At 43.9% G+C, this 287216-nt stretch overlaps 3 protein-coding genes across 3 annotated transcripts; 1 reads left to right on the top strand and 2 right to left on the bottom strand.

Moving 5' to 3' along the window:
• Nucleotides 1–55553: 55553 nt before the first annotated feature.
• Nucleotides 55554–110756, bottom strand: LOC129336122 (1-phosphatidylinositol 4,5-bisphosphate phosphodiesterase zeta-1-like). Its single transcript, XM_054989131.1, has 13 exons — nt 110746–110756; nt 108407–108530; nt 106687–106918; nt 90633–90834; nt 88707–88851; nt 85957–86109; nt 81585–81779; nt 77361–77517; nt 73777–73893; nt 67276–67448; nt 62036–62168; nt 60712–60861; nt 55554–55642 (listed from the first exon to the last, which is right to left on the bottom strand). The coding sequence occupies exons 1-13, from the start codon at nt 110754–110756 to the stop codon at nt 55554–55556; spliced, it is 1881 nt and encodes a 626-aa protein (XP_054845106.1).
• Nucleotides 110757–114489: 3733 nt separating this feature from the next.
• CAPZA3 (capping actin protein of muscle Z-line subunit alpha 3) lies at nt 114490–115377 on the top strand. The gene has a single exon (XM_054988602.1). It carries the CDS (start codon nt 114490–114492, stop codon nt 115375–115377), a length of 888 nt encoding a protein of 295 aa, XP_054844577.1.
• Nucleotides 115378–124943: 9566 nt separating this feature from the next.
• On the bottom strand, nt 124944–187317 carry PLCZ1 (phospholipase C zeta 1). Its single transcript, XM_054988598.1, has 13 exons — nt 187313–187317; nt 185351–185507; nt 181803–182034; nt 174513–174714; nt 171716–171860; nt 166350–166502; nt 160204–160422; nt 154755–154911; nt 152979–153095; nt 136938–137110; nt 131054–131186; nt 128102–128251; nt 124944–125032 (listed from the first exon to the last, which is right to left on the bottom strand). Exons 1-13 carry the CDS (start codon nt 187315–187317, stop codon nt 124944–124946), a joined length of 1932 nt encoding a protein of 643 aa, XP_054844573.1.
• Between the last annotated feature and the right edge of the window lie 99899 nt (nt 187318–287216).

The following is a 287216-nucleotide window of genomic DNA, read 5'->3' as shown; positions in this document are numbered from 1 at the left end:
CAGACAGGAGAATTTTCAGCTGGTGCAACTCTGAAGATTGCCCCACTTTCCACATTAACCTTTGATGTGGTAGAGTCCACCACTAGGAAGCTTTCTTTTATCATTTTTTAAAAGTGTTAGGGCTTTTGCATCTGGAAGAAACGAGACCTGGTATTTACCTTCACCTTTAAGAGCTGTGCAGGTGGGAGAATTTCAGCAGAATTTCACCCCTAGTTTTCACATTACCTTTGAATTGCTAGAGTCCACCACTAAGAAACTTTTTTCATTTCTGTTTTGTTTTGCATCTGGAAGAGAAAAGAACTGGCATTTACCAAGCACCAGACAGATTAAATTTTTGTTGTGATATATTCCAGATCTCATCATGTGGAGGAATGTTCAGAAGATCATCAAAAGGTGTGCATAGCAAAAGTTAAAGATGAGACTAATATTTCGTATTTGCATGATATTTTCAGTGTTCAAAGTGCTTCACATATATTGTCACAGGAGAAGGCATCTTGGGCCAGTGGAATACACCATAGTAGATCAGATGCATGGGATCCAACACAGGACCAACTCTAGGTTTGGGGGAACTGGATAAAATGACCTCCCAGGAGTTCACTGGACTCCCATATTTGGGAATGGGCTAATGTGCATAAGAGTTGGCTTGAGCATGCTATACTGTTAACCCAGTCTGTTGGCTGCCCTACTCACACCTACACGTTTGCCCAGATGTACCAAATGGATACATACAAATTATATATGAATAGGTTCCGCACACAAACCATGCCTCTTTCACACAAGCGTAGCAGGCCTATCCCGGTGGCATGTCCTAAACAACTGTCCTTTTTGCAAGATGTTAAAGGATACCCACTGCCAGGCAGACTATACTGTTTTAGGGCAGCTGAATATCTACACTCTGTGTGTGTGTTTGCACGTGCACCAGCAAATCACAATCGACTTACAACAACCACAGCAAGGGGTGGTCAAGGCAAGTGAAAAGCAGAGGTAGTTTGCCACTGTCTTCCTCTGTAGAGTCTTCCTTGGTGGTCACCCACCCAATTACCAACTCTGCTTAGCTTCTGAAATCTGATGAGATTGGGCTACACCATGTCCCCTCCCAAATATCTATCCTACCATAAACTCCCACTGGTAAGAGACAATCTGCTGAAAATATTCTCTTTGAGTAAAGCCTGGTGCACACGGTATCCTCACGTGTTCACTGAATATGCAGGTCAGGAGAGCAGGAGCACCCACGCCCTGTCTCTGCAATATTCCCTAGACATCTGCAGGAGCATGGAGGAAGTAGCCATGCAAACTCTCCTTCTCCGTGATCAACTACACTGGTTTTGGAATGGCGCTGATCGCAGGGAGGGAGAATATGCATGGCCACTTCCTCCATGTGATTGCCCCTGCAGGCAATCAGGTGATCAAGGCAGAGTGTATGGCCAGTATTCTCAGTCCCGCTTTTCTTCCTTGTGTGTTTGGCGAATGCACGGGGCTGTCATGTGCACCAGTCTTTAGACTTACTATACACTAATCAAAAAGAGTCCAGTAGCACCTTTAAGACTAACCAATTTTATTGTAGCATAAGCTTTCGAGAATCAAGTTCTCGAAAGCTTATGCTACAATAAAGTTCTTGAAAGCTTATGCTACAATAAAATTGGTTAGTCTTAAAGGTGCTACTGGACTCTTTTTGATTTTGCTACTACAAACTAACACGGCTAACTCCTCTGGAACTATACACTAATACGCACAACTTTGTCCAGACACCATTTTTTAGAATAAGCATCTTTGAAGGGGACGGGGTGGAAATTAGAGCAAAGAAGCAGAGCTTGCCCTATTTCCACTTGTTGTTTCTCGACTCCCAAGGAGCTTCTCCTACCATGCTAGGCAGGACTCTAGAAATGTGCTTGCCCTTGTATGGGCTAAAAGTGGGTGGAGAAAGGGTTATTCGCTCTGAGTTGAATCCCTCCAGAAGGCACTGTTCCTTTTTGAAAATGGCACTTGGTCTCAGCTGCAGGTATCTGTTAATAATGTGTAGTTAACCTCCATTGAGACTATATTCCCTGTGATTCCCAGATTCGAAATAGGTGGCAGTTCCCAGATTCAATATAGGTGTAGAGAGAAACAATGCTAGCTGGGAAGCACAGTTTAAAAAGACAGAGCCAAAGGCTGTGTCAATTTCACCCCTCTACAGAGCTGGCACAGATTGCTCCTCAGAGGGTTTGTTAATTTCCTCTTTGCCTCTGAAAGGCTCTGTCAGGTGAAGAGGAAATTGACAAACCCTCTTAGGAGCAATCTTTGCCAGCTCTGTAGAGAGGTGCAATTGACAGCTTTGTCTTTTTAAACTACTCTATCTGGCTTCCATTGTGTCTCTCTACTCTCGAGTGTTCTCGTGTATGATATCTCATGTACAGAGACTCAAATATCAAATATGGGAATCACAGGGAATATTTGAATGAAAGCAACACCAAAGAAAACAGCTGTCTCACAGGATATCCCCCTCCTGTTTTAGGGGTTTGGAGAAGCAGCAAACTAGAAAGGGAAAGAAAGGAACACATCATTAGGACATGCCCATGCAAAATATTTGCAATACAATTTAGAACAATTGTGAGCACTTGATAAATAGCAAACTTCTTTTTTACTGTTAGAGATTGCTGCTCGCTGTTAGCAGAGAAACGTTGGCCCATCACTGCTATGTACTGAGTATGCACGGCACGAGCTGAAATCCCTTTGCTTAAATCAAGAACAGCATCTGATTACTCTTCATAGCTGACTTCGCTACAGCTATTATAAGGTATACAAAGCAAGCACAGAAATGCTTTGAAAACATACCTTTGGGGACAGTATAATCTTTGAGTATATTCGAGAAAAGGCTTCAGGTTTAAACCTTGCGGAGCCTTTTGCTTTGCTGGCTTTTATCTTTTTATCTCTCTCTGCACAACAAAATCTGAAATGGTCTTCTTGGATGGCTGCTGATTTACTATCCGTGCTGTTCCGTTCATAAGGTCTTCGCAGAGGTTGTGCACTCATGGATATGATTGCATGGAAAAATTCTGTTCCGTGATCCAGACCCCAAGAAATCCTGTCACCAAAATGACTGGACATGACAACCTTGGAAGTACCACATTCAACTCTTGATTTTTTTAAAAAAAAAAAATTCTGACACCAACGTTCTAAATCTTAGACAAATATAGCCAGCAAAATCTCTGCCATAAGAGGCTGCTATATTTAGGCGGCTGACAACTTAATCATAACTTTCCTGTTGACATTGAGTCTGATGATGAAGAGTGGAACCGTACAACTCATGCACGAAAAAAGCTTTTAATATTTAGCAATAGAATGAACAGCGACTCTTTAGTGTAAGGTACTTAACTGCTCTGCTGCTAACATATTCAAAATGACATCTCTGACCAGGCACAGACTTGTAGCTTCATAGGCTTTGAATCATTTCTTTATATTCTGAGAAAGTTACTCTGGTGGGAGAAGAAGTGCTTCCTGAAAAGGTGCCCTCTGGTCTGAAACATGAGGGCCTCCTTACACATTACACAACCTCGAGTTCAGTCTGGGGGGAAACCCAACCCGCCACATGTATCATGTGTGACTGGAAGTTTACCTTTAGTATAGGAGTGGGGGAGATTTGCTGATTCCAGATTTGCTGATTCCAGGGCCGTTTCCAGATGGCTGACCTGCACCCGGGACGTCGCGCCGTGTTTCGGATCATGCCGGGGAAAACGCGAAATATCGTGTTTTCTCGCACGAGTTTTGCATGACGTCGTGCAAAACTTGCACGAGAAAACACAATATTTCGCGTTTTCCCCGGCACGATCCGAAACGTGGCGCGATGTCCCGGGTGCAGGTCAGCCGTCTGGAAATGGCCCAGATTCCAGATTTGCTGAGATGCAGCAAATTTAGTAAGAAGGGCTAGTGATCAGAAACCCAGCTGACTTCCCTTCACTTCTCTCCACCTCCAGCTGTCCACTTGGGCTGCAGAGGAAAAGGTAAGGAAGCTTATACCCTGAAAACCTTGTTTTGCTTGCTTGCTTGCTTGCTTGCTTGCTTGCTTGCTTGCTTGCTTGCTTGCTTGCTTGCTTGCTTGCTTGCTTGCTTGTTTGTTTGTTTCAAATGTGTATTCCACCCTTCCCACGAGCGGGCTCAGGATGGATAACAACATATTAAAAATACAATTTAAAAAATCATGTTCATTAAAAACAACACATTTAAAACAGGATGGTGGACAGCCTTCACAGGGAGGGTTAAGATTTATACACCCTTTTTTTCCAGGCCGGCAAAGCCCCAGCCTCAGCCATATGCCTGGCGGAACAACTCTGTCTTGCAGGCCCGGCAAAAAGATAGTAGGTCCTCCCGGGCCCTGATTTCAGCAAACAGAGTTCTACCAGGTGGGAGCCAGGACCGAAAAGGCCCTGGCTCTAGTCGAGGCTAGGCAGGCCTCCATGGGGCCAGGGACCACCAACAGCTGTTTGTCCCCTGATTGGAGTGTCATTCGGGGAATATATGTGGAGAGACGGTCCCATAGATACTCTGGTCCCAGTCCGCACAGGGCCTTATAGGTCAATACCCGAACCTTGAATCTGATCCGGTACTCCACTGGTCTTTTAGGTGCTCTTGGAGTCCAGTCCTTCTGTTCTACTACAGACCAACATGGCTACCCTGCAACCTGAAACAAATAGGGTAAATTGAACCACTGAATGGGTTCGTTGTAAAACTTGCTGAATCCCTACTTATTACTAAGACCTCATTCTCACCAAGTAGCATGAGATGATAAACCGTTTTCTCAGCTGTCCCTCTTCAGACTGCAGGTAAGAGTTAACTTCCTAATGCTTCCAATATGCTAGTATAGAAAACTAGTATATTGGAAGAAAGGCTAGTCTGTAACCCTTCCAGCAGACAAATGGTTTTCTCTCTGTGGGAAATTGTTTGTTTAAAGTAACAGTTATGGGAACGGCTTTTTTTCAGCTGGAACGCGGTGGAATGGAGTTCTGGCACCTCTTGAAAATGGTCACATGGCTGGTGGCCCCGCCCCCTGATCTCCAGACAGAAGGGAGTTTAGATTGCCCTCCGCGCCGCAGCGGCGCAGAGGGCAACCTAAACTCCCCTCTGTCTGGAGATCAGGGGCCGAGGCCACCAGCCATGTGACCATTTTCACCTAGGGTGATTTAAACTTTTAAAAAACTCCCCCCTTGTTCCAGCTGACCCAAAGTGACGTCATTGTGCGGTCCTGAGTTCCACCACCTCTTTTCCCAGAAAAAAAGCCCTGTATGGGAACATATGAAGCTGCCTTATACTGAATCAGAATCTTGGTCCATCAATGTCAGTATGGTCTGTTCAGACTGGCAGTGGCTCTCCAGGGTCTCAGGTAGAGGTCTTTCACACCTTTTTAACTGGAAATGCTGGGGGTGTCCATGTCAGACCAGATGAGATGCTGGGAAATTCATGAATGAATGCCCAGTGCACATTTTTATTGCACAATAGCCTTCACGGGAGGCTTTGTCCCAACTGGGACCATGTTTGGAGAATGAACATTTCTCTCTTACAGCATCTTCTTGCAGCAAGTAGCAGCTCTAGAGGGAGGCATCTGAGAACAAGAAAATAGCATGTGGGAAAGAATGATTGGGGGGAACCTAAATCCATACCAGAGCCTGAATCCAAATTGCCCTCCTGTAGCTGCTATTTATGCAAACATGATTGAGATATCAATTATCTCTTACATAGAGAATGGAGGACTCCTCTTCCAGCAGTAGACAACGAAGAGCGTCAAGATCCAAATGGCCACTCAGGGTGCCATAACTTTAGGGATGGTACAGAGCAGAGGCTGCAGGCATTGATGAGCTTGCAATCACTCCAGACAGTGGAGCTGTTAGCTATGGGGCACTGGGAGCAGCAGCCCCGGGCCCCATGCTTGGGGGGGCACTGCCTTGCAGCTGTCCTGGCTGTTGCTGCCCTCTGCCACAGCTGCAGCAGGGATTCGATGGGGATAGCACAGGGCAGAGGCAGGGAGTTAAGGATGTGACCTGGAAAAAAATCAGTATGTTTGGGATTTCTATTTTTGGAGTGCATCTGACAAAGAGAGCTGTGGCTCTCGAAAGCTCATGCTACAATAAAGTGGGTTAGTCTTAAATGTGCTACTGGACTCTTTACTATTTTTGGAATGGGTTCCATACCAGTATCCTGGAGTATTCAGGTCACCCTATACCATTTTGGCATTCTGATTCATTTTTCTTTCAGAATTCCAAATTGTTTAGGCTCTCTTATGCCCTGTGGGGGAATTCTTTCCATGAATCTGGAGTGGTTGTTTTTCAAGCAAATGATACCAAAATTTCAGAGGTCCTAGTCATGCTTGTCCAGTGCCCCTCCCCCAGGTTTCAAGCAGTTTAGATTGTGTAATTCTATAGGACCCTGAACGAGGTGGCCCTAGCTATCCTATTTGTTGACATTGTTTTAAAGGGGGGGGGTTCCATGTTTTTTCCAGGGCAAAGAAGCCAATAGCTGCACAAACAAGAGCAACACTGACCGAAAGCCTTCATTTGCAAATAAAGCAAGCAAGCCCGAAAGAACCAACCTCAAACCAGAGAATCCAACCTGGAAAATCCCCCACAAGCATAAGCCCTTTAAAAACTTTTTAGAAATCCAGAAAATGAAAAGCAGGTTTTTTAAAAAGAAAAATCTAAAACAAGCCAAGAGAAGGAACTCAACAAAACAGGAGACGCCTTTTAAATCCTTTTTAAAACAGTGCAGAACAAAACCAAAGAAAACTATTTTTTAAAAGAACCAGAAAGGAAACAAAGATTCCCTCCCCCCAGGCAAAAAACATCAACAAAAAAACGCAGAAAAACTTGAAATAATATTTTGAAATAAAGGGCAAATCAGTCCTGGCACAGAACAAGGCCTTCCCAGACAGGCAGCAGAATTAATCCAAGGCACAGGCAGAACAGAGCAGCAGTGCCATAAGACCACTCCGTAAAATCTCATCTCGCAATGGAGTCAAGCTGTGGGCGGGCCTGTTTTGTTTCCTCTTTGCCCATGCTCAGAGCACCATGGAGGGCTATGGGAGAATTGTTACGACTGGGCAGACAGTTCAAGTGCTCTCCCAACATGTGATCCCACTGCCCGGGAGGCTGCCTCCCTTCCATTGAACAACAAACCTGTAAAATGAAAGAATAACAGGCCTAGGAGCCTTAAAATGCCAGCTCTGTATATTCCCAAATATTTCCAGAAATATTCGGGACCTGGATAAGGTATTTTTGGATAAATATTCAGACAAGGAATATCTGAATGCACATCCAGACTGGTGGTCCATGACCACTTTGTAGCTGCCCTTGCCTGCCTTGCCATGCCTCCCCAGCCAGCTGCCCTGTCTGTCTGTCTGTCGCACCAGGCTGCCTCACAGTGGAAATTGCCTGCTGTTGTAGCAAACAACTCACGGATATGTGTTGATTACAGTGGCCACCAACAGAGGGACACTGCGGCCAGCTGCTTGCCTCACTCTGCCAGCTCCACGCTGAGCTGCAGAACAAGAGCGCCGTGCTGCTCCCTTGCCCTTGTCCCCTATCACTGGATGCCAAGCAGGAGGGAGGAAGGGGGCACTGGTGCAGATCCTGCCATTGCCTCTTCCTTCACTTCTCTTCAGGTGATGGATGGGGGACCAAAGAAGCTGACAAGGAGAGCAGGTGTACTGAGCTGGCCATTCCCCACTCCCATGGGCCACCATGGCCTGGGTTAGCCATTACCTTTATTCTTGCTTAGTTGGTTTGCTGTGAATAAAGGAGGAGCCATATCACTGGCTTTTGTCCAGGGCCTCAGATTCACTGAGGCCACCTCTGACTCCACAGCTGACTAAATAAGGAAAGGAAGAGAGCGAGGGAGAGTATGTGCCCCCCAGTTCTGTATTTTTTTTTTATCTGCACCCAAATATACAGTGGACTATTCGGGAGGTTTCCCTTCTGTTGTTTCGTTCAGGTTCATGTCCTTTCCACCATGGATTACAGCTGAAGCGTGGTTTAAAAAACGGATTTGATTCTCAGCATTCCCGACATGTCCTCTCTCTGAGGACAAGTAACACAAATCACTACAGCTTACTGCAGTCATGGGCTATCATTCTGAGCATCAAAGCAAGATGCGATCTCTACTAAATGAGCAGAGTGAGCGGGGGGAAACCCATCTAGAAACACCAGCTAAGAAACTGAACTGCTATTGTGTAAGTCACTTCCACAGAATCTAAAAGTGCTTCCCATTTGCAACGAAATGTGTGCATTTTGATCTATGAGGCTGGATAACAATATGATTAGAGTCTGGAGAGAGACTTGTCTTTCTTGTGTTGTGCGTCATGCTGACAGCAAAGATCATTTGGGAGGTGCCGGTTGACAGCTTTTACTTAGGGCGGTTGCTTCGAAATTCTTGACATCTCTGTTTTGGTGGACACGGTGCCAGACGGCTTCTCGTGCCAACGAAGGTTGTGTAAAATATCCACAGAACTGAGAAGACATTGGCCATTCTCTTCATCAGGTTTCCTATGTGTTTCCAAAAGCTTCACCTGCCCATTTCCACACATTATGTCTCTGTTATGAAGGCAGTACATTTTTCTCCAGGTAGACAGGAAACCCTTCCTCAGCACAGCATTGTATGACTAAAGGAAGGTGCCTCTGAGCATATACTGAGTATATCCCCCATACCAATGAGTATTCATGACCTACCCATCTAGAATCAGCTGGTGTTCACCTCTGTTTTTTCTATCTAATTCAAAATGTGCTCACAACGTAGAGTCCTCTCTCATGACTACACCATCTGATGCCACCAGCTAGCCTCCTGAACAGCTTTGAAAGAGGACAAAAAGTTGTTAAGCAAGACATTAAAATTTAAAAGGTTCATCTGCAGGTCTAATCTTTTCATGAGGTCTGGTGCTGTGGAATATCTCAAGGGATATCTTCCCAAGAACCTTTAAATAATCTGTTATCTTCTGAGATCTTGTGGGAGTCAGTGGACCTGCAGATTCAACAGGGGCAGGGACTTCTCTGTAGTGGCACCTTGCTTCCAGAATATCCTCCCAAGAAATGTTTGCTTGGTCTTGTCTCTTTCATCTTCCAAGTACCAAGATGGTGATGGTGATGACGATGATGATGACGATGACGATGACGATGATAAAAAACACAACCTCTGGCTCATTTTTGTGATTGCGTTTGTTGCCACTATTTTTTAAAATTGTGTCTGTTGGCATTAATCAGACTGCCCCAGACCCAGGGGGTGGTGGTCAGAATAAGACCTCAAAAGCTTTCAAATGGAGCCATTAGTAACCCACCAGTGATAAGATGAATGCCTGGTATCTAAGAAGGTTGGGGCATTCAGGCACCCAGTGAGCTTAAAGCTGAGGCACTGTGTTCCGAGGTGATTAGCAGTTAGCCCCTGTCACACCTCATGGGATCGCAGGTCAGAGTATGAAATGGGGAGGGCCTGGGGACAACCCCCAGAGAAGCTACCTTTTAGCTACCAGAAGGGAAAGGCAGGACTGGGCCTCAAGGAAGCCCCGAAAGGCTTACCAGGTTGCCCGTCATAGTGGACCATCTCCTGCCTCTGCTATTTTGGCACCTGCCTTTGCTCAACAGAGCAGCTGCAACAAAACTTGAGAAGTGGGAAAGACCTTGTACACTGCCAGCACATCATTGTCGGGCGAGTACCGAAAAGTGACATCATGGCAGCAAGCAACCTCCTAGGAGTTCCCCTAGTCTCTATGGGTCTTAGTATAGAGACTGGGGGAATTCCTAGAGCATTGTGCAACACTGTGACATCACTCATCCAGAAGTGATGTCATGGTATCACACAACATTATTTTCTCCACTGTCTGCTCCCACCCCTGACCCGAGATGCTCCCAGCAGGCATCCCTACCTAAAAGGCAGCCTGGGGCAAAGACTGCCACTATTAGCTTCTTTATGAGTAATTATTTCCTCAGAAGTAGAGGCATCCTTGCGAATAAATGCCTACTCAAGTTTAGGCCAAGAGATCAGGGGAGGAGCAGTTGCTGAAGAAAGGAGGATAAAAGACCAGAGCAGGAGGAAGGAAGGAAGTACAGTCAGCTGGGTGACAAGGGCAGAAAATAAGCTTGCCAACTCTGAACATGGAAATTCCTGGATGTTTGGGGGTGATTTCTGGGGAAATTGGAGCTTGAAGAGAGAGAGCTCAGTTGGGATATGATGCCACACGCATCCACGCCCCCTGAAACTGCCAATTCCTCTAGGGGAACTGATCTCTGTGTTCTGGAAATCAGTTGCAATTCCAGAACTCCAGGCTCTGCCGGGGGTTGGTAACCCTAGCAGAAAATCAGACAGTTGGCAAAGCCTGAAGCCTTGGACGTCAGCAGGGACCAGGCCCTCCCATGGATCAGGGCGGTGGCGTTATTAGGCAGGGATAGGGTTGCCAACTCCCACTTGGGAAACACTTGGAGATTTGGAGGGTGGAACCTGGGGAAGGCAGGATTCGGAAAGAAGAGGGACTTCAGCAAGGTATAATACCATCAAGCCCACCCTCCAAAGTAGCCCTTTTCTCCAGGAGAACTGATCTCTGCCATCTGGAGATCAGTTGTAATTCCAAGAGGTCTCCACCAGCCACCACTAGGAGGTTGACAGCCCTAACCAGAGAAGCAACAAGTTACACGCTGGAGGTCTGTCTACCTTGAAGCCGAACTTTATGGTAAGAGTGCAGTGGCTAGAGAGGAATGAATCCTGGGCAGGAACTCTGGCCTGGGAGCAGGAGCAGAGCCTTGATGGAGATAGAGGTTGTAAGGGACAGGTGAATCTCCCGGCTATAATCTGGCATTTGGACCAGGGACTCTGTGGTCACAAGCAAAATGTGGAAGATACTACAACCTCAGCTGTCTCACTCAGCTGCCCCACACCCCGCTGTGTGCCTTTATTGGAGAGACTGAAGAATGATGAAATGCCTGGGTGGGAAAGTAGCTGGGTTAGGAAGGCTTCACACAGAAATGTATAAATATGCCCTTTTTTGTTTCTTCTTGATTTTGTACATTGATGCTGTGACCTGTTTAGTTTCCCCCATCTTTGTTGCTGGTGTTCCTGGCTGGTTTTGCTTCCCTTTGCACCATTTCCATTATTTTACATCTCTTTCAAGAGATTAGTGGTGGTTTAAATAAAACCAAGGCAAAAATAACATTAGAATTGTGTGTGTGTGACACGTGTTCTGAGATGGTACAACTATATGAGAGGACCACCCAGCCTGAAATCTTAAGTGTTTCAGCTTCTTCTTATTTTCATCTTGAGGCCTGTTCTTGGCCAATACATTGCCTGATGATACGCTGCGTTGGATATTAGGTTATTTTGCTAGAAACTGTCCCCCTCACCCATTTATCATATGCTGCCAATCTGTTCATGCTGTAACACTCCGAGTAAAATCCACACCATAAAGAGGCAGCCTTTGAAATAGCTGAGAATTCCAAGAGTCCAAAGTCATAGATTTCATGACGAGTAAAGCATAGGGCTCTCAGAAGGCGCAGAACCGTAGGAGTGGCCTTCCAGCATTCATAAATAATTATTTTGCTTGCAGCGGAAGTGTATTTGTAAAAAAAATAAGAACACCCACTTAACTGATATGCTAGATGCCTTGAGGAGGTTATCTTGGTGTCAGGAGCAAGCTGGAAAGATTTAGCTTCATAGCCATAAACCAGAGCTGATTTCAGGAAGAAAGCCAAAAAGCAAACACAGAAAGATAATAAGAGTTCTCAAGCAAATGGGATGGTCTTTGCACAATAACATCCAAGGAACACCAGGTGGGAAAGCTAACTTGGAAAGTCCAGTTTGTTGGATGCAGTTCTGATTGTCCAGGGAAAGCATGATATGCAAAGGAAAACATGAACGAAACAATAAACTGGGGGTTCATGTAATGGTATGAGAGGAGAGGAGAGATGCTAATTCCAGGTGGAGAAATACCTGAGGTTGAGAAATACCTGAGGGTGGAGCCTGAGGAAAGTGAGGTTTGGGGAGGAGAGGAACTTCAACAGACAGTTCCCCCTCCAAAGCATCCATTTTCTCCAGGGGAACTGATCTTTGTCATCTGGAGATAAGTTGTAATGCCAAGAGATCTCCAGGTCCCTCCTGCAGGTTGGCAACACTATAGGAAAGCCAGACAAACAAGGCCAAGTCAGAGATACATTTTTATTCTGCCCTTGCTCTAAGGTACTCAGGGTGGCATATGTGGTCCTCCCTGCCTCCATTTTATCCACACATCAACCCTAAGAGGTAGGTTAGGCAGAGAGAAAACATCCAATAAGCTTCATGGCAGAATGGGAATTCGAACTCAAGATTCTAAGAACTTAAGAAAAGCCCTGATGAATCAGTCCAGTCTCCATCTAGTCCGGTACCCTATAGCTAGGGATACTTGAACATCTACAAGTTTGTCTCCTGTCACGTTCACTGGTTCCTGACAAGAACCTGATTTTTCAACAGTTTGATAGTCCTTCAGTCCGTTCATCAGTGTTTGACAGGTTGTTTCAGTGTCTTCCTTCACTGTGTTCCTTCCTAACCATGCAGTACAAAGTGACTGCTCTTCACGCATGCAAGCTCTCGCACAGCCTGATTGTTCTACTATTCCCCCTTCTTGCTGCTTAACTGCCCTGCTCAGCAGGCAATTGTTTAAATAGCCAATTAGATCACTCCCAGATCATACAAATCAATCAGTCATAAATGTTGAGTTTCAATCAAACCCTGTCCTTCAGTGCTTGGGTGGTGATGCTCATGGCCACCGATCAGTTTGCACTGGCAGCATCTTTGCACATGTGCAGATTTGTGAAAACCCAGTGCAAGAAAGTTTGCCAATCATTTTGAACTAACGAAAAAAGACGGGGGGTATGCTCTTCCCACTAGACCAAGGTAAGAAAAGGGGGAGAGAAGGCAGCGAAAACCATACTAAACAATTATGGAAAACTTTTTATATATGCTGGTAATAGTGTAATGTAAATACAAAATAAATTGCTTGTACAAAAATCAATTCCTCCAATTATTAGTCAAATGAACATATGTTGCAAGATAAATACAAGGTCAGAGACCAAAGGAATGCAATAAATACAATGAAAAGGATGCAATAAATACAATAAATGTCAATTAATAATAAGGATACAATCAATACAATGAATGTCAATTAGTAATGTGCAAGGTACCAGGACCAATAGCCAATAAACTCAAAAGTAAGTTGGTTTAGAACACAATGTATACAGAAGAACCGTGATGATCAAAATAAATGTCCATATGTGGGTGGTACACTGGAAGGCTGAAGGTTCTGATGCAAACGCCAACGGGATTATGCCTCTATATTATTCCATTTCCCCCGTTTCACAATTCATTGCTTCCTCAGGGCGTTAAGCAGGTTCCACGCACAAAAGAAAAACTGGCAGCATCTTTGCGCATGTGCAATTTTGTGAAACCTAACCGATCAGATGATTAACTCACATCTAATCAATACCTTTAAATATAAGTTCAACTGTCAAACATGTTTGCAATGCGATTCATTGTATTCCTCCCTATTTCACACAGTGGCCAGTTTTCCTGAAGGGCAAACGAACAGGGCATAGATGCCAAAGTCTTCCTCTGATGGTGTTTCCTAGCATTGGCATTCAGAAATTTACTGCCTTTGAATGCGGAAGATCCTATTCCTCACTGTGTCGAGCAGCCATCACTTTTGACTGTCCTCTGTGACGGTGGTACACAAAGTTTCCCCCTTTTTCCATTTTATTCTTACAACAACTCTGCAATGTGAGCTAAACTGAAAGAAAGGGTATTCATGCCTGAGAGGTGATTTGAACCCAAATCTCCTGGTCTTTGATCAATACAATACGCAATCCCTGTTCACAATTTACAGTGAACAAACATTCAACCTGAGAACAGTGTACACTTGATTTTTCTTTATACGTATTTGACATGGGCATGAACCAAAAAAAATTTAATGAATACGCAGTTCATGATTCAGTGCTGATGACGGTCCCAAAGTCGCGAACCACAACGGACATTTCCCATTGCCAAACCGATTAGCGGTCCGTGGTGCTCAGAACAGCCCCCATTGCACTTAGAGAGCCCATATTCACAGGGAGTCTTTTGCAGGCTCTCCTACAGCCAGCACCCAAGTTTGGTCAAGATTGCAATAGGGATCTTGGAGTTATACCCTCTCCAATCCGAGGCCCCCAGGAAACTCCCACAAAAATCCAAGCTCAATTATACTCTCTCTGTCTCTCCCCAAAGGCTAGCAAGTAGCAAGCAACAGCTCTCACACTCCACTGCTCGTTGAAAGTGCAGGCCAGCCTAGGATCGCAGTGCTTTTTATAAGCCGAGGTCCCATAGAGCAACGCAGGAGGTCTGGGTTTGGCTGTCAGAGCTGCCTATCAGGGTTTGCAGGGATGAGATTGGAGTGCCCGTGGCCACAGAACACCCCCTCCCCCCTTCCTCCCCGGGTGTCTTCTCCCAACTTGTAACCACTTTGCAGCTCCATGGTTGGAAGGAAGACCTGCCGATCAAGGTAAGCTGGGCTTCGATTCGGGTTTCCAGGGCAACAGAAGGAGCGCAGACAGAGTTCAGGCATTCCCCTGGCTCCGTTTCCAGGGGAATTGATTGATGGCGCCTGACTGTCTGGCTTCCCAAACCACGGCCAAATGCACCGAACCAGGCTTCTTCCGAACGCTGGTTCGTTTGCTGTGGACAATCACAAACTGCCGGATCGTGATTGCGCGATCGCCAATTTCGTGGGTTTTTGAAGTTAGTAATGCGGTTCGTGCCCATGTCTATACGTATTGAATAATTCACATGTTAAATGCAATGTATGTACAACTGTGATTCAAACACCACGTTTATCCCAGTACTGGTCCCTGGTTTCATTTGTAAACTAAACATGTGTTGGCTGTTTCTTACAAACCATGTACCCATGTATAGATAGGATGTACATTTGTTAACGGTAACACATGAGTGGGGTGACAGGCTTTCTTGAACTGGCAGGAATACTGAAGACTAGACTGTAAAGTTGTAGAAAGTAGAAACCAGGGAGGTACTAGAAGCCAGGAGAGCACATGCAAAAAGTTTCTTTTATTCTGTTTATGTCTAAGCTGCAATCTCAGCCAGATGTCTCTTGTGATAGTTTACACAGATTCATTCAACACAGTAAAACTCACACCGTAATTAATATATATGATATATATAAACCAGCAAAAGTAGATTTAAGAAGCAAGGTAATAAATAACAGCAACAGGATTAAAACAGAAATCTTATCTAAAAGCCAATCAACAACCATCCAAAACATTTGGGGGGGGGGGGAACCGACCACAGAAACTGGCTTTTTATTATTTAGTATGAATGGCAACAATTGATAAATCAGATCAAGATCTCAAAAGGGTGGCCAGCAAATTCAACTGTAAATTAATAGAAAAAGTCGTAAACTGGTACAAAATTAAATAAATTCATGCTACCTGGATTATTGTGGCCCAGAGAGGTCCATATCCAAGGAGCTACCATCCAAAAGGCCGTCTCTCATGGCTGCCCACCTTATATCAGACCTTAACATCTGAACCGCAGTGGATATTGTTTATTTAAAATGTAAATTCAACAGAACCTTAGCGAATAACTTGGAATTTTTTCTAGCAGGATTTGAGTCCAGTGGCACCTTAGAGACCAACAAGATTCTTAGGCTGTAAGCTTTCGAGAGTCAAAGCTCCCTTCTTCAGTGGAATCTTTAGTCATATAGTGGCAGCTTTACTGTTGCAACTTTTCTCCCAGCACTCAACGCTCACAAAGGAGGACAATCTTGTTAGCACAGGTGTCTCTCCAATGATACCCAGAGTAACTGATCTATTCGGTGGCTATACACCAACCCAATACGGAAGCATCATCCATCCTCCTCTTCCTCGGCTCATAGATGCTAAAGTTGCCTGTGGCGAATCCAGGCAGGGTTTTTGTTTGTTAGTTTGTAATTTTGCAACAGAAAACAGGATAAATTTGTTAAGCTTCCTGAATTCTTTGTTTGGGCTTTTTTTCCCCAATGTGCAAGGATTGAAAATTATATTAAGATCATATCTTATTCATGGTATATTACAGCCATTTCAGGTGTATTCAATCACTGCCAACATATCCTAATTAGAGTATTTTTACAGTTCCATCTCAGCAGGAACCACTTCGCCATCTTCTTGTTTCATAATTCATTGTAAATTATTTCTGTACAATGGCTCTCCTAGTAATTCACTTGTTAAAACAGCTTTGCAAAACACTGAAGGCATATTTTCCTCTTCCTCTACTTGATTCCTGGAGCCACTTGGAGCCTTCATCTTACATGGAAAAGTGGAAGTGTAAATATTTTGATAAATTCCTGATACTGTTGCTAATCAGACAATTGGGAATAGTTATAACCAGGGCTTTTTTTCTGGGAAAAGAGGTTGTGGAACTCAGGGGGTTGCCCTTGGAGAAAATGGTCACATGGCTGGTGGCCCCGCCCCCTGATCTCCAGTCAGAGGGGAGGTTAGATTGCCCTCCGTGCCATGCGGAGGACATTCTAAGCTCCCCTCTGTCTGGAGATGAGGGGGCGGGGCCACCAGCCATGTGACCATTTTCAAGAGGTTCCAGAACTCCATTCCACTGCGTTCCATCTGAAAAAAAGCCCTGGTTATAACTCAATGTTTATTAATTCCCATAAGTAATCAGTTATTTTAAAACAATGTAAACTAACAAGTTAGGTTGAATTACTAAAGCTAAACATTAAAGTTAACCAGTAGGCTTGAGAAATTGCTTCAGTAATCAATTGTGACCCTATTTTGAATGTTATCTTTATTTGGAATTGAAGCGACTGACCAGTAATTTTCTGAAATCTATTAATCAAATCTGATTATTATTTTTTGAACAAGAAGAACCACATTTCATTATGCTGGATTTGGTGTCATATATAATAGGATCATCTTGGACCGGGATTAAAAGAAGACTGGTTGTTACAACAGGATTTCACCACCAGGTTTTTTTTCCTGTCAGTTATCTTAAATCAAATGTTTGTGACTTAAACTATAGGAAATTGATAAACATATTCTCTGTGTACACATACACAAATGAGCAAGAAAAAATACACAGTCTCCCATTAAAAGAAATGTTTGCCTTTAAGCATTCTCTGATGAGAGTCCCTGAATTTACTCCAGTGGAATAAAAGAGGAAAGGTTACAATAGCATATGTTTGGTTTGGTTTTACAAGTTTGTTTTCAGTATGGATCTGTGTGGACGCATGGAGATGGTGGCTGTATGCTAGAGATGAGCATGAACCAAAACACAAACCAAAGTTCATGATGAACTGGGCCAGTTTGTGGTTCACGAACCAGCGGTTCATCAGAGCCCATTTCTGATGAACCGCCACAAACTTTAGGCTGGTTTATTTGGTTTGGTTTTTGGTTTGTCACTGCAGACAGCCTGGTGCCAATCAATCAGTTTCCTAGGCAACAGGGGATGGACTTCCTGCAGACCTTCTGCTGGCCCCAAAGTGACCTTTTGCTGACCCGGAAGTGACGATTTGCTGACCTGGATATGACGTTTTCATGAACCAAACGAACCGGTTCGCGAACCGGGGCAGGTCCATGAACGTTCATGGTTTGTGAAATGCAACGAACCATAAACTGCATGGTTCCGGTTTTTTCCAGTTCATGCCCATCTCTACTGTATGCTAGAAACCCGAACAATGGCTAGGAGCATAATCTGAGGTTCCAATGAGAGACAAGACACAGATTCACAATAAGTTACAAAGGCCTGCTTTTGGATATAATCAAGATTAAATAATAGAATCATAGAGTTGGAAGGGGCCTTACAGCCATCTAGTTCAACCCACTACCCAATGCAGGAAGAGCCTAAAGCCTCCCCAGCAAGGATTCATCCAGCCACTTCTTGAAGTCTGCCAATGAGGGGGAACACACCACGTCCCAAAGCTGCTGATTCCACTGCTGGATTACTCTTAATGTAATTTTTTTCTAATATCCAGCCAGTACCTTCCCTCCTGTAGTTTAAACCCATTATTGCGAGTTCTATCCTCTGTTGCCAACAGGAACAGCTCCCTTCCATTCCCTTCCCTAAATGACAGCCTTTTAAATACTTAAAGAGAGCAATCATGTCTTCCCTCAACTTCCTCTTCTCCTAATTGAACATTCCCAAGTCTCTGAGTCTTTCCACGTAGGATAGGCAATGTATTTTGAGAATACTTGCTTTAGTTTCTTTTTTACCTCATAGGAACTAGGAAATAATCACATGTGGTCTGAAAAGGAGAACGGTGACTTGTGGATGGCCTGAGAGAAAACGAAAATGAAGAGCACATCACAGAATCTGGTTTCCACAAGATCACAAATAATGATCTTTCTTCAGAACTAAATATTGACCCCCAACTGCAGTGGTGACACTCATTTTAGGTCACTGGTACAGTAACCATTTTTTCTATCATGCTCCACTGCATGAGAGAAGAGAAACCAACGTCCTTTCAGATTATGGTACATGATTAAAGTGTCTCGACTTTACCAGAGGCTCCATCGTCTAGAAGTGGAGAGACAACCGTACTATCTTTAAGCTAAGCTAATTCAGTTCCAGCAGATAATTTGCTCACTCTCAGTGCAATCCTAAGCAGAATAACTCCTGTCTAAGCCCATTGATTTCAAGGAGCTTAGACTGGAGTAACTTTGTTTAGGATTGCAGTGTTTATGTACTGCTTAAATACCTGGATGACCCCCCTTGAGATGTAATTTGCTTCAGGCTTCTCTTACCATTCAAAATCCAGAAGCCTGATTTTATGGAAGGTCTTTGGCCTTGTTCCAAAAAAAGAATCCTTTTGGGGGTGTCCAAATTGCCTTAATAGTTTGTGAATCTGGGCCAAGAAAGATTTATTATGAAGTAGGTTATACGAGCCCGGTATCAGACCCATGAATGGCAGTTTCAGTCAGTGATGCTTTGGTTTGCTCAGAATTGGAATTGATGTTGCTCAGAGTGTCCATTTTTACTAAAGTCAAACACTCCAAGAATATTGATGGGTTGTTCACAATTCAAAATGAGCAATATGTCAGGTGAGTTTGCATCTGCATCGTTGGTAACATTTAGCATGGCGGCCGGCCAGGCAGGCACTGTGCAGATTTCTAACAAAAACTTATTTCCATGGGTCATCAGAAGTAGATCATGCACTTAAAAAAAAATCATCTATGTTTGAAGTGTGGTGGTGGAGAGTGCCCTCAGCTCATAGCTGACTTATGGCAACCCTAGTGTTCTCATAGCAAGTAGATTGTCATTGCCTGCCTCTGCAACCCTGGTCTTCATTGGAGGTCTCCCATCCAATTAATAACCAAGGCCGACCCTGCTCAGCTTCTGAGATCTGATGAGATCAGGCTCTCCTGGGCTACCCAGGACAGGGCACTTTTGGAATGCATATGCTGACTTTACCCCTGTGTCCTTCATCAGTTGGCAGCGTTCATCTTGTCAGTGCATGCTCAACGCGTGCGGGGACAAACTACGGTTCCCAGGAGGCAGTGCAATCCAATTTCAAATATTCAGTGAACATTCTCCACTGGGGGAGTCAGGCAGACAAAATGGGAAAGGCAAGATTAAAAAATGATTGCTTGAAAGTGCTGCTTGCAATTTACAGAGAAATTGCAATTCAAACAGCGGCATGATCACCCATCACTGATTTCAGCCAATAATTTAACATAATAGACCTTATTTTGGTAGGCACAGACTATGTATCAATTTCTTCTGAAAATAGAGTCATGGCCATGTTGTTGGTAAAAAAAAAGAAAAGAAAGAAAGTGGTCGAAGGAATTTATTTTGAACGCTTTGCATTCCCATCTAATTACAAGTGCCCCCAGACTGAAGAGTGTCTGAAAATTGGGTAGATCTGTGTGCTTAAAAAACTATTAAAGCTGAGTGAGTCAGATTTCCCCCTTGGTATCTAGAAAAGCAAATAACTGGCTGAGACTTGGTGACAGTTTTGAGCCTAATCCATGTTTCTGTTGGCAGAGAAATAAATGCCCAGGAGTTTCAATAAGTCACCCTGATCACTGAATGGCCATCTAATATCCAGTTAAAATGTGGAGGTTTATATCCAAAATACATAATCATTTTGTGGTATCTAATGAATAGATATTCTGCCAAATAGTAATTGGGGGGTAGGAGCCTTACAATAATAACTGCGCTTATATACTGCTTTTCTAGACAGATTAGTTCCCCACTCAAGCTGGGAACAAGGTTTATTAACCCCACGAGACAGCTGGAGAGCTGGTGTTGAGAAGAGTGGCTTATCCAAGGCCACCTACTAAGCTCATGGCGGTAGCAGGCAGGATTCAAACCAGTGGAATACTGATTGAGAGTCCAACCACTTAACCACTATGCTACAGCAGCTCTAATGCAAGTGTGAGCAGTGTTTCAACCTTCTCAGCCCATTTAACTTAATTGGTTTAGAAGAGTGTATAGACTTTGTAGCATTGTACATAACCTTAGATGGATTTGTGCTTACAGGGTCATGTTGTCTTCATAAGGCAGAACAGATAATTTATTTTCCTCAGCTTTAATCAGAAAGAAACAAGATCCCCTTCAGGAACCATTTTATTTACGTTAATATTGAACCAAAGAGAAAGCAGAAGTTACTCTTACATGACTCGTCCAAGGAGTGTATGTTGAACCCATAAATTACCAATCAGAAACAATTCATAGGAACTGGGATCCCATATTCTGTTACAATGTTCTAATTAGAAATATTAAGAGAAATTTATCTGTTAGTCATCCTAGTTTCTGCCACAAATAGTTCAAATTATATAACCGAAAACTGGAAACAAATTTCTAACAATATGTATATTAACATTCTCAAATGGAGATAAGTTCTAATTTCATCCTCACACTGTTGAATTAATCTCTCGCCTCATCCTTTTCTTTCCACTCCACCCCTTGTGAGGCTTGTCTGTAGTCTGCAAGGGTATGGCTTGTATCTCTTGACTGATGCGAACCACTTTAGGAGACAATTATCTGAAACGTACAGTACAGGGGGAAAAAATTGAGTCCTTAAAACCAGATCTGATTCTATCCAAATGACACAACGAATGTGAAAAAGAGTCAAAGAAGAAGGTTAATAATTATTCTCTGCTGCTTGGATTCAAGGCAAACCTATGAAGCCCAAGCAAGCGCACATTGACTCACTCTGAGGACTTTCCCATTCTTCTCACGATGTTAAAAAAAAAATAAGAATTGTCGCTGTGAAAAGGGTAGCAGACAGAGCTTGGCAGTGAAACTATATTTTGTATGCAGAAGGTCCCAGGTTAAATAATCTCTGGCTGAGGGGAGGTCTCTGGTAGAGATGGGCATGAACCAGAAAAAAATGAACCATGTGGTTCATGGTTCGTCACGTTTCACAAACCACAAACTTTCACAAACTTGCCCCTGGTTCACGAACCAGTTCGTTTAGTTTGTGAAAACATCACTTCCAGGCCAGCAAATCACCACTTCTGGGTCAGCAGAAGGTCTGCAGAAAGCCCATCCCTCGTTGCCTAGGAAACTGATTGATCGGTGCCAAGCTGCCTGCAGTGACGAACTGAAAAATGAACCAAATGAACCTGCCTAAAGTTCGTGGCGGTTTGTCAGAAATGGGCTCTGATGACCCGTTGGTTTGCAAACCATGAACCAGCCTGGTTCGAGATGAACTTTGGTTTGCATTTTGGTTCGTGCCCATCTCTAGTTTCTGGTAGGGGGAATGAGAACTTTACAGCACATTTGGTAGGCAAGCATACCTTTTCTACAAGCAGTGACCCTTGCTGGGCCAAACTTCCAGTCTCCACATCTCACAGCCATCTGACTCTAACAATACATTGAACCGCTTTACTGCTATGCAGGAGGTGTGGGTGCGGAGTTTCATTTATTTCTGGTTTGTTTTACTTTTGTACTTGGTCAGGAAATAGAATCCAGGGCTGGCATCAGCATACTTCAAGGTGGGAGACCACCTGAGGCCCAGAGCTTCTGGTGGGGCTGCTCCCACTGCCCTCCCAACCCATGCACCTTCCATGCTGCCTGCCCACAACCTTCCCTCTCCCACTACTTGCAACATTTCCACCACCCATACTCCCAGCTACAGATAGTTGGGGAAGGGCACATTGAGGAGCGCAAGAGAAATGCTCCCAGCTATGCACTCCCAATGCCGTCAGGATAAGGGAGTGTGGGTAGTGGGGTATATGAGTGGGAAAAGGATGGACACAGAAGCAGGTAGAGGGCCACACAGGTGTGTGGGTGAGAAGAGAGGCATGAGTTGGGGTCCTTGGTACTTAGTTCTCGTGCTCCTTCTTACACACCCAGGGTAATGCCGATTGCCACTCTTAGGTCAGGTAGCAATTTTCCCCAGGCCAGTTTGGTTAGGGATCCTGATGGTGTTTTGCCATCTTCTGGGCATGGAGCATGAGTCACCGGGAGTGTGAGGGGGGAGGTAGATGTGAATTTCCTCCATTGTTCAGGGGTTGGACTAGATGACCCTAGTGGTCCCTTCCAATCATATGATTCTATGATACTCTTTGCCCACGGACCCTAAAAACAGAGGATCAGTACTGATGAATTCAATTATCCTTGAGGGTCATGATGACTGGCTGGGTCAGGTGGTTAAACGATGCCAGGTGAGGGGAACTAGGCCTCCCTTATAGCTGTGCAAAAACATACGTGTGAATCGTTGCACTTGCTTGTTTTTTTACTATAGCTGTGGCTGAGTACCAATGCACTTAATATTTATTCTCCTTTATTTTGAGGGGAGTTGCTTTCTGTGCTTTGGGTCTCTAGAGGTGCCCACCCGGCTTTCAGACCAATCTGCTAGTGTATCGATTTCAGTTTTAGTCATCTTTTATCAAACAAAGCATTCTTGAGGTTTCAAAGTTTCCTGGTTCGTTTTTCCAGGTCCACCCGCCCACTGTCCTACAAAGCAATTATGTGTTGTTGTTGTTTTTTCTTTTTCTTTTGGCTCCTACTGATAGTACAAACGTTTGTTCCTTGCTGACTTGGCAGGAGGAAAGGAGGCCAACTGTCATCTTTCACTACCGAATGGCATGTCCTGGTGTTCCCTCAGAGAAAGTGTCAATAAATAGCTGAATCCACACGAGAGCGAGAAAACATTCAGCTGGCATTTTCAAACCTCCTAATTCCAAGTGATGCCTGTCGAGAGTGGTGGACAAACTGAGACTCCTGAAGGGACGGGGTTAGGTGCAGAAAATACAGCCTGGCCTGGTGAACCTGGAGTTTCCTGTCAATAAATGTAAAATGTGATTAAAGCTTAGGAAAATCCTGTGAGGAATTCGGAATCACTTTGCTTGAAGCAGAGGGTGAGGGGAGGGTGTCTTACTCAACCTTCAAACATGTTTCATGGAACAGAATCAGCCTTCACATTTGAAAAACTTCACTGAGCTGCAACTAGGACTGCCAGGTCCCCTTACCCTCCTGGTGGGCGTGGGAGGACCTGGCACTCACCTTTTGGGAAGTTTGTTCCTGGGCGGGCACAATGATGTCACTTCCGGAAAATGACATCATCACCGTAGGGGCCAGGAGCGCTCCTATGCTTTGAAGCAGGCAAATTTGGGGACCAGTGAAAAGTGTGAGAGCGCTTCCAGGGCTGGACGTCTCTCCTGGGAGTGACATCATCTCACTGTCCCAGAAGCACGTCCGGGAGGCGTATTCCCCTGCCAGCCAGGTAAGTGGTAACGGGGGTGGACGGTTGTAGGGGGGGATCCCTGCCCCAACCTGGAGACCTGGATCCCTAGCTGCAGCATTCTATAAAATTTGTATGTTTTCAAGAATAATGTTATGGAGGGCAAATTAGGGACAGTTGGTTTTTAAGATTGGTACTCAAGAATCCAACATCTCTAATACTAATGCTAGTATTAGCGCCAGTGTGCAAATGACAGAGAAAACATAGGAAGCCCTTTAAAAAAAAACCACAAGCCCCAACCCATGAGGGGCTTCAATTTTAGCTTCTCCCACTGATGCACACAAGCTTCATCCCAGTGCTTATCTCGTGCCTAGAATTCTGAGGTAAATGTGATTTGGTTTTATGAGGGCTATTATGGCTGGAGAAGGGAACGTTCCCTCACTCCTCCTGTTCATGGTTCCCTTGTTCTCTGCCCTCACCAAACATAGAGGTTTCAACCCTCACCAAGGCAAAACAAAGATTTATTTATGTCATTTATAGTCCGCTTTTCTCCCTGAGACTCAAGGCGGATTACACAGTATGAGATTAGTGCAGTCAATACCAAGAACATTTCCATAAACAATGCCTTAGGGTGAATAAATACAAGTTTACAGATATATAGCATTAGCAAGAATCTGATACAGAATTGAAGAAATGCTGAAACAGAATATAAGCAATTCTGGGACTGACATTATGATGAAGAGACAAATGGTACAGAAGAAGAGGAAGCTAATATTTGTACACCCTTATGTGTTTCACATGCACCTCTTAGATCCAGAGGAGTTAGCCGTGCTAGTCTGTAGTAGCAAAACAGAAAAGAGTCCAGCAGCACCTTTAAGACTAACCAACTTTACTGTAGTGTAAGCTTTCGAGAACCACAGTTCTCTTTGTCCGATGCAACACGACAAAGAGATGTGGTGCATGCACCTCTGTAAAGGGGAATCTTCCTGATTCTTTATAGTTCTGCTCAATAAGATGGCGACCCCCCCCCCCCGATGTTGACTTAAAGGCAATTGGGCCTCTTAGGATCTGCAGCATGGACAAGAGGGAGTATCTGACCAAACCAACTACATGGGGGTGGGGGGGAGGAAAGCAGGCTCGTGGACCAAGAGAGATCTATAGCAAGGGTGGCTCCAGATGGAGTAAATGGAACATAAGAACATAAGAAGAGCCCTGCTGCATCAGAACAGTGGGACATCTAGTCCAGTATACGGTTTCACACCAAGGCTAGTCTGTTGCCCTGCAGGGCCAAACAGTGTATAAAGGCCAAGGCTCTCCCCTGAAGCTGCATCTGAATATAAATGTTTCTTTTAGTCACCGTGGCTTCTAGCCACTAATTGAGCTGTCCTCCTGTGGCAGCAGCACTACCCTCTGGTGGCAGTAAATTTCACATTTTAATCACTTCTTACGTAGTATTTCCTTTTCTCCATTATGAATCTACTGCCTAAAACCTTCACTGGATGCCCTCAAGCTCTAATATTTTGAGAGATGGGTGGAAAGTTTCTTTTGTCCACTATCTTTACCCAGTGCATGATTTTATAAACCTCGACTGAGTCCCTCCATTTCTCATCTCTGTTCTAAACTGAAAAGTCCTAGACTCTTCAGCCTCTTCTTATAGGAAAGGTGCTGCAATCCCCTAATCATCTTGATCCAGAGGAGTTAGCCGTGTTAGTCTGTAGCTGCAAAATAGTAAAGACCAGGGCTTTTTTTCAGCTGGAACGCGGTGGAACGGAGTTTCGGCACTGCTTGAAAATGGTCACATGGCTGGTGGCCCCGCCCCCTGATCGCCAGACAGAGGAGAGTTTAGATTGCCCTCCGCACTACTGGCATGGAGGACAATCTAAACTCCCCTGTCTGTCGATCAGGGGCGGGGCCTCCAGCCATGTGACCATTTTTGCCGAGGGCAATTTAAACTTTTAAAAACTCCCCTCTTGTTCCAGCTGACCCAAAGGGACATCATTGGCCCTGGGAGCATACATGCACTTTGCATGCGCACATGTGGTACCAGGGGCACCACCTCCCACCAAGAGTTCCCCCCTGTGCTGGCAACTCACTGAGTTCCACCACCTCTTTTCCCAGAAAAAAGCCCCAGTAAAGACTCTAGTAGCACCTTTAAGACTAACCAACTTTATTGTAGCATAAGCTGTCGAGAACCACAGCTCTCTTCATCAGATGCATCTGACGAAGAGAGTGTGTTCTCGAAAGCTTATGCTACAATAAAGCTGGTTAGTCTTAAAGGTGCTACTGGACTCTTCACTAATCATCTTGGTTACCCTCCTTTGTACTTTTCCTATCTTGGCAATCTCTTTTTTTGACATACAGTGACTAGCACCGCACACATTATTCCAAATAAGGCCACCCCATAGATCAATACATGGGCATTATAAAATTGGGCTTATTTTATTTTCACCATGTTTCCTAATAATTTCCAGCATAGAGTTTTGTTTTTTTCACTGCTGCAGCACACTGGGTTGAGACTGTCATTGAGCTCTCCACTACAACCCCAAGATCTCCCTTTTCATCTCAGAAAGTTCAGACCCTATTCACATATACATGAACTGAGGTGTTTTTCCCCCCCAATGTGCATCACCTTACACTCACCGACACTGAACTTCATTTGCCCCATTGTTGTCCCATGCTCAATTTGTGGAGATCCTCTTGGAGTTTTTCACACGTTGGTCTTAGTTTTCACCAGGGCTTTTTTTCTGGGAACTCAGTGGGTTGCCCTCGGAGAAAATGGTCACATGGCTGGTGGCCCTGCCCCGTGATCGCCAGACAGAGGGAGTTTATATTGCCCTCCGCACTGCATGGCACAGAGGGCAATCAAAACTCCCCTCTGTCTGGCGATCAGGGGGCAGGGCCACCGGCCATGTGACCATTTTCAAGAGGTGCTGGAACTCCATTCCACCCTGTTCCCGCTGAAAAAAAGCCCTGGTTTTCACCATCCTGAATAATTTTGTGCCATCTGCAAACTTGGCCACCACACGGCTCACCCCCAGTTCCAAATCATTTATGAGCAAATTAAACAGCGGCACCCAATACTGATCCTTGTGAGGCCCTTCTGCTATATCCCTCTGTTGAGAGAACGGTCCAGCAATGCAGAGCTGAACACCGGATTGTTCTCCTCAGCCAGTCTCACAGCCACAAAGAAGCACACTACAGGAATCCAGACAGGGGACCGCAGGAGGGAGGCTTGAATAGAGCTGGAGAGGGGGAAAGTACTGTCAAGCCATAGTTGACTGATGGCAACCCCTGGTGGGGTTTTCATGGCAAGAGATTCGAAGAAGTGGTTTGTCATTGCCTGCCTCTGCAACCCTAATCTTCTTTGAAGGTCTGCCATCTAATTACCAACCAAGGCTGACCCTGCTTAGCTTCCAGGATCTGATGAGATCGGGCTTGCCTGAGCTATCCAGGTATGGGACATATAATATTCCCAGAAGCCTTCTAAAGCAGCATCTAAGGGGGCATACCACAAGAGGAAGGGGGGTAGGATCCTCTGTTCCTTGTAATTAAGGCTGCCAACTCCAGGTTGGGGAAGTCTTGGGGATCTGGGGGCAGAGCCTGGAGATGAGGATTTTGGGGAGGAAGCTCAACAGAGACATGATCGCATTGAGGCCACCCTCCAAAGGTGCCGTTTCCTTCAAGGAACTGATCACTGAAGTCTGGAGACAGCTGCAATTCTGGGAGAATCCGAGGACCCTGCCTCTATTTCAAGTCCTGAGTAGCTCTTTAGAGTGTTCAGGATTCTTCACACACATTCTTTCAGCAATCTGGAGATCAGCAATGTAAATTAAGTCAATATTATTAGCCCCCATATTGAGAGTGGGAAGTTGAGGCTGAGAGACAGTATATACAAACTGGGCAATGGGCCCAGATTTGCCTCTGCCTGATATGCAAAATGCCACTTAATCAAGCTGGTTGTCAGCAGTCTTGCATACTTTGGCCAGACTTTTATACTGAGATAACCCACATTCTTGTGTTTAGCATGTGTTAGTGCAGTAATCCATGCAACTGCCCTCTAACGCACATCAGTGCTTCTGCGATCGGTATCGATTGTACAAATTATGTACATGTCTATATATTTCCCTGATTTGCAGAATGTTTGTGCTTTTGTCAGCTCAGCAGCGGGGAAGTATGTACAACTAGGCAGGGAACAGAAGCATTTTCTTTTGACCAGTGGAAGTCTTTTTTAACTTCCTCCGTCCCAATCTTCTAAGATTTCATCACAGACCCAAATTTACAGTGCAATCCTAAAAGCAATTTCCTGGGGTTAACCCCACAAAATAGACCCGAGAAAGATTCTTAGCAGACTCCCTTACGGTGGCACTGTGAGAGGGGGATGGGCCATGACTCAACGGCTGAGCATTTGCTTTGCACATATAAGGTTTCAATTCTCTGCATTCTCCATTTGAAAGGATTGGGCAATAGTCGATGTGAAAGACCTCCTCTAGAAGCTCCAGAGAGCTGCTGCCAGTTAAGAGAAGCCTGGATTGATCTTGATAGACCTATGGGCAGAGTTGGTATAAGACAGCCTCGTATGTTAATGGGAGACACTTCTATGATTAACAAGGAATTATTGATTTTTAAAAGCGAAGAAGGTCCAGGGCAATTGGGCAATCAAGAAAGCAAACACTTCTCTTCTTACTCCAGAGAAGTTAGCCGTGTTAGTCTGTAGTAGCAAAATCAAAAAGAGTCCAGTAGCACCTTTAAGACTAACCAACTTTATTGTAGCATAAGCTTTCGAGAATCACAGTTCTCTTCATCTGACGAAGAGAACTGTGATGCTCGAAAGCTTATGCTACAATAAAGTTGGTTAGTCTTAAAGGTACTACTGGACTCTTTTTGATTTCTCTTCTTACTGTGTGTGTTTTGGAGACTGAGAGCCAAGCTACAAGTGACACCTGACACAGGTTGGATACTTGTCAGCTTCCCTCAAGTTTTTATGGGAAATATAGGCATCCTGGTCTTGCAGCTTGGCTCTCCATTTAACTGAATTTTACAGAGTGGCAGTCTATGGGAGGGAGAACATGCGGTCGGGAGGGGAGTGCAGGCATCGGGCTCTCACTGGATGCCCCCCTTCCCCTCTGCTGGGTGTGAGGGGGGGGGGGTTCTGTAAACTTCAATTAAATGGAGAGCCAAGCTGCAAGACCAGAATGCCTACATTTCCCATCAAAACTTGAGGGAAGCTGACAAGTGTCCAACCTGTGTCAGGCGTCACTTGTAGCTTGGCTCTGAGAGCCAAGCTACAAGTGACGAATTACACTTGCCTGGCAAGTGAACAGACTCACGCGTATTCCTCTGCAACTTTGCAAATCGTCTTGCTCGGGGAGGGGGGATGCTCTGGAGAAAGCTGAGAAAGTTGCAGCTGCCCGCCCCCAAAGATCATTGAGAGCAGGCTTGTGACTGGAGGAACGATTTGCAAAAGCAGGCTTTCTCTGACTTCTCAGGCAGCGATTCTAACAGAGAGGGGAAGGACTTCACCGACATGTCAGCTTTCTCCAGAGCATCCCCCACCCCCCAGCAAGACGATTTGCAAAAGCTGCTGTTGCCGTAGGCTTTCGCTGTCTCTTCAGGCAGCCATTCTAACAGTGAGGGAAAGGAACAGAAGGAAAAGGGGTGGGGGAGAGGGACTTCAGTTCCCAGAAAGACTTGCGAAAATGATCAAGTGCCGTTCGCGTGTAAAATGTCACTTGTAGCGAGGCTCACAGTGCTCCATTGCTCATCCCTCTTAGTTTTGCTCAAAAATCCCTGCTTTGATTTTGTTTCTATCTTCTGCATATCAAATCTGCAGGTCTATTTTTTTTTTGTGATTTGTTTTCATTGGGTTTTTTTGGGCACTGAATTCTTTCCTGGAAAATGTATGCATTTTTCAACCAGTTTGTGTGAATTGCATGCAAATGGCATATTAATGAAACGGTATGAAAGAAACGAGCAAATCAAGAGTACCGGCAGCAAAAACGAACAGAACAAAAATACTCATGAGTGCATTCGGAAACAAAAAGAAATCAGTTCAGGGATATTCATGCATTCCTACATTGCTGCAAAACTGCTTAAATTCTGCTATAAAGCACACTGCTGAAAAATGCATTGAGACAGCAGGTACCACCTTTGTTGTTCTTTTTTAAAATGAAAAGGGATGCAAAATGAAAAGGGATGCTAAATTCTGTGCCCCATTTGAATTCATGACACACCGCATTCACTAGGCACAATTGTGCTATACAGATGCAGCTGCCTCACCATGTGGCACCTGAGTGCACAAGCATGCCACATGCACGCATGCGCAATGAAGTACATGCATATTTGGCTGCATTTTTTGTTCTGGGTTTGCATCCCCCAATTCACCAAGGGAATAACAGGAGTAGCCTTCTGGCTGGGTGTCACCCCAAGTGAGATAAGAAATTAGATACCAATCAAGACATTTTGGGAACCTGCAGAAAAGACAGAAGCTAGTAGCTCAAGGTCCACAGGGCAAGCAGTAAGTGGGACCAGCAGCTGTTCTCTAGCAGTGCTCGTCTTGTTTCTCATTTGGTCCCTTCTATCATCCAATAACAATATATCACTGAAAGTGCCAGGAAGCTGGAACTTCTACATGTGAAATATAAATGGTTAGAGCAGTCCCGTTTTTTCCCTCATTGAAAAGACGATCTTCTCCGTATTTTTTTTTTCTTTCCTTCAAAGAAGAGCATGGGCTATTTGTGTAAATTGTGTTTAGAAATTAGGCCATTAAACCTCGACTTTCGGTTTGCACACACAAAAAAAAGACTCAGGCTTTAATCTTTTGGAGAAGCCATTAATGAATCTAATCATCTTGATGAGCCTCTGCCAAATGAGCGAGGAATGTAACTTGCATTACACGAATAAATATTTTTACAACCACATGCTTCTCGGCCAGGCCAAGCCCTAATTACCACAATGCACATTCCTATAAGAGAGAGCGTATAAAGGATGGGGCAAATTTCGGTTCCCATGAGTGTGACAACGAGCTAATGTGGCAAGACTGAGAGGGGAGGGGGCAATGTTGCAATTCGTATATACCAGATATCCAGGATGGTCAAATTAAGCACTTGTAAATCCATTGGGCTGAATCCACATTACCTCCGCGCGTCCCGGTGTTGCACTAAATGTTCGCTAAACACCCGGAAGTATAGCATCTTTCAAGCGCGATTTCTGAATCGCTCTAGAAAGACGCTATACTTCCAAGTGTTTAGCGAACATTTAGTGCAACACCGGGACGCGCGGAGGTAATGTGGATTCAGCCCATGATAACTGCAAGATGGTGGCGCCATGGTGGGAAGAGCTGAGAATCAGTTTTGCTTGGTTAGAAACAAAATCAGAAAGGAGTCTCCACCTGTCCTCCTCCCATACATATATTTTCATTTTATTTATCTATTATACTAAGACCATACTCTTTGTCCAAAGAGCTCGGAGTACTTTTTTATTGTGCCCAGGTGGTTATGTTCAAGAAGAACTACTGAAGTCCAGCTGTAACATCTTAAAGATGAACTATTTTTGATCCCTGAAAATTTATGTTGTAATCAAAATGTGTTCATCTTTCAGGTATCACAGGACTCCCATTTGAATTGTAGTTCTTTCTGCTGTGATAGTTTGCCACAACAACTGTCTCTGGAATCTACACCCTTTCAACGTCTTTGAATGAGGTGATGTGAGATAGCGGACAATGACCAAAACAGCCTTGACCAAGACCATTGATTGCCATCTGTCTGAAAAAGGTAAAAAGTACATGCATCGGTGCTGTAGCATAGTGGTTAGATGGTTGACCTGTGAGTCAGCACTCTGCTGGTTTGGAATTCCACTACTGCCATGAGCTCAGCAGGTGGCCTTGGGTAAGCCATACTTCTCAGGGCCAAGCTACAAGTGACGAATGACACAGGTTGGACACTTGTCAGCTTCCCTCAAGTTTTGGTGGGAAATGTAGGCAGCTTGGCAGAATGTTGGACAAGTGACAGTTGAAAAGTCCATTGGACAACTGTCAGAGAGCCAAGCTGCAAGACCAGGACACCAAACTTGTAGTTTGGCCCTCCGTCCCAGCTTTCCAGTTGTATTGTGGGGATAATAATAACACTGACTTTGTTCACTGTTCTGAGCAGGGTACTAATCTGTGTAGAAGAGCAATATATAAGCACGTTGTTGTTGTTGCTGTTATGAGGAGAACCCACAACTTATGTCTGACTGTTACACAGGTGAGGTTCCTTTACCCTCACCAGTGTTATTCATAATGTGTGAATCGGCATCTCTTGGGGGGGCGGGGGCGGGAATTGGTTAGAGGGATATAGAAAGACCAAGTTCTGCAAAACTTGGATCCAACCTATTATTTCCACTTACAACTTAGATTTTTTTTAAAGACAGCAAAGGGAGACATTGAGTAATAAATAGCAGCTGACGGAGTGATAAGGGAAGGCACACAGGATAAGGCAAACAGAAAGGAAGAGACATTCCCGACTGCTATAGAATTTTGTTTGGGTTTGGGGGACCTTGACCACAGTGAACTCTGCTTAAACTTCATTCCCCTCCAAAAAGAAGAGGACTTCTCATGCACTCTGAATATCTATGAGTGTGCATGCGATACTACTAGATCCCCTTAAGATGAAAGACAAATTTGCAAGCAAGTTTTTATAGCTACTTTTTGTTTTAATTAAGAAAGACGTCTCTAAAGGTCAGCCATTGTTCTCCTAATTCTGCAATAATTTTAATTGCCAAAAGGACAGAAATAAACATTTAAAACCTGACTGGTTCCATTGGCTTCTGCTGCCAAAGATAACAGGGGATAAGCTTCTGGCTATTTAAGCTACTGCAGTAAATAGCTTTTATTGAAGTTTTGCTTTTGGTTTGCCATGAAAATTCCAAGTGTAGTGTAACACAGAGCTCGACCACATACGTATCAGAGGGGATTTTGGTTTGGCATCTAGGCGACTTCTAAAATGGATTTTTAAAGAGGGTTTGGCTTGCTGTTTGCATGTTATGTGCCTCAGTCTTTTGCTACTGAGGAGAAAGGGAACTCTGCCCCCCTTCCTCAGTGTTGCATCACACAACTTGACTTGAAATCAACAAGACTTATTTCCAATGAACTTGCATCAGGGTCAGGCTGTAATTTCTTCAGACTCAAAGCCTTCAATCCAAGTATATATACACACAGCAGCAGGCCTGTGAGCGTCCACTGCACCATCATGGTCAGGCAGGGCTGATATGCCATCCACATATGGTTGCCAGCTCCAACTAGAGAAATTCCTGGAGATTTGGGGGGGGGGTGGAGCCTGAGGAGGGCAGGATTTGGAGAGAGGAGGGACCATTGCTAGATATTAGAATCCACCTTCCAAGGCAGTCGTTTTCTCCAAGGGAGCTGATCTCTGTGGCCTGGAGATCAGTTGTAATTCTAGGAGATCTCCAGCCACCACCTGGACGTTGGCAACCTTCCCTCCACAGCCTCCTCATGGGGACCTTGACAGGCCTGAGAATGGAGAGGGAAAGGAGTTAATGGCAACTTACTGCTGGCCTCCCATGTAGCTGGTTAGTTGATAGGAGGCCTAGCATGTCCTCTCAGCCTGAATCCCTGATCCTTATGAGGGAGATTTCCTGAGATATGCCCACCCCTCCCACCCCACCCCTCTGTCAGGATTGCCCCACCCTCCCAAGCTGGTGGGCAAGAGATATTGTCTGTTGGGTGTGACTAGGCCAGGCCGTCTCCACCCCATCAAATGCTTGCTCTGCTTCCCTCCAGTCAGCCTCTGCCAGTACATTACTCTAGGGTAAAATCATAGAGTTCCACAATCCCTAGAGCTACCAGTTTTATTTATTTATTTATTTTCGATTTTTTTTCCCGCCCTCCCCACATTTCCAGAAGGCTCAGGGCGGATTACAGATACATAGAGGTTAAAATATATAAAACAGTTATTATAAATTAGCAACCATAAAAACATCCAAATTTACACCGTTTAAAATACATATATCAACATCAACGTAGCAGCACAAAGTTCCACTGACCAAACTTAGACCATCTTCAGAGCATCTTCTCAGTAAAATGATTTTTAAACAGGGGTATTGGTGGTGGGGAGGGCCCAATCCATCATCAACCTGGACTTCCAGGTTGTATCCCAGAAGTGACATGCCGGTGATTAAGCCAGAGCTTTATTTTTATTTACTTTTCCCCCAGTGCCCCCACCCCCTACTGGTTGCCCGCCTTGGCCTGGCAAACCTACATATAGGGTCAAGAGCTGGTTATTCAGTTCTGTAGATGGTTCCTTCCGCTACAGAGAGATACTGGGTCAAGCACCTACGGAGCTCCTAGGATTGCTGGGCTGTGCCTGGCAATTGGCAGGAGGTTCAGGGGTAGGGACATGGTGGGGCACAATGTCCTGAGTACTACTATCTCTCTTCCATGTAAAACCTTGAAGTAATGAAGGGTAGCTCTAGGAATGATTGGAAACTCTATGGTTTATTCTTAGAGCTACCCTACGTCGCTTCCACATTCCTCATTTAAATTATGTAGCATCATATAGGAAGCCATCATTTTTACAATTTTTCTCCCACCACTGCTTGGAGCTTCCTTGGTGACACCCAGCATGTATCAAGGACAGCTGCCAGCAGGAGGCCTCCCACCATAGCAGCAAGCCTTAGCAACTCCCCATGTATAGCCAGAGTGATACTAATTGTTTTTGATAACCATAATACTTTTAAAGAAACTGCAGTGGAAACTATTATACCACAATTTAAAATGCCCATTCGTTGATACCATGCATGGCTTACTGTCAATGTAACTTTTAAGCACAGATCTCACACAGCTTTTGATGGGCCTTGAGCTTCTTTAGTTTTGGAAGACGTTGTGCCCGTAAGTAACTGCAAAAGCACGGGGCCACCCTGGATGTTCCCCAAACCTCGGGCACTGGAATATGCAGCACCTCCACTCAAACGGAAACAAGATACCAAACATGTGAGTTGAACTAGATCTATACCATGAGGCATCTCCTCACTACGTAGTATGGGTTGCTGCTAAGAAGCCATCTCTAAAGGCTAAAAACGTTTTAAGGGCTGCTCCATCCTGGCTCCCAAGCTGGCCAGCAATACTGCCAGCTTTGTTTTTCCCAGCCTGTAAAACTGTGATGAGAGGTATTAAGCTTCATCTTCCTCCCTCCACATACTGTCCAAGCCACTAAGGACTTGATACATGCTGGGCATCACCAAGGAAGCTTCTTCAGCAACCACTCCGCTGCACAAGTCAATAAGGGGCTGTCTTGAGAACAGCCTAGAATCCATAGATGTCACATGGTGCTCAACAATTATCTCTTCCCATGCAGCAAAACCTCACGTGAATCCTCCTGACTTCTTGGGTTTCCAGGCATGCTCCTGCAACCCGCAGGAGATTTTTGGAACGGGGCTGAATCCGAAACCGGAAGTGATGACAATTCCAATTGACGTTCTAGTAAACCTTTAAATCTTGATGGTAAAAACCAATAAGGGGCTGTCTTGAGAACAGCCTAGCATCCATAGACATCACATAGGGCTCAACAATTATCTCTTCCCATGAAGCAGTTTGGGGCAAATGCCTGAGATAGAGAAGTGGAGCCAGCTTTAGTAGCGTCTCCAGTGCCTCTGATTGGCTGGGCTATGTGAGGCAAGAAACAGAGTGGCCATGGACCATTTGGAGCTTTCAGATGCATTTGGACATTTGTAAAGATGGGGATAGATTTCCAGGAACTGTATGGAAGGGATTTAAGAAGACGAGAAAAGGTTAGTAGGAACTAGAGAAAGGCAAGTGTAAATACAGGCTTCTTTGGCCGTTACACTTGCTACTTTTGAGGACAGATTAGAAATGCTATAGCTCTTATTTCAAGAGTTCATATGCTTTGCATTTTTAATTTTAGGACACAAAGCTAGAGGGAAAGGATATTTTTTTTAAAAAACTGAGCAGCAGAACCTGAGAAAAACATCAGAAATATGCTTCTCCTGGGTATTTTGAGTTTTATTTTTACGCTCTTTGCTTTCTGTAACTGCCTGCAGCAAATAGGCTTTAACAAAAAAGGGAGGGGAGGGAGAAATTGCTGCATCTCTTCTTTTTTTTTCTTTGCCTTTCTTTTCACAGGCAAGATTGAAGTTTGTGGGGAGGAAAATTGCTAAGTTGGGAAAGTCCTGGCGTTCTTAGAGATGATTTTAGAGGAAACTTTTTGTTTGCTTTGAGGTTTTTTCCCCCTGCTGTTTGTCAGATTTGAAAATGAAACAGTACAAGGGCAGCTAAAGTTTCTAAAACCAATAGCTTCATGTCATAATCCAAGGTTGGCTTAACCATCCTACTTTACAAGGTATGCAGGATCCCTGTGCTGGGTAACCATATATGCACCTTAGCCCGAACATTTCTGAACCCCAAACAATCACTGACCACCAAACAACCAGGAAGAACAGCTAATGTAAGATTCTAGTCCCTATGGCTTTACAGAAAAGACATTTGATCAGAGACTTGGATGCTCCATTCTCCGTATAATTTTACTCCTTGCTGTTGCTCTTACACCCTATCCACCCAATCGTACAGCAGTTTTGGGATAAGGTGAGGCAATTGCCTGAGAACACCTGGAGACTGTTGGAATAGGCGACTCAGCATGCCTTTGGACATTGGGGGGCGCTGCATGTCTTTCTTGTATGTCTGTATAACTCTAGGAAGCTGCAACTCTCTTGTCCAAGATGGGAACGCCTCCTGACTCCTCCTCCTTGCCTCTGTGCCTTTTGGGAAATCCTCTCTTCCCTCGTGACTTTCCAAGGAGAAGGATGTAAATCCTCGACGCTCCACATGGAGCCCTTTTTTTGTCCACAGACCCACACTTCCAGCCTCGCTGCCTATTTTCAGGCCGTGGTCTTAGAATAGGGATGTAACTCTTTAGATTAGGATCTTTCCCTTTTTACTACAAGATATTGTTATGGAAGAAATCTGCTACAATAAAACTGTAAGTTGTATCTTTCTGTGATTTTGTCTGAAGATTAATTAATTAATACATGTTTTAGGGGTTTAAACGCTTCTGCCTAAATAACTCTGCTGTTACTCTGCTATGTTACTCTGCTATGTTATTAAACTAAACCAAATATATATTCCCAATAGAGACTTGTTCCAGGGGAGCAACTTTTGCTGTCCAATGCTGATTAACCTTCCTAGGTGCAGCCTTAAAGTGTTTGAATCCTTCATCTTGCAGTGATTCTTCCCCACCACTGGGGGCACTATGAGTCAAGTCATGGCTGCCTCCGACGGTACAGAGGAAGAAAGGCTCAACAGCAGCTAGGCCCGCTGAGCTGATTCAGGCTGTTTCTGACAGCAAAGGCCTATGTCTCTGCAAGACAGTCTCTCTATTGAGGTTAGTCTGGGCTGTGGGAGAAGCCCAGCTGCCTCCCAAAAGGAGCAGGTGTGTTGTCCCATTGTGTATATAATGCTACAACGTATTGTGGATGGTTTTAATTGCATTAGAATCTTAGAAAGAGGGTGTGCACTTAAATAAGAACCAAATGTATTAGAATCTTCTGTAAGAGAGAAAGCTATGTAGTGAAGTATACTAGTATATTTGTAGTATGTTTTCTTTTCTTTTAAATACATTTTAAAAAGAGGGCTTTGCAATTTATGGCTTCATAACTTTTATCTACTAATATATTTTTGTTCAGTTTTTCCTTTGAGATCAGGGAGGCATAGCTGGCTCTCACCTCCTCCACCTTATCATCACAACAACCTTCCGAAGTAGGTTAGACTGAGAATGACTGACCCAAGGTCACCCAGTAAGCATTATTGCTAGGGTTGCCAACCACTAGCTGGCAACTGGTGGGAATCTGGGGGGCAAGGACATGGGGGGAGTGCCATTGGGAAATGGTATCACATCACTTCCAGGGGAAATCTGGAAGTGAAGTCACAGCTCTCTAGGAATTGTCAGGAGCTCTATGATAATTTTCCCCTCCCACCAACCACCGGAGTGCCAGCAGGCAACGGGAGCCTGCGGGCGGGAGATCTCCCACCATGAGACTACTTGCTCAAAATGAGGGCATGCAGTTAAATATGAACAGAGTCATGACATAATGTAGCTGCTCTGTGTCCATGCAAAGGGTGAGGAGAAGCAGAGGGGTGGGGTACAGACAGCCCAGCAACCTTTGTTACCCACTGTCACTTGGTAGGGGAAATGGGGGGGGGGGATTGACATTGCCCCAACCCTGAGATGTCACTTATAATGTGAATCCAGAATAACAACAACAACAACATTCAATTTATATACTGCCCTTCAGGACAACTTAACACTCATTCAAAGTGGTTTACAAAGTATGCTGTTATTATCCCCACAACAATCACCCTGTGAAGTGGATGGGGCTGAGAGAGCTCCAAGCTATGACTGACCTAAGGTCCCCGAGTTGGCTTCAAGCGGAGGAGTGGGAATCAAACCCAGTTCTCCAGATTAGAATCCTGTCGTTCTTAACCACTACACCAAACTGGCTCTCTGACATCATCATGTCAGGATTCAACTAAACGCTATGTTTTTCCCAGAGTTCATCATTGAATTTAGGTGGATCCTGGAGCGTCACCCAACACAAAAAGCTCCCTTCAGTTGTGAGTGCTGAGAGCTTTGCCCCAGTGTCTTAAAATCCTAGCTGTGGCATTACATCTATGCTGTCTATTCATTCATTTTCCTTATTTCTTGCCAGAAAAATCTAAATTCTGTCCAGATTTGGTTGTTCTTAGAAGGTTATGTTGTACACATCCTCAGATACCTGCAATTATACTTAGTTTGCACAATCTGCTTGCAGAGTGTGAGCTGCCAATATGGAAACTTGGGTATGCAAATCGGTGTGCTGCTGTGTACATTCACAGAATACCCTAGCCATAACTTCAGGAATTCAATACAGTGTTCAAAATGCCCATTGAATCTTAATGCAAAGAAAACAACTATTCCATTTTCAAGCATTCATATGGAGGAACTGCTGAAGGGGCATTTTAGCACTGTTTCCTATTCATGTTTTATGCTTGCATTATGGTATCATGGTTGTGTTCCAAAGTAATTTTACATTATTGTATATTTCATGCCAGCACATCATGCAAGCTCAGAAAAATGTAAGAGAGTGGGATTTTCACACTTCTGATCAAAACTTGCTATGAAGGTGGGTTTTTTCATTCAGATAGGAGGGCTGTATTGTAGGGAGGGGATCTCAGATAATCCATTAATGAGTTAGGAACCATAGACCTCACCATTATGTTGTATTGGATTCCTGCTAATGCTATGTCTTTGGGAATTTTTATTTATTTACCCTATGGCATTGTTTATGGAAATGTTCTTGATATTGACTGTACTAATCTCACACTGTATAATCCGCCTTGAGTCTCAGGGCCAAGCTACACATGACGAAAGACACTTGCCTGGCAAGTGGATTGAGTGGAGGGCAAGTGAACAGGGAGAAATACACTTGCCGTTCAAGTGTCATTCGTCACTTGTAGCTTGGCCCATAGTGAGAAAGGCAGACTATAAATGACATAAATAAATAAATATTTTTTTTCTAAACTGATTAACACAACACTCTTCCTTGCTGAGCAGTTTAGTACACAGAACAGCAGCATTTATAGAATTTATTCTCTCATATTCTATCTACCCTTCAGAGCATCTACACTAAAAACTTATGTCAGGTTTATTATCCCAGTAATGCTGTCAGACTTCCTGCTATGGTGGGAAGTCTCCGGCTGATAGCGGCTTATGGGAGAAAATTTTTTAATGTGACATTGGGTAGCTCTAGGAATCACTGGAAACTCTGTTTTTACCACAGAGTTTTCAGTGATTCCTAGAGCTACCCAATGTCACTTCTGGGTTTTCATGGAAGTGACATCATGTCATAATGACACACCTCTATATCCCCACACCCAAAGCTCCTTCTGGTTGTCAGGCACAGCCTGACAACCCTAGACCAGTCTAAAATGTAATGGCTATTCTCTTATAGAGTAAACTATATATTTATTTACAAAGGCTATCTGGGAGATTCAAGATAAAGGTTAGACTAATGCAAATCAACAACAAAAACATAACTGGCTTAGTTCAGGCTCTTTGGGGCCTCACACTTCCTCTGTTCTTTGGATGAAAAAACTGCAGTTGACTGCTCCTGAAAGCAGTGTGTCTTGCTGACTCACACTACTGCAAAATTATGCCCTAAAACACACTACTCAAAGTTACAGTGTCTGGGTCCACAGCCAGCCCCTGACCCAGACTTGGCATTGGAGGACCCCCTGTGGTCCTCCCCCTCCCCAAAAAAGCATTCAGAAAGCTGAGCATCAGAACCTCACAGGGTCACACTTATCCATCCAACAGGGAAGGCAAGCAGCCCAAGACAATGAGCAGTGGCAGCAGAGGAGAGTCGCCTGTCCAGGCAAGGAAGGCTGCCACAGCTGGGTTAGAGGCACAGGGAAAGCCCAGCACTGAGAACACACTGGGTAATGGACCCCACCAAGGCAGGGTCAAGGAGGGTTGGGGTTTGGCCTGAGCAGAGATATGTGGCTGGCATTGGACCACATGCTGAGCCAGGCACTGAGGGCAGGAGCTTGGGGGTGGAGTTGGGATGGCAAGGGGGGCAAAAGGGCTCCGCAAACTCAGGCCAAAGAGAAGAACTCAGAAGTATTCCCTTCTCAGAGAACTCAGGAGAAGTAGAGCAGGTAGAGAGAGCCAGTAGCTCAACCAGGCCCCTCTCCTGCACCTGAGGTCCATGGGGGAGCCCTGGAAAGGCACATTGGCAGGACAGTGTGACACTGGGGCAGCTGATGGGTGACATACAATAAAATAGAAAAACGGATTCCCTCAGAGTATCCTGTATCTCAGCATTGGGATGCTGAGGATTCTATTAGATCACAGCATGCAGATGCACAAGAGATTTGTGAGGTTCATGAAGGATGATAGAAAGCAGTTGATTTGAATCTTCACTCTGCCGTAGAAGTTTGCTGGGTGATCTGAGTGACCCAGTCAAGCACGTTCAGCCTAATGTTCCTCACACAGTTGTGGTGAAGATAAAACGGGGAGCAAGCTGGGGTATGCCCCGACCTGGATAGCCAAGGCAAGTCTGATCTCATCAGGAGTTGAAAGCTAAGCAGGATTGGCCTTGGTTAGTAATTGGATGGGAGACCTCCAAGGCAGACCAGGGCTGCAGAGGCAGGCAATGGCAAACCACATGGTAGTCTCTTGCCATGAAAACCCTGCCAGGGGTTGCTATAAATCAGCTATGACTTGAGGGCACTCTCCACCATCAAGCTGGGGTATATAATGGCATAAAATTAAAAATGAACTTCACCCAATGAGTTTTTTAACCACCTGAGGATTCAATCTTGCTTCTGTATCATAGAGTTTTACCGTCTTCATAATGTTGCCAGAGCACTATTTTCTCAACTTGCACTTGCCACAGAGATGCCACACAGCACAGCATAATCCAGCATTAGCCATGTTTTCCCTTTCACTCCAAGTGCCCATTATGCTCACCCAAGCTTTCATTTGCTGTCTCTACTCTGTAATAACTCCCCACCCACCCTCTTTTCCCTTTTTAAAAACTTTGGTGTGCATGCAGTGCTGAAGAGGAATTGCACAGTACCATAAGCCTTTTTTAAAAACCCTCAGTGTATTTACATAGAATTGCTCAGGAAGAATGCACAACTTGAAGTCTTCCCCTCTTTGTGTTTGTCTATCTGTAAAAGCAAAACTCACCCTGACTTGAATAGCCCTGCTTGCGGGGACGGTGGGCTAAAAATCCAATCAATCAAGCTAAGCAGGGTTGGCCTTGGTTAGTTGGATGATAGACCTCCAAGACCAGGGTCACTGTGCAGAGGCAGGCATGACAAATCATCTCTGTTAGAGATGAATTACCCGAGGAGGAGCATGTGAAGGGAGTCACAATGTTAGCCGGGAAGCTCAGTTTTGAAAGAGATCGGAAGGCTCTGTCAATTCCCCCTCTCTACAGAGCCAGGGAAGATTGCTTCTTAAAGCGTTTGTTAATTTCCTCTTTGCCTCTGGAAGGCTCTGTCAGTTTCACCTCCTGTTCTAAGAGGTGAAGAGGAAATTAACAAACTCTCTGAGGAGCCATCTTTGCTGGCTCTGTAAAGTAGGGAAATTGACAAAGCCTTCCCATCTCTTTTAAAACTCAGCTTCCCGGCTAACCTTGCGACTCCTTTCATGTGCGTGTCCTCGTGTAATTTCTCTCTTGTAGCTTAGCTCTTAGTCTCTTACCTTGAAGACCCCAGCAAGTGCTGCCATGTCAGCTATGACCTGACGGCACACTGCATCACCCCCAGTAGCAAAACTCACCCCACCCTTAACAAACAAGGTCCATTTGCCTCTGTTTGCTACATTTCAGTGCTGGGTAGAAGACTGTAGGTGAATCCCTCCCCCCACACACACATACGTGCTTTCTGAGTTAATTAAAACATTGGGAAACATGCACAGAACTGATTTTGAATCGCTGTGAGTGTGTAACTGCAAAAACATTACAACATTACAGAGCTAAAACATAAAATAATCTAAAGGATAGGCAAAGGAACGGGGAGTTTCCTTTTCACGGAGACTGAAGGTATACCTCCCATTTGGGAATCTTGCCTTCTCAAACCCACCCCCTCATTATTCTTAATGCTGAGATCCACACCATGTAACAGACATAGCGCAACTGCACTGTTCCACATTACAGTTTTATTTACAACCCCCCCCCCAGCATATTTAGAAAAGCCTAAATACAGCTATCCCCCTTCCTCTACAGATGTAATTAGCCAGTGAAGTGTGGGAGATTTTTAAAAAAGCAATTAAAAAAAACCTATAGGTGGCTTCTTTTTCACTGAAACCAATGGCAACCCTTTTATTTCAGACACTGAAAAGGAGGCACCAGCAATGGCATGCGGGGGGAGCGTAAATCAGGGTTTTTTCCAGGTTTCAAAAAACGTGCTTCTTTTTGAGGAAAAAGGAACTGTCCATAGCTGGGGCATGAATGTAGGACCACATCATTTGGAAATAGGAAAAGAAACTACAAGTTGAGTGGCGGAAACAGGGAAAATCCTCCATGGGAAAGCAGCCCAGGTCTCCCCTGTTTTTTCCCAACATTCTAACCACTACTCTCACTGCCATTTTTCAGACCTGTACAAGTTCCACGGCTTTGAATGACAATTGCAGAAGGGAATCCCTGTTGAGAGGGAGAGAAATCCTTTTAGGCTTTAGCCAATAAGTTAGATCCAGATTTCTGGAACGGCATGTGTGCATGCATGTTATTTAAAACGTACCTGAATATTCCCAAAAGGGAAAGCTTTTTCCGTAACCCAATACAATCACGAAAGCCACAAGCTGGCAGTTTTTGGATTCTCCTAGGAGTAGTTTTTGATGCTTGGAAAACATAACTAGGATTAATTATAAAACGTTAGCTCTGTATTCCCAAATATAAAAATCTGTAGAGAGTTTACAAGGCTGACAGCTTGGCCAGGAATGTGATGAATTCATAATAGGCCTGTCCACTCTCACCATTACACACACACCCTGCACATTTATCAAGAAAGAATTGTGGTGGGGATAAGACATCAATATTTTAAAACATATTTTAAAACATACTTTGTCTCCAAGTTTTAGATCCTAAGTTTAGAATTCTTTTTATGTTTATTAATTATAGCGACGTTCGTAGCTTTCTTTAAAATTTAGGCTAATGCTGATCAAATTCTGGCAATCACAGGATGGCTTTTCGAATGGGCTTTGTGAGGACGTTCCTTGAGAAAATGTTGTCTACTGAGCCTGGCCGGTTAGTTTCACTCTCCAGGCTCTCTGGCCCCACAGGGGTCTCTCAGGGTGGGAAGGGGGCTTAAATTCATCCTGATAAGCAGGGCTTTTTTTCAGGGGGAACATGGGGGAATGGAGTTCCGGAACCTCTTGAAAATGGTCACATGGCTGGTGGCCCCGCCCCCTGATCTCCAGCCAGAGGGGAGTTTAGATTGCCCTCCACGCCACTGAGCAGCGCAGAGGGCAATCTAAACTCCCCTCTGTCTGGAGATCAGGGGGCGGGGCCACCAGCCATGTGACCATTTTCTCTGAGTGCAACCCACTGAGTTCCACCACCTCTTTTCCCAGAAAAAAAAAGCCCTGCTGATAAGTAACCCCCGGGCATCTGTTTATCTCACCAGCTCTTCATCCCTGGCCTGTACTCTGGCAGGGCTTAATTATGCCCTCACAGAATATGCTTACTCGTGGGGAAACTCCTGTGAGGCCTCCATTTCCCTTCCAGCCATGCTGCAGCACTTTGGTTGTCATAGTAACTCAACCAGGGCACCAGTTTTCCCACAGCTATCACTGCAATGGCAAACATTGCCCTGGCAACCACAACTGTGCTGTCTCAACTTGGTCGGGCAGCCCATCCCAACTCTCACATGCTGGGACTTCGGCTTGCACCACTTGATGCCCCATTCCTATGGTCAACGTTGCCTGGTGGCAATTTTGCTGCTTCCACATGGGGATGTTTCCCCCAGGGTAACACAGCACACCTCTGCTTTTGGGGTGGGGGAGTTTGCAGTTGCACATGAGATTATGCTCCCCCTCCTTTGCTCTATATTAAAGGAGATATGGCAGGTTTGCTCTATGTGGAAGCTCTTCCTAAAGCCACTGTGGGGAGGGGGGGGTGGAGCAAAGCTTTGCCTTCAGAATAGTAGTGCTAAATGCCGGTTTTCTCCCCCATTTAATGGGCTTTAAAAAACATTTTACAGCTGAGGTAAGGTGAGATTTTTGTTGCTTCAGTGAGTGGGGGAAGGAACAGCAGTGAGTAGTGAAGAGATTGGGTGTGTGGACTCCATCCAAGATTGCTCCTGCTTCCATGGTGGGGCCATTTTCTCACCACACCAGCCAGAGTCCCTGCCTTAGTAGCAAGTGTTGCTGAGGGAAGAGGGGAGCTGTCCAATTACGTTAGGGCAAGAAGATGGTTTCAGGTGAGGAGTAAATCAGCCAGGTCGTTGGTGCTACTAAGGGACACAGCAAGAGAGGCTGTAATAACAGGATCCCGGTAGCTCCTGGAAGGTTTTACAGCTGGCCTTGTGTTTTAGTGGAGTTCGTCCTGGCATCACACCTCTAGTGTCCTTCCTCCTGAAGGCTGGCAAAAATGACGGCTCTTGGCTTCAACTTGGGCCCTCTGCCTTCTCTGTTGTTTGGGGGTCTGGAGAGGAGTGGTGAGATATAGGAGGTGATGGTGGGGGAATGTCTGTCAGGGTTGAGCAGAGTCCATCCTTTCCCAAGTGGATTGTTCAGTATCCACTTCATAAATTGTTGACTCCTTTTGGCCTGCACTGGTACTGGAGCTCACAGGGGGGTCCCGTTGTGATAGAGGAGGATTTGGCGATTCTTTTCCCTCAAATTCAACCTCAAAGCGGTCACTGGACATTTGGTCACTGAGGCACCTCTGATACAGTCAGAAGAAGCACTTTGCTCACACTAAATCTAGATTATCCATGTAAGTTTTCCAAGGACAAAGTCCGCATCCATGTATCGTTGGATATTGCATTGAAATTGAACCCAGACAAAACTGAAATGATGCTTGTTGAGAAGGCAGAGATCTTGAAGGACATTGTACCCCCCCCCACTTTCGATGGAGTTCGCCTGACCCTTGCAGACGCGGTTAAGAGCCTAGGGGTTATACTGGATCCAGCGTTATAACTAGAAAAACAAGTTAAGGCAGCAGCAAAAAATGCTTTCTACAACCTCACTCTAGTCTGGAAGATGGCTTCTTATCTTGACACGACTGACCTGGCCACTGGGATCCATGCTACGGTAACATCAAGGCTTGACTATTGTAATGCTCTATACATAGGTCTCCCATCTAAGTTAACTAGGATGCTCCAATTGGTGCAAAATGCTGCAGCTCGACTGTTATCAGGAGCGAGCAGGAGCTTGAACATCACTCCCATCCTACAGTCACTCCACTGGATATTGCACTATTGTTGCATATAGCAATCATTCACAGGTAGGTTGTCTTCCCCATACAGAAAAATCCAGTTACAAATATTTCTTATAACACATTGAGAACACAATACCCATAAGGGCTAGAAATTTTTTAGCTGAAATAAAACCAGTGGTGGTAGGATTCTACTCAGAATCTGAGAAATGTTAACACAACCTAACTCGATACAACCCGCCATGTATTGGATATTGTAGTGCATGTAGAAACATGACACCATTCACTACTAGAAACATTAGATTTTTAGGTGATAGACGTTTTGACACAGAGTGGTGTAATGGTTACTGTGAAGGGCTAGGACCAGGAAGACTCAGGTTCGAGTTCTCACAAAGCCACAATGTTCACTGGGAAGCTAGGCATTCTCTTTCAGCATAACCTGCCCTCACAGCATTATTTGGGGGGTAAAATGGGGACCCTGAAAATTATGTAAGCCACCCTATGCTCCTGAGCTTTGCATGAAGAAAGTACTAAGTTCTTTTCCAATTAAAAGGAGATCTGGTAACAGGTGATGTGTAACACCTCTTCCTGAGACCCTGGAGAGTTGCTTTGAGTCAGAGCACACAATGTTGACCTTGATATTTTTTTTAAAAAAAAATAAAATTTATTTGCGTAAAAAAGTACACAAATATAAACACAATTAGACCCCCCAGAGAGTATAAAAGAATATACTAACTTCAGACATAAGGACAGTCAAAGAGAAAACCAAAGTCTATAATCTTTTTTTCCATGCTAGGATCCCTCTGAGTTCCAAATAATCAGATAGTATTCCAGATTTCATCATAACTGCTCCGTTGTGCACTATGATGCAAGCTACAGAAAAAGGGATTGTGCATAATTTTCTCCAAAACACAAATCTCCCATAATTTCTCATGCCATCAATCCAAGGAAGGTCCCGCTGGATCTGACCAACAGGCAGCAATTGTCAAACGACCCGTTGCTAGTAATTTGGAAATAAGGCTTCTTTTTTGGGGGGAATGTGGATATCATTCCAGATATCAAATATAAACAGCTTCGGAGAAAGGGTAGATTAGTCTTAGTAATTTGGAAAATTGCCTTAGAAACAGCCTTGATAGACCGATGGTGTGATTCGGTGTGAAGCAGCTTCCTATGTTCAAGGGTGGGATAAAAGTGTAATAAACAAGAAGAGGTTGTGCATGTTGCTGTCAGAGCTATGGAGCCTTTGATTGTAGACATCAGAAAGATTGGTTGGGTTGGAAGTTAGGGTTGCTATTACCATTGAGCTAAACAATGTCCAGTGAAATGCAGAAAAGCATAGTCCATTGGGGAATGGTGTAATAGGAACATTGTCATAGGCAATTGAATTATTTGTTCATTAGGTCGTCTCTCCCCTTTTTACTCATGAGCCCTTCTGCCCCATTAACTGAAGCATTTGCCTTGGAGAATATAAGCGTACAGGAGGTTGCTAAGTGCACAGAGCCAGCTGCTAATCACAAGGAAATTATAATGGCTTTTTCATGGTCCATTGTCATTTAGTTATCTTCATGGAATTACCACCCTCTGTTTGCAAAATCTTCCTATTAGCATGGGTGCATTCAAGGTGTGTGTGTACATAATTTGCAGTGTACAGTTGCAGTGGTGGTAAGGGTGCTAGGTACACATTGCACATTCCTGCATATAACAGTGCTCAGATACTAAGTCTTAAATTCAAAGCAGCTTCAGAAGACATGGAGAATTTAAAGAGGAGAAGCAATGGGAACATATTCAACCCTATACCCGCCTGCTGCTTCTCCATTCAAAATTGCATGCAAGCACACAGTGGCTGGTTCAAAACTTATGTTTACTTTTCCAAATACTCATTTAGAACCTCCTAGAAGGTTCTGGGAGACTGGGGGTGGTGGTGTGATGGGAGACAGCTATTGGAAGTGACATCAGAAAACCCTAGGAATTCCCTAGGAATTATTGGAAACTCTGTAGTTTTACCATAGAGTTGCCAGAAGTTCCTAGAGAGTGCCAGTGCCACTTCAAGGGAAAATCTGGAAGTGATGTCACACTCTAGGTCCAATTTTCTAATTTTATTGCTAACTGGACAAAACAACACAGAGAGAAAGCAAGGGGGAAATGGTGAAACAGTTCCTCCAGAATGCTTTAAATACCAGTTCAGTGGTAGGGATTAGAAGTGGATTGGCCACTAAAACCACCAGGAAATGTACCAGTGGGCAACCCCCCACAGAATCCATCCAAGCCTAAGGGAGGGGAGATCTCCACCCTCTGTGGGGCAGGAGGCATGCTGCATACTGGTGACCACACTGAGCCTCAAGCCAAGTGGAGAAGAAACACACAGCCCTGTCGAGCCCTGCATGGCAAGGAGATGCCCAGCCAAGCTACACATGGTGCTGGACTGGTGGGGCAAGCTTGTTCTCCCTCCCTCCTTTGGGGGGAAGCAAGCCCAGAGCCAGCAGGGTCTCCCAGCTCCCTCTTCCTGATGTTGTAACCCAAAGATTAGTCTTCTGCTGTGTATGGGAAATACCAGACTGTCGGGGGCAGGATTAAACATTATTAAACTTGGCTCCTACCAGAAGGCTGTATCTGGTCTCTGTTCCAAATACGTGTAAGCTAAATCCAGCATACAACACCTTGTCCCAGATTCAATTGCTGGCATCTTCATTTAAAGAATTTAATGTAGCAGATGCAGTGAAAAGACTTTTCCAAGATCTGGTACCTGGGGTCTCTGTTTTTAATGGAGATGCCGGGGATTTAGCCTCAGCCCTTCAGGTAACACCATCAGCAGTATTCACTGTACTGCAGACTGTTCAGAATGTACTGGATTGAACTATAGTTCCAGGAAGGCCACGTGAGAACAGGCATTGTAGTCCAGTTTAGAACACTCTATGGACTTGCTTGACTTTAGAAGTCAGGCAGGCAATATGGTAAGTATGGAATAGCAGAAAGACAAGCCCTGGCAGCTTTCCTTTCCTACTGCACCAGTATTAAGAAAGCCAAAGAAAGAATCTCTTTTGTAATGTGATGTGTTTTTTTTCCCCATTGGATAGATTGGATGAATGGGGAACAGCAATTGGAATGGAGTATCAGACAATACATGGGCAAAATATTTGTGATACAATTTAGAACACTTTCAAGTGTTCAATAAAAAGTTTTGAAAAACTTTGTTCAAGGGTGCTGCTTATACTGGCAAGCAAATTGATTAGAGCTAAGGCAAGGGTCCCCAAGCTTTTAAAGGATGTAACCCACCTTGGAATTCTAACACACTGTGGTGGGCACAGCCACAAAATGGCTTCTACAAAATGGCAGAGGCACTCCAAGATGGCTGCCGCAGCTTACCATCAGTCACACAGCGAAGATCCTTGTGCTGTGGTGGCAGCTGCTGCCAAATCAACATTTTTAAAAATTTGCATAGCCAATCAAATCTCCAGTGGTCAATCAGAAGCATTGCTGGGCAAAAACCCTACCTGGCCCTGCCCACTTGGTGTCAGCGAGTGCTCTGGCACCCATGAGCACCACATTGGGGGGCCCTGAGCTAAGAATGATAATACATCACTAATTTTTATATAACCTACACTCAAACAATAAACACATTCTGATAGTTTTTAAAAAGTGGCTGGAATTTGGGGGCTATGTACAGAATTGCCAAAAGAATTGCCCTGAGAGCCATTGGCTTATGCAGAGCAAAGCTGTTGGCATTGTAAGATAACTAAGTGTGGATTAGAAAGAGAAACAAAATTAAAACAAAGCTGAGTCCTTTTGCATTAACAAACTAACTGGCTGCGTGCAACCCCTTTGGACCACTCTTGAAACCAAGCCACTAGCCAGTATGAAGAAATTAAGCTCCCATTTAGTGATGAGGGTAAGAACCTACTTGAGCATAGAGAATCTCTCTTCGCAGTTTTGAAACACCATGTTGCATTTCTGATATTAGTTTTTTTTTTAATCTTGTGTTTGTGAACAAACACAAACAATAATGTTGTCCAGGCTGAAATTTCAATTACAGGTTTGGGAAGCAGGAAAGAATAAATTACTTCTAAAAATAAAGGGTGTTTGGCATCCAAATTCAGCTGTTTCTCAAAGTTCTTAAAGTTCAATAAATATTGATTTCAAATTCTTTTCAGTATACTGAGGTAGTGTGGTGTTTTTTTATTTCTTTTTTTGCTGTATATAAATGTAGGCATTTGTTTTCCTGTAATGCTGCGGCCCGAAAACAGTTTCATGTTGTTACCGCTGTATTGAGATGGAACGATAATTTAAAAACAAAAATAAGACTGTAATTTTAGCCAGAGGTATGTGGCAAAGTGATCATATACATTGTGCCTCTAAATATCCTACTGTGGTAAAGGTAAATCACTCCTATTACAATCCATGCTAGTAATACCTTAAAACCTACCTAAAACGCCATTCCTACCTAACGTTTTTACCATTGATTTTCCCCCCATCACAAATCATATAAAAATTACCATTTAGAAACCAGTACACAATAACACATATTCTTCATAATAAATACACACAGCTTCCCCATGATTTAAATAAACAGTTGAGTCAGCCACTGTGTGGTATAGAAAGCCTGCTATGTGTCTTTAAAAAAGAACCTTTAGCCCATGTACAAGATGTTTATTAAATGCCGAGCAAATCCCTGAACTATCATCTGACCAAAGTCTAACTGCTGTTTCTTTTATTATCCACAATTTGCAAAACCTACCCATGTATTTAGAATACATTCTGATCCATTCTTGTAGCTCCATCTTACGTGTGTCCAGGGCTTTTTTTCTGGGAAAAGAGGTGGTGGAACTCGGTGGTGGAACTCAGGACCGCACAATGACATCACTTTGGGTCAGCTGGAACAAGGGGGGAGTTTTTCAAAGTTTAAATCACCGTTGGTGAAAATGGTCACATGGGCGGTGGCCCCGCCCCCTGATCTCCAGACAGAGGGGAGTTTAGATTGCCGTCCGCGCCAAGTGGCGCAGAGGTCAATCTAAACTCCCATCTGTCTGGAGATCAGGGGGCGGGGCTACCAGCCATGTGACCATTTTCAAGAGGTGCCAGAACTCCATTCCACCGTGTTCCCCCTGAAAAACAGCCATGTGTGTGTCTAATTCTGCCATTGTATTAAGCTGTAAGAATCTATTCTGGCCAACAGCTAAATTAATTTCTGAACATGGAGCCCAGGGTGGGAATACAAGTGGGGGGGGGGTAAGCTTTACTGGGTCCCAGGTTGCAATTCCTATAACCATGGGAAAAAATGGGGATAAACTGTAGATCATGGCTGAAGATATTTAGAGAATCTTATTTCCTTGTATCTGTTGTCCAGATCGTATGAGATTTAGGGAGTCAATAAGACTGAGAACAGCAATCTCAAACACCATACTGAACTTCTGGGCATCCTGGGTCTATCATATCAAGGATTACCAATCTCAGAGTGCCTTTTGCACAGGCAGGAAGCAGAGACACCTGGTGAAAAAGGCAAAGCAAATCACCATAACACAGTGGGAGCAAGTGCTGCTGCTGCTTCTGGTAAGTTTTGTGGACCTAAAATATATGTATCTTATTCACTCCCAAACACAAGCGTTCCATGCTGCCACGTTTGGTGGCAGCTATAAATACAAACCAGGCAGCCAGAAATGTAAGGAGGTAAAAGTAAGGGAACAAAAAGAAACTAAAGGAAACTCATCTTTCCTCCAGTTTTTCAAATCAGACCAGGCCTTTTTGCAGTCCGGCAATGAAAGAATAACTAGGGAAACCAATGTACAAAGATTTAAAAAATTTCAGTAGAGACAGGGTCTGTGGCAACTAATTTTCAGTGAAGTGTAAGTAGCCCTACAGATTCTTTGCATGCTCCTAGTCACTGTGGAAGAAGTTGAAAGAAGTTTCAGCAAGATAGCACTCATCAGAAACTGCAGGTATTCTACAATGGGTCAAGAATGGTTAAGCCACCTACCCATCTTGTCTGTTGGGTGTGAAATTGCAGAAGAAATTGACTTTTGGTGTTGAATTCATGATTTAGCAATGAAAGGGGACAGAAAGATTAAGGTTTAATTGACCTAATCTCTGCAGGCACATTGGTTTACTAGATTATTTTGAAACGACATTGACAGGATAATCCCTTTTTAAGCAAAAGGTTATCAAATGGTTAGCAAACTTGTCAGACTCTCAGGCTTAGTGTTATTATTAAAATAAAAGTTGCAAAAAAGGTCATTTTTCAGAAATGTGAAATACATAACAGTAATTTCATAACTAAAGCATGGTTCATGAGATTATATGTATGGGTTTATGGGATTGTAGCAGTAAAGGGTGCATATTAGTAGCTTGTATTGGGCCTCAAAAATAATGCTTGGACCCTGTGTGCAGCACATCAGAGTTGAGACAATGCCGAAAGACAGCTCCATGTTCATGTATATCCAGAGCATCATTGGTTTTGCCACTGATTTTTCCTCTCTTAATCTTGTTAACATTTGATACATTATTATCAATATTTCAATAATCTCCTTAGCGTGAGGTCAAAGTCATCGGAACTTGGGGGGAAGCGACTCTGTGATGTTAGGATTCTTTAGTTTATTCAATTTTCAATATATAACAAAAATACAAATGCAAACTATAATACAATGCACATAACATAATATTTCATACTCCCAGCTACAGAAAGAGAGGCATTTATAACCACTTATAAATGCATACAGAAACACTTTCCACCTTATTATTCCAAAATATTATAATACCCAGTGCTCAATACATTTATCTGAACATTGAAAACTATTTCTCTGGCAGTATTCCATGCATGGTGGAACCATTCATCCTCAGAGGGAGGATCAAACTTTTTCCATTTTGCTCCTGATGCCAATTTAGAAGCAGTAAGTATGCTGAAGGCCAATTCTACATCTGAAATGGTAACGTAACTTTTGAGCTAACCCAACAGAATGACTTTTGGATCGGAGGACATATTACAACTGGACATGGGCACGAACGGAACCCCCCCCCCGAACAAGCTGTTTGTTGTTCGTTGCCATCCACAAACAACGAACAATAACGAACATGATGCTGTTCACAAACATGTTCGTTGTTTGTGGCCCTTTAAAGAACCCTTTAAACTATCAGCTGGCAGGTAGCAGGGGAGATTCCCCCCCTGCCGCCTGCCAGCTGATAGTTTAAAGGGCCCTTTCCTGCCACGTGCAAGGGGCAAGGCCCTTTAAACACCCCACAAACTGACCTTCCCAATGTCCAATACCCACCAATTTTGCGGAGTACATAGCCCTTACTGTCCTCCGAAGACCCCCCAAGTTTCAGAGAGATTGCACCGTGGGAAAGGCATGATCTATGGGTCCCCCCTTCTTATTTTCTCTTCACAGTGGCAAAAACGGGACTCTCTGCTGGAAGCTACTTTGAGGGATTACAAACTGACCTTCTCAATGTCCAATACCCATCAAATTTGCAGGGGACATAGTCCTCACTGTCCTCTGAAGACCCCCTAAGTTTCAGAGAGATTGCACCCCAGGAAAGGCATGATGCATGGGTCTCCCACTTTGTTGTCATTTTTTCTTCACAGTGGCAAAAATGGGACTTTCTGCTTGAAGTACTTTGAAGGGTTAAAGCCAGAAGGAAAGCCAGAAAGAGTTCAGACAGAGTTCAGTCCCTGCCTCCGTTGCCAGGGGAACTGATTGAAAGGCTCCAGACTCTCTGGCTTGACGAACGGAAGATGAAGGCAAGAAACGAGGCTTGCAACAACCACTTGTTCGTTTAGAATGGGGCCTCACGAATGGCTTGTTCACGAACAGACGAACAGGCTGTTCATGGGGTTTTTTCATTCGTAATGCTGTTCGTGCTCATGTCTAATTTCAACCTGACATTTTTTAACAAACTGAATTTTCAACCCAAGGGGCTGAATTTTGGACCACGACTAAAACATATGTTTAAAAATCTGCCATAAATGACCCACATCGCCAACACTGATCCCACATATTTCTTAATCTTATAGAAAGGAAAGCAAAGGATAGTGGTTAAGTGGTTGGGTTGTGTGAGTCAGCACTCTGCTAGTTCGAATCCCACTATTGCCATGAGCTCAGCAAGTGGCCTTGGGTAAGCCACTCATCTCAGCCCCAGCTCCCCAGCTGTAATGTGGGGATAATAACAACACTGACTTTGTTCACTGCTCTGAGTGGGTGTTAACTAGAAGAGTAGTATATAAGCACAGTTGTTATTATTCTTATTATTTCTCTTAAACTTTGGTAAAGCTAATTTTAGTAAGAGACTGCTGGGCAGGATTCTATAGCTAGATAACTATCACAGGATAGAGTCCACGATGAGTGAGAAAATGGAAAATGTCTTAAGAAGCCAATGTGGCTGCATGGAGCTAAGTGATAAGCTGAAAATCGAAAAGGACACATATAGGAAATTGAAAGAGGGGACAGGGGACTACCAAGGTCTACAGATGAGTAGCCCAGTCATTATAACAGTGTCATTTTAAAAACCTTCCAATTTCTAGCCTGCTGTCTTACCTTCTTGCCCCTCCTCATCCACAGCTCTAATCAGAGAGGGTGATGGAAGTAAAGGACTGTTTGTATCGTCCCCTAGTCTCTGGTTGCAGCTTTAGAGAGAGAGATGGGTCAGGATCTTCCCATCTCTTCTCTCTCTCTGATCTTGAGCTAAAACTTTGAAGCACACCTTGCTATTCTCAGGGACATCCTTCTTTCTGTCTTCACCTTCCTCTCCTTGCTCTCTTCTCCATCTTGCAGCCATGAGGACAGGATGTGCCTCCTGCATCTTTTGGTCGGCATCCTAGTCTAGATAGATAGAATAGGATGCTGTCTCTACTTCTTTCCTATCCTAAGTGAAATTCCACAAACAAAGGACTCATATTTCCTTGCTAAAGATAAGCTCTGACCCCTTGTGGATGTTTGTTCCCTGGCACGCACGCACACTTGGACTTGCTACGCTGTGACTACTAGGCTATTCCGCTACAGAGAAACTCGGCTATCTTCACAAAGCATGGCCCAACTCACAACAATCAGGGCAGGCTAAGCTTTCCATAGATAGCTGCAGGTCTTTTTTTCAGTGGGAACATGGTGGAATGGAGTTCCAGCACCTCTTAAAAATGGTCACATGGGTGGTGGCCCTGCCCCCTGATCTCCAGACAGAGGGGAGTTTAGATTGCCCTCCGTGCCACTGAGCGGCATGGAGGGCAATCTTAACTCCCCTCTATCTGGAGATGGGGGGGGGTCACCGGCCATGTGACCATTTTTGCCGAGGGCAATTTAAACTTCAAAAAGCTCCCCCCTTGTTCCAGCTGACCCAAAGTGATGTCATTGTGTGGTCTTGAGTTCCACCACTGAGTTCCACCACCTCTTTTCCCAGAAAAAAAGCCCTGGGTAGCTGTCATGGAGAGAAGGCAGAAAGGGCAAGAGCATCTCTTAGCCTGGGCTGCCCTGGCCAGCCACTATTGTCCCATCCTGTAATTATAGACTAAATTTGCTATCTTCAGAAATCTTCATCCCACCCTGATCGTTGTGATCAGGGCAAAGTTTGCTTGCCTCTGAGAATCTACAGAGTGAAAATGTCCTTTTCTTTTTCCTCTTCTCCTCAAATTTTTCTTTGATCAAAAGAGAAATTGATTAAAAATTGACTCCAGATTTTGAGACACACACACACACACACAGAGAGAGAGAGAGAGAGAGAGAGAGAGAGAGAGATGGATTGTGGGATTTCAGGGAGAAATTGGGTAAAGGGGAGTTAACAATGTTGTTCTAACATTGTTCTTAACAATGTTAGAAGATAGCCAAGTTCTTCTCTGATTATAAATGAGAAGGAAGAAGGCCACAAGTGACAGCTTGTGCCACTTGGGCAGCCACGAATTGGCCCTCTGTGTAGTTCTCCCAGGTAATTTCCGCTGTTTTGATCACGGTTGCTCTTTTGATCACGGTTGCTTTATTGAAGGACAGCTGGGGGTGGGGGAGCAGCGATGACATTATTGCTCATGGTACCAAACATATACAAAGAGAGAGGCCGGACTGAGGGGAACCCCAAGTTTGGAAACCAGTGGAATGTGGCGGTAACCTGTGAATGAAGCATGACAGCTCATCAGGAACAGTTGTAACAGGCAAATAAGATTTAAAATGAAACAGACATAACAGAAAGTGCAAGAAACTATAAGGAGTTTTTACAAGTTCACACCATCTTTTTTTTTTTTTTTAAAGAAAGGTTATAGTTGATTCCCAAGTGCATGAAAGTCAGATGGAGCTGAGCAACGTGCACATTTAAAAAGACAATCTCCTCTCTTGGGCTGTTATTTCCAATGGGAAATCAATCAGGGGGGAGGGGGGATGAGAGACTTTTTAATCTCCTTCTCAGGTGTCTGTATCTTTTTGCCCGGTAGTGTTTTTTTTAAAATTAATATTTAAATATTTGTGGAATAACTACAGTAACTCTCCAGCCACAATCCAACAAAAAATTGAATCTCTCGCTCTCTTAGAAGCATTGAAATTATTCTGGATTGTGGCCTCTCTGCAATTTTCAAAATACATAGGGCATTCCTTATAAGATAGACTTTTTTTTTTGCAAAATAATAGAAAAACTTCATTTCCCAACTAACTTATTTGTTTGCTTTTGTGTTTTGACAAATAGAGTAGGGATTAATTTGATTTAGTTTCTCTAGAAAGTTATCTTTGCATGTTATTTTGGTAATCTCTCTTTCGTTTGCCCACTTCGTAAGATTTGAATGTATTTTTATTTGTGTTTTTATTAGTGCATTGATAGTGATAAATGAATATGTTTCCCTTTAACAATAATGTTGTTAGATGCCATTTGACAGTATATACACTTTGTCATTTCATCAGAGTGTAAATATTTCATGGAAGTTCACATGGAGCTGAAATACAATTTAATAAGTCCATGGATATTTTATTGTGCATTGTGTGTTATATTACACTCAGAGTCATATTTTATTAACTGAGTTTTATGCTTATTGCAAGTTTGTGACTGCAACAAAGTAATAAAACATATGACTGATTTCCATCACACAAACTTTACGTTCTCCTAAAATGTTGCCATTACTTAAGATGCTGGTTTTATCTATGGCTGCTTTCTCTCATAACTCCTCTAAAGAAACTCAGACTATTTGTAATCAGGTCAATATTCAGCCAAATCCAGAACTCTGCAAGCCATTTAATGGATCCACAGAATTCTCAGTGCGTATTTAGTGCAATGTAGAGGCAACTTATTTAACCAATGGGGATAACATGTGCAAAATTATCTCCAACACTACAAAACTACACTAAATGACAAAAGCCTTACATGCACTATGTACACCGCAAGATATAATCACACACAGAGAATTGATTCAGACAACATGAAAAACCATGGTTTGTTTTAACTAGAGTTAGTTTGTTGAAGCCGGGATGCTGCTTACAGTCACTCAGACCCTGGCTTGCCTCAACAGACACTCATTTCTTCACCTGCAATCTGGCTAGGTAACTTTGTAGCCAAAGAGTGTATGATGGCAGCACCAAGGACAGGACAGGATTAAACAAGGTTGTCCACATCCGTGTGTCACACTAAACCATCATTTGGAGCCATGGGGAGGAAGAATTGATGGGGTTTTTGAATCATCTCAACAACATCCACCTGAACATACAATTCACAATGGAGAAAGAAATCGAGGGAAAACTCCCATTCCTGGATACCTTGGTCATTCGCAAAGCAAACTTTCAGTTAGGTCACAAGGTCTACAGGAAACCAACTCACACTGATCGGTACTTACACAAAAACTCCAATCACCACCCCCGACAGAAAAGAGGCATAATGAAAACATTAGTGGATCGTGCAAGATGGATATGTGAGCCACACTTTCTCAATGAGGAAATTAATCATCTAAACCACACACTTCAGGCAAATGGCTACTCCAGAAATGAAATCCGAAGAGCAATCAAACCCAGGATGAATCAAACAACCAAGGAAAAACAGTCTCCTACAGGAAAAGTGTTTTTGCCATATATCAAAGGAATTACTGATCAGATGGGAAAGCTTATGAAAAAGCATAACCTTCAAGCAGTATTCAGACCCACCTGAAAAATACAACAGATGCTACGATCAGCAAAAGACAGTAGAGACCCCCTCACCTCTGCAGGAGTATACCGTATACCCTGCAGCTGTGGACAAGTTTACATCGGGACCACAAAGCGTAGCATCCAGACAAGAATAAAAGAACATGAAAGACACTGCAGACTTGGACAACCTGAAAAATCAGCAGTGGCTGAACATAGCCTAACGCAAACAGGGCACAGTATCTTATTCCAGGACACCAAAATACTGGACAACACTTCCAACTACTTTGTCAGACTGCACAGGGAAGCCATTGAAATTCACAAGCATAAGCAAAACTTCAACAGGAAAGAAGAAACCTAAAGAATGAACAGAGCATGGTTTCCAGTTCTGAAAAACACCAGGCTAACAAAACATTCTATCCCCGACAATAGCCCTGCAGAGAAGATTAGCACATCAAGTACCAGTCCATATGCAAAAGAACCTCCTCAGGATACAGTGAAGCCTCCCGCCATTAGCATTCCACACCCTGGGAAACTCTTACAAGATGACTCAGCCCAACCCCAACCCTCCTGAGTAGATACAAATGACCTACATCTTTTCCACACTGTGACACTGAGAGATCTCTGTCTTTTGGTGCTACACCTCTGAAGATGCCAGCCACAGCTGCTGGCGAAACGTCAGGAACTACAATGCCAAGACCACGGCAATACAGCCCGGAAAACCCACAACAACCAAACCATAGTTAAGATTAACTGTGGTTAGTTAACCAACTTCAAGACCTGATAGCCCAAGTAAGACTGATCTCATTAGATCTTGGAAGCCAAGCAGATTTGGGCTTGGTTAGTAATTGGATGGGAGAACTCCAAAGAAGACCAGGGATGCTATGTAGAGGCAAGCAACGGCAAACCACCTCTGTTAGCCTTTTGCTCTGAAAACCCCAGCAGCGGTTGTCACAAATCAGCTATGACTTGACAGCCAGGGTTAAACAATAAAAAATAAACTTTATTTACACAACGGAACATAGGAGCGAAGGGATTTTAAACTAATAACATATTGAGGTTAAACAGGGAAGGCTTCAATATAAAAGAACAGATTAATGGCCAGCTATCTTTCTGCTGCCACATTTAGCAGCATTTCAAACCCTTCTCCCAGTGGCTCCCAAGAGCTTCTTTTTTCTCCAATGGACTCTGACTCTTATCGGTTCAGCATTCTGCCCACTCCCATTGGCTGACTCTCAGGAGAGGCAGAACTGTCACACCTGGAAATCTAGTTTGTCTTTAAAGTGCTATTGGACCTGAATCTTGCTCTTCTAAATCTGTAAGGTATTGGTTTAGAGTGCAGGTTATAGGAGTAAGTGATGGTTTCCCAATGCCAGCCAAACCAGACAAGTAATGAGCTCATACTAATCATGTGCTTGGTTTGGCAGGTCTTTAGCTGTTCCTTCCTAGTCTGATTGCTTCTCTTCTTCTGTCTTTTAGACAATGTGAATCTTTCTTTGCTAACTGCATGGCAGGACATACATAATGGACAAGGTTTTGTCTACTCTGTTAAAAATTACCCACGTTCAGCAAAGAAGCTGAATTAGGCTCCAAGAGAGGGGTGCATTCTGAGACTTGAATGTATTTTAAAGGTTAAGAATATTTGCACATTTTCATATTCGATTCTATTTCAGATGCTTCAGGAAGGACAGTGAAATCCACAACACTCTGGAGGTCCTGCATGCCCCCCCCCTTTTCTGGCTTCTAAGAAGTTGTCAAGCAATTCTGTATGCTGGAAATCCAGAGTCAAAGAAGAAGCAAGTTTTGTAAATCAACATGTGCAATTCTAGCTGCATTGTCAGCCATTGCTTCTTGGCCTTCATTGACCCTTTAGGTAGGGCTGCCAGGTTCCAATGGTGGGGGAACACCAGATATCCCTAATGGCAGAATTCTCTACTTGGGCTCTAAATTCCATATCTAGCAATCTTTGGAAGGTAGTGGAAAGTACCATCAAGTTGTAACGTTTTCAAGGCAAGAGACTTCAGAGATGGCTTGCCGTTGACTGCATCTGTGTAGTGACCCTGGAATTGTTGATTGTCTCCCATCTAGTTATTGATCATGGCTGACACTGCTTAACTTCCAAGATCTGACCAGTTCGAGTTAGCCTGGGCCATCCAAGTCAGGGCAATCCTTGGATCCTGCCTAAATAATTCCGGTTTACATTGCAGAGACTCCTCTGCCCCTAGATCTGGGGACACACAGTTCCAAGTAGCTCACTAGGTTAGGTCCTACAGACCATTAACTTCCTAATGGTTCAAGCCCTAGGGCTTTTGACAGTAGTGTAAAAAAAAAAGCATATGGGTTTGATTAAAAACCAGACTGCTGTGAATTTGGTAAGGAAAATCAGTCTCCCCAACAATATTCTCAGGTCCAGCAAGATGTTCTGTTAAGTTTATATCCACCAACTTTTATTTGCTGGTGAAATGACTATAGATCTTCACTGAATTCCCAAGAGCTTTTCATTAAGGTCCAGTTTGAAAAAGCATTAGGGAGTGATAGGCCAAGGTCTCCGTTCAAATGCCAATAAATACTTTGCTGCCAAGCTCTGTTGCTACAGATGCTACACTCCTAGGGTTGCCAACCTTCAGATGGGGACTGGAGATCTCCCAGGATGACAACTGATCTCTAAACTACAGAGATCAATTCCCCAAGAGAAAAGGACTTCTTTGGAGGGAGAACTCTATGACAGTAGATGATTCCGCACACGTTGGATAATGCACTTTCAATGCACTTTATCAATCGTTTGAGGTAGCTCTTTTGTTCCGCACATGAAAAAATCTGTTCCAAATGATCTATAAAGAGGATTGGAAGTGCATTATCCAACGTGTGCGGAATCAGCAATTAATAACAAGCTGAGAGCTTTCCCCTCTCCAAACTCTGCCCTCCCCAGGCCCCACCCCCAAATCTACAGGAATTTTTCAAACTGGAGATGGCAACCCTAGCTGGTAAACAGGTGGTTAGACAAGCCCCCTTAATGGGGCATATGGGCCCGGAAGCCCCTGGTTGCTGCCCTCTTCCATGCCAATTACAAATAGCTTCCCTTACCTTTATTCATGCCCGTGAATGGCAAAGTAAATTGGCCAAGGAAATCATTGGCAATTACAGACATCCGATCTTCTACAACAAAGCGTATTAAGGCAAGATCTGGCACTTGAATGTTGACTGTAAATGTTTCGTCCCATCTAGGATTAAAAGCTGAAACCAACAGGAACAAAAGTTATTACAGCAACAGTGTTCTCCAAGCAAAGCATCAGCTTGAACCACCAGCTGAGATTCAGTTTGCTGGTGACCAGGGCTTTTTTTCTGGGAAAAGAGGTGGTGGAACTCAGTGGGTTGCCCTCGGAGAACATGGTCACATGGCTGGTGGCCCCGCCCCCTGATCTCCAGACAGAGGAGAGTGTAGATTGCCCTCCGCACAGCCGCGCGGAGAGCAATCTAAACTGCTCTCTGTCTGGAGATCAGGGGGCGGGGCCACCAGCCATGTGCATAACCATGTAACCATTTTCAAGAGGTTCCGGAACTCCGTTCCACCACGTTCCCACTGAAAAAAAGCCCTGCCCTGCTGGTGATACAGACAGACACGTAGAAAGACCCACCCACCCCCACACAACAACTGTCCACTGCACATGGCGGAGCTTTCACTGATGTTTAGCCGGTTTTTACATCACAGTGGGAGGAAGGAAGGCTACTCGGTTTCAACTGAGGAAATTATTTGAAATGTTTTTAAACACTGAAAATATGGGTGGACTACTTTGATCAAAATTCAATATATGAAAACCATAACCCCGCTGGCTGGTATCTTACCACTCTGCTCAGCAACGTTTGAGGCCTTCCCCCAGCTTAAAGACGCTCCCCCTGAGGGAACTGGCTCTTCTGCCAGAGGAAGAGCCACTTCCACCCGAACTGGGCCATTAAGAAAAGCAGATTCCATCAGAGGAAGGCATCAAACGATGCTGAGAGGAGCTGTAAGACAAAAACCGATGAACAGGAATCTGCAGAGAGATGGTTGGTTTTGCCAGCATGCACTGGACTATGCTGTGGTGCAGAGCACATGCTTTGTACACAGAAAGCTGCATCGAAAAAAAATTCCCTCCAAAAGAAGGAAGCAAAATTACTAGCATATACCCAGCGGCTCCCATCATGTGCTTTTCCCTTTCAACCAGGAGAAGCACTTTGGAGGGTATTTGGGGTTAGGACGGAGTAGCATTTGTGGAGGTTTGGGGTTAGGAGGAGGAGGCAGGAAAATTGCACTCTATGGACAGAATTCCCTTCCTTCCAAGGAAATCTCCAGTGGATTCAAACCATAAGTATTTAAAACTATTGAAATCAGTTAGTGAACTTCTTGCCCAGCTGTAGTTCCTGCACTTACCGTTGTTCTTTATTACAGAAGTCTGATGCTTGGACATATCTTCAGGAACACCATGAATTTCTAGTTTGACTAAAGGATCGGCCTTATTACTCTTGGAAAGGTTACTAGGAGGCAGCTGATGACCACTAATAATCTGCATAAAGACAATCATCCATAACTTTTAGTCTCAGGGGTTTTTTGAAGATAAAATGGAGGAGAGGAGATCAACTAACAGTGCGAGCCTAAGAAGTGTTACTATAGACTAAGTCATTGCATTGCAAGGAGATTTTTCAGGGTGGTGCCTAGGAGGGGGTGGAGAGGATATATCACCACTGCCAGGTGACCTTTTAGGAATTTCTCCTAATCTCTATGGTGAAGACCATAGAGAAACAGGGAAATGTCTAGAGTGTCATTATGGAGGCCATTTTTTCCATGTTCTTCAGTTTCTCCAGAGTGAGGGATGGGGGCTGAGCATGGGAGTCTACCTGCTATGGGGCAGACAAATGCCAAGTATACCACCTCCAGAATTCTAATAGAGAGGAGAATTGTCTTAAGCCCAGTTTGGGTAAAGCTAAAAATGCTCCAAATAAATAATTCTGCTCCAGAGCTACTACAAAGACGGCCTGTGCCCAGGCTGCAATTGATCTTACTGCTCTAAGTGGGGGAATATTCATCAAAAGGAGTCAGACAAAACATAATTGTTGCCTGAGAGCCAGTTTGGTGTAGTGGTTAAGAGCAGCGGGACTCTAATCTGGAGAGCCAGGTTTGATTCCCCACTCCTCCACTTGAAGCCAGCTGGATGAACTTGGGCTACTCACAGTTCTCTGGAGCTCTCTCAGCCCCACCCACCTCACAGGGTGTTTTGTTGTGGGGATAATGATAACATACTTTGTAAACCGCTCTGAGTGGGCGTTAAGTTGTCCTGAAGGGCGGTATATAAATCGAAGGTGGTTGTTGTTAATAATAATAATAGTGTTGTTAACAACAACAATGACAACAACAATAATAATGTTCCCAGTGAGCCCCCCGATCAGCTTCTGAGGATTCTGAAGCTTTGACAGAATACTGACTCTACTATTCTAAAACATTCCATAAATGCTAAGTATTATGATAACTGGACACAGCACATACGGATTAGATCTTTTTTTCAGCATTACATAATACACTCAGTGGTATTTTTCAGTCCAATTTAAATTAGGGAGAAAGGTGTTTTAACACTGCATAACATGGCTCTTCATGGTGCCATAATCTAAAAAGCTCCCAACACTTCCAGCATTATAAACATTAGCTACACCACAGAGATTGCTATGAGGTTGATTCCTATAGCATTCAATCTTAGCCTGAACGCCAACAACAGGAAACCTGCATTAACCACTGTGGAAGGAAGGGGGAACCATTGGTTATGATACATGATTTAAATGCTTGAAAAGGAATTTGTATTCCCTGTGAATGGAGAAGCAAAATTATATAAAATCAACCCAATAGGAGATATCCAGGACTAAATTTTGAATGTGTATAATCAGTAGACAAAAGGCCATATAGTAATAAGGTGGCTCGCAGGACCTAATGTTTTAAAAGTTAGAAGACAGTAGCTTTCATACTATACTGCAAAGAAACTTGGAGATTTATTATTATTGTCATTAATGTCATTTATAGTCCACCTTTCTCACTGAGACTCAAGGCGGATTACACAGTGTGAGCTTAGTACAGTCATTTTCAAGGACATTTTCATAAACGATGCCATAGGGTAGATAAACACAAATTTACAAAGACATAGCATTAGTAGGAATTCAATACAGAGTTGAAGAAATGCTGAAACAGAACATAAGCAATTCTAGGGCTAACATTAAGCAATTCTAGGACTGACATTAGACAACATGAAGCACAGGTAGCTCATAGGAGCACACGTTTAAAACAACAGATAGTATGTCACTTCACTGTCAGTTCACTGACAGTTTTCAAGAAGAGGCTGGATGAATGTTTGTCAGGGATGCTTTAGGCTGATCCTGCACTGGGCAGGGGGTTGGACTAGATGGTCTGTATGGCCCCTTCCAACTCTATGATTCTATGTAAAGCAACATAGTGGTGAAGTCTATGGTCCCTAACTCTTTAGCGAAGCATTCTCAAACACTAATCAGGATCCTAAATCAGATTATCAGTAGCTTTCCTGTAAGGCAGTGCTGAAGTATTGCTCTTTCCCCCCATAATACTTTATTAAGAATCAATTATTATGTTTTGAAAAGGCAGGTTTTTGATTCAATGTTGGTGCTGAGAAAACAAAAAGAACCCCCCTGGATTAGACCAAGGGCCCATGTACTGCAGCATCCTTTGTGTCTACCAGGACACAAAGCCAACAGATGTCTTCTGGTGCCGATTCTCAGTCTGATACACAGAGCTGTACTGACAGCCTCTGAATGTGGCGGTTCGATTTAGCCATCGTGGTAGACCTGTTCTCCACAAATTCTATTTAACCACCCCATATGGGCTTGTCCTCCCTGAATTTTTTAAATCCCCTTTTAAATCCATCAAAGCTAATGACCATCACTCCATATGTCAATTATGAATGCTGTAAAATAGCCAGGACTTTTTTTCTGGGAAAAGAGGTGGTGGAACTGAGTGGGTTGCCCTCGGAGAAAATGGTCACATGGCTGGTGGCCCCGCCCCCTGATCTCCAGACAGAGGAGAGTTTAGATTGCCCTCTGCACAGCCAATCTCAACTCCCCTCTGTCTGGAGATCAGGGGGCGGGGCCACCAGCCATGTGACCATTTTCAAGAGGTTCCAGAACTCCATTTCCCCGTGTTCCTGCTGAAAAAAAGCCCTGGAAATAGCTCTTTCTTACTTTGAACATACTGCCGATCAAATGCATTTCTCGATCTCCAAATTCTAGCACCAGCAGAAGAGGAGAAAAACCTTTGGCTTTAACACCGTTTAATACATTTAACTAAATGTTGGCAAACAGAGGAAAAGGATTCTTATTCTGTATCTAGGCTAGGGGAGAAAAATCCAACCCCTACAGAAAAAGAATCCAAGCCCGACACCCTTTGTATTTAATAACCTGTCAAATGTCTATGATAACTATTTGCAGCTAGCTAGCCATGGAATTTATAGTATTCAACGCATTTTCAGCAGCAAGCATAGAAAAGTACAAGGAAATATTGCAGATAATAAATCACACCCGTTTGATTTATTTTTGTTCTAACAGGCAATTTTCCAGGACCATCTCTGTACATGAACATCACAGCTTGCCCTGAAAGGTTTAATTCAATTTGCCATTTTTTTTTACTCCCTCACAGTAATATCCTAAATTGTAGCCGAAGAATTACCTAGGTGTCCTGAGATCCACGTAAATAACAACATTTAATGGTGCTGTCTTGTAAGCAGGCCACAACACTGCCCAAAGGTTCATTTCCGCTCATGTATTCCACATATTGGCTAGCTTTGTCCCAATCCAGCCATACCTTACAAATATGAGAGGTGATCCACTGGTCATAAAAAGCTCTTCCTGCCAGCAAAATGCTTCCCAGGGCACAACTACTTTGCTGGGTTGAACTAAGGGTTCATCTGGTGACAGCCAGCATGGTGTCATGGTCTGAACATTGAACTAGGATTCAGGAGATCCAGGTTCACATTTCTTCTCAGCCATGAAGCTTCTGCTGATCAGTCTCAGCCTACTCTACATCACAGAGTTGTTGCGAGGATAAAATAGAGGGGTGAAGTCCCATGGGTGCCACCCTGAGCTCCTTAGAGGAAGGATGGGGAAAACGTGATGGCTAGGATAGCCCAATATTCTCTTTCTAACGTAACCAGTAGAAGGTCACAAGAAGGCAATGAAGGTAACTAGAGTTACCAGTGCATGGCAACCAGCAGGAGTCTGGGAGTGAGGACACGGGGGGTGCCATTAGCTGATAGTAGAGATGGTTATGAACCGGGGGGAAATGAACCGTGCAGTTCATGGTTCATTATGTTTCACAAACCATGAACTTTCATGAACCTGCCCCAGTTCGCGAACTAGTTCGTCTGGTTCGTGAAAACACCACTATCAGGTCAGCAAATTGTCACTTCCGGGTCAGCAGAAGGTCTGCAGAAAGCCCATCCCCTGTTGCCTAGGAAACTGATTGTGTACCCTGTGGCTGCTGCTGTTCCTTCTATGTTGCACTTTGAAATTATTGTAGCAAAATTGCACTCTTATGCACTTTATTGCTTGAGTATTCTACATTGAAATACTATTCTATTTTTTCATTGGTTTAGCCCTCTTATTTCCTTGTTGGTTCACTTTCTTGAGGGTTGCTCCTTGTTTGTTGCCCCATCTCTAGATGATAGCATTACTTCTTCTCTGAGCAATATCAGGAAGTGATATTAGTCTGCTCTAGGATTTGCCAGAAACTCTATGGTTTCCTAGAGCAATCCCTAGATCAAATATGCTACCACTTCCTGTTTTATCTACAAGTGACCTAATAACATTGGCTGATAGCAATTCTTTTAACTCCCCCCCCCCCCGCCACCCTCCAGAGTGGCAGCGGGAAATGAGATACAAGGGCAAAGCTTCCTCTTCCCTCAGCAGTAACCTGGCAACCCTAAAAGAAACAGAGGAGAAAGGCAGCAGCCAGATACCCTTCCATGGATGCAATCCTTTCTTTTTTAAAAAAAATTATTTGCACTGTATTTTAATTACTATAAACTGTTCTAGGAGCCAGTCATCTGAAAAGTCCATCTCAAAACGTAGCTCTAGTGGATTCATTTAGAAAAGTTAACACCACTTTTAAAGCAACTGCAGAACTAAGCAGTGTGTAGCTCCTCCCTTAAGACTATGTAGCCAATCTTCTTTAGCTTTTTAATTTGCCAGTAGGGGTTACGGATCTCCAACAAGTGCAGCAGGACTGCCAATGAGTGCAAGCCGCCAACGGAGCGACACAGTATCAGGAAGGAAGGGTGCTCTGGTGAACTAAAACTGCTTCAGAATATATAGCTATTAATGTATCCCCAACATCCATTCAGAAATTCCATCTGCTGTAAAGCACATATTTGTATGATACCTGAACTATTTCACTTATATCAAAGTTGGGAGATTTATTTATTTAAAACATTTATTAGCTGGCTTTCCTCCAAAGGTGCTCAAGGCAGCTTACAAAATAAAATATAAACAACATGAGTATATCAAAAATATATCTAAAGAACAGAGCTTTGACTCTTGTGAGTGGTGAGCAGATCTATCCATTAACTGCATAAATTATTGATAAAAATTTTTACAAAACCACCTTACCTTTATTGTAAGTGTAACTGGGTGGTATTTCCCAATGACATCGAACGGGTTATACTCTGTGTGTTTTTTCCTCAAGTATTCTGGTTTTAAAATGTAGCCGGAACCACCATTGTCCATAAATTTCCCATTTAGCAGGTCCATCTGTGTTCCTGGTGTCTGGAAATTTAAGGCCACTGTTGAGGAGAAAAAATGTACCTATAACTGTATATAGTAAAAATATTGTTCTGGTCTGCACTTTGAAAACATATATTCCAGCAACTTTTAAGGGCTTTTCCACACAGGCATGGCTTTTACGTGGCACTTTGGTATTTGTTATTTGTCCAGCATTATCCACGCACCTTCCTCTAACATTGCACTCATTTTGTGACTGTTACATATTTCAAGCAGCGTTCCTCACTACACTGCAAACTTACATCCATTATTTAACAAAAAATGTCCACTTATACAAAGATATTATCCAGTCTGTATCTAGCAAACTTAAATTACTTTTGTTATGCTCTAATTATCATGGCTTCCTTTCTCCTGCAGAGAGGACTAGGAGTTGTAGTTTTGTAAAGGTACTGAGGATCAAGCGGTGTGTTGCTATTTTTAATGTATAGTCTGACCTGCGTTTGGCTCACAGTCACAGATTGTTTTCCAAGTGCATAGAGGTGAAAATTCATATTAGGACTGCAGTGAGAGGGCAGAAGGGGCTTCAATACCCCCCACCCGCCTTTTTTCCAATCCAAAACAAAGGGAGCTATTTCCTCTACTGGGGAGCTATGCATAGGGCCAAGCTAGAAGTGACGAATTACACTTGAATGGCAAGTGAACAGACTCACATGTATTGCTCCCTGTTCTCTTGTGCTCCACTTGCACTCCACTTGATCACATAGTAATGAACAGGGCTCATTTCGAGGGAAAACGTGCAGGAACACAGTTCCAGCAGTTCCCCAAAGAGGTCACATGTCATGTGGCCCCGTCCACCTGACTCTCAGCCATTTGGGGCCTGTTTTGTCCTGGATTGGGGCCAAAAAGACCCGGATCGGGCCTCTGACGTGTGGTGGATCACTCTCCCGCTCATCAGCGGCCCAATCCTGACCATTTTGGGCCCTTTTCGGCCATTTTCAGCTCCTTTTGCCATTTTGGGCCCAATTTTGGCCCTGAATGGCCAGGATTGGGTCCAAAGCAGCCAGGATAGGTGATGTCAGGGGGTGTGGCATATGCAAATCAGTTATGCTAATGACACATTTCCGGTGATGGCAAGGGGCGTGGCATATGCTAATGAGTCATGCTAATGAGTTCCTCCAGCTCTTTTTCTACAAAATGACCCCTGGTAATGAGCCCATCGCTATCTCTTTATTTGCTGTGTTCCTACCTGGATATATCAAAGAAGTTTGCTCTCCGCTGTTTTTCTCTATGAATTCTGATGCTTAATATGATGGTTTTCTCTGTACTTAGTCAAATAGTTGCCAAATCATATCTATTTTTTGTCATCAATGACATTTGCTTTCAATGTTTAGTATATGACCATTCATATTTATTAGTATTTGATATTTGCAATCTTTACAGTTTGACAACTTAACAAGATTTCATATCAGATACCTGTCATAAATCAAAACAATCAGAAAATGCCAACAATATTTTGAACATTCAGAATGCAAACTGAGGAGCAAAATCTCATATGTGAATTTAAGAGATAAAGTTGGAAATCTTTCAGTCAGAAAAGGAATAATGTACTTCGGTAAATTCAGAGAGCCAACTAATAATGTGAGTAGGCTATGAGCATCTTAATGCAAATGGGACAGAGGCTGATTCATTTTTTTAAAAAAAGCATAGATCTCTTATGTAAAATCTTTCCTGTTTTAATATCTTGACAATTCCACTGCAGTTCATCAATTCCCTGAAGCACTAACATTATAGGCAGTATATCCAACAAGATTAAAACAAAATATAATTGGAAAGTGAAAAGGTAAATAGATTTTAAGTCTGTAATCTTATATACTCTTGCTTGGGAGTATCCCATTGAATTCATTGGGACTTCCTTCCAAAAAAACCTACTATAATATTAATAATAACATTCAATTTAAATATCGCCCTTCAGGACAACTTAATGCCTACTCAGAGCGGTTTACTAAGTATGCTACTATTATCCTCACAACAATCACCCTGTGAACTGGGCAGGGCTGAGAGAGCTGTGAGATAGCTGTGACTGACCCAAGGTCACCCCGCTGGCTTCAAGCAGAGGAGTGAGGAATCAAACCCGGTTCTCCAGATTACAGTCCAGCCACCAAACATATATGGGATCATGAGATAAAAACATTCTTAATAACATTTATTCTGTGTTTTCATATCAGATAATCAAATAGAAGAAAACAGACCAGTGGTCCATCCTGTCCAACATCATGTATAGCGCAGCAGCCAATCAGTTTTTATTTATTTACTTCATTTATACCTCACCTTTCTCCTCAGTCGGACCCAACACATTTTATTCTCACAACAACCCTGTGAGGTAGGTTAGTCTGAAAACTCTGAGGCCTTCCCTCAATGGTGCCTCCTAGCACTGGTATTCAGAGATTTACTGCTTCTCAATGTAAGAGGTTTCCTTTAGTCAGTATGGCTAGTAGCCATACATGGACCTTTCCTCCATGAATTTGTCTAATCCTTGTTTAAAGCTATCTGTCTTGTGGCCATCACTATGTACACTAGCAGTGAACAGTAACTACCTGTTGAATAAAGAAGTATCACCTTTTGTTCATCTTGAATATATTGCCCATTAACTGCACTAGCGGCCCCCAAGTTCTAGTCTTAAAGGAGAGGAAGAAAAAAATCTCTCCATTTTCTTTCTCCACCCCATGCATAATTTTATAATTTTCTTACAGCATTTTTGAAGGCCTTAATTTTTTCCTCAGAAACAAGCTGATTTTTCTTACCAACCCTTCGTCTCATAGAGAATGCCATTGTTTGCCTGGGCAGCCAAGAAAATGCTGGCCAAAGTTGTGTCTGCAGGCTGAGGTTTTTTTTAAAAAAAATCATAAATACTTTTAGCTTTGGTTGTTTTAACAACGCTGTTGATTATTCATGTTTTATGTTCTGTACGAGTGATTGTAACAGCCTTTGACCTTATACAATAAATGAGACGACATTGAATTTAACATTCTTAATAACAATTATTCTGTGTTTTCATATGAGATAACCAAAGAGGGGGGAAATGCTATAGGAAAGTACTCCAGTTTCTTCCCAGCTCTGAAACACACATTCAGTGATTGACTAAACATGCAGACAAGTTAAAATGTTTATATCTCGAGGAAAAGCCTCTTTGGTTCAGAACCTTTTCGTTTTACAGAACTAACAAAATTCTTTGCGGCTTCACCCATTCTGTTCTAGTTATTGTAGTGACATTTATAAAGCATCCAATTTTCTGTAATGCAAGCCGCGAGAGCCTTGAATGGCACTCAATTAATAATCCTTTCATGCCAGGAAGCTGTCCGCTGCCAACAATGGATGCAGTCACAGCATTTGGTGCCAAGGAGTTAATATCATAAAATGGATCAATTTGTCTTTTGTTACGCATTACGCAGATGCCATTAAGGATGACCAAGAATGAATGCGAACAACTGTTGCATATTGGAGGGAAAGGGATGATTTGTCCCACCCAACAGCTGCTGGATGTAAAAATCGATGTGATCGTGTGTCATAATTTTGCCAATGATGAGGGACTGTGATGTGGGAGACCCAGGTTCGAACCTCTGATGGGCTGTGGAAGCTTGCTGGGTGCCCTTCGGCCAGTCACTTTTTCTCAGCCTAACCTTCCTCAGAGGGTTGTTTGTGAGGATAAAATGGAAGAGGGAACAATGTTGCAGGTGGCTTTGGGTTCCCGTTAGGGAGAAAAGTGGGGTATAAATTACTATCGATAATAAATAACTACGTTTCCCAGCTTTCCACCTGACGATCCAGTGAAGGATCATCGAGTGGAACAGGTTAGGAAAGAAATAGTCGGTAACCCTCAGATCTGTTTGAAAGGTCAGCATTGCAGAATTACGAGAATGGCTTTTGCTGTCCCCCTCCCACCCCCAGCAGTACATTCAATATCATCACCACAATCTTTAGACTGTGTCTCATGGGTGTCACACAAACAGATGTGTTTTTTTTTTAATGTCAAAACAACATACAACCTTTCTGAACAACTCTTTGTACTGGAAAGCCATTCCAAAGAAAGGATGTCAAAGGAAAATCATGTTACCCCTCCTTGCCGTGGGTTGCTGGCATGTCTCTAGCTTCAGCATTGCTTTCTCCACTCATGTTTCCTACTTGTGAGTTGGCTATTGGCATGCTACACGGGATTGGGATTTCAACAAACATTTCCACTTGCTGATCAATAACATGAGTAAACACAACATCTTGATACTTATTCACTGGCCTGTAAAGCTTTAGCCAGTTTGGTGTAGTGGGTAAGAGTGTGGAACTCTAATATGGAGATATGGGTTTGATTCCCCACTCCTCTGCTTGAATCCAGCTGGGTGACTTTGGGTCAGTCACAGCTTCTAGGAGCTCTCTCAGCCCCACCCGCCTCACAGGGTGTTTTGTTGTGGGGATGATAGTAACATACTTTGTAAACCGCTCTGAGTGGGCATTAATTTGTCCTGAAGGGCGGTATATAAATCGAATGTTGTTGTTGTTGTTAAGCTTTTACACTATTTTTATTGTATGGTTTTATTTGTAAACTGCCTCAGCCATGCTTTGGAGAGGGAACTATACAAATATATTAAATAAATACATGGTCAAGAAATAAGTTCCAAGAGATAGGAGGAGTCCTCTGAAGACCAAGGGATGTGTATTCAACTTTTGTGTTCATTGACATTTAGAATACAGCGGCAACTGAGAGTCTCTCTAAATGAGACATTTCACGAGGTGCTCAAGTGAAGGGAGGCGCAACGTTAGCCGGGAAACAGAGTTCTAAAAAACAGAATAGAAGGCTTCATCAATTTCTCCTCTCTACAGAGCCTGCAAATATAGCTCCTCGGGGAGGGGGTTGTTTATTTCCTCCCCAGAAGGGGACGTGAAATGGACACTGAAGCGGCCTCGTAAAATTCGTCTCGTTTAGAGAGGCTCTGATAGAGAAGTCATTCCAAGGACTAGTGTGCACTTGATGCAGCCAAATATGAATGCAAAATATGCCTGTGCACACTTTTGGAAACATCCATGGGATCAGTCCACCGACACGTGATCACAGGCAGGGCTTTTTTTCAGCTGGAATGCGGTGGAACGGAGTTCCAGCACCTCTTGAAAATGGTCACATGGCCGGTGGCCCTGCCCCCTGATCTCCAGACAGAGGGGAGTTTAGATAGCCCTCCGCACTGCAACTCCCCTCTGTCTGGAGATCCGGGGGTGGGGCCAGCGGCCATGTGACCATTTTCGCCGAGGGCGATTTAAGCTTTAAAAAACTCCCCCCTTGTTCCAGCTGACCCAAAGTGATGTCATTGTGCGGTCCTGAGTTCCACTACTGAGTTCTACCACCTCTTTTCCCAGAAAAAAAGCCCTGATCACAGGTATGTTGGTCCTTCAGAGAGCAAATTGCAGTTTGGAGATCATTTATATTAGGAAAATAGCACTAAAAGTTAAATTTCCTGTCCTCTAATGTTATGGCCCTGATCTGATGTAGCGGATAGTGGCTGTTCTTTACCTTAAAACAAAACTAGGATTCCTGAGGAAAAATCTCCCATGCACTGTCTAGTTTGCCTCTAAGATTTATCCCGCTTTTCCTTGTCACGATGCCTTCTTGCCTTCAGTATAGTTAACACAAGGACCATCATGTTTTCCTTGGGCATTCAGCATTTTAACGGACCTGACATACATGTTCTGATTGTGCGTGTGTGTAAGAGAGGGAGGGAAAGAAATCTGGCCTTTATATTGGGAAGCGGAAGCTGCTATCATCTCACTTCCTTTATTTAAAGGCATCTATTGAACGTGTTTTAAGCCAACCTTTCTCCTCAAGGAACTTTCTTCCTCTGAAGAGATCAACAGTGTAACCTGCTGCCAACTCCATCCATTGCCTGTAGCACATTCCATATAAAATGGCCTTAATATTGTGGCCTAACACACCATGTTCTTCTCCACCCCGTCCTTATTTTCTTTAGCATCCGGTCTTACAAAGAGTTCTGGAGAACTTGAAAGATTGAACACTGTTTTCATCGTTTTTGTTGATCTGAATAAAAGAAATTCCTTTGTGTTTTTTTTTGGAATTTTCTTTGGACCAACACAGCTACCTGGAACCTTGGTCTTCTCGCTCCACAGCCTCTCTTGGTACTCTTGATTCACACCTCAACATTTTTATCCTAACCTTTTTGTGAAATTATTTTCATATTTTAAAATACTGCACTGTACTATACCGTTACAACTGTGATACACGCCACATATCTTGACAAAGTGAACTATGACTCATGAACACTTCTGCTGAAATAAATGTTAGTCTTTAAGTTGCCAACAGACTTCTGTTTTATGATATTATCTGAAGGAACATACCCATTTGACAACCAACGTTCCAGAATGCTTGAGGATCATAGTTTGAAGAGTCTGTCCGTGTCCCTTTGGGGTAAATTCTTGTTATGAAAGAGGCTGTGTGCAAGACAAAGCTGTGGGCTGTAAAGAGAAATTTTCATAACCCTATTAGAAAGTAAAGCATTTAAAATAGCTGATGCAATATTTTTAAAAGTTATATTTAAATGGCAAACTAATTCAATGCATAATTCTGACAAATCCTCTATATGATATTTATGCCTGTTTTTTCCACACGGTTCTTCCTTGCATTTCCTTTATAAGCTCAGAATCAAAAGTGATGGATTTAAAATGTATATGCAGGAGTTTTGCAATACCAGAATCAGCATGGCCAGCTTCAAAGTTGCTGCAGATGCTGGAATCGGTATCACGCATGCTACGCAATAGAAGTAATCTCAACTTCTGTTTTTAAAGATACATGGTTGTAGTCCACATGATTATGGAGAAAGCTTGACATATCTAAAAACACCAGGCTTGAGCCAGCCAAGTAAAGTCTTTTTCAGTTCCAGGGACTATGCCTGGAGTTGCTGGTGCAAAGGCAACTTGGATGCCCCATCATGATCTCTTGTCAGTGTGGGTCCTCTATTAATTTCATTGTAAAATAAACAGATCCATGCCAGTCTATTTCGTTTATTGAAACAATGGTAAAACATCTGAGAACAGGGAAGCTCCAAGTATGCAGAGTTTCTCTGCCCAAAAGGCATAACTAGGTGAGGGCAATCAAGGACGGAGGTATGAATTCCATCTGGTCTCTGCTTTCTTCGCTCTGGATCCTACCCTTTCATCTCCAAACTCTCAGGAAAAGAACCAACTACAGTTTCCAAATTGTATACAAATTACTGTGTTTTGGGGTGGGGAGATCCCTATATGATTGTGGAAATTGCTGGGAGCCCATTTCTCCTCCCATTCTAAGAGCTGGATGTCACACTGGTTGATTCCGCACACATTGGATAATGCACTTTCAATGCACTTTAGCAATCGTTTTGAAGTGGATTTTTTCTTTCACACACGAAAAATTCAGTTCCAAATGATCTCTAAAGAGGATTGGAAGTGCATTATCCAACGTGTGTGAAATCAACAATTATCTCTGCACCCTTCTCTGCCCTCTATATAATCTGCATTGGCAAAGGTCCTTTTAAGAGTTTACGTGTAAACATTCTATGTAAACATTACACCAAGTGATTTCCCAAGTTTGCAGCTTGGATCTCGGCTCCAGTAGCATCTGCTGCAAGTAAGCAATAACCTACTAAAAGTCTCCAAATACAAAATTACGGTTAGAATAAAAAGGTGTGACTTTAAAAAAAATAATATAGCAAATAAAGTCACTTAGAACAAGGATTATCCGTACCACCACCAGGATTTTTCTTCTTGCCTGCCTATTGATTTCTCTACTTTGTGGATCCAAACCCTTCAGTCCCAGATTCTCAGCAAAAGAATCGCATTCTACACAACTGCCTATTCTTCAGAAAATGCTGTCACAACCCCTATATAATTATGCAAACTGCAGGAAGCCTAATTTGCCTCATTTATTGTGGTTCTAGTGGGGGGTGGGGGGGGGAATAGGGTTTTTTAATGGACAATTTGAGAATATCTACTATAATTACTGAGCAGGAGGATTGCCTAGATGCCTAAATGCTCTGTTGTATCTCTGTCATCAACTCTTAATATGAAATGGGAATTCCTATGCAAAATGTTATGGCCCATGTTAGTAGAGAACTAGGCACAATGTGCCTAATAATCTTCGTAGACTGATAATTAGGGGTGTGCGAATTGGTATATCCGGTCCAAAAATATATCGGAAAAATACCTTATTTGTGTTTTTCCGGTATACTCGGGAATTTCAGTCATATCCAGGATTCTCGGCTCTCTTGGTATTGGCAGTCCTGATTAATCTTGGAAATAGTCAAGATTAATCGAGCCTGCCATTTCAAAGGTTGCAGCAGCTTTTTTTCTTTTCAATCCCTACCCTTACTGGATCCAGTGCTCTGGTGGCCTGACTACCCTCCCTGGCTGTTGGCAGATATGTAGCTGAGAGTTCCGTGCTTGGAAATACCCTAAAGTTACAGAGGAGTCCAGTTACCAACCTCTAGGTGGGGTCTGGAGTTATCTTGGAATTGCAACTAATTTCCTGACTACAGAGATTACTCCCCCTGGAGAAAGTAGCAACTTTGGAAGGCAGACACTAAGGTATCACGTATCCCCTAAGCACCCTCTATCCCAAATCTCCAGGAATTTCCCAACTTGGAGTTTGCAGCCTTACCGAGGAGATCAGTTGCCCTATTGGGGAAACTTGCATGCAGCCCATTAGTATATACAGTTTACTCAACAAGGCAACCAGGACTCCCAAGTCTCTTTTAAGTCAGGAATACAGTGCAGGGCAAAGGCTTAATCCCTCTATTCCCAAATCCTACAGTCCCGATTTGGATTAGCTCCCACACACCGAAGAAATAAATTCTAGGCATGGAAATCACGGTGTGTATCTGATCTCCAGAACCCAGGAAGGGTGCAGGAAGATTTTAAAAGGCCCTCAGTCCTCAGCAGTGCTCAACTCCCTTTGATGCCTGCCCTTGACTTGGCCCTGGCAAATCTTTTTCTCTCTCTCTAAGGGCCTGACCTCACCTGATATTCTCATCCCTAACCTTCCAAATCACTAGAAGGTTTTCCCTCTTACTATCAGTTTGCAGGGATTCACTTCCAGGAGCTGTTTCCACACTGCATTGTTGGCTAGCAGTGTTCCCCCCTGCCTACATCCATGATCTTTCACAGTTATGTTAGGAAAATAAACCTCCAGGAATAGAACTGGCAACTCTACTTTTATTACTTAAGAATGTTGCAAAACATCTCAGAGCTAGTGTGGTGTAGTGGTTAGAATGTCAGACTAGGGCCAATTCCAGACGGCCCTCCGCCTCCCGAAACGTCGCACGTCGTCGTGCGGAAAACATGAAATATCGCGTTTGACGTGCGGCGACGCGCGACGTTTCGGGAGGCGGAGGGCCGTCTGGAATCGGCCTAGGATCGAGAAGACCCAGGTTTGAATCCCTGCTGTGCCGTGGCTGCTTAATCTTGGGCCACTCGCACATTTTCGGTCTAACCTATCTTGGAGAGTTGTAAAGAAAAAAAGGTAGGAGAGAAGCACAAGGTAAGATTCTTTGAGTCCCCATTGCGGAGAAAGGTGGAGTATAACTGAAGTAAGTAAAAAAGTAAAGTGATCCTAAATTCAGAGACTTTCTTTCCCCTGTGCAAAAACTGGTGCAAAAGTTTGCACAACTTCTTGCACAATAAAAATTTGAGAATACGTTCATTAAATTCAGTGGTCCTTTCTTCTGCAAAAGCGTGGACAACATGGTGCAAGATTGAAGCATAATTGTTTGAAAATAAGTTTCATTAAAATCAACCAGTCTGACTCCCAAGTAAACAGACTTCTGATCCAGCTTCTAAGGGAATATTTTGGAAACTATCAAACCCCTCATGATCTAGTTTTGTCATACCTTAAGCAGCAAAAAAAAAAATTCACAAGTGTTTATCGTAGCATATTAAATGTTCTACATTACCCATCTTGTTAATGAGCTTTTGCCCTTTCACTTCCCCTATGGAATTATTTTCATAAAATTTCTGCTTCTTTCTTGAATCTTCAAAGCTGACAAACTTCCGGGATTTGGTGTAAATCACAAGTTCTGACAGCAACATTGCTACTTTAACCTGGTGGTCCTGTGAACAAAGGACAACAGCTGTAAGGGTCCTGGAAGGTGGAGGTGACCTCTCTCCCTGGACTTTTATGTAAGTGAATATCTAAGGATAATACTTATTCAATGAACACTGGAAAAGATAAGAATATGCAGGGCTTTTTTCCAGCAGGAACGCGGTGCAACAGAGTTCTGGCACCTCTTGAAAATGGTCACATGGCCGGTGGCCCCGCCCCCTGATCTTCAGACAGAGGGGAGTTTAGATTGTCCTTCGCACCAGTGGAGATCTAGAGATCAGGGGGCGGGGCCACTGGCCATGTGACCATTTTCACCGAGGGCGATTTAAACTTTAAACCCCGCCCCCCCTTGTTCCAGCTGACCCAAAGTGATGTCATTGTGCAGTCCTGAGTTCCACCACTGAGTTCCACCACCTCTTTTCCCTGAAAAAAAGCCCTGAGAATATGTACCGTGCCTTCTGTACAAGCAGGGTCCTGAAATGTTTACCATGGGAGAGAGAGACAGATGAGGAACCTGCACAGGCTCACTTCAGACAGAATATGAAACCCTGGTTTATTTTATGTACGGACTCAATCTTGAATATGATCCCAACACTCTGCAAAAAGGGGGGATCCATTACAATGGTTTGCCCACAAAGGCTCATGGGCACTTTTAGATTCCAAAATGCCTTGGGCAGCTTTAGCATCCCAAATGCTTACTCAGTTGAGATTGTGGTGAGAGCTTGGAATGTGATGCTCCTCAAAGCTATTGACAAGATTGCTCCTGGTCGACCTCTCCCATCCTTATGGATGGCAGCCCCATGGTATTCCTCAGAACTGGGTGACCTAAACGGGGCTAGAAGATGTCTAGAAATATGCTGGCAGAAGGCTTGCACTGAAACTGATAGGCATGCCACAGAATCCATTGGAAGACTTACAGAGCTGTGGTGATAGCTGCAAAGAAACATTATTTCTCTGCAACCATTGCACCAGCTAGTTCACAACCATCATAGTTATATCTTGATATCTTCAGACTCCAAAATCTGAACCTTTATAATCTCAAAAATAGACAATGAGTTGTGATGTTTTTCTAAAGTTTTTTGCTTATAAAGTAGCACAAATACACTGGATGCCAGCTGTAATTTAGGCAAGGCAAAAAAAAGCTTCATCTGGGTCTCTTATGGACCATTTTGATGGATATTGGATATTGACAGAATCCTGGCATCTGGGAAGACCTCCACGTGTACTGGATCCGTGCCCATCTTGTCTGCTAAAATTATGTAAGGAAGGACTACAGAAATGAGCCCTTGATGTCTATCATAGTCACAAACTCAGGGCACCGTCCCCTGGCCGCTCAAAGACATGGTTATCTATTTTTTTAAAAATCTCTAGACAAATAAGATGTTGCCAATTATCATCCAGCCTCTAATCTGCCATTTCTGGCCAAAATGATTGAGAGAGCATAGCAGACCAACTCCACGTCTTCTTGAATAACCCTCGGGCACTGGACCCTTTTCTGTCTCATGCTGGACTATGGGATGGAAACAGCTCTAGTGGCTTTATTGGATAACCTCCATCTGAAGAGACACATTTTTCCTTCTGGATCTATCTGCAGCCTTTGACACAGTAGATCATGCCATCCTGTTGAGGCGTTTGGAGGCAGAAGTAGATATCAGGGGATGTACCTTGGACTTGTTTAAATTGTTCCTCATGGAACAGACTCAAAAAGTTGCTTTCATGCACAGGTAATAGGGAAATGGCTCAAAGAAATACTTCAATAGAGGGATAGGGACTGTAGACTATACTACTACATGCTGGCTGTTATTTATGTTTTTTCAACATTGTTTCAGCTCTGTATCAGATTTATGATGACTTCAAATTTCTGCAATCTATACCCTATTGTATTATTTATTGACTATCCCAGCCGTTGATCATCTTGAATTACACTGTGTAATCTTCTTTGAGTCTCTGTGAGAAAGATGAACTATAAGCAATGCAAATGAATGAATGAATGAATGAATGAATGAATGAATGAATGAATGAACCAACGAACGAATGAATGAACAAACGAATGAACGAATGAAACTCCAGAACTGGAAAGTTGAAACGCAGTAGACTATGGGCTTTTCTCAGCATGGGAGTGGCCACCTTCAGAAAATACAGAACAGAAAAAGAAGGGAAAGGAAAAGTTCCTCGCTGTGAAGATCAAGAGAAGAGAAGATGGAATGTCTCTGGCTGATGAACAGTGACAACAGCACAAGAGCAAAAGCACTACAGGAAACCTAACAGGTGTTTTTCAACAAAATATCTCCTGATGATCTGGAATATACCAACCAAGCATGTGTAATCAGCAGCAACCCAGCCAGCCACCATGACAACCCTAGTAAGAACAGGAGGACTGAATGCTGTCCCTTACTCAGGTTTCAATGGAGGACAAACCAAAGAGTTAGAAAGAGAGGTCAAGGATTTGCTTTCCCTTTGCTCTTTACTGCCCTGGCACTATCGTTTGATGTGTAGAATTCTATTCTCAGGGACATCCTCTGTGACACCTCCTCTTCCTCCTATCCTGCCATCCACTGCCATTCTTAGAACAGAGAGAGATCTATTTCTCCTCTTTCCTATCCAGTATGGAGTTCCAACAATAAAGAACTCTTATTTCTTTTCTAAAGCTGAAACAAAACTCTGAGTGTAAGTTTGTTTCTCCCTCCACGCACGCTTTGCAATGCAGGCTTCCACACACCCCATTTCTCTACTCACTATGCTACTCTGCCACCGCATAGATGTGACACTGCTTCTTTCGAATCATGAGCAAACCACTGTGGTGATTAAAAGAGAGGCTCAGCTTGGCACATAAAGCTCCCTGGTGTTTTAGAAAAGCTACATTCAAATGTGGATTACATTTATTGCAAGTTTGCTGTCCAGGTTGCAACCTGGCAGTGTGAAACATAGTGGGGGAAAATGTGAACGTATAATTAATTTGCCTGCAAATTGTCAAGAGGAGGACTACACTGTTTTTCTTTTGAGAGAAGATATGGTATAAAATGAGCAATAGTTATATGGCCTTTATGTAGATTGCCATCATTATCATCAGCTTGGGTCCATTAGCAACTTTTTGCCCCTGCTAGAGGGAAGAGTCTGTAACTGAACTTCGCCATCAATTGCCAGAGGTCAGAAGAATCAGCCATATGAACCTCCCAGCATATCTACCATCTTTTGCTGTGTCAGTGTGTTGGATTTTAATTCTTCAAATTCACTTGGAAAGCAACCTTGGCTGGAAAATGGGCATAAGTACTACAGCTGTTTGGAGGAGTAGAAAAGAACAAGAGTCCAGTAGCATCTATAAGACTAAGAAAATTTGTGGTAGGGTATAAGTTTACATGAGTCACAGCTCAGTTCCCCAGATACAGCTAGAATGTGAGTCCATTTGTCCTTATATCTCGGAAAGGGGAGTGATTTTAGATGCTGAATGACAATAGCCAGTGAATGACAATAGCAGGCATGATTGGATAGAGTGGGGTATGCAGAGGGGTAAGTGAGTGTGGAGAAATCAGCACTGGTAATGAGACAGGAAGCCTAGGTCTTGATTCAGTCCAGGTGGAAGCATTGTTTCGAGCTTCATTATCAGTTGCAATTCAGCAGTCTTTCTTTCTAATCTCCCTTTGAAATTCCTCTGCAGGAGAACTGCTACTTTTAGGTCAGCCACTGAATGTTTTGGAAGGTTAAAATGTCCCCCCACTGGTTTTTGGTGGGTTAGAGCTATGGACGGCCAAAAAGACAAATAAGTGGGTACTAGATCAAATCAAGCCTGAATTCTCCCTAGAAGCTAAAATGACTAAACTGAGGCTATCGTACTTTGGTCACATCATGAGAAGATAAGAATGTCTGGAAAAGTCAATAATGCTAGGAAAAGTGGAAGGCAGTAGGAAAAGAGAAAGACACAAAATGAAATGGCTTGATTCAATAAAAGAAGCCATGTCCTCCAGTTTGCAGGATCTGAGCAAGTCTGTTAAAGATAGGACGTTTTGGAGGTCTCTCCTTCACAGGATCTCCATCAGTTGGAGGCGACTTGACAGCACATAACACACACTATATTCACCTTCTCCTTCTTTTTTAATGATGGCTTCCGAGCACCTGCTTTCTTGAGCAAATGTGTTTCCTCCTCTTCCTCCTCCGATTCTGCAGTTTCCTCCGTCTCCATTACCTGGCCTCTACAGGTCTTACCCTTCCGTCGAAGGGTCTCTTCCAGTGTTCCAACTTTCTTATTTTTTATCATTATTTTGAACTTCATTTCCTAGAGGGGGAATGACAGTATTCAGCACAGTAAACCACAGAACTGGAAGACAACGTGAAAGAAATCTAGCCCAACCTTCTGCACTGGCAGAATTTCTATGTACCCAATCTGTACCACTGTATGCCATATTAAGGAACTAAGGACCACCCATTTTTTGCTTGTTTTGAAGGTCCAGAGACCATTCCCATATTCTCCCCTGAGTCATTCACTGATACTATGGCATAGAGCAGTCAACATATGTGGACAAATCAGCCAATTGGACACACAAGGAAGCTAACTACAAGTGGGTTCAACCATGCATGTTCTTTAACTCAGGAATGCAGCATCCAAACATGACCCCCACAAGACTGATGCACCCACCTGTGTGTTTCTTGGCACGTGCTCGCCTCTCTGCTGCCCTATTTCCTGACCTCTACCACAGTCCTTATCACTTTTCAAGTCTCTTCTCTTTGTCCTTCTTCACCTTATTTGCATACCCTTCTTTTCTACTCTGTTGCCCTTCACATGTCTTCCTTCCCCTTTTTCTGCCCCTCTTTCTCTCTTGAGTCTCTCTCTGTCCTTTACCTGTGCCATTTCTCTAGCTGGATTCAAGTTGTGCTCAAGTTGATGGAGAAGTTGCAGTAGGGTTGGCAGGAGGAGGAAAAGAGACGCTCCACCTGCCTCCCACAAAGTTCAGGCAGCAGCCCCAGATTAAAGGGTGCCTGAGCGCACAGCTTGACTCCAGGAGCTGCTCTAGCATAATGGTTAAATGGCTGAGTTGCGAATCAGCACTCTGCGGGTTCAAATCCCACTACTGTCATGACCTCAATAGGTGGCTTTGGATAAGCTGCTCCTCTCAGCTCCAGCTCTCCAGCTGTATTTTGGGGGTGATAATAATACTGACTTTGTTCATTGCTCCGAATAGGGCACTAATCTGTCTAGAAGAGTGGTATATTGGCACAGTTATTATCATCATCATTAGCCGCATTTTTGCTTCAAATGTTTTCACAAAAACAGCTCCAACATCAGCAAAAAGGAAGGACAGAGACTAGCAGTACGACAAGATTAAGTAAATATGAGAAGATATTAGGCTTTTACACTTCCCGAGTCTCAGCCAGAAAATGTACTCCACTTTCCTAGCACATGGCACATCCAGAATACCTTCACATACACACACCAAATACAATTCATTGTACATAGGCTTATGGACTCCATAGTGGACCCCCCATCAGATTCCCTAGTCCTGCCCATTCATGCAGGTGGCAACTGATGCTTCCTACCACCAGGGCTTTTTTTCAGGGGGAACACGGTGGAACGGAGTTCCGGCACCTCTTGAAAATACTCGACAATAGTGCTTGAAAATAATAATATTTCAAAGAAACCTGTGTGTTCCTTCCTCATTTCCCTCTTGAGAGTTCCGCCACCTCTTTTCCCAGAAAAAACCCCCTGTCTACCACAATGTGTTTTGTTTGGGTAAACGTTAGTAGGTTCAGGAATTTATTTATGTGAAAACATTTCTATTCCTTCTTTCTCCCAAAGCAGCCAGCAATCACACTCCTCCTTGCATGTCTTATTGGTGTCCTACAAAACCTGCAGCGTTTATTGTAGGTAAGTATCACCTGCTTTTATGGCACTGTTTGATACCTCCTGATTCCCCCTATCCTGTGATCTGCCTTGAGCCTCAGCAAGAAATGAGGTGGGAGGTCCAAGTAGAATGGCTCACCATTCCCAGCATGCTTGTTAACATTCTTAGCAAGAAAGGCAGACTATAAAACAAATGGAAAAAATCTTCCATCTCCTCCCCCAAAATCTTTGATCGAATTGATTTGTTAAATATAAATATATTTTAAAAATCAATTAGATAAAATATTATATATATATAAATTAGATTTAAAATATATGTATACACACATACACACACATACAGGGCTTTTTTTCAGCTGGAACGCGGTGGAACGGAGTTCTGGAACCTCTTGAAAATGCTCACATGGCTGGTGGCCCCGCCCCCTGATATCCAGACAGAGGGGAGTTTAGATTGCCCTCCGCCCCACCAGCCATGTGACTATTTTCACTGAGGGTGATTTAAACTTTTAAAAACTCCCCCCTTGTTCCAGCTGACCTAAAGTGACATCATTGGCCCTGGGAGCAAGCGTGCCCTTTGTGCATGCACATGTGGTACCAGGGGCACCACCTCCCACCAAGAATTGCCCCCTGTGCTGGCAACCCACTGAGTTCCACCACCTCTTTTCCCAGAAAAAAAGTCCTGTATATGTATATGGGTGATAGGGTGCCCCACACCCTTACCTGGATAGTCCAGGTGAGCCTAATCTCATCAGATCTCAGAAGCTCAACAGAGTCAGCCTTGATTAGTAATTGGATGGGAGACCTCCAACAAAGACAAGGGGTGTAGAGGCAAACCACCTCTGTTAGTCTCTTGGCATGAAAATCCCGACAGGGGTCACCATAAGTCAGCTATGACTTGAGGGCACTACACACAGGGAGCCCCACAGCAGCCATTTTGTTGCAGCACCCACGACTCTTTTTCAAAATTCCAGCAGCGCTGACAAGGTTTGGGACCCCTGATGTAGCCAGCTTGCATGTGCGATTGACTTCAAATGTCACCGCTCAGCCAACGCTAATCAAACATTCTCATAACCATCCAACATCACAGGGCCAAGCTAGAAGTGACGAGTTACACTCGAAGGGCAAGTGAACAGACTCACATGTATTCCCCCCTGTTCACTTGCACTCCACTTGCTAAGCACTTCAATGCTGTCTGTTCACATATTCCACTCACAAAATGAGCCACGCCATCCATGAAGTAGAAAGCAAGCCTGGGAGGCATTTGGGCCGCTGGATGGCAATGGAATGAAAGGGATTTGAGAGAAGAAGACAAGGAGATTGTACAGAAGCTGATCCAATTCTTCACATCAGTCTTTACTATGGATGTGAGAACACTGAGATCATCTGATAAACATCTATTAGTGGTCCCAGGCCCCGGGGAGGCTAGACTGGCCTCAACCAGGGCCAGGGCCTTTTCAGTCCTGGCTCCGACCTGGTGGAACTCTCTATCAGTGGAAAAGCCAAGATCTTTCATCTTTTCAGCGGGCCTGCAACACTGAGATGTTCCACCAGGCATATGGTTGAGGCCAGCCTCATAGTCATCTGGAAAGCCTCCCAGCTAGCCTCTCATTCTGGGGGGGGGGGCACACTGGATCATCTGCCCCCCCTATGTGAGTTATCCTGCAAACTGGATGAACTATTCCCCCACCTTCTTCCCCCCTGCCCCTGTGTATCACTGGCAAGGGAGGGTTGTATGGTCGCTGTCTGGGGATGCTTTTATGGAATGCTGTGATTTTACTGTAAATTATCTGTTTTATTGTTGTAACCCGTCCTAAGCCTGCTTGCGGAGAGGGTGGGATACAAGCCTAATAAATAAATATGGAAGATGTGGGGCAATTACCTACCCTGGAACTGTTATTTTCAAGGAGGATATTTGAAGAATGAAGTCAACGAGAAGCGACAAAATATGAAAATCTAATGGCATTCAACAAATTAAAAAACAGCAAATTGCTGGGTCTGGATGGCATATACCAAAACTTAAAAATTCGAATAAGAAATTGTTGGTCTCGTAACAATCATGTGACCTCCCTCAGCCAGAGGACTTGAAAGTAGCCAAATGCCAAGCCTGCTTTTAAAAAGAGCTCTGGGGGGATCCAAGAAATTACACTTCTTTTAGACTGTTCTGTTAAATTGGAGGAAAACATTATTAAAGATTAGGTACATAGAGGAACAGAGGTTTAGATTAATAAAGGTTAGGTACATAGAGGAACACAGAGGAACAGAGGTTTCTGCAAAGGGAAGTCTGTGAGAAAGTTAACAAGCAGGCTGATAATGGTAAGCTGCTATACTTGGATTTCTAAAAGCCTTTGACAGAGTCCCTCATCAGGGGTTCCTAAACAGGGAGAGAGCTTGTGATTCTGAGAAGAAATCAGATTTATGCTTGCCACAAACAAACTGTATTCTGTTTCTGAGATCAGAATGCATCTTTAAATTTATGAGATACATTATAATTGATTGCAATACCTGCCCCCGCCCCCATAATGAGGTATGTAGAACAAGTAACTTCATAAAAATTCCCAGGGACCATGCACTGCGATTGCAGAAATTTTAAAGGGAGGAAGGAAATGGGACTTACCTCTGGGGAGGGTAGCTCAGTTGGCATCTCATTATTAAGTGCTGTAGTAACCAGTTGGTCCCCCAGTATATCTAGCATGTATGCTGCCATGACCTCTTGTTGTGGAGGGCTGCAGTGATTCTCCAAAGACAGAACAATGGGATAATCCGAGGCCTAAAAATGCAAAGCAAGAGCCATAAATCCTCTGCATTGTACCAAACATGCAAATAAAAAAATTAACAATGTTGCAAAAAGCAACACTACACAGCTGAGGAAAAGGAGGGGGAAAGGACCTGCTGGTTTGCACTCCAAAATAATTTTTTAAGACCCTTTGTTGTTGTTTTAAAAAAGACATCTGACTGAAAATCAGCACCAGCTCATAAAAGGATGGACAACCAACGTACAGTTCCTGCGGTCAATTTGGCATAAAATGAAATTCCATCAAAACTGGCCAACAAAAAAAAAACACCAGAATTCAAATCTCAGAGAATTAAGTAGTATGAAAAAGTTCCTTGTGAAATCTGATATTGGAAGACTTTTTAAATGCACAAATTCCTAAACATTTGGTGGTGGTTTTGAAGGCAAAAATAAAATGCTAGATATAATGCACTGATACCTTTTAGACTTCTGTACCTTGAGTTCCTTGACTAGGACCCAAAGATCTACTGTAGATGAGTCTAAGGACTTGTGCACCAGCACAGACATTTTTCAGTTTTACTTCTCAGAACATCAGAATTTTGTTATAAAGTGCTTTGAAAATGGCCCTGATGGATCAGACTGTGACTCAGGTGTCAAGGGCAAGTACAGCTAGGCACCAAACAAGGCTCAAGGTCGGGGAGAAGACCCACCACTGACAATGTCATCGCCTATGAAAAGAAGAACATGGAAGCAGCATGTCATGTCTGCACCTCATCCGTGCCATTATTTTAAGCTGAGCTGTTACAATGAGCCATTGCTGTTTCTGTGAACCATTCTTTGATGCTGAACCTTGATGTCATGTTGCCAACATCATAATTGCCTTGCTTTCACAGGCCTACTAAAGCCGCAGGTGCCTTATCTAACTGCTTTGAAGCTCCCAGAGCTTCTGACCTTGTAAACTGTTCGTTCTCATGAATCACCGTGTTTCAACTTTAATCTTACGCCTTCCTAGTGTCTAGACTGGGTATGTAAACTATGCGAGGAGTACCAAAGACTGTTTCACGCCGAAAGTTATGTTTTACTAGTGGGAGGGGGGATGAGCAACTGGGCTCTATAAGAAGAATGGGTTTCATGCTTTTAAGTATTCCTGTCAACCTGCTTAACTGCTTGCTTTCCTTCTGAGCAATCCTATGGACATATCTGTGGATTTGAATAGATTCCTGAATAAAAGCCTTTCAACCAAGAATGTGGATTTCTTGCTGTGAGGGCACAGGGGTCTATCTGCCATGGCCTGTCATCCATAGACTGACACAGCACAGGAAACAGCTGCACTCCGTTGCCATTGCCTTCTCCAGGCAACATTGCAAGACATTCTGGGATGGTGTACCATCTCCTGATAGAGGGGACTCTGGAGGGGGCAGAGAAGCAACTGATTTATGCTCCTATCAGTTGCACTAGTGTAGACTGAGGATCAAGCTACAAGTGACGAATGACACTTGAACCGCAAGTGAACAGACTCGCGTGTATTCCCCCCTGTTCACTTGTGCTCCACTTGATCACGTGATCAAGTGGAGTGCAAGTGAACAGGGGGGAATACACGTGAGCAGGGCTTTTTTTCAGGGGGAACGCAGGGGAAAGGAGTTCTGGAACCTCTTGAAAATGGTCACATGGCTGGTGGCCCCGCCCCCTGATCTCCAGACAGAGGGGAGTTTAGATTGCCCTCCATGCCGCTGAGCGACACGGAGGGCAATCTAAACTTCCCTTTGTCTGGAGATCAGGGGGCGTGGCCACCAGCCATGTGACCATTTTCTCCAAGGGCAACCCACTGAGTTCCACCACCTCTTTTCCCAGAAAAAAAGCCCTGCACATGAGTCTGTTCACTTGCCGTTCAAGTGCCATTCGTCACTTGTAGCTTGGCTCTGAGCTAAAAGAAGTGTCAGAAGAGTCAATGCCTCCACTGCCTCTGTATGAGGATGGAAAGAGTTGCAAAGCAAGCTGGGAAACTCAGGTGGGGGGAGGAAAAGAGACCTCGAAGGGGGAAGAAAGAGGCAAGAAAGCATTGTGGGGGTGTGATAAGATGAAAGGAGGCATTGTAAGGATGAGAGGAGAAGAAGGGAGAAAAGAAAGTGAAACATCAATCACAATACTAGGGTTGTTGTGGGGTGGAGAATTTCTCTTTCCAAAATTCACTTTGTTAGATACAGCCATTGATTCCTCTTATTCTTTTTTTTCCCCCTCTTTTAAGAGGAGGATTTCTCTTTCATTTCTCTTTGGAGAGAAATCAAGGTGGCCTTTTGTAACTTCAGCCCTTGCCTCATTGTCCTACATCGCAGGGTGGTGTTCTAGCAGGAAGGCACGGGAGGGCACTGCCTGTCTCTGAACGGCTCTGGAGCGTAATTCTGAGATTTTGCAGAACCTCTCTTCCAGCCCCAACTCTCTTCACATTTCTATTTTGTCAAAAAGGAATTGATTAGAAAGTGACTCCGAATTCCTAAATATAGGAAAGGAAAAAAGATTGTTGAATTTGGGGCAGAAACTGGGAAAAGAGGAACTAAGAGAATTTCTCTTAACAACCACCCTAGTCAGTCCATGACCAAAGGCACACAAATACTTGCATGTCTTGATACACCTACCACAAAAGCATGCTTATGGATCACATTGATGACGTTCTTGAAGCTAATTTTGCTTGTTAAGGTATGTCCGTGATAAACAATTGGCTCGTTGTCTTGGCCATCCCAGCAATCAATCTCCAGACAGCGACATCCTTTATCAAGGGCACTTAGCAAAAGAGAAAAAAAGGAATATTAATAATACTAATTTTATTATCAAAGGAAGAAGCAGTGCCCTACGCATCCACGTCATTCTGCTTCTGGTTTCTAAGAATTTTGTTTCGATACAAGATCTCCATTCTTCCCAGAGGCTCAGGTAGGGTGAAAATTTTGCAGGGTTTTAAAAAAAAGAAATTCGATCTTTGTCCTGAAACCGCTGGGGCTACCATGGTGGTGGTGGAACATGCTGTCAAGTCCTAGCAAACTCTGCGGGGACTTTCAAGGCAAGAGAATCAGAGCCAAACTACAAGTGATGCCTGACACAGGTTGGACACTTGTCTGCTTCCCTCAAGTTTTGATGGGAAATGTAGGCATCCTGGTCCTGCAGCTTGGCTCTCCGACTGCTGTCCAACAGACTTTTCAACTGTCACTTGTCCAACATTCCACCGAGCTGCCTACATTTCCCATCAAAACTTGAGGGAAGCTGGCAAGTGTCCAACTAGTGTCAGGCGTCACTTGTAGTTTGGCTCTAACAAAAGGGGTTTGCCATTGCCTATGTAGTGACCCTGGTCTTCCTTGGAGGTCTCCCATTCAATTACTATCTATGGCTGACTCTGCTTAGATTTTGAGATATGACAAGATCAGGCTTGCCTGGGCTATCCAGGTCAGGGTACGGCTTCCATAGATATAGGAAAATATTACCACTGCACATAGCCTTCACTCCCAGTGTTAAACTGGAAGCATCCACTGGCCATAACTCTATTGGGATGTTGGTAGGTGCAGCGCAAAAGAGTTTTCGGCTAAACATTAGGAAGAACTTCCTGACAGAGCAGTCCCTCAGTGGAACAGGCTTCCTCAGGAGGTGGTGGGCTCCCCTTCTTTGGAGGTTTTTAAGCAGAGGCTGGATGGGCAACTGACAGCAGTGCTGATTCTGTGAACCTAGGCAGATCATGCAAGGGAGGGCAAGAAGGGTCACATCACTGCTTAGTTCTCACAGCCCCTTCTTACACGCCCAGGGTAATGCCGATCGCCACTTTGGGGGTCACAAAACAATTTTCTCCAGGCCAGTTTGGCTGGGGATCCTGGTGGTGTTCTGTCATCTTCTGGGCATGAAGCAGGGGTCACTGAGTGGGGGGGGAGGTAGTTGTGAATTTCCTGCACTGTGCAGGGGGTTAGACTAGATGACCCTAGAGGTTCCTTCCAACCCTGTAATTCTTATTCTATGATCTCTGTTATCTCCATATGTTGGGAGCCTTCTCTGCTTTGTTTCATAGGATGGTAACCAATTCAAATTTATACCAGAAGTTCCAATAAGAATCACATTGAAACATTTATGAGCTACAGGCTGAGATGCATTATTTTTATCATGTCTGTATCCTGATCTGGATGCCCCAGGTGAGCCTGATCTCATCAGATCTCAGACGCTAAGCAAGGTCGGCCTTTAGTAATTGGAAAGGAGGCCTCCAACGAAGACCAGGGTTGCAGAAACAGGCAATGGCAAACCACTTCTGTTAGTCTCTTGCCATGGAAACCCCACAAGGGGTCACCATAAGTCAGCTATGACTTGACAGCACTCTCTGCTACTAATATCCCATACTATTTAGGAGCTTAGAGCAGTTTCTGTGGGGCAACCACGTTTTATTCTTGCCATAGCCCCTGTGAGGTGGGATAGATAGCTACCCATGATGACACAGTGAATGCACGCTCCATCACTAAGCAAGGATTTGGAGGTACCGTCTCATTGAGCCTGTAAGCAGCCCCGAACCTCTCCCCGCAAAGAAATATAAATACCTTGAATATCCCCAGAGATGACTTGGCCCTACAAGTTGGTCAGATATCAGGTAGGTATTGTGTGAAGATGAAATGAAGTAATCACACATTGGGTAGCTCATATCTTGATAAACCTTTTTGTGCAGGACTTTAAACAGGCTGCATTCTTCTGAAAGCAAGTATCGTATGAAGCCTTCAAAGCTCATTTCTTTTTTGTTCTTTGCTAAAAGGAGAATTTGCACGTGCAAGAGTTAACAGCATTCAGCTTTGGAGATAACGCACGTTTGCTGGAGTTAAGCCCAAATTTGAAAACTTAGCTTTACAAATACATGTCTCTTACCTCTCTTGTGGCTTGGCTCTATTCTGAAGCTTAAATTCATCCATCATCATCAAAGATATGAACCGCGTTACCTAACATTCTCATAACATTCTCAGATTCAGTGGCTTTTGAACTGTGATCCAAGGAATCTTGTTGTAGTGACCTGGAACTTTACCAGTAGGATTTGAATCCAGTAGCCCCTTAGAGACCAACAAGATTTTCAGGGTGTAGGCTTTCGAGAGTCAAAGCTCCCTTCTTCCGATAAAGAAAAGAGTCAAGAAGCCACTGGACTCAAATCCTGCTGTTCTGCTGCAGACCAACAACCTACCTGAAAGAACCTTACCAGAGATTCCTCAATAAGGACAGTAAGGGAAGACAAACCTCCCGGAAAGATGGTTTGCTCAGCACTGCCGATTCACTTCTGTGACATGCAGAAATATGGAAGCCTTGGTTATATTTGTAGGGTGACACCGTGCACACAGGTAATAATGCTGAAGACTCTGATGAACTGATGTGCGCACTACAAGGGTCTGCAACCTTTTATTAAACAGCCAAACTAAAATCAAAATCCAGAGCAAGAGAGCCCGAAAAGCCAGTATATGAAGTCCCATTTGTATAACTGAAAATAGACAATTTAACATTACTGATAAGTAGGGTTTCTAGGTCCCTATACCCTCCTGGTGGGAGAGGGGAGGAACTGGTACTTACAGGGAAGGTTGTCTTCCAGGAAGTGACATCAACATATTAGCTGCAGAAGCACTCCTCAAAATCAGCCCCAATGAAGAGTGAGAACACTCCCACAGCGGACGGATTGATATTATTTTCGGAAGTGATGTCATCACATCCATCGGGAGTGAATGCACGGCATGTGTTACTGGAGTGCCTGCTGGTGGTAGGCAGTCACTGGGCAGCCTGAAACCTCCCACCACCCACCAGCAACCACCACGTAAGCAGGCAAACAACTGGGAGATTGTGCACCACCAACAGACACCTGGGATCCCTACCGATAAGTGGCATAGTCCATAAAGTTCTGCAGCCCAAACACTAGCTATTGTGAGTCCTTTATTACAAACTGGCACACACAAGATCTCCCAATAGGTAATAAATATACACCGGAGGACTCTGTGTGATTGTTTTTGGTGCAACGGCATAAATCTGTAGATGGTTTAGACTTGGCAATTCCTTCATTTCCCTTTTTGTGAAGCATCCCCAAGAGACCCTTTAGTCCCTTTAAACAAATGTTTACTTGCCATTACTACTGGTTATTCTCTCTCTCAAATGTATCTTAACTCATAATTTCATTTTCTTTTTGCAAGAACCATGTTTGGCTCTAGAGCTAAAGGCTACAGACCCCAGCATTAGGGGATTGCCAACTGACTGGAGAAAAATGTCCTGCCCTGTAAATAGCAGCTTAATGTGTGGAAATAGGAACCTGAAGTTTTCCTTAGGGTGGAAGCAAATAACTACTTTTTTTTATTATTAAGTTTTATAACATACAACAAATAGAACTCAACAATGAACATCAACTGTAACACAACTAATCAACAATAGTTTACAAGTTTTGAAGAATATGAACATTACAATAACTTTTAAACAAAGCATACATAATATTACCAAATATCGGAAAACCGAGTCAACGTCTGAGCAATTCTTATTTTTGGATGTAAATATAACATCACTTAATAAACAACAGCCATTAAGTCTCTATTCAATGGAGAGGAATTGTTTTTTTCCCTCTGGGCAGTTGGCAATTCTGGACAACTCTGTGAAGAAGGGTAAAGCTGAGACAGTGACTGGCCCAGCATCACCCAGGAAGCTTCACACCTGGTTTTCCCAGATGCCTGTCCGACATCGTCACGATTCTGGGCCTATAGGCCTCAAGGAAGCCTGAGGCCTAGAGTAAATGTCCAATAAGTCTGACTGCCGATTGCCCTGCAGGCCTACGTTTCCCAAGATCCTCCCTGATTTAGGACAGGACTACAGGGAAAGGAAGGCTAATCGGTACGAAGGAGGCTGGGCCATGAGAGAAATAATATAAGACTCCCCTGAAAGGGGGAAGGCATTCTCCCAGGAGCTGTGAGGCAGAGAAGCAGCTACCAGCAGGAGAGGATCCCTCACCCAGGGAGGATGGCTTGGACTGAGGAAGAGCCAGCTATTGTAGGGACCAGTCAGTTGGGAGGCTTTATGCCAGCTCCTTTACGTGTTAATTTTGCCCTGCTTGCTGAAAAGTACCCCTGTTAAATCCATTGCTCACAAGTGTTCTCCCCCGCCCCCCAGAAAAAAAACACTTTCCCCATCTTCTTAAATAAAAACAGGTAGTTTTTCTCTGCTGGGGTTCTCATGTCGCTAGCTCAACTGGTAATCTGGCAACACCAACCCCAATAGAGGAGCACTGCTCAGAAGTAGGGATCCCAGGTGCCCACTGGTGGTGGGCAATCTCCTGGCAGCTTATTTGCTGGCCCACCAGTCACTGGCAACTAACAGGAGGTTTTGAGCTGCCTGGAGATTGCCTACAATCGGCAGGCCCCTCAGGAACATGTGCGGCGCACACACTCCCAGTGAATGTGATGCTGTCATTTCCAGAAGTGAAATAATTGTGTCAGCCGCATGAGTTCTCCTGCGCTATATTTGGGGCTGAGTCTCAAACATTGGCCCTGTGCAGAATGCAGGAGCACTCCCATGGCCGGTGTGATGACGTCACTTCCAGAAGTGACATCATCACATTGGTGCCGGGAGTGCGTGGTGTGAAGAACACAGTCCTGGTAAGTACCGCCCCCCACTCCTGTCAAGAGAGTATAGGGACCTGAGAACCCTACTTGGAAGGATGGAAGAAGGGGGGTACTCTGGGCCCTCCCTAGCTGAACTCCCAAACCAGAGTGGCGGCAGCCAGTATAAGGCCCTTGCCTACTCCAGGGCTGAAGGGAGTAGGAGGGAATGGGGTGTGTTTGTGGGGGTAGAGGGCTCCCTGGAAGGGATGCTAGCCCCTAAAAGGCCCCTGCTCCATGACAGACACACTAACTAGTACACTGTGCTAGCTAGGGTTGCCAGGTTCCTTGACTCCCCTAGCAGGAGATTGGGAACCCGGCACTTACCCCTCTGCATTCCTGTGTCTGTTTTGCGTCTGCGTTCCCAGCTTGCGCAATGACGCATTTCCAAGAAGTGACGTCATCACACAGGTCAAAAGGCGGCCTGGGAGCGCTCCCGCACTCCCCAAGGGGCTGAATCGGCTCGCTGTGGGCCATGATTCAGCCCAAAACGGGCAGGGGAACAGCACCCCTGGTGCTACCTCTCAAACCAAATCATAACTATTTGGAAATAGTAGAGGTAGAAAGTGCTGTCAGGTCATAGCTGACTTACGGCGACCCCTGCTGCGGTTTTCAAGGTAAGAGACAGAGATGGTGTGCCATTGCCTGCCTCTGCATAGTAACCCTGGTTTTCCTTGGAGGTCTCCCATCCTATTACTAACCAAGGCTGACCTTACATTACTACCAAGATCTGATAGCTTGCCAGCGCTATCTAGGTCAGTGTAGGACTTTTCTAGATATAAGAAAATATTAAATTGCATTGAAATCATTGGTATACACTTCTATGTAAATATAGATAAGATCAAGTTGTTAATTTCCACCCCTGCCCCCACACATATTATTTACCAGCATTGCAAAGCTGAATTCTAAAAATTGATATTTAGTAACCCCAAACTGTGCTGCACTTTTTAAAATGTACTCTTTGAGTATATCTTATCGGCACACTCCTCGTTCCCCTCCCTTTCCTCCATTCCTTTTGAGTCATGTCTGTCTAAGCTGCTTTTGGGCAGATATGTGTTTATTTCCCCCTTTGGTAAAGAGCTTAGCATATTTTTACCGCTACCTAAGTACGTAATAATAATAAAATATATCATATGTAACACAGAACGATTCAAGATTATCATCCAGGGTTCCACCTCTTACAATTGCAATGATGGATTCAACCTATAAATATCATTCAAACCCTGAGGAAGCAGAATTGTTTCTAATGCCGTTAAGACACCTGGGCTGTTTCCACACGTCTTTACCTAGCACAAAACTCACGGAAAGAGGGCGTCTTCCACATGGCACGATGACATCAGAAATTGCGCCAGGGAGACGCCCTCATTCCGTGAGTTTTGCGCTAGGTAAAGACGTGTGGAAACAGCCCTGGAAAGCACTAGGTAGGGCATGAACCTTCTCACCAAGGTTAGAATGCAAAGAGATAGGTGTGTCCAAGATCTTGCGGACACACAGTGGAATTTTAAAAGATAATTATTTATTTTATTTACTACATTTATAGCCCACCTTTGTCCCCAATGGGGACTCGAAGAGGGTTACATTTTTATCCTCTAATTTATCCTCGCAACAACCCTGTGAGGTAGGTGTGGCTGTCAGTGTGTGCCTGGCCCAAGGTCACCCAGCAAGCTTCCGTGGCAGAAACGAGATTTGAACCCGATCTCCCAGATCCTAGTATCACACTCTAACCACTACACCACACTGGCTCTCTGCTTTGTAAAGAAGAGGTTTAGTGTAATTGGAGTGTGTGAGTGTGTGCGGTAGATTATTGTCAATGAAATAAGCCCACCAGCTCGTCTTTGCCTCAGTCTGCTTTTCCGCCCCCGGTAGGATCATGTTCACACATACTGGAGAATAAGGGAAGAGAACAGACTGCAGTCGGGGGTGGGGTGGGATTCCAGCTAGGATTGTTCCTTCTTGTTCGCAAGGAGCTTTTAAGAAAAGGGGCAGCATCCCAAAATGCTCTCACCTACAGCCTGATGTTAAAGATGTCAACAACCTGGAGAAAAAAAATAGAGGATGAATAGGATGTTATTTATTGGGTGATGTTGTTTACCTTCCTGCCATGAAAAGCTTCCCCTGCCCATTTCCACACATTAGGCCACCGTTAAAGGGGAAGGATGCTTTTTCTCCACATTGCTGGCAATCTGCCGGCTCCATGTCTGTTTTCAAGAAGTGACGCCATTATGCTGGCTGCAGGCATCCTCTCGCACTTGGCGTGAGGCTAATGCTGGCCCATTTGGGGCCAAAATTGGACCCAGCAAAGCATGGGAGCACACATGTAGCCAGGGCTTTTTTGGGGGGGGGGAAGAGGTGGAGGAACTCAGTGGGTTGCCAGCACGTGGCAACTCCTGATGGGAGGTGGTGCCCCTGGTACCACATGCGCATGCGCAAAGTGCACGCACACTTCCGGGACCACACAATGATGTCACTCTGGGTCAGTTGGAACAAGGGAAGGAGTTTTTAAAAATTTAAATCACCCTCAGCGAAAATGGTCACATGGCTGGTGGCCCCACCCCCTGATCTCCAGACAGGGTGGAGTTTAGATCGCCCTCCGCGCTGTGTGTGGAGGGCGATCTAAACTCTCCTCTGTCTGGAGATCAGGGGGCAGGGCCAACGGCCGTGTGACCACTTTCAAGAGGTGCTGGAACTCTGTTCCACCGTGTTCTGGCTGAAAAAAAGCCCTACATGTAGCCGGTGTGATGTTGTCACTTAGTTCCCCCTGCTTGCCAGTGGTGGGCAACCTCTGGGGGCCTTGCCACCTCCCACTGATAGCTGGTGAATCAGCAGGCAATGGGCAAATCCACCAGCAGGCACCTGGGAACCCTAGATGCGATACTGACCTTACTGCTTAGTGTCAACCTCCATATCAATATATCTAATTTTCAACAGGGTCCCATCTGCAGATGCTTAAATCTGCAGATTGGGGCAATGTAGAAAGGAAGGAGATTTTCTTTTATGAACTTGGAAAGGGGGGGGCTCTCTAGGTTTGCAAAAATATATAAATATTTTATATATTTAAAAAATATATAATTTATATATAAATATATAATTTTAAAAAATGAAGGGGAGTTAAATGCCTCCCCCACCCCCAACAAAGAAAAACTGTCTACACTGGTGCAGAAAAGCTCCTTCAGCAGTCCAGCAGCATCAACAGCCCTCGCTGCATGGGGGAGATGTTGGAAGAGGGGGAGGTTGAGCCAGGTAGGAAGACAGGATCCTTCCCCTCCCACTGCTCCCTATTAAGCAGCGGGGAGGACAGACAGGAGGGGGTGAGCAGATTGGCTGGGGGAAGAGGAGTGTGGGGTGAGCACAGCAGCCAACAGGCAGGCAGACGGACAGGGGGAAACTGTGAGTAGGGAAGCTGGAGAGGGGGCAGATGAGTGTGGTTGCCCCTTCCCATGAGTTTGCCTGTGGGGTGGGGTGGGGGAGAAATAGGTACCCATGCTACCACCACCACTACTCTAGGTTAAGTTCCTGGAAATTTTGAGGGTGGAGCCTGGGGATGCCATGCTTTGGGGAGGGGAGGAACCTCAGCAGAATATACTGCCATGGAATCCACATTCCAAAGCTGCCATTTTCTCCCAGGGAACTGATCTCTGTGGTCTGGAGACCAGTTGTAATTCTGGGAGATCTCCAGCCACCTGGAGGTTAGTAACCCCACCACCACATCAGCCAGGCCCACCGAGGCATCAAAGCTGAGGGTGACCAAGTGAATGTGGGAAGGATGGGATCCCCCCCACCCTGAAAATCTTGCAACTCCTGCTTGTAAACAGTAAGACTGGACTGGTTTCATAGCAACTATGCCAAACTACAAGCAGCTCTAAATAGCATCATCGCCGCTGGAAATGCCCCGTGGTTCTCAAGACAAAGCGGGTGCAATGCTTTCAAAAGAGGAAACCTCTCAGAGTAGCAAAGCTAGATTCATACACAAGCTAAGTATATTAAACTACAGTTTAGGGCCACAGATTATGAGCTCTCTAAATATAAAAAAAAATCACTAACATTCATAAATGACCATACTTTTGGTAATTCTCCAAGGCCTATTAAACTTGACATAGTTTAGGGCAGGGCTTTTTTTCTGGGAAAAGAGGTGGTGGAACTCAGTGGGTTGTCCTGGGGGGGAATGGTCACATGGCTGGTGGCCCCGCCCCCTGATCTTCAGACAGAGGGGAGTTGAGATTGCCCTCCGCGCCGCTCAATCTCAACTCCCCTCTGTCTGGAGATCAGGGGGCGGGGCCACCAGCCATGTGACCCCGCGTTCCCCCTGAAAAAAAGCCCTGGTTTAGGGCCTCAGAATGTCTTAATATGGCCCTGACGGGGCCTTGCTCAAAGGAATTTCAAGGAAAGAGACAACCAGGTCAAATCTCTTCAGGACATTGAAAGATTAGTCAAAACTACAATACTAGAGAGATAATGTGTGTTTTCACAGATTAGGAAAGATTATCAAGAAGATGCTGGCAGAGTTAATCAGCGAGGTCCAGGAAATTATAGAATGCAAGAACTTTTCCTTTTAAAAAAATGGAAATTTCATTCAAATAATTAAGATAGAAGATAGAAATAATTAAAATAGAACAAAAGAAATGTAAGCTGACAATAATACAGTATGGTTAAGATGATGATTGACTCAGCAATGGAATCGGCTGCCTAGGGAGATGTGGTGGGTTCCGCCTCATTGGCAATCTTCAAGGAGCTGCTGGACAAATACTTGTCAGAGATGCTTTAGGCTGTTCCTGAATTGAATAGGGGGTTGAACTAGGTGGTCTGTGAGGCCTCTTCCAACTCTATGGTTCTATGACTCATATTACTAAAACATTAAAACAATGGCAGAGAATCTGAGCTATATCTTTGTGGTGGCTTTCATTATGCAATAGATCCCCCATGCCTGATACATTTGTGGGGTAGGGAAGACTCTGAAGATCTAAGTCAAATAGAGATGACAAGGGGTGAAATTCAAGAGCCGAGGGACATAGTGAAAATTAACAAGTCACTGGATCCAGATGACATGCGCCTAAGAGTAAAGAACTCATTGTGTGAAATGGTTTATCATCCGGAAAAACTACACAATTTGAATATGTCACTAGGATTAGTTTCCTTGCTAGAGGACTGAAAGATAAAAAGAAGTAACACCAGCTATTTCAACAAAGGATCAAGAGGAATCCAGAAACTGACAGGTTTGCCAATCTAATGTTTTGCACCAGCGAAATTAGAGGAAAGTATTATTAAAGACAGAATTAGGGTGGATCCAGAGGAGTTAGCCGTGTTAGTCTGCAGTAGCAAAATAGAAAAGAGTCCAGTAGCACCTTTAAGACTAACCAAATTTACTGTAGCATAAGTCTTAAAGGTGCTACTAGACTCTTCAGATTTAGGGTGAGCGTTTAGATAAATTAAACCCAAACTTTGCCATTTGGGGGCAGCTTGGAGATTTCTGAAATATCCCAAACACTAATTAGGAAAAGTTGTCTCCCAGAATCCTAAGGCTGTTTCAGTTTGAGGGAGCAGGGAAGGAGGGAGCGGCAAGCCAAGGCAAACAGTTGTTAGGTGGTTTCATGCTCCTTTACATATGGAGGCCAGATCTACCCCACCACCACCACGGCCCTTTAAATATGTTAAATGGAAAAGGGAGGCTGGGTTCTCTTTCAATGGCCCTTTCCATTGTTACAAAGGGAGGCCAGGTCTTCCTTCCCCACCCCAAGGTACTTTAATTTTTTTTTAATCGAAAAGGGCATGGGGTAGGGCTTACGGTGCAGGCTAGCATCCGTTTCCTGATGGCTCTACAAGGCTGTGTTGTAGCCACTTGCCCTTCTGCAGGTAACAGAACCTGCCTTGGCCCCAACGACTGGAGAATGGCTGGCGGGCCACCAGGTGGGCTCCTGGCTTGGCAGGTGTATGAGAATGATATAAATGAATAAGCCCAAGAAGAGTCTACGTGGCTTCTGCAGTCTCCCCACGCATTTGACATTCTTTGAAAGTGTTACACATGGGGTGGCCACTAGCTTAAGTGTTTTTAAAAAGGTGGATCAAAATGGATAGCTGTGTTTGTCTGTCTGTAGCAGTAGAAAAGAACAAGAGTCCAGTAGCACCTATAAGACTTACCAAATTTGTGGTAGGGTATGAGTGTTCATCATGAGCCACAGCTCCTGAAGTATATCTGAAGAAGTGAGCTGTGGCTCACGAAAGCTCATACCCTATCACAAATTTTGTTAGTCTTATAGGTGCTACTGGACTCTTGCTCTTTAGAAAGGTAGTTAGACAAATTCTTGAGAAAGAAGGCAGCCACCCCAGGCACACCTACTGCACAGTAAGTCCCGTTGAACAGACTTGGGGGCACTTCTGAGGAGTCAGGCCCCTGCTGCTGCTGCTGCAAGTCCAAAATGGCTATTAGTTATAAACGCTAATGTAACGTTTGAGATCTGAAGTGATAAGTAGGGGACTGGCAGGATTTGGGGGATCCATCCTCCCTCTCTCTCATTCATCTGCCCAGCCTGCCACTTATCAGGCAGCCTGTCCCCCTGAAGCGTCACCACTGCTCCCTCTGCCCTGTCCTCATCCTTCCACCCACCTGGCTCACACATCGGAAGGGTGGAGCAGGCCCCTCCTCCTCTCCTGCCCACCCATCTGCCCTCCTGCAGAGGAGGGCCCTGGTCAGGCCACACCTGGAGTACTGTGTGCATTTCTGGAGGCCCCACTTCAAAAAGGATGGGGACAAAATCGAGAGGGTGCAGAAGAAAGCGACGAGGATGATCAGGGGTCTGGAGACTGAGCCCTACGAGGAAAGGCTGAGGGCCTTGGGAATGTTTAGTTTGGAGAAAAGGAGATTGAGGGGGGACATGATTGCGCTCTTTAAATATTTGAAAGGCTGTCATTTGGAGGAGGGCAAGGAGCTGTTCCAGTTGGCACCAGAGGGTAGGACCCGAAGCAATGGGATTAAATTACATGCACAAAGGTACTGGCTGGATATTAGGAAAAACTTTTTCACGGTCAGAGTAGTTCAAAGGTGGAATCAGCTGCCTAGGGAAGTGGTGAGCTCCCCCTCACTGGCAGTTTTCAAGAAGAGGCTGGATGAATACTTGTCAGGGGTGCTTTAGGCTCTTCCTGCATTGGGCAGGGGGTTGGACTAGAAGACCTGTATGGCCCCTTCCAGCTCTGTGATTCTGTGAAGAGGTGGTGGTGGCAGGACTGGTGCCGGAGCCGGGGGTGGGGAACAAGAGCAGCTCCCACTCCTCATCTCCCCCGCGCCTACAGTACTGTTGCCTCAGCAGGAGAGGGGGAGGCAGAGAGAAGGACATCTCCTGCTTATCCTCCCCTGCCCACAGAGGAGAAGCAGAGGCAGGAGGGCTGGCATCAGCAGCGGGCTCTCCGGCAGATCTGTTCAGCCTCCCACTTCTTCCTCCCTGCTTAAACTATGTTCATGTTGACGGCACAATGTCCCCCTGTTGGGGGCGGGGGTGTGGATTTAAACTCCCCTCCATTTTAGAAAGTCACATTTTTCCGCAGTCTGCAGACGAATACCCCCTTATTTAAACTTGACCCCGTTCTCTGCATCTATCAGTCCACATGGAGGGTTGTGGGGCTAAGCCCAGAATCAGATATAGGATATCTCTCTGAATATCAGTTGCAGGAAAGCAAGATGGGAAGGCTGATGCCTTCAGGCCCCACTTTCGCATTTCCTAGAAACATCTGGCTGGCCACTTTTGAAATTAAATGCTGAAATAGATGCATCCTGGTCTGATCCTGCTCTTCTTATGTTCTTACATTTATGACACTCCAACTTTAAATGTTTAGTGTGAAGGGGTGCTGCTGTAGCATAGGGCTTAAGCGGTTGAACTGCGAATCAGCACTCTGCTGGTTCGATTCCCAACTCTGCCATGAGATCAGCAGGTGGCCTTGGGTAAGCCACGCCTCTCAGCCCCAGCTCCCCAGCTGTATTTCGGGGATAATAATAACACTGACCTTGTTCCGCTCCGAGTGGGGCACTAATCTGTCTAGAAAAGCGGTATATAAGCGCATTTGTTGTTGCTGCTGTTATTACTGTGTGATTGAGGGATGAACTAGATGTGATGGCACCTTCGTAGCTACCACGGAAACTCTAATTTAAGAATGCCACAGCAGCCATTATGTAGCTGTTTTAGCACTTGACAAGGAACGGGCTTTGGGGGAAGAGTACCTCTGCCTGCCATGCTGTGAGCCCGATCAGGACTGGATCCTCATGGCATTTTTAAATCACCTTAAAATAGTGGCAGCTTCTCCCTGGTGGCCATGAGGACACTGTCTGATCTAGTTTGGCCCCTAGTTTCCAGGTTTCCCTCAGGAATTAAAATGGCACCATTCAACGGTAACAACAAACCTTCAAATATAACAACATCCCTTTGAACCTATATTGAAGTCACAGAACATTTTTTACTCTAGGAAGTTGGCAAGAGTAGAATTTTTTTTCATCAAACTGCATGAATAATAGGGTAGTCAGTAATAATAACTAGGCAGACTTTTTTTTTGTTTAACCCACTCAGCAAGAAGTACTTAAAGTAAGTAATATTCCACATGTGATATTTCTAATAAAGATAACTGCTGGAACATTTCAGAACATTTCAAATAAATGTTGAAGCAGCTTCGTAAAAGCAAAGACCTGTGAACGCATCCTAAAATCCTGTTGAAATCAATGAAATTCATGCCGCCAGAAAGCAAGATCGAAGACAAAATGTTATACAAATTAATCTCTTAACATTTGGAAACATGACAAAAAGACTTCTCTTGCCCCCTTATTCCTGTACCTTTCAATATACAATGCTTTGTATTGAATGGGTTTTTAAAAAATAAATAAACTAGGAACTATCTTTCCCTCCCTGAGAAGTGCCTAGTGAATGAATGATAATTCCTGATCCAGCAGAAGAAAAACACTTTTGGTTCCTTTTATTTCAGCAGGAGTTAGGCATGTATGTTCTCTACCACTGAAATCAATAGGATCTAGAAATGTCCAGAGCGTGCCCTAAATCTCTAATTATGGGCTACAATCCAACGTTTGTGTCACAAAGTGAGAAATGGAAGGCTTGATCCATGTGTTTCTTTGTGAAGCAAAAAGGGCTAGATGTAATGATCTTTCTTGATCTTGGTTTCACCCAAGGAAGAATTTGTGTAACCCCTCCCATGAAAAACTCAAATGTCTTGTCAGAAAAAACATTGAACATTCTCTCTGATACAGTAACATGTGAATGTTTCACAGGTTAGCTATTTTAGTATAAAAGAATAGCCACCCATGAAAATTAAATACCGTAGGAAGATTCTATCACTCCAGCAACAAGAAGATATTGAGATAGCTGCTTAGCAGAGATTAGCACATAGCAACAATAGCACACCCCATAATCAGTGAGATGTGCTTATTTCAGCAAGTATATAATGGTCTGTCTGCACCAGCATTTCATCCTACAATGCTGGGAGATATCAGGAAGGTTGTCTGCACTGAAGCCTACTGATGTGCCAAGAGTGGAAGGCACATTTCTGAGCAACCAACCACACTCTCAGCTGGTCCAAGGTCCTTAAGAGGCCTCTGACCTTCAGGCAAACAGGATGGCATCTGGGGCTACCCTGCTGGGGAGCAGTTGTGGTGAACATCAATGTGGTGGGGGACTGCTTTCTACTTTCCGGCCCATGGGTAGCCCCGTGGCATTAGCCTGCCAGACAGACCGTGAATGTTCTGCACTCACAATTTCCCGCCCCCCTAAACGATGAGGCATATACATGATGCCATTGTGCTGCAGTTCTAGCAAGGTGCCACTACATAGCCCCATCAGCCACAGTGGGGTTATCAGCAATAATAGCGCACTATGAAAGTCCCGGCAGGCCACTGCGCCCCATCCTTCTCCCACGGTGCTTGGCAAGTAAAGCAGCATGGTATTTTGCATGGTCTTAGTTTTAGATATTTGGGAACCTTTTAGAGATGTTTATGTGTAGACCTGCCATTATTGTTGTCATATTTTTTTAATGTTTGTTTTAAAGACAGGAATAAGGGGAGAGCAAAAAAAAAACCCTGGAAAAGCATAGCTGGAATGGCTATAGTCACCCTCTGTATCATGCATATCATAACCACCAGCAGGGATCTGATTGGCCGATTCCCCCAATCCTGGACCCCCATCCTGCACCGTTGCACAGACTAGGTGGCAAAGACCGGTTTCAGATAGAGATGCCCCACTGGTGCTGTACCCATTGCTGCTCCTTGAAACTGGGGTCTAATGTGATGACCTGGTGTAGTGTAGTGAAGCAAGGTAGTTACATGCCCTCCTGCTGGGCACATGACATCAAGGTGAACACTGATTGGCTGCTCCTGGGTATGGCTGTGTCAGCATGCCACTCCATGACTGGCGAGTGCGGATATGGTCACTGTGGATGCAGGTGCAGTTGCTATGCACTCAGCACCTTGGAGTGGAGCTTTTAAAAAAAAAAATCTGTCCTCAGCTCAACGAGCTCAGGATACTGATTAGGAAATGCTGGCATCATGGTTGATCAGTTAGCATCCAGTGTTAGAATGGTTCCACCCCACAGTTACCTCTCTGAAATGTGACCAGCCTTCGTATCCAGAGACTAGAGACTGAGGCACTTAAAGACCACTAATCCATTTCTTTCTTTCGTTTCAGCTTTTGGTCAATGTGGAATATGGGGATCGTAGACATAAAGTGTTGCGGGGAAAGAGGAACTAGAAAAATGGTAACATGATACATTCAAAAAGTAAAGAACAAACACTACTCAACAGAAATGCAGAAGAGAACGTGCCAAAGGACAGAACAAAGAACTTCATGTTAAACATAACAAATGTTACAGGGAATTGACAGAGGTACTGGCAAAAAAAAGCAGGCACAGTAGTGGCTTGATTTTTATTTGGATTTTGATCATTTTTACATGTTATGTTTAACATATACATACAAGAACCCAAAATGGCAATAAGATCAGCAGCAGCTTTATTGCACTGACTCACAGCCTTAGCAATTAACACCAAAATACCAACAGCATCAGAATTATAATACAACAATCACAATAACAATAAAAACTCTAATATACATTACAATTTATAAACAATAATTAAAATCACACAAAAATTTGAGTTACAACTAACTTCAATTCAAGCAATTCAGTTAGACAGTCAACAAAATACATAGATTTATCCATCAGCCATGATAACTTGCAACAAATCAATGTACAAAACGTATACATTGCCGGCACTCTCATAGATAAAATTGTATAATTTTACTGAATTTATACAAACTGAATGTAGGTATTTATGCTCACTAAAAACATATCCCCATCAATAAAAGTCCACACAAAATATGTATACTTTTAGTATCTATACATAATAGAGTGCTTCAGAGTAACACCATGGTTAGGTTACTAGTATCGAACAGTCTCAGCAGAAATATTAATTGGTGGCAGTGGAGCAGTGCATGTATCAAACCATGTAAGACTTGTGAGGTGTTTATTATTGGTCCTAATGTACAAAGAAAAAACACAGACTAAGTTTCAATTCTCAACGTGAGACTGACTTTTTAAAGAAAACTTTCTCAAATAACTGGTGTCAATTTAGTGATGCCAGGTAACATTCACTGTAGAGTCTGCTTTGTGAAAAATGAATTGCTCACCATTCCTTAAACTGCTATAAAAGCACAAATGCCAGTCAAATTAATGAGGAATACAGCAACAGACACAGGCAACTGAAAGTAATAAAAAGCCTGTCCTTGTGTGCAGTGCTATCTGTTTTCTTAAAATCACTCAACAAAAATTATGCTTTAGTTAGGATTGGCTATTATTCCAAATTTTTTTCAAAAATTACAACAGAAAAGTCATATATGATTCATATTTTTCAATGCATGTGACACCATCTGTCCTTCATACAGGATTGCCAGAAACGCAATCAGCCTTCATCAGGTGCTTTTTGCTTTGACTTCCAATTTTTTAATCAAAATGCATTTATTACAAACTATACAGTAAGTTGATCAGTCAGTAAATAAAAATGCACATATGGTTTCAATTGGTATCTGAACAGTTCATCCACTTGATGCATACAAAGCAGCGCAGCCTGATCCCATGCAGGTTGACTCAGAAGTCTTACTGTATTCGAGGTAATTTACTCCTAAATACAGCATGCATAAAACTGCAGCCTCTGCTGAATAGAATTTATTTGTTAAATTTGTAAATCACTTTTCAATTTAAAAATTCCTGAAGTGATAAAAAAAAAATTTAAAAACGTAAAAGCAACAATAAAATAAGTTAAGGAATGATCCATCCGTTCTTTTAAGAAAGCCAATGTAGAATTCATGCTGAAGCACAAGTTCTTTATCCTACTTAGGTTGCAATAACAGCTCAGGTAAGAAACATAATTATTTCTTTTTTTCTTTTTGTAGGTCATTGACATTTTATAACTTGATGATTTAACACAATCTGAAGAATTCATACGACATGAATAGGACAGGATTCCAGGCTGCCTGTAAAGACTTTTGACAGAATGGCCATGATCCAGGAGAACAGAAGAAGACCGTGTGCTCCTGTAGCCCTCACATCTCCCACACATAATGTGATCAGGATGAACAATACAGGAGGGAATAAAGATGCCTGCACCAAAAACAACTGCTCCACTGGGCTTCTATTACATGTGCTAACATGGCACATGACCACCAGATACATATTACATTCCCAGGGGCTAAATGCAAGGCATATATATTTCTTCCTCTTGCTCTCACTAGACATTTTAGCAAATGGTTGAATTTGGGGGGAGGGGTTACAGAATATAAAATTCTCCAAATGACAAATATCCATATTTACTATGTTTACATATTTTAGCATTTTTTACTTTTTAATATTTTTACATATTTACTTACTATTCATGCAGTCATGATTGTTATTGATTGCAACATTACAGTATCACAATTACAATTACAATTGCAATTACAACATTAAAGTTGGGTACGTGTACCTTCTGAAATAGGTTCATAAGTATTAATCAGTGCAACAGCTCTTCCTTCACCAGCGCCAAGTTCAAATTGTTCCTTTCTTAGAAAGTCAGCTAGTTTTTCTGCAGTAAGGAATTTTTTGTTCGGCGAATAGCTGCAAAAGAGTTCATGAAATTCAGGCCTGTGCATAAGAGATCGATAAATTGCCCTGAAATCTTCCATGGTGATAACTCCAGACTTCTGTTTGTCATTTTTCTAAATCAAAAAAGAAAATATTCAATTAGTATAAGTTAAATTGTATTTATTTATTAAAATATTTATATCTCACATTTCCTTATGTCTCAGTACACTTATAAGCCATAGTTAAAATATTACAACAGGCCTCGACAAATTTTGAGGGGCTTGAGGAACCATCCCAAAAATGTAGGCGCCATATTCATTTTTCAGACTTCAAGATTTTGTATTTTAATGACAATATTTTCTTATTATTGCAACGACAAAATATACTACTAAGCACACAGTTTCTCGTAATCTCATTCAAGCTACAAAGTGACAAAAGAGTTGTAGTATACAAAAAAATATGGAGGTAAACCTGGCTGACAGCACAATAAAACCCTCTAAAGATTGTTGCTGAAAACACTAGGTTCCGCAATGAAATTTCTAGGTGCCACAGTGATGGGGCACCTGGAATTTGTTGAGCCCAGCATTAAATTTGAGACCAAAGTAATTAACCACCAGATACCTTCCCTCCTAGCCTCCCTCCCCCCAAAATATCTGGCAGTACTAATTCAGAAACAAAGTGGTAACCAGAATCCCTCAGTTTTGCTAAAAAAAAAAAAAAAAAACTGTAAGCTTTTCATTTGGAAATAAACTGTTCATGTGAACACATAGAGCTGCCTAATACTGAATCAGACCACCAGTACATCAAGGTCAGTAATATTTAGTTAAAATGGCAGAGGCTCTCTCTAGAGTCTCAGGTTGAGGTCTTTCACATCACCTACCGCCTGATCCTTTTAACGGAAATGCCAGGAACTGAACCTGGAATCTTCTGCATGCCTAGCAAAGGCTCTACCACTAAGCCATGGCCCCTCCACTGCAAGCCCTCATGACTGTGAACAGAAACCTACACAGAAGAAGAATCCTAGGAAGAACAGGAAACAGCAGCCAGCTGGGAAAACAGACCACAACTCAAAATTGCAGCATGAAATTCATTTCCAACTTGTTTCTGTAACTGGAATCACACTTGGGAACAAATGTTTTCCCAGGTGGAGCTGCTCCTCTGCCTCACCCCAACGCTTTTGCTTACTGATGCTATTAACAGAGAGAGATGGCAACGCATGAGCCTTCCGTCTCCGTGAGTGACAGATGAGCATAAGTGAACATGTGGTGCCCAGCGCCAAGTCATGCCACCCTCACTTCAGCTTTCTTCCCTTTTGTCATGTACAGGTACAACCAGGGCTCCATTGTAAAAAGTATTAAGTTTAACTGTTTCAAACCGTCACAAATTGTTTCATGAAAAGGAAACACTACCAAAGGGAGAGAGAAAAAATCATGAGCGCATGTCACATGGCATAGTAAGTACTCATAAGTGAACAGTAATGGGGAAATCTGCCCATGAGAAATAAATCTCTTTTCAGGAACAACTGAGTATTTTATATTCAGCATGGGATAAATTTACTTTAAAAACAATAGCTCACTGATCACAAACACAACTGCATTTTAAAAATAAAAAGCATTTCTCACCTTAAACAACTTTTTCACATGAACATAGTCATAGGAGACATTAAACTTGTTGAGCAGTTTCAAGGTCTGGTCTATATTGATCTTGCCACCTAAGAATTCAGTAGTGATGATGTCCAAGAACCATGTAATAAAGAGGAAGCTGAGGAACTTTTCCACAAGCAGAGAGAGTCTATCTAATACAGACAATTGTAAGACAATCACGTGAACAAAATTATTATTTCATGTATTCCTTGCCCGGTACAGATTGGCTTGCCTGTACAGAACTTGAAGTGGCATGATGCGATCCACCATCACTCCATTAAGTAGCCAAAATTTAAGATAAACCCAAGTGTCTCACTGAAGCTGAGTCAGGGATTCAGTTCCAAAACATCTGCAGAATAGCAGCTCTCTCCCAAACGGTAAAATAAAATATGAACGTCTTTTCTCTTACATGGATGTTTACTAAAGCAGCATTCTCCAGGATGTAACATGTGTCAGAAAGGGAAACTTTTCGTAATACTAAAAGTGAGGCATTTCTGGAGGAGCTTTCATTACAAAGAAATGGGGGCGGAGTATACAGGTGAACTTCTGTCAATGACATGCAGTAGGGTGGAATGTATTATGGATGGGAGCATATATACATACTGATGTCTAGTGAAATCTTATGGGTATGAGTGTCACTTAAGGATATGCTTTTAGTAAAGAGTCCAGTATCACTTTTAAGACTAACCAACTTTATTGTAGCATAAGCTTTCAAGAACCACAACTCTCTTCATCTGATGCATCTGACAAAGAGAGCTGTGGTTCTCAAAGGTTTATGCCACAATAAAGTTGGTTATTCTTAAAGGTACCACTGGACTCTTTAATATTTTGCAACTACAGACTAACATGGCTAACTCCTCTGGATATGCTTTTGTTTCCCCTATTTTCCTGTGCAAGAGTCTTACAGGAGAAAATCTGTGATTATGGAAAGATAATTATTTACCTTTATTGGAAGGGAGGGCTATAATGGGGAGGGTTCTAATTGCAAAATAGCAAGCATTTGGCATATCACTTCATTTAGAGATGCAACTTCCCCATTACTTTAGTCATGTTTTTTTCAACTCACTGTTCTACTCAAAAAAAGCAGCCAAGATGACTTACAGTAAAAATAAATAGTACAGTTCAATAAAAGAGCACAGAAAATAAGTATTAAAAACAGCACAATAAGGAAAAGGGGACGCAGTTCTAGTATACAGGATTCGGACCTCAGTTGTGCAAAATCTTTCAACCTTAATTCTCCCTTTTTAAAAGAGAATAGTGGCCTACCCTACTGAGTTGTTGTCATGAGCCAATCAGCAGTTAGTAGAGATCCACAAACTGAAAATGGTATGTGAATGATACCAATTGAAAGGTCTGTCTCTTGCTTACACCTGCCCAGTGACTGACCAGCAAGCATCATATATATTCCCCCAGAAATCAGGAGGGTGACAGATCTATTGTTCATCTGGAAGGGTCAGTCTTCTGTGCAAAGGATCCTTTTATGGGGGTGGGGGGCGGGCAGTGAACAATCCCTCAGGCTTTCATCTAGTTTTTATGAGTCGGAAGGGCCACTCCTCTCCATAACATAACCTACAGATATTTTTACACAAATGATTTTTGAAAAGTTATTTATGTATTTCTAAGCCACTGAAAAACTGCCGATTGAAGGCAGGATTACTTCCCCAACCAGAAGAGAGATTTTAGCAAACATATTGTGTATATGGGCTGGGTAGATGGATTTTGGGGAGATTTTGATGGGAGATTTTAGAAACTTAAAGGGAGATTTTAGAAAACATGTTGTCTGTATATATGTGCACACACACACACACGTGTGTGTGTGTATGGAAGGGTAAATATACTTAGAACAAATATATCATTTCTAATCTCAAGGAATTCAGTAGAGCACACTGAGTTTTCCTCTCCTCCCTCTTGGATTGCCAGAAGTAGGTTGGGAAACTCCTGACGATCTGGGGGTGAAGCCTGGGTTGGGTGGGGAAAGGTCTCAGTGGAGCATAATGCCATAAAATCCACATTCCGAAGTGGCCCTTTTCTTCAGGGGCACTGATCTATGTCCACTCGAGATCCGTTGTAATTCCGGGAGCTCTCCAGCCGCCACCTGGAAGTTGACAGCCCTACATTTTAGCTTCGCAACAACCTGGCAAGGTCGACCAGTTGCACAGAGTGAGGGGGTCGAAGCAGCAAGCCCCGTGGCTGAAAGGAGATGGAAACCTGAACCAAACTGGCACGCTAACCACTACATGGCGCTTCCAGAGCCCCCCTCCCAACGCTGACGAGGGAGGTCCTCCCCCTGCTGTCCCCTCCCCTTGAGATAAGGATATTTGTTCTCCATGGCGCCGCCTGTCCACCATGGCCTCGGCTCCCGCTCCTCACTGCGGTGGTCTCAGCAGCTCGCCGCGCCACATGCCCTCCTCACCCGCCCGCCACGGCCGCCCGCGCCGGCCTTCCCCTCCGCTCCCCTCTGGCGCAGCCGCCCTCGACCGCACCCGCCGCGCCAAAGCCCGCCAAGACCCCAGCTTCGGCGCGCGCGTGGCCGGCACGTGCCCCGTGACGTCACAACCGCCTCAAGGAGGGAGGGGAGCCCCTCCCCTCGCCGTCAGACACGCGCGCGCATTGGTTGGCCTTCATTCTTTCGCCCAATCCTGATGGCTCCCACTCCTTTTGCCTTCCTTGTCTCCAAGGCAACGCGCGGAACGCTCTCCCTCTCCTCCCTCGCAACCCCCGCGCGCCAAAAACCGTTTTTCTTCTCTGAGGGGAGCGTGGGGGCGGGGGGGGGAACAGATCCTAAGATTCAGTCTTGCCAACCTCCAGGTGGTGGCTGGAGACATGCCAGATTTTTTTAATATCCTGCTGAGAGAGACCTCAGCAGGATATAACGCTATAGAGTTAGGCCAACCTCCAAAACAGCCTTTTGCTCCAGGGAAACTGATTTCAATTCTATAGCCTGGAGATTTGGAACTCGTTGTGACAGTTTATTTCTCGTCATTTCTCAACCTGGAGCTGGCAACCCTAGCCTCTCCTCTTGCCCCTACTGCCAGTCTCTTTCATGAAGTGGCCCTGGGTCACCTCTTACAATAGATGGAGAAAAAATTCTATCCAATTGACTTGCTGCAAAGTGCCATCAAGTCATAGCCGGTTTATCTCAGCCCCTGCTGGGGTGTTCAGGCCAAGAGACCAACAGAAGTGGTTTGCTATTGCCTGCCTCTGCATAGCAACTCTGGTCTTCTTTGGAGGTCTCTCATCCAATTATTATATTAACCAAGACTGGCCCTGCTTAGCTTCTGAGATCTGACAGGCTCGCCTGAGCTATCTAGCTGAGAGCAATTTTTCTAAACCATGCATAATGTTATAAACCTATCTTGTCCCCTCTTTAGATGACTTTCTCCTAAATTAAAAAGCCCCAAATTCCTTTTTCCTCTCCTCTAATCCCTTTACAATAACAATTGTCATTTTCATGTATTTTGCAATACCATGATTTTAATTATATTTGTGCAGTGACAACTGTTTCTAATCTTGCCTGTACAACTGGAAGAATATGACATCCATCAGGCTCAAGAAAAAAATTAGGATTCAAAAGCTGCTAACAATAACAATAATTACTTAATTGGGTAAACTGTTTTATTATCATTATTGCATTATTTCTCACAAGGCAACTTGATGTCCATGGCTGAGTGAGAATTTGAATTCAATTCCAAGAAAAAATATTCCATTTGTTTATAAACTAAAAAAACTTCTACCCTCCAGCACAAGGACTGGTTGCCTCTGCATAAGGATGTAGGGAGACTGGTGAACCACTAGTCAATTTCTGATGAACCTGTTTGCACCTATTGGTTACTGTATCAACTGGACCTTCATCTGATTCAATATGGCACTCTGTTCTTAAATAAGAGTGCATATTCAGAATCTCTCAACATATAAGGCATAACTGGCAGTGGTAATGTTGGAAAGTGCCATCAAGTCGTAGTCAATTTATGGCAACGCTGATGAGATTTAGATGCTGATGAGATTTAACAGAGGTGGCTTGCCATTGCCTGTCTCTGCAATCCTGGTCTTCTCTGGAGGTCTCCCATCCAATTACTAACCGAAGCTAACCCTGATTAGCTTCAGAGATCCAATGAGCTCAGGCTTACCTGGGCTATCCAGGTCAGGGTAAGGCATAACTAATCTGTGTTAATTGATTCTGAGCATGTATTCTTGTTTGGTAAATCAAGGATACTAGGATAAAGAAAGTAGATTGTGAAAGGTAGGAGTCATTCCACCACAATCCTCATACTATCCCAGGCATTTTAATTTTTAATCAAGCAATGTATTCTAAATCCATCATTAGACCTTTCAGGGTTTCATGGATCCAAGAACATGGATGCAGTGAATGTCTTGCATAATTTTTTGCCATGTATTCAGACCATGACCACAGTCTTTGGACCATGGACCTAAACTATCATGTCATGGTAACTGTACACATGAACCCATATGAAGCTGCCCTGCACTGAATTAGACCATCAAGGACAGTATTGTCTACTTAGACTGGGAGCAGCTCTCCGGGGTCTCAGGCAGAGGTCTTTCACGTAACCTAATGCCCAGTCCTTTTAGCTGGAGATGCCAGGGATTGAACCTGAGACCTTCTGCATGCAAAACAGAGCCTCTTTCACTGAGCTGAGCCACCACCGCTCCTCATAGGTGGTCCTCAGTACTTTGGAAGATTCAATTATCCAACTGTCTTAGATGGGATATCTGAGTGAGTGGTTAATTAGAAGTTTAGATAAGCAAGAGTGCTTTTTATAGAAGATATTGGGTCTAAGGGACCCATATTCAGCTCAGGTAACCAGGGGATCTGGATAACCAAGGTTCAGCTAATGGAGTGCCACTGCGATTCACAGTTAATTTGGTTGTAGCATGTATGTGACACGGCACTCCAATATGGTGGAGACTGAATCCCTAAAAAGGTTGCTAGGTAGCAGCTTAGTGTGCCAGACAGTGAATATATAAATTATGGTGACCAATAGCCACTCTTAAAGTCATCAGTGAGCCAACAAAGGACGTTTTACTGTTGCAACAAAGCAGGTGTGCCATCAACACTGACTCAGCACCATAGGTACATGGCAACAGTTTCCTGAGCTCTAACATAACCAAGCAGATCTACGGTGCTGTTGCTGGAATATGCATAACTGGCCAAAGGTGAGATGGGGGCAGACTTGGAAATGGCCTACTAACACAGCATGTTAAAGTTGCTGAAGCCACCAGAAAGACAGCTACATCGAAGTAACACATGCACTTGAATTGCTAAACTGCTAGAATGGAATCACGGCTGACAAACGGCATAGCAAGACAGTGCCGCCCCACTTCCCTTGCATTAAAAAGAGGCTACGTTTAACACCAGCAAGTATTGCTTTGTGTATTTTACAGCTACGCATCCCTTTAGGGGAAAGGGTGGCAGATTTTAATTTTTTTTCGTCTGCAGCCTCAGACAAATATTCTTAAATATGACTGAGAGAAGAAATCTTGCTGAAAGACCTATCCCAATGACTGCCTGCACAAATTATTTGTTAAAGATGTGAAATCTCCCATTCCATTGAATAAATCTGATTATGACTTGCCTGGTTATCTCTAGACTAGCAGTACCCTCTGCTCCACAACCATTCATGGGGAAAATACTTGAAGCTTGAACTACCCCAAGTGAAAATGTTACCTGGCAATTCTGTTGTCAATGTGTGTTAGACCGCTTGGCGACACGTTCGAAGCACACACCATTTTGATTTTCATAAGCGTTATTATAGTCTAAAAATTCTAAGTTTAGCTAGATCCTAAAGCTTTGGAAGAGAAGATTAGGAGAACATTTTTTGTGCTATTTTGGCAGTGATATCAACAAAATTTCAAGCATTTAATTTTTAAAAAGCCAACATGTTAAATGTGCCATCCTAGGCACATTTAACTGAAGTAAGACCTACTGAACAAACTTTAGAAACCCTGTAATTTCCTTGAAAATTTTTTCAAAATCTGGCATTTAGTATTATTATTTTTTTTAAATTATTCCATCTTCAGCTTCATCACCTCAAAGCCAAGCCATAATGTCCATATGTGAGTTATCTGAGGAAAAGAAAATAAGAATCATCTGCGAACTGCTACGTCAGGCCCCTCCTAATGAATTCAATCATATCTTTGAAGATCTCCGCATTTTGGTTATGGACGATCAGCTGATGAGGAATAAAGCTGCTCAAGAGTGTGCCTATCACAACAAGATGAACATTACAGCTGTGAAATTACAAGGTGGAAATTCTCTAGTGACTCGCTACAATGATCTCAGAGGGAATCGCTTCTTTGATCCACAAAGCACATTTTCGTTCAGATTTGATCACCTGAGTGGAAGAATTGATAAATATTTGCTTCAAGGCACTATAGCAGATGATGCAGAATTATGGAGATCAACGCTTAATGTTGCTTTAAAGTCATACGTGAAGAACCACTTCCCTTCAGGAACTTGCTGCGTTTTCAGAAAAACACTCAAGACCAGCCCTTTTTTTGTGGTCTGCATTGAAAGTCATCAATATCAGCGTTTAGGATTCTTTAATGCCCTTTGGACTTCAGAGTGGACATTTGCCTTCACCCCACCTACGACAGAGGTCACCGGGAACTATCATCTGCAGATACACTGTTTCAAAACAGCTAACTGGCACTTGACAGTCAACAAAACGGTGGAGAGGTCTGTGTCCTTAATTAACCGTGTCCAGCTCGCTATGGAGTTTACACAATTAATTGAAGTGGAGGACAATGAATTTCAGAAGGCTTTGGAAGAAAACCTCCAAGAATTGTCAGTTGATCTATGGAGAACACTACGGAGGAGGATTCCTGTCACTCGCACTGTCATTCACTGGGATAAACTGCTGAATAGACGGACCACAAAGGAGAAAGCAGCTGGAAGCATTATATCTTTACACAGGCTGAAGGGCCTTGCATGAATGAAATATAGGCCAAATAAAACAACAATCACTGAGTGCATTCCCCTTGATTCACTTGATTTATTGCCTGATGGCTCATGAGAATGTGCACTCTTTCAGCACAATGAATAGTATCCAGGACAGGAGTTTCTAGGCTGGAGTGTATTTTCATTTCATTTCATTCTTTCATTATACTGGGCAAAACACCTGAATCCTTTTGTAGAGTTGCCAGCTCTGGGTTGGGAAATTCCTGGAGATTTGGAGAGTGAAGCCTGGGGAGGGTGGGATTTGGGGACAGGAGGGACCTAAGCAGGGTATAATATCATACAGTTCACCCTCCAAAGTAGCCATTTTCTCCATGGGAACTAATCTCTGTAGCCTGAAGATCAGTTGTACTTCTGGGAGATCGCCAGGCCCCACCTGGAGGTTGGCAACCCTAATACTTTGCAAAAGACAAATGTTTCTTCCTATCATGTGACAACAAAATCAAATGGTGGCTGCGCATTTTATGCCACAGCAAAAGCTAAGGTCAAAAATCTTTAATGTGCTTATAAATATTGTTAACAAAATCTCGTAAAATGTTGAGCACCTTTCAAGGCTTTTCTTTGGGGTGAGGAGGGATGGCATAGCCCAATTTTGTCAGATCTCGGAAGCTAAGCAGGGTCAATGGTTGTTGTGGGTTTTCCGGGCTGTATTGCCATGGTCTTGGCATTGTAGTTCCTGACGTTTCGCCAGCAGCTGTGGCTGGCATCTTCAGAGGTGCTACACAGCCCGGAAAATCCACAACAACCATCGTTCTCCGGCCGTGAAAGCCTTCAACTAAGCAGGGTCAGTACGTAGATGGAGGACAACCAAGGAAGACTCTGCCAAGGAAGGCAATGGCAAACCCCCTCTGCTTTTCACTCGCCTTTAAAGCCCCTTGCTGAGGTCGCCACTTGAGGGCACATACACACGCATGCCAAAAAGTGGCAGAGAAATCAAGTTTCTTATGACTGGCTGGCTGGTGATCCTAAGAATTTTCCACCTTCCCCTCTTACATATGATGCAGGCTGCTTACTTGAACAACTGGTTGCTGTATTACTCCTCTGAAGCAGCTTACACTTGGATGTGCTGTCCCATATTGAAAATTACCTGAATAAAGAACTTAAGGTAGTTATGGGGGTTTTGACTCCCTGCAGGGGTAATGAACAACCTTTATGTAGTCTCAAATTTTCAATTACGGTTCATTGTGTGTCCCACTTTCCCTGCTTAAAAATAAGACAGTGTATGAACATTAAACATATGCTCCCCCAAATATGAAAGAACTTTTAGTACTAATCTGCACTCAATTAGTAGGAATGTTCAAACTGGATCAAGGGTTCCCACTTCTGGTCGTGGGAAATTTCTGGAGATTTGGGGGCTGTGCTTGGGGGGGGGGGCACAGCACAGCTTGCAAAGGGGAGGGAGAACAGTGGGGATACGATGCCCTCCAAAACTGCCATTTCCTTCAGGGAACTGATTTCTGTAGTCTGGAGATCACCCAGGAGAATCCCAAGCCCCATCTGGAAGTTGGCAGCCCCCTATGTAGTGGTGGTGGGGAGTGCCGTCAAGTCATAACTGACTTATGGCGACCCCTGCTGGGTTTTCATGGCAAGAGACTAACAGCGGTGGTTTGCCATTGCCTGCCTCTGCAACCCTGATCTTCGTTGGAGGTCTCCCATCCAATTACTGACGAAGGTTGACCCTGATTAACTTCTGAGCTCTGACAAGATCAGGCTTGCCTGGGCTATCCAGGTCAGGGACCCTTACATAGTAGGGCTTAATAAATCTTGTTTAATGGCTGTATATCCCGCTCCTAACCATACTCATAGTAGAACGTGGGAGGGCAGCATATTCAATACTAGGCAATCTTACCCCATGCAGACAGAGACTGAAGTAACAATTGGGGAAATACAATCACAGTGGTGGGTGTGGCTGATGCATGCACAGAAGAATCTTGTGTGAGTCTTTAAGAGTGGAGGCTGCACATACTGTTGGAATTAGTTCAGAACAGGGAAGATGCTTGGAGCTTCCTGGCTTCACCACAGGTGGAAGCAATAGCTTCAGTTGTGTTCAATGTCCTTCCAACATTATGTGCCTACAGCTCCATGATATGAGAAATGACATACACGCTCTAAACCAAAATATCTCACATTTGATTTCATCACAGAAAATCCTCCCCAATCAAACAAAACCATGCATTCATCCCACCATAAGTAAAACAAAAATAGATAGGAAGAGACATGTATTTATTGGCTTTCTTTGATCAAAGAAGTCCATTTAAACATGTGCGCTTTTTTTTCTCATCAGCAGGGCTTTTTTTCAGGGGAACGGAGTTCCGGAACCTCTTGAAAATGGTCACATGGCTGGTGGCCCCGCCCCCTGATCTCCAGACAGAGGGGAGTTGAGATTGCCCTCCGCGCCGCTGGGGCGGCGCAGAGGGCAATCTCAACTCCCCTCTGTCTGGAGATCAGGGGGCGGGGCCACCAGCCATGTGACCATTTTCTCCAAGGGCAACCCACTGAATTCCACCACCTCTTTTCCCAGAAAAAAAGCCCTGTTCATCAGTCACATATTTTGAGAGGCCGATAGTCTAAACTGCACACCAACATCCTAATTTTCTGTGTGCAAGAGGATTGGGGTAAAGGGCTATAAATATCCCATTTTGGGGGGGGCCCGTCTGGAGTCCCAGACATTGAGGTTTCCCCCTCAGTGAGAACTAAGCCACACTCCTACACCATTAAGGATACATTTTACAGCTCATTATAAAAAGTACTGAAACATTTGCTAGCAATATTCCCCTGAACAATGTCCGGTTGGGTGAAGAAAAGCGATACCCATAAGGGAACAGTGTAATACAAAGATTGTCTTAGACAATTGAATTATTTATTCATTAAGATTGCTTTCCCCCTTTCCCCATCAACGCTTCTGCTCCATTTGCTGGAGTGTTTGCCTTAGAGAATATGTGCATAAGGGAAGCCACTAAGTGAGTAGAGCAGGCCACTAATCACAAGGATATTATAATGAGTTTTTCATGGCCCATTGTCGTTTAGTTATCTTCATGGAATTGCTACCCTCTGTTTGCAAAATCTTCCCATTTAGCACGAACATTTAAAAGACGTGTATATATTTTTCAGCATGTAATTTCCAAAGGTGGCGACATTCCTTATGAAACAGACAGCATTTTGGGATTGCTCTTTGTGCAGTCTAGAGTCAAAGTCCACCTCAAGGCATTTGACGACTCTTCGGGCTATAATATTCAGCTGCTATAGACTATAAAACGGGCATTCCTAAGAGCATAAGGAGAGCTCTGCTATTATCAGCTCAAAGGCACGTCTAGTCCAATATCCTTTTCCTGATAATGGCTGGCCAAGTGTTTTTAGGAAGCCCACAGTAGGGCATAAAGGCAACATCTCTCCCCACTTCTGTGCCCCTGCCAGGAAATTAGCACATTGTCTCTATATAATGGAGGTTCTATTTAGCCATCACAACTAACAGTCACTGGTAAACCAGTCCTCTGCCAATGTCCCTCTTTAAAGACATCTGAGCCAATAAAAACATTTAAGCCCATCCTCAACTTGTCAAGAGTCACAAAACCCAAGCGAATCAAGTGCTCCTTTCTCTCTAGAGCTTCTGCTGCACTCTGGCTATGCTGCCTGGAAGATAAAGTGTTTCTTAGCTGCTATGAACCAGAAGTACAAACCTAGAGGGCTGTATTTTCTCCCACCTCCCATGTATTGTGGGGGATCTCCAGGTCCCATCTGGAGGGTGGAAACCTTAGGCGTACAGTTATGGCAATGAATATTAAATACTAGATGGCACACTGTTTTGTGGATGGAAAGCAATGGTTGATTCTAGAACACAGAGCAGAGAATTGTGCGGGAGGGGGGGGAGGGGGCTTCCTAGCCAAAAGACAATAATTTTAAAGCACACAAGCTTAAGGAGCTTATAGCTCAGAAAGCTGTTGAAGCAGGAGGATAATGGTAATGTAGGAAGGAAAACAATTCCGATAGAGTAGAATGCTTTGCAGTGCCAAATATGTCTGGCTGTTTCTGCCCTTCTGGTCCGTTCTTGGAACAGAGCCACCATATTGCTTGGGGAAATTAAACTCTCCCTGATGAAGAGAGAGAAGGAAAAAAAGCTACTTGAGTACAGACATTAATATACCTCCACAGGGCTGGAAAAAGCCAACACTATTTACTATACAAAAGGGAAAATGGCTGCAAGAAAATACAAAGGGTAAGTAGACCAGGGTTAGAACTGTGGTTCTTGGGCATGTAAATAACTTTTGTCTCTCAAAGTACGCAAGGCCCTGTGGTGTCTCTATGCATGGGGAATGTCAGAATGAATAGTCACCAAAGCTTGAAGCTTTGAACAGCTACAAACCCCAGACAGTTTTATTATCTCTGTATCTATACAGGCTTATAGCTAAAGTAATCCTTCTTCCTCTTCCTAGAGTGTTGCCTACGAGAAGACTTGGAATAGGATGGCCTGGAAGCAGAATATTCTGAAACCCTGGCTAGGATCAAAAAACTCACCTTTCATGCCCCTGGCATCCATCTTTTGGTTGTTATCAAATTTCCTGTCCCTAAAGCTCAATGAATATTGATTTTCAGACTCTATTTACGTCTTTGTTTACTCTTACTGTAAATTAATGTGTATTTTTTTCAGTATAATGTGTTTTATGAAAATTTTACACCGTTATCCCTGTGATAAGAGATTTCTAATTTCAAACTACCTAGGCACAGGAATTTATGCATGAGAAAGGTATTAAATAAAAAAGATTAAAATGAAAAAAAGTAATTGCTAAAGGATAATCAATCATACCAGGCACAGCATCCCATTTTAAAACATGCCTAAAATGTCACGGCTGCCTAATGATTTTTCTGTTTTGGTTTACGCCTTAAGCACTATTCCTTTCTCTTAATTTTATCTAACAGCTGTAAAGTTGGCAGATTTCATTATGTAAATATATCTGTACAATGAATTTGGCTAATTCGTCCACTCAGTTGTCGAGGCATTTTTTTTCTTTTTTTTCTCCCCACCTTTTATTTGCATAAATAATGACATACAGTCTGTGATCTAAAATATTCGACTTATTAATCAATGTTTCCTTATAGGTGACTTTCAAGTAACAAATAGAAATAGGACACAATCTAGAACAGATGGGTGCTTAAGCCATTTCCATATGCACAAGGAGGGGGAGTAATTTTAATCGATCCCCCTATCCCAAGGAAGCCCTCAGATTCCTGCCAGTTGTTCCCGGGGATCTCTTGTCCTCCAGCAGTATTAGGGAGGGGCACTGCCTTAGGAGGGCAAAATCAGCATTAATCACGCCCCCTCTTTGCACCTGCAGAAATCTAGACCCATCCCATTGATTTCACCTCTCCCTGGATAGTGATCTTTGTTTATTTCATTTTTTAAGAAAATGAATATGCTGCATCTCCAGAGACCTGCTCAAGCAAGCCCACAAAGTAAATAATACAAGAAAATAAAACGGCCTAAAATTCAAGCCACAAGAACAAGTCGGGGCATTAAGAGAGCATAAAACTATAGCCTAAAAAGGCTTGAAGCACAGCATTAAAACAACTAAAAGGTATATGTGAAGTATAGATGTGTATATCTTTAAGGGAACCCTCGAGCTAGTTTCTGTTCTCCCCATCAGGGCCTGTATAGGAGTGACCTCACTTTCTCCCTTGTTCTGTGTGTGTGTTGGTTGCAGTCTTCCAGGGTGTGGCTTAGCATTCTTAATCCGTAAGTGTTCTGTCTCAGGTGGAAGTAAAGCTGCCAAGCCCCTGAGGGGGGCAGGGGATTTCCTGCCCTGAGCTCCATTTGCCCACCTCTACTGCTAATAGTGGTAACAGTGGGGGGGGGGGGATTTTTTAAAGATAGAATTGCAAGTCATGTAACAACAACATCAGTTGTCAGCATTGTCATTGCATGTGCCAATGTCAGTTCTGGGGGAAACCCAGAAGTGATGCCAAGTAGCTCTTGGAATTGTCAGAAACTCTACAGTTTTACCATAGGGTTTCTGGCAATTCTTAGAGCTACCCACCATTCTGTCTAGGTTTTCGCCAGAAGTGATGTTGCTCGTGTTGGAAGAAGGGACTGACGATGTCTCTTGCTCAGACCTTCAAGACTGCACGCCGAGCAAAAGAAAGGCAACAACCATAGAGTCATTTAGATAGATAAGCTGGTATCAGTCTCCTTCCTGCCAGGGGAACTTCCTTCCCTTCTCTCCTCTTCCTTCTTCTTCCCTGCTTGCACCAGGAGAGGCAGCATGGAGAGAGATGGCCTACTTTCAATCTAAAGCCATCCTTCGCTAGTTAGATCAGTTATTTGTTCTCTCTCTCCTCTAATCCTAAGTAAATATATTTCTTTAGATAAATAAACAGTTATTGGTTCTCTAACTTGGATGAGAGCTTTCTGCATGCAGTTTGTTTAGTAACGTGCCTTAACTAAAACCCAATAGCTTGTGACACCACCATCACCTTGTCTCAGCCCCCAACCCTCACCAGTTGGTAGACGTGGCCTTGCAACCCTATTTGGAAACAATAAACAGACCTATTATTGAAGCTACCAGAGTCTTCTGTATGCTAGCTATTCAGTGTGGAACTGACAGGGAATCCGATGGGTAAGCTTACCTCCATTCACCACTAATTCAAAGCATTTGGTCTGCAGGTAGATACATTCCTGTCCCTGGACAAAGTTTACTGCAAACACACATGCAAACAGAGTATCCAGCTTTTAATCTGGCAAAATAAGAGCCACACCACTCTCATCGCACCTTTGGGGCAAAATGAGCTTCAAAGACTTGTTGCAACCAAGTATAAAAATGGGTATCTAGTGATAGCTAATAATTAAAATAAAGCAGAGCTGGAAAAGAAGGTCATTAGCACATACTGGTCATTAGAGCCCCATGATACCCCACAGGGAAGTTATGGTTTTAAGACAAAATAATAGTACTATGCATTATCTTTCTACAGAACAACTGCCCCTTATTTTTTCTTTTTAAAAAAAGAAGTACAATTACTATTGCTCTTTGCTGCCAGCCAAAGTTCTGCTTCCATTATAAAACAGCGGTATCAGTGATTGTTTTGAACTTCTGTTTCCAGAAATAGGACAAATATCCACAAGCTTTCTGCAAATTATGACGAGCCCCTGACAAATGATCGTTATGTGACAATTATACAAAGGTGGAAACGTTGTGTTTGTGGAGAGACCCCACTAGTGAATCAGAATTGGGTTCAGAACTCAGAGACTTGGATGGAGGAAAGGCTTGCTGTGTACTGCCTCTGCTGTCCCTGTCGAATCCACATTCACCCATTACCCGCATGTTCATCGGATATCTTCTGTTTGCCTCCAATCCGCGATTTTTTCCTCTTCGTTCACATTCCTGCTTCCAATCCGTCTTTCTCGCGCGTCCCTCCGGTCACACGGCCACTCAAAAACCGCTTTTTTGGGCGGGACCTTTTTTTCCCCGCCCATTTTTTTTAGCGCACTTTTCCGTTATTTCGATCTTGCCTTATAAAGAAACATCATTGAAGATAATGATGCCTCTCTTTCCCCCACTGACAGCACTAATGGCTCTCTCCCGTTTCTTTTTTGGAAATTTGGAAGCATGTGGAAAGCTTTCGTGGGCATTTCCTATGCAAGACAGTTCAGTGCCTGAATTTTACTGAAGTTTCACTTCCTTGGAGTGTCATTATTTCGATGTTTCGTAATTTCGATATTACAGTAATATAAAATAAAAAAAATAAAAAACAGTTAAAAAGGAAGTTTTGCGAGTCCGTTCTGAGGATGGATTCACCCCAAAATGATTTTTCAAACTACCAGATTTGATTCAGAAACAGCATAATCAATAAATCCAATGCTATGAAGTCAAAAACAGTCTTTTGCAGACTACGGAGCACTTGCAAGTTGAATCAGCCAATAGGAACTCTCGGAACGGCCGGAGAGACAGGAAGGGGGGTGGTTTTTAAAAAAACCGCGTAAATTGCGCATTGGCCCGTTCACGGCCACCGTGAAACTCCCGTTGAAAACCTGTGACCACATATTCGGGAGAAATGCGAATGAACTGCGTCTGTTTAATGAGGTAATGTGACCAGCACTCGGGATTGCGTGGAGAATGCGGGGAACATGCAACTTAAAATGAGTAATGTGGATTCGACCGCTGTTTTTCGTCCTACTCTACTCAGCTCCCAATTTGTATTCCAGCTCCTGCATGTAATCCATGTACTGTACTGCCCACTAATACCTCTGCAGCCATTTGGGGCTTGGCCATTTTGCCGCCGCTATCTTTCCATCTTTGCATTTAAAGACTGCTTCATGCCTTCCTCTAGTGGACAGATGGCCTTTCATTTCTTTCTGTATTTGTTAAAATCTAAGAGTGAAACAAAAACCAACAAAACCGATTGCGCCAGCAATTAATTTAGTCTGTAAATGCAGCACGGCAGCTTTTAAAATCCGTCAGCTAATGAAGGCATAATAATTTTATTGGATGAAATGTTAAAATTGCATTTTTATTTTTTGTATTATATTCATTAATGTGAGAGTTAAAATCTACAGTTTTAGAATTTTTGAACATATGAACGCTATTACATTTTATGCTGGTCAAGGGCTGTTTTTAATAAAGATTTATTGATTGTCTAATCATGGCTATGGTGCTAGATTAACTCTTCCTCCTGTGCGATTTATCCAATAGAAACACACCCTGCCATAGGTGGCTGAGGGGGCAAAAGACAGGCACAAGAAAAATGAGTCAGTCACACACACACACACCCTTCCCAGCTTCTTGACCCTGATCCAACTTAGGAACCCCATAACTATTATCTCAATAGAGTCAGACGTATATTTTTTGTAAATTTGACCAGTCCTTTATAATGCCATATCCATTAGCTGTGATACCTAAATGAAACTTGCATATACAAAATCAGGATACGTTTTAGTTCTCATGAACAGATGTTGAAGACAAGCAGCGGAGAGGCCAGCTTAGTTACACTCTGCCTGCAAGCTCCAGCGGCACATGCCCGGCCACTGTCGGAAACTGATTGCTGGGTTGGGTGGTCCATGGTCCAATCCAGCAAGAAAGTTCTTGTGTTTTTATAATGATGTATGCAGGGCTTTTTTTCAGCAGGAATGCGGTGGAACGGAGTTCCGGCACCTCTTGAAAATGGTCACATGGCTGGTGGCCCTGCCCCCTGATCTCCAGACAGAGCAGAGTTTAGATCGCCCTCCACCAATCTAAACTCCCCTCTGTCTGGAGATCAGGGGGCGGGGCAACCAGCCATGTGACCATTTTCGCCAAGGGCAATTTAAACTTTAAAAAACTCCCCCCTTGTTCCAGCTGACCTAAAGTGACGTCATTGTGCAGTCCTGAGTTCCACCACTGAGTTCCACCACCTCTTTTCCCAGAAAAAAAGCCCTGGATGTATGGCTTTTATGTGCATTGAATACCATTGGCCCTTGCAAGTCAAACTGTTTCAAGAAGAGGTTAACGCTGTTGAGTCATGGTTCTTTTATTGCGGAAATAGCCAGCTTGCGCGGGAGGGGGGCACTGTTAACAAACATTATTGCTGAAAGTATGTAACATGCACAAAAAGCGAAGCAGGGCTCAGGCTCACTCCCAGCTTGGAAAGCAGAGGAATATGGCGGTAACCTATAAATTGTGCAACAGGGGAGAGTTAGTATATGACTTGCAATCAAAGTTTCCATGTACATGAATATGAATCGATCTCCCAAACAGTTCAACAGCCTCACCAATCTAAACTGGCTATAACCAACAATACTGTTGTGAAAATGGAAAAAGCAGTTCCCCAAGGAAAGAAGGAAACCAGAAGCAGGTACAGCCCATCTATGCCTCTTTATTTATCCATGTCAGAGAATGTCTGTGATTCACTCCTAGGGGAAAAGATGAATGAATCAGTGTGCTTTGGTCCAAAATCATGTTAGGACGAAACCTCTGTTGCTGCTTCTGGATTCCTAGATTCCACCAACAGAATGCCCAGGGGCACAGGAAGGATGGTGGAAGGGAGCCATGATTCCCTGCACAGAGGTGCCCTGTGTCCCCTTTGGGGCCCTTTGGATATACAGGCATTCCATCCATTACTCCAATGTGCATTTTGCTAGGTCACTCTTTATAGTCTTGAGCTCTACAAACTGTGCTCTACATGTCCTGTATCTCTTTGGGCTCTTGCTACAGAACAATTTAGGCACGGCATAAAAGATAAAAAAACTCTTGTTCAGTTGTCCAAATCCCACTAGCAGAGCATTTAAGTTATATTTTCTGATTTTAGAACTTGGATATTTTTTCCCCAAGAAAGGAGGCTGCAATCTAATTCCCAGGGTGATTAATATATTTAAGCCTAAACGAACAAATACTTCACTAAGATGAAGGCTAACTACTCAAAGGGGCATACAAATAGGGAAGAATCGCAGAATCCGTGATCAGATCGGTAATTTAACTGCAAAGCAGGTATGACGGACATAAGATGTGTGATGTGGATCTGAGAAAGGGAGACTTGACTCCCCCTGCACCTTTTCCCTGATTGGAAATGGGCCTCCCGAGGCTGCTTTTAATCCCAGGAGGCGAAAGAAACCTGGAACAATATGAGACCTCCCTCTCCAATGAGGCCATCCAAGGAAGCTGATGGGCCATAGATTCAGGAAGGACAAAAGGAAAGACTTCCTTACACAACGAGTGACTCAGATGTGAAATTCACTGCCAGAGGATGTAGCGATGGCCACGGGCCCAGACTATTTTTAAAGGGGATTAGACTCATTCATGGAGCAAAAGTCTATCACTGGCTACTAGCCGTGGTGACTGAAGGGGAGCCTCCACATACAGAGGCAGTACTCATCTGAACACCAGAGCCAGGAGGCAACTTCAGGGACAGACCTCGGCCTCAATGGCCTATTGTTGGTCCTCCAGAGTAACTGGCTGGCCACTGTGTGAGGCAGGATGCTGGACTAGATAGACCACTGGTCTGATCCCATGCGGCTCTTCCGATGTTCTTATGGGTGTTTGGTGGTTTTTTCCCCCCTCCTGGGAGTTAAAGCATTTTCAACTGGATAAATGATACAAGGGGGAGAATTAAGCCGCCCTGCTTTATTGCAAAGGCCCCAGTTCATTCAGAGGTCTCCTGGAGATACTTTCTGCAGTGCCCACATGACATGTTGGTGAATTAGAAAATGTGTCAAACTATCTCATCCCTTTGCCTCTCAACCATTTCTTGAAACTCCAGGAAACTGGGATCCTCTTTCCTGTTCTTCTTGTTTCACTCTGTAACATTTTCTAACGGGAGTTTCCTTCACTGGAATTCAGCAGGGCAGCTTCTAAGGCAGCCCTGGCTCATAGAGCCCCCATACCTTCCTGTTGGGTCAGGCCCTCTCTGTCTTCCTGTACTTCCTTCTGCATTTGAAAAACTGTGAGCAATTAAGGGGGAAAAACTCAATGTGTATAGGGCAGCACAGCCCCTGGGAACGCAAAGGGAAATCATGAGGTTCGTAGCCTTGACAAAGGGGTCACCACCATTGTGGAGAATCAAGGCAGCTACCCATATGGAGAATGTTCCAGTTTATATTGGTGTAGTGGTTAAGAACGGCAGGACTCTAATCTGGAGAACTGGGTTTGATTCCCCACTCCTCCGCTTGAAATCAGCTGGGTGACCGTGGGTCAGACACAGCTCTCTCAGAGCTCTCTCAGCCCCAACCACCTTGCAGGGTGATTGTCATGAGGATAATAATAACACACTTTGTAAACTGCTCTGAGTGTGGCATTAAGTTATCCTAAAGGGAGGTATATAAATCAAATGTTGATAAAAAATGCCTCCAAAAGATCCCAGATAGGTAATAAGCATGGTAGCATGTTTGCATGCTTCTATAGGTGTGTGGAGACTCACCAATGTGTATACAAAAAGGGTCCTAGAATCGTCTCCTAGTGATGCCAGCCACAACTTCAAACAACATGTGACTGTATACAGTAAAGCACCAACAGCTAAAATCAGCTGAGCAGCTTGCAAAAATTTCAAAAGGATGCTCTTTAAAATAAATAAGTTGATCTGTATGAAGGGGGAGGCACACAGTTCACTCCTGTAGGGACTTCACTAACAATGCTATGCTGAAGAAGGCAGCTCTGACTCTCGAAAGCTTACAGTCTGAAAATCTTGTTGGTCTCTAAGATGCCACTGGACTCAAATCCTGCTATTCTGCTGCAGACCAACACAGCTACCCACCTAATTATCCTCATGGCTGGCACCATATTCAGCCCCATGGAGTGTAAAGGTGTCTGAAGAAGGGAGCTCTCGAAAGCTTACACTCTGATAATCTTGTTGGTCTCTAAGGTGCCACTGTTATCAAACCCTGCAATGCTATCCTATGCAGAGTTACTCCAGTCTAAACCCATTGGAATCCAGGGGTTTAGCCTGGAATAAGTCTGCAGAAGATTGCAGAATTAACAGTCATCAAAACAGAACAGGGCTGCAAATCCCATGTTCAAGTGTACAGTATCACAAATTAACACCAAGCAAGTAACATGGCTGGAGGAAAAGAAATTAATGCTAAGGCATTTACTGGAACAATTTTTATGTCAGCAGTGATAGTGCCAAAACCACTATATGCTGATTGCTACTAATTCCAAGTTATGTTGCATATAATAATAGTGAGAAGAACAATTTGTCAATAAAGGTATGAAAGGGCTTTGTTGTGCCTGACAATAGCTAATGAATACCTTTGTTCATGCTTAGAAGTGGTAAAGTATATTGGCCAAGGAAGTCATTGGAAGCGAGCGAAAGCTGATCTTCTACAACGAAGCGGACTAAGGCAAGTTCTGGAACTTGAACTTGGAAAGTGAGCGTTTCATTCCACCTAGGACACAAAGCTGAAAGTAAAGAGAGCAACATGAAACAGGCAACGATCTCTTAAAAGAGCCTTGGCGTGGTAATTCACTGGGTTTTATTCACTGGCTTGTGAACATAAAACCACCAGTGAGGAAAACGTTTCTCTCTGCCCACTATAGGACAACTTGTACACTTGCTAATATAGAGGCATGAAAAAGCAAGGTAAATGAAAGCTCTCATTGACTTCATTATTCTTGAATTAGGGCTTTGGCCATGGCACAGTCGTATGTTTTATAGCTCCTCCCGCACAAGGGCATTCTCATCTCCATCTTCATGTGTTGTTTTGGCTTCAAAGTGTTGTTTAATATAGCAGTCATGGAGTTTGCTTATGCTCTGTTTCAACATTATTAAATCTTTAAACCTTTTTCATTCATTTTTTTTCTTTTTCTTTAAATCTTGCAAATTGCATGTATATACCCATTACCGCCCACCTAATCTCAGAACGCAGGGGCAGGCACCCGTAGCAGGGCCTTGGAAGATGACCATTTGGTCAGGTAGGTTCATAAAGGAGTAAGAGGTCCTTTATGTATGCCAGTCTCAAACCATATAGAGCTTTAAAAATCAACACCAGCACCTTGAATTATACCCAGAAATAGGTTGGGAGGCAATGTAGATGGGTCATGACTGGCATGATACGGTCCCTACACCCCACTCCAGTCAACATCCTGGCTGCTGTATTCTGCTCCAATTGAAGTTTCTGAGCACTCTTCAAGGGCAGCCCCATGTAGAGTGCATTGCAGTAATCTAATTTAGATGTAACCTGGGTATGCATCACAGTGGTCAGATTTTTTTTTTGGCTCAAGAAAGACTGCAGCTTGCTACCTAGTTGGAGCTGGCAAAAGGTACTCCTGGCCACAGCTGCCATCTGCTTATCTATCCAGCTGTAGGCCTTGGTCCAAGAGCACCTCCAGACTACAGACATGTTCCTTCAAGTGGAGTCCAACCCCATCCAGAATGGGTGACACCTTAAGCCCTGGGTCAGACCTTCTACTCACCAGGAGCACTTCCATCTTGTCAGGTTTAAGCTTCAGTTTATCACCCCCAAATTCACTCCAAAGCTGCCTCCAGGCACTGGTTCGGGGTTTCTACAGCCTCCCTGGGGTTGGCTGGAAGTGTGAGATACCAGGCCTTGTGGTTCCATCGCCCCTCTATAGGAGTTAATCTGATGGCTGTCACAAAATCCCCACTCTCAGATATAATTCACTTTGCTGTTTAGTTTGTGTGATTTACAGAGGGAAAACAAAGGGGCAATTTCAGAAAGGAAAGAGTGGGTCCTCTGGTGACAATAGAATGGGTAATGCTCCCGAGATTCCTCGTGGTCTTAGGGCCTGTCCATGCCAGCTCTTGAATTGGTCTGCCCTGTACATCATCCTGAGTCATTCGAGCTCAACTTCTATCTCTGACTTTGCCCTCCCATTTCTACAAGGCAACGGGTACTTATACTTCCTCTTGGGTAAACTTACTTTCTTACCACAGACTCATCTGTTACAGCATCTCCTCTTCACTAAATTCACAAAACAAGACTTGATGGTTTCAAACAACACATTACTATGCCTCCTTTTGCTTGCAACGAGGCACGGAAATGTAGTAGCTGCTTTATTTATTTACTCTCCAGCCTGATGGAAAAGTATCACACTAACACATTCCAGAGGAGTTTTCTTTCAGGATTGGTGTGGTACATGGCTGCTCTTTTTAAAAAATTTATACAATGATATGCTGTTTCAAGGTGAGTCACTCAAGCAACCCAACTGATCTTAATTTCACCCTTAAAGGAAAATCAATTTAAAACGTGTTTCAGAAATCACTCCAGGGATGGGTGGAAGAAAGAGTCCAGGTGATAGCTAAGCAGGGGAGCTTTTGTTTATAGACCTGAAGGACCAATTCTCACTGAGCCCAATCCTGAGGAAGAAAATTGTTCACAATGCAGTCAGCACATTTCCATAGTGCCTCAAATAACATATGTTCACACACATCATAAAATAGTGTTGCCAGCAGCCTGGAGAAAAAAAGTCCTGCTTCTTTAAGAGAGGCTTAATGGCATGGTATTTACCAGGTGACTTTATTCACCTCCATGCCATGAAAAGTTTTAGCTGCCCATTTCCCCATATTAAGCCTCTATTAAAGAAACTGGACTTTTCCCCCCCAGCCCTGTTGGCAACCAAGGACAAACCACCTACACAAAAAAGAAATCCTTGAAAGATGAGAACTCTGGTACCAACTCTGATTTCTTTTTTTCTGTCAGGCCCTGTTCTCTTTCTTTTGTAGCTTAGACTAAAAAATAAACAGCAATCTAATCAAACCAAATCACTTCCACCTCCAACTGTTGTGTTCTTCTGAACAAAGCATACACTTTCCCTCTGCTCCCTCCTGCAAAACATGCCTGGTCTTGCAACAGTTTATCCAAATAGCAGAGGCTGGAGCTTACAGAATGTAAGAATTTAGTTTGTCTGATCTGTGACCTCTCTGTTCCAGATCAAAGCCATTAACGGCGCTGCAGGATGGAACCCATATTTGTATGGCACAAACTGATGGGAAGAGGAGAGACCCACAGTGTATTCGGATGAGCAGGAGTTTCACATAATCAAGGCTCAGGTAATGGAATGTATACAATGCAATTACACACTCCTAGTGTATCTTTCCTGCTTTTCTTATTGATTCATGCATCGCTGCTACTAGATACATGTTCATTTGCCAGAGGAACAACTTTGATAAGCTATGTAAGTTAATGAGTTGAGTTCCTAATTTATTGGAGCCTTACACAATCAATAGACTGGTGCACTTACCGTTGCCCTTTACTACACAAGTCTGTTGTTTTGCCTGGTCTTCTGTAACACCATGAATTTCAATTATAACCAGGGGGTCAGCTTTATTGGTCCGGGAGAGGTTACTAGGCGGTAGCTGATGGCCGCTTATAAGCTGTACAATAGAAAATGATATATAAGCTTCAACTCAAGCTATCAAACAAAATATATTATTGTTTTTGTTTCCATGCTTTGGTTGAGATGCTGTCTCCTAAAGATGGTGAAAAAAAAGGTAAACATTATTTACCTCAGCTAATGGGAAAAGGCCACATGTACTTACCAGAGTATGTCATGTTGTGACAGAATGCACGTTAAAGAAGGTTTCTTAAGTGCAGCACTCAGAAAACTGAAAGGGAAGGAGTCAACAATTGCCTGGAATGAGACCTTGATAGACCAGTCAGCCTTCAGGATGACATTTGGTTGCTGACAGATTTTGAGTTCAGTAGAGTTTGTGAGTGAGTCTGACAGGGAAAATAACACAGGTTCCCTTCTGAAGTGAAGGAAAAGAAATCTTTTGACCTCATTATCTTGAGGAAGAATTCTAGTTAAGAATTCCAAGTATAAAAGCTAGCACAAGCTGAAACCCATTTACACAGTCCCGATAGCACTGGGGGGGGGGCGTGTTTTTGGCAAGAGCGATTGGGTAGTAAGTGGAGACTCCCATTCAAGCCAAGTGAAAAAGTGTTATATCTTAGGAGAAGAAGATTAATTCCTGCCCATTGTCTAAAGGGGGTTTGGCTCTGAGAAGGATCCCGGTCTGTTGTAAAGGGAAAACAGTTTTGAACTAATGTCAGAAAACCTGAGTTGTCAAAGAGAACTCTGTGAAGAAATGTTGCTGTAACCAAAGTATTAAACAAAACACCTCTCACTGTTAAGGATTAAGAATATAGACACTAAGCTTCAAGGAAATTATTTTGCCTATTTCTTAAAGAGTATTCTGTTCTACAAACAAATTTTATCTCAGTACTTTAATTCCCAGATTGCCCTTATTCCATCCCTGCCTGTTCAATAAAGTTGTTGCTACTTTTGAATGTTATACAGTCTCCTGTGCCATTTCCAACACAGAGGAAGGAGGGCTCCTACTTTTCCCCTCATGCAGTTTCTGGGCTGGGCTAAAAAGCCAAAATTATAACTGCTTATCAGGGTGGGATAAAATTAACTTTACAAACACAAACAGAGACATGATACTTGAGCCTGCTCAGCCAAAGCAGGCAAACTTGGATTTTGGTAGGAAAATCTGCCTCAAAGCAGGGGAGTAATGGGGGATCTATCATACATGTTTTCAGGCTGTAGTCCTTTGCAAGCTTGGTAGGGTTGCCAACCTCCAGATGGGACCTGGAGAGTTCACAGAATTGATCTCCAGACTACAAAGATCAGTTTCTCTGAAGAAAATAGCTGCTTTGGACGGTAGGGAGGGGTTGTGCCTCCATGTTAGAATATCTGCTTGGCATGCAGAAGGTCCCTGGTTCAATACCCAGCAACTCCAGTTAAAAGGATCATGTAGTAGGTGATGTGAAAGACCTTTGCCTAAGGCCATGGAGAACAGCTGCTGGCCTGAGTAGACAATGCTGACTTTGATGGACCAATAGTCTGATTCACTATAAGGCAGTTTCATGTGAGTTCGTGTGCGATTTTATGGTAATATTCCCTGTGGAGGTCCCTCCCCAAACCCTGTCCTTTCCAATATCTGCCCTCAAATCTCCAGGAAATTCACTAACCAGAGTTGGCAACCCTATGTCTGCTAGGACTAAGCCTTTTGACCTACTTCTGTATAACATCTGGTTAAAAATAATTGTCTAATGCCTTGCATAGAACTGAGCTCTATAAGAAGCTTCCAAAGAACATAAAAAGATGCGGCAATTTTCTCTTTCCAATTACTTTTATTCTGAGGTGTAACAGCCTTTCAGTATGTCCACCACTGGCACCACCACTCCCAATATTGCAAGACTGGAAAGTGCCAGTCATAGTCAATGCTAAGGCTCCAGCACTGCACACTTCTCGCTTGTGGCTACCTGCAGCATCAGCCCTTTCTTCGGGCTTCCCGCCCTCAAAGCTAAGTGAGCAACAGAGCTTTGCCAGCAGGGGATGCTGTGCCCTAACTCTGCATTGAAGGCATATGCTTTGGAGACTCAGAGCACACCTCTGCTCCTCGAAGATGCTGCTTTTGGCGTGGCATGTGAAGGGTTTGTTGTGCTCCTCTCTGATGGGGCCAGATGAAAACCCCCAGGACCAAGGTGCCTTTCATAAGACACCTGCTGTCATTGTTGCCACAGGTCTGAAATTAGCAGGCCCTGCACTTCACTCAGCCTGCTCCAAGCTGCTAGCAACCCACTAGGAACGGACCCAGAAAGTTAAAGGGCCAGTCCACCCCTGTGGATAGCAACCAGCAATATTAAAAGTATCATTTTTTAAGCCAGTGACTAAGGGACTAGACGAATGATGTTGGAAAGTACCATCGAGTTGTACCCTCTGATGGCAACCCCTGCTGAGGTTTTCAAGGCAAGAGACAGAGGTGGTTTGCAATTGCCTGCCTCTGCATAGTGACCCTGGTCTTCTTTGGAGGTCTCCCATCCCACTACTAACCAAGCCAAACCTCCTTAGCCTCCAAGATCTGATACAATCCAGCTTGCCTGGGCTATCCAAGTAAGATCAGTAAACTAAAATAAATAAAGAGAGCCCCCCCCCCAAAAAAAACATTCACATAGTCAACTAAAATACCCAATTCACAAGTTACCTTGGAAGCATTAGCGCTTAGCTGTGGGATACATAAATGAATAAGATTAACAAACACTCCTAAAAAAAACAACCCTTGAGATACTGGAAAACTCTTCATCTGATGCTAGGGTGCAACCCTTCAGGTGACAACCCTCAAGAGCATTGTGGGGGAGGGTTGCAATTCTGGAAACCAGCACGGCACAATGGTTGTGCTATGGTTTTTACTATAGAGATATCGGGAATTCCTAGAGTGTCACAAGATGCTGTGACATTACTTCTGGGTATGCCAGCGTGGTAGAAAACCCCTACCTGATTCCTAAAACTAAATGAGCTAGACAGCAGGCAAGCAGCGAAGCAGGCAGAGTTCCTGGGTCAAGGAACCATTTCAGAAAAGGTCTCATCTGCTATTTTCTGTTTTAATAAAATATTTTTGGCAGGCAGGCAGGCAGGCAGAGGGGGGGGGGAGAGAGAGAGAGAGAGAGAGAGAGAGAGAGAGAGAGAGAGAGAGAGAGAGAAAGAAAGAAAGAAAGAAAGAAAGAAAGAAAGAAAGAAAGAAAGAAAGAAAGAAAGAAAGAAAGAAAGAAAGGGCCTCATCTGTAACTGATCACCCTCCATGCCACTCGAAGAAAGGGCAGACATGGTAGGACCTCAGCAAAAGAACTTAGCTGACTGGCAGGCTCATCTTTGAAATAAATAGGGCAGGAAAAACGATTCAAGTGAAAATTTTTAATTTAATGTTATTATTATAAAGCTGACTGGGCAAACCAAAATCACTGTCACATGTGTACAAACATGGGGCAAAGCATTTATTGTGTAACTAGACAAGGAACTACAGCACTGGTATTTAATAACCTGTCAAATGGCTTTGATGACTAAATAGCGTTTGCAGAAGCTAGTCTCAGCAACTGCGATATTCAAGGTATTTACTTCCAGCTGCAATCCCAGAAAGGTACAAGAAAATATTGCAGCTAATAAATCAAGTGAGTGTGATTTATTTTAGATCTGACTGGAGATTTTTCAGCATTGTCGTGAGTGTTGCAGCTAGAGCTAAAAGGTCTAATTCACTAGGATTTCAAGCACAAAGAGTATGTATGTTGTCACTGAGGAGTGATAACACTGATCGCAGCCTAAAGAAAACCGTAACCGGACAATGGGGAGATAATACATTCCCCCTTCTTTTCAAAGGTTTGGCCTCTGGAAACTCAGTGGCCCACCATGCTAGGAGCCAGAGAAAGAATAGTCAGTCCAAAGGTGCTTCAGGGAAGGATTGAGAAGGCTTCTGTCACCACTTGTGACAAGGTCAGGCAGCTGGTTGTCCATACCCATGGAGGGCCAGGAGGACTGCAGCCTGATGGGAACTGAGAGAAGCTGAAGGAAGGGAAAAGGTTGTCCAGGCAGCATCAAGAAGCTGGCTCTCGGAGGGCCGAGCATGCCCGAGGTGGAGCAGATTTTGGCAGATGACCCTTGTCCTGATCTGGGCTAACAAAGATCAGCAGCAGCAGTTGGGAAATATTGGGGCCATGAGGCAGCTAGACCAGGCTGCTGGTTGAGGCAGGCTTCAAAAATAGAAGTAGGATGCTGTTTGGGGTGGCCAATGGAGTCGCGAGAGGGATTTGCGGGCCATGTGACAAGACGAGTGCTGCCAACCACTTCCTCGCCTTGACTGTATGAAGCTTGGGATAAATGTCTGCAATGAACTGACTTGGGAGTCCTGCGTATTTGGGGAGGATGGGACTTATGATCACGAAGGAGATTTTCCCAGGGTGAGTCTTTTCCATTGCACTCTGGGTGGGCTGACCTCTGTGATTTCCTCAAATGCAGGAAACTCGACTGCATAATTTGCCTAACCTGTTACAGGCTCCAGTGCTTCAGGCTGTGCAGGAGCTGCCCAGCCCTGCAACCCCACCCCAATCCAGTACTAAAAACCACATGGCCAAAAAAAATAATCCCTGCTAGGTGCCAGAAACAGTGAAGGTATTTGACCCTTACCGTAGACCTATCCCATGACAAAATCTATATCCTAGTGATGATGACATAGTTTGGATTCCCCTGCATGAGCCAGGCAGGCACTCTCTATCAGGGTCCCTCTACATGTTATTTCTTTTACAGGTTCTCCATGGAGCCAACCCGTCCCCGCGCAGTCACACAGCAGCTCTGGGAAATGGCTTCTGTTAAAAAAATGAGAGTATAAATGAGCTCAGAAAGCTGCTACCGGGGGAGGGAGAGATCCTGCCTTTCTCCCAAGCTTTTTTTCCTTGTGCAAATAACAGCACAGGGAAGGAGAGTTTCCCCATTTCTGCTGCCTCATGTGCACTCAGTGCCTCCACTTGGAGCAGCAGAAATGGGGAAATCTCTCCTCTCTGCACTGTTTTTGCACGGGGAAAAGACGCTTGGGAGAAAGGCAGGAGCTCTCCCTCCCCCGACAGCAGCTTTCTGAGCCCATTTGCATGCCTTTTTTTTTTTTAATAGAAGCCAATCCCCGAGGTGATGCGTTTCTGTGCAGAGCATCGATTGGTTCCATAGAGAAGTCGTAAAAGAAGTAACGTGTAGAGTAACTCTCACACTTCAGCAGCATTAGGCTTTCCATCCTCACTCCAACTCTGAATACACATCCCTAGTGTGGGAAGAAAATCCACAAACTGCTTCCTGATGCCATCTCAGACAGCATCCTGGGTATTTTCTAATGGCCTGTTGATCAGTGTGTACAAAGCCATGCGCGTTGGTCAGAAATCTGCGTTAAAAGCTAGGGCTTTTTTTCAGCTGGAACGCAGTGGAACAGAGTTCCGGAACCTCTTGAAAATGGTCACATGGTTGTTGGCCCCGCCCCTGAACTCCCCTCTGTCTGGAGATCAGGGGGTGGGGCCACCAACCATGTGACCAGTTTCTCCGAGGGCAACCCACTGAGTTCCACCACCTCTTTTCCCAGAAAAAAGCCCTGTTAAAAGCTATGACAGATCTTCAGAAGTGTGTCTGTAAGATCAGAAATAACAAAACATGCTCTTTTATTGATACAGAAAACCTGCTGAAATGTTACATGGATGATCAAGCACAAATTACTTCAAGTACTCATCAAGAGCTTTGGCTACGAACACTAAGAAAGCACCTCTAATAAATGTTTATAAAACTAACCCCGATATACTGAGGAACTTACCTTTATTGTAAGCACAACTGCATGTTGGTTCCCACTTATACTATATGGGGTAAACTGTGTGTTTCTACATCTTAGGAATTCTGGTTTTAATACGTAACCAGAACCACCATTGTCCAAAAATTTTCCATTTTGAAGGTCCATTTGTACTCCAGGTGTCTGGAAATTTAAGGCCACTGTAGGGGGAAAGTGTTAACAGTTAAGTACTTAGCAATAGAAAATAAAGAATTGGGATGATATATCTGTATAACATTTTGCATTATCCCACCAAATTATGGATGAACCAAATCAATACGCCATGAAAAGGCACAGGCCACAGACACATAAGAGAAAAGTGGTTTGGAAGAGGGATCGCTGTTCATGGAGAACATCCCATTTTTACTTCTGGTAAGCAGCTTTTATAGTCTTACAAAGACTTGTATGACTAGACATGAGACTGGGGTAACAGAAATGAACATAGAAACTGTGGGAGGTAGTATTTGTTTATTTAAATGTTTATATCCCACCTCAAGGTCGCATACAAGGCCATTCTTGGATCATTGCCTCATGGAGGTATGAAGGAAAGGTGGAGGGAAGAGCTGGCTAGCCTGATGCTGCCTTCTTTGTGGTAGAGTTGGAGGTGGGGGGAGGAAGGCCATATGGGGGCCAGTGTGTGCCCTGAGGTGGCATTCAAAGACAAGTCCACATCTCCCTCAAGCCACCTTGAAAACATTTGTCTCCAATCGAATGTGGATCACAGCGTGATAATAATGCTCATTGAGTCACAGTGTTTTAATATTTTTAATGAGAGGATAAACTACACTATTGGGTACTGTTTGCTGATATAGATATTCGCCTACTAGGGAGTTTCCATGATGAAATTAGTTATGCTTTGTTTCAGATTTCATCTCTGGGCTCAGCTTTATATCTGCTTATATATTTTTTTCTCCTACCATTCCCTATTGTATCGGTTTCCCTGAATGTCTTGTTGTTTATTATTGTACTTTACAGTACACAATGAATGTCCTAGCATTGTATTTGCAGTGTTGTAATTCCACTTGGATCTCAGTGAGAAATAATTAATAAATTTAAATTATTAATACTTTTAATTAATAATTATTATTACATCTGTATGATCCAAGACTGCAGTTTCAGTTTGCAGAACAACTTGAGGAGCTAAAGAACATCCTATATGACATTTTGTACCAAACAAGTTGTCAGAGGTCCTTGTGATAGTTTGAATCATATTTACTGCTGAGTGTTGTTCCTGTCTCCAGAAGTTCTTATTTCTTGAAATATTTTTGAAACTTGTAGGCACTTCTGATTTGTTTGTCCAAACCCATGGTTCTGCCTTCACAAAACAATATGAACAAACTCCATCCATCACTATCTTTCTGCTCCTTATGGACAACAGCACATTCCACACACGATCAACCCACAAAAATTATGGAGAAGGGACTGCCGTGCTTCTTACTATTACTATTTGCTACATGTCTCTCCTCTGTTGCACTAATGGTTTACAAAGACTTAGGAGGAGAAATTTTTTTGGCAAAGAGTTATGGAGTCTACCATATCACTCCTAGTGTCAATTCTATTGAGATGCCACGGGGCAGAGGATGAAAGGTAAACGCTTTGTAAAGTGGTTAATGAATAATTTCTATGCCCTTTCCTGCTTTTGTTTTTAACACTACAGAAAAACAATAAAATTTGACTCAACACCTAAACATATTTGTAATCTAACAGAAACTGAATAGGAGCATGTTCCAATAAGAGACAGGAAATGCTAGCTATCAGTACCATCAATACGATAATCTCTAATCCATCACTCTTCTTCGCTCTCTTACCTTCCTCCATGCCCCATTTCTCATTGCCTATGGTTGATCTGCTGGGAGGTCACAGTGAGCCTGTGATATTCTCTGAAGGTAGCTAATCGTCCTTAGATTAAGCACCCTAATGACATCAGAGGGTCTATGCAAGTTTGAGATATTACGGCTTCTCCCACAACTGCTCTGATAATTCAGAGGGCATTGCATTCCTTAATCTCATGTAAGAAAGACATCCATAGGAAAGGCAAGAGACAAGTTCTAGCTCTCTAGCTAGACCACTTATTGCTCTCATGAAGGTCAGAGGGACAGAGCACATAGGGGAAACCAAGAGACAGCAGCAGAACAGACAAGAGGATGGATACAGAGGAGCCTGACCATACTAGGTCTACTGCCCTCTTTGAAAGGCACCTATTCCTATCATTAATTTCATACAATGTAGAATCCCTAATTAACCCATGAATTACTTACAGAGTAGAACCACCACGTTCCATTCATCCCTCAACAGCTAAATGGGGGGAAAGTTCTATTTTTTTTTTCAATTTAGTCACAAATGGCAAAATCCAATCATAGTAAGAATATTCACTGCAAATTTGCTGCAAGGCAGATGTAAGTTATGCAGAGATGAGCCGATCAGTTGTGTAAACATTTTGAATTGCTATGTGAGTCCTCCTTGCAGTTTAATCATAAAGCACCGGTCTTTATCTTGAACACAAAACTGTCAGAATTTCCTTTCCCAGAAGCTCAAAAGCTATCTGTTGTTTTTCTGTTCCAGTTGTGGAAATAAAACAGCACGTTGCCTAGAACAGGATATTATAATTCACGAAAAAGACATTCCTGTGATAGCTGATCTGAAATAAAAATCAAATCTACACTTTTCTAGGATGATGGTGCTTCCTTCTCAGAAAATTCATGCACCGTCCCAGTTATAGTGCAAAAATGACATGCATAAAATAGAACAATGGTTTTTAAAAAGCAAATGTACTTGATGGACTGCCAGGGAGAAATATAGACCTAAAGAGGTGCAATTTATGCCTAATAGTAACCCAGAAGAGCCTATATTGTCCATTCCTGTGAGATAAATTCAGGTTTACTGGCTGATCACGCAGTAGGGTAATAGCAAAGTGTTGGAAGTATGCAGAATTTTTAAGATTATATTATGGGGATTCTGAGCTATGGCAAATAACTATGGCAGAAAAATTGACATATCATCTTAGAGTAATTAAAGGCAAAGGTAAAAGGTCAGATTTCTATGAAACATGTCACGACTTTTATTTCATGTATGAATCTGAAAGGTATTCAACATCAACATGTATCTAAGCCTTTCCTCAAATTATAAGAAAGAAATTAGATATAAAGTATACAAAGAAATACTTTAAAAACCATGTGCCATAAATGATTCCCTCTCTTAGCTATATCTTGTAAGATAACTTGGAAAATGTATTGACTATTAAGCCCTCTGTCAATAATTTGATTTAACGTTGTATATCCTAGTTTTTTATGTGTTCTTTTTTTTTTGGTAATCCTTTTTTAGTGTCCATATTTAGTTGGTGTTTTTTTTCTTTTTTCTTCTTTGTTTGTAATCAATAAAATAAAAAAATAAAATATTCACTCAGTCAACGCCACTTTTTATATTCCAAGAAGAAACCTCGTGATGTTCAGAATCGTCATTCATTGTAGGAAAAATTACGTATCTCCTTGTGACTTCACTAGTTGAATACCAGAAGCTGAAAGGGCATTATGTACATCGGTGGTCTTCAACTGGTGAGCCAGGAATCAAACATCAACTGTCCCCTGACCATATTTTTTCTTTGTGGAGAAGAGTATTTTCTAAAGAGTGGGTTTTATGCCAAACTGAGATGTTGGAGATCCATGACCAGAACTCTCCCTCTCTTTTAACATTTTAAAATATTTTTATTTGATGACAGAACTTCTAGAAGGTGTAAAATCAAAAACAGTCCAGTAGCACCTTTAAGACTAACCAATTTTATTGTAGCATAAGCTTTCGAGAGCTTATGCTACAATAAAATTGGTTAGTCTTAAAGGTGCTACTGGACTCTTTTTGATTTTGCTACTACAGACTAACACGGCTAACTCCTCTGGATCTAGAAGGTGTAGATTTCAAAAGAGTTTCAAATAGCATACAGACCCACATCCAGGCATTCTTTTCCTTTAATTTTAACAGCTGGATGGTAAAATATTCTGCATCCTAATTGGTGCTGGCACCTTAAGATGCTGCCCAACGGGATTGCCAGCATATGGCAACACGAGGGTTCTTTTATATCCCTATTGATTGTTCTGGAATTTCTGACACAAACTGACAATACATAAAAACTTCAACCTCTTCAAAATATGGGGGGGGGGTGAAGACAGCTCTGTGATCAAAAATGCCGAGATATGACGACTCCTGATGAGCTGGGAGTCCAACCCACACAGCTGCCTCAGACTTTTCAAAGAAGAAGTTGCTTTCACATGTAACAAGACTGATGCATGGTGTGCTAATACTGAGTTCATTTGGCCGGTTCATTGGCCTTTTTAAATATTTTATTGATTTAACAGCCCACCTTACCTAGCTTTCAAAGTGGCTTACAAACACATTAGAACAACCGTCCACTCAATTTGTTAACAGCAGAGTCCTGAAATCAAGGGGCTTAGACTGGAGTAACTTTGCTTAGGATTGCACTGTAAGATAATTAATACTTAATAAACTAGGATATTGGAAACTGAAGGCAAATATATAGAAAGGCAATTTTAACCATAAAAACCAGCCTAAGGGAAGCCGGACAGTCCAGAAGATAACAAAGCAAGATCCCAATCAGGGGGCAAAGCGAACAACAATAACTCAGTCAAAGACAGAACAAAAGAATAAAGTCTTCACCAGGCATATAAAACAAACAGATAAGGCTCCTGGTCAGAGATGTCCACGTTTTGTCAATACTGGGTCACATGATCCAAAATCTGTATGTGTGCTGACCACATGCATCTTTTATTGATAATAGTAGTATAGTTATACAATGTTACATAGGGTTGTCAGACTGAGCCTGACAACCATCAGGAGAATTGGGGGCAGAAATATGGAAGCAGTATCACAGATGATGTCACTTCTGGGAAAAACCCAGAAGTGACAGCAGGTAGCTCTAGAAATGTGCAGAAATTCTGTGGTAAAACCATAGAGTTTTCAGTGATTCCTAGAGCTACCCACCCTTATGCCTGCAATACTGCTAGGTTTGGAGCAGTGGCAAGCAACAGGAGCTCGAGGCCGGGAAACCTCTGCCCTGACCAGAGGTTTGAAACTGTCCTAGAAATATAACCTGCTATTCAAAAATATGATTTTTAGTAGTAATACAAAACTGATAAAAACAGTTTAAGCAACTTTATTTGTAGAAAAGGGCATGGTTAGAGACCTAGTGTTAGTCACTGATCAGTTTTGATCGTGTCAGGCAGAATACTGGTATCCAATACACTGAAGTATTCCGGAGAAATCTGTGGTGTATTCAGTCAGGGTACATGTGAGTCGAGGTCTTTGTCGCTGATGGGTGGCTTTCAGTTTTGATTTCAGCAGTTTTATGAAAAAGAATATACTTTCATAGAGACAGATGAAACATTGTCCAGAGTCTGGCCACATAGCCTGAAGTTTCAGGATAGTTCTGGGATTCATCTTCTCGTCTCTGTTCTTCTTGGTGGGCATAGTTCACCTTCAGTTGCTTTTTAAACTGAGCCACATTGATAGGGCAAGTGCTTGCTCTTTAGTTCTTCGTAACGCCCCAGGTTCATGATGTAATTATAGTTGAATTAAATTTTCACAGCTCGGCCAGGGGAGCTAAAAATCTCAGGAGGGACTCACTCAGGTCAGGCAGGGCACTTGCTGGATGACCTTTCTCCAGGAGAACCTCAAGGGAAGAGCATTCAAAAGGCTTGGTCCCACCACCGAGAAGATTCTACTTGCAGTCACCACTCTCATTATTCAGGAGACAGGGACATATGGAGAATGACCTTGCCTCATAGAGGTTTTGTTTCATATGGGGAGATGGTCCTTCAGATATGCATACTAAATTGGTTCGTTTTAAATCCTCAACATTCTGAGCAAAAACTACAGGGGGTGTTGGGGAACTTACATGTGTAGGCATTTGCAATCACGGGCTGGTTTGATCGTTTGAGCTCAAATTATGTAACCAGAGGAGGTTGGAAGAAAAGTTGAGGCCAATTGCATTTTATCGCTATGAAGCCATTTTCATCTGGAAAGCTAAAGGTCTCCATTACTTTAATGTTTTTAATTACTTTCATTATTCCTATTTAATTGCAAGCTTTTGTAGCTGCACCGCAAAAGCATTTTTAAAATTATTATAAATCATTCATTGCCCATTACCCAATTACACCTGAAAACCAAGAGGATCTCTTCTATGTGCATGTGTGTTTAGCAGAATATCTCTGCTAAACAATTGCTTATAATAATTTAAATCGGTGTTTTAGTAAAATGGGCACATCAGTTTGATACTTGCACTTCTGCTTCAAAGAAATGCCAGAAAGAGACTCCGGGAGGTATTTTTAATGTAACCTAAAAGGCATCTTGTTTTTGACAGCACATAGCCTTCAGTCAACTTCATTATTTCCCTGTTGCTAAAGTGGGTCTTTAATACATTAATTAAGGAAATACGATAATAAAATCCTTAAAACTGTCAGGCAGACTCGGGGGAAGGTTTAATGCCTGAAATCATTTTAGCTTCTTATTAATTACCTAGACTGGATTTCAAGATCACTATGCCCTCTAAATGTCTGTACCCCTTGCATTTAAGTGACTCAAAATGAGGTTTAAAGTAATACTCTTTTAGACAATCTTAACAGAGTAAATGTTCCTTGTTTCATGGCTCTTCGGTAAAGGTTACAGACCAACTCTGTTGTAGGAGATAGTGGACCAAATTCTCTGTTGCAGGCTTACAACATAATAGTTAGTGCTGCACTAGCTTTTGAGGATAACAAGTATCCAAGAGTGGACTCATGCTTGGTATCTGATCAAACCCTAGCTCCAACCTGTACAAGTGAATAATAATAACAACAACAATAATAACAGTCAATTTATATACTGCCCTTCAGGACAACTTAATGCTACGCTCAGAGCGGTCTACAAAGTGCATTATTATGATCCTCATAACAATCACTCTGTGAGGTGGGTGGGGCTGAGAGAGCTCCAAGAAGCTGTGTTTGACCCAAGGTCACCCAGCTGGCTTCAAGCGGAGCAGTGGGTAATCCAAACCGGTTCTCCAGATAAGAGTCCTGCTGCTCTTAACCATTATACCAAACTGGATCTCAATTAGGGCCATAGGGCCAGTTAGAAAACATTCTGAGATCCTCCTACTTAGTTCATTTCTCAGAGGCAAGATAGAAATCAGGGCCTGCACATTTAATATTTTTAATGGGAGGGCATGTAGGTCAAGACTAGAGATGGGCACAAACAGCAATCCAAACTGAAAAAAGCCACGAACAGCCCAATCAGCTGTTCACGAACAAGCTGTTCGTGAGGCCCATTCTAAACAAACAGGTGGTCGTTGCAAGCCTCATTAGTTGCTGTTCATTGCTGTTTGTCAAGCCAGACAGTCTAGCACCTGCAATCAATTCCCTTGGCAACTGGAGGCAGGGACTGCCTGAACTCTGTCTGAACTCCTGTTGTTGCCCTGGAAACCCCAATCTAAGCCCAATTTAGCTTGATAGGCAGGTCTTCTTTTCAAGTGTGGAGCTCCAAACTTGTTACAAGGAAGCAAAGAGCAGAGGGGGGGGGGGCTCCTAGCTCTGGTTTTGCAGACAGTGTGGGAGAGATAGTTGCTGTTGGCATTTTGAGAGAGAGATAGGGAGAGTGCATTAGAGCTTCAATTTTCTTTGTGTGTGGCAGGATAGGGATCTACCTCTTCAAGTTCCAGGGCTGCTGCCAGGCTCTGGGCCAAGCTATTACTCATTACTGGAAACTTTCCTGCGCCTGCTCAGGTAAGGTTTCTGGGAGTGGTGGGGTAGGGATCTACCCCTTCAGGTTCCAGGGCTGCTGCCAGGTTCTGGGGCCAAGCTACTATTATTATTGGTACATTTCCTGCTTCCTGCTCAGGTAGGGGTTCTGGGAGTTGTGTGGTAGGGATCTTGATGGCTGGAGGAAAGCCTGCTGGCCCCCATGAACAATGAACAACGAACATGTTCGTGAACAGGTGATGTTCGTCAGTGTTCGTTGTTCGTGGCGAACACCATGTTCGTGGGTTTTTTTCTGTTCATGCCCATGTCTAGTCAAGACAAGTCAATGATCATGCGTGCTCCATTTAGAAACATGTAAACTTTCCACACTAATTCAAGGTGATATTTTGTTAGAATGCTTCATGGTTAGGACAAGCATTTTAAAAGTCAAACAAACAAAATATGTCTGGCAAACTGTATATGTGTGTTACAAAATCCTCATCGGAGGCCCTCCTCTGGTTGCTACTGCCTTCAAAGATTTGGTGGGTGGCTAATAGGGGAAGGCCTTTTTGTCGATGGTGTCCCAGTTATGGAACTTCCTCCTAGCCAAATTCACTTGGTGCCCTCTTCTAAATACCAAGCTAAGCTTGACCTGTTTGTTTTCGCTTTTAATAACATCTGTCACAAGCTGCTTCTGGGTATTTATTTTGTTATTGCTGCTCTCCTTTATTGCATTTTAATTGATTTCATTGTTTCATTTTATTACTTCATAAGCCTCCAGAAGGATTGTTTTTAGCAAAAAAGCAAGAATAAAATGCCTAAATAAATGGGTAATAGCTAAAGCCATAATATATATGAAACATATAATGACTATCCTTTTTAAAAATCAGTGGAAATGGTATTATTGTAGGGCCTTACTTCCCCTTCAATAAACGCCCACCTAAACCAAAACTACAGCAGAAATGCCTCTATTTCTGCATTCCAGCTACAGCAGCAAGAATAGTAGAGCTCCAATTTAATCCATGTAAGCACATGGCTTCAACAAGACTCAGTTATGGAAAGGGGACATGAACTTTTTGCTTTCCCAGGCTGAACTCCCATGGGACTCTTCCGATTTAGAAAGAGTTTTCAGCAGAAGTAAACATATTTTACACCAACTGTGAAGCCCTCAGCAGACCATGGAAAACAGCCAACCTGATACATGATTCTCCCCGTACAAAAGGAATCACTGGGGAGGTTGAAAATTGGCGCTCAGGCTGTACGCAACATCCTCTTAAATGCTTGGCTGCAAAAGGAATCTAATGGGATTTCGTAAGGCATATTTCAGGCTCTCTTACTAGCTTCCCAGAGTCGAGTGCAGGGTTAAGATGGAGAAGGGAGCTGCACGGGGGGCATTATGAGAAGAAAAGAGAGACATGCAAAGGCATTCGGTCAACAGTGCATGACGTGGCCCTTGCCCTATCAAGCATTCACCGCCAGTCATAGCCAGCTACACATACCATGTCATGCCACCATTTTGTTTGTTGCTGTTGGGAACAGAGCTGCCAGGCAGATTAGGCAGAGAACAGTGGATTTCCCAAATCAAAATGGAAACCAACAGGACGTGTGTTGCCCTAGCATTTTTGTCTGCACTCTGTTTCCTATACTTTGTATCCAACTCTTCTCCAATTCCCAAAGCTTCTCCCATTGGTGGTGATCAAGCCAGTAGGCATTTTCTCAGCTGAGGTCTAGATACGATTTGCCAACTTCTGCTGAATGGCAATATTTACAATTGCAACATTTATTGGTGTTCAAATATGGCCCACCAGCTTTGAGCGCTTCAGAATATTCCCCATTTCTGGAAACTTTTGGAAAATTGAATCAAAACCCACAATATTTGATGTTGGTCAATAAATATGATGTGCAGAGTCTTAGAGGTGAATTGGAATAGTGATCAAGATCATCTAATCCTGCCAAAGTAACGGGATAAGGCTTTAAGCCTATTACCTGTTGCTGCTATGGATCTTAAGCTGCAACTTAATTCAGCAAAAAATCATGTTTACGGTATATCGGACACCACATCACCTTTTAAAGGCTTGGTGATATAATTACAAGATAGTAAAAAGTCCAGTGGCACCTTTAATACTAACCACCTTTATTGAGGCATAAGCTTTCGACAACCACAGCTCTCTTCGTCAGATGACGAAGAAAGACTACAGACTAACTAAAGACTAACACGACTAACTCCTCTGGATCTAATTACAAAATGTGTCTCTTAAGCATATGCTTTGGACATGTCCAGTTATTGAGACCTTTTGGGAGGAAGTCATTCCTCCTATTAATTTTATATTACAATACTTATTTAATTTTTAGGATGTTTATGTACTTCTAAACTGTTTGCCTGCCTCTTGGAACCTAACCAATGGTCGATGGAAATGGACCCTTGCTGCCCTTACAATCACTAAAAGACTAAAAGTCCACTTCCTGCAACACATTGGATTGAGGACCTAATAAACTTGTTGACATTTGAACGTATTGCATATAGACGGCAACTGTATATCAACTTATTTTTAGATATTTGGCAACCTTTTATAGAAGGTTATATATAGATTTGCCAATGTTGTTTTTGTTTGCCAACTTTGTTTTTCTTTTCTTTCTTTTCTTTTTTATTTCTTTTTCTCTTTTGCCCTAATAAATCAATTTTTAATTTTTTAAAAAAAAACAGTAGTGGGGACACAGGCGACTCCTCCTAAAGTTTGCGGTTTTTGCTTGTCTGTTTCTGAGCCCCAAGGCAGGAAAAAGTTTTCTTGTGCACAGGCCACTTAGAGAATCACCCTGCTCTAACACTAATATTAATCTAAGTTTTTATGTGTTGTTACTGTGGATCACAGGATGAGATTGTTAGCCTGATCTTAAGGCTATCAACACTGGTAGTCCTTATTAGTGGTTTCCCAGTCATGCTACAAAAGAAAAACATGAAGTTTTATGACCATCTAGAACAGGCCCTCTTACGTGAGAGAATCCACACTACCCACAGAGAACTTGCTGCCACAGACAAGGAGCTATTTTGCTTGCATATCAACACCAGCCATAAAATGAGAAGTCAGGATTGGGACAAGGTCGATAATCTCACCTACAGGAAGATGGAACAAGTTTTTACCAACCACACATCCAGACAGAAGCAGAAGTTTAACAAACTACAGGAAAAAAGACAGACAAGCCCAATGCTCGACAATGCACGCATTGTCATCAATCTGACAGATCGTCAACTCTCACCAGAAGAAACCTCCATCTTGGCAAAGGGAGGAAACTTTGCAGTCACCCCCACCAGAATTCCTGTGGAAGACATCATTGCAAATGTAGAAGCTGCCATTCGTCATCTACCTGAAGAGGAAGCTGAGGAAATAAGAGGAGAGACAGCCAGGATTCTACGAAAGGCAAAGCTTCCCACCAGCAATATAACACGCAAGGAGAGAAATGCCATCAAGACCCTCAATGCAGATCCAGACATCATCATTCTACCAGCTGATAAAGGCAATGCTACAGTGATCATGAAAACAGAGGAATACAAAAAGAAGATTAAGGAATTCCTGGACCCCTCCACCTACAAAAAACTAAAACGAGATCCCACTTGCAAAATCACCAGGCTAACAAATGCGCTGATCAAGAATTCCTCACTACATCCCGACACGCATAGAAAACTATGCAAGACTGAAGTACAGCCACCTAGACTATATGGACTCCCCAAAATACATAAGGATTCAGTCCCACTCCGACCCATTGTGAGTGCCATTGGTTCACCGACATATGAATTAGCTAGACATCTGGCAGATCTCCTGCAGGACCACATCGGGAAAACCTCGTCTTACATCAAAGATTCAGCAGATTTCATCAACAAAATCAGTTCTCTGAAACTCAATCCACAAGACATACTTGCCAGTTTTGATGTTGTATCCCTGTTTACCAAGGTTCCAGTAAAAGACACTATTGCACTTATTAATCAGATTTTCCCAGAGGATGTAACAGCCTTATTCCACCATTGTCTGACAACCAGTTACTTCCAATGGGACAACGAATTCTATGAACAGATGGATGGGGTGGCCATGGGGAGCCCACTCAGCCCAGTTATAGCAAACTTCTACATGGAACATTTTGAAAAAACAGCTCTAGAATCAGCACCCCACAAACCTAGTGTATGGTTCCGGTTTGTGGATGATACATTTATCATTTGGAGCCATGGGGAGGAAGAATTGATGGGGTTTTTGAATCATCTCAACAACATCCACCTGAACATACAATTCACAATGGAGAAAGAAATCGAGGGAAAACTCCCATTCCTGGATACCTTGGTCATCCGCAAAGCAAACTTTCAGTTAGGTCACAAGGTCTACAGGAAACCAACTCACACTGATCGGTACTTACACAAAAACTCCAATCACCACCCCCGACAGAAAAGAGGCATAATGAAAACATTAGTGGATCGTGCAAGACGGATATGTGAGCCGCACTTTCTCAATGAGGAAATTAATCATCTAAACCACGCACTTCAGGCAAATGGCTACTCCAGAAATGAAATCCGAAGAGCAATCAAACCCAGGATGAATCAAACAACCAAGGAAAAACAGTCTCCTACAGGAAAAGTGTTTTTGCCATATATCAAAGGAATTACTGATCAGATGGGAAAGCTTATGAAAAAGCATAACCTTCAAGCAGTATTCAGACCCACCCGAAAAATACAACAGATGCTACGATCAGCAAAAGACAGTAGAGAACCCCTCACCTCTGCAGGAGTATACCGTATACCCTGCAGCTGTGGACAAGTTTACATCGGTACCACAAAGCGTAGCATCCAGACAAGAATAAAAGAACATGAAAGACACTGCAGACTTGGACAACCTGAAAAATCAGCAGTGGCTGAACATAGCCTAACTCAAACAGGGCACAGTATCTTATTCCAGGACACCAAAATACTGGACAACACTTCCAACCACTTTGTCAGACTGCACAGGGAAGCCATTGAAATTCACAAGCATAAGCAAAACTTCAACAGGAAAGAAGAAACCTTAAGAATGAACAGAGCATGGTTTCCAGTTCTGAAAAACACCAGGCTAACAAAACATTCTATCCCCGACAATAGCCCTGCAGAGAAGATTAGCACATCAAGTACCAATCCATATGCAAAAGAACCTCCTCAGGATACAGTGAAGCCTCCCGCCATTAGCATTCCACACCCTGGGAAACTCTTACAGGATGACTCAGCTCAACCCCACCCCTCCTGAGTAGATACAAATGACCTACATCTTTTCCACACTGTGACACTGAGAGATCTCTGTCTTTTGGTGCTACACCTCTGAAGATGCCAGCCACAGCTGCTGGCGAAACGTCAGGAACTACAATGCCAAGACCACGGCAATACAGCCCGGAAAACCCACAACAACCAACATGAAGTTTCTTACATGGAACCATTTTACTTTGAGTGTAGTTACACATACAGGATTGTGCGCATGCACAGGTTGCAATACAAAGCCTTCTAGGAGGTGCAAGAGATGTTTGCACCCAGCATCATTACTCAGGGGAAAATGCCTTTCAATCTAGTTGCTTTCCTGATGCTTCCTCTATGTAGAGTTTAATACTGGCTCCCAGTTATTGCCACATCAAATTGGAAACTAGCCTTAGAGATACACATGCCTGGGCAGCTCTGAGCTTTATCACAATTAAAGTTAACCAGGATCCCTGTTTTAAGCAGGATCTGAAACCATGGCTTGAAGTGGGTTTCTGATCCAGGTTTATGGATAACTTGGGTTAACCATGGCTATCTTTGATGTCTGTGGACACATGAAGCTGCCCTACACTGAACTGGATCATCTCAGAGTCAGTATTGTCTTCTGAGACTGGCAGTGGCTCTCCAGGGTCTCTCAGGCAGAGATCTTTCAGATCACCTACTCCCTGATCCTGTTAACTGGAGAACATTGGGGATGGAACTTGGGACCTTCTGCATACCAAGTAAAGCTCTACCACTAAGCCACAGCCCCTCCCTTATGAACTTGCATATCTGTGCTTAGAGGGTAGCTGCTTCAGGGAGGGAATGGGCTGTAGGGTGGCTGCAGTTAACTGTGATTAACAGGGAGCTTTATGACTGCCCACATCTACATTGCAAGTTGCTACAGCAGGACACCTGTGAGCCAGTTTGGGGTAGTGGTTAAGAGCAGCAGGACTCTAACCTGGAGAGCCAGGTTTGATTCCCGACTCTTCCGCTTGAAGCCAGCTGGGGTGACCTTGGGTCAGGCACAGCTTCTTGGAGCTCTCTCAGCCCCACCCACCTCACAGGGTGATTGTCGTGAGGATCATAATAACACACTTTGTAAACTGCTCTGAGTGGGTGCTAAGTTGTCCTGAAGGGCAGTTATATAAATTAAATGTTGTTGTTGTTGTCGTCGTTATAGGATCAGCAACTTGACCACAGGAGTCTTGTGGATGCATCTGAATTCCACGTGTGCAAGGAGCTCCTGCTGCAGGTCTATCTGAAAACATCTTAGATTGCGGGCACGTTGATCGTTTGATTTGCACAGCAAAATCGCAGATACTTTCTTAATATGAATGAATACTGATTAAGTCATTATTTAGCACTGTTATTGCGGGGTCCTATTTCTCTTGCGATAAGGTAATATCTCCCAAACCAATCTGAATTCTCTAATCTTGTTTCTGGTGTTTTTTTTTTTAAATGGAGTGTGTCAAGAAATGTAATGCAAACGATAACATTCTATTTAAATAATCACCTTGAATTTCCTTGCTGTGAATAAATCACTGCTTTCCCATTCTACTTCATAAATAAAAGAAAAGAGTCGCATGGCTATCCTAACCTGGTTGTTTCCACAACTATACTGCAGTTGTATGTGGGCAGCATACTAATAATTTTCCATAGAGTATATAAGGTTCTACTGTATATGCTTCATTACTTTAGAACAGTTATTTTTCAAGGGACATAGCACCAAAAATGTGTATGTGTGCGGTTTAAAAAAGTATACTTATTTATTGAATGTATTTTACATTGTGCATCTTACCTAAGTTTCTGAGCAGGTAAACAAATTAAAGTGTTTAACAAATGATAATACCTTCGGTACCACCTCTCCCCATATGTTCCCCGGAGGTCGCTTCGATCAGCTAATAAGCAGTTGCTGATGGTCCTTGACCCCAGGGAGGTCTGTCTGGCCTCTACCAGAGCCAGGGCCTTTTCGGTCCTGGCTCCGACCTGGTGGAACTCTCTGTCTGAGGAAACTAGGGCCCGGTGGGATTTGTTATCTTTCCGCCGGGCCTGCAAGATGGAGATGTTCCGCTGGGCATTTGGTGGAGGCTAGACTGTCCTCTTGCCAGCCATACCACTGAAGACCGTCCACCACCCATGCAGGATCTCATAATTGTGGTGCAGGGCATGATGTAAGAGCCAAGCCCTGTGCCTAAAATGTTGTATTTTAATATTTACTCCGCCGATCGAGAAATTTTATTGCCTATTCTGCCAACCGAGAAATTTTATTGTATGTGGAATAGTGTTTTAATGTTTATTTATAATATTTTTATTGTTTTTAAACTGTATGTTATAAATTGTATGTTGTTACACCGCCCTGAGCCCATCTGATGGGGAGGGTGGTCTAGAAATACAATAAATAAAATAAAATAATAAAAAATAATGCACAATAAAATTTAATCGATAATACAGTAGCATAAAACTTAAAACTTGAAAACAACAGTGCAAAGACTAAGGCTGCAATCTTAGGCACTCTTACCTGTGAGTAAGACCCATCAAATATATTAGGTCTAACTTTTGAATGAGTGTACGTAGGATCCAGGTCGTAAGAGACTCACAGTGTACTCTATTCTAAGGCCAAGGACCCAAACCAGTAGATAACCCCCCTGACTCAGCCACAAAGCTCACAGCAGCCCTTTGGGTTGGTTGATCTCTCAACATTACCTACCTCACAGGGTTGTTGTGAGGATAAAAGGGAGAGAGATGACCCTTAGACAAAGGTCTGAGCACCTTAGAGAAAGGATGGCCAAAAAATGTAACAGATAACTTTGTTCTGATCTCCTGCTGAACTCTGTGAGGGTCTGGGAGACAAAACATGAACTGGTCCAAAAGTTCACATAAATATAAGTCTACTTACAAGACACTTTGACTTCAATGGGAGTTTAGCCCGTATTCTTGCACTGCCATGTACCCAATAACAGAGTTTAGAAGGACCCCATTTGAACTTCTGAAAACTTATTTCACTAATAACAAAAAAAAATTATATTACATCTCAGAAAATATATATTCTACTGATCTTAAATCACCTACCCAGCTGGCACCCGACGTTCCAGAATTCTTGAGGATTGTAATTGGAAGAGTTTGTTCGGGTCCCTTTGGGGTAAATTCTCGAAAGAAATCTAACATTGTGCTGGACAAATTCAGCAGCTGCCAAGAGACATTTTCATATGCATGTTATTAATACTGGCATGAAAAATAGCCCAAATGACATAAAAACTATGATTTTGTACTTTACCAGTTTAATCTTCCTTTATGTGTATAGTAAGATATTCCGGTGTGCATTTCTGACAAATTCCACAAGTATATATACATACCTTTCTTCCCAAACTAAGTCCAAATCTGTAGACAAGTTCATTTAATACAAAGAAGCATTTTCAGAGCCATGATACTGATATAACTAGTGTTATTACTAAAAAGTGAAGATGTCCCATTTGTCTCAAGTATGTGTTTTAGCTCAGATAAGTAGACGCTTCGAAATTGTTGGTATTTTGCAGTGGTTAGTAATTTCTGGGAGATGGATGTGCTTGACATGAAAATGGTTTGGCTCAGTGATGAGCCTATCAGAACCTAAACTTGGGTGCATAAAAGATATCTTACTTAATAACTTTCTGATTTCCAAAGGTCTGTAAAACCTCTATGGAGATAAAATTTAAACTTTGAAAGTTGGGGCAGATTCCTAAGTGCTCTACCTATCCATTTTCACACGAGTGTTGCCATCCCCTAGGTGGGACCTAGACATCTCCAGAAATTACAACTGATCTCCAGACTACAGAGATCATTTCCCCTGAAGAAAAGGGCTGTTTTGGAGGGTGGACTCTATGGCATTATACCCCTCTGAGGTCCCTCCCAGCCCCAAACTTTGCCCTCCTCACCCAAGTTCCAACTCCAAATCTCCAAAAAAATCCTGATCTGGTGTTGTTAACCTTATCTCATGCTCAAATTCACTCCCACCACACACATGTATGTGCATGTACACACTCCTCTGGTTTGTTGTTACCTATGCCCATTGGTGATCTTGGTTAAAATGGTTAAAATGACTTCAGATTCTATCTTGAAGGCGTTTTTTTTAACAAAAAGAAAACCCTGAATGCAACTGGGTTCTCAAAGCGAGTTTAGAACCATATCCAGGATTAGCATGGATCACACAGTGCCAAAAGAAGTTAAGAGAAAGGTGGAGGAGAGACTCACAAAACTGGAAGGAGGGGAGGGTGCACACAGTTACCCTGTGTTTAACAACAACAATACTCTCCTAGGATTGCCAGCTTCTGCTTGGGAAATGCCTGGAGATTTTGGTGGCAGTGCCTGAAGAGTGTGGACTTGGCATAGGGGAGGGAGCCCAGCAGGAATATGATACCATAGTTTGCCACCCAAAGCCACCATTTCTGTATCTCTGTAGTATGGAGATCAGTTGTAATTATAGGAGAACTCCAGATCCACAAATGGAGGTTAGCAACCCTAACATTCATGCATCCTGATCCCTAAACCTTAATTCTACTTTCATGGAAATTGGGCACAAGACATCAGTCACTGCAGCAGCATTAGTGCTACTTCTGAGAAGTGACCATTTATTTACTTTCCCCCCTTCTTTCACTGCTTTCCTTAGGTAAAACATAGCTAAACAATTCACTCGAAACTTTATAGATGCAGTGAAATGGGAGCGACGGCACTCATGATAAATGTGGAATTTATGCTGGAAGCACTTCCTTTCCGACTGGCCCCCAAACACCCACTACATAATTCTGATGGGTTAAACAAAGGGGGGAAAGCAAGGATATCGCCTTTGTCAGGGTGAACTTCTGGAATTACCTAGCGTTTTGGCCATCTTTCGGGCCTTGAGCTCACTCATCGAGTGATTTTCGTAAAACTTCTGATTCTCTCTTGAGTCTTCAAAGCTGATAAACTTCCGAGATTTACAATAGATCACAAGTTCTGACAGTGCCAGGGCAATCTTTACTTTCTTTATCTGTAAACAATATGGGAAACAATTCAAGAGGTGGCTTGATGATCTTTTCAACACTCTCTCAAAATACATACTAGCTGAAAATAATGACCCATAATTTCTGCTGGTTGGGTGGCCATGTCGGTCTGCAGTGGAGGAGCAAGATCTGGGTCCAGTTGCACCTTAAAGACCAACTAGGTGGTGAACATTGGGCTACTCTTGAACGCTGCATGGAAATATTAGTAAGTCAGGATGCAGCCTCTGGCTGTTTCCATATTTCACTTATGTTGAATAGTGCACCAAACTGCAGTGGCTTCCTGTTTGTTTTCAAAGTACTGGTTTGAGCTTTAAAATCCCAAATAGCTATGCCCTGGGGTATCAGAACAGCCTCACAGAGAATCCTATCTGCTCACTTGGAGACCTTAATTCGAAAAGCAACTGAAGATATGTCCTTTTCTATGGTGGTGCCACACTGTGGGACCCTCCTCAATACTACTGCATACCAAGTGAGAAAAAATTCAGTGCAGATGGTTGGAACAGAAGCCCAGGATCAACCAGAGTAAGAATGCCACTAAAACAGAACTGGGGAAATCCACTCATCCCTAGAGATCTATGAATGTAGCAAGACTGAAAAAATGTTACATTAAATGATGATAAGGGAAGTATTATCAAACGTTAGGATAAAGTTCTGAATTATGAGAGTCATCCCAGGTGCTCAAAGGAAACAAACACTCCATCTGTGTGTAGCAGTGTGGTGTTGATAGATGTAGCAGTGGCTATAATAACAGTAAGGTTGCCAGACCATGCCATGCCCGGCAACCATTCCTGGCAACCAATGGGAGCTTCGTGGGTTCTGGATTTGGGGGGAAGACTGGCATCACGTACCCCATGATGTCATTTCCAGGGAAAACAGAAGTGACGCCACATTGGTCTAGGTAAAACCATAGAGTTTCCAGTGATTCCAGCAGCAACATGACATCACTTCCAGGGTTTCTCTTCTGCTGTGTATGATGCTGGTGTTTTGTTGCATAGTTTTAATTTTGGCCTGGGCCTATGCTGTCTTACTGAGTGATGCAGTGGTTGTTATGCCTGTTTACGCTTTACAATAAACTTCGTAACTTAAATTGTACTCAGATGCTTGATACAACATGAAAAGTTTCAAGGAAAAGACTAGGCAGGCACTTGCTGGAGATGCTTTTGATGTAAGTAAGGCACCATGTTGCAGTAGCCAGTTGGATCCTATGCATAGGCAGGCGCATTGCAGCTCATGAGCAGCGCATAACTCTTCAGCAAATGCAGTCAAGAAAGAAATGAAATATATTTATTCTTGCTCAGTCCCCTTCTGTCTCACGTACACTGCTTAAAATAAACATGCTCAGCTGGAATTCGAGTCTGAGCAGTTCTAACAAAGAATAATACATTGACAAGTTCTGAAATTTTGAAGAAATATTGAGAAAGGACTGAAAGCAACCTCCTTGGGAAATGATCACAAGAACGTTATATTATGCAGTGCAAAATTTATTTATTTACTTCAAAGGTGCAAGCACTCTGTGACACCTGTCAAGTGTAAAATAGTTATTCTTCATTCAACAACATTTTACACAGAGTTCAGGTAAGAAACTGAGAAACAGAGGAAATGTCTTGACGATCACATACGTTAATGTATGGGTACAGCTACACAGCATCAGAAGTGCAACTGGCTGCTTGTTTTGGGCAAGCAGCAATTGCCCACAGCATCAGCAACATCCCTTTTGATAGGCTCAGAGTTCCCCCATTTCAAGTGACAATGGCTATGGATTTGGTTTAGCTTCATTCAAATGAACATGTGGAATGAACTGGAATCAAACCTGAAGAGTCACATGGTGAGGGAAGGGCAGAACGTGAAATAGAATTCTGACGCTGAAGAGCTACACTATTAGTAAACCATACATGCCATCTGTTTTTGAACGGCCAGAAGCTCTGATGTTAGTTTCACCAGAGGATGGTGCAGTCCAGCAACATAATGATCTTCTGTTTGTATAGTTTGAAAGAGAAGAGACTGGAGCTGACTGCAGACCCAGGGAAGACCTAGTAATATATTTTTTAACATACACATGCTCATGAAACTGCCTTACATTGAATCCGACCATTGGTCCCTCAGGGTCACTATTGTCTACTCAGACTGGTAGCATCTCTCCAGGGTCTCAGGCAGAGGTTTTCACATCACTTACCACCTGGATCTTTCAACTGGAAATGCCAAGGATTGAACTTGCATGCCAAGCAGATTTTCTAACTTTGAGCCACAGCCCCTCTTGTAGTCGACTGGGGTTGTGGTAGGGTGCCTGGCCTGCACCTGGCACTTGCAGAAGATTTTAGAGGCAGGACATGGAGGTGAGAGTGTCATGCAACACAGTGGTGTCCCTTCTGGGTGATGATGACCTGGAAGTAACATCACATCTCATAGCACTCTAGAAATTCCCCTAATATCAACGGTAAAGAGTATAGAGATTGAGCAAATTCCTAAAATGTCATGAACATGGCAATCAGAAGCGATGTCACCACATCCATGACATCTCTCCCTGCCCCATTTTCTCCCACTGCATGCGCGGGTGTGAGCAGGCAACCTGGTAAGCCTTGGTTGTGACCCCTGTCCTACACTACAGTCTCCCTAATGAAGGCTTTTTCACCTTACAAAAGATAATAACTAAAGAACAAAATGTATTCATAGATGCATAACTTGTGATTATCTATTTTGTATTATAAGCCAGGAAAGGTGTTTTCATATTATATATTCTCTTACATGTAGTTAACTTTAATTACAGATTTATATGGGCCCCTTAGCAGTCAAAACTCCTTTTGAAAGCCTCTGAGATCTGGTAATAAGAACAACCTAGGAGAAGTCCTGGGGGAAATCAACAGTCTGCATGGCCCATACCAGGTGCCCAGTCCTGTAGTAAAAATGATTAGTAAAGTAGGTAGTGGAAATGCAGGCGTTTTTTTAAAAAGCCTAGATAAAAAGTAGAATGCCCTGACCTGGATAGTCCATGTGAGCCTGATCTCACTGGGTCTCAGAAGCTAAGCAGGGTCTGCCTTGGTTAGTAATTGGATGGGAGACCTCCAATGAAGACCAGGGTTGCAAAGGTAGGCAATGGCAAACCACCTCTATAAGTCTCTTGCCATGAAAAACCCACTGGGGGGGGTCACCAAAGTTAGCTATGACTCGAGGGTGCTCTCCACTCCACAAAGTAGAACATGTAAAAAGGGGGGAAAATGTTATGCATAGAGATGTGATGGGGGAGCATTTGAAATCCTGGTGCTTTAAAAAAGGTGTGCTATGTACTGCTGGGATCTGCTGGCCTGTTTTTTTAAAAGAATAACATTGGACGATTGCAAGGGTGTGGAGAGGGGAATCCCTTTAGAATCTAGGAAGCTCCCTGGCCTTGCAGGAAAGGTGCTTGTAAGGAGAGGCATGGCATCGTTCTGAAAAGAGCTGAGCCCTCCCTCTTCTCCCCCTCTTCAAAAACTGTGAGCTTGTCAAATTGTTACCTGAATCTGTTGACCTCTCTCAGTAAGTAAGGAGAGCAATGGCATGGGAGGATTTGAACATTGCAGGTTCGCAGTGTTCAGATATTCAAACCTGGAGGTTTTCCAGCCTTCCCCTTCCAAATGCCCCCTTGCCTATGCATAATGGCCTCCCATTATCCTTGATACACTGGCTGCTTTTTGTACATGTAGGGAGGTTATTGAACGGGAGAACCTTCAGAAAAGCAGATGCAGCCCAATCTGGAACAGTTTTGCCACTTAATATGCCTGCTGGCCATCACTTGGTGGTACTTCAAGAAATACTCCCCAGGCATTCTCAACCAGCTCTCTTCAGGACATGGGTCCATGGCTCAGTGGGAGACTGCCTTGCATGCAGAAGGTCCTAAGTTCCATCCCCAGCACCACCAGTCATCAGGGGATCAGCCAATAGTTGATATGAAGGACTTCTTCCTGAGAATCTGGAAAGACGCTGCCAACCAAAGCTGCCAATACTGATCTTAAGAACATAAGAACATAAGAACATAAGCAAAGCCATGTTGGATCAGGCCAGTGGCCCATCCAGTCCAACATTCTGTCACACACAGTGGCTAGAAATCCAGTGCCATCTAAAGGACTGTCAGTGAGGCCAGGACACCAGAAGCCCTCCCTCTGCCTTCCTTCCAGCATCAAGACAACAGAGCACCACCTCCCCACAAAGAGAATACCATCTATCTCCTGTGGCTAATAGCCACTGATGGACCTCTGCTCCATATATTTGTCCAGTCCCCTCTTGAAGCTGGCAATGCTTGTAGCTGCCACCACCTCCTGTGGCAACGAATTCCATGTGTTTATCACCCTTTGTGTAAAGTAGTATTTTCTTCTATCTGTTCTAACCCGACTGCTCAATAATTTCATAGAGTGCCCACGAGTTCTTGTATTGTGAGAAAGGGAGAAAAACACATCTTTCTCTACCTTCTCTAACCCGTGCATTATCTTGTAAACCTCTATCATGTCTCCCCTCAGTCGTCTTTTCTCCAGGCTAAAGAGCCCCAAGCGCCTCAATCTTTCCTCATAGGGAAAGTGTTCCAACCCTTTAATCATTTTAGTTGCCCTTCTCTGTACTTTTTCCAGTGCTATGATATCTTTTTTAAGGTGTGGCGACCAGAACTGTACAGAACAATGATAGAACAATGGTCTGATCCAGTAGAAAGCAGGCTCATGTGACCACTATGGTGGCATGTATGACCTACAGACGAATTGCTAATGTGAGAGCCAACATGCCTACTCTTGAGATCTGTGTAGGGTGGTGGTGACTGGATATATTTAATTTTGAAACTAGTGTCTACTCGTTTCCCTACTTTCCAACATTCACTAGTTGTCACAGTTTCAAGCATGACAATAAAACCTGCCCATTTACAAAGCAGCCCCCATTCTCATCAGATGCTAGATGAAAGAAAAATGTCTAACAGCCCCAGCAAAACATCAAAAGGGACGAAGTCTTTCACAGCTCTTCAGGGAGGAGGTTCCAGGATGAAGGGACTGCCACCCAAAAAAGCCCAGGTTCTCTCACCACCACTACTCTGTCTTTGCACTCTGATGGATTTGCCAAGGGGGCTTGCTGTCGTGACCTCAGTCAGTGTGTGGGCATCAATGGAGAGATCGTATCAGTCATCTTTAAGAACTGGTGAATTCTTAGGTGAGGAAGAAAATTTCTGTTTCTTTGAGGGACATTCAGATCTTCTTCCCTGGAGGTGTCTTTGATTAAGGAAGATCCTTTGAAGTTCAGAAGCTCCACTGCACAAAAGTCCTACTTACTTTTTGTTTTTTTCGAGGAGGACCTGCACCTTTCCAGCTCACTCGTCTCTTTTTAAGCAGGGGCTCCTTGGCCGAAGGTTCGTCATCGAGCTCATCATCCGTGGTTTGCACTTCTTCAACTTCCCCGGTCTGACCATGGATGTCTGTGCCCACTCTTCCCAGTGTTTCCTCAAGTGTTCCAAGTTTCTTATTTTTAATCATTATTTTGAATTTTAGTGCCTGTGATAAGAAAATAATTGGTATTAAAGACTATAAATTATATGCGTTGAAACATGCAACCTGATTTCAAACACAACAGTCTTTTAGACCAATGCCATATATAGCAGATGAACATACAGTTCCTTCTCAGAATGCTCCGGAGGAAGATTTTTTTCTGTCGATCCCAGGGGTACCCTGCAAATACTAAGAAAAGGGTTCTTTAGAACATCAATTACTCTTCTCAGTTGGTGTTCTGGAAAGCTATGGTAATAAGTGTTGGAATATATGTGTGTTGCAAGGTCTGACATTCAGTCATTATGGGGTTAATGTGTTTACCTACCATGCTATTGTTTAGATTGACCTGGAAAGGGAACTTGGCACAGAGCCAATAATCTGCAAGCCCGGGGAAACTGAAGTGTGTTTGTAAACTGTTATTGGTCTATAGGTCAGGTGACTTTCTTTCTAGGGTCAAGGAGGAGGAGGAAGAAGATTCTCCATTCAGTTATCCCAGCTCTTTGTTTGTAACAAGTAGTAAGAAAATGTAGCTCTAGGTGTTTGTTATTTTGTAGGCAACCTGTGACCCTTTTCCTTTAGAAGTAAATGATTTTAAAAGCTAAACTCGTGTGCTGACTCTCTGTTGATTCAAGATCTATTGCACCTCTGATTTAAAGCTATTTTTTTTTACCCTTTTCCCCAACAATAAGTTCAGGTCAAGCTAAGCTTCTTGTGTTGAGGTCTTCCTTGAGAGGTGGGCTGCTTTATTTTCTGAAGGGAATTTAAGAAAATGAATGGAGAATCGGGGATTTCCTCACAGCCAAAAGAAACTTCTAAAAACCTGCCACTGAGCCCATCTGTCTCCCTGAGTTTTACATATGAAACAAAAATGGATTAAATGGAATAAGAATCGTTACTTTTAAGTACAAATGCTTTAAAAATATATACCAATGTACATAAATAAATATCTGAAGTCTCAGTCAGACTGGTTAAAGGCACACATCTTTCACCAGTGCAGTGGTGCTCTCAAAAAAATCCATGCTTGAAACAGCTGGTAGAAGGAATGGTTAGGAGGGACAAATCAGTGTGGTAAATGGGATCATGTGCTCTCCCCACCCTGAATAAAACCATGATTAAGACTGATATTCTTTATTTATTCAGATAGGAAGGCTGTATTGTAGGGAGGGAGTCTCAGACACTTCGCTAATGGGTTAGGGACCATAGACTTCACCATTATGTTGCCTTACATATTATCTGTTGCTTTAAATAGGTGCTCCTATGTACCACCTGTGCTCCATGTTGTCTAATGTCAATCCTAGAATTGCTTATGCTCTATTTCAGCATTTCTTCAACTCTGTATTGGAATCTTGCTAATGCTGCACCTTTATAAACTTGTATTTGTTTACCCTATGGTATTGTTTATGGAAATGTCCTTTATATTGACTTTACTAATCTCTCACTATGTAGCCCGCCTTGAGTCTCAGTGAGAAAGGTGGACTATAAATGACATAAAGAAAAAAATAAAGAAAATTCAAGAGACATCTCTTGCACTTAATGGAGTTGCTCCAATTTTATTGGAAGAAATCTGTGTGTGAGAAGAGGTTTCTGAATTCTCCACCGATGTTATTTAACTCCCAAGAAACTTTCCTTGATTTCTCCAAAGCGTTCCCCACTCTGTTGGAAAGGGTGTGGTGGAGTGGGTTCTTTCGCGCACTGTTGGTGGGCTTGCCCATACATTGAGAAATTTTGGAAGGAAATCCTAACAAATATACAAGAAATTGCTGGATATTCTATCCCTTTTGATCCCAAACTAATTTTTTGGAACCAATGGGAAACTGTAGATATCCCTAATATAAGGAAAGAGTTAATCTGTAATCTTTTAACGGCGGCTATGTCATTATTGGCATCCAGCTGGAAATCACCTAAAATCCCCTCTATAGAAAGTTGGTTAATTAAGTTATGGGATTTTTACATCCAAGAAAAGGTCTCAGAAATTATTAATCAATCACAACTCTGTCCGAAAGAAACTAATTTTGTAACTAAATGGTTTCCATTTTTTGAATTTTTAATTGTCAATGATATACACCCTCCTAAACATCTATCACTTCTTTGGTTACCCTAAACTAATGTTAAGTTTTTCTAGTATTAAAGGTTACATAACTCTTTATCAATATTTATAACATGGCAAAGTTCCAATATTTATGAGAGGCACTTTGTATGTATGCTTGTTAGTTTGTTCTATGTTGTTACAATGTTATATTGTTAATTGTCATTCAGTTAATTGTTATTCAGTTAATTAAATTAAATTTTAATTTTTTTAAAAAAAGAAGAGGTTTCTGTGAACTGAGTGCTCAATGCCTATTTGAAAGAGAGAGAAATGCCATCTCCTGCACTGGAGTAATGCATGCATAACCCTATATTGATACCTCAGTATGTGTACGTGCATGTACTTGTATTCATCCTCGTATATCCCATTCCTCCCTATCTTTTGTTGTCCCTTTCATTCCTGAAATTTCAATAGTAAACTCTGTGGGGGCAGGGGGCCTATTTCTTTCTGATAGTTTTTTGGATGCTTGTTTTAATCTATAAAGCCTCATGAACATCGTCAGCATCCTCACCACATCCCCCAAGCTTCTCAGAAGAAATGAAATAAAAACTATCTCTTTGGGCCACCGTGCACCATTCATGCCAACACAGGAGTACACTGTAAGCCATTTTTATGGTAAGAATTTCCACAATACTGTTTTTAATTGCAAATAGGGAACAAATGGCACAGTGGCAAATTATCGATAGAAAGCAGAACTCCTGGGAAATGATGCTATCTTGGCCATATTGTTCGAGTTTCTTGATTTCAGGTGGAAAAGGATATACATACATTTCACTGTAATTTGATTTGGTACAAGGATGTGGTGGAGGGAACCAGTAAAATCAGAATTTCTTCCTCTTGTCTAACATTCCCGCTTCCCCCGTGACATTGGTCAGGGATGGAACCATGTTCATTGCAGTTAACCACAGCAACACACCAAAAAAGTCCTTTTTTCTCCACGCACCTCTCATTTGGTTAGAGATACGAAATATCCCTTCATATTGATTGGATAAATCTGTCTTGCCTGGTTAGTTGTAGACTGGCAGAACCCTCTAATCCATAGCCATCCATGGGAGAAACTTGAACTGCCTCAAATGAAAAACTTACCTGGCAACTCTGTCATCAGTATGGGCAGTAACAGAATACTTCATAATTAATGCACCACATTCAAAGCACGTGCCAAATAATTTGTGTGGTTAGTCATTGGGTTAGTTCCCACGTCCGATGATGCTATAAATATCTTCAGACCCTCACTTGCCCATGTTCATGAGAAGTACATAGCATGAATACCAGAAACAGAACTACACCTAATAACCGATGTTGCTGCTCTGTGTGTGCATGAGAGAGAGAGGGAGATCTGGGCGATTGAACCAATATTTGTTGCAATTGCAGCTATTGTGGCAACTGTGTGCAACCAGGTAGGCAAATCTGTCCAGGTCATAGAGTGCTTTCTCCCTGTGAACATGGGCAAATACAAAAATTTGGTGGTGGTATTGTACCTGTGAACCAGCCCGCAAGATGACTATACACATTCTAAGGACATCTCACAAGCTTTTTGGGATACCAAATATTTAGGCTGGACAAGAAGAACCGGCACTGATAATAGCCCATGAAGTGCACTACAAGAGGATACTGATGCAACAGGGGACCTCTCTGATCTTTCTTTTCAATTTTAAGTTAGAAGATATTCATTAGTACATAAACTGTGTCAGCACAGAAGTCCGAAGTCAAAAGCCAAGCAATCAGTCAGAATAAAGCACGAAGCACAAAAAAGCACAGAGCAACGAAGCTCACGTTCTCTCCAAGCGGCGGCAAGAAGAGAACTGAGGGAAGGGGCCGTTGGTCGCTGGAGGATCACGTGACCGTTTGGGCGGGAAAACGGTCGTTGAGGCGCGCGACAAACGGCCCCTTCGGAGCCATGGAAGCTCTAGAAAATTCTCCGGCGGCTGGCCTGCGCCTGCGCAGTCCCCATGTGTGTCAGCACAGAAGAACGAAGATGAACATAAACTGTGTAAAAACAAAACTTTTGAAAAAGGCTTGAATTGTAATGGTACAATTAAAATGAATCCAACCAATAAATTTTACATTCACAAGGGTTCCAACATTGCTACTCCCCTGAGGTTCTTCTTCCAACATCACCCTGATAACATTTTGGAGCTGTTACAGGGCCAACCATAAAAGTCTTTCCACTCAATTAACAATGGCTCCAGAGTATGATTAGAGGGAATATGATAAAGCAACCTGGAGCAAGCTAAACAGGTCTCAGTTTGATCAACACTCAGGCTGTTACAGGGGGTGGAATTTCTTTTCCTAAATTTTCCTTTTTTAGATATAGCAATTGCTTTCTCTTATTCTCTTTTCCTCTTTCAAAAAAGTAATTCTCTTTAATGGCTCATTAATTTGTTTTGGAGAGTTTGGGTTTGGTTTTTTTCACCACGTGATAGTGTCGTTTCTATTTAGACCACACGATGGTGTTCTATGTACCCTTTTGTAACTTCGGCCATTCCAGCCTTACCTACTTCACAAGGTTGTTGTGAGGATAAAAAAGGAGACAATGTGGTGTAGTGGTTAGAATGCCAAACTGGGTTGACTCTCACCTCCAACACGGAAGCTTCCTAGGTGACCTTGGGCCAGTCACACACTCTCAGCCTAATTGACCTGACAAGGTTATGATGAGGATAAAATGCAGAAGAGATTGATATAAGTTTCTGATGGGAAAAGCAGCAGTGAGTAGAGGGAGGAAAATATCCTATCTTTCACATAACTGAGAGGAGGGGTTAAGAACTTCCCTGAACTACCAGAGGCAGTATGGTGTAGTGGTTAGAATGCATGGCTTTGTTGTCTTCACAAAAGAGGAGTTGATTTGAAACTCAAATTCCTAAACAGGGGGATAGAAATGGATTGCTGGATTTCAGGCGGGGTGGAGGGGATCGGCAAAGAGGAATTAAGATAGTTCCACTTAACAACTCTAGCCAAAGCCTGGATGGAAGAGCATCTGGAAAACCTATGTAAGCCCTCTTGAGCTCAATAAAAAAAGAAAGATGAGATTCAAAAGCAATGAATAAATGATCAGGTGGGAAGGACTCATGTGAGTGGTTTGCCCGCACGGTCCCATGTTCCAGGTATTCCTGTCAAGGGATAATGCTCCAGGGAGCCTTCTCTCACATTGCTGTCATAATGTATGAAAGGACCCACAATGACAGCCTTGATCTACAGTCTATGCATCGCTGAGACATGGAATGGGATGGCTTGTAGCACGGTAGCTATCGCAGAGGAAGCGTGTATGGCCTTTTGTGGCACAGATGCTTACTGTTTCCCTCCTCCCTGGTGGTATCGGGTTGGGTGGATGTGCAGTGAAAATGTTTTCATGAAACAACTGTAGAATGGTTCTAGAGAAAATTTATTGAGGGAGTTGAAGCTATCTTGGGAGATGCTTGAAGAATTTCAAAAGTGCACAATTTCTGCATTAGTACTTTTCTAACACATCGTACTTTTTAACAGGAAAAAATTAATGTTGCATAACAGATAAATATGAGGTTTTCTTCTGTTCTAAGCCTTAAGGTAGCAATAAATCATTGCAATGTATAGTGGAAAATCCAAAAACCTGAAAAACATTATATCCTGTACTTCATCTCTACGCTCCAGACTTTATAAACGTTGTTGTCCTCTCAATACGGATATAAGATGTTTGCTGTTCATTGAAAAGAATGCTTTCTCATGGGTAAGGTGATTAATTTTGTTTCATCAACTGAAGTATAGCAGTGTTTTAATGGGGGGAAATTTGCAACATTCACAGGAGATAATCAAACCAACCACAAAGATTTCTTCCTTATCATCTTTAACATGAGGGAAAAATCAATGTTGTTACCTCAGGGGAAGGTAATTCTGTCGGCATCGTGCCATCAATTGTAGAAGTAACCAGCCTGTCTCCTAGAATACTTTTCATATAATCTGCCATTACTTCCTGCTGTTTTGGGCTGCAGTGATTCTCCAAAGACAGTACAACAGGATAATCGGAGGCCTGGAAGTACAATTTTCAAGGCTATTATAACTCCTTTGCATGAATAAGGAGTGTATAAAGCTAAAACCAAGAGTATTATAAAAAGAAAGTATAGCTGCTTCTTGTAAAGAGAAAAATCAATGCTGCGATACCTTAGAGACCAGGTGATGGTATCATTATTATTGCCATTACAGCATATATTTACATTCCATACAACCTCGCAGAAAATAAACTTGACTGCAAATCAAATTACACAAATGTAAAGCATTTGCATTTGGTGAACAGCCCTACATTTTCATTGTGACAATTAGATTGCTTGCAGTGGGTTGGATCCTATCTGACAGTGAAATCCTAAGCAGAGTTACTCCAGTCTAAGACTGTTGGTTTCAATGGGATTAGACTGGAGTAACTCTGCTTAGGATTTCACAAGTTCTATGTACATGGGTGCGGGGGGGGGAGGTGATTTCTGCTGATTGTCCACTCCGGAGGAAGACATCTTACTCCTCCCCGATGCTGTTCCGGAGAATCTCCCTAGAAGAAGCGTTTCTGGGGGCCTTCTGAGTTATAGCAGGAGAAAGGAAGTCACACATCCACGCAAAGAAGCTTTTTCTGTGTGCAGATATTTTGGTAGGGATGGGCACTCAAATAAAACTTGGTAGTTTTCAGATTTGGATATTGAGAAGGCTGTAAATATCAATATTCTGGATATTCAGGTCTTCCCAGACACATTTAGTATTCAGATACTGAAATTAGCTGAGTCCATTATTCTTTATGGAAGAATATTTCTGGGGTGCTCGAGTGCCTGTTTTTCAAGAAAATTACACCAAAATCGCTGCAGAGCTGTTGAAAGACCCACCAAATTTCAGATAGATTAGGTCAAGTTGTGCAGTTCCAGGGGCCCCTGAACAAAGTGCCCCCAGCTCCTCTCCATTGTTTCCGATGGTGGGAAAAATCCAATGCTTTCTCCAGGGTAAATAAGCCAACAGCCAAAAACTTCCTGAACCAAAAAAACAAAACAAAACCCTGAACCAATGTCAAACTAGAGAATCCCAAGATAACCAATGCCAAAGCAGAGAATCTCAACCTGCCATTTTTTAAAACAGCAGAAACAAAACCCAAACTCCACTAACTCTTTAAAGAGTTTTAAAAAGAGGAAAGTGGTTAGTTTCAAATTCTAAAAACCAATCCAGCAGAACAGCACAAGCCTTTTTAAACCTAAACACAGCATACAGCAAAACTGAGGCAAACTATTTTGGAATAGAACCAGAAAGAAGATGAAGACTCCCTTTCTCTCCCCCTCCCCCACATCCCACCAGGAAAAAAGTGGGGAATTAAAACAATAATTTAAATAATATTTTAATACAAACCAGTTCTGGCATACAGGCAGGCAGGCAAGTAGCATAAAGTAACCCAAGGCAAAGACGGAACACATGCACTTACAAAAGTGTCACCAGCATTCAAACAAATCTCACCCTGAAATGGAGTCAACTCAGCTTTTCTATGGGCTATGAAACCATTGCTGGGATTGGTCAGTTGAGCTTCCCCTAACATGTGATGCCATTTGTCTGTGACAGCCACCTCCCTCCCCCTTCCCTTTTGCCAAGGAAACATGCAAAAGACCAAAAATAAAAGCTGCGGTGTCCCTTAAAACACTGGGACCAGTTATTCCCAGATATTCCCAAATATTTCTGGGAATATTTGGGATCAAGATACCGGTACACCCAAGAATCCCAAATATCAGCCTGGATCTCAAATGTACCTGAAAAATACCAGTAAGGTATTTTGGAGTATATTTTTGGAGCAGATATATCCAAGCACACATACCTAGTAAAACCTTCCCAGTCAGTTCCTTCAGACTGTTGCCTGCAGTAGTCCCAGCAGGAAAGTAACTGTGAAAGCCAGCAGTGGGGAGGGAGGACAGGCTGTGTCATTGCACAAATAACCGCTAGAGAAACAAGAGTTACAGGTATATATCCTGTTTCTTCTTTGTGGTATCTGCATAGTCCCACTTGTGGAAGATTTAACAAAGTGGTTTACCTGAAGGTGGGTGCTGGTATCTTCTGTTATAGCTTGGAGTCAAGAGCAAAATGTAATATTAAGCTAGAAGCTGTTGCCAAAGTGACAGTTCTACAAATCTCATGGAAAGGAACACCTTTTAGAAAAGCCACAGACATGGCCAATGTTATTGTGGAATAGGAAGTAGACATGGGCACGAACCAAAAAAAATGACAGAACCAGAGGATCATGGTTCAGTGCAGACCACGATCCCGAATTCCCAAACAGCAACGAACATGTCCCGTTCCCGAACCCGGATCATGGATCGTGAAACCCAGCCTGGGAGCCCATGGCTATTTATAAGCATGGGTCCCATTCAGCAACACAGGAGGTCTGTGTTTGGCCATCAGAGCTGCCTATCAGGGTTTGCAGGGATGAGATTGGAGTGCCCATGGCTACAGAACACCCCCTTCCCCCTCCCTCCCCTGGGTGTCTTCTCCCAACTTGTGACTGCTTTGCTGCTCCGTGGTTGGAAGGAAGCCCTGCCGATCAAGGAAAGCTGGGCTTCCATTCGGGTTTCCAGGGCGACAGAAGGAGGGCAAACAGAGCTCAGGCATTTCCCTGGCTCCGTTGCCAGGGGAATAGATTGCTGGCACCTGAGTGTCTTGATTCCCGAATCGAGCCCGAACGCCACGATCCAGGTTTCTCCCGACCGCTGGATCATTGGCCGTGGACGATCACGATCCACCGGGTCATGATCGTGCGATCGCTATTTTCGTGGGTTTTTTACATTCGTGATGCGGATCATGCCCATCTCTAATAGGAACATAGAGGAGCTGTAGCATTTGCTCTGCCATTTGGTAGTACAAGGAAATCGTCTTGCCAAACCCTTTGACCTTTTCTAGACCCATCATAGCGAAGTAAATGGTTTTAATTCTTTTTAGTTCACAGGTCATAGAATAAGACTGTTTGCTTAATATCTAAAAGCATTGAACATTCTCTTACTGTTATATTTAGGATGAAGTTAGAAGGCCTGGAGAATAATGTTCTGAAGGAGGTGAAAGACTAAGAAAACTTTATATGGGTTGGTCTGGAGTAGAGCAGCAGGATTTGGGTCCTATGGCACCTTAGAGACCAACAAGATTTTCAGAGTGTAAATTTTCAAGACCCAGAGCACCCTTCTTCAGACACTAGAGAAAACTTTAGAAAAGAAGTTGCGGTCAAGCTAAAGAGCATCTTGTTTGGAAGGGGCATGTCATTTACATGAAAGCAGCATTCAGCATTAGCAGGAAAATGTCTTTACTTTTATCTCATAGGATTTCCTGGTAGATGGTTTATAGACATTGAGGGTGACCTTGTGCACCACAAGAATCAATAAAGGAAGGGATGGATCTCCCACATGATGAATTTGCAGCTGTGGAAATTTTGATGGAGACTCAGGCATTGATTCTGCTACAAAAGCTACCTCCTTCACAATGTGGCAGGTGAAGAATGTAAAGGAGAGCAGGAATCTCCTCTAGTGTGGCCATTAGAGGGCCAGTAAAAGGCAATTGGTCTTGTCAAATGCAATTTTCCAGAGCACTTTCATGAGAACGGGAATGCACATAGGAGCTGACTTTCCTAGTTGTGGTTGTTTAGAGATTTTTCCCCCCTACCCTGCCCTTACTAAACAATTGAGGGCATTGCATGTTTAGAGCAGTGGTGAATATGTCTTTCTTGTGCCAGCCTGCGCCAGCCTACAGATGCTAAGTCTTCCACTATAGCAGGAGAACTCCTGCCCTTGAGCTCCAGGAAAACACAATCGCCAAAGTGCCACAATGTCATTTCCCCTTATGTACCAGGATATGATGTCATGGCACCATGGCAATGGTCTAGGAATTCCCCAAACCTTTATGGTTTTTACCATAGAGATTTTGGAAATTTTTAGAGTGTTGTTGTAACGTAACCAGAAGCAATATTGTGGCATCACCTAATGTGACATCACTGTGCCTCACCCCCAAAAGCTCCCAGGCATTGCCAGAAGATAGCTGGATTTGGAAGACCCTGGAGGTAGCATGGATTTACAGCCTAATTCTTAGCCACTTTTCATTCAGAGATTAATATGGTCATAGACCAGCAAAATGATACATATATTAACAAGAATATTAACAAGAAATGGTTACCTAAAAAAATATATATTTTTAGAAATCAAGTATGTTTTGTTAAATCAGTAGACTTGGTAGACTCTGGCAACTGTGCAGAAGCCAGCAACTTTATCCGAGGCTCCAGGCTCAAGATCTGCTAGAAGAAGGAAGATGTACCATTCCTCTGATCTTCCAGAACTTTTTAAAGGATAGATGTGATAAATTTATAAGAGATCATCATAGAAGTGACAGTGCAGGGGAACATGGCCCATCTTTTCAGTTTCCCCACTTGTGCAAAGGCACATACATTCATGGACCAGCACAGCACGGTTATCTCTGTTCTAACAGTGCCAACGGAAGAACGAGGAAGCTGGCCAAGTGAAATCTTGTTGGCGTCTGGGAATAAATTAGTCAAACAATTTGGCTACGTGAATTCCTGTTCCTTAAAGGACGTTACTTTGCAGCCTTTGCTACCCTTCTGGCTCTGCCCAGCACATCTCCTCCCACTCAGTCCCACGATACCATTCCCAGTCCCTACCCACCCCCTAGTGCCAATACTGAACAGGGATGTGAAGCCAGGTCAACACTGCCCACTCTGTGCCTTTCATTCCACTGTCTCTTTGTCCTGCAGTCCCTGTCTTCTCTATTGTGTTTCCCGGGGCTTTTTTTCTGGGAAAAGAGGTGGTGGAACTCAGTGGGCTGCCCTCGGAGAAAATGGTCACATGGCTGGTGGCCCCGCCCCCTGATCTCCAGACAGAGGGGAGTTTAGATTGCCCTCCGCACCGCTCCAGTGGTGTGGAGGGAAACCTAAGCTCCCCTCTGTCTGGAGATCAGGGGGCGGGGCCACCAGCCATGTGACCATTTTCAAGAGGTTCCGGAACTCCGTTCCACTGAGTTCCTGCTGAAAAAAAGCCCTGGTGTTTCCTGCAATTCCTAGTTCTAGGGAAGACCCGTAGGTGGCTGTGTAGTGAGGGGATGCCTGGCTATTTCTTCCAGTTCTATGATTCCGTCATTCATTTTCATTCATTTTTCACAGCAAACATCATGATACAGCTAAACTCGAAAAACACCAGCCACCACATCTGGTTACAAGACACTTCTCAAACAAGTACTTACCAAAAAGGCATACTTGTGGATCACTTGGATGACTGTCTTGAAGCTGATTTTGCTGGTTAACGTATGCCCATGATAAACGACAGGCTCACCATTTGAACCATCCCAGCAGTCAATTTCCAAGCAACGGCATCCTTTCATTAGAGCACTTTAAAAAAATAATAAAGGAGGTGGAGGGCAGAAAAGCGAGTGAATAACTTGTTTTTTTTTAAAAAGTAGCACTTTACAGCAGATTCAGGCAAGGCATGGTACAGTCCTCTCATGTGAGTGTCCATTTAGGATCCCAATTGTGCAGTCCAACATATATTGAAAACTTACCTATTCAGGGGAAGGCAGAGGTGCAAGGCTTTCCCCTCATATATGTTTCCCAGGTGGAAGGAAAATTCTGGTGTAAGGACTGAGCCCTGTTAGCACTCTGAAGGACTACAATCACATGAAAGGGCTATACCACATGAATAACTGCCTGGTTTGTTTGTTTGTTTGTTTATATTCTGCTTTTTTTCTTCTTATGACACTTTGTTCACACAACGATGATCCTATGAGGTAGGATAGGCTGGGGGAATGGCTCAAACATTCCAATTCCAGCCAAATTCCATGCCAGAATGGGGATTCGAACCTGGGTCTCCCAGCTCCTAGTCTAGCGCTCGAACCTCTACACAACACGGGTGTGATGTTTTCTTACTAAAGGTATTCATGATGAAGCAAACATGAATCCATTTTTTAAAAAGATATTTTCACTTTTTTTTTTTACTTCGTTCAGTTTTATTGTGCTCTTCTTCCAAAGAGCTCAGATTGGTATTCATGGCTCTCCCCTTCTTCATTTTATCCTCATTATATCTTTGTAAAGTTGGTTAGGCTTAAAGAAAATAACTAGCCCACTCACAATGTTTCATGTGAAGCAGAGATTTGAACTCAAGCATAGTTTGATGCTAACATCTATACCACAGCGGTTTTCTATATCTATATTGCCAAAAGGCTTAATAAAAATTGCTACATGCTGAGATGAACATAAAGCCTATTATCTTTTGCATTACTTTGGCCTAAATTGCGCTGTCATGGAAATCCTTAGGGGAAAATCTAGTCTTTCCAAATGAGTTGTTTCCATTAAGAGGGTAGAAGAGGGGTCCTAACCTTTTTGGGCCTGCAGGGCACCTTTGGAATCCTGACACTGGACTGTGGACACTACCACAAAATGGCTGCCACGGGAGGCGGAGCCAGCCACAAAATCTCAGGGAGTGAGGTCATACATAACTGTATTTAATAACTCTTAAACATCTCAGGTCGAACTCTGTTTAACAGGATGCCTTTTTAAATGAACATATTGTTTAAAAATATTTTCTTGCATACTTTCAGCTTTTATCCAGTCATACAGTGAAGATCTTTTTGCTGTGGTGGCAGCTGCTGCCAGATAAATTTCTTTAAAATCTTCAAAGCCGATCAGATCTCCAGTGGCCAATCAGAAGCCCGGCTGGGCAAAAGCCCCATGTGGCCTTGTCCACTTTCTAAAAACTCTCAGAACCAGTGGGTGCCGTGGTGACACCCATAGGCATAGCATTGGGGAAACTTGGAATCTATAATCAGCCTTGGCTGTGGCAGCACGTGAAAAGTTTGCACCACATCCACCAGCAGCAACACAGCAGAAGAGCAAGGTCCGGGTCCAATAGCACCTTCAAGACCAACTAAATTGCTAAGGTATAAGCTTTCGAGAGTCAAAGTTCTGATGAAGGGAGTTTTGACTCTCGAAAGCTCATACTTTGGAAATCTTGTTGTCTTTAAGGTGCTATTGGGCCTGGCTCTTGACTACTGACCAGCACAGCTGCCATCCTAAAATTACCCTGTGGACAATATGTAGAATAGGTGGTCCAGTTCAACAACCCAGTTCAAGTCTACAAACAGGACATGGGTAAGCAGAGTCTTGTGCTGGTATTAGGGGAACAGTATTATTCTGAAGGACAAGAGTTTAATATGCCTGTTGTGCTGAAAACATCCCATGGAAATAAATCCCAATGATCTTAATGGGACTTAAAAGTTTATTTCCACATTCAGAAAAATGATATACAACACCCTTCCTCACACTGTACCGCTTCAAAAGGGCATGATGAATTCTGGGATGGGGGTGGGTGGGAACCTGTCATTAAATAAAATCTAGCACATCAGAAACAAGCTTCCATAGGAAGGTAAGGTTTATTGTGTGGGGAAACATTCCAGTACTCTGAAATGGTACCTTTCCCAAAGCAACAATGAGTGGCAGAGGCCCCAAAGCAACCCCTTGCCCATAATTTGAAATTGACCTATATCCAACAAACCCTAACACTCATTTTATATACACACACATCGCTTTAGCAACCATCTCCCAGCTCTGGTCAGCTGAGGAAATGAAGAGGGCATGGCTTGGGACATTGGAAAGTGATATCTGAACATACCTGTATGTCCTGTGGCATGCTAGGATGCATCATCTTCAAGGCCATTGAACAGATTTAGGGACAATTTTGATCTGATTAAAGGAACCCTGACCACATGGCAATGCTTTGGCCTCCCCTCAATTGTTTCAATGCCTGCATCAGAGGCTGCACTTGGTAACTAACCAAGGAGACAGGTGGCAAACATGACAGCGGGTCTATCAGATTAAAACCAATCCAGCTTTCTTTTCTGCTTTTGTTTTTTGAGCAGGTCATAATTTTTCTTAATGTCTCAAAAGAGGAGGGGGGTATAAGTGGGATGAGATATAGGAAAACAACTTCTCTATTTAAGATTTTAAAGATTAGTCATTAAATTAAGATTTTTAAATGAAGGCAAATACCTTGCATAGCCCCACAAGTGACTTGGCCCTATTAGCTGATCAGATATGAGGTAGGTGTTATGCGAAGATGAAATAAAGTAGTCACATAATGGACGGGTCATATCCTGATAAACTGTTCTATGCTCATTTTTAAATAATGTGCAATCGTCAGAGCTCATGTATCTTAGAAATCCTTCAAATGTCATCTCTCTATTTCTTTTTGCTGAAATCCAGAGAATCAGAAAAAAAAATTACATCTCCAGTACTGTTATATGCAGAATTAATACGTTGAAAATACTCCACATTCTAATATAGTAAGTACGTGGTACGTGTGTGCATGAATGATCATGTACGAGGGCTTGAATTCTTCTGATTCTATCAGTCATCTGAAAAGAAGGAATCACATAAGGTAGGTTATTTCATGTTATCCAGCATCTTCCAATAAATAGGAATCTTACAGCACCTTAAAGAACAATATATTTCGCCGTAAGCTTTTATGAGTCAGATCTCACTGCATCCGATGAATAAGAGTGTATAACCAATTTGCAGACACTTTTACAACCAAAATTACAAACAGGGAAAAGAGGAAAGAGGTGTTGTAGCAGAGAAGGACCTGTAGTAAATCCTTTTAGGAATGAAATTGTGAAAGCAATTGGAATGGGTGTGGTTGTTACTCATAGTGGATGAAGAGAGAATCACAGAGATCCAAACTTGCATAAAAAGAAGGCAGAGAGACAGATAAAGAGATATTTTCATGGAGATTCCATCTTAATAATTTCACAGAGTATGAATTTTTATGACTTCCTTACACAGTATTGCTCTATGCACTCATGGGATCAGTTCAATGGGGGCTGTGTCACCCAGTGTCATAGATTTCAGATTTTAACATCAAAAAAATGGAGTCACAATAATACAGAATATATTCTGTTGTGCTGGCAAGAAGTTATTCTAGGCTGGTAGGTAGGTAAGTAATTTCCTCATTTACATAAGCTCCAATTCTCAGGGATCACACAAGGACATCCAAGTGATATTCTAAGAAACATAGCGGGCTGTGACAAGGTATGCCTTTGTTGTCTTTGATACACTTGTATTTAGGATAGGATGTTGGGACAGGAGGGATATGGAACCATAAAGATGAGCAGAGAGCTTGGTGCTCACAGAATTGTAAAAGGCTTAGCCATATTTATTTCTACATGAAGGATCCCCCCCCTTAATTGTATTCTTTCCTTTGATTCCGATTACATCCTAGCCTCAGTTTCTTAGACTCAGAATCTTTTGGGAACAGAGCAGCTTTTCAGGGAGAAATACTGCCCTGCATCTGAGGTCTTGGGACAGTGGGGCTGTAATAACAAGCAACTTTTTTGTTTTACTGCAAAATGGCAGCAGAGCCTAGGTTGGGCTCCTAGGAGCAGCAGAGGATGACTTTTCATCCCCCTTACTCCAATGTTGCAAGCAGAACAGAGGAAGCAGTGGGTTTCCCAGGTAAAGTTTTAAATGACAGTAAGACCCTTGCCCAGCACAGCTTCTCTCTACAAGCACGCTCTCTCTTTCTTTCACTCTCTCTACACACACACACCCCATCAATGGACAAAGAGGGCAATGAACTGAGCATAGTATTTTCAACCACATACTAAAAGCCATAGGGATGGCTTGATTTTCTAGGTATCTATACAACATCACACCAGTGGAATACTAAAGCACAGGGATGGGAAAGCATCCGGAGATTTTAAATCTCAACTTTAATTCTGTTCTAACCAATGGGTGGCTGGCAGGTATGTGAACGCACACAGGGTTACCCAGTTGAGTTTTGCATAGGTGCACCTCCCTGCCTCTCTCAGGTTTTACATTTGCTGCAGAAATGAGGCCACAACCAATATTTCCTGCTCTGTCCTCTCTAACTAGTGTGAATAATTCATCTCTGTCCTCTGTAACGTTTCTCCATAACATCCAAAAATATATTGGTAGTCAGCTTTTATTATGCCATCATTTCCTTGGGATGATTTGAAATGTTCCTGTAATATGTTCCTTCTTTTTATAAACTCTTTACATTTTAATTATTCTCTTCTAAAAAATTGTCCAGCTTGGAGTGTGAGCAGGTCTGTCTGTCTGTCTGCATTGGCAATTGAATGGAGTATTGCACAGAGCACAGTAAACTGGATTTGAAGCCACTTGCTGTCCAATTCTAAACAGACTTACACAATTTCAAGCCTATTGATTTCAATGGACTTGAAATGGTGTAACGTGGGGGTGAATAATAGAGACAATCCAATGGACAATCCATTCAGTCAAATAACCTAGCTAGGCTGCAAGTTGTGTGAACTGGGGAAGGCATTAACAGAGTACTCTTGTTGAAAACTCCCACCTTAAGCAGTTCTGGTACACCAAGGTTCAAGATGGTGTGCCTGAACATCCTATTTAAGACCTATTTGAATTTCCTTATCCTTTCTGTTTTGATCATTAGTTCTAAGAGGACTACAGCTAATCGTATGCTTTGTGGAAGAATAAGTATCTTTTGGTTCTCATAATAAAATGTGCATCATATACTTCAAAAATCTCTATTCCCTGCTGCCTTTCTGGTGCACAGAACTTTTAATTCTTTTAGTCTTTTCTGATCTGGAAAGAGGAACATAACATCTGATCATATTGCTTTCTTTCTTTCATATACTGGTATCTCTTCTATATTTTTAATGAAGCAGTCTTTGTTAATAATTTGGTTTCCATGAAGCTAGCCAGTTATTCCAAAAACTTGATAGAGATTTCTCGTCTAACTAGGTTCCCCCCCCCCCCCGCCCCCATGCCCATACTTTCAGATTTAGCAACACCAGATTTCATCTGCAATTGCATTGCTTGGCTCTTTAGAAAACCTGCTTTAAACTTCAAGCACAAATGGATGCCATCAGTTTTCTTGATCACATACCATCTGTTGTTTGGCCTGCAAAAGGCACCAAGAATGTGTTTGTGGCTATGAATCAATGCTCTTGGCTGAGAGGGTGAATTATATCCTATTGATCTAAATAATCTTTGACTACAGCTGGCTGTTAAGTGTTAATGATATGCTTCCCTTATTTTCTTCTCCCCTACAGCCCACTTGTTACACATAGCTTTCCTATTTTCCTTGGAATTCAGAAGAATATAAAGGGATTCTAGGTGGTCTCCCATCCAGGCATTACTGAATTTCAGCAAGATTACTGCATGTTTTCTTTGGAGCAGGTCCCATCATGATCTGTCAGAGTAAAACTCTTAGGATCAAACCATATTATATATTATTTCGTGTTCATTTCAAAAGATTTTGTTTTTATTCAGCAAATGCAGTCAATGGGCACCATTTCAAAGAGAATGGTGCGAGATCCGTAACTTTTTCCTCCCCTGCCATTTTCTCACAAAGAAGTCAGAGCTGCTTGCACCATATTTTTGTAACATGCTATTATGTAATATATAATGTATTTTTGTATTTCCTCTCCTGCCATTTTTTCATTGGAAAAAGTCAGCCCTGCACTGCTTGTACTAGTGGATTTATTAGCCAAATATGAAGGAGTGACTTTTGCAGCAAGAAAACAACAAAGGAGGAAAGTGTTAGAGAGCTCTTCCACTCCACCCCAAGCCATTCTCATCCCTGAACAAGTAGTCATGGTTAGCTGCATTTGCAAAAAGCGGGGGGGGGGGGGGGCTTTTTACAATAAACACAAAATGTAGCATGTATTAGTAACACCAGTGCTCCAGTACACTCTCACACAAGTTTGTATGTGTGCATTCTCTCACACAAATTTATGCATTAGCTGAATCTTGTCCATATCTTGTATTTTATTGGACTATTTAATTTTTTTAAAAACTCACATATGTTGAGGGGCATGCTTTCTGAAAGTCGTATTCTGGAGACTTGCCAAAGTTTAAGCCTGCGTATTCACCAAGACTTTATTTTGCCTAGTACGTGGTAACATGATCATGTAAACTGAGGTTTTAACTTTTAACATTTTATTAATTTTGCTTGTTTTTTTTTTAAAGAATATTACCTGCCAACACCTCAGGAAGAAAATGAGCTAACACTCTAATGATATATATATATATTACTGTTTACTGTATCAAATATCCTTGAGTGAAATAGAAATGGAGAGTGGAAGCTCCGACATCAGCACATGGCGAGGTAGGGCAGCTGCCAGGGCCTGTGGCTCCTGGTGGAGCCCATTTCTGCTGACTCCCAACTCATGCATCTCCTCTGATGCCTGCACTCACTCACTTCCACTGCTTGTTTGTACATGCTTTGCCAACTCTGCTCCCAGCTGCATGTGCTGCCTAGCGCTTCTGAATAAGGGCATGTGGGGGGTGTACAAAGCACCACCACCACCCATCACTACTGAGGCAAGAGCATGCAGGCAGTGTGGACTGCTGTGACTGCAGACGGTGGGAGAGCTTGCAAGTGGGCAAAGGATGTACAGACAGGTGGTGGCACAGTGGCGGGAGGACAAGGGCCTAGTAGGGGGCATAGGTGGGGTGAGCACTCTCTGCTTAGAGCTTCCCGAAACCTGGAACCAGCCCTGGGGAAGGGAATCTACAAATTATCCAAAGAGGCTTTTTCATCTATATTTTCCTACAGCCTCTTTATCCCGAGGAATAAACCAGTTTGAAAAGAAGTTGCTCTGATACAACAGGTAAGAACAAGATCTATTTCATTTTGTGTGTGCAGCTATCAGGGCTCTGCTTGTAAAAGAAGATCTCCACAGGATATACAGTGCAGTCTTAAACAGTTACACCTTTTTAAATACACTGAAGTCAATGGTCTCAGAAGTGTGTAACTCTACTTAGAACTGCACTGACAATTGCTTGCAATATGCCAAGACATTTCCTTCCATGGAAGGCCCATACATGCTTCTCACACAGAGTCTGCCATCTTGCTTCTCCCCAGGACCTCGTCGTGGAAGTTACTTACTTATACTCTGATGGATCAAGCTGCACATTTCCTTAGCTGCCATTCCCATCTAAGGCACCTTTCCAAGTAAATTGCCTTAATCATGAATATCCTCATGAGCACATGGTATTCTCAAATATGCTGGGTTCGCAATCATTTCAAGGCAGAGAATCTTTGCAGAGGTGAACTCTTGTGTGTGCTTAAACTCAGGATCACGGTAATCAGCCAACACAAATTTATATGCTTCTAAGTATTCTATTTATTTGAACTGACAACACAACTGCAAAACCTGCCTCTATATTATGTACCTATTCAAAGCCAGGACACACTTACTGTAATATTGATACAGTAACAAGACTCTCAAATAATGGCTAATGTTAGTCAAGAATCAGCAGTCAAAAATCCATCCATCTCACATAGTTGATTGTTGCATGCTGAGTAATACTAATTTATGATTTTGAAAGCACGTTACAAGGAATATGATATACAATGTCCCAAGTTCCAATGGTACAAACTGAACATTAACTGGCATGTCAGTCATGTCTGAATAAGATTTATGTCAGATCACAGAAACATACAATTATCATGTCTAGTTTTCATTTTGAAGAAAAAAATTGCTCACTAGTGAATAAACATGATAAGGTTTAATGTCTGAAACTGATACTCAGCACATTTTGAAGCAAAAGATACATATTTTCATGAAGTATTGTTTGCATGATAGGCTCATACTTCTACATTATTTGCACACAAAATACCTATTTCCATAAAAGCAAATCACAATACATTTTAACACAAAATTTTAACTTACTTTAATTCTAAGACAGCTCATTCCAGAGAGACAATAGCTGATTTTGACAAAAACCCATCCAGCTCCTTGAATTTCACTGTGCAGTTTTGACCCAATAGCATTTTTTTCTCTCTCAATGGATCTTATCTTAAAGCTTCCAAACAATTTTGTGCTCATAGCATTTTTGATAGCCAGATATCCACTGCGAGTAAGCTTGACATAAAGCAGTTACATATGTATATGGGGAGGGCTGTTGCTCAGTGAAGGAGCACATATTTTGAATGCAGAAGGGTGCATAATTTCCATTCATCCCATGGCTACTCTAGTTGAAGGTAAGGGATGTTTTCCAATCCCTTGGTCTGACAGAGCTGCTCTCAGTCAACAATATAGTCTTTAGGGTCAAACTAGACATGCAGGTTTTTAAAGAGTTGGGTCCAAATTCCCTAGAGCCAGCTCAAGTTTCCCACAGCCACACAGCAGCTGAGGGGAATGGCTGTTAAAAATAAAGGAGAGCCTAAACAGCCTCAGAACACCAATGTTGGGGGAGGAAGGACTCCTGCCCCCCCCCCCGTTTTCCAAATTAGCAAGCGAAGGGCCATTTTTTGCTGCTCCAAATGGAGTATTCTGTGCATGTGGAGCAGTAAAAACAGGGAAATACCCCCCCCCCCCGGGTGCTATTTTGACAAAGGGAAATGGCTTGGGGGGGGGAGGCAGGAGCTCTTCCTTCCCCTGTGGTGACGTTCTGAGGCCATTTGGACTCTCCTTTATTTTTAATAGCCATTCCCCACAGCTGCTGTGTAGCTTAAGGGAACCTGAGTTGTGTCTGGGCAATCCAGATCCAACTGTTTAAAAACCTACGTCTAGTCTGATGCCCAGATGTTATTGTATGAGATTCTCTTCAGTCTGATTAGAAGCATCCCCAGATTAGCAGCTTAGGCCGGTGGCTGTCAGCAAGTTTAAGGTGTGGGGGCCATGTTTAGTTGTGGCAAATCCTAATGGCTCTTTGGAATGACTTGTACATGTAGAACATTAAAATACTGAACACACCTAACTAACAAGTATGTCTTAGAGCTGACCTATCCAGAGATATTTTATTACCCAAGATTTATTATTTTTGTACGTATTGGCTTAAGATATCTTACTCACAATACCTTAAAAATTATACAGAATGGGTACAATTTCAATCTTTATCTTGTGGCATTACAATAGTGGATCTTTAAGGATGCACTCCTATGCATGCTTATTTGGGAATAAGTCCATTTATCTAAACACAATTCATTTATCCAGGAGAGAGGTATGGCTATGTGGTAGAGCAACTACCTGGCATGCAGAAGGGCCAAGGTTCAATCCCCAGTATCTCCAGCTGAAAGGACCAGGTGGAAGGTGATGTGAAAGAACTTGACTGAGACCTTGGACAGCCACCACAGGTCTGAATAGATAACAGTGGATGGACCAATGCTCTGATTCAGTATAAGGCAATTCCATGTGTCCATGTGCATATTTCCAAATAAATTTGCATAGGATCATGCTGCATAAAGATAAATAGCTACCCATAAATTATTAATAAAATCAAATTATTGCAGGAAGATTATAAAGCTATAATATTAACAATCCAGAGTACCTTCTTCAATGGGTTCAAACTTAGCAATGAGATCAGAAGCAGTTGTTTCATTAGCATTCTCCTGAAATTGTTGATTTCTAAGAAATGCAACCAGATCTTGTAGCTGTAGAATCTTGTTGTTTGGAGAGTGTGTTTTGAAGAGTTCATGGATTTCACATCTGTGTGCTATAGCCCGATAAATTCCTCTAAAATCTTCTAAACCAATATGTCCAGTCTTCAATGTATCACTTGCCTACTTAAAAAGGGGGGGGGGGATCTTGAGTACAGGAGTACAGACAAATATTTTCCACATAAACAGCACAAGACACTATTAATACAAAAATACAAGAAATATTTATGTGTAATTATCCATAAATCATGTTGATAAACTTTTAATGAGTTCATGAAGTTTATCCACTGTAATTTAACTGGGTGTCTAAGCACAATCAGTCTCCAAACTCTAATAGGCTAAAGTAGTCCAATTTTTTGTTTCAGAATCTTATGTTTGATACACAGACCCAAGCTGTACCCAAGTAGACCATTTGGAAGATGAGAATCAGAGAAGAATCTCTGGTGGAATGAGGCATTTATTACAGCCCTGGGCTATATAGTATAGCAGATCTGTAAATAGCTTGTAAATAAGAAATGCCTCCAGACAACTAGGCAGAAAATTTTAATGAAAGCTGGTTCTCTTTTCCACCATATCTGATTTGCATACCTATGTGCGGACATGATGCTCCTCACCCCCATTTATCCTCACAACTGTGCAAAGTAAATGAGAATGACCGACCCAAGAAAGTTTCGAGTTGGAGAGATTTGAACCTAGGACTCCCTTGTTGTAATTTGAAATGTGCATTTCATGTGCATTGGATATATGCTTCACAATTTGTGGATTCAACCACTGAACCATTGAGCAGAGTAACACTTTCAGTTTGCTGCATAAAGTATGTATACATATTTGCAGACATGCTATTGGTTCTATATGTCCCTGTGCACCAGCTACAGTCTTCGGGCAGCCATCTGCTGGTGATCCCACCTCTCTGGAGGGCCCATCTAGCACTGAGTGCAGGCCTTTTCTATTGTGCCTCCTGTTCTATGGAATGGGTTTTATTTTGGTTTTGTAAATGTTTTTATTCTATTATTGTAAGCTACCTTAAACCACAAGGAAACGTGGGATAAAACTGTGTTTGTATAATAAAACTGAAATTACAATACTGTTTTGCTAACTGATGGGATTAATAACCAATTTGGTTAATTAATCCAGGTATCCTTTTCTCAAGGTTCCTAAGTAAAATTGCATCACAATTTTTAAGCAACTTATTTCAGACTACCACAACTAAAGTATGACCCAAGTTTGAATCCCCACCCCACCACAGAAGCTGGCTGAGTGACACTGGGCCAGTCATACTCTCTCAGCCGAACCTACTTCACAGGGGTTTTGCAAGGATAAAATGGAGGAGAGAATGATGTTAGCTGCTCTGAGTCCTAAACTTCTCACTGCATCCCAGAACAGGGACATGGTGAGAAGCTGCAAGACGCCAGCTCATAGCTGTTCTCTGGGCTGAGAGTTCTGTCCCTGCCAAGGGAAATTTCTGCTGCTCCTAAAATTCAGTGAAAAAACTCCTAGGGGCTTACAATCAGGAAATTTCCCCACTCCATTCCAGGGCCTTGTTGAGGAGAGGGGGTCAGTATGTTCTTATCCCAGAAAATAGTTGAGAGTCAGTCAGTTTTCTGACCTCCAAGGAAAATTTCTCTGTTGTATCCCAAGGGCTTGTGTTTGCACAAAAAGCTCCTGCATTAGAAGTGTATATTATTATTTTGGAAGTCAGGCTGTTTCTAGGAATTCAGTCTGGTTTGGCATCCTCCTAGATTCTAACCCAGTCCATAAAATAACCTCATGAAAATTGCATAGTCATGATTACAGAGAAACCATAATCTGTTCATAAATACATATACTGGGCATTATGTATAAAAGATACTAACATTATATATTCTAAATCAATATTTTTAAAGCCCGTTGATTTCAGCAAGAGAGATTTAAGCACGTGTTCAATACTCCTGCAGAAATCAATACAACTTCAAAATGCTTAACTTTGATTAGATGGTGCCCTTGGTTCTCATCATGAATATCAGTAGCGTTCACACAGTGGACTGCAATTAATGAACAAGCTATAAAGGTGGAAAAGCTTCAATTTTTGAACTATAGTGGGTAACGAAGAAACAAAGACAATGGGAAAAAATGCAGGATGGGACAGACTCTGACTCTTAATAAATAAATGCAACAGAAAGAGTATTTCAAATATACCATCACCTAAAACAAAATTAAATGTGTTAAAGTCCCATAGATTTCTGTGGGAGAGTTAAGCACTTGGTGAAATCTCTCTTGTTCAAAACATAGCAGTGCTCAATTTTGACTGGATCATGCCCAAAGATTATGCAACTGAAAAATAAGAGGTATGTTCTGTACAATAAAATGACTTATTATTAAACTGTTGCTGAAATGTCATTCTATACAAAGGCTTATCTCACAAATAATTATTCTCTATGCTCATATTTTTTTTAAAAAATCACATACTATTTGCTTCACCAAATGTACACAGTTGAGATCCCATTAAAAAAAAAAGTTTACAATTTTCAAGAGGCAAGAAAAATTAATTCACTTAATCTGAGAGAGATTTCATTTCACAGTGTGGAACAGATTAAAGGATTCTACCATTGAAGGAGAAATGTTTAATATGCTTTTGATTTTATTTTGGTTTTATAAAAAGGGTAAATATAGTAATACATTTGAAGCTATTATCATAAGTGTTTTCTTTCGTCTTCAGTTTATGTTAACCATTTGATTTTGAGTGACAACCAATAGGTAGACAGATAATGTAAAAACATCTTTGTGCTGTATTGAAATGAACAGTACAAATAAAATCTGATTATTGTGAGTTAAACAATGTGGCTAAATCATACATTGTTGCAGTCAGTAGGAGACCGGAAGGAAATGAAAAAGGAACGGTATAACATAATAACAGAAGCCTGCCACAAAGAGCTTATTATCTGAAATGCAAAAAAAGAAAAAGACACTTCCAACAGAGACAATTTCTTGTATAAAATGACATAAAAACCAAAGTATTGTTCCTTATTGTAAGTATTGTCAAGACTTTAGGAAAGCAACAGAAGAGTATGATCCAACAAAAAAAATCCTAGACTTGGAATTGAATGTGTAAAGTCAATACATTAAACTGAACAAAATCACATGGCAATATGCTATAAAGCTGATGGCCATGACTTTTTACCATTGCTACTAACAGCTGCTACTCTGTACAAGGGCCTGCACAGAATACATTAGTAACACCAGGGCTTTGACTCTACATTTCCTGTCCTGGGTGCAACTAATGAAAAAATGTCCCCATGAGGGGTAGCATATGACTTTTGCAAACAAGCTGATAACTTAATCTGATTATTAGTCCATCCGTTCATCTGACATATAGTAAACTATACAGTAAAACACTCTTTTAAAGCTACAGCCAACAGATGCCTATTACTTCTAAAACTATTCAATATCACCCATTTCTCACCTTAAAAATGTACTTTACGTGAACATAATCAAAAGGGATGTCAAATTTGGCAAGCAATTCCAAGGTACTTTCAAAATTAATCCTTCCTTTTCTAAACTTGTCATGGATGACGCTTAAAAACCATGTAAAGAAAAAGCTAATTAAGGAAACTGGCAATCTAGGTAAATATTGGGCAGGTTAAAAAAACTGTTTCATTGATGATGATTCTTAGTTATATAGCAACTTCAGTGTATATGGCACTGAGAAAAACGACAGAATAAAAAAACAGCCTCGTGTCACAAAATGCTTGTTATCAAAATTTTATCCACAGGGGCATAAGAAATGGAAGGCAGAGGGTGAAAGGGCAGTTATCAAACAATATGATGAAAGAAATGGATAAGCAGGGGAAAATATTCCCCTCCCAAGGGAAAGCATGCGACATTCTTTGATACTCAAGGATCTGTATAAATGGCTCCATTTATAAATGCCTCAACAAAGACTTTTGAGGTCTGTCTCCTGGTAAATTGACTTTTTTTAGGGAAGAAGGGTTAAGTATTCTCCTATATCCCTTCCTATTAATTTATCAATACCAAATTTAATCTTCTTGGGACAGATACCATTTTTGTTTGTTGGGGGGTGGGATTGGGTGTTTAACTTTTTTTATGCTTACACCGTAAGATAGCATTATGTTGATAACAATGTTTAAATTAATGATCAGTTTTAATGTTATGAGACTGGTATGCAGGCCTTCCCTTTAAAAGAGCACTGGGCTGAACACATGAGAATACCCCATGCACTCCTCAAACTTAAAAATAATGTTAATGACTCAGAGCAGGGGAGGGGGGGGGCGTGTAACAACTTGTGATCGGCATTTCCTTAGGGTTTCCAATCTGATGAGTGGGTGAAGACCGTTTATTAGAATGGGCGAATGGAGGTCCTAAGTACAAATGAGATTATCTCTCCCTCTCTCCACCCTAGATCTTTTTCCCACTAATATTTCATACAGATTTTGTGTGCATCTAAAGCAATAGCAATCTTTAAAAACTACGGTCTTTGTGTGCAAATACACAACTATAGCCAGCTAGACAAATTGTTGTGTGTACACAGACACAAACACACACAAAATGAATATCCATCTCTTTGCTCGCCGTAACTTTTGGAGGGTGGGTGGGTGGGTGGACATGTGTGTGTGTGTATGTATACACACACACACACTGTCCCTCTTTTGCACTCCATCCTGAGGCTGAAAGTGCTTTCCCACTGTTTTTCATACAGATTGTATATACAGACTGAGAAGGGGTCACGAATCAGTGGTACAGCATCTCCTTGGCGAGCAGAAGGTCCCAGGTTCAATCCCCAGCATCTCTAGTTAAAAGGATCAGGTAACAAGTGATGTGAAAGACCTCTGCCTGAAAGCCTAGGGAGCTACTGCCAGTCAGAGAAGACAATACTGAACTTGATGGTCCAGTGTAACAATGTGCAACACGCAATCCGCCCAACATGCATGATCACCGTCTTGTGTGAACAGAGGCAACATGCTCATTTCCCAGCTTTGGTACATGCAATCAGAAACCAAAACAAAACTGTTTTCCATTTACATGTGCTAAACCTGGAAAACACACGTTCACACAAATTAGCAATCAACCCTGCACAGAGGGACAGCACCTAATTCCCTCAACCAATAGGTGATGGAGATGTGCCAAAATGTTAACACCCAAAAAGGACCCTCACATGTATGTGTGACAGGCATATCTGTACAGATACGCACATAAAAGTAAGGAGGAATACCTATTTCTTCTTCTGTTGTTTCGGGGGGGGGGGGGCGCAGGACGGGGATAGCCTGCAGGCTGAGTGTATACACTAGACTTGCCAACCTCCAAGTGGTAGCTGGTGATCTCCTGGAATTACAATTTATCTCCAGGCCACAGAGATCTTCTCTGAAGAAAATGGCTCATCTGGAGAGTTGATTCTATGGCATTGTACCCCATAGAGATTCCCCCCCCCAACTCTTCCCACCTACCAAAATCTCCAGGAATTTCCTAACCTGGAGGTGGCAACCTTAACAGACACACCATTTTAAAAGATTGTTACTCCTGCAGACGGTGATACGCGCCTCTCCTCCCCGCCACCCTCGGGAATGGCGCTAAGGGGTCAGGAATTGCGGGGCAGCCTAGCTCTCCCTCCCACCCCAACTCTCCCCCGGGCAGGGCAGTGCGAGGAAGGATATCTGGCTTCCATGGCGGCAGCTCTTCATGGCCCTGGGCGGCCCCCCGCTCCTCACTGCGCTGGCCTCGGCATAGCTCCCCCTGGGCCCGCCAGGGGTTCGGGGTTCCCGCCCCGCCACGGCCGCTCTCCAGCCCGCCGCCGCGCCCGGGAAGCGAACGACGCACTGTGGAGAAGCGGAACGGCGGAGCGCGCCGAACGCGTGACCGGCACGCGGGCTCTGTGGCGTCACCAACCGCCGTCCATCGCCAACGATTCTCGCACGTGCCTCCGGCGCGTGACTGGCAGCCCCGGCGGCCAACCAGGGAGGGGGAAGGAGGAGCTGTCCCGCCCACTTCTCAGGCTCTTTCATAATTGCTGCCGATGAAGAAGGCAGGGGGGCGGGATGCAAGTTTCCACCTCTCCAGGCGACGCCTGCAAACTCTTACTTTGAGTGAGGCATTTTAACAGAAGCAATGTCGTCGTCGTCGTCGTCGTCGTCGTCGTCGTCGTCGTCGTCGTCATCATCATCATCATCATCATCATCATCATCTGGAATATTTTAAAATCGACTTAAAGCTTTTGTTTGTGAGCCGCCTCGGAAGGGCATTTTATTAGAGTTGCCAACCTCCAGGTGTGGCCTGGAGATCTCTTGGAATTATAAGTAATCTTATTCCCCGAATAGTAATAATTCCCCAAATAGTAATAATTATCATCATCATTATAGTCCACCTTTCTCACTGAGATCCAAGGCGGATTACACAGTGCATGTGAAATACAATATAATCAACAGCTAGGACGCTCACTGAGCAAAGGGACTATCACATATTTGTCCATGTGCCGGGCATAACTGTATAGATATACATATAAAAGGAAGGGGGGGCTTTTCTCCTGTTTGTCACGGCATCTGGAGGTAGGGTTGCCAACCTCCAGGTGGTGATTGGTGATGTCTCAGAATTACAGTATTTGTTCAGGTGACAGAGATCAGTTCACCTGAAGAAAATGGCTGGATTGGGGAGTGTACTCTCTGGCATTATGTCTAGGTTTGCCAGCTCCCGGTTAGGAACTTCCAGGAGATTTTGAGAGTGGAACCTGGAGAGGATGGGGTTTAGGGAAGGGAGGGACCCCAGCAGGGTATAATATAGATGCAACCCTCCAAAGCAGCCCTTTTCTCCTGGGGAACTGATCTCTGTCACCCGGAGATTAGTTGTAATTCTAGGCGATCTCCAGCCACCACCTGGAGGCTGGTAACCCTAATTATACCCCACTAAAGTCCTTCCCCTCCCCAAACCCCACCCTGTCTGGGTTCCACTCCTCAAATCTTCAGGAATTTCCCAACCCTAGGTTGGTTGCATGCAAATATTTTTAATAAATAATGTGGCTTGTGTTGCAACAGACTCAGTCTCGCCTGATGGTCAGTTTGGGATAGCAGGGTTTCACAAGGTCAAATTTCTTTTATGCCAAACTAAGAGAGAGCGGCTCCCTTAAGCCTCTTTTTTTCCCTCACTGCAGCCTGCAAACCTTCACCTCAGGAAAGAGTCCAGACCCCAGTCACCTGCTTTAGCAAATTCTTCTCCTACCTCAAGTTGCAGCAGTCCCAGCCAGGCGTGCAATGGATCCCCCCGCCAATACTGTTAATAGGGCCAACTGAATGTCACAGAATAGTCAGCTAGCTTTTGAGTTTCACGGAACGCTGCTTCAGGCAGGATGTTACACAATAGGACAAAGAAGGGAGGAAAAGATGTTCGTACTGAGAGGCAATCTGTAATATGTGACAAGTTTTAAAATAGGACTTCAGAAGGATCTTAATTTAGTTTATACCTAAAAGCATCCCAGAGCATACAGGAAGCAATGGCAGTTCTCCCTTTGAAAATATAAAAACTAGAAGTTATTTCAAAGTGCCTCTGGCACCGTGCAGAACATACTGGTTTGGATCCCCCCTCCCATAAAGTGACAGGTCAACCTGCATTCTTTTCTCTCCTTAACTGTCTTGCAAAGAATAATAATTTCCCCCCTTCCGATATATGTCCCAAGCAGCACAAGCAAATAAGGGAAACAGCCTACAAAATAATGAGGATGTGATTAGTGCTCATACAACGGCTCATACAAACTGATGTGATCAGTATAACATAGAGCCACAAATTCACGTGAACCCAAGTGGTATAGTGGTTAAAAGACCAGACGAGAACTTGGAAGGCCTAGGTTCAAATTGACTTGGACCAGCCCTTTGCTCTTTGCCTAACCTTCCTCCCAGGGTTATTGTGAGGATAAAATAAAAGAAGGGAGAATGATGTATGCTGCCCAGAGCTCCTTGGAAGAAGGATGGAATAAAAATTCACTAAATGAATAACTACAGCGGTTTAAAAATTAACAGAAGTCCAATAGTACTTTAAGGGCTAACAAAATTTATTCTGGCATGAGCTTCTTCAGTTCAGAGCTCATTTCATTAGCTGCATGAAGCACGCATCCATAGCAAAGATATTTACTATGCTTTTAATGGGGTATAGACTGTGTGTATCTTTGAGGGAGGAATTGGGGTGTGTGGGTTTTTTATTTTGTTGGTTATCAATTGTGATGGTTTTAATGATGTATTATAAGCCACTTTAGGTCACAAGGAAAGGTGGGATCTAAATATTTTCATAAATAAATGTTTAAGTATGATATAATTGCTTTGGATGTACATTGTCATATTAAATTGCTTATATTTTATTTCAGCATTTTCGTCAGTTCTGTATCAGTTTCTACTTGTATTCAGATTACTGCAATCCACACCCATTTAAGCTTTTTTAAAAGTGTCTGATCATATTGACCTACACTGTGTAATCTGCATGAAGTTTCGATGAGAGAGGCGGACTATAAATAACGTAAATAAAAAATCTAATGAAATGAGCTTTGACTCACAAAAACTTTCCTAGTCCTTAATGTGCTATTAGACGTCTGCTTAATTTTGCTGCTACACACTAAGGCAGTAATCGTAAAAAACACTCTCCTGAGAGTAAGCCCAATTGAGTAAAATAGGATTTACTTTTGCTTAAGATGGCTCCGTAATGTGGCTATCCCTTTGAAATTACAGTGGTTAAGGTACTGGATTTTGCTCAGGGAGATCCATATTTTGTTTTAGTTTAGCCATAAATCTCACTGGGTGACCTTCAGCCAGTCATTCTTCTAGCTCGACCTACCTCACAGGGCTGTTGTGAGGATAAAATAGAAGAGAGGAGCATGATGTATACAGGCCTAAGCTCCTTGGGGGGAAATACATTAAATAAACCCGCTGTTCTCTTTCTGTGAAAAAAGACCCTCATTTTGCTTGAATTCTCATGTGTGTTCATGGCTCCTACATAGCACTGCTCTTTTTTATCATTTTCAGCTATTGAGTGTATTGTTAGAACAAATTCTCAGTCAATAATAGTATATTTCCTTTAGAGGATATTGCTAAGAGGAAAGTGCAGACATGAAAGCAGAAGATGACTTTGCAAGACCTTCCTTTAAATATCTACTCTATAGGACTGCACATAATAAGAAACACAATGAAATTTTCATATGCTCTGAGGGTTCAGTGCCCTCTTTTATAGCATGCCCAGAAGAGCACATATGCCCACAAGCTGCTGACTAAATTTGTGAAATAATGCCTAATAGAAACATGAATATCAGATATTGAATCTGATCCTGCGCTGTGGAAGAGGAACTTTTTTTCTATCTTAACATTCAATGCAATAACAGAAAAGAAACTCAGAAAACTGAGAAGGAGCTAAATTGTTATTAGTGTGAAATGTTCAGAGGATTTTTTAAACATTTCTTCCAGCATGAGAATCTCTGAGTGTGTGATAAAAAAAATGCAGTTTTCTATTCTATAAAATATATCCCTGTTCTCATTTGACTGCCTTATGTTGGCAAAAAAACCCACTTCAAGGACATGATTTAAAACAGCTAATCCAGACTGTGATTGCTTGCTCTGTTGACTGGATCCTGGAGCAAGTATCTAGGAAGAGCTCTTTTGAAGGCAAATTATATCGAAACGACCCCCTCCTCCTAAAATCCCCACAAGTGGAGCCATCCAGAAAGTCCTGGGTTCTGTCCAAATTGAGATCATTTGCCGTTTCTTTCATTTGAAAAAGGACCTTAACAACCCTGGTGTTTAAGCATGGTTTACAGTTGGAACTAAATAAATAAAGATAATAATGATTACAACAACAAACAACATTTGATTTATATACCGCCCTTCAGGATGACTTAACACCCACTCAGAGCAGTTTACAAAGTATGTCATTACTATCCCTACAACAAAACAGCCTGTGAGGTGGGTGGGGCTGAGAGAGCTAGAAGCTGTGACTGACCCAAGGTCACCCAGCTGGCTTCAAGGGGAGGAGTGAGGAATCAAACCCAGTTCTCCAAATAAGAGTCCCGCATTCTTAACTACTACACCAAACTGGCTCTCATTACCAAGAGGTAATGCAGAAGCAATTTTTAAGGGAACCACCACAGGATGACATGTTTTACAAGAGCGATGTCTCTCTCACTATTCTCTCGATATACTCCTGGGTGAAACCTACATAATCAGAAGAAGGGAGGTCTGACTCTCAAAAGCTTATATCCTGAAAATCTTGTGGGTCTCTAAGGTGCCACTGGACTCAAATCCTGCTGTTGTACTGCAGACCAACACAGCTACCCACCTAAAACAAAGCTACTTACAGAGCAATCCTTAGCAGAGTGACTCCAGTCTAAGCCTATTAAAGTCAATGGGCTTTGACTGGAGTAACTGTCCTTAGGATTGCACTGTAAGTGTGCCATCATGCCAGCAGATTAGAAAAGCATCTTCTGAACAAATCACTGCTGTTTTCTGTAACACCCATTAGAAATTGGAGGTGGAGGAACTCTGCCCAACAAAACAGCGGGACAGTCTTCAGTTATTTAGCTGAAGCTGTAACTCTCTTTTCTTGTTTAGAGGTCAAAGATTGCCACTGGAGGCTTGGCTTTCATTCATGCATCTACTATCAATGGTTCAAGTGAGGTAAACAAGAGAATTTTCACATGATCAGTCAAAGCATAGAATTTGAAAACTAGAACAATCCTCTGCTTTGGGAGAAATTGACCTTAACCTTTTAGTATTTCTTATCTCGCATTCAGCAGGATCTCTGGCACTGCAAAATCAAATACTTTCAATGTTTCCCACCTGCCTCAGCCTCTTATTACCTTAAGGTGCAAAAAATATATATTTTTCACTGATTGAAAACTGGCTGCTCATTGAACAAAGACAGGAATTGTGATTTTCTAAATCGTTAAGAGGCATTTTGTAACACAGCTCTTTGCTTTATCATCTCTGCAGAAAGTTTTAAGATGAGCAGAACTTTGTTATGGACTTCTGTCAAGTGACTGCATTGACTTTTAGCATATACCCGGATGATTCAGGCTAGCCAGATCTTGTCAAAACTTGGAATCTATGTAGGGTCTGCCCTGGTTAGTATACGAACGAAAAACCGACCACCAAGGAAGTCCAGGATTTCTGTGTAGAGGCAATGACAAAACACCTTTGAATGACTCTTGCCTTGAAAACCCTATGGTCACTATAAGTCAGCTGTGAATTGACAGCACTTTCAACAACCATTATTTCTTTACCCTGACCTGGCTGGCCCAGGCTTGCCCAATCGTATCACTTCTAGGAAGCTAAGCAGGGTCAGCCCTGGTCAGCACTTGGATAGGAGACCACTAAGGATGTTCAGGGTTGCTACAGAAAGGCAGGCAATAGTAAAGCACCTGTGTTCATCTCTTGCCTTAAAAATCCTATGGGGTCACCATTAGTTGGCTGCAGCTTGATGGCACATGATCTCATAGACTATTGGTGATAAGGAAGCAAGTTTCAGATTTATTAACGAGGGGGGGATATCTTTATTTATTTATTTACTTCATTTACCTTTCTCCACAATGAGCCTCCAAAAAGGCTTACATAATTCTCCTCTACTCCCTTTTATCCCCACAGCAACCCTGCAAGGTAGGTTAGGTTGAGAGTATGTGACTGGCTCAAGGTCACCCAGCGAGCTTCCATGGCAGAGTGGTGAGTCGGACCTGGTTCTCCCAGATCCTAGTCCAACACTTTGTTTGAGGAGGAAGATTCTCAGTTATGTTTACAGGTCCATTCTTAGAAAGACTTAAGATTAAATTGCACAAAAGGAGAGTATTTTAGGTTTCTTTTATATATTTCATAATAAGTATAACAATGCTGTCAAAACAAACAGTCCCTTTAACACAGAGATGTGGTAGAACAGCAAGCTAGCCAGACCTCCTAAAGAATAATCATACAAATCTCAGGGTGCATGTACACATCAAATGTAGTTCTGTGATTTTTTTAAAAAGGATGTTGTTGTTTACACAATGCAGCCCCTGGGGTTGCGATATGAAGGGGGAGAGCTGTATGAGAACAGGAGGAAAATGTTAGCCAGTTTGCTTCTTGCCATTTCCTACTGAAAACTGCCAAACTGCACCCCACCCTCTCAAGCATCTTTTAACCATACTGCAGAAACATTATATGTGCATGCGATATGTAACCCTACTGTTCAGGAGAAGGAAAGAGATACTTCCCTTGCTCGACCTTAATGGTACCCATATCAGAGAGAATGTGTGCACGTAGCCCTAGATTCATAGCCCTAGTCCATTTAGCTGGCATAGGAAATCAGAATGCTTTTTGAAATACAAACCAATAGAGGTGAGCACGGACTGGGAAAAAGCAAGGGGCCGTGAGGCCGTGGTCCATCGTATTTCACGGACTGCAGACCACAAACTTGTCATGGACGCGCACTGGTCCGTCACTTTCAGGGCCCTGTCAGCTGAAGCCAGCCCGGCAGGGGAGCACTCATTTCCATGCCACTTGCAAGCCCCCCCCGGTCAGCTGGAGCAAGCTGAGGGGGGTTTAAATGTTAAAGCACCCCTTTTCACGTGGCTTGCAAGCTGCACGGAATGAGGCACTTTGCAACCCAGCGCGACTTGCTTCAGCTGGCCGGCCAGGGAGGAAGCTCCCACACCCATCAGCTGAAGTCAGCCCCGCAGGGGAGTACCTATTTCTGAGTAGCTTGCAAGTGAGGGACACAAAAATGGGCGCTTTAAACCCCATGCCTTGCTTCAGCTGGCAGGCGGGGAAGTCCCAGGAAAGACATGGACCAATGGACTGGCCCAAAAGTAATTGGGTTCGTGGAAAACATGCGTCCTATGACCCTCCTGTTTGTGAATGCCAAACAGGGCTGGTCCATGTCAAATTTTGGTCTGTTTTCCAGTCCGTGCCCACCTCTACAAAGCATTTTTTTAAAAGAGGACACTGACACACATATTAATTAGGGCCAGTCTAGCAGCTCCAACATGTGTGTGTTATGTGCCATCAAGTTGCCTCTGACCTATGGCAACCCTATGAAGGAAAGACCTCCAAAACATCCTATCATTAACAGACTTGCTCAGATCCTTCAAACTGGAGGACGTGGCTTCTTTTATTGAACCAAGCCACCTCGTTTTAGGTCTTCCTCTTTTCCTACTGTCTTCTACTTTTCCTAGCATTATGACTTTTCCAGAGAATCTTGACTTCTCATGATGTGACCAAAGTATGATAGCCTCAGTTTTGTCATTTTAGCTTCTAGGGAGAATTCAGGCTTGATTTGATCTAGTACCCACTTATTTATCTTTTTGGCTGTCCATGGTATCTGCAAAACTCTCCTCCAGCACCACACTTCAAATGAATCAATTTTCTTCCTGTCAGCTTTCTTCACTGTCCACTTTCATGCTCCAACATGCATAATTGTTGTTGTTTTTTAATCGCAGGGATTTCCCATTTTCTTTCCTGTGATAAGGGAAATGCTCCAGTGTGCAATACAAAATTCCTTTGTGCCCTATTGTTGCTATGCCTATGAGAATGATGTTTTTAATTGTATTTGTTTATTTCATTGATGCCCCACATTTCTCCCCAATGGGGTCCCAAAGCAGCTTATATTATTCTCCTCTCCTCACAACAACCCTGTGAGGTAGGTTAAGCTGGGAGTATGTGTGACTAGCCCAAGGTCACTGACTGAGCTTCCATGGGAGAGTGGGGATTCGAACCCAGGCCCCCCAGACCCTAGTGTGACACTTTAACCATTACATCATACTCTTGAATGATATAAATTTCCATTATCCAGATCTGGATCTCAAACTATACATGTGGGTACCACTCTGTATTGGAAAAAAGCAAAGGTAAACAGCACTCTTTTGGTCTAAATCACCAACGTTTTCACCCTCCTAGGCATTTGAATAAATTAGACTGTTTGTTTCATGTATTTTCTGCCTTGTTACAGGAAGAGGAAGTAATAGCAGTGGGTTGTTTTGCATTCAAAATTGATTTTCATATGTGTGGATTTCATTTATGATCTTGAAAGAGATGGTTAGGCATCACAGCAGGCATTTTCATTGTTCTTGAAAAGTAAGTATTTTGAGATGAGAGCATGTGGTGGAAAAGAATTCTAAAAGATAACTTAATCTTTGCTGAAAGCTGCCTTTAGCTAATTCTGACAGCACTAAGCAAGTCGAATAAATTATTGTCTCCATAATTTCTGCGGTACTTTCTCTATTCTACACCATCTTCAAGCACCATATGCTACTATGTCAGTCCAATGGTTAATTCTGTTTTATCTTGTTACCCCTTACTGTTGGACAGCCATCATGGTAATAAAAAAGGAAGTGTAACTGAGAAGTAATTTACCTTATAAGAAGATTTAGGATACCATTCACAGTGATGTTCAGCAGAACAGAAGTGCTTGCATTGTGTACTTTCTGGGGAATTATGTCCATAAAGTTGGGAGGGGAATTAACTTCACTTCTAGACCCTGATGGTAAATGAGTCCATCCTAGTTAGGGTTTCACTTCAAGTTGCCAATCTGGGTTGGGAAATTCCTGGAGACTGGGGTGAAGCCTGGAGAGAGCGAGGTTTGGAGAGGGGAGGGACTTCAGTAGGTTATAATGCAGTAGAGTTCATCCTCTGAAGGAGCCATTTTCTCCAGGGGACTGTTGTATTTTGGGGAGGTCTCCGGGCCCCACCTGCAGGTCAGCAAACAGTTTCACTTGAGTCGGCATTTAGCTCCAGAACCTGTTTTTAAGGGTCAGCACTGAAACGTGCCACATTAATAAAAAATATCTGTAATCATATATGGATTATCTTTTTCTTAGCACCAAATCACTACAATTATCCCCCACACATCTGAGACTAAGCCAAAGGCTGTGATCTTGTAGAGCGGTCACAATGAACTGATACAGCCCACGGTTTGCATGCCAAAGTAACCATAACTGCTGGATAAAAGAAAATCTCAGATGATAAAAGTGGGGAAATATTGTTTACTTATTTGTTTAGGACATTTGTAGGCCTCCTTTCCATCATGTCAGATCTTCAAGATGGGACGAATCATATTTAAAATAAATAAAATACTATAAAACACATTTATCTTTATATATACACACACGCGTGCGGGCTTGGAACCTTTAGCAAGTTTCCACTACTGGAAAACAAAACAGAAGACCATTGGCACCATAAAAATGAACGTCTATTCCATTTGAGCTTCTCCCTTCCATCAGTGAAAATTAACTATAGGATCCAAACAGCAACAAAAATTATATACATTTTCCCAATGATGATGATAAATCCTGAACAATACAAATTCTAAAAACCAGCATCAGTGGCATCAGCCTTAAAATCTTAAAAGCTTTAGAAGCCTGCAGACCCCAGCACAATAAAACAGGACAGAGCACATTAAATGCAGCAGCTTACCACAAAGCATTTACCAAGACCAGCCATTCCATCATGAAACATTTTCAAAATCTAAATTGAAACCCCTTTCGAAAAACAGTGTTGCACCAGCTTCCCCTGGGAAGACATTCTAGAGACAGTACACTGACCGTTGCTTATGAGTAGAGATGGGCACGAACCAAAATACCAATCAAAATTCATGACGAATCACACTGGTTTGTGTTTCATGAACAAGCAGCTCGTCAGATCCCATTCCGCCACGATCTTTAGGCTGGTTCGTTTCGTTCATTTTTTGGTTTGTCACTGCAGACAGCCTCGTGCTGATCAATCAGTTTCCTAGGTAACAGGGGAAGGACTTCCTGCAGACCTTCTACTGGCCCGGAAGTGACCTTCTGCTGGCCCAGAAATGATGATTTTTCTGACCTGGATGTGATGTTTTCACGAACCAAACAAACTGGTTTGCGAACCGGGGGGCAGGTTCGTGAAAGTTCGTGGTTCATTAAATTTGACGAACCATGAACCACATGGTTCGGGTTTTTTCCAGTTTGTGCCCATCTCTAGTTACGAGCAGATCCCATTTCTCATGACCACCCGTTGTACTTCAGACAATGAGGGTTCGTGGAGAAGGACCTCCAATGATAATCTGGCAGTGCAATCCTATGGAGAGTTATTCCAGTTTCAGCCCATTGAAATCAATGGTTATAGACAGAAGAAAATCTGCACAGAATAGCATTGTAACTGCCTGCGTTGTTCTCTGTAGAGAGTTGCGGCCAATCCGAATAGACGTTGTTGAGCACGATGAACCAATTATCTTTCCATATGTTACCTTCATATTTATTTACTTTATTGTCATATTTATGTGTTTAGTTATTTGAATCATTTCTATACTGCCTCCAAGCCATATGTTCATCTCTTAGGAGCCTTAGAAGCAATAATAGATTAAACTGGGTGGGACCAGAGAAGATAAAAGTATTGTTCATCTTCGTTCTTCTGTGCCTCCACACATGGGGACTGCGCAGGCGCAGGCCAGCCGCCGGAGAATTTTCTAGAGCTTCCATGGCTCCGAAGGGGCCGTTTGTCGCGCGCCTCAGCGACCGTTTTCCCGCCCAAACGGTCACGTGATCCTCCAGCGACCAACGGCCCCTTCCCTCAGTTCTCTTCTTGCCGCCGCTTGGAGAGAACGTGAGCTTCGTTGCTCTGTGCTTTTGTGCTTCGTGCTTTATTCTGACTGATTGCTTGGCTTTTGACTTCGGACTTCGTGACCTCGACTATTCTTCGGATCTCGTTTTGGACTTTGTTGTGGACTCGGTAATTTGACTCGGACTGTTTTTGACCTTCCTTTCGCGTGCCCCTGAAGATGGCCTCTAAGGCTCTCTTCAAGCATTGCCTGCAATGCCACACAAAAATGGCCAAGACCGATGGCCATGAACTGTGCCTGTTCTGTTTGGGGGAGACCCATAATGTGACGGCCTGTAAAATTTGCCAGGGCTTCACCAGCAAGGCCCGGCAGGAGCGCAAGGCCCGACTAAACTCCTCCCTGTGGCAGAAGGTCATGTCCGGAGGCGCTCCGTTGCCCTCTTCCAAGGCCGGCCCAAGCCCCTCTGCCGAACGGCATTCGAGAGCTGGCTCAGTGGCCTCCGCGAGGTCGGGGTCGAAACCGCGTCCCCCGAGTGCCTCGGCGTCGAGAGCGGCCTCTCCAGCGCAGGGACCGGTGCGGCCGCCCCGTAGCGCGTCATCTACCAGGTCGGATCCGAGACCAGCTTTGGAACCGAGGATCCTGGTACCGAGTCCCCGGTCGGAACCGACGGCCGGATCGGTTCCGATGAAGCCTAAGAGGTCGAAGCCGAGGTCCCCTTCGAAGGCGAGGAGCGCGTCGGTCCCGAGGTCTTCTTCGGAACCATCAAAGAAGAAGAAGAAGACCAAGCATCACCGGTCGCCGCGTCCCGCTCCTCAGGAGGAGGTCATCGTGCTTCCTCACACGCCTTCCCCTCATCTGGGCTCCCCGGAGCCGGAGGACATCTCCGTGTCGGTGCCGGATCCGATGGCCTTCGAGACGGTGCCCGCAGAGTTCTCGTCGGGGCCGGAGCCGAGCCCGCGCCGTCGGAGCCGACCATCGCTTCCCCTTCGGTCGCCGAGGCTGGAACCGAGCCCGTCTCCTCGTCGGAGCCGTCCGTCGCCTGTCCGTCCGTCTCCACCTCCGGTCGGTCGTGAACGGCATGGTTCCGGGGACAGTGTTCGATCAGTCCGGTCCACTGCGTCCCGGCATCGACAGGCTTCCTACCTCCCCTCGCCATACCGTTGCCGGTGGGAAGGGGCACCTGCAGGCTTCTCCGTGTCGGAACCGAGGCCTTCGACGTCGAGGTCGGCGTGGGCTCCCCCTCCGCTCCAGGTTCCGGAATCCCAGCTCGGTTCCGATGAGGAGGATGTGGAGAGCTTCGGCGGCTACCAGTCGGAATCCTGGTCCGAACCATCGCCACCTGAGGAGCTAGTGCCATCTGCGGACTCCCCATTCGAGGACCTCCGCATCTACGCCGACCAGATGGCAAGGATGGCCAAGGCTCTCGAGATGGACATCTCTTCAGCAGCCCCAAAGACCAAGGACAAGCTCCTCAAACGTATTTACGGGGATAATCCGGCGTACGTTGGCTTCCCCATGCTTGAGGGTATTGAGGAGATTGTGGAGAAGGTGTGGCAGGTGCCCTGTGATCAACCGCCAACATCCAAGCGCATCGAGCAGCTTTACAAGATCAAGCAGGGCACCTGGCCGGCGTTGGTGAAACACCCTCCACCTTCCTCCTTGGTCACAGAGGAGTTCAACCCCCGACGGTCGGGTCACTCCTCGGTGCCTGCGGATAAAGAGGGCAAGAAGCTTGATGCCATGGGCAGGCGCCAGTACATCGTCGCTTCGCTGGGTCTGAGGATTGCCAACTACCAGACCATCATGGCAGGGTACCAGCTGTACCTCTGGGAGAAGTTGGCATCCTATACCCGGGACCTCCCTCCTGAGCAGAAGGCGGTGGTGTCCCTGCTGCAGACAGAGGCTGTCCGGCTGTCTAAGCAGCAGATGAATGCCGGGAGCCACGCTGCTGACACTGCTGCTCGGGGGATGGCTTCGGCGGTGGTCCTCAGGCGCCACTCCTGGTTGCGGTCTACGGCCCTGTCCCAGGAGGTGCGTTCCAGGGTGGAGAGCATGCCCTTTGAAGGGGACTCGCTGTTCTCCAAATCGACCGACGAGACCCTGAAGAAGAAAAAAGAGGACAGGCAGACGGCACGGTCCTTGGGTCTGGCTCCAGCGGACAAGCCCTCCTCCAGATCACGGTACGCTCCCCGGTCCGGCCCTTACCACTACCAGGGCAGGTACCAACATCAGCGGCCGGGCTACCAACCGTATCCTGCCTACCAGCAGCGGCCATACCCTCCCGCACAACAGCAGAGGAGGCGTCGGCCCTTCAAGCCTCGCCCGTCACAACAACAACAACCGGCCCAGCAGAGAGATCAGCAGGGCGCCGGGAGGCAGTACTGATGGGTCACGCCAGCCGTATCCCCGAACTTTTCGGACAGACTGAGTCCACTCCTCTCTGAGTGGGAGTCAATAACATCTGACTCATGGGTCTTAACGATTGTTGAACTGGGATACGGGCTGGAGTTCGTTGAGCTGCCTAGATGCAGTTCACCCCTGACAGCTGTCAATAACACTATGGCCGAGCTGGATGCGGAGATCGTGTCGCTCTTGGCCAAGGGTGCTGTGGAAGAATTGCCCTATGAGGACTCTGTAAAGGGTTTCTTCTCTAGGTTCTTCCTGGTCCCTAAGAAGGATGGGGGCTTACGTCCCATTTTAGATCTGAGGGGCCTTAATGCCTTCCTCAAGGTGACCAAATTCAAAATGGTTACGTTGGCGGCTGTGATCGCCTTGCTGAAACAGGGAGATTGGTTTGCGGTTCTTGACTTAAAAGACGCATACTTTCACGTGGGCATACGGAAGGAGCACAGGAAATACCTGAGCTTTGTTTACCGGCAAAGGGTTTTCCGGTATAAGGTGCTCCCCTTTGGCCTGTCCACTGCCCCACGAGTGTTCACTAAATGTGTGGCCCCTGTGGTTTCCTTCCTACGGGAAGAAGGCTGTACCATCTTTCCGTACCTCGATGACTGGCTCATCGTGGCTGAATCGGAGTCTAGGCTGGTGCAGGACATTGGCTTGGTACTTAGCACTTGCCAACGCCTGGGGCTCCTGGTGAACTTGGAGAAATCCAAGCTGGTGCCCAACTGCAAGGTGTCCTACATTGGTGCTCTTTTAGACTCTGTGGAGGGTAAGGCCCTGCTCCCCTTGGAGAGGGCTCGGTCCCTAAGGGGTCTAGTGTCCATGTTTAAAAGGAACCGGTTCCAGTCTGTGCGCACTATCCAGTGCTTACTAGGGCATATGGCAGCGGCCACCTCTGTGGTGCCTTTCGCTAGGCTGCGTATGCGCCCTCTCCAGAACTGGTTTGTGCGGAGGTACGATGCTCTACTGCACCCTCCGTCCCTCAAATTCTCTATCCCGAGGGTCATCCTCTCCTCCTTGAACTGGTGGCTGTCTGATGACAACTTGTTTAAAGGGACCCCTTTTGGGTATCAGCACCATGACATCACGGTTACCACTGATGCCTCTCTGTTAGGATGGGGGGCTTACTGTGGTGATGTGTCTGTGCAAGATGTCTGGTCTGACAGGGAAAAGACCCTCCATATCAATGTGCTTGAACTAAGGGCCATTCGTTTCGCACTTGTGTCTCTTACAGCACTGCTGAGAAATCGTCAGGTCTTGGTGCAGACGGACAACACGACTGCCATGTACTACGTGAATCAGCAGGGGGGCACAGTGTCCATGGCCCTGTGCCGGGAAGCCACACTCACTTGGCAGTGGGCTATCAAGAACGGCGTGTCGCTCCGTGCTATACACGTAGCTGGGTCAGACAATGCCCGGGCAGATGCCCTCAGCAGGGTCCCTTTCCTGGACCACGAGTGGGAACTGAACGTAGAGTGCGTTGGGCCGATCTTCCAGATGTGGGGTCATCCAGTGATAGACGTGTTCGCCACTGCGGCGACCACCAAGGCCCACACGTTCTGTTCCAGGGCAGGGAGCGACCCCCTCTCTATTGGGGATGCCTTCCAGTTTACGTGGACGCAGGGCTTGCACTACATGTTTCCTCCGTTCCCCTTGATTCCCAGGGTCCTGTGCAAGATAGAGGAGGACGGGACGGACTGCATCCTGGTGGCCCCCTTCTGGCCACGGCAGGTTTGGTTCCCGAAGCTCCTGCGGATGTCCCAACGGACATATGTGAGTCTGCCCCCTCGGCAAGACCTTCTCCTAAACGGGAGCCTAGTCCACCACGATCCCAGGAAGCTGCACCTAGCGGCTTGGCGGATCGTTCCTCCCCGATAGGCTTTACTGACGAGGTACAGAGGGTCCTCCTCAATGCTCGTCGGCCATCCACTAGGCGCGCTTATGCGGCCAAGTGGCGCAGGTTTGAGCTCTGGGCACTTGCCAGAGGAGTGGTGCCCGAAAGCAGTCCCTTGGGGGTTGTATTCGAGTATTTGTGCCACTTGCGTGGCCTGGGCTTGAAGGTGTCCTCCCTCAAAGTACACTTGGCAGCGATATCGGCTGCTCACGCCCGAGTTGAGGGTGCTACGGTGTTTTCTCACCCACATTCCCGCCAGTTCCTTAAGGGCATGTACAATCTTTACCCACCTGTGTCGGCGCCAGTGCCTCAGTGGTCGCTGTCCTTGGTGCTCTCACGTCTCATGTTGCCTCCATTTGAACCTATGGCTACATGCCCCTTGGATATGCTATCCTACAAGGTAGCATTCTTGGTGGCCGTCACATCGGCCAGAAGGGTCAGTGAGCTGTCTGCACTGCGGTCTGACCCTCCCTTTCTTGTGTTTCATCCCAACAAGGTGGTCCTGCGTCCCTGCCTCGGGTTCCTGCCCAAGGTGGTGTCCGCCTTCCACCTCTCGCAGGATATCTCACTGCCTGCATTCTTTCCTCAACCCTCCTCTAAGGGGGAAAAGGCCCTCCATTCCCTGGACTTGAAGAGGGCCCTAGCCTATTACCTGGATAGGACAAAGGAATACCGCACCTGTCCTCACCTGTTTGTATGTTTTGGGGCCAAGGACAAGGGTAACAGGGCTTCCTCACAGACCCTGTCTAGGTGGATTGTGACGGCCATTAGCAAGGCCTATTCCCTGGCAGGGGTGGCTTGCCCGCTTCATGTCAGAGCCCACTCCACGCGGTCCCAAGCATCCTCTTCGGCACTCCTCAGGGGGGTGCCCCTGGTTGACATTTGCAAAGCGGCCACATGGTCCTCTGCAGACACCTTTGTCAGGCATTACGCCGTTGATGTCAATGCGGAACAGGATGTATCTGTGGCCAAGGCTGTCTTACACTCCCTTTTTTCCTGAGGGAGTTTAGGAATGACTTTCTTGGCGTACCTGCTGGGTACCCTTGAGTGAAAGTGTGTATATATGTACCTGGGGGTGTGTATATATGTAAATATTGAGTATTTATGTGTCCTTACGCAGTATTTTTTACATAGATGTATATATGCATATCTATTTATTGTTGTGTTTGTTTGTTCAATAAAATTGTGTTGGACTTCACCCCCGCCTTCCTTATTGTGTGAAGCTTGGTACACTCCCATGTGTGGAGGCACAGAAGAACGAAGATGAAAACAGGGTTAACATACCTGTAACTTATGTTCATCGAGTTCTTCTGTGCTGACACACAACCCTCCCTCCTACCCCGCTGTGAACTCCAATGCACGATAATGTGTTGGCTGTAACGGAAATTGGTGTTTTTAAGGTGTTATGGCTGAAGTGTGTTGGTCAAGCGGCGGCAAGGGAGAACTGAGGGAAGGGGCCGTTGGTCGCTGGAGGATCACGTGACCGTTTGGGCGGGAAAACGGTCGCTGAGGCGCGCGACAAACGGCCCCTTCGGAGCCATGGAAGCTCTAGAAAATTCTCCGGCGGCTGGCCTGCGCCTGCGCAGTCCCCATGTGTGTCAGCACAGAAGAACTCGATGAACATAAGTTACAGGTATGTTAACCCTGTTTTTCTCCTTTCAACTATTAAAAAAAACCAAGTGTGAGTGCTTTGCTGGTTAAAAGGTTGCATATTTTTAAAAATCCACTTTTATAGGCATCATATATATAAAATACGGTTCTGCACTATTTTGATTTGTGAAGGGTCTTTTTTTTCATCTAACCCAGTCCATGATTCACAAAACCTTTAGTAAACGTTCTCCAATCCTTGAGTCTTTAATCTAGTCTTTATTACACACTTGCTCTGCTTTCCTATCTTATAAAATACAGTTTGGTGTAAAAACAATGACATGCTTTCCACTTAGTCGCCTGCTTTTGATCCCTCTGAAAATAGAGGAATTTACTATCTTTAAACACATAAAAATGTTTGAATGTCCTTGCTGAAAGAGTCCAAGGTCCATCTAACCTGCTCCTGCATTCTGTTCTTGAGCAATGACCAGCCAAGAGCCTTTCGTAGTTCTCTAACATGAACAGCTCTTGATTCTTTGTTCTCATCCTCTAATTTACAGAGGTATACTCCCCCTGGATTTGGAAGTTCCATCTAGCTGTCATGGCTAACAGTCATTGCTAGCCTACTTCCTCCACAAATTTAGCTAATCCCTTTAAAAATATCTAATCTAGTATCTATAATCTTGTGGTACTGCAGTGGCAAGCAATTAGCACTAGACCATTATGACTGATACTCCTAAGCAATTGCAAGAGCCTAAGGTGATGGAATTCCCACTGGGTAGGGTTGCCAGGTCCAGGTTGGAAAATTCCTGGAGATTTTGGGATGGAGCCAGATGAGGGTGGGGTTTGGGGAGGGGTGGGGTGGGGTGGGGCCTCAGCAGGTAAAAAAGCCATAAAGTCCACCAAAGCAGCCATTTTCTCCATGGGAACTGATCTCTGTCACCTGAAGATCAGTTGTAATTCTGGGAGATGTCCAGCCACCACCTGAATGCTGGCAACCCTACACTGGGGACTGGAGGCATGAGATAAGGCTCTGGACATATCTTATGCATATTATTGCTCCCTGGACTCACAACAGCCGGGTCTGATGTGAGCTCCTAAGGGGTTTCTGGGGTTCAATTTGCTCCCAGTGTGTGTGGCCATTAAACAACAACAACATTTATATACCACCCTGCAGGACAACTTAACACACACTCAGAGCAGTTTATGAATAATGTCTTTATTATCCCCACAACAATCACCCTTTGAGGTGGGTTGGGCTGAGAGAGCTGTGACTGACTCAAGGTCACCCAGCTGTCTTCAAGTGGAGGAGTGGAGAATCAAATCCAGTTCTCAAGATTAGAGTCCTGCTGCTCTTAACCACTATACAGGCTGAAGTTGAATCCTGCAAAGACGGAGGTCCTGTACTTGGGCCGTGGGCTGTCAGAGGAGGGGATCCATCTGCCAGCCTTTGGGGGGGGGGAGGCACCACTTGTGCCTGTACCATCAGTCAGGAGTTTGGGCATGATCCTGGATTCCTCCTTATCTATGGAGGCCCAGATCGCGACGGTTGCCCGGGCTGCTTTTTTCCATCTTTGTCGGGCCAGGCGGCTAGCCCCCTATCTCTCAGCCCAGGACCTAACAACAGTGATCCATGCAACGGTCACCTCCAGGTTGGATTACTGTAACTCACTCTATGCAGGGCTGCCCTTGGGTTTGATCCAGAGACTACAGCAGGTCCAGAATGCTGCTGCACGTGTTTTGACGGGTGTTCCTTATAGGATACACATTACACCAATTCTGCAGCAGCTCCACTGGCTCCCCATGGAATTCTGGATTCGGTTCAAGGTGCTGGTTTTGACCTATAAAGCCCTAAATGGACTGGGACGAGCATACCTAAGGGACCGCCTCTCCCCGTATGTGCCCCAGAGAATGCTCCGATCAGCTGGAAAACATCTGCTGGTGGTCCCTGGCCCCAGGGAGGCTCAGTTGGCCTCAACCAGGTGGAACTCTCTGTCTGAGGACACCTGGGCCCGTCAGGATCTTCTATCATTTCGGCAGGCCTGTAAGACGGAGATGTCCCACCAGGCGTATGGTTGAGGCCAGCACGAGATCCTCACTGAGACTCCCACCAGCCTCCCACTAAGTGTGGGGTTATACAGTGTCCACCGGCCGGCTACCCAACATACACAGTGACCATTCGTTTGCTGACCCACGTATGGGTTGCAGTACATTATCTGTCCGTTTCCCTCCCCCTGTATGCTGATGGACAGGAATCTGGAACTGACCCCATCTTGGGACTGTTATTATCTGTTTGTTGATTTTATGATGAACTGTCATTTTATGAATTGTTTTATTATGTGTATTATATTTTTATAACTGCTGTACCTTGCCCTGAGCCCGCTTGCGGGAAGGGTGGGTTAGAAATGTTGTTGTTGTTGTTGTTGTTGTTGTTGTTGTTGTTGTTGTTAATAATAATAATAATAATACACCAAACTGGCTCTCTATACAGTCCTTATTTCTACCAGACTCCTTTGTTCACCAGCACTTCACCATCTTCACAGGTTTTTTGGTACTCTTGCCTAAAAGATTACCTGCCCCTGAGGTAGTTCTTCTCACAAGTTAATTATGTATTGTGTAAAGAAGTACTTCTTTTTATCAGCGCTGAATCTATTTGCCAGTCAGTTTAATTGAGTGACCCTGAGTTCTAGCATTTTGAGAAAGGGAGGGGAAGAAATTTCCCTCTAGGCATTTTCTCATATCAGTTTTGGCCTGAGGCATTTATTGCTGCTCATAACTCTGCACCTGGTGTTTGTTTTAATCACTCCACTGACAAAAGGAAAAAAATGTCTTTTTGCGATACCAACAGCCACAGGCTTCATTTTCTAGACTGGTAAACCACTTCCAACTTTGCATTAATATCTATTAAACAACAACATTTTGTATTTATTCTCAAATGGATTTTTAAATGTCTTGGTAATGAAATTTTGTTCAGGTGAAGAAAATAATAGAAATGCTGCTATTCTTTTCATATTATCTGCTATGCTGTTAGCAAGCCTTTAAGAAAACAGCCATAATATACAATGCTTTTAGAAAGCCAGGGGGGCATTTATTTCGCAATGACTCGCAGCTTGAGTTTTCTAATTACTCCCACAGAAAAAAGTGGGCCTTTTTTTAAGTTTCAGAGTTTTTTAAAGAAAGCTAAAACTCCCATGATCTTCTTAGCAACAGTAGAGCTGGCACACTATTTTCAACATCAGGCAGTTGGTATTTCCCCATTTCTCCCCTCCCCAAACCCCGTCTTTCCTGGGCTTTACCCCCAAATCTCCAGGAAATTCCCAAACCGGAGTTGGCAACCCTATCTATATAGATTATAGTGGCTTGTGTATAAACTGAAGTGGCTGCAGTTTTTCCTTCTAGATTTCAACCATGGTAAACACTTGCAGTGCCCTGACCTGGATAGTTCAGGCAAACCTGATTTCGTCAGATCTCAGAAGCTAAGCAGCGCCAGCCTTGGTTTGTAATTGGATGGGAGACCTCCAAGGAAGACCAGGGTTGCAGAGGCAGGCAACGGCAAACCACCTCAGTTAGTCTCTTGCCATGAAAACCTCACCAGGGATTCGCGTAAATTGGTATAACTTGATGATTCTCTCTCTACCGCCCAAGTGCTTGGAGTAATGAATTGGTACCTGTTCTGTGGCTCTTTCAGTTTGAGAGTCGACTTGTGATGCCTTCATTATGTCTTAAGGAACTTTAATTTTAGCTCCTCTGACTTCAACAGATCAATGGTAGTAAACTCTTATCTGTATATATTCATATGTCCCATCCAGGGACATTAACACACATCTATACGTTTACATGCAAAGTGCATTGGAGTTAAATGAAAAACACTGAAGTGCATTGGGTGGAAAATTGTTTCCCCCCCTTTTTATTAGGAATCCTCTGATTAAAAGAAGGTCATCAGTTGAAAGGGGGTCATAAAATGCCATGCTAAGGGGTAGGGGTCCATTAGTAAACTAATAAAATAATAATTTGCACTGCTTCCTATACGTAACTTCATTGCAGTCTTGGGATTTTTTCTCATGTTTAATTCCTAAGATTAGAAGATTGGAGAAAATGTTTCTGAAGGCACCATCAGTCTTCAAAATTGTACTCATAATCTTTTGTTCATTTCTTCCTCAAATTCAGCATCTGTATTTTCATTTTCAGTACTTCTACATCATCATGGGGATAATAACATATGAAGTGTGCCTGCTGTTTTCTTGGGAATTAACTCTTATTTCAAGGATTGATGTGTGATTATAAGCTGATCGCACCTCACAATGTCTCAGAATTAATGAGGTCCTCAGGAAAGCGCCATGTAGCCCACCTTAGAATGAAAACAAAGCTATACAATATTGGGAAGTAAGTAATCCAAAGCAAAAGACGGCGAAAGAAGCAAGCTCTTAAATATTTAAAACAACCTGTAAAAATATGATGGAATAATGAAAAGTCCAATAAAGTAAACCCCATTAAAATTTCTCTTCCCCCACCCTCCATTTCACTGTCAACAGAATTCATGAACTGTATTTCTTAAAAGGCTTTACATTTACATCTTGTGCTTAATTATATTCTCATTAGACGGCAGGTTTGAAAAGCACAGCTTATTTCCAGTATTTATGATCCTCTCTTGCATCGTTAATGAATTAATGCCTAAAGTGCATCTGCACCAAAAAGTCACTGCCTTGATGTTTATTAGTTCTGTGGGTCCATAAAATACACAGTGACAGGACAGCTTGAGGCATTGTGTGCATTTGGACACATGGCTTTTTTCTCCTGTGATGCCTGGATGCATATAGAGTTTGTTGTTCTTTCTTGAATAATTAACAATTGAGTGATTCCGCACATTGGATAATGCACTTCCAATCCTCTTTATAGATCATTTGGAATGGATTTTTTTGTGTGTGGAACAAAAAATCCACCTCAAACGATTGATAAAGTGCATTGAAAGTGCATTATCCAACGTGTGCAGAATCAGCCTTTGTCTCCCAATATACTCTGGGCAGTCCCCATTGCTTGAGATCTTTGCAATTTCAGGATCTTATTACACAATCCACGAGGTTTCCCTCAACTTGTGTCTCTTTTGTGGCTCTGTAAGATAGGTGGAGAAAAGAGAATAGTTGCACCATCCTTCTCTCATAAAGAGTCTGACAAGAGAGCAGGGAAGTTATTCCCCATATCGTTTATTCCAATTGCTTAAGAAACTGCTGCGCAAACTGGAGCCAAAAAGGTAATATTTTTGGTTTACATTTTTAGCATCAAATGCAGAGATTTCAAAGATCACATACAGATGTTAAAAGTGCCATTCTTTTTATGGAAAATGAATGTTTTGAGTCCCAAAAGAAAGACTTTTGGTAGACATAGCAACAGGTCCCCCCCTCATTGTTCCAGTTGGCTGCAGAGGGTAGGACCCGAAGCAACAGCCTTAAATTACATGCACAAAGGTACCAGCTGGATATTAGGGAAAACTTTTTCACGGCCAGAGTAGTTCAAAAGTGGAATCAGCTGCCTGGGGAGGTGGTGAGCTCCCCCTCACTGGCAGTTTTCAAGAAGAGGCTGGATGAATACTTGTCAGAGATGCTTTAGGCTGATCCTGCACTGGGCAGGGGGTTGGACTAGATGGTCTGTATGGCCCTTCCAACTCTATGATTCTATGATTCAATGTCCATATAAACCTCTGGTAACTAAAGAATAGTTAAAACCATGGCACCATCATCCGACATTCAGATAAATAAAGCAAAAGTCCAGCGGCATCTTAAAAGACTAACAACAAGTATTTCAATATGAGTCTGTAAGGAATTCTGTTTTATTTTGCTATAGCAGGCTGAAATGGCTACCTCTTTGCAATTAACATCCAGTTGCAGACAAGCACGAGTTGGATACATATGATCACTCATTATTCCATTCTTAAAAACAGGAAGCCAGATGTTGCCCTAGAAGCAGTCGCACAGTTACAAAGGATAAGGCAGACATGAGGGTTACGTAACCCTGTAGTCCATGGGTTTCCCATGCTCCTTTCTCATTAAAAGGCTCTTTTGGAGACACATCCAATCTACCCAGAGGAGTTAGCCATGTTAGTCTGTAGTTGCAAAATAGTAAAAAGTCCAGCAGCACCTTTAAGACTAACCAACTTTATTGAGGTATAAGCTTTCTAGAACCACAGCGCTCTTCGTCAGATGCATCTGACGAAGAGAGCTGTGGTTCTCGAAAGCTTACGCTTCAGTAAAGTTGGTTAGTCTTAAAAGTGCTACTGGACTTTTTACTACATCCAAACTAGGATACCTATGAACCTGGCAAAAAAGAAACCACTGTTGCAGCTCGGAGCTGTTACTGCATATGCTTCATATATGAATATGATCATATCAAAGTGATTCTGTTCCCAATAATGTGAGCCAGTTTGGTGTAGTGGGTAAGAGCAGTGGGACTCTAATCATGGAGAACAGGCTTTGATTCCCCACTCCTCCGCTTGAAGCCAGCTGGGTGACCTTGGGTCAGTCACAGCTCTCTCAGAGCTCTCTCACCCCACCTACCTCACAGGGTATTTTGTTGTGGGGATAATAATAACATACTTTGTAAACCATTCTGTGTGAGTGTTAAGTTGTCCTGAAGAGCGGTCTATAAATCAAATGTTGTTGTTGTTGTTATACGTGGAATAAATTAAATAATTCAGGAGTACTGTAAAGCTCTGGATCTCCACTCTCCAGTTCCTCCCTTGTAAGGTCAAGCAACGTTTCAGAAGACAGAGTGACAGAAGCACCTTGAATTGTCCACCCTCAGAGGGAGTTGCCACTGTCTGAATCACTGCTGTGCTCAACAGCCTTCTCTGGCCTCCCACACCTATTCCCCAGTTGCCTGATAGCCCAGCTGGGCCGTTTCCACACGGCTCCCCGCTGCTTGTAACAACCCGGAATATCGCGAAAAAAAACATGGAAGATCGCATTTTCTCGCGCGAGATTTGCACAATCTTCCGCGTTTTTTCCCCGCAATATTCCGGGTTGTTACGAGCAGCGGGGAGCCATGTGGAAATGGCCCTGGTCTGGCCCAGCGGCTCAGCGCTGTCTAGGAGCTACACGTTGCCTGGCAAGGCCAGCTATCTTGTGGTGGAGACAGCCATAGGAGCTGTCGGTAGCTCAAAGGTTGGGGCCGGGCTCATGGGCATCTGCCATATCTAGAAGAAGCTCCAGCTATGGACAGGGCTTAGGAGAGTGTAACTCTATTTAAGATTACTCTTGAAGCCACTTTTGTTCACCTGGGGAGTTCCATGGCAGCTGAAATACTTACATGGGCAACCTAGGAGTCTGGCCAATGGGTAGATATTTCCTCAGCAGGAATGTAGAATTTGGCTGGCCGGAATCTGCTGCAGAAATCTCTGCCAGCCATATAAATCTTTCTGTGAGTTGTGTGGCTTGGGAAAGTGCGTGCAGCAGCCTCTGCTCCATGTAGATCCACTCCAGTAATGGTTCCGACAAACCCTGCCATTGCCCGTCTTATTCCACCAACCTAAAATCAGAACAGGCTTTGGACCTGAGTTGAAAGAACATGGGACCTACACAAAGTTACATCAAAAATGCCAAGCGGGCAGGAGTCAGGCGATAGTTTTTGAATAAGTTTTTTTAAAAATTTATGACACTTGTGGACTGCTTCCCAGTGAAAGAACTCAAAGCAACATGCAGCCAATTAAAAACAGCACGCAAAATATAAAAGTAATTCAAAACAAGTTGTCATTTAAACAACACAATAAAACAACCAAAGCAATCTAGAAACAGAAATCTGAAGTCATCCTTTAATGTATCGGGCTTCATTTATCAACTGATGCAAGGAAAGGCTCCATCCGTTAAAGCTGTCTGGTCACAGACCCATAGGACAAGCCATTTAAGGTAGCAGGATTTGAATCCAGTGGCACCTTAGAGACAAACAAGATTTTTCAGGGTATAAGCCTTCAAGAGTCAAAGCTCCCTTCTTCAGGTACAGGGTACCATTTAAGGTAATCAGAGAAATTGTTTAAGGGCCATCTGGCTCACTTCTTGGACAAATGGGAAATTATCCACAGTGCTACCTGGGTACCGAATACCTGCCAGAAAGGTGATAGACCACCCCATTGCTGCTCTCCAGGACTGGATCCCACGATCCACAGGCACAAGGACTGCAGGATCTACCCCATTCCCTCCTGGACCCATTTCCAATCCTGGGAAACTTCATTCCCAAGATGAAGGAAATTGCCTGTACCAATAGCCATACCAGTCAGTCAGCTGCAGTCGAGAGAGGGAAGGGGGCAAAATCACTCCTTTCTTGCTCTTCCATAAGCAGAGGTCTCCTCACACAAGAAGCCAAAGAGGGAGCCATATTCCTGCTCACCAGCCTGGAGGCAAAGCCCTGGGCAAACAGAGTTTCACAGCAACAGTACATGACAGAGAAGGTTCAACAGCTCAATCCACAAGTACAAAACTACAGACAAGTTGATCCCACAGGCTTATATAAAGGGTTTTCCTGTGGGTGATGCTGAGTCCAGCAATAAGCTAATCTTGCAAGATGTGTCAGCTCCTCTACTCACAAAGAGTAGCAGGGCCTAGAAGAGGATTGCCAACCTCCAGGTGATTGTTGGAGATCTCCCAGAATTACAACTGCTCTCCAGGATGTAGAGATCAGTCCTCCTGCAGAAAATGGCTGCTTTGGAGGGTGGACTCTATGGCATTACTCCACTGAGGTCCCTTCCCTGCCCAAACCCCTGTCTCTCCAGATTCCACCCCTGAAATCTCTAGGAATTTTCAACTTCAAGATGGCAACCCAAGCGCAAAATCTGTAGTGGCTTACCGGTTTCTTCCTTAGCAGAGGAGAAGTCTGGAGCAGCCAGTCCTCTACCCAGGCCTCAGCCCTAGCTCTTTGCCTTCTCTGCTTCTAGGGAAGGTTATGACAGCTCTGGCACCAGGTGGGTCTCTGCTGGAGCCTCCTGGCTTGAGGGCCTCCACCTCACAGGGAGCATCTGCTGGGGTGGGGCTTGGGAACATGTCCTCCTCCAATGAGCACTCAGCCTCCCACACTATCCCAGGGTGGTCCATGACACCCTTCCACGTCCCCATTACAGCCACCTGACTGGTGTGGCTATCAGTACACACAAGTCCCTCAGACTTGGGAACAAACTTTTCTGGGATGGGAAACGGCTCCATAAGGGAGGGGTGGGTGCCGAAGATCCCAAATGATCAGTGCCTTCCATATGCCATTCACAGGATCCAAGCCTCAGTTTAGGCATTTTTCTAGGTTCAGTAGAAGGTCTGGTTGTTGGAAAGGGGCAAAGAAGGACCCAGAGCTGGCAAATGGAAGGCAGGACCTTTGTGGAAGAGGGCACCATGCAATAGACTCAGGTGGGTAGACCCAGGCGATCTGCACTCCAGTCTCTTTGCCAGAAGGAGAAGCTGCTGGCCTAGCATTTGTTGTGCTCTTGTGCCACCACAGTAGATTGTGGAGCTGCAGCAGCTCCTATTTCAGCAGGAATCGGTTGATATAAGTGGCCGGGGACCAGTAAATGTGGGATTTAAAATCTCATGTGCATGCAGTGAACATAACATGAATATTATTCAACTCACCTATAAAGGAAAATCAAGTGTACTCTATACGTGTACGTGTATGTGCATTCGCTATAACTTGTTACTGTTCCCATTTCCACCATTAAATATTCATTGCTTTTAAAATTTCAGTTTGGATTTGTGTCGGTGGAGAACTATGCTCCTGCATTAAAACCACAGCAGAAAAACAGAAGGGCTTCTACATTAACAATAAAGGGTTGGAAGATTCGGGTTCAGGAGCACCTTAAAGACCAACTAGATTTCCAGGATATGAACTTTCGAGCTCCCTTTGTCCGGAAGCTCATACCCCGGAAATCTAGTTGGCCTTTAAGATCCTCCTGTACCTGAACCTTGCTGTTCCACTACTGAACAAAATAGCTACCCACCTGAAACTAAAAGCAGTTGTCCATGTGATGGTTTCTGAACTTTTTATTTTAAGCAGACTGAGCACTGAAGCGCATCATAGATCACCGGAGATATTCAGATTGTTCCGACAGCAGAGATGGAACTCTTTATGCAATTGGATGCTCTGTTAGTAACATTTGGGGTCCAAATCCAGATGACAGACCTGGACAGATTGTTGACACGTGAAATAAACTTTGTATCACATAGACTAGCCAAGATCAGTAGCTTTGTTGCTTATGAAGCCTGTTTTTAAATTAGTGAAACCAAAATGAATCTCGACCAGATAATTGTATTCCCATAGACCTCTGGTAATTAGGACAAATGCTTTATTGCTACATTTCTCCTTCTCCCAATTAGGATGCACCAATTAAAACTGATTTGCTGTGAGCTCTGGAAAGCGGAGGGGTGTTTAGAAGGATACGACGAAGTTTGGGCACAACAAGGTCAACGCTTGTATCAGACTACAATAAAGATAGCAACTTGTTCTGGAAAACTTCTGACTCAGTGAAACCATATTAGAATAACTAGAGGATTTGGATAGCAGCAAGAGGGGCTAGAGGCAGAACATCTACAGCTAGTGTAGTATTGCGGTTAGAGAGTCAGACTAGGATCTGGGAGACCCGGATTCGAATCCCAACTCTGCTATGGAAGCTTGCTGAATGACCTTGGGCCAATCACACATGCTTAGAGAATCCTGCTTCTCAAGGTGGTTCTGAGGATAAAATGGAGGAGAGGAGGATGATCTAAGCCAACTTGGGTGCCCATTGGCGACAATGATGGGGAACAAATGTACATAAAGTCCTAGGTACAAACCTCGGTTTCTCTACTTAAAAGAATCGGGTAGCAGATGAAGTGAAGCAGCCTGAAACCTTGGAAAGGCACTTCCAAGCATTGTAGACAATACTGACCTCGAAGATAGTTTCAGGCAGGGCTTTTTTCCTGGGAAAAGAGGTGGTGGAACTCAGTGAACTGACCTAGGAGAAAATGGTCACATGGCTGGTGGCTCCACCCCCTGATCTCCAGACAGAGGGGAGTTTAGATTGCCCTCCATGCCACTGCGTGGAGGACAATCTCAACTCCCCTCTGCCTGGAGATCAGGGGGCGGGGCCACCAGCCATGTGACCATTTTCAAGAGGTTCTGGAACTCCGTTCCACCACGTTCCTGCTGAAAAAAAGCCCTGGTTTCAGGTGAGTAGCAATGTTGGTCTGCAGTAGAAGGGCAAGATTCGGGTCCTGTAGCACCTTACAGACCAACTAGATTTCCTGGGGATGAACTTTTGAGAGTCAAAGCTTCCTTAAGATACATTTAGAAGTGACTTTGGTATTCTGAATCCGTACGAGACAGCTTTATGAGCTACACTCTGTTCTCTTTGTCTGGCCTGAAATCTCCATATGCCTTTTCTCCTAAACGACACTTGTCCAAGCTAATTTGGGACATTAGAAAGCAGTTGATGTTTGATAAACATGGAATGGTTTTACTTGCTTATTGGAGATGGGGGAGAGAATGGCTACAGTGGGAACATTTTAGTTGTGGCAATTTTGTGTTTATTAATTAGTAAATTGCTAATTTATTATCATTTAAATTTCCAGGAAGAAAGGAGCAGCCTGTGGATTTTTCTTGCTGGAAAAAACAAACACACAGGGCTAATTTCTCCAACTGACTTCTGCATGGGAGCCTTGGCACCCACGGAGTAGCAGCTGCTGGAGATCGTCCCGTGAAAACTAATGGCACATGGCAGAACTCAGCGGCATCGACTTTTTGTATGCTGTGTGAGCACTCAAAAAGCTGCTCGGTGAATGTTGTGGGGAAAATCCATGGCGCAGAATTCTCTTCATGCCTTTAGCCTTCGTGCCATAGGATAGGTGGGTAGAACTGAACCCGTACAGAATGGTTACTGGGATGGAGAAGGAACCATAAATTCACACTGGGTGCAAGCCAGGTATGTTGAACTTTCAAGCAAATCAGTTTCAGACAGAAGAAGTTCTTTAGACTTCAGAGTTCAATGTATGCAAAAGAGTCTTTTCTAGCAGGGTAAAAGGCATTACGTTGCCCTACCACAGGTGACATATTTGGGATGCTGAGTATCTTTCTATAATTAATACATTCTAAAATTATTAAAAGTCTTTAATGCTTTAGACATAATGAAAACTGTCTCTAACCAAAGCTGTGCCTTCAGAGATATTTTCTACAGATGAAAGTCAGTTTTAAGGGGGGAGGGAGATGGTTAAGAATGCTGGAGAGAGACAGAGTGTGTGTGTGGGGGGGGGGCACATGGAACAGTACATCCCGAAAGGGGCTGGGTAAGGGCAGTTACCAAGGGGGAGAAAAAAGAAGAAAACGTCTGTTTCTATCTTATTTCAAGGTCTGCATGCTTTTTATGTTGGCAAAATCGTCATATGCTCACAAGAGACTAAGAGAAAAAAGAACTTTCGTGGTTTCCAGTGCAGCAGCAGAAAGAAGAAAGCCGTGGATGAATGTCATCTCAGGGTCATACGAGAAGTGATTTCAGGGGATCCATGAATAGATCTCCCAGGGTTTTTTTGTTTTGTTTTTACAGTGAATAAACAGCAGCAACATGAGAATGGCAAGATTCAGATTTTCCCAATCTGAGTCATTTCCCCCACTATTTACCTTGCAGGAGGGGATATCAGTCCCCATAAGCCCCGTTCCTCCAAACCACAAACCCCAATCTGAATAAGTCAGAGCTAAACTTTATTCTCAAATTTAACATGGAGAATCCGTTCTTGGAATTCCTGGTGTCACATCCAGTTTGGGCTTAAGGCTCAGTGTTGCCTGGAAACAAGCCCCCCACCCCCCCGAACCTGGACATGAACTTTATATATAGATAGATTTATATATATAGATTGTGCATGACTTCATACTGAGGCCAATATTAAAAAAGGAACTCCACGGGACTGGCAAGGCAACCCCTTGGTCAGTACCCACAAGCAACTGTCCCTGCAATCACTCTGGAGCAGCCGCTATGTGCCCAGATCAACGTGCCTGCTGCCAAGATGCCAGCCACTGCGGAGATCCCTACAGGAACCAGGACCAGTAGTAAGAAAGGGAGAAGCCATGTTCCAGAAGCAGTTTAAAAGGACAACTATTTTCCTGTGGAAGCCATGACCTGCCGGCGCTCTTGTCACGAACTGTTTTCCAGATGTGCCTCTTGATATGTAGATGCCAGAAACAAAGACCGTGAAGCAAGGCACCTCTGGATCTCTGGTAATGCTACATCAAGATAATTGCTTCCACCCATCAAGCCCGGGAGTATCATGAAAATCAATCACTCCCCATCCGCTCTTCCTCTCTGTCCTTTCATCCCTCTTGAAGTGGCGCCATGGACCGTCATAAAACCCAATCATTTCCGATCCGCCTTTCTTCCCTTACCCTTTTGTCCCTCTTGAGGTGTCACAAAAGCAAACATTAGATTTCAAATTGTCCACCCTGATCTCTTATGTCCCACTAAAGTGGCACATTAATTACTTTTGTTAGGTTTCCTGAGAACCATTAACAGGGCATGAAACACACCCCGGGTCTTGCCCCAGGATAGAAATTAGCTATTTAAGGTGACCCTGTCTGGTCACAGAGAGAGATGCTTGGACCCCTCGAGATCTCGCTCCTTCTCCGTCCCACCTAGTGTAGTGCAGGCAATCCACTAGGCACTCTGCCCTTCGCTGCTGAATCTCTGCTTCTCGATGGACAGGTGCGTATTGCCCACCAACGATCTTCCTGCTAATGCAACCGTCTCTATATTTTGCCCACCTTTATTTCCTAGCCTTGTAGTGAATGTGTGTATGATTCTTGGATTCTGTATGCTCATAAGTTATTAAGTAAAAGCCTTGATTCATTGAAGTATTAGAGCCAAGCTACAAGTGACGCCATACACAGGTTGGACACTTGTCAGCTTCCCTCAAGTTTTGATCGGAAATGTAGGCATCCTGGTCTTGCAGCTGTAATGGAGAGCCAAGCTGTAAAACCAGGACGCCTACATTTCCCATCAAAACTTGAGGGAAGCTGACAAGTGTCCAACCTGTGTAAGGCGTCACTTGTAGCTTGGCTCTTAGTCTCCTCTCTTAGTGTGCGTGCTCCAGAAACTCTGACTCTGGTATACACAGGTTATGATCCCATAATGTATGCCCATTGCCTATTAATTCCCCATCTTTGAGGCAATTCGGCTAACATCAGACGGAAGTGAAAGTTTTTGCTAATTTATTTATAGTCTGGCCTTCCCCCCAATGGACCCCCAAAGTGGTGTACATCATTCTCCTGCCCTCCATTTTATCCTTAAAACAATCCTGTAGGGTAGGTCAGATTGAGAGTGTGTGACTGGGCCAAGTTCACCTAGCATGCATCCATGGCTGAGCGGCACTTTGAACCCGAATCTCCTGAAACCAGGTCTGACACTGTAACCACTACACCGCACTTAAGGTTGCCAGCCAAGAGCTAGTATCACTTTCAGTCACATGACTGGAAATGACATCACACATTGCTAGGGATGTGTGACATCGCTTCCTGTTATGTGATGAGGAGTGGCATTATGGCATTACCACAATGTCACTTTTTTGGCCCAATTTCTCCGGGGGCTGCACCAGGTGGTGGAGGGTCCTCAGCAGGGTATAATGACATGCAGTCCACCCTCCAAAGCAGCCATGTTCTCCTGGGGAACTGTAGTCTGGATATCAGCTGTAATTCTGGGAGATCTCTGGGCTCTACCTGGAGGTTGGCAACCCTATGTAAAAGTATCCCATTTGACTACAGTGCTATTCCTGAGACACTCTGTTCACAGATCTCTCTGAACACCTGAAGCTGCATGATATGACCACGTGTTCATCTAACTCAGTATTATCCATTCTGGCTGGCCGCAGTTCTCCAGGGTCCAGGCAGAGAAAGGTCTTTCCCCACACCTGCTATCAGAGATGCTTTCATTGGAGATGCCAGGAACTGAACGCGGGCCCTTTCACACCCAATGTGCTCTGCCACTAAGCTTTAACCCCTCTCCCCACATCTCGTCTCCCGGCATCACATCTGGTTAGGGCCTAATTCTGGCAAACAGCTGCTTTGGCACAGAACAAACAGCTTGAAACTTCTTCCCAGTTGCGCGGCACATGCTGAACGCAGCCAGCCCTAGCCCTGTTAACTTGATGAAGGAGGGGTTGCCAAACACACACACACACACACACACACACTGCTCTGTATGTCCTCTTAAAGTATTACTTTGTTTACTGCACTTGCAGTTGTTACTTTATCGGTTACAGCTGGCTGGGCTGGCCGAAGGTCATTCTCACAGGCCAAGCCGTGGAGACCTGAGTGGTTAGTTGTCGCAAGCCTCATAAGTAGTTCTGATGACAAAGGCTGAGCACAAAAACGCTCAGAGATTTCTGTTTCTTACATGTGCCCAGCCTTGCCAAGGGACAGCTTTAATTTAGCCTAATCCGAAATTCGGGAGAATATACTGGATGGGCAGTATGTTCTGACCCTTTCCTTCCTTGAACTCCTTGTTCTTGGCACAAAACAAATTCTTCGTGCCGGAGGACAGAGGCATGTTACATACTGTTCCTGCTTGCTTATGATGGCAAAAGTCTGGGCTGGTCCTTGACTACAATCAAAAGGACTGACGCCTCGACTCTTACTCCTGCGGAAATCCCTGTTGCAACTTTCTTGGGACATTTCCAAGTTTTTGCAGCAACGGCAACGATGTCTGTTGCTTTTGCTCAGAATGTGAGACCAGATTGCAAACACAGGAGGACGGGAACAATGCCTAAGGGGGCTCTTGAACCACCCCTAGAAGCCTGGCCATGGATCTTACACTGCACTTCTTCTACGCACCAAACATGAGGATTGGGTTTAAGATCTGTTTTTTTAAAAAAAAGCACCCTCTTTCCATTGCTACAATTTATAATTTTATAAACAATGTTTTTAGAATCATAGGAAAAAAATAGAAAATCTTTGATTCTCATTTCCTTATTTAAAAAAGAATAATCCTAACAAGAAATAGATGAGTATGTAAGCTATTTATATAATATTACTGTGTTCGCTTTTGCTACCGTCTGCTGAATTAGTATTATTATTTACCAATATACACAATACAGAGAGATGTGAGGGGGGGGGGAAACTTCACCCCTTGTAATGTTTTGCATGTAAATAAATCTGGGTATATTAATGTGGGGGTTGTGAATATTGGTTACTTTGAGTTTAAATGTAGGCCTCTGGAGTAAGAAGGAAGGGGGCTGGCTGGCAGGCTGGAGTGTGTTGTGATCGGATGGTACTAAAAATGTACTAAAAAATAAATACTATTTTTGATTAAGCAAAAAGGATCCCCTTTTTACCTCACAGCCTCACTAATGTGGTGGCCATTCTGCCATACTACCATTTCTAAAAAACCCTTCTTATAATACAGGATAAACAGTAGAGGTCTAAGGCTGCCTTTTGTGGCAGTGAAAACTTTTTCGGAACTCTAGTGGAGACAGCAATATACAGGTTACACAAAAGGAACAAAATGCCGTAGGTGGAGTTAGGGGTAGGATTCAAACCCCAAAGGGAAGGTGTTCTCAAGATATAAGCCTGAGTAAAGCAGAGAATACCTGAAGCTCTATGTTTGTGTGAGGAAAAAAAGGAGTGTTAGTTGTGACTGGGGCCCTCCTGAGGTAAAAGTTTAAGGTAACATAAGGAGGAGCTGTAATTAAAGATCCAAGGCAGGTTTAAAACAAAATCATTACACCTCTGGTCTCTGTTCCAATGAATTTGCAATCCAAATGTTCATAGTGAGGTAAAAAAGTAAAAAGAGAGGAAGGGAGGGAGGGAAAGTAGGACTGCCAATTCCAAGTTGGGAAGTTTGTGAAGATTTTTGGTGGTGCCTGTAAGAGTTGGGTTTGTTGAGAGAAGAGATCTCAGTGGTATAATGTCATAGAGTCCATCTTTCATATCAGCCATTTTCTCCAGGGGATCTGATCTCTGTCATTTGGAGATCAGCACTAATACCAAGTGATCTCCAGGCCCCAATAGAGGCTGGCAATCCTTGGACATGGATCAATACAGATGAATGTAAACAAAGGGGCTCTTTTGGGATTTTTGATGTCTGCCAAGCACCTTTTAAATTTTCTGTTCATGACAAATTAACTTTCAGCAACAAAACTGAGCCTGGAAATCCAGTTTGCCATTCAACTGTTACTGTTTTTCACTAATGATTCTTGTGATAGATGATTCAACATGCCTTGGACATTGGGAAGTGCTGCCTGTGTCTTTGTGTTTATATATTACTTTCCTAACAGGCAAGTGACTTCTCTTGGTCTAAGATGGGAATGCCTCCTGCCTCCTCCTCTCTCCCTGTCTCCATTGAGATTCCTCTTTCTTCCTTGGCTTTCCAAGGAGAAGGATGTACCTTTTTCAGAGCTCCTGCTATGAAGTCCTGATCCACATATCCACCTGCAGCCATGATGCTGAACTAGTCAGCTGTGGCACAGGGCAAGTACCACGTTAAACTAGGATTCTTTCTTTTTTGTACAAGAAATTGCTGTGAATAGAATCCTACTTCAATAAATGTAAGTTCTATCTTTTTCTACAATTTAATTGCCTGAGGATTAATGGCTGCATGTTGGGGAAAATGTTTCTGACTCTGCTACCACATGAAATATAACTATTTCTAAAAATGATCTCTTCCCCTTTGGTTTTCCCTGCCCAGTGGGGAAAATGCATTCAGAACTTCAGCTGAGGAAGAAGAAGCTTTGGGGAGGCATAAGAATGTTTCCTTGGCTGGAAGAAAAACACCAGAAGGAGAGATTCTACAGGGAAGCTTTTGGCAGGTTTTGAGAGGGTTCCATTCCCCCTGAATGTTTCCTAGTTCCAAATGACACATTGACCCACATCTTCACAGATGCTCAGATGTTGCTCCTCCATTGATGAAGGGTGGAATTATATGGGACATTTTGTTCCATGATCATTTTAAAAGTCTCCCCCGCCTCCTCACCATCCCCTTTTCCAACCATGGCAGCTGAGACCACTTTTGGGTGTAAAAAAACTGTACCTCAAGCCAGTTGGGGTGGCCTTTTTAGAGTAGCCAACTCTGGCTTGGGAAATTCCTGGAGACTTGGAGGCAGTGCCTGGGGAGGAGAGGAGAGTTTGGATAGGGAGGTCAACAAGGATATGATGCTATAGAGGCCACACTCTGAAGTTGCTGTTTTTTCCAGGGGAACTGATCTGTGTAGCCTGGAGAACCGCTATAATTCCAGAACATCTCCACCTCCTACCCTTAAGGTTGGCAACAACATTTTTAATGGGGAAGGGCAGAGGAGGAACGGGTTAAAAAAGCCTTTCTCCTTTTTCCATCTTCTCCTTCAAACATTCATCCCAGCCTCATTTGGTAAAGAAATGTCTTTAAAAAAGATTAAGGAACTGTATCTCATGCGTGATTCCACCCTTACCAGCAGGTGTTAATTCATATTACTTCACAGCTGTCTTGGAACAAGAAGATTCAATAACAGTATATCAAAAATTCAAGTGAGAATTCTCTGCCTTGTTTTCTCTCGTATTCCCTTTTAAGTCTGACCATTTTTATTTTTGTCTTTTTTGCTCTGAGTTTCTCTGCCTGGAACAAAGTAGCTCCTTTGTGCGAGTAAAATTACATATATTATTTCACATACACCAGGGTTTGTGGTGAGAGTTCAGAGTTCAGCTGTAATCTTCAGATTGTTTTCACCATTTTCCAAAGCTTCACCTGAGCCTCAGATTCCTTGGTTTGGGATGCCCTGGTTCCAGCCCTGCTCTTTTATTTCTTTATATAGGGACCCAATTTATGAACAATAATATCATGTTATTAAAATAAAAGTCTAATCCAAAGACATCATCATGTGCTAAACAGAAAGGAAATCACCAGGGGCATTAAGCTCTAGGTCGAAGGATAGTTGCTTGTAGCTTAATTAGTATGAAGAAGTGAAGTCCGGAATTATATTAGAAGTTTGTTTAAGATGCAATTAGGAGGGGAATCTACACATTTGCAAATACTTCACACAGAGCAGCAGAAACCAGATTGCCATTTTGTATGATCAGTGGCGAAAATGTTTCCTCAGATAATTATTTCTGTTTCCTCCCTGGAAGGCAGACAAGGTAAAGCCAGATGGGTTCTTTATAGAGTTGCCTCATGCCGAGCATCACTGTGGAGCAGCGGTGGGAGGGAAAAAATGAAAATACTGCCAGCCTCTGGGCTGGTATGTCACTTCTGGATTCAACCTGGAAGTGGCAATGGGGATATCTAAAAATCACCAGAAACATTATGGTAAAACCATAGAGTGTCTGGGGATTCCTAGAGCTACCCATGTCATTTCTGGGGGGGGGGGTTACCAGAAGTGCCGTGATTCTGCACTGAGAGCCAAGCTACAAGTGATGAATGACACTTGCCTAGCAAGTGAACAGACTCATGTGTATTCCTCCCTCTTCACTTGCCATTCACTTGCGCTCCACTTGATCAAGTGGAGAGCAAGTAAATGGCAAGTGAACAGGGAGGAATACACGTGAGTCTGTTCACTTGCTAGGCAAGTGTCATTCGTCACTTGTAGCTTGGCTCTCAGTGTCACAACCTCCCCTCCCCCATATCCCCATCCATAGCCCTCCCTCTGCCTGGTAACCCTAGTTGTTTAACTGGAAGGAGGAACCTTTTTTGCCTGTTTTATGGTCTGCTTCTGGTTTGAGGTTTGTATTATAAATATCTTTAGGGTGCTCAGTGGATGATTTATGCTGTTTTTATGCTACCAGCTTGTTTATAATGACTTATGTTTTTAGAGTGCTAATTTATGATGCATTTTATGATATTATGGCATTGCTTTTACTTGTAAGCCACCTGGAGAAAGACTCAATTCATAAATCAAAGGTTGGACTTGTGTTTTGACCTTTTAATGCACCTCTGTTTGGATCCCCCACCAAACCGAGTATGAGGACAGCCTTTCTAGTAATAATTCAGTCCAACATGTCTTCACTTGTTTTGGAAATTTTCCAAGTTTACTGGCTTTCAGGGAAAACAATTGAATTGAGAGAACTTCCTTTGGGGTCAGTACATGAGATAAGGGGTTGTCCTTCATCACCCTGCCAGGCTTGCCAGATGTGCCACTTAGTGGGAGACCTCCTGCCAATCAGTTAGCCGATGGGAGAAGAATGGTGGAAGAAGTAGGGTGATTGGCATCATCCTGCTGCTATGAAACTTCGGAACATCTCAGAAATGACATCATCACATCAGGCAACACTCTAGCAATCACCCATGGTTAAACCACAGAGTTTGGTGTGAATGCTAGAGCGTCCCTGGCAAGTTTTCCCCCAATATTATCAGTCTCTCACTGATTGCCAGCCTTGGGCTGACAACTCACAGTCACAGCCCTCATTAGGGATGCCATACTGAGCCTGGCAACCAGTAGCAGGGTTGAGGGGTTGGAACATAGGGGACATTTATGTTAGTAACATCACCAACATCACTACTTTACTTCCAGGCACAACACAGATGTAACAATGGGCAGCTTTATGAACAAAGTCTTTACATGTTCATATTTATACTTCAGGGACATCTATTCCCTCCTCCCCATGTAGCTACACACACATCCAATCACAAAGAAATCAGTTATGGCCCTTCAAAACCTGACCCATAAGCCTGCAAGCAGGACCAGCATCAGTACATGGTGCAGTGGAGCAGCTGACAAGGCCAGTGGGGCCCCACCGCTGCTGACTCCCTACTCACACATCTCCTCTGATGCCTGCACTCACGCCTTTCCACTTCCTGCTCATGAGTGCTTTGCTGTCTCTGCTCTCAGCTACATAAGCTGCCTAGTGCAACTAGTGAAGGGCATGAGGGTGATGCACAAAGTGTTAGCATTCCTGGTAGCCATGGCAGTGGCACTCCTAGCTGCACCCACCACCCAGCACTATCAGGGAAAGGGCAAGCAAGCAGCATGGGCAGCTTTGACTGTAGGTGATGGGCAAAGGAAGAATGTTCAGGCAGGTAGGGACATGTGGTCAGGAGAACAAGAAGGGGAGCCTAGTACTGGGCATAGGGGGTCCCCTGAACACTGTCTGCCTAGGACCCCCAAACCTGGTACCAGTACCGCCTGCAAGACTTTCAGTCTAACAGCATTTGATCTGAGTGGGGGTGGGTCTATATGTTAAGGTCATGGCAAAGGAATTTCTAAGGAGCAGAGTACATAGCTTGGAGCCCTTTATATGTAGGATCCAGTTCTTAGTCCTGCTGTCTCAGCTGGAAGTGATATGTATTTTGTGAATATTACAACCCGTGCAGCAGAGACTAATTGCAGGATCTTTCCTACACAACTGGAACCCACCCTCCTGGTAGATGGGAAAGGCTACACAATTGGCTCCACCCACTGTTGTTGTGGTTGTGAATAAATATTATAGCTGTGCAGAATAGCACCACAGGGTGTTTGTGTGTAAAGGGCCCTAATGTTTTTGTATCAAATGTTCATGACTTTTAGGAAAAAACCTAATGTTAGCAAACTGTGGAGCAGTGCTAACCTTACTAGAGGCATTCATTCATATGCAGCATGACACAACTAACAGTGCAATCCTATGCAGTTACTCCAGTCTAAGCTCATTGCTTTCAGTTAGCTTAGAATGGAGCAGGGCTTTTTTTCAGTGGGAACACGGTAGAATGGAGTTCCGGCAGCTCTTAAAAATGGTCACATGGCCGGTAGCCCTGCCCCCTAATCTCCAGACAGAGGGGAGTTTAGATTGCCCTCTGTGCCACTGAGCAGTACAGAGGGCAATCTAAACTCCCCTCTGTCTGGAGATCAGGGGGCGGGGCTACCGGCAATGTGACCATTTTTGCCAAGGGTGATTTAAACTCTAAAAAACTCCCCCCTTGTTCCAGCTGACCCAAAGTGACATCATTGTGCAGTCTTGAGTTCCACCACCTCTTTTTCCAGAAAGAAAAGCCCTAGAATGGAGTAACTCTTCATAGGATTGCACTGTAAGTTAGTGCCTTCAGTCTTTAAAGCTCAGTGAAGATTTATCTAATGGTAATTCCAAGTCATCTTCAAAAGAACCAGAATGAAGCAAAGAAATATAATTTTGACTCTATTGGAAGAAAATAAAACATAACTAATTGTTTTGAAGCAGAATGAACCAGGTAATTCTCTACCCTGAGCATGTTTCATTATACAATCAAACACTGTTGCTGACAGAAAAAAAGTAAGTTCTGAAAACAATTTTCAAGTAGTTCTATTTGTTTCTTTTTGGAAAATAGATCTACAGACAATTAGGGCAAGTGATGGTTGTTGTGGGTTTTCCGGGCTGTATTGCCGTGGTCTTGGCATTGTAGTTCCTGACGTTTCGCCAGCAGCTGTGGCTGGCATCTTCAGAGGTGTAGCACCAAAAGACAGAGATCTCTCAGTGTCTGAGAGATCTCTGTCTTTTGGTGAGAGATCTCTGTCTTTTGGTGCTACACCTCTGAAGATGCCAGCCACAGCTGCTGGCGAAACGTCAGGAACTACAATGCCAAGACCACGGCAATACAGCCCAGAAAACCCACAACAACCATCGTTCTCCGGCCGTGAAAGCCTTCGACAATTAGGGCAAGCTACCAGTTTAGATCCCATATTTATTATAATAATGGAACACTTGGGTTTTTTGACTCAGAGCCAAGCTACAAGAGATAAATTACAAGGGAGTTGCAATATTAGCTGGGAAGCTGAGTTTTAAAAGAGGTCGGAAGGCTTTGTCAATTTCCCCCTCTCTACAGAGGCAGGGAGATGCTGCTCAGAGGGTTTGTTAATTTCCTCTTTGCCTCTTAGAAGAAGAGTTGAAACTGACAGAGCCTTCCAGAGGCAAACGGAAATTAACAAACCCTCTGAGCCCAATCTCCCTGCCTCTGTAGAGCGAAGAAATTAACAAAGCCTTCTGACCTCTTTTAAAACTCAGCTTCCTGGCTAACATTGCATCTCCCTTCACTGATTCTCGTGTAATTCGTCTCTTGCAGCTTGGCTCTCATTGGATACCTTTTAGCAAACTTTGTGTGGAACAGGCCATCCTCCAAGCAGATGCAGCATTTTAAATCCTGAGTGAGCAAAATTCCACTTGGCTATAACAGCTTTAAAAACATTCCCAATGTCATTGAATTGGTTGAGGGGGGAGTAGCAAAACACACATGCCATCCTAGTGAACTCTACTCACTAACAGCCATGACTGTGTTTGGAGTTAAGAGAAAACTTGGTTTTGGTTTCCAGACGTGGAACATAAAAGCCATTGATCCACTGCCACTGACATCTCCCAACGCTTAAGTTCAAAGGAAAACAACACGGTCTCAACCAAATGCTTAACCACAAAAGGAAGTACTCGAAAGCTTCCACTTTTTTAAAAAGGTTGAACGGTGTCTGTGATCCAGTAGTCATTTGTTCACATTTTGTTTGAATTAGGAGTGTTTTGTTGTTCCAAGCTTCACCCTGTTGAGTGATCCTCAGATGTACTTCAAGGGTGTCCGTAATTTATTCCAAGCCAGTGGTTGGTTTGCTGTGATTAAGGGTGAAGACAGATGCAACATTTGTACTGCTGTGGAACTGGTTTCAAAGAGAAGGAACGGGTATTTGATTTGGGGAACATAGCGAGATACAATCAAAGTTTCTTTGTACTTGGATATGAGATTAAAGACCATGATTTTGATCATGATTCCAAATGGGGGAGTCTGGTTCAGATAATGAACACTAAAATTCAGAGTAGGGAACGGGTAGGAGAGGACTATGCCATACTTCCCCATCTGCCCAACACACCTTCCCTACTTCTGTTGCCAGTGGGTGCCCACACAGAGACGTAACATGATCCAAATTTAGGAAATCCAGTGTGCAGAGATTCAATACACACAGCTGATGTCCTAGATTAAATCTGAGGATTAACCACACAGATAGAGTTTAAGCATATGGAATTTTGTAACATTTGAAGTGGCATCACATACACGACTTCCCACTGGCATCAGAGAGGGGGCAAAGTGCTGTTTAGAAGGGTGCTTTGAGAAGTGCCCATGGCTGATTGGGAAAGGACCTGCTTGGCGTATGGAAGGTCCCAAGTTCTTCCTGAGACCATGGAAAGCTGCTGGAAGTCTGAGTAGATAATAGTGTCTTTGATAGACCAAGCATCTGATTTAGTGTACGGCAACTTCACAAGTTCACACACCCTCTCTCCCTCTGCTACCCATTGTACATAAGGCTGTGGATTATCCAAATTGGGCTTTAAATATCAAGAAATACAATTTTCAAATGATAACCGGTGGTTACTAGTAGGGAAAATACCATTAATACTAAATATAAAACTGCACCGTCTTGGATGAGCCATGCTGCAATGATTAAAATGAACATTTTTGCCCATGTTCTTATTTCTCTCTTTAGCATTATAGTAAAGATCTCCCAACAGAAGTCAAATTCAGTTCAGTCTCTGCTAATCATTTTATTTGGGATAACAGAGCAGCAAGGTTGAAGTTGAAGTGATACAGCAGGAGATTTGGCAGTGCCCAATATCACAAAGAATGATCAGTCTGTGATTCTGACAGCATTGTGTCAGTGGTGAGAAAGAAACAGTGTTAATGCAAGAACAGGAAAAATGCGAGAGCAGCAAGAAAGGGTGTTAATGCCAGAACAAGAAAGATCTCTTTCTCTCTTTCTCTCTTTCTCTCTCTCTCTCTTGCAGTGAGGGGAGAAGAGAGTTGTACGAGGATTAAGAGCCATATAATTCTTAAGGCATTTAAAAAAAAATCCTCTGGGGAAAATATAAGGTTTAGCATCCTACCACCCACTTATTTCTTCTGTTGTCTCCCGTAAAGATTTTTGCCACTACCAGAACTCTGAAAGACTTCAGTGCATGAGAACAGGCTGGCTTGGTCTGAAACATTGATTTTTTTTTTTTGCTAGATAAATATTTATACCTTCCAATGACATGAGAAATAGAATGTAAACACATCCAACTTTCCCCGTTTGGTATATATACATTAGGAAATTTATTTTTAAAGTCCAAAGAAATGTATAAAGCACAGGTTACAAAACAGTCTGTCTAATCTCAAACTGGAATTCATGGAATTGCCTAAATTTAACATATTTCAATGGGAATTTTACCTTATGAAGACAAATATAAGAGGAAATGGAAGAGGACTGAAAAAAGTTGTATTTTAGAAGAACAGTAGTGGTATATTTTTAGAATCGGGCCAGGTTATTCTTCTAATATTAAGGGAAACCGTTACAAGGTCCTAGGCAAATGGGAGTTTTTAAAGGCTTATTGCCCCCTCTATGCTACATTTCATCTGGGTTCCAGCAATGATACACAGACACCTCTGTTCGGTTGGAATGGCCACAACTTTATTGATTACAGCCAAGTTGGAGCATTGACCAGGCAGCTGGGCAGCAGATTCTCTGGCATCGAAGGCCCTGTGCTGTTCGATGCACGACACCTCAGCCCAATGCTGGCCCCATGGGATCAAGTGGTGTTTGGCCCCAGCCATGCTGTCTGGCCCTTGCCTCCTGATTCTGCAGGGGTGAGCCGCCTGATATGTCCTGCTCACCCCTTGAGGATCCGGCCCAATGCCTCAAAACCACCCACCAAACCCCTAAAGTTATGACTAGCATACTAGCCGCCTGGAACACGGTAGGTGGGTGGGAAAGCGTCCTGCTGCTGCCGGTGCTGTGCTGGAATGCCGCCAGCACATTGTCTTCATGGAAGAGGACTAACTCTGCTCCTCCTCTTTTTTCTGGCAACCACGCCTGCTTCCACCGCAGCCTGGCCCTCGGTGGCAACGTTGCCCGTGGTGAGTCTGGGAGCTGGCTTTAATGTAACAGGAAAGTGCTCTATATTTTGGCTTCTGCATTACTCTTGTATGTAGGGATCCCAGGTCTCCCGATGGGAGTGGGGGATCCCCTGCTCCCACCCTCCACCATGCCTCCCGGTACACTCCTGGGGTGGTGCAATTATGACCTTCCCAGGTCATTGTGCCACCCCGAGAGTGCTCTTGCACTTTGCAGCAGGCTGATTTGGACCATAAACAGGCCAAATCAGGCCCGTTTGGGGCCCAAATCAGCCCACTGCAAAGTGCTGTGCACTATTCCAGGCCCTGCAAGATGTTAGGCCTGGAGACCTAACATTCCACCACTGCATGGTTTCACCTATCAGCCAACACACACGTACACATTCTTGGGTGAAAGTCAACTAAATTTTTTACCTGTACTGTCTCTCTCAGGGGAGCCCTAGCACACAAGATGGGAGGTATAATTTCAGCCAGGGCTTTTTTTCTGGGAAAAGAGGTGATGGAACTCAGTGGTGGAACTCAGGACTGCACAATGATGTCACTTTGGGTCAGCTGGAACAAGGGGGGAGTTTCTTAAAGTTTAAATTGCCCTTGGCGAAAATGGTCACATGGCCAGTGGCCCCGCCTCTTGATCTCCAGACAGAGGTCAGGGCCATCGGCCATGTGACCATTTTTAAGAGGTGCTGGAACTCCGTTACACCGCGTTCCCGCTGAAAAAAAGCCCTGATTTCAGCCATTTTTTTAACCAATACTCTATATATGCTCATACCAACTTATTTTCAGCCTGCCTATATTGCCCTTAGTATCCCTAAAAGTGAAGAAGAGGTAGCAAGTGAAGAAAGGTAGCAAGAAAGGCATTTTTGAGAGGCAAAACTGTGAGATGCTTGAATGGTTAAACCTTCCATTCCCTGTGAGATTGTGGTCCAAAGTGAGGTTGACTGAGGTTGCAATTTATCTTTTAAAAATGCTTGGAAGGTCCAGTTATGGATCTTCCAACAACTTGTCTGTTTTGATCCTAAGGAATTCAGGAAAGAGATTTTTGCAATCATCAAACATATCACAAGAGACTTTTTCTTTTTTATTATTATTTTAGGAAAATGAAAAAATACCAAGTTGAAGTTATCAACATACTTTAGATATAATTACATGTATAAAATGAATATGCATAATCTATTTTACCCCAACAGCTCCTCAGAATGTTACGGCACAGTCCATTTTACCATTTTTATTATATCCCAGATTTTTACTAGCCAATCTCTTTTATTCTTTGAAGATGAAAACGAATGCCATCCAAAAAAATGACCTTGCCGCAGTTAACAAATTTAGGGATGCTCACCATTTTAGCATCACTTAAAAGAAAACATTTCAGCTTTAAAAGGTAAGTCAATCTTACCAGGGGTCATTTCGTAGAAAAAGAGCTGGAGGAACTCATTAGCATAACTCATTAGCATATGTCATGCCCCTTGACATCACCGGAAGTGTGTCTTTACCATAACTGATTTGCATATGCCGCACCCCCTGACATCACCTATCCTGGCTGTTTTGGACCCAATCCTGGCCATTCAAGGCTGAAATTGGGCCCAAAATGGCAAAAAGTAGCTGAAAATGGCCAAAAGCGGCCCAAAATGGTCAGCATCGGGCCACTGTTGAGCAGGAGAGTGATCCACCACCTGTCAGAGGCCCAATCTGGGCCATTTCAGCCTCAATCCAGGCCGAAACGGGCCCAAAATGGCCGAGAGTCAGGTGGGTGGGGCCACCTGACATGTGACCTCTTTGGGGAACTGCCGGAACTGCGTTCCTGCATGTTCCCCCTCAAAATGAGCCCTGAATCTTACCCATTTTCCAAAACATCTGCACCCTATTACATACACCAGATATGGTGGCAATCTGCCTTTTCTTTGAAAAAAATGTTTTTCAGTCAACCTGTTCCCCCTTGCAGTTAGTAAGGGCAATCTAGCCAACTCTTTCTGCACTGGAGGGTGGAAGAGAAAAGTAAACTAGGCTTGACAACCTGCCTGCCCTGGGGAAAACCCAGAAGTGACCTCAATCCTCTCCAGGAATTGCTGGAAACTCTATGGTCTTGCCATAGGAATTTCTGGTGATTCCCAGAGAGGCATGACATCACTTCAGTTTTCCTAGAAGTGACATCATGCTGTCACCAATGGCCATTCCCCCCTCATGTGCCCCTCTAAGTCTCCCTCTGGTTGCCAAGCTCAGTCTTACAATCAGCAAGAGAGCCAGAATGGTACCTGGAGGGGAGGCCATTGGCAACAGCATAACATCACTTCCAGGAAAACCTTAAAGTAAACACTAATAAAAACTGATTCATGAAAGGAGTGAAAATGAATTACACTGGAAATGGAAATGAAAAAATGGCAGTCCTCTAAGGCTCTCTCCAACATGCAGAGGTTCTGTGGTATGAACCTAAGCCTATACATGCAGATTTTTATACAAATCATCCCTGTTCATTTGCTCTATCTTCTCTATTTTACCGTGTGTTCAAATCTCACCTCTGGCATGAATTCACAGCCACTTGGTCAGACTGTCGATAACACTGGGGTGCTAATGTCACAGTTGCCTCCCGATGAGAGTTGCTGTAAAAGGGGCTGAGGTAATGAGCATGATGTGTTTTGAGCATCTCTTCAAAGGTGCCGCATAAAAGCTCGGCATGTTTTTAAAACAGCCGGCCAGACCTATTTTTTTCCTAAGATAATCAGGCATCCAATGTTGGTGACTGCGTAAGGACTAAATAGAAATACCTTGGCTTATTTCTGAAGGTCGTTGGCATCCAGTTTGAGTTAATGTGCAAGTCCCTTAAGGCTATGAAAATGTAGTTGGCAACATCACCTGCATAATAAATACATGCATTAGTAAAACTTGCTTTCAGTTCTAAAACCCTATTTTGTTATGCTTTGGGTTTTTTAAAGTCATTTTGTTCGAACGTGCTGGCAGAGCTTCTTGTCCTATTTGGAAACTTTGCCAACATTCCGGGTATACTGAATAATGATTTTTCCCCCTTTTAACACTTGGTAGAGTCTATCTTTCATTGAGGTGCCAGAGGTAACTACAATTACCAGCTATTTTGGAATATACATTTTGAAATTTTTGCTTTTCAGGAAACTCAGCAAGTTATATTTTCACAATCAATACGTATCCCCACTGCCTATTTACATTTCATGAACTTACATTGCAATCCTATGCAGAGTTACACCAGTCTAAGCCCATTGAAGTCAATGGCCTTAGACTGGAGTAACTCTCCATAGGATTGCACTGTTAATGTATGCCCCACCGTTCTCATCAATGGTGACCCAAAGTGGCTGACATCATTTTTCTCTTTTTTTTAGTTGTTTAGAATTTTATCTGAAAAGAAAAAATACAAATAGCAATAGAAAGTGCATAGAAACTTATACAAAATACAAAATACTAAATCTGAACTACAACAGAAAAGTATATTCAGAATATGTGGCAACACGACTAACTTATGGAATATTTCTCCTCTCCCTCTCCTTAATTACTTACACCGAAAATTTCATATCAATAATCTTTAATCAGTCATCTATTTTATATTTTATACTCAACATTTTAATAATAATAACAACAACAACAACAACAACAACAACAACAACAACAACATTTGATTTATATACCGCCCTTCAGGACAACTTAATGCCCACTCAGAGCGGTTTACGAAGTGTTATTATTACCCCCACAACAATCACCCTGTGAGGTGGGTGGGGCTGAGAGAGCTCCAGAGAACTGTGACTAGCCCAAGGTCACCCAGCTGGCTTCGTTGAGGAGTGGGGAATCAAACCCGGCTCTCCAGATTAGAGTCCCGTGCTCTTAACCACTACACCAAACTGGCTTAAGGCCTCTATATTATAATTAATATACTTCCATATTAACTGCTCTTAATTTTTCTTAACTTGGAGCCACGTAATCACAGAAATATTTCCATTTTTTCTGAAATTCCAATATCTGGTCAAGTTTCTGTCTTCCCTTTTGCTGCTGCCACAAACTCACATCCAACTCAGGCTTAGGCTGACCTTCCCTAACCCTGAGGTAAAACTTCTCCTCTTTAAGCCTTTGAAGCTGTATACTGGGCTGGGAAGCCTCTGGTAGCATGGTTGATGATAAGTTTCAACTTTCCTTCTTGTCCCACCCTTAAGGATTATTAAAAATGGTTACCCAGCCAAGTCTTAGTAGGGAACAGATCAGGGGTTTGCGCTTCCCTCTTTCAGAGGTTGACTCTGCTTCACAAATCAAAAAGAGTCCAGTAGCACCTTTAAGACTAACCAATTTTATTGTAGCATAAGCTTTCGAGAATCATAGTTCTCTTCGTCAGATGCATGGAGGGCCAACAGAAACTGGTCAGATATAGAGGAGGGGAGGGGAGGGGGGAGGAGAGGGGAGATGCAAACAACTCCTTTGATATGGAGATGAAAACAGCTCCTTTTGATGTGGGGATCAGTTTGCTTCTGTAAAGGTTCAAAGGAGTTTGCCGGGTTAGTCTGTAGTAGCTGATTTCCTTTACAGAGGCAGGGTCAGGGGGAGTCCAGTGGCACCTGGCGTGGGCTTTTGGGGACCACAGTTCTCTTTGTCAGATGCATCTGGCGGGGAGGACTGTGGTTATTGAAGGCTTGTGCTGCAGTGGAATTGGATAGTCTAGGGGTGCTGCTGAACTCTTTTTGATTTTGCTACTACAGACTAACACGGCAAACTCCTTTGAACCTTTACACAAGCAAACTGATCCCCACACCAAAAGTAGCTGTCTGCATCTCCATATCAAAGGAGTTGTTTACATCCCCCCTCTCCTTCTCCCCCCTCCCCTCCCCTCTCCTCCTCTATATTTGACCAGTTTCCTTCTGCCCTCCATGCATCTGACGAAGAGAACTGTGATTCTCGAAAGCTTATGCTACAATAAAATTGGTTAGTCTTAAAGGTGCTACTGGACTCTTTTTGATTTCGCTACTACAGACTAACACGGCTAACTCCTCTGCTTCACAAATGTTTCCCTTTTAAAGCACAGACACAGCATGACTTCCCCTCCTCTCCAGATTTAAGGGTGCTCCACTGAGACAAACCCTTCCTAGATACTGGGCAGGCATTATAGTTAAGAACTATAACCCTGTTTCTGGCACTGAAGGGGAGACTCCTCTCTACACACTTCCTTGGCCCACTATAATTCCCAGATCTCTCGAGTCTAAGTAGAAGTTAGTGCTGGTTTCCCCCACTTTAGTCCTAGGACTAACAGTGCTTCACAAACATTATTTCCTCTCACAGAGGATTCTCTGGATGACCCTCTCTGGTCTAAAGCCAGGCCCCAACTCTCCACTCCCTTGTTTACTCTCCAACTGACAGCTTCCCCAACATTCCATCCCCAACTGCCATTTCAAGGTAGCCACATTGGGGGTGGGGGGAGGAAACATGTCAATCATACTTTCACTTCTGGAAATCTCAGCATCTGAAGCGGAGTCCGTCACAGCTGCATAGAGTACTCTTGCAGCTTTCACCATATACTTGAAAAGTTCGCCATGTTCTTTTATAGCATTGCTGAAGAATATTGCTCAGAGGAATAAATGAGCAATATTCTTCTCTCCGCCATTTTGTTTTCACAACACACCTGTGCATTAGGTTAGGCTGAGAGAGTAAATCTGGCCCAAAATCATCCAGTGAGCTTCCATGCAGATTCAAACCTGGGTCTCGGATAAGGGTGAGACCCAGGTTTGAAATATCTCATCTGACATTTGACTAAGGAATTGAATAGTTATTTTACAGAATATTATTATTTAGAAATAGATTTAATGAATATATGTTAAATTATAGCCAATTTGGATGGAAGCTGTTTCCCTACCCCCTTTTTTGTCTTCTCCTTGTGTTTTATCTTCTTGTTGCTCATTTATTGTTGTGTGGTAGTGGAGAGTGCCATCAAGTCAGCATGGTTTTGTTCCTAACAGATCTTGCCAGACCAACCTGGTTTCCTTCTTTGATCGAGTGACCAGTTTACTGGATCGGGGGAACTCTGTTGATGTGATTTATCTGGATTTCAGTAAAGCTTTTGATAAGGTCCCCCATGACATTCTGATGGGCAAACTGGAAGACTGTGGACTGGACTATAGGACAGTTTGGTGGATAGGGAACTGGTTAGAGGACCGCACCCAAAGAGTGCTGGTCAATGGCTTTTCATCAGATTGGAGGAAGGTGTCCAGTGGGGTGCCGCAGGGCTCGGTTTTGGGCCCGGTACTTTTCAATATTTTTATCAATGATCTGGATGAAGGAGTGGAAGGGCTGTTCATTAAATTTTCTGATGATACCAAATTGGGAGGAGTAGCAAACACCCAAGAAGATTCAACAAGACCTGAATACTCTGGAGAAGTGGGCAGCTGTGAATAGGATGCAATTCAACAAGGACAAGTGCACAGTATTACATCTGGGCCACAAAAATGGGAAGCACAAATACTGGATGGGGGATACACTTCTGGGCAGTAGTATATGTGAAAGGGATCTTGGAATAAGAGTGGACTGTAAACTAAATATGAGCAGTCAGTGTGATGCGGTGGCAAAAAAGGCTAATTCAATCTTGGGTTGTATCAAAGGGGCCATAGCATCGAAATCGCAAGAGGTCATAGCCCCTCTCTATACTGCCTTGGTCAGGTCACACCTGGAGTATTGTGTGCAGTTCTGGAGGCCTCACTTCAAAAAGGATGTGGACAAAATCGAGAGGGTGCAGAGGAGAGCGACAAGGATGATCAAGGGTCTGGAGACACAGCCCTATGAGGAAAGGCTGAGGGCCTTGAGAATGTTTAGTTTGGAGAAGAGGAGGTTGAGGGGGGACATGATTGCTCTCTTTAAATATTTGAAAGGCTGTCATTTGGAGGAGGGCAAGAAGCTGTTCCAGTTGGCACCAGAGCGTAGGACCCGAAGCAACGGGCTTAAATTACATGCACAAAGGTACCCGCTGGATATTAGGAAAAACTTTTTCATGATCAGAGTAGTTCAAAAGTGGAATCAGCTGCCTGGGGAGGTGGTGAGCTCCCCCTCACTGGCAGTTTTCAAGAAGAGGCTGGATGAATATTTGTCAGAGATGCTTTAGACTGATCCTGCACCAGGCAGGGGGTTGGACTAGATGGTCTTTATGACCCCTTCCAACTCTATGATTCTATGATTCTAAGTCAAAGCTAACTTATGGTGACCCCTGGTGGGGTTTTCATGACAAGAGACTAACAGAGATGGGTTGCCATTGACTGCCTCTGCAACTCTGGTCTTTGTTGGAGGTCTCCCATCCAATTACTATCCAAGGCTGACCCTGCTTAGCTTTTGCAGTCGCACAAGATCCGGCTCACCTGGGCTATCCAGGTCAGGGCATTTATTTTTGTGTAAAAAATGTTAAAAAAAAAAAAACTCTGTGTCTCCCAGATCCTAGTTCAACCCTCTATGCACTACACAACACTGGCTCAAACTGGCTTAGTGGTTCTTCCCAAGGAACCAAAGGAAGAATAAATAGGTGAGCGCTGCACTGCCACCGACCACAATTCTCACAATTCTTTGGGGAAGCCAAGACAAATAAAGTAGTTGAAAACTGATCTATATTTATACAGTTGATAAGGCCTTCAACTACATTACACAGCTGCTTTGCGACATTTTATTTCTCTAAAATTTAAGTACTTTTACCCCGCTTTTTTCTAGCCTTGGAACTCAAAACAGTTTATATAATGAACATTAACAGTACTATATAAATACAGATATAGAACCCAAGAGGCCCCAGTACACTCTCGAAGGATGTGATAAGCCACAAGGCCATCCCTAGCTGGTGGTGGTTTCATCACCATGGCATCACTACGAGTCTCTCTACAGAGCCGGTGGCAGGGCAAAGGCTTTGCTATACACTGGAGCTGTGCGAAGGGCCTGTAAAATGCCAGAAGGGAAACTTCAACCCATTATAACCTCTCCAGGTCCAAGCCCGGCTCTGGAAGGCAGCTCCAGCCCATTTTCATTCCTCGCTGCCCTCTGGTTGCCATCCCACATAGTTTTAGACTGGAGAGGTGAAATTGATGGAGCCTTCCAGGAGGCAAAGATGAAATTAACAAACTCTCTGACGAGCGATCTCTGCCAGCTCTGTCTTTTTAAACTATGCTTGCTGGTTAACCTTGTGTCTCCCTACACTTGTCAAACACACACTGAGACATCCCATGCAGAGAGACTCTACATGTGCTCCATCTCGTGTGTATCCTTAGACATGTGTAGTTTCTCTAACTTGGTTTCAGAACACTCACCCAGAATTGCAACCTATTTGTATACATGTATATATATATATTTTAAATCTTTGGATGTTTATAATTTGTAATTTTAAATTGTATAAATTGTTAGATGTATTTTAAATTTGTATGCAAATTTTAATCCACCCTGAGCTTGCTAGTGTGGGGAGGGCGGAATATAAATCTAATAAATTAAATTAAATTAAATTTATTTGAGAGGATTTAAACTCAGTGTGAGTGGGAAACCACTTCCACAGCCTAGCTACATTGGAAAACTGGCACACTTGTCGATAGTGGGGTGGGGGGAGGCAGGGGGAGCAGAACACATGGGTTGGGAATCTTTAATTCTCTGGATAGGAGACAAGCAAGCTCAAAGTGACTATAATAGGCTACCAGTAACCATGAAACAACCAGATCTTTTCCAAAACAAGACTTAGAATTTATCAAGGGGAAATTTAGAGGTATGGGAATTGGAAAAGTACTTACGCATAAGAACAATGAAATTGTTGTGTTCAGGTAGATGTGCTTCTAAAGAGTTACGTGACAGGAGAGAAAGTGAAAGAGCGCCAAGGCTGTGGCGAGCCAAACTACAAGTGATGCCTGACACAGGTTGGACACTTGTCAGCTTCCCTCAAGTTTTGATGGGAAATGTAGGCAGCTTGGCGGAATGTTGGACAAGTGACAGTTGAAAAGTCCATTGGACAGCAGGCGGAGAGCCAAGCTGCGAGACCAGGACGCCTACATTTCCCATCAAAACTTGAGGGAAGCTGACAAGTGTCCAGCCTGTGTCAGGCATTACTTGTAGCTTGACTCTAAGTGAGGATTCTGTGCCAGACCAGCCAGAGGATGAGTGGAAAAGAAAAGGATTTAAAGAAGAAGAAAGGGGAGTTTTTAAGAGAAAAAGAATGAACAGAGAAGAAATTTACCCATCTTCTGTCTGCTGACCTGGGTAGGGCACATTCTGTATTTCATTGATCCAGAAACTGAGAATAGGAGACTTTAGGCTGAGCTTCTAATGGTCTCAGGAACTGCAACACAGAAGAACATCCAAGGAGGATTAGAGATGGTATGATCAGGTGACCTTCATTCTGGATTCCGCTATGTTGGCAATTAAGTTCAATAGCTACATGGAGCTTCAGAATTACTTCCTCCTTTTAGTCATTCAGCATTCCCAATAAAGGATTGAGAACTCCACGTGCAGGCATTAGCCCCAAACCAGCATGACCCAGCAGATTGCCAAGTGCTCCTAGGAATCATTGGTTCTGGGAGGCCACCTGTAACAGATTGAGGAGACTATAAAGAAGGAAGCAGCAGCAAGTGGATCTAACCAGGGCTTTTTTTCGGGAAAAAGAGGTGGTGGAACTCAGGACCACACAACAATGTCACTTTGGGTCAGCTGGAACAAGGGGGGAGTTTTTTAAAGTTTAAGTTGCCCTCGGCAAAAATGGTCACATGGCCGGTGGCCCCGCCCCCTGATCTCCAGACAGAGGGGAGTTTAGATTGCCCTCTGTGCTGGTCTGGAGATCAGGGGGTGGGGCCACCAGCCATGTGACCATTTTCAAGAGGTGCTGGAACTCCATTCCACTGCATTCCCACTGAAAAAAAAGCCCTGGGTCTAACTAGAGATCAAGAGGTGCTATGGAATCAGGTTTAGGGACAGGACCATTGTTGTGAGAAGCTCATAGTGACTAAGAGGGATGTGAGCACTCCTGTAGGGCAGAAATGCTCTGGAGTCCCAAAGAACAGCAGAGTTTGCAGCCTCTGTGTAAGCGGAGCAGAAGAGACCACCAGTGCTCTTTGGTTGGTGGAACAATAACCATTACAGGAGCACCAACACATGCTCCTAACAGTGATGTTGTTGTGCCAGCCATGGGAGTGTTCCTGTGTTTCTTTTGGGGCTGATTTGGGCCCCAAACAGGCCAAATTGGCACTGTGCAGAGTGCGGGAGTGCTCGCACGGGTGACACAGTGACATCACTTCTGGAAGTTATGTCATTGTGCCAGTCCCAGGGCATACTTGCACTTCGCGCGTGCTCTCAAAGAAGGATCTTGTGCCCGGCACGAGGTAAGTGCCAGGGATTCTACCCTCCCTAGTGGGCAACCCTAGTGTTGGAGCACCTCTCCAATGAGAAAAGTTTGATGCGTCTGGGACTTTTCAGTTCAGAAAAGAGACAACTAAGGGGTAATATGATAGAGGTTTCTAAAACTATGCACAGGATAGAGAGAATGGACAGAGAGAACTTTTACTCCTTTCCCAAAATACTAGAACTTGAGGGCATCAAATTAAGTTGAGAGGTAGTAGATTGAGGATGGACAAAAGGAAACACTGGAAATGTGGAATTCACTGCCAGAGGATGTAGCGATGGCCACAGCCATAGACAGCTTTAAAAGGGGATTAGACAGATTCGGGGAGGATAGGTCTGTCTGTGGTTACTGGTCATGGGAACTGAAGGGAAACTTCAGATTCAGAGGCAGTAAACTTTGAATCCCTGTGCCAGGAGGCAACATCAGGGAAGGCCTCGGCCTCTATGCCCAGTTGTTGACCCTCCATAGTAATCAGATGGCCACTGTGTGAGAGAGGGTACTGGACTAGATGGACCTCTGCACTGATCCAGTAGGGCTCTTCTTATGTGTACAACCACGGTGTCACAGCCCCCTCTATTCATATCTCCTGATGATTTATCCAAAAAAACAAGGGGCATTCAAACAGTCAATATGGGAGTGGACTCATTATTTTGGACAGCATAACTCATTGAAAATGATCAGATAGCTCCTCCCTTTTCATTTCCTTTGCCTGAAACAAATCTGTTTTGGATTACTATATCTTTCTAGTGATGATGAAAGCACACAGCATGTAGTTCATCATCACACACATTCAGCACAAACAGAATCTTCAAATGTGTTGAGAAGCGGCATGAACAAACTTGCAGGTGTTGCTGGTGGCGAATCAGTGACAATCCAACAGTTCATCTGAATGAGAGCAGCCGCCATGTGATCACAAAAAGGAACACCAGCAGTGTAGTGGCTATAGATAGGAGTCCTAGCATAGCCTAAACAGATCTGGGTTCCGCCATAAAGTCCAGGTAAAGGTAAAGGTAGTCCCCTGTGCAAGCACCGAGTCATTACTGACTCATGGGGAGATGTCGCATCATGACGTTTTCTTAGCAGACTTTTGTTGGGGGGTGGTTTGCCATTGCCTTCCCCAGTCATCTACACTTTACCCCCAGGAAACTGGGTACTCATTTTACTGACCTTGGAAGGATGGAAGGCTGAGTCAGCCTTGAGCCGGCTACCTGAACCTGGCTTCCGCCAGGATCGAACTCAGGTCGTGAGCAGAGCTTGGGCTGCAGTACTGTAGCTTACCACTCTGCGCCACAGGGCTATTACAGGCTGTTTCCACATGCTGTTAAAGTGATGGGCTGCTTACTGAACGCTGGCGGGTTTTTTTCACAGATTCCGGATGCCTCCGTTTTCAAAGTGGAAGCAGGCAGTTTGGCTTTTGTTTGTTCAGCGCCAGCACAGGAAAGAGTGGGAAATCCTGTTCTCACAAAAGATGCTGAACAAACGAAAGTGAAACTGCCTGCTTCTACTTTGAAATCGGAGGCATCTGGAATCTGTGGGGGGGAAACGCCAGCATTCAGTAAGTAGCCCATCGTTTTAACAGCGTGTGGAAATGGCCACAGTCTAGAAAAGAAAAAAAAATACAGAAAAAGAAAAACGAATTGGCCGTAAGTAATGCGCTGGATAAAATTGTTCCTCTTGTAAATCCAGAGGAATACTCATCTTTGTCTGTAGCATGGTTGCCCAGCATCACCTTAATTATGCTTGGTTTCAGATAGATTTTCAAATAGAATGCTGATTCTGTGAACCTAGGCAGAGCATGAGAGGGGAGGGCAAGAAGGGTTACATCAATGCTTAGTTCTTGGGGCCCCTTCTTTCATGCCCAGGGTAATGCCAATCACCACTTTGGAGTCAGGAAGCAATTTTCCCTAGACCAGTTTGGCTAGTGATTCTGACGGTGTTTTGCCATCTTCTGGGCATGGAGCAGGGGGTCACTGGGGGTGTGGGGGAAGGTAGTTGTAAATTTCCTGCATTGTGCAGGGGGCTGGACTAGATGACCCTGGAGTTCCCTTCCAACCCTATGAACTTCTGATTCCATGATTTCATCTCTATGCTCAACTTTATGCTTGTTTAAAAAAATTTCTGCTACTGTTCCCCATTATCTCTGTTTCCCCAAAAGACCTAACTGTTGTTCATTATTGCACTTTGCTCAGTGAACATCCTAGCTGTCGATTATATTGTGTTTTCACTCGCACTGTCGTAATCCACCTTGGATCTCAGTGAGAAAGGTGGACTATAAATAAATAAATAATGTATTCCCATGTGAGCTTTTGCAAATTGGAATAAGCACAGAATCAGATTTAAATCAGGGAAGGTGCAGTGTGAACTGCAATAATAATCTCATTAACTGCGATAATTAATCTCATTAATAATAAAGAGAATTAGTTCTGCTTATCCTGTCATCTACTGCATCTTCCTTGATTAGTTACGGTTCAACGTTTACCCTACTCTGCCCATATATCTACAGCTAGGAATCATCCTCAACCACTCTGACTGGATCGAATTCTCTCCTGTTGGTAATGTCTCTTTTCTTTGTAAAGTCTTCTCCCATCTTTCAGTCACTTGTAACTTTGAGCACAAATATATCTGCTGTGATCCAGACTCCGTCCAAGCATCTAATGAAGCGAGCCCTGACTAACAAAGTTCATGCTGGAACAGACATTGCTAGTCTTTAAGGCGTCACTGGATTTCTGTTTAATTTTCCTTCTCTTATGTTCCATTCTGAATTGACATCTGAAACTAAATATTGAAGCGCCAAGGGTACATTGCTTCTGGCTGTATTAAATATGCCTTCCTAGATTTTCTCATATGCATTTCCCTATCTGGTGATGATGGCAAGCTCCACGTTTGTTGCTTTGTAGGCTGAAATTCCTCTGTAGCCTTCAGCTTCCTGTTGCCTCTTGAATATCCTGGGATGATTTAGCGCCTTTCACGTATGCACCAGGCCTCTTTTTCAGCAAAAGTGACAGGCTAAACTATAGGTATATCTGTTGAGTCACTCACCTTTGAATGGCATATCCGGAGCTTGATATAAGCATCTGCCACGTTCTCTAACCAGAGGCAGGTGAAATCAGAGCCTTAAATCACAGACAGACAAAACAAATGCTCTGAGCTCTAAGAGCGTATTGAATGGATAGCACTCTCTCATTCTCCTTGCTAAATACAAATGGTTGTTCTGTTTATAATGCTGTCAAAATATCACATTTTAAATTGCTGCTGAGTACACTGGCAACATAACCAGATCAATCATAAGAACAGGCCAACGCAACATGGGGCCACTCCATGCTGAAAGCAGCACAGCAGCTATGCATTGAGATCTAAGGGTCGAGCTACAGGTGACGAATGACACTTGCCTGGCAAGTGAACAGACTCACGTGTATTCCTCCCTGTTCACTTGCCATTCACTTGCAAATGGAGGGTAAGTGAACAGGGAGGAATACACATGAGTCTGTTCACTTGCCAGGCAAGTGTCATTCGTCACTTGTAGCTCGACCCTAACACATACTTCCCCTCCAGTTGTAGGAGGCAGTAAGAACGGGAGATATTTTTAGGCTTACCATTTGCTCAGTGACAGTGAGCAATCTCCTGCCTCTGCTCTCAGTCCCCCATCCTACTATATAAAAGGCAAGCCGTATTGGTGACAACACACTTTTTATCCTTGCACTGGTGCATTGCCGACGACTTTGGCCTCCAGGCTGCTGCAAAGCACCCGCTTGCCTCCAGGAGAGGGTCTGCCAAATCGATGGCCTATGCCCTCCTCCCTCTGCCTCCCCTCAGCACCCTCCCACTCTGGTCTCCAGGCCGCTGCGAAGCACCCACTTGCCACCGCCAAATCAGTTTTCTAGATTCTGTTGTATTTTTTCACACAATGGTGTTGTTTCTAGTTGTCAATAATATGAGAAGTGAAAGAAAAAATGAGGGGGAATTGGTTTCAATGGAGACACTCTAGGAATTTCCCCCAATCTGTATGGTAAAGACCATAAAGATTGGGGGATTTAGGACGTAATGTCACCTGGGATTAACATCACATTTCCCTCAGAACCCCACCCTCTCCAGAAATCACCTGTCATTTGCTAGCTCCGGGCTGGCAAATCTAGATGAAATTAACCTCTGACTGCCCACCAGTCAGAAATTGTGGGCTGCATTCAACTCAGAGGGATCCCCAACCATGTTGAGCCTGTGAACACTTCAGGGTTTTTGAAAACGGGTGGTAGACACTACCTCCAAATGGATGCCCTAGGAGGGCACTCACAAAATTATGGGATGTTCTCCAAATGGTGGGAGACTCCAAGCCAAGCAGGCAGATGCTTTTTAGTGGCTGTTCCTCATAGATGTTTCTGAAATGCCTTTTGCAGGGGGTAGAAGGAAAGCTACGATCAGCTCTTTGCTTCAAAAGAGAGAGAAGCTGTCTGGTTTCCATTTCCAAAGGCAGAGGAGGGCTTTCTCCTGGCTATGGGGCCAGCTTTTCACACACACACACCCTACTTGACAACCAATGGCATCCATCTAGAGGTTTTCAGCAAAAGATGCCAGAATAAGCATTCTGGGCCATTTGGCAAAGAAAGAATGATCAAAAGCAGTTAGATGAAAGCGCTCGGAACCATGCTTCAGTGTAATCATAAATCCTTTCTAACTCTGTAATAATCTTGCCATGGGCCAGTGATTTCCTTCAGCTTCAAGCTTAGATTTTATTTAGTTCCAAGGATAGTTATCACCTCATAAACAGAAATATTATGTCAGGTGATTTTTAAAGATACAACACACACACGCACATAAATGGATAGAGGAATAATTTTAGCTGCACTTTCCGGCCTCCTGCACACAGGCTATTAGATTCGGCTCTCTGGTTTATTTCCCATTGTAAACCCTTTCAGCTGGAGAGTATAGATCACCAATGGGGCTCCTTCCAAAAGTGTATCTGTGCTTTACAGTTCAGCTGAGGAAGGCCAAATCTATCACAACCAGATTTCTATAGGTGTGTCTGCCACCAGTGGTTTTCAAACTTGAATGCGTGCGAGCAGTTTGCTCCAATTAATTATTGGGGTGGAGCCTACCTGATTGAAGCCTTCCATTGGCCTAAGGAATCTTCCTCCAACTTAAGTGACTCCTCTATTGGAGGAAGAATTCAGGGGTAGGATCCATCCTATGACTTACGGTTGCCATGTGCCCTCTGGATACCCATGCAACTTACCAAACTTCTATACCTGTGCATTTCAATATCTATTTTTTATAGAAATCAGATAGCGCCCATTTATATCTCTTGAGATATTGTCCAGATCAATTGTGGTATATTAAATTAAACACATTATTTAAGAGGAGACCAAATCTTTGAGGGGGAAAAAGTTAGTTTTTTCTATATCTATATCTATATCTATATCTATATCTATATCTATATCTATATCTATATCTATATCTATATCTATATCTATATCTATATCTATATCTATATCTATCTTGATCTGGATAGCCTAGGTAAGTCTGATCTTTTCAGCTCTTGGAAGCTAAGCAGGCTCATCCTTGATTAATAATTGGATGGGAGACCTCCAAAGAAGACCAGAGTTGCAGAAGCAGGCAATGGCAAACCACCTCTGTGTCAGGTGCTCACCATCACTTGTCATCCTCAGCAACACCCTGCTGTCATAAGGGTGGTCTAATGCTTCATGTTATGGTTATGCTATTCTTTTACTGGCCTGCAAATGTTACTTGCCTTGTCTTTCAAACCTATGCAAAGGAGACATTTGTTCCTCCTGTTATCTCTATGAACCTCTGATCTGCTCTCTCTCCTTAGTCTGGGAAGAGGCACCTGCCCAGGTGCTATGACCTTGAAAATCCCACACATCAGTTCTGCTGTTTTCCTGCTTAGATGTTTTCCCTCTGACCTTAGCTGAATGTTAGACCTGGGGGGGGGGGGAATCATAGATTTGCTTGCGCTCTGGGAACCTATATATGTTTACTGCTTGCATTTGAACGTCATTCCTGGCAAAGATAGAGTAAACTCATGAACAAGCAGCTTTTCAATAAAGTTCTTTTACTGCCTCCAGTGAAGTCTGTTGACAGTTGCTTGGCAGATCCCCTTACACTCTGTTAGTCTCTTGCCTTGAAAACCCCAGGAGGGGTCGTCATAAGTTGGCTATGATCTGACAGGACCTCCTACCACCATATCTATCTGTCTGTCTGTCTGTCACAATGATACAGATATGTACCACTCTTTCATTTCAGGATAAGATTCCTGAGCGGCCTTGTTTTAGATAGCTTTGTACACCAGCTGTGTAGCCGTTAGCACTTACCTTTTTAGATGTCTTCATGCTCCCAGGGTGGCATAATGATGTCACTTCCAGGTAGTGACATCACTTCCGGGAAGTGATGTCATTGCACGGGGGCTGGGAGTGCTCTCGTGCTTTGCAGTTGGCCAGTTTGGGCCCCAGACATGCCCGATTTGGGCTCCATTCCAGGAGTGACATTGTTGCACCTCCCCAGGAGTGTGCCCGAGATGCCCATTCCCTTGCCATTCCCCCTGCTGGCCAGGTGAGTGGTGGTGAGGGGTGGAGGGTGGGAACTGGGGATCCTCCACCATGGGACCTGGGATCCCTAATAGCCATACATACCAAGTCCTACATTCCTGATGTCTTGCAAAACTTCTTCCTCTCACTGCTTAGGTCTGATGTTGAACCCCAGCACTATGGGGTCTTTTGGTGGCTTCTTCATCCCATCTCTCACAGGCAGAGCTTACCATACATACCCAATTGTGCGTCTCTATAACATCTGAGTTAAGTTAGGGCCCAGCTACACAACACACCCAATATGTGCCAGATCATGGGTGAGTGACTGGTCTTGCAGAGGGGAACCCACCTGAAAAAGTGCTTATTTACTTGGTGCTGTGAGGTAAGAGAAGGAACTTATGTTTTCCCTCCCACCCAGCTTTCACCAAGGGAAAGGGAAAGGGAGGGCTTTGGGCTCTCTTTCTTCAGCTTGATGTGGTCTTCCTAGGGCACATGGAGCCGGAGGAAAAGGGCAAAAAGCCCCCTGCCTCCTTTTCCACGGGCAAAAGCAGGGTGAGTTAGAACCTGGAAGCTCCTTCTCTCCCCTCAGAGCTTTGAGCAAATGAGCATATTGCAACGCGAGTTCCTCAGTGTACACCTGTCTGTGAGTCTGCTTTCGCACCCGTGACCTGGCACACGTTGGGCATATTATGCAGTTATGCCCTTAGCTCTTGCCAACAGACATTGTAGGTAACTATGAAAAATTCCAGAAACAGGTTGTTTAATACCTTTTTTATTAGGAGCAACCAGAATATCGCAGAATAGTGTGCAAGAACGTATTTATTTGGACCATTATATGCCACATTTATAGAGACCTACTTGAGGCAGCCTACAAAACAAAAACATTAAACATAGCCATTTAAGAAAAACAAAACAAAACAAAACAATTAAAAACAAGACAGCAGGCAAGAGCCAGCATGGTGTAGGGGTTAAAGTATGAGAATGGGACCTGAGAGACCCAATGGGGCTCCTTCCAAAAGTGTATCTGTGCTTTACAGTTCAGCTGAGGGAGGCCACATCCACCACAACCAGATTTCTATAGGTGTGTCACAATGGTGACATTGTGCCACTCACACACTCTCAACGTAACCTACCTCACAGGGTTGTTACGAGAATAATACTGAGGGGAGGAGAATTATGTAAGCTATTTTGGGTCCCCTGTAGAAACACACAGCTTTTTTAGACATTAAGTCAGCCCAGGGAGCTGAGCTTTACTTGTTTATTATTTACTTCATTTGTACCCCACCTTTCTCCTGAATGGGGACCTAGAGTGTTTGGCCTCACAACAACCCTGTGAGGTAGATTAGGCTGTGAGAGGGTGACTGGCCCGAGATCACCAAGCAGTGTGGGGATGGCAGAGTGGGGATTTGAACCTGGTTCTCCCAGAGCCTAGTCCAAAACTCTGGCCTCTACACCATACTGGCTCTCCAAAGCCACCCTCCCTCTGACTGTATGGAATCTAAAACAGGGATCAGTCTTCCAACAGAGAGAATCAGTAGGCAGGACTAGTTGCACGGGCTGAGACTGGAATGATGGACCAGTTTGGTGTAGTGGCAAATAGCAGCAGGACTCTAATCTGGAGAACCGGGTTTGATTCCCCACTCCTCCACTTGAAGCCAGCAGCTTGGGTCAGTCACAGCTCTCTCAGAGCTCTCTCAGCCCCACCTACCTCATAGGGTGATTGTTGTGAGGATAATAATAACACACTTTGTAAACCTCTCTGAGTGGGTGTTAAGTTGTCCTGAAGGGTGATATATAAATCAAATGGTTTATTATTATTATTATTAGTAGTAGTAGTAGTAGTAGTAGTAGTATTATTATTATTAGAATTAGAATTAGAATTAGAATTAGAATTAGAATTCAGGGGAAAGTGGGGATATTCTAATTCTAATTCTAATTCAGGGCAAAGTGGGGACATTAATAATAATTTTAATAATAATATGATCTTTATTTATTATTTATTGTGATGTGATGATGATGATGATGATGATGATGATGATGATGATGATGATGATGATGATGATGATGTCGTCCCCACTTTGCCCTGAAGTTTACCTCAGGCCAGTCACTAACTGCCTAACCTTCTTAACAGATCCTTATGAGGATAAAGTTGAGAACCATGTAGGTTTCCCTGAGCTCCATGGATGGGATACAGCTGTATAAACAGTTATTATCAAGCTATCCCTGAAAATGTGTTTACTCAGAAACAAGGCCTGCTTAATTCACTGCCATGTAAACATGCTTAGGACTAAGGTCTCAAAGATATACTTAGCTTGAATATACTTTATAGAGGAGCTAAGCCAGTTTTAAAATATTAAGTTCACACTCTCCAACAGATGTGTATTTTGGCCTTTTTAATAGCCCTACGCCATTACATTTTAAGAACCCCAAGAGTCTGCCTGTGTGTTTAAAAAGTAGCTTGAGAATTGAGGCTCTGTATGGAGTTCCGTCTTTCATTCTCACACAGCGAATGGAGGGAAGAAAAACCTTCTCTCAACATTATTGGCAACAAATTCACTCTCATTACTGTGTCCTGCTAAAGCAGCCAAAAGTTACATGGCTAAAAAGAGTGTTTGATATTTATGGCTTACCTAAATACTGACACTGCAACTCTGCAAAATATATATTTAGAATATTTACTGAATAGCTAATAATTTTTATCTATGTTTTACACGTCCCAGTTTGACAGCATAAATTCTGAGTCTCAGGAAAAAAAACACCTTCCCCTTCAAAACAGAGAGTATAAAAAGAGCAAATAAAGTATTTTTATTTGAGGTGTAAAATAACTTCTCCTTACTATAAAATGACAACATAAATGCCCTAGGCAACAGTTAAAAATACACCAGTATCTTTTGGCTCAGCCCTCCATCTCCAAAATACACAGGGCAGTGTACAGAAATCGAGGCAGAATCTTGAGTTTGAACCTAGAAGATCTGGGAATAAATCTTCATTTCACCACTGGTTGACCTAGAGCCAGTCAATCTCCCTCAGTCTAGCCTGCCTAGTCATGACTCATGACATTGTTGTAAAGATAGAACAGAGAAGCGGGAAAATCCAAAAACGCTGTTCTGAACTACTTGGATGGAGGGCAAAAAAATATGGTAAGCAGGTGGTAGTCTGAGGAAGCAATCCTAAACAGGCCTACTCAGAAAGAAGTCTTATTTTATTCAGAGGGACTTATTGCCAGGGAAGTGTTCTTAGGATTGCTGCCCCAGAATCCTGCAACTGGAAGAGAGCTTATAAGCCATCTAGTCCAAAGTCCTGATCAATGCAGAAAATCAAAAGCTAGAGTATTGTCAATAGATGGCTGACCAATCTTTGCTTGAACAGTTCTGGTGAGGGAGAGGTAATTTGGAAGTTTCCTCAAGTTCAACTGAAATCTCCACTCCTGCACCTTCAGCCTACTAAAGCATCAGAGAACAAATCTTTGCCCTTTTCCATGTGGCAGCCTTTCAGGTATTTCAACAGCGTGATCACACCTCTTCTCTCAGACTTCTCCAGACTCAAAGTAACAAGTTCCTCCAATTTTTCCTCACAGGATCTCCTCCCCCCCTCCGCCCAAGACCTTAAACAGATGCTGGTAAGTAGCGGCAGGGCCAAATCTGACCTCTAGAGATGTGGTGCCTGCCTACCCCTTCATTTGCAAACCCAGAGGCAGAACGGTGAGGTGGGCACACACACAGCCATCAAATTCTGACTTGCCCTTGTCGTAGCAAAAATGTCTGCTTGCTGGTTTTAGTATGAGGGCAACAAAAATGTCGACTTGTCCAAACTGTGTACTGTTCCTTCTTTGTTGCACTGGCCATTTTAAAATGTGCACATCTCATATTTGCCTATTGGGGGAATTTTATTTATTTTAATGAACTTATTTACATTATTTACCTGAGAAGGAGAGCCCAGGAGAGCCTGATCTTGTCAGATCTCAGAAGCTAAGCAGGGTCGGTCTTGGTTAGTCACTGGATGGGAGACCTCCAACGAAGACCAGGGCTGCAGAGGCAGGCAATGGCAACCCACCTCTGTGAGTCTCTTGCCATGAAAACCCCACCAGGATCGCCATAAGTCAACTCTGAGTTGAGGGCAGGATTTCATTTTCATTTCATTTATACCCCACTTTTCTCCCCAATGGGGACCCAAAGCAGCTTAGGTCATTTTCCATTTTATCCTCACAACAACCCTGTGAGGTGGGATAAGCCAAGACAGTTTGACTAGCCCCAGCTCACCCAGCAAGTTTCTGTGGCAGAATAACGATTTAAAACATGGACCTACCAGATTCCAGTCCTACACTCAAACCACTACACCACACAACTACTTTTCTTTTGTTTTTCTTCTGAAGAGAGGCTGTGGCTCAGTGGTAAAGCATCTGTTTGCAGGCAGAAGGTCCCATTTTCAGTCGTCACCATCTCTGGTTAAAAGTGTCAAGTTGTGGGTGATGCGAAAGACCTCTGCCTGAAACCCTGGAGAGCCACTGCTAGTTGGGGCAGACGGTACTGACCCTGATGGATCAATGATGTGACTCCCTAGAAAGCAGCTTCCAGTGTTGTTCACACCCTCAAGGTCAAGTTTACTCATCCCCAGCTGCCGCTGCTTCTCCAAGTGTTCCTGCCTCAAGGCCAGGCTTCCCAGTCCCTCTGATGTGGTGCTATGCCATAATAACATCATCCGTCATTTTAATGGCCAAACCTCACTCAGGTCTCACTGCTTACGCAGCAGCTGCTATAGGCTGTGCCCTGGCACAAATTTGTTATGTGTGGTCCGTTTTATGAGTTTGGCAGATATAAGGATGAATCCAGACTACATTTTTTGCTAAGGGAAGTGGTGGAGGAGAGTGCCCTCAAGTCATAGCTGACTTATGGCGACCCCTGGTGAGGTTTTCATGGCAAGAGACTAACAGGGGTGGTGTCATATATGCCTGTCTGCATATCTGCTATGAATGCATTCTGTGTTATGTACTGGTCCTCTGAGGGCATGAGAAGTTTGTTATTGATGTTAAGGCAGTAGGTTATCTCGCAAGTATTTACTTTCTCTTTCCCCGCTGCCTCCAGCAAGTGTCCTTGAAGGCCGGCTGTGGCCAGCTTGAAATGTATACTTCTTGGGAACTGAGATGATTTCATTCTTTGTTCTGTCTAGCCTAAACCTAGCTTCTCCTCTTCACCCCCCCCCCTCCCCGCCCGGCTCCTTCGCACCCAAAACCTTAACGGTCCTTATCTTGATGGCGGGAACTTTCCCTATAATACTACCAACCCCATCTACGTCACTTCTGCTAATTCAGCTGTCTGAGCACCTTGAACTTGATGGAGCTCTAATAAAGTTACACCTGTGTTTGCTGTGGAGAACTTGGGGGATCTACCTGCCAAGGACTGACAGGTGGTTTGCCTTTGCCTGCCTGCCTCTGCAACCCCGGTCTTCATTGGAGGTCTCCCATCCAATTCCTAACGAAGACCGACCCTGCTTAGCTTCTGAGGTCTGATGAGATCAGGCTTGCCTGGGGGAAAGGGTAATTTCCATCAATTCCTTCTCCTGCCTCATAACTCTGATTTGCTTCTAATGCTGCTCCTCCTGAGGGTCCTGTCCCCCAGGAGCTGCATTTTGGAGATATCAGTGGGCAGCAGCAGTAAAGGGAGGCACAGATGTTCTGTTCCACTGACAGAAGCATCGTGCAAGAGGCAAAAATGTAAGCCTTACACCCAATACATGTGGGGTCACGACGAGCGCATGACCAGACATGTGGTCAAACATACATCAGGGGAACTCATCTTAAAATGTGTTTGTTTGCTTGGGGCTGCCTGGGAATGCTTCAAGGGGGGGGGGGAAGCAGCTTCTGGTTTTCTTCCCTCCCTACTCTTGCCAGTGGAAAGAGCTGTGGGTGGGCTTTTTGCCCCTTTTCTCTGACCCCACGTGTCCTTCCTGTTAGAAGAAGGGACCGGCGATGTCTCTTGCTCAGGCCTTTAGGACTGCCAGCAGAGAAGAAGGAAGGCAACAACCATAGAGTTAGTTAGATAGATAGGCTGCTATCAGTCTCCTTCCTGCCAGGGGAACTTCCTTCCTTCCCCTCTCTCCTCCTCCTCTCTTCTTTCGTGCATGTACCAGGAGAGGCAGCATGGTGTCTCCTCCTAAGAGAGATGGCCTACTTTCAGTCTAAAGCCATCCTAGCTAGTAAGATCAGTAATTATTTCTTTCTCTCCACTAAACTTATGTAAATATATTTCTTTAGATAAATACACAGTTATTGGTTCTCTAACTTGGATGAGAGCTTTCTGCATGCAGTAGGGATGCCAGACCTCCGGTGGGGGCAGGGGATCCTCCACCCCTGCTCCCCACACCCTGCTCCCACTTACCTAACCAGCGGGGGGCATGCACCTTCCATGCACGCTCCCCCACAGCACTGCTTGCTCCCGTGTACCGCAGCTGCCAGGATTGGGCCTGTTTTGCCGTGGATTGGGCCCCTTTTTAGGCACTGTGGAGCACAGGAGCACTCCTGCACTCCACAGCGCCTCAAAAGGGGCCCGATATGTGGAAAACGGGCCCATTTTCTGGCACTGTGGAACACAGGAGCACTCCTGGGCCGTTTCCAGACGGCTTACCTGCCTCCGGAACATCGTGCCATCCTGCGGGGGTTTTCTCGCGCGAGTTTTGCGCAACGTCACGTGACGTCACACAAAACTCGCGCGAGAAAACGCGATATTTCGCGTTTTCCCCGCAAGATGGTGTAACGTTCCGGAGGCAGGTAAGCCGTCTGGAAACGGCCCTGCTCACCACAGCATCTCAAAATGGGCCTGATCTGTGGCAAAACAGGCCCATTTTTGGGTGCTGCAGAGCACAGGACCACACCTGCGCTCCCCAGCACCTCAAAAGGGGACCGAACCGCAGCAAAACGGGCCCGTTTTGAGGTGCTCCTGCGTTCTGCAGCGCCTCAAAATGGGCCCATTTTGGCGTGTATCGGGCCCGTTAGCCCCTGAGGAGCCTGGGCATGCTCCCAGGGGCCGTGCAATGACATCACTCCCGAAGTGACATCATTGCACTTGTGGGGGGGGGGCTTCATGCATGTGCACCCCCCTCTCCCCCAAGGTAAGTGCCAGGCCCCTATCCCCCGCTGGGAGGTTGAGGGGGCCTGGCAACCCTAGCATGCAGTTTGTTTAGTTAACATGCCTTAACTGAAACCCAATACTTCTTCGAGCATATGGAGCCAGAGAAAAGGGCAAAAAGACTCTGCCACCACTCTTCCCACTGGCAAAAGTGGGACGGGAGGGAAACCAGAAGCTGCTCCCCCCCCCCTCCGCACTCTCTGGAAGCATCAAGCAAACAAGAGCTTTTCACGATGAGTTCCCCCGATGTACATCGGACTGTGAGTTCAGATACATACTCATGACCCAACGTGCTGGGGGGTATCATGTATTTTCATCCTTAGTCTGGATCCAACCCATATGGAAAAAGACATCCTATATAGCCTCTTCCAGCGATTTCCCTTTTGTGCCATTCCAGGATTCATGCCACAATAAATATGTTCCTTTTGAAAGTTCCACTGCGCTCCTTTGTTGTTTTTTCTGGAAGACAGTAATAACACCAGCAACTCCTCCAGGCTAAACTGTGGCAAAAAAGGGAGGGGAACCCCTCTCTCAGTGATAATGGCAGCCAAATTTTCTTCTGCATAGCATAGGAAAGACAGATACCAGCGAGGCAGCGGCTTCTTTGAAGAACAGTGCCTGTAAAACGTCTTACAGAAGAGGCCTGTCAGCACCTCAGGCAGAATATGATGGCTCGATTAACAGAGAACAACTTTATTTCCCCGGCAGCCTGTGACGGCAGCGTGTCACTGAATTCTGGTAACACGCTAACTTCCTTGCGAACCGTGTCCTCCCCGGGAGCAAGGATGCTCTCCGCCTTGTCTTTAAAGTTGGTCTCTTGCTAAAAGTGTCGGTCTGAAGGGCTTAGCAGCATATACTTTTTCCGGGCCTGTTTCATAATCTTTTTTTAGCACAGCACAATTCTGTGCCAGTCCGGCACGACGAACCAGCTCAGCGAGCTTATTCAAGGACTGTATAAGATGGGAGCGGGGGGGGGGGGGGGATGTTATCACTATGCAAAATATGCCAGGCCTGACAACGACAACGTGAAGAAAGAGTTTATTTCAACAGAGCCTTCTATGGTGACAATATAATTAAGATTCCTGTCAGAAGTAATGAGCATTATTTGCCTAGTCTGAATTGTTTTTCTTGTGATGGAGATGCCCAGCATAAAGATGATGAGAAGAATTTCTGCCTGTGTGAAAATTAATTGGGCAGAATTATGTGGTGTTAGCAGAATTTTCAACAGAGATGGAGCGAGGCCACAAGTTTTAACCCCATTTTGGGTCATAATACAAATGGAACAGACAACAACTGGGCACCCTTCTGCTGTGCCTGGAATCACTTCCAGCTGAGACCCCTCTCTTCCCTCCCTGGTGGCAGTGACGGTTATCAGAGGGAGGGCAGGAAACAGATTAAGATTCCTCTGAACCAATGCAGGGGCCAGTTTTTGACTGGAAAAAATGGAAGTAAAAGCTGTTTACTAAAGGATAAGTTTAGTAAAGTTTAGAGAGCCAGTTTGGTGTAGTGGTTAAGAGCACGGGACTCTAATCTGGAGAGCCGGGTTTGATTCCCCACTTCTCCACTTGAAGCCAGCTGGGTGACCTTGGGCGAGTCACAGTTCTCTGGAGCTCTCTCAGGGCCAAGCTACACATGACGAATGACACTTGGACGGCAAGTGTATTTCTCCATGTTCACTTGCCCTCCACTCAATCCACTTGCCATTCAAGTGTCATTCGTCATGTGTAGCTTGGCCCTCAGCCCCACCCACCTCACAGGGAGATTGTTGTGGGGTAATAATAGTATACTTTGTAAACCGCTCTGAGTGGGCATTAAGTTGTCCTGAAGGGCGGTATATAAATCGAATGTTATTATTATCGAATGTTATTAAGTTACCACAGTATACAGGTTGCTACTTGCCTAACAAAGCATCTACATTAACTTGCCAAGTGGTGAAGAGTATTTTGTCAGTCTATTCCTTCCATAGATTTCTGATTGCATACATATGTGCCATCATGTCACACAACCAACTTATGAGACCCCTGGTGGGGTTTTCATGGCAAGAGACTGACAGAGGTGGTTTGGCATTGCCTTCCTCTGCAAAGTCTTGCTTGGTGGTCCCCCATCCAACTACAGACCCTGCTTAGCCTCTGAGGGCCAAGCTACAAGTGACGAATGACACTTGAACAGCAAGTGGATTGAGTGGAGGGCAAGTGAACAGGGAGAAATACACTTGCTGTTCAAGTGTCATTTGTCACTTGTAGCTTGGCCCACAGATCTGACAAGATTGGGCTGTCCATAATAATAATATAATAACATTCGATTTATATACCGCCCTTCAGGACAACTTAATGCCCACTCAGAGCGGTTTACAAAGTGTTATTATTACCCCACAACAATCACCCTGTGAGGTGGGTGGGCCTGAGAGAGTTCCAGAGAACTGTGACTCGCCCAAGGTCACCCAGCTGGCTTTGTGGAGGAGTGGGGAATCAAACCCGGCTCTCCAGATTAGAGTCCCGTGCTCTTAACCACTACACCAAACTGGCTTTCGTCCCTGCCATCGTCCCTCCCTGATTTCTGAGCAGGAAATGTTCCCAGCAACAATAAGTGGTTGGGTTTTTTTGTAGAGCAATTCTATAGGGAAAAGATAGTTGGCATATCTGGCCCAACGCTGTGCGTTCTGCCAATGAAGCCATGAATCACAGGGATCTATCGCAGAAACAAAATTGTCTGACCAGCCACCACCCTCCTCCATGGAAAAGGATGGTTTTGAGAGAGGCTGTGGCTAAGGTTGCCAACTCACAATTGAGATATTCCTGAAGATTTGGGAATGGAGCATGGGAAGCATGGAGTTTGGGGGAAAGAGAGAGCTCAGTGGAGTTGTGATGCCATAGAATCCTCCCCCCCCCCACCAAAGCTGCCATTTTCTCCAGGGGAACTGATCTCTGTAGTATGGAGATCAGTTGTAATTCTTAAAGAATTTCATTGAGCTATGGCTCAATGGGACAACATCTGCTTTGTATACAAAAGACCCCAGTTTCCATTTCTGGCATCTCCAGTTAAGCGATATGAAAGACCTCTAGCTGAGACCCTGAAGAGCCACTGCCAATTGAAAATACTGACTAGGACAGATCCACGGCCTGAGTCAGTTTAGGGCAGCTTCATGCGTACTTAGACTGGTTTTTATCCGGTCTAACTAGTTCTATAAAGCATTTGTTGTGTAGATGGAATGGGGTGCCTCATGAGAAAGGGTGCAAATATATTGCATTTCTATTTCAGCCTTCAATCAAAGAACTCAGAGCAGCATTTCAGCCTTACAATAGCCCTTAGGAGCAGGTTGGCCATCCTATTTGCTGGGCTCCATTAATCTGGGCAGCTTGTACTAATGATGACCCGGATAGCCCAGGCAAGATCACCTGATCACATCAGATCTCGGAAGCTAAGCAGGGTCAGCCCAGAAACATGGAGTGGAAAAAAGAAGGAGTCTTTATAATCCAGGCAGAGGTTTTCCACTCCATGGACCTGACAAAGGGGTTTTGACTCTTGAAAGTTCATACCCTGGAAATCTAGTTGGTCTTTAAACTGCTACTGGACCCGAATCTTGCTCTTCGGCTCCAACATGGATACCCACCTGAAAATACCTTTGGCAGAACTATGGGTGACCATTTTATTCAATTTTAGTTTTTGTCAATGTCATTGTGTGGATTTTAGAAATCAAGATTTCCAATGTTGACAAACAAATGTTGACTTTCTCTCCTTTGAAATCAAGGGAACACTGCTGCAGCAGTTCTGATGTGGCGATGGAGTGTTTTGTTGGTCGGCTGTCCAAAGAAACCCCAAACGGGAATAATATTGGTTCCGGCTGATGAGCAAGAGACGCATGGTGGTTTTCTGATAGCAACTCAAGCAACTGGTTGCGAAGCATTATTTCCCCCCTCCAAGGGACATCATTTAAAGATAATCTTTTGATTTAAATAATGACATTCGAGCATGTCAGAACTGCTGGGCATCAATGCTGTAGGGAATCTTATACAATGAGGCTGCACTTATTAAATTCTCCCTTTAAAAAACCTCACCACAGGCAGCAGCCCTGCACTTTCTCTTCCATTCTCCCTTGGTAATCACTAGCAATACACAAAGAGGATGGGAAGTGATTGAATTAAAAGTTTCCTTACTTGTGCGCCAATGGAGCGTTGTGGTAGCCACACGTCCTTGTAACCTCATGGAGCTACTTAGAACTTTAATATTGTGAGACGTTTATAAAAGTGGATTCATGAGTGAATATATTGGAGAGAAAATAACTGTTTTTATTTATTTAGGAGGAAAAGCCTCTCCACAAAAAAATCATGGAAGGGAGCTGTATTTTGGTGGAGTATGTCGAGAAGAGAGAACATCCCATCAAGTCACAACCTACTCGTGGCGACTCCATCCACTGGGTGTTCAAAGCAAGGGACAAGCAGACGTGGTTTGCCATTGCTTTCCTCTGCATAGCAACCTCAGTCTTACTTGGTAGTTGTTGTGTACTGGGCTGAGTTGGCCGCGCAAGTCCTCTAAGGTATTTACTGTATTGTTTGTAATGCACTATACTGTGTTGAGCTTAAAGTTCAGTCAAGGCTCCCAATGCCTGCATTCTTATTGGTCCATAATCCCTGCAATATTACTGGTTACTTTCTCAAGGCAGCAGCCAATCGGTCTTCTATAATAAAGACCAATCAGTGGCCTACCTACTTCATACATTGTATATAGTTTATGCAAATGATGGTATTGTAAAGTATGTGTTCTCATTGGCTATCAGTTATTCTTGGGGTGGAGCTGCTGTATATATATTGAGGGTTTGTGTTCAGTCAGTCAGCGTGTGTTAAGTTCCTGCTAAATAAAGAGCTGTTGAACTACATGGTGTCTGAACCCACTATTTAACACCCACTATTTAACAGTAGTCTTCCATCCAAATCATGGCTGACCCTGTTTAGTTCCCAAGCTCTGATGAGCCCAGGTGAATCTGAGTTTTTTGTGCATTTAAACTTGACAATAAAGAAAGGGGGAGTGGCTCAGTGGCAGAGCATTTGCTTTAGATGTAGAATGTCCCATGCTGAATCCCGTCATCTCCAAGAGGTAAGAGGTGATGTGAAAGACCTCAACCAGAGACTCTGGAGAGCCACCAACAGTCAAAGTTGACAATACCAATCTTGATGGGCCAAGAGTCTGATTTAGTAAGATTCTCAAGGTTATTTTGTAGGGGCCAGTTTCCTAGCTTGGACACCATTATGTTATAGATTCAGAGGAGTTAACCACGTTAGTCTGTAGTTTGCAAATAGTGAAGAGTCCAGTAGCACCTTTAAAGGCTACTGGACTCTTTATTATTTTATATTATAGAGACTCCCTAGGTGTGTTTCTTTAGGGCACAGGTAGACACCCCACAAATGACATGCCAGATCATTTTGGCTTGACATGCAAGGCCGACTTTCGATCCAAGCAATTAAGACGCAGGCAGGAGAACAGGGGAAGGCAATAGGCATTGCTTCCAAGCCTTGTACAGCCACCAGCCAAATCCAAGGTGAATCTCTGAGAAGCTGACTTCATCTCCGGGGCTTGGCTTGCACCAAGTGCGTCTGGCCAACTACAACTCTTGTGCCCTTCCTGCCCCATTTTATTTGCTGGCACACGAACATTGTAGATGCTGGGTTTTTTGGCACTTATGCCCAAAAAGCTGCCTACCTCTCCTTTAGGTTTTGTCTTTGGACTCCATTCCTCCCCACAATGAATTTTTTTAAAAATTGAAGCGGGATAACAAACTTGAGCCAAAAATGAGGTCGTGGCTATACGTAATCCACTTTGAAGAACGTATCAGCAGTAAGATCTCATACGGATCACCGCATGCTATAAAACGACCAGCGATAAAAAAATTTATTTTAGCTATTTGACACGTATCTAAGAGTTGGCTTGAATGGGGGGGGGGGGAGATTGAGGTCATTGATTTGTGGGAACTCACTGTCTTTTGGCTTCTCAACTTGTAAAAGAATAATAAATTTCATAAATAAATGATACATTTCTTTGCCTGGTGGATATTCCCTTAATGCTGCAAGAAGGTCATACTGTATATGAGCCAACTTCACAGAAACTTTGGCCACAATTCAGCACTGAATGAATATATAACTGGTTGGATTGTGGCTATTGTGGTAAGAATAAGACTTTATTGCACAAAGTATCATCTTTTTATCATTATTAATATTCGTTCATAATGACAGACCCTTTTTTTTAGCACCACCAGTAGCAATAAGTAGAGATGGCAACTCTTTTCCTGATTAGATACACAGCAGGGGATCACTACCGTATGCCATGAATCACAGGATTCAACTTCCCAACCACTCAGCTAGGAAAGCTACCATCTCTATGTGGGACTGCCTTTTAATATAATCTGAAAGCTTCAGGTGTCACAGCATCCAGGGTACCAAAAGGGGTCTGCAACAACTAGCACACTAAAAGCAGCAGTATGCCAATTGCTCAAGCTTATATGTGGCTTCCACACCCAATTCAAAATGCTGGTTTTCAAAGTAATTATTTTTTATTCATTCATTTAGATAGTTATACCCAGGGCTTTTTTTCTGGGAAAAGAGGTGGTAGAACTCTCGAACGGCAAACCGCTTAGGGATTCGGGTATTTAAACACTTTGGTATGCTCCTTAATGATTCGAGAATCTTTACGGAGCACACCGAAGCTCAAAGCAGCACTTTTCTTGCCATTTGCAAACAGCAACAAAAGTGTTCAATTCAAAAGCCAGTCGCTTTTCAGCTGATGGGAGGGGAATCATCCTCCTGTCTGCTGAAAAAGCTGTAAACTGAAAGCAGAAACCCTCCTCCTTCTCCACTCCACTGAAAAAGCTGCCAGCATTTTAAAATAGCTGCTTTCACCTCCTATCCACCTACTATCAGTGGGATAAAACTGCTGGCTTTGAAAGCAGCAACAATTGGGCTGATTGGGGAGAAAAGGGGCGGGACCACTGGACATGTGATTACTTTCAAGAGGTGCCAAAATGCCGTTCCACGGCATTCTGGCTGGAAAAAAAAGCCTTGGTTATACCTTCTTTTCTCCTCAAGAGGGACCCAGCATGGCTTACATTCTTCTCTTTCTTCATTTTAGCCTCACAACAGCCCTGTGAGGTAGTTTAGGGTGAAAGCATTTGGTGGTGGAAAGTGGGCATTTGGGGACGGAGAATGGGAGAAGAATAATTGAGCAAAGCTGTAACATCACTTCTGGGTATCTGGAAGTGGCACCATGCTGTTGTGTGATACTCTAGGAATTCCCCCAAAACTCTATGGTAAAAACCCTAGAGATTTTGGGAATTCTTAGAGTGTACACAACAATTAAGGTTCACAACCTCCAGGTGGGGCCTGAAGATCTACTGGAATTACATCTGATCTCTAGATTACGGAGACAATGGCTCCTTTGGAGGGTGGCTTGTATGGTATTACACCCACTGAGATCCCTCCCTTCTTCAAACTCACCCTCCCCAGGCATCATCCCAAATCTTCAGGAATTTTCCAGCCCAAAGAAAAGGAGCCTGGCCCAGGGCCTACCTACCCAACAGGGTGGTCAAAAGTTGAGCTGAGGGGTGGGGTTCAAAGTGTGGAGCCAACCGAAAATACTTATTCCCCTAAATGACAAACACCTTGTTGCTGGATTTTTTGACATAACTTTAAACATTATTATTCCCAAAGGCCATTCAAGGAATTTGATGGCTGTTATGTCTTGGTTATTGTTGTTTTGTTTATTTTTGTTAGTGGGTATTATGTTTTTATTTCGAGAAGTGCATAGGGTGTTCGCTATTTATTTGTTTATTTATATACTTCATTTACACCCCACTTTTCTCTCTCGTTTAAGCCAACATTCTCTCCTCCTCTGTGTGAACAGAAAGATGCCTTATAAATTCACTGAATGAATGAATGAAACGAAATCTCTCAACCTAGCCTTCTTCACAAGATAATTGTGAAGATAAAAAAATAGCTTAGCCCATGTACGCTCCTTTTAGCTCCCTGGATTACAACAGTGCAATCCTAGCCAGAGTTATAACTTTTTTAGTCCATTGACATCAATAGGCTTTAAGAGGTATAGCTTTGCTTAGAACTGCATTTCAACTGTGATGCATAAATTTGCCTGGATCTTATACATTCAGTCATTAGCCTATAAAATGATACATCAAAGATAATATGCAGTGGTTTATACAGTGTTCTTGTATAATCTGTCACTTTATTTCCCCACTAGAGGTTTAAAGCACAGATGTTTAAAAACCATTTTGCCACTAAAGTTACCTTGGTTAACATTAATAAGAATTTGGATACAGCAGTGAAAGGGAAGTTTTCCTTATACCCACATTTCTGATTTAACTACCAGCTCCTGAGAGCATATTGAATGGCCCATGCTGATAGTACAGCAGTCTCTTCAAGGAACATGTTGTACTATACTCATAAAATTGTTGCCTGCCCCTTTTAAGCTGAACGCTCAGACGCGTATATAAATTTGGAAGTGTAAATCTGCCGCTTGCTGTTGTAGATGTCATTTCCCTCTCTTCCCATAATTCAATTTTGTCACTCTCTCCTCCACAGTGACCCAATTCCACACCTTCAGAACTTGGCCGTGCCATTCCACCCCCACCACCCCCACCAAAAGACAACTTATTAGCATCTTTTCTACTTCTCTTCCAGGCTCTCTAGAAAGCGACATACACAAAGGGGGGGGGAGAGAGAGAGAGAGAGAGAGACAGCTGTGCAAACAACTGGAGGCAGATTTGGCACTGAAAGCTGAATTTGAACTGAAAAGTGGCTCACCTGTTCGGCTGTGTGAGCCGTTACAATGAAAAATGAAAGCGTCTCCAGCAGGGCATAGAGGTTTCTCTCTCCCCCTTCCCTGCACACGAGAACATTCAAATTACCTTGCTGGATCAAACCAAAAGTATTCTAGAACTAGCATTCTGTTTCCAATAGCAACCAGATAGATGACTCTGGGTTCTCTCCAGCAGGGGGTCAAGGCAAATGCCTTCACTGATTGTTGGTCCCCGATATCTGGTACTTCATCTGATCATAGAGGTTCCATTTAGCTATTGTGTTTAAGGTCTAAGGGGAAGGGATGGGAATCATCGATCTCCTGCTCCACCATACCTCCAATAGAACTGCCCCCCAAAGGTGATTTTAGCCCCAGTAAAAACCAAAAACCAAACAGAAGCTCCCTTAGTACTAACTGCCTGGACTCACAGTGGAGAACTACACCTAAGGGACTAAAACAATCAAAAAAGCTTATCGGATATAAATTTTTATAAATATATTTCTGAATTTTAAGGTGCCAAAGTGCAAAGTGCTAATAAATATATAAATACAGAGATCTCTATAAGCTTCCTACAAAATCTCAATACAAAACACTGCTTGCAAGGATGACATTTAAATACCTAAGAGGCAAATGGCCAAACAATATTCAATATAACCATGCTACATTCAAACTGAAATCCTCCTGTATGGAGATGCAAAGGTGTCAGAGTAGTCCCAAAGGAGTCTCTAGACAAAGACAGGTAAGCATCCACCTTTAGTCTTCCAAAAGGTAATAAATACTCATATTCTCTTTTTTCTTTTTTGTTTGCAGGTGGACTTCAAGCAGATGGAAATCAAGGAGCCACAGACCCAACAAGGAACCAGTCATCAAAAACGCTTGTTTCCAGGTTGTAGCTTCATCAGGGGTTGGTAGACCTTGCCAACCTGAATCTTTAATAAAACACTTATCTAATAAAGGCATTTACAACAAATTATAAACATCTCACAACTTCATTTATACAAAAAAAACAACTCACCAGTATTGACAATTGCAAACTCTCATGTGTCAGTATGGCGTATCCACTGAACTGGCCATGCACAGGTTGTTGACTTGAAACCACAATTTAAAACATAAAAGGTGCAAATCCTCTAACAGTTGTATCGTCGAAGGCTTTCACGGCCAGAGAACAATGGTTGTTGTGGGTTTTCCGGGCTGTTTTGCCGTGGTCTTGGCATTGTAGTTCCTGACGTTTCGCCAGCAGCTGTGGCTGGCATCTTCAGAGGTGTAGCACCAAAAGACAGAGATCTCTCAGTGTCACAAAGACACTGAGAGATCTCTGTCTTTTGGTGCTACACTTCTGAAGATGCCAGCCACAGCTGCTGGCGAAACGTCAGGAAGTACAATGCCAAGACCACGGCAATACAGCCCGGAAAACCCACAACAACCATCCTCTAACAGTTGACTTAAAGCAACCCTTGGTGGGGTTTTCATGGCAAGAGACTCACAGAGGTGGTTTGCCATTGCCTGCCTCTGCAACCCTGGTCTTCCTTGGAGGTCTCCCATCCAATTATTAACCAAGGCCGGCCCTGCTTAGCTTCAGAGATCTGACGAGCTCACAGAGAAAGAACCTGTCTATTTTCATCTAGCAGGTATAACGACAGTCAGTTTCCCCCTCCCAGCACCATTATCTCAATACAAATTGCCGTATGCAGATCCTTTTTAAAGACTAAACTATACATTTCAGAGGGAGGGAAGGGTCGTGGACTCCAATAGTTGTTGATAGTTGTTAATAATCAATTAATGCTCTTTCCAGTGAATACATTTTTATCCTGCCCTTTCTGCAGGGTGGCATATCTTGCTTTCCCTTCAGAACTTGGGTATAACAAAAATCTGCGGTAGATTTCCTGCCTGGAGATCTCTTAGAATTACAACTGATCTCCTGACTTCATAGACCAATTCCCCAGGAGAAAATGGTACTCTCAAGGATGGGTTTTATGGCATTATACCCTTCTGAGGTCCCCCCCTTCATAAACTCCACCCTTTCCACAGCTTCCCCCGCCCCAATCTCCAGGAATCTTCCAATGTGGAATTGGCAGCCGTCGACCTGGCAGCATTGTTTCTGCACTCCAGATCTGAAATGAGTGACATTACAAGGCTGCCATCCCACAGGGGGATGCTTGTCTCAGCTTGATCCTGTTTACCATTTAAGATTGCCAACTGCAGCTTGGGAAATTCCTGGAGATTTGGGGGTGGAGCCCATGGAGGGTGGAATTTGCAGATAGGAGGAACCTCCACAGCATACAACGCCATCGAGTTCATCTTCCAAAGCAGCAATTTTCTGCAGGGGAATTCATCTCTTCTGGAGATCAGTTGTAATTAGACATGGGCACAAACACCATTACGAACAGAAAAACAAATGAACAGCCTAATCTGCTGTTCTTGAACAAGCTGTTTGAATTGTGAGGCCCCATTCTAAACAAACAGGTGGTCGTTAAAAGCCTCGTTCATTGCCTTCGGCAGCCATTTGGCAAGCCAGACAGTCTGGCACCTGCTGCAATCAATCCCCTTGGCAACTGGAGGCAAGGAGGGACTGAACTCTGTCTGAACTCCTTCAGGCTTTCCTTCTGGCTTTAACCCTTCAAAGTACTTCCAGCAGAGAGTCCCGTTTTAGCCACTGTGAAGAGAAAATGACAACAAAGGGGGAGACCCATGCATCATGCCTTTCCCAGGGTGCAATCTCTCTGAAACTTGGAGTGTCTTCAGAGGACAGCGAGGACTATGTCCCCTGCAAATATGGTGGGTATTGGACACTGGGAAGGTCAGTTTGCGGGGTGTTTAAAGGGCCCTGCCCCTTGCACATGGCAGGAAAGGGCCCTTTAAACTATCAGCTGGCTGGCGGCAGGGGGGGAATCCCCCCCCCTGCCGCCTGCCAGCTGATAGTTTAAAGGGATCTTTAAAGGGCCAGGTAAGTGGGTTTGAGGGGAGAGGGGCTAAGTGGGGGGTTGGGGGGGTTCTGGCTCCCACGAACAACGAATGACAAACACGTCCAGGAACAGTTCATGTTCATCCATGTTCGTTGGTCGTTGTTCGTGGATGGCACCGAACGACGAACAGGGTGTTTGGGCTTTATCCCCCCGTTCGTGCCCATGTCTAGTTGTAATTCCAGGAGGTCTCCAGCCCACACCTAGAGGTTGGCAGTGCTGTTACCATTAGCTCTGCAGGGCCGATCAGGAAATTTCCCTGTAAGATAAAGGACTACGCCGGCCCTGGTTGATGGCAAAGAACATAACTTCATTGGGGTTGAGAGTGACAGGAGAGATTTGTGTCGAGTGTTTCTGAAGTCTGGGCAGAAGGGCACGGCCTCTCAACCACCACCACCACCCCCGATGAATCCAAAGTTATCCCATAGATACCACATCTTGCCCTTGCAGTTTGGCAAAGGGTTGGGCAACTGTTTAGTTAACATCTCCTTCAGCTGTTTCGGCCCTCTATGACGCAGCTCACCCTCCGTGCTTCCAGTAGGCTTCTGACTTTAAGCCGTTAATAATGGAAACCCAGCCGCCTGATCCTGAAGCAGCCTTCCCCATGAGGTCAGACTAGTGATTCAGCGGCTGCTGTCTTTGGTTTCCTCATCGTTGTTTACAATGGGTTCTGAAGAAACAGACATCAAACACCTCTTGTGGTTCACAGAATACTAAATTCAGCCGTCAAGAGACTAGAAGCTAAATTAAAGTAGGAATGTGTAGCAATCCGTTTGGGATTCCCCCTCCCCTCTTTTTCTCTTCTTTTTTCCCCCCTTTGCTACCCACAGTAGGCTTCATAAATGTATGCAGAAAGTTTTACTTATTCAGCTGAGCTTTGGGAGAAGCTATAAGTATACCTATATAAATGCAGTGTCTGCGTATAATCGCAGTTCACAGTTTGTTCTAAATGGACATGAACCTTGGGAATAATGTTAGGTTTTTTCCCCCAAAACTTAAAAGACGAAGCAAAAACAACCCAACTTCAAAGCCTAAAACCATTTATCCAGGAAGCACCTTATTAACTTTGTACCTTCATTATCTTTGCCTGAAGTGTCTTCTTTGTTCAAATGAGAGTGTGTGGTAGAACTTAATTGCCACCCCCCCTTGCCATAAATATTAGTGTGAAAGAAATGGATAGCAGTAGGCAGGGCTTTTTTTCAGCAGGAACGCGGTGGAACGGAGTTCCGGAACCTCTTGAAAATGGTCACATGGCTGGTGGCCCCGCCCCCTGATCTCCAGACAGAGGGGAGATTAGATTGCCATCTGCGCCGCTCAACTCCCCTCTGTTTAGAGATCAGGGGGCGGGGCCACCAGCCATGTGACCATTTTCTCCGAGGGCAACCCACTGAGTTCCACCACCTCTTTTCCCAGAAAAAAAGCCCTGGCAGTAGGCAACTGGCAGCCGGTGAGTGAAACCCACCCCAAAGACTCCTGCTAGTTTGTTTACTTATTATATTTTATCCCATTCTTTTAACTCAGGGAGGTATACACAGGTCTTCCTTCCTCCATTTTGTTCTCACAACACCCCAGTGAGGTAAGTCAATGCTGAGAGAGAATGGCTGGCCTGAAGTCACCCAGTGAGTTTTTCAGGGTGAGAAGGGATTGGAAGAGGGATTTCCCCCTCTAGTCAGGACCCATCTACATGTGACAGGGACACACTGCCATTTAAAAAGTGCACCACAGAGAAGACTCCTGCAGCACAGGGCAGGAAGGGGATATTGCCTTCCCCTCAAGCTATTTGGGTTGCCAGGTCATGTTGGGAAATTCCTGGAGATTTGGGGGTTGGAGCCTGGAAGGGGGAGGGGAGGGGCCTCAATGAGGTATAATGCCATAGAGTCTACCCTCCAAAGCAGCCAGTTTCTCCAGTGGAACTGATCTCTGTGGCCTGGAGATCAGTTGTAATTCCAGGAGATCTCCAGCCACCACCTGGAGGCTATTGCGGAAAGGCTGAACATTCTTAAAGTGAACCTTGCAGTAATAATATATGTTTAGAAATTATAAACTTTAAATAGACAAAGTTGTAAAGGCAATTCTCTAAACTCACTAAAATGCAAGCTGCTCTACTTCACCAACTTCAATATATAGTATAATAATAAAGTTCACATCCAAGAATCACACTCCTAGTATAACGAAACAGTCCTTTGGGAGAGGTATCTTCCTATTTGCAGCCAATAAGGAGTGTTATCCAGAGGTTTGGAGTTGCAAAGTGAGTATGCCCAGATAATAGTTCAATGAATTAACTTCTCTCCTCTTTCTTTAATAAGGTGCAGGTCCAACCCGGTGGTGGCGCCGAGGTGGTAGCCGTTATCCAGATGTGAGGATTCCACACAAATCCACTCAACTCCAGAGTCTCATATGATGGAGGGTCCACAGCCACCAAAGGTTGCTCAACAGGGTGTGCGCTATCCTCCTGTTTCGGCTAGGCTTTTTCAAGAGCGTGCAATCAGCAGTTGTCTCCAGCTCCATCTGTTCAATAACCTTAATTCACTTCTCATAAGCCATAGCTGGCACCCAGATACAGTTGGTATTATTACTGCAAGGTTCACTTTAAGAACATTCAGCTTTTCCGCAGTAGGTTCTTTGTAGCTGGGTTTCTGTACTCTGCAGCGCCCCTCTTGTTTGTTTACCACCTGGAGGCTGGCAGCCCTAGGAGTGGGGCATTATTTGCCTGCACATGTATACAGCTGATGCCATTTCAGGGAGGAAAAACAGTGCTGAGAAGAAAGCGAGATCTCCTCCTCCCACTCCCAATTCTATAGTAGTCTTGTCCAGAACTGAGGCCCAGCCGTGGAGATTAAAGGAGTTTCCAGGTAGGAACTCACTTTTTAAAACGGCAGCCCATCCCAGGGCAAATCTGAGGATGCCTGTCATGTCCAGAGGGGCCCTCAGACACACTAAATCACCATGTGATGGGACATCTACCTGCCAAATACTTTCAAGGAAACAGCTGCAGCAGGTGTTTGGAGTTAACATTCAGTGGCCACGCCTTGGCTAAAACCACCTTCTGAAAGGTAAAATCATAATTTAGTTTGCTGCTGCTGTACAACATGAGGGAAAACATAGAAGCATAGAAACACAGAGCTGGGAGGGACCCCAATAGGGTTGCTAGGCCCAGGAAGCTTGAAAGCAGGGGAGGGGGGAGGGGCACACACCAGCAGAACTCATCTAGTGCTGGGGGCCAATTTTTATCAAATCAGCCCCGCGCGGGGGCCTACACTTCCTTGTCGCACCAGGAATAATATCACTTCTGCTGCATCAAGGAAGTCCTCTGGAGCTCACAGGAATGCACTGGGGGGGGGGGCGTTCCCTGAACCCATCCCCTGTGCCTTCCCCCCCCCCCCTCTGGCCAGGTGAGAGGTGGTAGGGGGCAGAGGCTGGGAACAGAGGAATGGGATCCCTAACTCCTCCACTTGATTCCCCACTCCTCCACTTGAAGTCAGCTGGGTGATCTTGGGTGAGTCACAGCTTCTAGGAGCTCTCTCAGCCCCACCCACCTCACAGGATGTTTGTTGTGGGCATAATAATAACATACTTTGTAAATCGCTCTGAGTGGGCATTAAGTTGTCCTGAAGGGCGGTATATACATCTATTATTATTATTATTATTATTATTATTATTATTATTATTATTATTATTATTATTATTGGGTCACTTAGTCCAACCCCCTGCACAATGCAGGAAATGTACAGCTATCTCCCCGCCTCACTTCCCCCAGTGACCCCTGGTCTATGCCAAAAGGAAGGCAAAAAAACTTCAGGATCATCAGCCAATTTGACCTGGAAAAAAATTCTCCAGGCGATCAGCATTACCCTGGGAATTTAGGAAAGGACCACGAGAGCCTGTGTGGGTGAGGTTCAGCACCTTTCACCCCAGGATTTAAGCAGGCAAAGAAACACAAAGCATGGCAGCATTTGCTGTGCTGAGCTTTAAGTCAGTGTGGGATTGCCCTTATATACGCAGTCTTTAGCCCTGTTCACACATTATGGTAAATGTACAGTTTGCATCTATGTATGTACATCTGTTTGTGAGAACTAGCCATTCTGCATTCGCTTTACAAATGAAGCCAGAGACTAAGGCTGAACCCACACTACCTCAGCGCGTCCCGGTGTTGCACTAAATGTTTGCTAAACACCCGGAAGTATAGCGTCTTTTAAGCACGATTTCTGAATCGCACTAGAAAGACGCTTTGCTTCCGGGTGTTTAGCGAACATTTAGTTCAACACCGGGACGCGCCGAGGTAGTGTGGATTCAGCCTAATACTTGAATAAATGTGTGATTTCAGTCACACATTCAGCTGTATATGTGTTGAAAGTAACATGAGAATTACTCAATGCATGCATGAAGAAAAATCAAGTGTATACTGTTCACGGATTGTAAGTGTCTTCACTGTAGCTTGTGAACTTCTATGAGCTTCTATGTAGAATTATCCACACAAATCTGGGTCAGAATCAAAAGTTTAAGTAGATTCGAGAAAATTTCCACAGATCTTCTAATAATCTTAACATTATTCATCGCTTCATTCCAGGAAGTGCAGATAAATCTTCTTAATAATCCACTGAGGGCTGGTTGTTTTAGCATTAGTAGTTAGGAGCCAGTGGTTAGTATGTCAGACGAGGATTCAAGAGATGTGGGTTCAAATCTCCGCTCAGCCAAGAAGCCCCATGACAGACCTTGGGCCTCCCAATCACTCTTAGCCTAACTTACCTCACAGAGTAGTTCTGAGGATAAAATGGAGGGAGAGAGAGAACTTTGGAGCTTGGTAGACAGAAGGTTCATTGGTCTGAAAATAAAACAGTCCAGGCTGCTTTAATGTGAATAAAAAACTAACACAGAAATATGTTTTATCTCAAAGAGTTGACAAACATAATTCTCAGGGGCCTTATCAGATCTTGGACATGTCCCCAGCATATTACTATTCAAATAAATAAACATTTTGAAAAGGGCAGGAAACTGATGTTCTTATAGCAAAGAGCTCACTCACTCCTGAATGCAACTGCGGGCAACAGAAAAGTATTGTGTATATCTTCATTTTAAAAAACCTGCTAAAATATTAATGCTAGAAATATTTTAAAGCAACTATAGCCACCATTTTAATTAGGTTTTTTCCTAATGTTAGTATCTATCCAATAGACATGGATTTGACCGTTTGCTGTCAAATTCAACTGGAATCGACATGTTGACAGGGGAATAATGGAAAAGTTTCACCTCTTAAGTATCTGCCAGGTAAGAAATTTTGTCCCTTAAAGTCATTTGAATCCAAAGCCCCTGCCTCTAACTCAGAAATGGCATGGGTTAAAATCCAAACAGATGATTAAATGAATGAACGCCTCCTCACCAGCTAGCTTTGGAGAAATAGAAATAATCCTGTCAGAAATGGAAAAAATCTGAGGTCACAAAACATTACGCCGACTGCTCATTCCACAGAAAATGCAAAGAAAATGCGAAGAAAATGCAAAAGGAAATGATCCAAGCTGCAAGGCTTTTTTTCAGTTGGAACACGGTGGAACGGAGTTCCGGCACCTCTCGAAAATGGTCACATGGCCGGTGGCCCCGCCTCCTGATCTCCAGACAGAGGGGAGTTTAGATCGCCCTCTGTGCCACGGTGCGGAGGGCGATCTAAACTCCCCACTGTCTGGAGATCAGGGGGCGGGGCCACCAGCCATGTGACCATTTTCGCCGAGGGCGATTTAAACTTTAAAAAACTCCCCCCCCCTGTTCCAGCTGACCCAAAGTGATGTCATTGTGTGGTCCTGAGTTCCACCACCTCTTTTCCCAGAAAAAAAGCCCTGCCGAGCTGTAATCGGTGGGAATTGTGGTTAAGGAGGAGCTTTGCCTTCTTCCTCAACATTTTTTGCTAAGTGCCTTCACATGGTGACAGACAGACAGATTTCTGACTTACAGCACAGGAAGAAGCCACATTCCTGGGACAAACAAGTTAAACAATCTCCTCTTCCGGAATGGTTCGTTTCTGTATTACTTTCTTGATCCCACCCTCCCTTTAAGAAGTTCAGGGTGGCTTGCTTACTTCTTCTCTATTTTGTTCTCACAACAACCCTGTGACAAGGTTAGACTATGAAATATTAACTGGCCCAAGGTCATCCAGCGTGAGCTTTATGGTTGGGTTTGAACCTGGGTTTGAATCATTCCTAGAGCCAAGCTACAAGTGATGCCTGACACAGGTTGGACACTGGTCAGCTTGCCTCAAGTTTTGATGGGAAATGTAGTGGTCTTACAGCTTGGCTCTCCATTTAATTGAAGTTTACAGAAACCACACACACACACACACACACAGAGCGGGGGGGAATGGGGCACCTGGCGAGAGTCTGATGGCTGCATTCCTCTCCCGACCGCATGTTCTCCCTCCCATAGACTGCCGCTCTGTAAACTTTAATTAAATAGAAAGCCAAGCTGCAAGACCAGGATGCCTACATTTCCCATCAAAACTTGAGGGAAGCTGACAAGTGTCCAACCTGTGTCAGGCATCACTTGTAGCTTGGCTCCTAGTCTTAGTAGGGTTGCCAACCTCTAAGTGGTGGCTAGAGAGCTCCTGGAACTACAACTGGTTCCCAGATGAGAGAGATTGGTTCCCCTGGAGAAAATGGCTGCTTTGGAGGGTGTCTTCTATGGTATTACGCCCCACTGAAGTCCCTCGCCTCCCCAGACCCCGCCCTCCTCAGGCTCCACCCCCCAGGCTCCAGGAATTTCCCATCCTGTGGGTGACTTTTGCACCACTACACCACTCTCAACTCTGGTCCATTTCATCTCCTGGCCAGTGTCCTTTCCTCTTATGGAACATCTAGAATATGTTTATTCCTCTCTTCCAAGAAACTGGACTTGGTTCCCTCTCTTCCTTTTCTTTTCTCCTAACCAGCAAGCTAGAAAATGGGAGGGGTATAAGGAATGGTTCCAATCAGATACAGAAAATGATTATATGTAATATCGACATTGGGCATTTGATGGGGCAAGATTTAGCCAGTTGGCTGGTCAAATAGTGATTGCATTTGTACAGCATTAACTGTATTAGAGCAGCCGCCAAAAAAAAAAAAGCATTTTGATTATCAATTGTTTTGATACTTAGGCTAATTACAAGAAAGACAAATTACCTGATTATGAACCAAAGAAATTATTTTTTAAGCCATGAATTACTTCTAAGAACATCAGGGAAGGTTTCTGTAAGTGAACAATTCACAGAATGTTTCTTCTCTTTGGCTTTAATCCTGGAACACTCTGGCCAGCATACAAATACATTTTTTTAAAAAAAAAAAACCAGATCTAAAGCAAAGTAACAGCAATTTTTTTTTTAAAAAGGCAGTTGTGCTAAGTAAGCAGCAAGCCAGTTCTTCTTGACCCGCAGTGGACTTGGCTGCCTAGGGATGTGGTGGGTTCCCCGTCATTGGAGTCTTCAAGGAGCAGCTGGACGAATATTTGTTGGGAATGCTTTCGGCTGTTCCTGCATTGGGCAGGGGGTTGGACTAGGTGATCTGTAAGGCGCCTTCTAGCTCTAGGATTCTATGATCAGAGGCCAGTCTTTTGTAGGAGTTTTTTTGAGACAGACAGCTACAATACTAGCCATGGGTAGCCCTAGGGGCAGTGACTTACAGTGCAGTCCCAAGCATAGTTATACCCTTCTAAGCCCATTGACTTCAGTAGAGTTAGAAGGACATAACTCTGCTTAGGACGGCACTTTTGGTTCCATGGATGTCTGCTGTTGCAGCAGGTGGTGAATAGAAGTTTGGCCCCTGCAGTTAGCTTTGCCCTCAGATGCTGCAGCATGGGGAAAGAAGCCTCCCTCCCTTTCCCCCTTGCTAACAAATGGCACCCAAATGAAAAAGGGAAGAGATCACACACCGTGGCTTTCTTGACTTCATGGAAGAGCTGACCAGTTTTGGAACACAGGCATAGTCAGCCAGCTGACTCGTGTGTCAACCCTAATACAGTCTTTCTTGCAACAACAGTGTGTGTTGATCGTTTCAGACGACTATGAAACTGGGGATGTTGACACTGGAGATGAATGACAGGATCCTATGATGTGTGACTGATTTATAAAAAGCACCAACACCACCAGCCCCCATTATGGATTGGGACCATAGCAGTGGGGGAAGGAGAAGTTAGCGCTTCTCCTCAGCACGACAATTTCCCAATCACTTTAAACTCCAGCGGAAAAAAATGAAGGCATAATGATACCAGTCCTTTATGGCTAAAAGCAACCAGGAGAACATTTTGGTAAGGGTGGAAAGACATAACCCCTCTCCTAAAATCAGGGGTGGTGCCAGGGTTTCTGGCCCCCATGGCTGCCCCTACATGTGCATGCATGTAGTGCGCACATGCACCCCCCGGACTGCGTGATGACATCACTGCGTGATGACATCATCATGCAGCAAGCTGGCCCCATTGGCTGGCGAGTGGCTGGGACGGCACGTGGAGGCTGCCTGCGCTCCCAGTCAGGCGCGGTGGGTGGCTGGGGAGGTTCTACATGCTGCCCCCCGGACGCCCACCGTGCCTGGCCTGTGGCTGCATGTGTTGGTGGCAGCAGCGGCAGCAGCGGTGGCGGTGGTGTGGGGCTGGCCGGCTACAGCAGCTGTGGACCAGGCACGCCAGCTCTGTGGCACATGCCTCCACCCCCAGCACCCCCTCCGGTGCCTCCTGCAGCGCCTGCCTCACCGCCTCAATGGTGGCACCGGCCCTGCCTAAAATCATGACCCAGATCTATATGAGCTTCCCCACAGGAGCTTTTCTGCAGCAAAATTACACAATGGACGATCAGGTCACAGAGCTCCTTCCCCACCCTCAAAAGTAGTCTGCAGCTCAGCCCTAAGTGTGATGCTATCATATGGATCATGACCCATAAGAGTACGGTGTGATTCAGCCAGATGTCAGCTGCCCTCTAGAAGCATCAAATGGAGAAGCTGAGATATACTCAGAGCTGAAAGAGGCGTTAAGTGAAGAGGAAATCTGCTGTGATTACTGTACCGGGCCAGGGATGGGGGTCTTCCAAGCTGCTGGCTAAAGCTGTCATTTGGGTTAAGAGGAAGATTACCTGTCCCACAATCTGTATACCTGTCCCTTTGCGAGGTTCTTTGCTCCAAATGATGAGAATTTGACATCTGGTGCTTCCTGGGGGCAAAATCACTCTGCATTACAACATGAAAGACAGTGCCCTGTTTTAATTATGTAAATGCATTTTTAAAAAAACATACACACAATTAAATAAGTCGAGGGTAGTTTTTTTTAGTTGACAACTCACCTGTGCTCAAGGTAGGAGACTGGCTGTGCGAAGCAGCAGAGGCCAGAGCGATCTGCCTGCCTAGTTTTGTGGAGGAGCGGAGGTGCCCCGATCTTTTGGGAAGCCTATTTTCAGAAAGATAAACATCCTTAACAGGCCTTGAGCACAGTGTCATTTACATAATTAGCATTTCACCAATGTTTAGTCAATTTTATGCTCAAGGGCTGACACGCACAGAAAGGCCCCATCAAGTTAACAAGGGAACAGCCACTCCATGTTTGTTCTCTGGCTCTTGTTCACAGAGACCCGAGTCCAAGGAAGCTGGCCATGAAGTGCTGTTCTGTTTGCCCTTCTCATGCTATGCTGCTCCGAGAAGCCCTTGCAAAACATCCCCCGGCCATGTTTCCGAGCTGTGGTGTGTGCCAAGCTCAAGTGAATCATTAACTGTTGCTTTATATCCAGTTCCTAAGGAAGAAAAATCCCTTTCTTTTCCTTCGCCTTTGCCGTTTATTATGCCAAGGCAGACAAGTTCGCTTCATCAGGTCTGTCACTTGTGCTGAGACACAACTGTGCAAATAAATTACAGCTGTCATTCAGAGTATAACTGTTTATCTCAATATTCTGAGAGACCAGACATGGAGGAAATGTTCAAATTCTTAAGAACCGATCCTGTGCATAAAACTGGGAGAGGCAAATCAAATTTCTACCTGAGCCACCAAACTATTGGTGTGACCCATACCTCTTCCCCCTTTCTCCTCAACTCGCCAAGGCTCTGTTGAAACGAAGTATGTCTGAATCTAGTCAGAGCCTGCATAGGAGACCTTTTGGCCCTCCTGTTTATTTATTTAAAAGTTGTATATCCCACTTGTCACAGTGCAACCAGGTCACAGTGACAGTGAAGATTCCTCATAGGAGGAGGGGCCTTATGTAACCAGCCCAGGGTCGACAGTAGGGGTGTGCAACCTGAAAAATTTGGGTTTCCTACTTTGGGTTTACCTGAATTTAACTGGGCTGTTTAAAGGGCCCTGCCACTTGCAAGCAGCAGGTCCCTTTAAGCTATCAGCTGCCAGGTGGTGGAGGGGGGGATCCCCCCCTCGCCGCCTGACAGCTGATACAAGGGGCCCTTTGCTGGCACGGATGCAGTTTGGAGTTCTTCTGGAATTACCATGCTGGCCCCGATTCGGGAATCCCAAATCTTTACAAATACTGTCTGATTTGGGTATTTTTTCCGAATCAGACACCCGAAGCGCACACTCCTAGTTTACAGGAGCCAACCAGCAGGGGAATACGGAGTGGGCATGCCAGGGACTACAGCCAGAAGCTGGGTCAGAGGCAACTCCGTCCTCCAGCTCTGACCCAGCAGGTGAAGGCCAGCTAGCCGCTCCCAGCCCTCCAGGATCACCAGTGCATCTGGAATGCTATAGACACAGGGCCAAGCTACACGTGATGAATGACACTTGCCTGGCAAGTGAACAGACTCACATATATTCCTCCCTGTTCACTTGCCCTCCACTTGCCCTCCACTATGTGATCAAGTGGAGCGCAAGTGAATGGCAAGTGAACAGGGAGGAATACACGTAAGTCTGTTCACTTGCCAGGCAAGTGTCATTCGTCACTTGTAGCTTGGCCCACAGAGGAAGGGCAGAATTACAAGCAGAAGGCACAGCACACGCCTGATGGTTCAAAGGTAGCTGCCTGCTGACAGTGAAAAAGAGTCTTTACAGGACTGTGCCTGAGAAGCTGACTGGGTGCGTGACGTATGGGCGTGCAGACTATAAAGCCTCCAAAGAGGTGCTTCTGGGCATGGAGACAACCAGTATGTTGAGACGCTGACCTGCCAACACTACCTGATTGATTACTGAAAGACCTGAACTCAGCCTGAACAACTCTGAATTTCGGATACTCCCTCTCTGACTTGTTATCTTAAAGGATTGATTGCTGGAAGACCCAACCCCCACCTGAACAACCTGACTTTGGAACTTCCCCTGGTAGGGGTGCCATTTCCCCGCCCATGGTGGGAGATCCTCAGCACCCACAATTCCCCCCCACATGCCCACTTACTTGCCTGGTAGGGGGGGCATGCTCCCAGGGCACGCTCCCCAGGTGGTGTGGTGCCCCCCAAAGAAGGCCCATTTTGGGTAGAACCAGGCTCCGCAGTGGACAATTCAACCCCTCGGGAGCACAGGGAGCACCCTTTCACCTGTGCGGCCTCCACTGCTGCAACCGCTTCCAAAAGTGATGGCTCCTCCATGGAGCAGGGGAAAGGTAAGTGCCAGGTCCTAATCCTCCCGCTGGGAGGATAGAGGGACTTGGCAATGCTATCCCCTGGCCTTGTTATTCTGAGTAACTGGAAGAGACGCTGTAACCTGATACCAGAGCCCGCCTATCAGTACATCACTTTCCAGAATCTGCCCATGGATACTCTCTGTGATACTTTGTAATAATGATCATTTATTATGGTGGATCAGTTGGTAGTTTTCTAGAGTGAACAGTAGAGGAGAGTGTGCTAGCTGAAGGTTTGCTGTTGCACCCTGGTTTGCCAGCCCCCAAGTCAGGGTGGCCCAGGTCCCATTTCCCCCTACTGCTTCCTGTGGCAGCAGGAGAATTCTAAAAAAAAAAAACAGTGCCACCACACCCACCAGAAGTGATGGGTGGTAGCTCTAGGAATTGCTGGAAACTCTATGATTTCCAGAGCTATCCTCCATCACTTCCAGATTTTTCCTGGAAGTGATGGAGGATAGCTCTGGAAAGCATACAGCTTCCAGTAATATTTTCCTGGAAGTGACATAAGGGCACACACACACTGTCACAGCCCCCTATGTCCCCATCCCCAACCCTCCTGCTCATTGCCAGACATTGCCTGCCAACCCTAACCCCACCACATGGGTCATTTATAGGCCAAAGAATATGAGAGCTGGCTGGAGAGTTCAGAGGCAATGGTGGAGGCTATGATAAGCAGGGCCCCCACTGTGGTAGCACCCTTCTTAAGGAATTCTGACCCCAGAGGTGGCCTTTCAAGCCCATTTTATCAGGACTTTTACAGAACTAATAATAATGCATACCATTTGGTCCCAGCAGGCCTTTGGAGCTGGCTTAAAAGTGTAGGTTTGTCAACCTCCAGGTGGAAACCCACATCTAAGGGACTAGAAACCAAAATCATAATAATAATTCTCATGAATATTTGAATATCTCTCTATATTAAATATTATATTTAAAGTGACTCAGTACATACAATATCAAGACAAAGTCCATACAAAATTCATACAAAACTGGCAGGATAATTACATATAAAAGTGAACAGCCAGAAACAGAAAACTTTCAAAGTCGCTTATTCCAGAGAATATTCTTGGAGTCTCAAAATGGAGATGCCAAAACGAGCCAGAACAAACTCTTAAAAATTGTGGTGAACCACTACTCCTCTCTAGAGGAAACATTTATAATGATGCTCTCATCTTGTTGTATTTCGTTCAGATGGAACAAGGAAGATGGCAGACTTTCAAGGACCGAAGACCCGACAAGGAACCAGTCATCAAAACGCTTGTTTCCGAACTGCATCGGGGTCAACAGACCTCCTCGCCATACATCTCCAAAAGCCACGCTGACGCTTGGTCAATTTCAAGTGGCAGCCCGACGCACCTGTCTTTGGCCGTGCATGGAGGCAGTTTGGAGTTCTTCTGGAATGACCTCTGAACTCTAACCTACAGAGATTTGTCCTCCTGGAAGGAGTAGTCGCTTCAGAGGGTAGAATCTGTGGCTTCTCTGCTGAGCATCCTCACCTCCCCAGACTTCATGCTCACCAGGCACTGCCCTTAAATCTCCAAGCTGGTGTTGGCAACTCTGATTTCATAGATATGCATACTGCTATTGCTGGGACTGTTGTACTGTTGCTTCGTTGTGTTCCTTTATTGTTTTTCAGCTGATCTCTGGTGGGAGATAAAGCACAGTATATATGTAATAAATAACGTTAAGAACATCTGGCTATCTATTGTGCATGTCTCATTTCCCGCTGCAGATTTCCAGTGGGCTCAAAGTCCCCTCCATGTTTTCTGTCTCAAAGATGTATTCCTAAATGTATGCACAGAAAACCGTATTCCCTCCCCTGCCCCCTTCTCCAGAAGAAATGACAAGGCCTGCCCCAATTAAGGCCGGGAAGTCAGCTGAAGCAAACCCATCAGAAAATTCAAATGAGTATTAATGGGGAAATGGCTTGCAATGTTTCCCCAGCTGTTCACATCTCATAAAAACCTCGGTGTGCTGTAATGTGCTCCCCGAACGAATCCGCTAAATTGAGCTTTAAATACAGACCCCCCCCCTTTTTTTCATTTGAAACTCGGTATAGCTAAACAACCTCCTTCAAGATCTCTCTTACCAGGCTCATTTTGCGGTGTTTGCGAATCTTCTCGACGGACGTGGCTGCAAATTGGCAGCCTGTAACGAAATCCAGAGCCCAGAGAGTTCTGTGCGGTTTGGTGGGGTTTGAAGGGGAAGCTTTGCAAACCTGTAAAGGGGGGTCGTGTTCCATTTTGACGGCAGAAATGCAACAGTGGAGGCATGTTCATAAAGTAATAAGCCATTCAGGAACTGGGGCTGCTAGTGTGCGTGTCCACTCACATACAAGCAAATTTCATACTAAAGGATCTAAAATTCTACACCAGGACAAATGTGTAGGCAGGGCAGATAGGTCTCAGCAGGCCATACACATAACAGGGGCTCATAGTAGGCTGGGAGGAAGTAGTTGGTGCATGCCAACCCCCCCTAAACAGCACAGATAACCAGTGGCAAGTAAACAGCTTTTATTCGCCATCTGGCTACAAGGTCTGGTGCCACTCCTGGGCTGTTACTTCATTCTGCACCTGCTGTTTCCCCTCTCTCTCCATACTTTACCCATGACTTACCTGGCCCATCACTTATAGGGCCTTTCCCAGTATCTGAACCCACCCCCTTGGTGAACCCCACTTCTCCCCCATGGCTCCAGGCTCTCTGCAGCCCTAAGGTGTTGGAAGAGGAGGACTCAGCTCTGTCCCTTTCATCAGGTTTCAGAGGGGAACAAACCAGAGTTAGAGCCAAGCTACAAGTGACACCTGACACAGGTTGGACACTTGTCAGCTTCCCTCAAGTTTTGATGGGAAATGTAGGCATTCTGGTTTTACAGCCTGGCTCTCCGTTACAGCTGCAAGACCAGGATGCCTACATTTCCCATCAAAACTTGAGGGAAGCTGACAAGTGTCCAACCTGTGTCAGGTGTCACTTGTAGCTTGGCTCTTAGAAAGATAGAGAGGTCAGGGCACTCTATTTACTGTTTACTGCTCTGACTATCCTTTGATATGTAGATTGCTATTCAGAGGACTTCCTCCTCCTGACTTCCTTCCTCTCACTCTTCTCTTCCTGTCTTTATTCCAGACACCATAATAATAATAATAACATTCGATTTATATACTGTCCTTCAGGATGACTTAACCTCCACTCAGAGAGGTTTACAAAGCATGTTATTATTATCCCCACGATAACAAACACCCTGTGAGATGGGTGAGGCTGAGAGAGCTCCTAGAAGCTGTGACAGACCCAAGGTCACCCAGCTGGCTTCAAGAGGAGGAGTGAGGAATCAAACCCCGCTCTCCAGATTAGAGTCCAGCACTTAGGCTCATCTCCTTTTCCTCCCTCCATCTTGCAACCATGGATTCAGACTTGTCCTAGCATCCATGTGCATCATTAGACTAGATTGGTAGATAGGATTTATCTCTCCTCCTTTCCTATCAGAGTATGGTGTTCCTACTATAAAGAACACTTATTTCCTTTCAAAATATAAGCAAGTGTATGCTTTGTTATTTTCTCTCCTGCACACACACCAGCCAGCAGAACCAGCTCACAGCCACCTATAATCACGCTTCCACTGCTAAATGATAAACTCTGCTAACGACCCAAACATGGAATCCTTTAATTAGATTTCTGGAGCCAACATATGATTTTTTTATCATAAAGGAACTCCGTCTCCCCCAATAGCAATGGCCGCAGCCAACCAGCCTCCCCCAACAGCATGAGTCCCGGTCACCCCTGACCCACTGGCTTTCCCTGCTGAGCTAGCTGTTCAACCTGATCTGGCATGTAGTTGTAGGGGCCCTGGTCAGATTCTCTCCTTCTTCCAGCTCTTCCTTGCTGCCTCCTGGTCAGGACGGGGCAGGCTGCGTTCCCTCCCAACCACACTATTTTGTGCAAGTGAAAAGTAAACTGTGACACGTGTCTGTCTGTCTGTCTTTCTTTTCAACCATGCTTGTTATTTTGAATGTTGTTTAAGTCATCCTGTTGAACAGGCTGCATAAAAGCTAAAGCGTTCTTTTATCCTCAAGTGCACTGAAATACACAATGCAAATCGTTGCTATTTATTTAACACAAAAGCTTTCTTTTAAAAACCCAGTGATAGCTAATAGAAACGAGGCAAGCAACATCCACAATTTCAACTGTTATTACTTGTAAACCACCTTGAACAGATCTCTGGAGACATGGCATATAAATTCCGTCAATAAATAAATAAGCAAGCAAGAAATGTTAAATTTGGGGCCATGAAGGGCATATGGCAGAGTAATGCTCAAATAAATCCCAATCCAGACTTGGCATGTATGTTCTCCAGCCAAGGATCCTTGAGGTAAATTGCAGAGGCCAAAGTATTCCTAGTTGTCTAGAAGGCCAGGATGTATTTATGAGGGCTGGACTAGGGTTGCCAATTCCAAGTTGGGAAATTCTTGGGTATTTGGAGAAGGCCAAATGAAATGAATGTCGAAGATTGCTGTCTAGTAGTATAGAGATCAGTTGCAATTAGAGATGGGCATAAACCTGAAAACGAACCAAAAAACCCCACAAACTAGCCCGGCTTGTGGTTCATGAACCAGTGGTTCGTGGAAGCTCGTTTCCATGAACTTCCACAAACTGGTCTACTGGTTCGTTTGGTTCATATTAAAGGGCAGTTTAAATGGCCATTTCCTCGGGGAAATGGCCGTTTAAGCTTTTCCTGCAGCTTGTAATTGGCAGGTCCCTTTAAACTATCAGCTGGCAGGCGGTGGGGGGGGATCCCTGCCGCCTGAGGGGGGGGGATGGGGGTGGAGTTTGTGGGGTTTAGGCCATTTAAAGGGCCTTGCTGCTTGCAAGAGACAGGAAAGGGCCCTTTAAATGAAAGGGCTCGCAGAGTGGCAGAGGAGGCCGAAAATGGCCTTCTCAACCCTCAAATGGCTGCTGCGGCCATTTGAGGGGCCGTGGCGGCCATTTGAGGGGCAGGAAGGCCATTTTCGGCCTCCTCTACTGTTCTGAGGGACCGCAGGGTGGTGAAGGAGGCCAAAAATGGCCTTCCTGCCCCTCGCAGGAGGAAGGGGAGGACGCCGCGGGCCTGCAGGGCAGCCAGAGCTGTGAGACAAGGTAAGTCTGGGGCTGGGGGTGGATGGTCGTGGGGGCTCGGGTAGGGGGGGTGGGGGCTGGGGTTTGTGGGGTTTGGGCCGTTTAAAGGCCCCTGCCACTTGCAAGTGGCAGGAAAGGGCCCTTTAAATGATCAAATGCCCCTTTCCCTGCTGCTAAGCAGCTGGAAAGGGGCATTTAAACCCCACGAACCACGAACTGGTTCGGCAACTTGCCCCAGTTCGTGGGAGTTCATGGTTCCTGGTTCATGGAAACCCACGAACCATGAACCACATGGGGGTTTTTTTGTGTGTGTGGTTTGTGCCCATATCTACTTGCAATACCAAGAGGCTGGAGGTTGGCAAAGAGGTCAGGTAACCTTTACTCAGCTTCAGCTGACAGGGCTTTCATGGGGATAACATGGAGGAGGGAGGAACTATGAATTCCATGCAAGATGAGATTAGAATGTGGTAAACACCTCTATCAGAAGTGTTAAAGGAATACTTTAAATCAGAGGTCCCCAACGAGGTGCCTACGGGCTCCATGGCCCCTGCTGACACCTCTCTTGGTTCCTGCTAAGTGGTTTTAGAGAGTGGGCAGGGCCAGTGGAGCCCAGCAAGGGCTCTTATTGACCAATGGAGACCTGATTGTGCAGATTTTTTAAAAATTGCTTCAACTGCAGCTGCCACCACAGCACAAGCATCTTCACTGTGTAACTGAAGAAAAGCAGTGTGTATGCAGGAAAATATTTTTAAACAATATGTTCACTTTAAAACACATCCTGTTAAAGACAGCTTCTGCCTGCCTATTAGCTTTATGCATAAACCTTACTCCCTGATATTTTGTGGCTGGCTCCATCTCCTGTGGCAACCATTTTGTAGTTGCGCCACCACTCTGTGTCAGAATTACAGAGTTGCCCACAGGTTCAAAAAGGTTGAGGAGCCCTGCTTGAAGTCATGGTAGGAAAAGTGTAAATCCTCCTCTCACACGGAGCAGCCCTCCTCCAGTCTTCAAAACGCGAGTCTGCTAATTAGCTTCTACAAAATATAGACGTTTCTAATTTGGAATGTTCTGGAACACATCTGGCTATGAAGGCTTTTACGGCCTAAACCCATTTGCACTGGCAACCAGCAGATGCCCCAAATCTAGGGCGGCCAGATGTCCTCTTTTGTGAGGCTTGTCTTCTGAAATGGCTGGATTTGGTTTCTGTCCAGTAAAATCAGTTGAAATGGCTCAGTTTCCTGGCTGGACACAACCTGCCCCTACAGCTACCTGCCCAAGCTCAATCGGCTAAGGGCTGCCCAAGCTAAATCGGGCCATTAGGGGCGAATTAAGGATAATGACCCATAAGAAGGAAGAGTAGGAAGGAATTTGAAAAGTTCTCTTTCTACAATTAACACTTGGATAGCAGACAGTGCTGGCCTTGAGTGATTTGCAGTTTCTGTTTCAATTATAGTAAGTATCTGTCAGTTTGCATCTATGCATGTAAACTAGCATGCACACATTTTTTTTTGCAAATTTTGGCCTCTTCCCCCCCCCCAACATGTTCCTTGTTTTGAGGGCTGTTTCTTGGTCACTCATCGAGTGCCACCCTAGCCCCAAGACAAACAGGACCCTAAGAAGGACAGCTCCATTTTGCACTAGATGTGTTTACTTGGCACAAATGTTTGCAATATGTATGCTTTATTATGAACTATGAGTCTTCACAGATTTGGGGATGTTTTAATTGTTTTATGACCAGGAACCAATGACACAAATAGTGCCTCAGGCTGAAAGGGCATTTGAACTTGTCTTCCTGGGCCATTAGCCTTCTATATCTAATAACAAATTTTGAACTGAGCGTGTCTTTCACTACAAGAAAAACATACTAGGAGCTGAAGCATGGGAATATACTATAACACATTGTATGAGAGCCGAAGGGCATAGCTTTAAAGTAGGGTGGCCAGACCTCTGCCTTCAATCCCCAAAGGCCTTTGGGGGTGGGGCAAAGGGAAGGGAAGTATCAATTGATGTTGTGATGGTGCTTTACTCGGAAATGACATCACTGTGCTCTAAGAATTCTCCAAAACTTTATGGTGAAACCATAGAGTTTTGGGGACCTCCTAGAGTGTCATCATGACATCAATTGCGCAAGCCCAGGGGACATGAGAGAATTGGTGGGAGGACTCCTGTCACAACAAGGTACTCTAAAGATAATAACTAACACTTCGAATTGAGCCCAAATATAACTGTACAACCGGTAGAGTATGTGTTCTGAGCAGCTGACCCCTAGTAGGAGTCTCGCTGTCAAATTTTGTATGAACTTAATCCTCCAAAACATCTTGCAGAACAGCGTCATGTAAAGTGTTTTACAGTAGTCTAGTCTGAATAATCGGGCTTTGTATCAGATATGCCAGAACTGTGGTGTTGTGGATAGTTAGGACAGGGTAGGATAAATCCATACTGAGACGCCTGAGGCATGAATGATAATAAACTTCTGGACCTCTGTTGAAGAAGGGGTTTGTCGATGACTGCCTGCTCACTGGTTCTAAAAAGATGGAATTGGTGTTTTCAGATTCAGAGGAAACGTGCGTAACAAGACCAGGCATGCACACTGAATCTTGAAACAGAACCATTTAATGTATGCAGTCCCATTTCAGATTGCTATTCCACCATCATATTGAATTTTTTATTCAGCAAAGGTTCCTTCTTCCTCTTTGTCATTTGAATGGATTTGCAATTAAGGCCTTTGTTTAATTTCCTTAAAAGATCATTCCTGTGTATACGGCCTCAGCACAATTCCATTTTTAAATGTAATTGGTTCTCAATCCCCAAGGATATTAATAGTAGCCCCCACACTGATACATTTTCATGCAAGGCACTGTGATTTTGAACTAGCCGAGTAAAAAATTAAACAAAGGAAGAAGAAGCACAAGTTTATGAGGCGGGACGGGGGGGGGGGGCGGTCCTTGCATTTGCTCCACTTAATTCAACACGTGAGGTCCATGCTGAGCAAAACACATCTCCTCCCCCATCATCTTTCACTGCCAAGATACAACCTTCCATCTAATAACCTAAGGACAGACTGGACTTCCTCTTCTCGGCTGAGCGTGGATGGTTTTCAACACTTCATCTTGGCTCTATTTCAACCCCCATTTCAATTTCACATTCCCTGTGATTGCCTATTTTTACACCATTTTCTGTTACTTTGTACCATTAAAGTGCACAAAATGATATATATGAATGACATAGATTCTTCACATTCTGTATATATTGCACATAAAAACTGGACTGCCTGTACATGCAACACAACCAAACGGACCAAACAACCAGCGAAAGCAGAGAACCAAAACGGAGCAAAATACAAATGGATCTTAAAAGAAATGAAAGATGGGGACATTTGCTTATTCCTGCTGCTCATCTGGTTAGGAAGAACGCATATGGTGAGGGCAGACAAAATAAGAGAGAGAGAGAGAGAGAGAGAGAGAGAGAGAGAGAGAGAGAGAGAGAGAGAGAGAGAGAGAGAGACTAACTCCCTCCCTGCTTCACCACTATAACAAGAAGGTATATAACTGCAAAATGAGAATAGGCTCAGAAGCCATCAGTCTTGACTGTCTTCCTGCCCCACGCTCTACATTTTTAAAATTTTATTCTTCTGTTACTTTTAACAAAAGGATACTAAAAGGGAAGGATACTAAAAGGAATTTGGAAGGTCAGTAAAGTTTTGTAAAGAAATAATATTTTTTGTAATTAGGAAACATCGAATGTTTATTAAAGTTAGTTTACTTATCTTGAGATTAAGTATTCATTACGAATTGCACTCTGCACATACTCTGTGAAATAGTTGTGTGTTTTAACTATATGTTTTATTGCATGTTCTATTTATTTTTAGAGTTTTTTTTTTAATTATGGCTATATATTTTGTATTTCTTGATAGATTCCCCTAATGGAGGTGTTGCAAAATTCTTAGGGGTTATATAAACATTATAGCAAAGAGTCCAGTAGCACCTTTAAGACTAACCATCTTTATTGTAGCATAAGCTTTCGAGAGCCACAGCTCTCTTCGTCGATCTGACAAAGAGAGCTGTGGCTCTCGAAAGCTTATGCTACAGTAATGTTGGTTAGTCTTAAAGGTGCTACTGGACTCTTTGCTATTTTGTTACTGCAGACTAACACGGCTAACTCCTCTGGATATAAACATTAAATACTCTTCCCTTGCACCATTTGCCTTTTTTTCCTTCATTTTTAAAAGCACCACATTAAAATGTATGCCTGCGTCCATGTATTTCTTGCCTTATTCATTGCTTAAAGAAGCAAACATAATTTTAAGTGCACAATTGCTTTTGGGCAAGGGGTACAGTCTTGTGTGTGTGTGTGCGGTGCCATCACTAAGGAGTGCAGCCAATTAGTACCCACATATAGCCAGTGTCTGCTTTAAACCTGCACAACGGTCCCCTTCCCAAACCCCTACTAAGCTTGACTTTGGAGAATTCTTTCCTGAAGATCTGGGGTGGAGTTTAGAAAGGGCAGAGTTTGGAGAGGAGACAGAGCTCAGCAGGGAAGTGATGCCATACAGTCCACCCTCCACAGGTGCTATTTTCTCTGGAGTCTGGAGATCAGTGATGATACTGGGAAAACTCCAAGCTGCATCTGGAGATTGGCAACCCGACAGGGAGGGCCTGCATCACTCCTGGGGTCCAGAACATGGTTGCAGGGCGGGCTTCATAAAGAACGCAGGAGGCGGCCAGGGAGGTTGAGCCAGTACCTGCCCCTTGTTACAAAAAGGATCAGG

Source organism: Eublepharis macularius, chromosome 9 (genome assembly GCF_028583425.1).
Source record: "Eublepharis macularius isolate TG4126 chromosome 9, MPM_Emac_v1.0, whole genome shotgun sequence".
NCBI lineage: Eukaryota > Metazoa > Chordata > Lepidosauria > Squamata > Eublepharidae > Eublepharis > Eublepharis macularius.
The sequence above is the reverse complement of the archived record's forward strand: the minus strand, read 5'-3'. Positions and strand labels throughout refer to the sequence as shown.

Excerpts from the sequence above, each read along its gene's own strand:
- CAPZA3 (XM_054988602.1), top strand. The coding sequence starts at position 114,490 with ATGTCCATATGTGAGTTATCTGAGGAAAAGAAAATAAGAATCATCTGC.
- LOC129336122 (XM_054989131.1), bottom strand. Across the intron at positions 90,835-106,686 it reads TTATGAACCTATTTCAGAAG|CAAAGAACAAAAAAGAAATG; the intron begins GTACACGTACCC and ends TTCTCCTTTTAG. Across the intron at positions 62,169-67,275 it reads CAGTTACACTTACAATAAAG|ATTATTAGTGGTCATCAGCT; the intron begins GTAAGGTGGTTT and ends GTCTTTATGCAG.
- PLCZ1 (XM_054988598.1), bottom strand. Across the intron at positions 174,715-181,802 it reads GTTTGAACCCATTGAAGAAG|CAAAAAGAAATAGAGAGATG; the intron begins GTACTCTGGATT and ends TCTGGATTTCAG. Across the intron at positions 154,912-160,203 it reads CTCCTCGAAAAAAACAAAAA|ATAAAGAAAGTAAAGATTGC; the intron begins GTAAGTAGGACT and ends TATTGTTTACAG.